Source organism: Thamnophis elegans, chromosome Z (genome assembly GCF_009769535.1).
Source record: "Thamnophis elegans isolate rThaEle1 chromosome Z, rThaEle1.pri, whole genome shotgun sequence".
Classification (NCBI taxonomy): domain Eukaryota; kingdom Metazoa; phylum Chordata; class Lepidosauria; order Squamata; family Colubridae; genus Thamnophis; species Thamnophis elegans.
The window spans coordinates 14,229,022-14,517,379 of NC_045558.1; the positions used below are offsets into that span (position 1 = coordinate 14,229,022).

Consider the following 288,358-nt stretch of genomic DNA (forward strand, 5'->3'; position numbering starts at 1 on the left):
CTCTAATAAGATTATCTTAATTTGAGATGTATGTAATTCAATGTGCAAACTCTCTGATAGTGTCATCACCATCCTTGGTAAACTGAAAAAAACAAGCTGTAGATCCCAGATCACCCCAGAAACATCTTCATCATGAGATATATGTCCTGTCCTAGTCCAGATGCAGGTGCACCCCCATCCCAGGTCAAGGAATGCCATGTGAATGGGCTTGGTGTTCTCACCAAGCACTGAAAATGACATCCATTGTTCCACTCCCTTTCACATAACGACATTGGTTTCAAGTAATGGAGAATACAGAGCCTGGCATTGATAATTAGTTCAATTAAAATATATTCATGGTGTGACACAGAAGCTGGAACGGCCAATAATTCGAGCATTTGTTCTCATCAACCTTGCCCTTCCAAATTGGCACTGTAGTACTAGTTGCCCAAGCTCCCACAGCTGTCCCTCTTTGATGACTTGGTAGATTCATGGCACCTTGGTGGCTAAGGGTCTTCCACACTCCAGCTGGAATGTCGTGGGGGCTGGTTTCCTTCCCATTCTTCCTCTTCATTGCATCTTTGACTTCCCTGATGGTAATAGCGCAGGTCCAGAGACCAGATTGGCACTTTGGATTGAAGTGTGGTCAAATTCCGCATTCCTAATTTTGGAGAAGCAATCGCTCTATTGGTGGAGGATGGCAGGTGGGTCTCGAAAGAGTTGATGGTCCTCATCCTTTATGTACTTGACTTGGCCAATGCCCTTAGTGGCTTGATGACGTGCATTGGCCAAGCGGTAGATTTTATTTTCTCCTTTGGGCATGTACAACTTTTATCATATATGTAATCAAAATAAGCAGCCTTGACTGTTGCTACTGCACTCTTGGCAGCTGATTTTTGCACCTTGTCATGCCGGAGATTTTTATCTGTGTGGGACTGCAACCACACTTTTAATAGCCTCTTCTCCTTCACAGCTATTTGCACTTCTTCATTCCTCCACCAAATTTGTTTATCGATGGCTCATTTCCTTGGCTTCATAAAATTTATAAAATTCAGCATTGGAAATTCAGCAAACAACTGATCGCCAATTTGAAGAAACACAAACAAATAGTAATCATATATCAGAATTGTTACATAGTACATAGAGTTTATTGATGGCTGGGTGAACAAGGAAACCTTCCTTACATTTTTATTATTTGGAGGTCAGTTCACACCAATATTCTTAATGACTTAGTTTTCTAAAAACCTATGCATGGCACGCAAAGCTCCATTTGTGTGAGTGGCGGTGTGCCCGCCACTTGTATGGCATCATCTCCTCTCTCCCCTCTGCTAGTCTGCCAAGCCAGAAAGTTGTGCGTGATAACTCCATTTAAAAATGATATGTACTCATACTCCTTACAGCCCTTAGCTAATGCATGATTTTATTTAATTTGGGGGTGGGTTTGGAAGGTAAGAATGGATTTTATTGGCATGGACTAGGCACATGCTTTTTAAGGTTTTAAAATAAAATAGAGGTGCATGAGATTATCACTAGCTGCTATTGGCTAAAGACCAACTTTTCACAGTGGAGAAAGCTTGTTCTTTCATAAGTCATAACATGGCTAGTTTGTGTGGAGCAAGCTAGTTGCTCAGCTGCTGCAATATCTCAAGATTGTAATGGAAGTAAAAGAGCCGCCAAGGGCTGAAGCATTACTGACAAACATGGCTAATGGTCATACATTTCATATTTTATGATCTCCACCTCGAATGTTTTTAGCAACTGTTGTGTGAGGGTATTTTAATTATGTCATATATTTTACTAGGAGGGGAAGTAATTGTTGCATATTTTTAATTTGGAAACCTCATTTTAGAGAAGATGGCTGTATACTGGGCAAATCACAAAATGCAATGTGTCTGTCTTTTTTTCTATGTATACATGTTCTTTAAAGAGTGCACATTATTTTTTGAAGATAAAAAATGTAATTTTCAGAATCTAAAGAATCTTATTTTGATGCTTAAGATTTTGAAAACCAGCTTCTCTGAGGAAAATATCTTACAATGTATTTCAATGTAGAACCACTGTGTGTGTTTTTTGTTTATATTTGTTTACTGATATTTGGTGATTGTGTTTTTCAGATGTTCAGTGTTTGTCCTTGTTGCAATCTGAAATGCCATTAAAATATTCAGCAGTTTTTGAATTTGCATTTTTAAAAAGCTCCAAATGACATGATTTACAAAAGTTCTGTTCTGCTCTCTCAATATTCTGTCTTAAAAGAGATTTCTCTATTTATTTAAATCTTACTGGAATTTCTTCTGCTATTAAAGAGAAAAACTAGATTGTAGAGAGTGACAGAAATATTACAGAAAGCAATAGCCATGGGTATTGTTATTCCTTCTGTGTTCTAACACCTGTGACTATGAAATACATAGCGTCATCAGCCTGATTTTGACAAGGTTTGCTTCGCTAATTGGCTTGTGGCTCAAGACTGGAAAAACACTCATATTTCTACATGTATTTTAATATAGTATTTTTCATTCAAATGTTTAATTACAAAAATAAAAGACAATTCAAACTAAAGCTAAAAAGACATACTAAAAAATAGAAATAGGTAATAGAATGTATTAAAAAGAAAAAAAATACAGAAAACAACTTTATATCTCATCACAAGGCTAAACATTTTCACTATCTCTTCACCTCCTCTTAATTATCAAATTTAAAACCCAGGCAAGTCCAATAAATAACATCTTTTTTAGTTCAGAGGTCAGCAAGAAGTCCAAATAGATCCCTAATATAATCACATTCTTTAACAAATTAAAGTTTCACCATATCTCAATTCTTAACTCTAAGCAAATCCAGTACACATTTTTTTCAATTGTCAGAAAGCGCCTGCCTCAAATAACACATCCCATTTTAACTCTGAGCAAATAAGCAACTTCATGTTCCTTCATTTTACATTAAACAACCTTGCTGTTTAATTCCATTTGGATGATCATACTTGTCTTGAATTTCTTCAGAATTTAACAAGTCTTTTATAAGTCGAGTAGGAGGAAATGTTTCCAATTACTCTCTTGAATTGGTATTTTTCTTTCCTTCTTACTTTTTAAAACCTTATCTGACTTTTTTCTATAGCCGATAATACATTCTTGTTAATGTTATTCTTCATAATCATGCCAGATGGATTTTGTTTAATTTGTTTTTTCTGTAAAAACATTTTCTGGTGTAACTGCTTCTGAAAACAGGGTATTCATAAAAATACACAATATAGCTGACATTGTTGATTCTGAGTCCTGTTGCTATTCCTCAACAATATCTCTGAATGCTATTATAAGATACTTATCTGGCAATGTCAACAATATGGAAAATAAGTCTTTCTCCCCATCTTTCCCTTGAAAATTTGTTCTTTCAAATTTATTTCAAAATCAAATATTCCAACTGCAGTTGTCATAAATATGAACCAGCTGTCAAACCACCATGGAGAAGGCCCTTCTTCTGGGTCCCACCAGGTGTATCTCCCTCAGGGATGGGACCTGCAACATTCCTGGCCTCTGGTCAGGTCATTCCCTGGTCATCAGTCACTTTTTTCAGTGCTGTTGTAACTTTGAATCACCAAGTGAGCTGTTATAAGTCGAGGGCTAGCTGTAGTCCTCAAGCATGATCGTAACTTGTGAGGGGGGGAAATTGGTCACCTACATGACTGACATGATCTTAGGACTTTTTTTTCCCAGCTATCATTAAGCAAAAATCATGGACATTAAGTAAACCAGTGGTTCATTTCCAGCTTTTTTTTTTTGTCGAAAATCAAGTAAATGCCTGGTTTTGGCAAAATTGTCATAAAATACAACCGTGGGAGATTGTAAAATGTTCCTAAGCCAGTGTTTCTCAACCTTGACAACTTGAAGTCCTGTGGACTTCAACTCCCAGAATCCCCCAGCCAGCATAGCTGTCTGGGGAATTCTGGGAGTTGAAGTCCACAGGACTTCAAGTTGCCAAGGTTGAGAAACACTGTCCTAAGCACCCAAAATGCAATCACATGATCATGCGAAGGTGGTCACGGTGGTTGTCGGAACTTTGGATCTGGGTTGTAATTACTCCCAAGGAAGTCCATTCTAACTTTAAATTTTTGCTAAGTGACTGGTCATAAGGGGATGTCTTACTTGTAATTGAATGCCGTCTTTGGAAACCTAGTTCTGTTTAACATTGGATTACGGCTTCAGCAGGAAAAGAGGCCAACCTAGCTATTGAAAGTGCTCTTCTCTACGTTGCAAACTCTTCCTTGTACTCTGGGGTGTAAAATGTTAAAATTGCCTTTGACAAGTACTTCTATACGCTTCCATTTCTCTCTATATTCTGTGCAAACAAATCTTTAATTGCATCTTGCTACACAGGTTATGAACATCTTCCATGTGGTTTGTTTCCCCTGTGTTACATGAAATTGATTTTTCTTACGTAAAGAAATGCGTCAAAGCATAGATTCAGTGCAATTTATTTTGATACAACAGTCCTTAGAGTATCACGAAACACTTAAATTACGGATATCGCTTACAATGAACCAAAGCCAGGACTGACAACTGATCCAAAAGTTATCGCATTCATGTAAAAATGAAATGTTAGGATTGCTATGGAAACATATTGCATAAACATCCTTTTGTGGAGATTTTTTTGGGGGGGAGGGGGAAAGGGGTTACAATTGTCATCAGTAACATATTGGAGGCCTTATGCTTTGGGTTTTTCAAGCAGCACAAGTGAGGTTTGGCATAACAAGTTACTTGAACTGAACATTTCAGTGAAATTCTTGCCAGTAGAAAAATGTGGCTGGAAACTGAACAAATGACACCATATTGTTCCTCTCTGCTTCTATTTAAGACTTCTACTTAATTGTGAAAAAGCATTTACTTCTATTTGTCACAGTGAAAAGACTTGCATACAGGACTGGCTGCCACGATTTCTAGAAAAATATGAAAATGAGGACAAATCTTGTAGCACCTTTTCTAACTAACACATTTTATTAGATGGCAGGAGCTTTCTATGGCTCCTTTGCCATATGCAGTAGGTTTCCATAGCAATCCTAACTCTTCATTTTTATATGAAAGCAACACTCCTTCGATTGCTTTTTGCAGCTTAAAAAGCATATGCCTTCAAATAAAATGTGTTAGTTGGGAAAGGTGTCTATTGGATTCCTGATTTTTTGTTACTGTAGACTAACACGGTTCTCCTCCTACATAGTATTTCATGAGGGGCCAAACCAGCATAAATTTATCCAAATACACACTATTTGAATATTTTAGCCGGATGCTAAAAATAACATTTTAAACTACAAATTTACATTTTAATATGGAATATTCATAATGGTGCTGTTTGGATATGGGATATGTGAAATCAATAGGTAGGTCTTCAATGAAAAAGTAACATACATTCCCAATAACATGGTGCGTTTTGTCCTACGGAAATTTTAATATCTTACAAGTTTTATTTAAATGCTATCCGCTCCTTCAGTTTTCTATTTATCCAAGCCCAAGAAAATGAAAGAATTGTAATGGTTCTAAGCTCAAAGATCCAATACTATACAATTTTTAGTCTAACAAATATTGGAATCAAATGGAATCTAAAAAACAATAATCAAGAATCAATGCAGTATTTATTCATTCACACGGAAGAAATTCGTTTCAGAAAACAACAGGAAGGATTCCTAAAGACAAGATGCATTCAAATTTATATATTTCAGGGAAGGAGGAAAAAAGAATATACATTAATAGGTGATGTACACATAGTTATTCATAATTACATCCCTGCCCTTCTATTCTTTATGTCTTCAAGAATGAGTTACTGTCTTAATAAAAATAACATCAGTTGCTATGGAAGTTTTGACAAAGTGTATTGAGAAATAAGAACTTCAATATAGCTCCAATTAGCAGACACTCAGTCTATGTTTCTATCTTGCTAAAGTGCTATCACTCCTCAAAGAATTTATTTTCCTCAAGAGAAAAGGCTTGTGAAAACTTTACATACTGTAGGGTCACTCCTTTCAAGTTCTGTTTGTGTGTAATCACACTTGTAGGCTGGTTGGGTTGGGTTTCCACCAAATTGCTGCTGAAAAAATATACCTTACTTATCTGTTGCAGGTATAGGGCCAAAACATTATATATTATGGAATATGCTGAAATTAATGGACAGTAACCCAATTTGGGTTTTGGGAAAGCGAGTTCCAATGAAGTCAGAATCCCAAAGATGAGAAGCCATCCAGGGTGGTTAGAAGGCCAGAAGGTGATCTAAGGTTTATTTAGAATTCTATTTGTTTTAAGGGAGCTGCAAGATTCTTTCATGGATGGGAATATTATGGTCTGTTGATACCCTGAAGAAATTTAGCAGCAGGGAAGAGGAGAAATTTGCAGAAGAAAGCTCAGTGATAGTCCAATTTCTCTTACTGTGTGTAAGTGTTCAGTACAGAGGTTAACTGAGTACTGAGGCATGTCAGGACACTCCAAACCCAACAATTATTTATCAAGGCATGCAGAATTAATTTTTGCGTTTTGAATGAAGCACAAAGATCAGAAAGTAAGATTTGGTGCTCAAGGCTCATGTGGTCTTGGTAGGTTTGTTGTATTACATTTATTGTTTTACTAGGGGAAAAAAAACTTTTTAAAAACAAATATTTAAAACAGAAACATTGTCTTAGATTTGTTGAGTACTTAAACCAGTGGTGGGTTTCAAAAACTGTTCAAACCTACTCTGTGGGTGTGGCCTCCTTTGTGGGAGTGGCTTGCCACCCATGTGACCGGATGGGAGTGGCTTGCCATCCATGTGACCGGATATGAAGATGCCGATGACACTTGTCAGAACCACCTTAAATTATCTCACACACAGCACTGGCATGCATAAGAATATGATGTAAACTTGTTTTTTAAAAGGCATCTTTGGTTTGCGTTAAAACAACTTCAACACACACAATGTTCTGATTGCACCACAAATGCAGTAGTCATCCTTACCTTTCACAGAGGCACTGAGTTTTATGAATATGAGCAAGATAGTGTAGAATAATCATATCCAAGGACCAGTGGTGGGTTTCAAAAAAAATTGGAACCTCTTCTGTAGGTGTGGCCTGCTTTCCGGGTCCACTGGTGGAACCTCTTCTAACCGGTTCGGTAGATTTGACGAACCGGTTCTACTGAATAGGTGCGAACTGGTAAGAACCCACCTCTAACTTAAACTGATTTTTTTTTGTTGTTGTAAATGTGTTTTTATTTTCCATTTCATTTTCGTACAGTCACATATATACTGTGCATAACCGGGGCCATACAACATTAAACAATAAACAGCCATTCCTCTTGTCGACAATACCCCCCAAAATAGAAACCCATTAAACTGATTTTTCGATATGATTTTTCTCTCTCCATCTTTATGAGTGTCTATATTTCAATTCAGAATTGTCTCATTTTCAACAAATCCAGGGAATTAAAGTGAGGTAATAGCAATTGCAGTAGACTTATATACCGCTTCATAGGCCTTTCAGGCCTCTCTAAGCGGTTTACAGAGAGTCAGCATATTGCCCCCAACAATCTGGGTCCTCATTTTACCCACCTCGGAAGGATGGAAGGCTGAGTCAACCCTGAGCCGGTGAGATTTGAACCGCTGACCTGCTGATCTAGCAGTAGCCTGCAGTGCTGCATTTAACCACTGCGCCACCTTGGCTCTTTAGGGGCTAGGTAGGAGGTAGGGGCTCCAAGTTCACCACAGATGGGGACTTTAGGGGCTAGGTAGGAGGTAGGGGCTCCAAGTTCACCACAGATGGGGACTGCAGCCAAGAAATTAAAAGAGGGAGGAAAGCTATGGCAAATCTAGACAGCATACTAAAAAGCAGAGACATCACTCTGCCAACAAAAGTGAGTATAGTCAAGGCTATGGGTTTCCCAGTTGCAATGTATAGCTGTGAAGGTTGGACCATAAGAAAGGCTGAGTAGCAAAGAATTGAGGCCTTTGAACTCTGGTGCTGAAGAAGACTCCTGCAAGTCCCTTGGACTGCAAGGCAATCAAACTGGTCAGTCCTAGAGGAGATCAACCTTGACTGCTCTTTAGAAGGCCAGATCCTGAAGATGAAACTCAAATATTTTGACCACCTAATGAGAAGGAAAGACTCACTGGAGAAGAGCCTAAAGCTGGGAAAGATTGCGGGCAAAAGAAGAAGGGGATGACAGAGAATGAGGTGGCTGGATGGAGTCACCAAAGCAGTAGGCGTGAGCTTAAATGGACTCCAGAGAATGGTAGAGGATAGGAAGACATGGGGTTGCGATGGGTCAGACATGGCTTTGCAACTAACAACAGGAGACTTTTAGCCGTGCCAGATGTGGATGATGGGATCTGTAATACAAATACATCTGGAGAGTGTTGGAAAAGACTTCCATAGCAACAATGATCATGGAGAAACACATCTCGCCATGCTGAAGTCTTCTGCATGTATAGTAATTGCAGAGTGGCCTTAATATAACTTCTATGTATAATCCAATTACATAAATGACAAGAAAACCCCAAAAAGTATTTCTATTCTTTCTTTAGCATGTTAGAGTCAGGTCTGAGCATCAGATTTAAGTAGAATATTGGTTCATTACTCCAAATTAAGTGCTGGGTCTCATAACTGGAGGGGACGAATCAGCATACAGGGAAGAAGTCCAGGAGGTATCCGCATGGTGCTCAAAAAACAACTTACATCTAAATACTAGTAAGCCAAAGGAGATGATGCTAGATTTCCGGAAGCACAGAGAAGAATCTCCCCCACTGTATATCGAGCGGGGCTGTGTGGAGAGGGTTTCCCCTTTAAAATTCTTGGGAGTGCCTATTAGTCAAGATCTCACCTGGAAAAACAACACATCCCTGGTGATTGGCAAGGCCCTACAGAGACTTCATTTCCTTAGAGTTCTGCGAAAAAATCAGGTGGAACAACGGGTGATGACCTCTTTCTGTAGGTCCATGATAGAAAGCGTTCTCACATACTGCATTACAGTATGGTACGCTGGTTTAACTGCGGCGGATAGGAAGGCACTACAGAGAGTGATTGATTCGGTACAAGAAACCATTGGTTGCCCTCTAACACCACTGGATGACATCTCCAGGTCTCGCTGCTTTAGCAGAATATGGAAGATACTTAGAGATGATTCACACCCTGGTCAGTGTCTCTTTGCACTTCTACCATTGGGCAGAATAATAGCAGTAGACTTATATACCGCTTCATAGGCCTTTCAGGCCTCTCTAAGCGGTTTACAGAGAGTCAGCATATTGCCCCCAACAATCTGGGTCCTCATTTTACCCACCTCGGAAGGATGGAAGGCTGAGTCAACCCTGAGCCGGTGAGATTTGAACCGCTGAACTGCTGATCTAGCAGTAGCCTGCAGTGCTGCATTTAACCACTGCGCCACTGCGCCAGACATTGAAGCATAGCCAGCTGAACAAATAGGTTTAAAAATAGTTTCTATCCTTATGCTGTCAGACTTTTAAACACAACCCCAATCACTCCACACACACACGGAAATATGTGACTAGTTTTTCTTTTTCTTTCTTTTCTTTTTTCTTTTCCCCTAATTACTTGCATGGGGATTATTCTTTATACTATTTATGTTGTGTGTATTTTTTTTGTCATGGATTACATCAGTGAGGCTAAAACCAATTTCATTGTATACATGATGTACAATGACAATAGAGGCTATACTATGAATTATACCTTTGTCCAGTTGCTACTTGTATACTATATAAGATAAGCACAATCTCACTATTGCAACATTTTAATCTTTCTTTTACCTGTTCTGGAGGTGTTTTTTCTAGCTTTCAGTCCTTTGGTGTTGCAAGATCTACAGAGATCAAAAATTTCAGAATTGGGTCAACCATATTTGCATACAAGCTATGCTTGGTTAAATGCGTTATCCAATAATTCCTTTTGTAATAGTTTTATGGCATAAGAAGGTTTGCTGTCTGGCATCTTTCAAGATTTACTCTTCTGGCATCTTTCAAGATTTACTCTTCATACATTGCAGGTTAGTGACTTATTTCTATGTCTTCAAATACATTTTGAAGTTTGCAGGGCCCCCTCTTCTTTACAAAATCCTGACCTTCTTGGCCCAAACTAATTTGACTATATAAAGTGGAATTCCTTGTTTTAAATCCATTCAGATTTTGCTTCATCTGCCATTCTAAAGCAGTGCAAAATTGTGCTCATCTCAGTCACTACTGATGCAACCACAATCTATATCCTGATAAATGATGATATTATCTCCCATTGAGAAGTTAGAACTTCTGAAGGTTCCAAAAAAACCCATAATATTGTATTGGAAAAGAAATAATGGGAAGGGATGGGAAGTCATGGAAAGCTTACAGATGGAAGGTCTCCACCTGGGTCTTGTTCTCACCCTCCTCACCCCACCCCCTAAAATCCTATGAATGAGGGCAATTTGGCATCTCTTTGATGCAGATACCTACTTACAGTATCTTTATGCCATTTTAGCTGTTGGATTTGCCTTCTTTTGTAGAAGAATCTCTTAACCAACCATACAGTAGTTTGTTCCCCTAACTTTCCAATGGTTCCCTATAAACAATGAATGAAATGCTATTAAAAGTAATTTAAATATAAGGCACATGCTTCTTCCTTATTTATAAACAGCAAAGTCTGGATTAAAGATATCTCATCAGGATAAACATGAAAAAAAAAACATTAGCTAGCATCTTCTTTTCAAGGAAATCACAGATGGTTATTTAAAGCTAATCCCATAATTCCCAAGTTGCATAAATCAAAGAAAGGGCAACAGTTGCATCTGCTTTACATAATCTGGTTTTCTCATTGCACTATACAGTAACATGGTTTGTTTGGCTTTGGCTTTGCATGATGCAGGGACTCAGCCATTGTGTTTTATGATTATAAGCTACAGTTTTAACACAACATCTGAAAAGGCAGTTGCAGAATGCTTGTTCTTCTACCAGGGGTGTCAATGCGTCATGCACACGCCACACGGGCTGGATGCGTCATGCGCAGGCCACGCCCACCAGGGGTGGGTTCCGGCTGCTGCTACTGCTGGTTCTCTCAGAGACGTGCTGTGCGTGCACATGCACAGTACTAAAAATGCTTTTGCATATGTGCAGAAGCAAAAAACGAGATGGTGGTGCCTATGGCCGCTGAGAGAACCGGTTTGGGGGCATGGCCGGCCGAGTTACTACCTACTCAGCTGAACCACTCCAAACTGGTAGGAATCCACCTCTGATGCCCATCTCAGCTCTGAAAATGAAAAAAAAAATCATGAAACGTCACATGATGGCAACGTGACACTGTGAGTTTGACACCCATGATCGTGTCCGTCAATGTCTCCTCTCATTGGTGATGATTCCAGCACCTCAGCAGAGCTTCTGCTAATTTTATTTCCTTAATAATCCCAATAAACCAGGGGCAAGGAAGCCCATTTCTTCTCAGATAAGTGACTCTCTTTTTTAAAGCAAAGACTGTAATGGAATGTGCACAGGGGTGGGATTCCAAATCTTTTCCTACCGGTTCTAATGGTTGCGCGCTTTGGGTGCATACCTAATGCGCATTTTGCATGCACCCACAGCATTCAAACACTACCCTTAGTGTCAGCGTTGATGAGCTGAACTGCTTTTTTAGCTCAGCTGTGATGCGGCAATCTGCTCTGCTGCGCGAATCAGCTGAGCTAAAAGACAAGGCAATATAGGACAGGGAATGATGGGGGCAGGAGGGCGGGGCCAGCCAGAGGTGGTATTTGCTGGTTCTCCAAACTATTCTAAATTTCCACTACTGATTGGCCCAAACCAGTCCGAATGGGCTGAATACCACCTCTGAATGTACACCTGTGGGAGCGGTGGGGAAGAGTTTCGAATCACAGAGCTTTCCCAGAAAAAGAAACACTACAATCCTAAGCCAGGGGTATGGTTAGTGGGAAGAGATTCAGGGCAGCCATACTCTAGAATCTGTCAGGATATATCCAGTAGTTTAAAGGATTATAACTTTAGTTTGGCAAGCTTCTGTTCATTAGGTGTAAGTAAATGAAGGATAGGAATCCACTGGAGCTTGTTGTCTTGTTCCTGGGCTTGGGTCTGGCAGAGATTTCCCTGGGTCCAGGGAATTGGCTCCTCTAAGGCCGCCTAGCAAGATCCTTCCAGACCATTGGTCTTGTTGCATTCGGGTCTTTTCCTGTGTAAGATTGACAGTATCTTGGCGATGTTTCGACGAGGTCACACTCGTCATCTTCAGGCTGGTGCCTTTGGCTTCATGCAATCAAGATGTGACAACACAGCTAACCAATCCATTTAAAGCAACAAAACCAACATTCCACCACCTATATTTGTAGAAAAACGGCAGCTCCGATCATGCTTTGCTCGCACAAGCCCAAAGCCAAAGGCACCATCCTGAAGATGACAAGTGTGACCTCGTCGAAACATCGCCAAGATACTGTCAATCTTACACGGGAAAAGATCCAAATATGCCAAGACCTGCATACACACACACACACACACACACACACACACACACACACACACACAATATTTATAGACCTTGGATAGAATATGCTAGACACTTTCAATAGAACCTCAGGCCCAATTCCCATGGGTGACATTCTAAGAGAATGGTCTTTCTGTTGTAGTCTGCCAGCGGCCATTGGAGCTGGCAGCAGATTCAGATAGTGAGAAGGTTGGGGAGGAACATGGGCCAGTCCTGGAGCCTGGGGAAGGCTCTGATTAGGGCTCTGCGTCAGAGGCAGAGATGGGGCCAGGGCATCTGACAGTTATTAGTTGTCTTCAGAGTCAGTGAGGCAGAGAAACAGCTGTTTCCACAAGTGTACAGTGAATGGCCCCTTCCATATGGAATAAAAGAGGAACAAAAAGGGAGGGGATGTTTGCAGGAGACAATTAGTTCATTCCTGCATTCTTACCAAGTATTGCGTTGTCTGAAAGATATCAGCCTAGGCCACTCTCCAAGCCTGATAAATGTGGTAAATCTGGTAATTGTGAACTATCCTGAATGATTGTGGGCCAGGACTTTGCTGGAGAGGAATTCACTGTAAATTAAATAAGAGGGGTTTATCTGGACGAGGACTTGGCTTTGTGCTGCTGGGGAAGCCTAGATCAGAACACTTTCTCCTCCTTGATGGCTGATAAGAAATTATTAGGCATCCGACCTCTAATTGTTAACAATTAATTACTATAGTCATTAAAGAAACAACCACTACAGAGATAAGGAAACAGCATCCCCCAGGTACAAGAAGAATGATTCTCAACTTGAGCTAATAGAATATTTCTGCCCTGCATTTTATTGGAAGTGTAGTAGTTTTTCCTCTCTTACATACACTCTGAAGAATGGGCAGTCTTAGACATGCAGGACACATGAAACAAAACCCCTGGCTCCCCACCACTGGCAAAATGTCCCAAAGCCAGAATCCCAAAATACAGAGTGGGAGATATTCCATCCTTCTGTCCCAGACCTTTCCTTCTTTTCACTGCTCCTCTTGGTTATTCCTGGATGATCCACCCCACCATCCATCTTACACCAATGCTGGCCTCTGTCTGGAGCGGGGATAGGGAGCAGTCCTGATCCTCTTGTGGTCCCGATTCTAGTTAGCTACAGGAGTGATTTCTGAGCTGAGTAGAACTGTGATGGCCAACATATGGCACGTGTGCCACAGGTGGCATGCAGAGCCCTATCTGCGGGCATGCGAGCCATCGGCCCAGTTCAGCTCCTCTGGCCAGCTGATTTTCAGGTTTTTCCCATACATGCGCGTGGGGCAGGGCGCATACATGGGGTCATGTGTACTGTGTAGCATGCACATGTGTGGGGGGCAGGGGAAGCAGCCTCCCTGCAGCCCGTTTTTGCTTCCAGGAGGCCACAGGGAGGCCTAGTAAGCCCAAAACAGGGCGTGTGAGAGGGTGCGGTGTGCTCCCCACTCATGGCCTGTTTTTGGCTCCCAGGAGGCTGGAGTTTGGCAGTTCGATTCTCATTGGCTCAAGGTTGATTCAGCCTTCCATCCTTCCAAGGTTGGTTAAATGAGGACCCAGTTGTTGGGGGCAATATGCTGACTTTGTAAACCGCTTAGAGAGGGCTGTAAAACATGGTGAAGTGGCATATAAATCTAAGTGCTATTGTTATTGCTTCCAGTATCTTATTCTGTAAAGTCTAAATTCTAGATAGCAATAACAGCAATTAGGCTTATATACTGCCCCATAGCAGTTTACAGTACCATCTGGTTGGTTTACAATGTCAGCATCTTGCCCCCAACAATCTGGGTCCTCATTTTACTGACCTTAGAAGGATGGAAGGCTGAGTCAACCTTGAGCCCATCAGGATCAAGCTCCAGGCTGTAGGCAGAATTTGCATGCAGTACTGATCTTTAACCACTGTGCCACCACTAGATCCTTTTTGGAAGGCAAGCACATAGTCAAATATCTCCATAACATTCTTAATTTACAGCCTATCTAAACCAACATTCTTATTTCCAGAAAGAACTGTAGGGAAGGTAAGAATCATTACACATTGTCTTATGCTTTCTGAGGAATACATAGAATTGTGCTTACTTGTCAACCACGATTTATTGACTTAACTACAGTTGGAGAGATTCACATATTCACAAATTTACTACTAACTGAATGTATATAACATTCAGTTACATCATGTCAATCATCGAATCATTATTTATTTATTGGATTTTTGTGCTACCCATTTTCATTAATATAGTGACTCAGGGCAATTTACAATATAATGAACACTATTAAAAATAGAATTAAAAGTTAAAAATTAAAAACAAGATGTGGGCAGCCCGGGGGACAGAATTTTATCCAGTCATCCACCACCAATGTAGTGGCCCTTAGTCAGAGCCCCAGATCAGGTGGTAGAACCATGAAGACTCACAAGGCCAGAAATATTGGGGTGGATCTCACCTCTGACAGGAAAATATTCCAGAGTGGGGGCCACAGCAGAAAAAGCTCTTCTGGATTCTGCCATCTGAAATTCCAACTGGGTCTGAAATGAGGCCCTTTTCACTAGGATGAGTAAGATGGGTTGGTCCCCACTGAGTAAGGTAGTTCCTCAGATGCCCTGGAATCATACCATAGAATCACGTGACTTAACATGATTCATAGTCTCAGCCATACAGATGTTTGCAATGTAGGCTAGTATTGTTTATGTCAGGGGTCCCCAATTGCAGGTTGCCACCCAGTGCCATATCTGTTTGGAACTGGGGTGCAGAAGTGGTGGACGAGCATGTACAAAGTTGCATTTGTCAAAGAGGTACACACATGCGCAAAACCTCTTCTACCACTTCCGCCGGTCCATCGAGCCAGAAAGGTTAGATGTTGCTGGATTATGTGATTTACAAGAGGTTGCAAATTGGATTTTTTAAAAACTTGTGCAACTCTGCTCACAGCCAAACAATTTAAGAAGCCCATTGTATACACTCCCTGGCTTCATTACTACTTTTTCGACCCTAAACAGAAAACAGAACTATTATAAGCCACAGAAGAATTTAAAAGGAATCTTAGCTACCATCCTCTAATTCTGAATCTGATTTCCATCACAGTGGGATGAATTAGGAGAACCATCTCTTGCTTATGCCACCTGTTCATATCATGAAACCATGGGAAATCTACCATGGCTGCTCAATTCCCCTCTGGAATAACAAATCCGTTGGTGGGTCTATGCGGAAAGTTGACACAACATCTGTCCGTGCTGTGTTTGCCTATGGAATCAGTCAACCATCAGTCCCGAGTGTTTTTTCTGTGTTTCTCTTCAACAAATTCATCCTTGGAAATGCAATTGCAAGAGTAATTGAACCCCTCTGGAGCAAATTGCAAACTTTGGAGATGGAACCTCACCCCATCATAGAACTGGTTGCTCTACTAGCAGGCATCTCCCTCCAGTTAATTCTAAGGCATGTTTTATTTCTGCAAAGACGTTTGATCATAGAGCCCATGAAGTCCCTTGTAATATGTTATAAATTACTATCAGAGCATCTATTTCTATGACAAAACCAACAGCACCGACAGGCTGATGATGTATACATTTACAGCGTGAGATTGAATTAAAGGTGGAAATAAAGCCCAGATCTCAATGGGGTCCATGTTCAACACACATAGAAACAAGACGAACTTCAATCACACCATCGTAGCTGCTATCTTGACTTTTTTATTACACATTCTCTGTGGACTTCCTTGCCATATTTCGAACCATGTATCCATCACTTTCCCGAATATGAATTTCACCTTTCATAGTCCTTTGCCTAATGCCATGTTGATTAGCAACTGTGGGAGTTGTCGTTTCAAACTTCTGGAGAATGCCAAGTTGGGTAAGATGGATCTAGTGAAAAGCTTCATAGGTTGAAACTCTGGAGAAAAGCAAGTGATCTAAATTACTTCCTCTCTCTCCCACCCACCCCTCTCCCTCTTTCTCCCCCATCCTCTCCCCCTCCCTCTTTCTCTCTCTCTCTGCATGTAAGTGTTGTCTTGTTTTTTTTAAAGTCTGAGCAATGGAGCAGTGAAAGTGATTAGCCTTTTTAAAATATTAAAATTAAAATTTGTAGTCTTTGACTTATGACCACAATTGAGACCAAAATTCCTGTTGCTAAGTGGGAGAGTTGTTAAGTGAGTTTTGCCCCATTTTATGAACTTCCTTGTCGCAATTGTTAAGGGAATCACTGCAATTGTTAAGTTGATAAACATGTTTATTAAGTCAATCTGTTCTTCCTTATTGAGTTTGCTTGACATAAATCGGTCGTAAATAAGAACAGTGGCCAAGCATCCGAATTTTGATCACGTGACTGCTCATGCTGCAAAGGTCATGTGAAAACAGTCACAAGTCACTTTTTTCAGTGCTGTTGTAACTTCAGATAGTCACTAAGTGAATGGTTGTAAGTCGAGGACTATCTGTACTAAATTTCAAAAAAAATATAAAATGTAAAATAACAGCTTTTGGACTTTCGTCTGCTGTCTTTTTATTGATTTAAATGAACTTTATTATTTAAATCTCTGGGGCTCCCGCCTGCCCTGTCCTCCTAGGTTAGGGGTCGGCAACCTTAAACACTCAAAGAGCCAAAAAGGTCCTAACTGGAAGCCCCCTGTTCAATTCTGGAGCCAATTCTGGAAGTTCAGTTCTCCAATCATAGAGTCTTCTCTTAGCGTGACATCCTTTTTCCCTCTGCTGATGGGAAGTCAGGTCCCCCCACCATAGAGTCTCCTCCTAGCACAGAGTCCTTTTTCCTCTACCTGTGCTAACTGAAAGCCCTATCAATTGTGGAGCTGACCAGGGAGCAACAGCAAAGGGATTAAAGAGCCACATGCGGCTCCAGAGCCTCAGGTTGCCAACCTCTGTCCTAGGTGAAATCCCTGATAATCCCTATAAGTTAAGATAGTCGTTGATTTACAATAGTTCATTTAGTGACTGTTCCAAGTTACAGCATCAATGAAAAAAAGTGACCTATGACCCCTTTTCACACTGTTGCAGCATCCCCATTGTCAGGGGATCAAAATCCAGACACCTCACAATCTTTGCAGTGTCCTGGTGTGTGTGTGTGTGTGTGTCATGTGGTCCCTTTTTATGACCTTCTGACAAGCAAAGTCAATGTGTAAGCCAAACTCACTTAACAACTATGATACTAACTTAACAATTAGAACGATTCACTTAACAACTCTGGCAAGAAAGATTTTAAAATGGGGAAATACTCACTTAACAAATGTTCCACTTAGCAACATAAATTTTGGGCTCAATTGTGGTCATGTCGAGAACTACCTGTATAGGGTGATCAGGTTTATATGTACATTTACCTATACGTACCTATATGAACACATCTGTTTACTCTTCTGCTGCTATTTGTTTTCTGTCATCATTGTATGCATACCTCTCCACTATATTGTCATGTCTAAAATGTTTCCATTACTCTCAAGTGTGTTTGTTTGTTTATAAAATTTATTGGCCGCCCATCTTACCATTCCCTGCTGGAAATGATTGATTTTCTTCATAGCAATAGCAATGGCACTTAGACTTGTACACCGCTTCAGAGTGCTTTACAGCCCTCTCTAAGCGGTTTTACAGACTCAGCATATTGCCCCCAACAATCTGGATCCTCATTTTACCCACCTCAGAAGGATGAAAGGCTGAGTCAGTCTTGACCCTGGTGAGAATCGAACTGCTGGCAAGTCAGCAGAATTAGCCTGCAATACTGCATTCTAAGCACTGCACCTCCACGGCTCTTATGTTTTATGTTGAGATCTTGACTCAACTGGGTGGCTCAGTCAAACTTCGTGTAACTTTTTTGTACGGAAAAGAAATGATATTGTCCCCTTCTGTGTCTCTATAAAATTGAGATTTCCTTGGCTCTACTTTTGAAGTATTAATTTGATATGAAGTTGCTTGTTTTTTTTTTTTCTTTCTTTCTTCAAGACTAGCCAATGTTAGGGTTACCATTTGTTTAGGGTTACCATTTGTTTTGAACTGCAGGCATGTTTTGCTGTCAAACATTTTATTTTTTATTTTTTGTGTGTGTCAAAACCAGAAAAAAATAAACCTAGAGCCACCCCCCCCCCCCCACGTTTTTTGTTTAAAACGCAGGAAAATATGTTCATGGCTATACTTTCCACAAGAGGGCAGGGCAGGATGTAGAAGGAATCTAAAAAGAAAACTCTGGATGGCTGTATGTGTTCTTTTAAATATATATATATATCTTTTAAATATATATTATTTGACTAATAGGATAAAATGAGCCAGTTTGGGATTTTTGTACCTTTCAGGCATGAGAAGAAAATTTATTTGCTCGGTCAGGGCAGATGGTTGACATAAAAATAAGCCTTCATGAAATCTTAAGAGGAATGAGGCTGACTTTTTCTAAGATTTCATTCAAGCAAAACTGTCTAAAGACCTACCGAAAGGGAAAAAGTGGAGCAATAAATGAAATTAGCTGGGGACAAAAACCCAGATTGCCTAGATTTTGGACCTCAGACCCTGAAATGCTTATCTGGTTGTTGGAGTAAACTTATACACAGTCCTACTTCAAATTGCAAAGCTGAAAAATGGCAACCATATAGCCAACCAAAGCTATCATTCCTTTCATAGGTAGTTCTTCTATTTGAAACTGCAGTTGGGAGTAAAATTTTCACTGCAAAGCAAGCCAGTTGGAAAGTAAGTTGTGTCTGATTTTACAAACTTTTATTGTCTCGGTTGTTAAGCAAATCGCTGTGGTTCTTAAGTCACTTACATGATCCTTAAGCAAATTAACTTCTCACATTGATTTTGCTGGTCAGAAGTTGGCTAGAAAGATTCCTCACATGACCCTGGGCAGGGAAGGGATCTTACGCGCGCATGCACAGTTTACAGAGAAATCACCTTTGGCATTACCGCTAGGGAGGAAAACAGCTGAGGTGCAGCAATCCCCTCTGCCGCAGCTATCAGCTGGGATTCAGAAAAGGAATATAAGTAAGTATAGCGTAGAGGTGGGCAGGCGAGCTCAGATGAAAGCAAAATGGTTCACTCCCAGCTGATAGTCAGAGCTACCAGTTCACTTAAACTGGTCTGAACCGGTAGAATCCCACCTCTGACTCTGGGGCACTGCAACCATTGTAAACATCATTGCCCATTGGTTGCCCTCTCCAGTCTTTGGAAGAGCTTTATAACTCCTGCTGCTTTAAGAAAGTTCAAAACATTCTCAAAGGTCCATCTCATCCTGGGAACCATTTTTTTTGAACTATTACCATCTGGCAGACGGTGCAGGATAATAAAAACAAGGGCAAATAGGCTGAAAAACAGCTTCTATCCCAGGGCAATAACCATATTGAATTCTATGGTATAGTGCAATTTTGGGTTTTCAATTTCAATTAAAGAATGTATGTTTGTATTTTTATAATTGTAAATGTACACTGAAGACAGCATTTAATCTCGTTGTACCGTGGGCAATGACAATAAAGTAAACTAAACTAAACTAAATACATGCCACTTGCCAAGTGCCCGAATTTTGATCACATGATTATGCTGATGCTGCAGTGGACATAAGTCTAAGAACTGGTCACAATTTTTTTTTCAAAGCTGTTGTAACTTTGAATGATTGTAAGTTGAGGACTACTTGTGTGAATTCCTCTGAGATGGCCACTAAATTCACGTCCCCCAAAGTTGGTGAAACAAAATAGTTGGTGTTCTCCTTCCAAGTTTTTAAATTGGAAGGTTTAAAGGCTTTTCAGTGGAATGTTGTCCTTTAACCTCCAAAGGCAATGTTCAACCCAATTTATTAGAAGTTGACATTTTTAAGCAGCCTATTGGATTTCTAAAAGATTCACCAGGTTTGAAGTACTCAGTCCACCTTTCTATTCTCTGCAAAGTTAAAAAAAATGGAAGTGTCCCCAAAAATGTAAAGTTTGTCAAATATAGGGGATGTAGCAGGGGTGGGTTGCAGATGGTATGCTCCTGCCGGGACCACCAGATACTTTTCCAGTATGGTGCGCTGGAGGGCCTGCCCGCCTGAGCTCCTTATCTGTATTTGAGCTCTTCGGTGCTTCCGCACATGGAACATACGGTGCCTGTACGATGCTCCGCCGAGCAGCTGAAGCATCGTGGAGGCATCACAGGAGGTAAGGGCGCATGCGTACACTGTACATGTGTGTGCGCATGCTGCACCCGTGCATGTTGGTGACACCGGGCGCTTTGCACTGTACTGGTTGCAACGGAATCTGGAATGTAGGAATGTAGGTGCAGGTTAGTTGCTTCTGTCATAGGCAGAAATATTCACTGCTTTTCTATTTATCTAAGCTACCATTTCTATATTTGATGATTGTTGATTTTCACCAGCTAAATGCCTGCTGTCCCGAAGAAGCCTCTACATAAATTTGTGCTTGAAAAACAAACTGACATTTGACAAATGATTATATGTTTAATCCTAACTATTTGCATCTAGAAATGATCTGGAAAATCTCGGAAGAAGATTGTGGTTTTTAAACTCAGGCCCCTAATCCTATTTTATTGCCTAGCATTTGTAAATTGGGGTTAATGACATCTTGAGGAGTGGTTTGGGCAAACACAATAATGCAAGCAATAAAGGAAGCTTTAATAAAAACCAAAGGATTCCCAGGGAATAGTTTTTATCATCCATCTTCTGCCACCTCCCGTTTAATTCTTTCCGTGAGTAATTGGACCATGACACAAGACCAAGTCTCAGAACGCCAAGCTTCAATTAAGAGCAAATGTACAGAAAAGCTAAAAAACAAAGCAAAACAGGCTATTCTCCTGAAGAGGCAATGATGTGGTGTCAAAGGATTTTAGAAATTATACTTTTTCACCCAGTGGCTTTCATCTGGCTATCTAAGGCACAAAAAAATGGCTGCAAAACAGCCTTAGCAATCCCCACCTAGAAGTGTTCTCAGAAGTAAACCAGATGGATGTATGGCTTGATTTCAATTAAAGGGAGAAAAGCAAGATATGTAGGTTTTAGAAGGATGCTTTCAATTTGTGTGAAGGGTGAGAAATGTCTGAAACTGAATGAGCGGAGCAAATGGTTGCCAAGCAGGGGTCAGCAGGCTGTGAGATAGACTGATTTCACTTGGTTGGGTAGTCTTCTTCTTCTTCTTCTTCTTCTTCTTCTTCTTCTTCTTCTTCTTCTTCTTCTTCTTCTTCTTCTTCTTCTTCTTCTTCTTCTTCTTCTTCTTCTCCTCCTCCTCCTCCTCCTCCTCCTCCTCCTCCTCCTCCTCCTCCTTCTTTCTCTCCTCCTCCTCCTCCTCCTTTCTCTCCTCCTCCTCCTCCTCCTCCTCCTCCTCCTCCTCCTCCTCCTCCTCCTCCTCCTCCTCCTCCTCCTCCTCCTCCTCCTTCCTAGCGTATTCCTGCAAGTGCAGGGTCCACTTTTCGGATCATTGAACACCACTTTGCATGATCAGCTGCGTCTCCAAGGTACAGGCCTGTGGCTTACATATCTTTGTTGATGGTATCTTGCCATCTCTGTTTTGGGCGCCCACAAGTCATCAGCCATTGACTTCTAATTAATAGGCAGTCTTGGCAACGATGAGAGGTGCTGCTCTTAGGACATGTCCATTCCAGCAGAGCTGGCCTTCTCTCATCTTCTCTATAATTGGTGCCACACCAAAATGTTGTCAAATGGTGTCACTTGTGAGGTGGTCAAGAAGGGAGATGCCTGATATCCAACGGAGCATTTGCATTTCCATAGCATGGAGGTAGTTTTTGGTTCCTGTTGTTAGTGTCCAGCAAGGGTGAGAAATGTCTTAAGCTGAACATGCAGAGGAAAGGGCTGCCATGAGGACCCAGATTGTTGGGGGCAATATGCTGACCTTGTAAACTGTTTAGAGAAGGCTGGAAAGCACTGTGAAATGGTATATAAGTGTTATTTCTATTGCTATACAGGGATTAGCAATTGCAAGATATATTGATTTCACTTGGTTGGTTAGTGTATTCCATAAATACACTATTGTGTGATTGTTTGAAGCAGTTTTATCATGGTGGGCATTGGTTTGTTAAACTGGGTTAAATGTAAACTCTTTGCTGTTTAATGTGGGCTTCTGCCTTTGGTTGCTGGATATCCTGTTTGCATCTCCTGGCAAAGCAAAAACTTCATATCTTGAAATGGTTTCTTTTATGGATCAGTGTTACATCCTCCTTTAAACTGAGGGGTCCTTGGTGGTCTCTGAGTTTGCTTGTTTCTCTCGCAGACATTTAATTACCCTAACTAGGTAACATCCAGAGATGGTATTTAGCCAGTTCTGACAGGTTCTGGAGAACTTGTAGCAGAAATTTTGAGTAGTTTGGAGAATTGGCAAATACCACCTCTGGCTGGCTCTGCCCCCATATATTTGCTGCCTCCCATGTCCCAGCTGCTCGGCTGGGTCTTCTTCTGTTGCCCTGCACAAGAGAATGGAACTGGAAAGCAGGTTAGTGGGGTGGGGAGGAAATTGGGATTTTGCAGTATCCTTCCCCCAGGAATGGGAAGGAAATGGGTATTTTGCAATATCTTTTCCCTGCCACGCCCACCAAGCCACACCCACCAAGCCATGCCATGCCATGCCCACAGAACTGGTAGTAAAAAAATTGAATCCTTCCACTGGTAACATCATCAAAATCCTTTAAACTGAATTTGCATTCATGATTGGAGGCATCCACCGAAGGAAAGAAAAAAAAATTGTTGGCTATGTCATTGAAATTCTGCCTCCCTTTTTATTTGTGTTGCTTTGGTGGTCTTGGACACCATCTTGAATTTTTAAGTGCCTTGTGAATGCCCCTATGAATCATGACTTTTAAGTCAGCTTGCATACAGGTGATCCTCAACTTATAACTACAATCGAAGCAGGAGGTGGTCATTAAGTGAGCGATACCTGATTTATGACTTTTTTTTATTGTTAAGCAAATCACTGCTATTGTTAAGTGAATCATGTGGTTATTAAGCAAATCCAGCTTGCCTCATTGACTTTGTTTTTCAGAGCTGGTTGAAACTTAACAAATGGCAATTGTGTGACCTGAAAATATTGCTGCTATACATACAAGTGCCAAAAATTTGATCAAATGCCTTCAGGAATGCTGCAATGATCGTAAACTGGAAGGACTGGTTGTAAATCACTTTTTTAAGACTGGCATAATCTTGAATATTCATTCAACAAATGGTCATAAATCGAGGACTACCCGTACTTCAGTATACTTGGAATTAGTCCTATTTCTGCAGCATGATTAACTTAATCAACCACTAACCCAATCAGATCTTCAGAATAGTGGTTCCAGCAGCATACAATTGTAATCTATGGGTCAGAGGTCACCAGGTATGGGATGTAGAATCTTGACTTAAAGTAATTTTTGCGGTTTGAGCCATGAGAGTACTGGCACTGCTTCATTACATTATATTACAACGTTCATTACATTCATAACAGCAGGAAGCATGACTTGGTCAATTGGTGAATGGAAGTCTTGTTATATAATATTATTAGCTGCCAAGAGTTGCCTTGCCGTGAGATGACTGGCAAAAAGAAATTTAAAGAAAGAAAGAGAAAGAAGGAAGGAAGGAATGAAAGGAAAGAAAGAGAAAGAAGGAAAGAAGGAAGGAAAGGAAGGAAAGAAAGAGAAAGAAGGAAGGAAAGGAAGGAAGAAAAGAAAGAAAGAAAGAAAGAAGGAAGGAAATGAAGAAAAGAAAGAAAGAGAAAGAAGGAAGGAAAGAAAGGATGGAAGGAAAGAAGGAAGAAAGGAAAGGAAGAAAGGAAGGAAGAAAAAAAGAAAGAAAGAAAAGACTGGCATTTCAATACTTGTTTTTCCTCTAATTCTTTTCCTTTGGGAACTAGGTAAGCCATGTTTCCACGGGAGGCTCTCACAACAGTCACTTGTGCCCTTGTGACCTCCAGACTGGAGTACTGCAACGTGCTCTACATGGGGCTGCCCTTGAAGAGTATTCGGCGACTTCAGCTTGTCCAGAATGCAGCCGCGCGAGCGATCGTGGGTGCGCCTCGGTTCACCCACGTAACACCTATCCTCCGCGAGCTGCACTGGCTGCCTGTTGATCTCTGGGTACGCTTCAAGGTGCTAGTTGTCACCTACAAAGCCCTTCATGGTATTGGATCTGGGTACTTGAGAGACCGCCTACTGCCAATTACCTCCACTAGACCAATTAGATCCCACAGACTAGGCCTCCTCCGAATTCCATCAGCTGGCCAGTGTCGACTGGCGACTACCCGGAGGAGGGCCTTCTCTGTGGCTGCTCCGACCCTCTGGAATGAACTCCCCGTGGAGTTTCGTACCCTCACCACCCTCCAGGCCTTCCGCATAGCCCTTAAAACCTGGCTGTTCTGACAGGCCTGGGGCTAAAGACTCGCTGCCCCACTTCGAATGGTATGACTGTTGTGCTTTTTAAATTATGCATGGTTTTTATGTTTTTTGTAACTTTGTTTGTTTTTCCCCTCCCTTTGAGTTGTGAGCCGCCCTGAGTCCCTTTCAGGGAAAAGAGCGGCATACAAATAAATTAAAATGAAATGAAAAAAATGAGTGATGGACCTCATGAAGTTAGCTAAGGACAACATAAGATCGGGACTTAGGATGTTCCCAAAATAAACTAATTATTCCAAATAAGTATCTTTGAGAGTAAAGCTATCACAGTACATTTACTTCTATGGAGAATAACTGTGATAGAATATAGTGAGGCGGATTCTTCGGAATGCATTCCAGAGGAAGGAGAGAGAACTCAGTCCAGATATTATGTGTGAGGGAAACAGGTTTCAGACATAACCTCCCTACTACTTCACATATTGTAGACCCATATAATAGAGTGCTCAGTCTGGCAAGATTTTGTCTATCAGGTGAAACAATAAAGAATTCTGCTTGGAAGAATTGGAGGAATATGTCCTCCTTGGATTTAGGCCTGGCAATATCTTGTAGACTTGTTCATGTCTGTTGGGTTTGTGGATGCAAGAGTTTCTATAAAAAGGAGCAGATTATCAATTATGATGCAAATGTGGCAATTCTTAAGACTTAAAAACATATCAGGGCGCATATATATATATATATCACATATTTATCACACATGGGACATCATTTTGTCACACTCTTAATGTACTGCAGGTTATCAATGGCAAAGGGCCTTTTCTGTGGTGTTCCATCATTATGGAATACTGTCTTTGTGTGTGTGTTTTTGTGTGTGTGTGTGTGTGTGTGTGTGTGTGTGTGTGTGTGTCTTTATGTTTGCATACAGGCCTGGATGCACCAGCCGATTTTTCATTTTATTTTAGATCTAAATACTCTTGCTATTTTTATAAATATTTAAGTGCTTGTTAGGTTTACTGTTTTAAAATTGTTCACCACATTTTAAGAGAGTTTTGTATCTTTCATCCCACTTGTATTTCTGAATTTCTTACTAGTAGATGATTTTGGAACCTCATCATTATTGTTCTGAGAAGCAAAATGTGTTTCTGCCATCCAGCTGCTTTTCTGGAAAACGTTAAGGCCCAGCCGAATACAAGCGGGTTAGTGCCCTTAGTAGAAAAGTTTTCTTTTCAAGTCATTTCCCTCCGCCATGGCAAGATCAAAATGGCTCCCACTTATCTTTCATAGTCCAACTGGACTGTCAGCTGAGTCTGACTTCAGTACTGGTTTTGGGGAAGTATTCTATACCAACTTTTTTGTGGGGGGCAATAGATTACTCTAACAGGTGCAGAACGGGTCTCTTACTCTAGGACAGTGATGGGTAACCTTTTTGTTGTCACGTGCCCACAGCCATAATGCAATGTGCGTAACACCCCACACCCCTGTGCATGGGTGCGCGACCTCCCCATGCTCCACCACACATGTATGCGCCCTGTTTTGGGCCTATAGACAGTCTCCCTGCAGCTTCCTGGGACCAAACACGGGCCATGGCGGGTGTGTGTGTGTGTGTGCCCTGACACATGCATGGCAGAGACCTGAAAATCAGCTGGCCAGTAGGAGGCGTGCATACATGCGCAGTGCAGCTGAGCTGGGGTGACAGTTTGCATGCCTGCAGAGAGGGCTCTGCTTGCCACCTGTGGCATGCATGCCATAGGTTCTCCATCACAGCCCTAGGATCTCTCTTGATTAAGGAAGTTGTTGTCTTCAGGAACCATAGTTTTATCCTACTACAAGGTAAAAGTCAGCCTCTCTAATAAATTAAAGGCAACACAAGACTGAAAACTCTATAGCTCAAGACAGGCATGTTGAGGTGAGCTGTAACTCTGACACCTACTTGCTGTGCTGTAAAATATTTGCTTGTTCACAAAGCTGCTTCCAGCCAATGTCCAAGAAAATGTCTAGCAAGAGCGAGAAACGGTGGAGAAAATAAGAGGTGAACACCGTGAAGGTTACAAAGGTGATTGGGAGCTTCCAGGAACAGCTGGCAATTAATTTCCGCCGTAGAGACCTTCACACTGTTGGCAACTGCATGCAGCCTGCTTTGCCCTTCAAGTCTTCCCATAGTTCTTCATATTGACTCAAGCAACCCGTTCTGTCTGAGCACCCATGCCTTTTCCTTCTCAGCCAGAAACTATAAGGTGCAGTCCGGTCTTCTCCAGTTCTGTTGTTCTGGTAAAAGAGGCTGAGATTCCCAGAGCAAGAATAGAGCATTCTAGGGAACAAAGCCATTTGCACAACAGTGCAGCCTCAGGCTATTGGAAGGCCAGATCCCAAATGAAGAGCTAAAGAGAATTTAATGAAAACGTTAAGGCATCAAATAAAAGTTCAGAACGTGTCTGCTGCATTTGTGCTTAATATGATAAAGATAAGTGCAAAGGTGGCAGTAATTGCTGTATAACATCAACTTGTGACCTCATGACATACATCTGATATAAATTGCTGTGTAAAATCCACTATGGCACATGGCACCAAGGCAGGGGTGCGTTGCTATTACCACCGGTTCAATGCGCGAGGAATTTTCCACCCGTGAGCAAAACAATCGCGGAAGGCTAACACATGCTCCTTATGCGTGCACAGTTGCCCATAAATAGATCTGCGCATGCAAAAAATGATAAAAATATGAAAAAAAAACCATTAACTTTGCGCAATTAAAATTGTTTTGCGCCTACAAAGAACTGAAAAACACGTTGGCACCACTGCCAGCACCGCCCAGGGGACCAGTTCAGGGGTGTGGCAGGCCTGGTTTCCAGTGACCCATGCCACGCCACCAAACCACTACCGGTTCAGCCGAACCAGTCCGAATCCATAGGAACCCACCACTGCACCAAGGTACACAGATTTAAGTGAACCTTTACTACTGTGTCACTTTTTCTGCTACATAAAGTTTGAACACACCTTGGTGTGTTCAATTTTGGGCATTGGCCCATCAAGTTGTGGATTTAGCATTGGGATGGGATAGCACTTCCTCAGATCAGAGACCCCCCAGCTTGTGGTCTGTGGACTAGTACCTATACACAGCCCACGGGGAATTAGTCTGTACAAACAGTGAGTGGGTGTGCAAGGCTTCATTCGTGCCTGTGTAGAACCTAGGTTGTGCGCACAAAACTACCACTGTCACCTCCATTGCTGCTGCAGATCTGTGAAGCCAGAAAGTTTGGTGACTGTGGCTCTAGATGAACTTGGATTATAGCTCTCACAACTCCCCCCCCCCGCAAACTGGTTGGGAATTCTGAATGTAGTAGTCCCAAATCAATGGTCCACAATTTTAAGAAGAAAAATGTGGGGTATTCAACATTTGGGCCTGTAAAACTGGCAAAAGGCTTAGGAGTGTTCCGTATACTTAAAGGTAAAGGTTTATCTTGTCCAGTTGAGTCCCAACTCTAAGGGATGATGCTCATGTCTCGTTTCTTGGCTGCGGGAGCCAGCGTTGACATTTCCATAGTCATATAACTAGCACAACTAAATGTCTAGGTGCACAGAAAGCTGTTACCTTCCCACTAAAGTAGTGTCTATTTAGTCACATTTTGCATGCTTTTGAACTGCTAAGTGGGGAGGAATTGGGCCAAGTGATGGGAGTGGTGACTCCACCACTCAATGCTTGGGTCTTGAATCTGGCTGGTCATCTTTCCAGCTGACAAGCTCAGTGTCTTTAACCGCTGAACCATCCATTTCCAATAATATTAAAAATTAAAATTTAAAAATCCAATAAGATTGGATTAGCCAAGGCTAGAACTTAACCTCTCTATTATCACTACCAGCTTTTCAGAGCTGCAGATCTTGAAATGGCGAGGACTGGAACTGGGAGAAAGGCACATTTTCATATTTTAAGATGTTTCTTTTAATCTATACAGCCAATGCAATGTACTGGTGAAGGTATTAGGCAGGCTACAGGAGACCCAGGGTCAAATCCTGACTCGCCCATGGAAAGCTTTTGATCAATTATTGGTTTTATGAGATTGTAATGGGGCAAGTGGGGCAGGAAGAGGGAGTAACTCCTGAATGAAAGATTAACAGGGATAGTGGATGTTGCAGGATACCAATTATCTGCTTATCAACAACTTTCTAATTGCTAATTGGTGCTTTATCTGATGCAGTCTAACAGCATCTAGTTGATAACAACCTGAACAGAAAGGAAATTGCCCAAAACAGCAGAGGAACAAAAAACAAACCCAGTTTCCTCTAACACCATCAAACAACAATATCTACCTATTCCAAGTTTTTGGGAAGGACTTAATAGGTGGATAAAAATGCCAGAACTAATCTAGAAATCTGGCTGACTGTTTCACCAACCAAAATAAATTTATATCCTGCCCAACTCCCATGGGGGTGGTTGAGGGGACCAGAGACACGGGAGAGGGTCGGAGTATTACGGTCGTAACAGGGAGGGGCAGATATGGCGGGGACTTTAGGGCAGGCCATTACTGGGGAAGGAGGGTTCGCTACATTACAGAGATCCCTCCTTCCGGCCCTATGAGCCCCACTCCGAGACCAGATGGCGCAAGTAGTCAGGACCCTGGACTCAGGCTGCTGTCGCTAAATGCCAGGTCTGTGGTACATAAAGCTCCTCTCGTCCGGGACTTAATTTTAGACGAGAGGGCAGACCTGGCATGTATTACTGAAACCTGGCTGGGCCCAGAGGGAGGAGTCCCCCTTGTAGAGCTGTGCCCAGAAGGATTTCAGGTGCTGCACCAGCCGAGAGCCCAGTGAAGGGGTGGGGGTGTGGCAATTGTGATCCGGGAGTCATTAGCTCCTCGTAGGGCCCCTGCTCCGGAGCTTGTCGGGTGTGAGTCTCTGCTGGTAAAGTTGGACCTCAAGGGTCAAGTGGGTCTGCTGTTAACGTACCTGCCTCCCAACAGCATTGCAGCAGCCCTCCCCTCGCTCCTCGAGTTGGTAGCCGAGCTGGCAATTGAGTTCCCTAGGCTGATGGTCCTGGGGGACTTTAATTTGCCGTCGCTCGGTGAAAACTCTGATGGGGCGCAGGAGTTCATGGCTTCCATGACAGCCATGGGCTTGACCCAAGTAATCCGGGGCCCAACCCATTCAGCGGGTCACATGCTCGACCTCGTATTCCTCTCGGAGCAGTGGATTTATGATCTTGGTCTGAAGGGTAACGACATCATACCCCTGTCGTGGTCAGACCACTGCCTACTGAGGCTTGACTTCCGGAGACCAAACCCCCACTGTAGGGAGGAGGAACCGACCAGGTGGTTCCGCCCCAGGCGACTTATGGAGCCGCTAAGGTTCCAGACGGAGCTTGGGGTCATTCCTGATACTTTCGCCCACAGTCCGGTAGAGACTCTGGTTGCTGCTTGGCACTCGGCAGCATCGGAGACCCTCGACCGGATTGCGCCACTACGGCCCCTCTGAGGCGGCGGATCCCGGAGACCTCCTTGGTTCACCGAGGAACTCCGGGAGATGAAGCGCCGGAGGAGATGCCTAGAGCACCTATGGAGGTCCGATAAGTCCGAATCGAACCGAGCAATGGTAACCACCAGCACCAAGGAATACACCAGGGCACTTAGGGCAGCGAAAAGATCTTATATAGCCACCTTGGTTGCGTCCGCTGAGTCCCGCCCAGCCGCCCTGTTTAGGATAACCCGCTCCCTACTAAATAGGAGGGAAGCGGGGGAACCCCTGCAGGGCAGAGCTGAGGATTATGCCCAATTCTTAGCGGACAAAATTGCTCGGTTTCGGTCGGACTTGGACTCCATCCCTGCAGTTCCAGCCGAGGCACAAGCGGATGAAGTAGACCACCTCTGGGTTGAGTTTCAGGATGTTGCCCCTGGGGATGTGGACAAGGCCATGAGGGCTGTAAGTGCCTCCACCTGTGTACTGGACCCGTGTCCCTCATGGCTGGTTACTAACAGCAGTGAGGTGACACGAGGCTGGATCCAGGCGGTTGTTGCCGCCTCTCTTCGGGAGGGGAACTTCCCCGCCGCGCTAAAAGCGGCAGTGGTGAGACCCCTCCTGAAGAAGCCATCTCTGGATCCAGCTGTTCTTAATAACTATCGTCCAGTCTCCAACCTTCCCTTTCTTGGGAAGGTTGTTGAGAAGGTGGTGGCCTTCCAGCTCCAGCGGTCCTTGGAGGAAGCAAGTTATCTGGACCCCTTCCAGTCAGGCTTCAGACCCGGTTACAGCACAGAAACCGCTTTGGTCGCATTGACCGATGATCTTTGGAGAGCCAGAGATGGAGGACATCCCTCCATCCTGGTTCTCCTTGACCTCTCAGCGGCTTTCGATACCATCGACCATGGTATCCTTCTGCGACGACTGCGGGAGGTGGGAGTGGGAGGCACCGTGTTGCGGTGGTTCTCCTCCTACCTCTCGGACAGGTCGCAGTCGGTGTTAGTGGGGGGGCAGAGGTCGACCCCTAGGCCCCTAACATATGGGGTGCCTCAGGGTTCGGTCTTATCCCCCCTACTATTCAACATCTACATGAAACCGCTGGGAGAGATCATCCGCAGGCACGGGATAGGATACCATCAATATGCGGACGATACCCAGTTGTATCTGTCCGCCCCGTGCCAACTCAATGAAGCGGCGGACGTGATGAACCGAGGCCTTGAGGCCGTTATGGACTGGATGAGGGCTAACAAGCTTGTACTCAACCCAGAAAAGACCGAGTGGCTGTTGTGCTTCCCTCCCAACAATTCGACCAATATTCCATCACTCAGGCTGGGGGGTCAAATTCTACACCCCTCAGAGAGGGTTCGCAACTTGGGAGTCCTCCTGGATCCACAGCTATCCTTTGACCACCACCTGACGGCTGTGACCAGGGGGGCATTTGCCCAGGTTCGCCTGGTGCGCCAGTTGCGACCCTACCTGAATCGGGAGGCTCTCACAACAGTCACTCGGGCCCTTGTGACCTCTAGGCTGGAATACTGCAATGTGCTCTACATGGGGCTGCCCTTGAAGAGCATCCGGCGACTTCAGCTAGTCCAGAACGCGGCCGCGCGAGTGATCGTGGGTGCACCCCAGTTCACCCACATAACACCTATCCTCCGCGAGCTGCGCTGGCTACCTGTCAATCTCCGGGTGCGCTTCAAGGTGCTACTAGTCACCCATAAAGCCCTCCATGGTAGTGGATCTGCGTACTTGAGAGACCGCCTTCTGCCAATTACCTCCCTGCGACCAATTAGATCTCACAGATTGGGCCTCCTCCGAATCCCATCTGCCAGCCAGTGCCGGCTGGCAACTACAAGGAGGAGAGCCTTTTCAGTAGTAGCTCCGACCCTTTGGAACGAGCTCCCCGTGGAGATTCGTACTCTCACCACCGTCCAGGCCTTCCGCACAGCCCTTAAGACCTGGCTAGCCCGTCAGGCCTGGGGACAAAGATAATCGCCCCTCCCGAATGATGAATGAATGTTGCTCATTATTTTTACTCTATGTGTGTCTACGTTACTGTCTGTATTCCCCTCCTGATTTTATGTAAGCCGCCCTGAGTCCCCTCAGGGAAAAGGGCGGCCTATAAATGTTAATAAACTACTAAACTACTAAAACTCCCAATGGCTCTGGGCAGTTGGTATATAGAATATAATATATAAATCTAATTAATTAATGAATTTATCTATATGATGTGCACTAAGTTGGGGAAGGCTGGGTTACAATAATTTTACTGACCAATTGAAAAACACCCACACACCCTTCTGTATTTATTAATTTTAAATCTGAGGTAGATCACAAAAAGCAATCCAATGAGAAGGGTAAGCAAACAGGATAGTGTGCAGATATTTCTGGACTTGCAACCAAAATTTCCATTGCTAAGCAAAACAATAATTGAGTGTTGGACCATTTTAGGATCTTGCTTGCCACAATTATTAAGTAAATCACAGCAGTTGTTAAGTGAGTAACATGGTTGTTAAGTGAATCTGGTTTCCAATTGACACTGTTTGCCAGAAGGTTGCAAAAGACATAGTCCTGGGACATTGCAACCATCATTAATATGAACCAATGACCAAGTGTCTGAATTTTGATCACATGACCTTGGGGATGCTGCAACAGTCATGTGAAAAATGGCTATACGCCACTCTTATTGAACGGCCACTAAGGGAATGGTTGTAACTCGAGGGCCACCTATAATGATGAAGTTGTGAATAGATATGTATGTGGAAATGACCCAGTGGTGGGTTCTGGATCCCGTTCCAACTGGTATGATTGGAACGGGTCGGCGTCACCCACATGGATGCGCATGGCACGCACATCATTTTGTTCATTTTGTTTCGTTTATTGGTTTTTGTATGCCGCCCACTTCCGAAGGACTCCGGGCGGCTCACAATAAAACAGGGGAGGGGATAAATAAGACAATACGAACAATATTAAAATACACAACAATCACAATTGAAGCGGGGCTGGATACTTCAACAGCCCCCAGCTTGCCGGAACAGCCAGGACTTAGTAGCTTTACGGAAGCTACATACTTGCCTGCGAACATTTCCGCAAGCCTCGGCGATGCTCCAGCTGCTCGGCGGAGTGTTGCGCAGGCGCCGTACAGGCCATGCCCATGTGCAGAAGCGCCAAAGGCTTAAAGGAAAAGTAAGGAGCTCGGGTGGGTGGGTGGGCGGGCCCTCTGGAACACCATACCAGAACGGTACCCGTGCTCCAGGCAGGCTCCGGTACACCTGTACAAGGGGGTACCACCTGCAATTCACCACAGGAATGACCTTGAGAGACAAGATGGAAAGCTGCAGATGGGTAATTCACATGTGAAAGATTTCTCAACCCACAAAAGGAGAGGGCCTAAAGAACTTCAGCAGAGAATCTCTCTGTTAATATAACTTTACAATAAAAATAGAGCTGGTACTAATATATAGGTATATGTTGTGACCCATCAGGAGCCATTGGAGCTGCAAACAGACTCTGACAGTGAGGGGCCATATGAGTCAGCTCTGGAAGATGTGGAAGACCCTGGACAGGGTTCCGACTCCAAGCAGGGACCAGAGAGGCTGGCTGGCCATCAGGAGGCACCTGAGGCATGGAGCAGCAGTGAAAGCCAAAGGGAGTGTGTTCCTGATGTCAGGCCTTGGAGCACTGGGGAGGAGACAAGGGAGTTGGTCCTGGACGCCCGGCAATGGCGGGCAGAGAGATGCAGAGAACAACTACATAGATACAAAAGATAATTGGACCCAGGTGGTTGTAATTAGGCTCCTCTCAAGATAGTATATAAGGAGAGACTTTGGGAGAAGGCTGTTTGCAGGATTCAACTTAATTAACAACGCTGGAAAAGCTGTTATCTGTATCTGTTGGAGTCTGGGTTGCTGCCAAGATTCTTTATCTGTTTGTTCGTGTTTGGGCTTTCAGCCACCAAGATTTATAGTCCTGCTAATAAAGTGTTGTGGCATTCCAGCTAAGCTTGTCTCAGCATTTCGTTACTGGACGGCGAGGGGTGGTGGTCAGAATAGCAATAGCAATAGCAATAGCAGTAGACTTATATACCGCTTCATAGGCCTTTCAGGCCTCTCTAAGCGGTTTACAGAGAGTCAGCATATTGCCCCCAACAATCTGGGTCCTCATTTTACCCACCTCGGAGGGATGGAAGGCTGAGTCAACCCTGAGCCGGTGAGATTTGAACCGCTGACCTGCTGATCTAGCAGTAGCCTGCAGTGCTGCATTTAACCACTGCGCCACCTTGGCTCTTATAACAGGTATATATGAGCCAGCAGTGTGCTACAGCTGCCGAAAAACCCAACACTGTTCTGAGCTGCATTAGCAAAGGGATAGATTCAAGATCACATGAAGGGTTAATAGAAGAGGGAGTGAAACTATTCTCCAAAGCACCTGAGAGTAGGGCAAGAAGCAATGGGTGGAAGCAAGGAGAGAAGCAACCTATAACTAAGGAGAAATTTCATGACAGAACAATTAACCAGTGGAACAAGTTACAGTACCTCCAGAAGTTGCTAGTTCGCAACACTGGAAGTTTTTAGAACAGATAGGGCAACCATTTGTCTGAAATATTATAGGGTTTCCTGCCTGAGGAGGAGTTGGACTAGAAGACCTCCAAGGTCCCTTCTGTTATTCTATTCTATTCTATTCTATTCTATTCTATTCTATTCTATTCTATTCTATTCTATTCTATTCTATTCTATTCCATTCCATTCCATTCCATTCCATTCCATTCCATTCCGTTCCATTCTTGTCCCTGTGCTTCTAATCTGCACTACCTCAAAGGGTAGTGCAGATTAAGCACTGGGGTGATGCTAAGTGACGCAGGTTCTAATCTTCCCTCAGCCATTTGGGACAGTCCCCTCTCTCAGGTTAAACCACCTCATAGAGCTGTTGGGGGATGAAGCCGCTGGCACTCTGAAGAATAGTGGAATAGAAACTTAATAAAATAAAGAAAAAACTCCAAGCTTTTTATTTTTATTTTTGAAAAAAATATCTTCAATAATTTCCAGTGCTATGGAAGTCTCAGCACATGACATTGCCAACTGGTGGAGTGCATGGGTAGGTTGCTGCCAGCATTACTGCCAGTGCAATTACAATTTTAAAAATGCAATTACAATTGTTCTGCGCATGCACAGAACTGAAAAAGAAGATGGCAGCCTCATCCATGCCACCTGATACTCTCGCCCGCGATTCGGTTGGGACTCTGGTCGCTGCTTGGAACTCGGCGGCGTCAGGGGCCCTTAACCGGATTGCGCCTTTACGGCCGATCCGAGGCAGTGGATCCAGGAGGGCTCCTTGGTTTACTGAGGAACTCCGGGAGATGGAGCACCAAAAGAGACGCCTAGAGCGCCGCTGGAGATCCAGTAAGTCCAAGTCAGACTGAGCACTGTTAAAATCCTGCATCAGAGCCTACTTCCGGGCAATTCGGACGTCAAAAAGAACTCACATTGCCGCTCTGATAGCTTCCGCTGAGTCACGCCCAGCTGCCTTGTTTAGGATAGCCTGTTCCCTCCTTAAAGGGAGGGATGCGGGCACTCCTTTACAAGGTAAGGCTGAGGAGTACATCCAATTCCTCACGGATAAAGTGGCTCGACTTCGGGCAAACCTGGACTCCAATTGCGCAGAGCCAGCCGAGGTACCGGGGGAGGGTCTTGAGCGTCATCGTTGGATTGATTTCCAGACTGTTATCCCTGAGGAAGTGGACAAGGCCATCGGAGCAGTGAGTGCTCCACATGTGTACTGGACCCGTGTCCCTCCTGGCTGGTCGTGAACAGCAGGGAGGTGACACGGGGCTGGATCCAGGTGATAGTGACCGCATCTCTCCGGGAAGGGTCCTTTCCCCCCCTTTAAAGGAGGCGGTGGTGAAACCCCTACTGAAGAGACCATCCCTGGATCCAGCCGTTTTAAATAACTACCGTCCAGTCTCTAACCTCCCCTTTGTTGGGAAGGTTGTTGAGAAAGTGGTGGCCTCTCAGCTCCTGCGGTCCTTGGAAGAAGCCGATTATCTAGATGCCTTCCAATCTGGTTTCAGGCCTGGCTACAGCATGGAAACTGCTTTGGTCGCACTGATCGATGATCTCTGGAGAGCCAGAGATGGGGGACAGGCCTCCGTTCTGGTCCTCCTGGACCTCTCAGCAGCCTTCAATACCATCGACCATGGTATCCTTCTGCGGCGGTTGCGAGAGGTGGGGGTGGGAGGCACCGTTTTCCGGTGGTTCTCCTCCTACCTCTTGGGCAGGTCGCAGTCGGTGTTGGTTAGAGGACAGAGGTCGTCCCCTAGGCCCCTTAATTATGGGGTGCCGCAGGGGTCAGTCCTGTCCCCCCTCCTGTTTAACATTTACATGAAGCCGCTGGGAGAGATCATCCGACGGCATGGGATAAAATACCACCAGTATGCGGACGATACCCAATTGTATCTATCCGCCCCGTGCCAGCTCAGTGAAGCAGTTGACGTGATATGTCAGTGCCTGGAGGATGTGAGGGTCTGGATGGGGGTTAACAAGCTGGCTCTCAATCCTGACAAGACTGAGTGGCTTGTGTTTTTTCCTCCCACGAATTGGCAAGGTATTCCATCTCTCAGGCTGGGGGGTGAAATTATACGCCCCTCAGACAGGGTTCGCAATTTGGGAGTCCTCCTGGACCCACAGCTGACTTTAGATCATCATTTGTCAGCTGTGACCAGGGGGGCATTTGCCCAGGTTCGCCTGGTGCACCAATTGCGCCCCTACCTGAACCGGGAGGACCTTACAACAGTCACTCATGCCCTCGTGACCTCAAGACTGGACTACTGCAATGCGCTCTACATGGGGCAGCCCTTGAAGAGTGTTCGGAGACTTCAGCTGGTCCAGAATGCAGCTGCGTGAGCGATTGTGGGTGCGCCTTGGTACACCCACATTACATCTATCCTCCGCGAGCTGCACTGGCTGCCTATTGGTCTCCGGATACGCTTCAAGGTGCTAGTCATCACATAAAGCCCTACATGGTATTGGACCTGGGTACTTGAGAGACCGCCTCCTGCCAATTGCCTCCCATAGACCCATCAGATCCCACAGATTAGGCCTCCTCCGAATTCCATCTGCCGGCCAATGCCGGCTGTCGACCACCTGGAGGAGGGCCTTCTCTGTGGCTACTCCGGCCCTTTGGAACGAGCTCCCTGTGGAGATTCGGACCCTTGCCACCCTTCAGGCCTTCTGGACAGCCGTTAAGACCTGGCTGTTCCAGCAAGCCTGGGGTTGAGTCCCCCCCTACTCGAACTGTTGTGCTTTTTTAAATTGTTGTATTACTGTCTTGTTTGTCTTACTTTTCTGTATTTGTTCCCCTTCCCTTGGTTTTTTGTTCAGCCGCCCTGAGTCTCTTCGGGGAATAGGGCGGCCTACAAATCGAATAAATACCAAATACCAAATACTTGGGAAACCGGTTCAGGGGCGTGGCAGCCTGGATCACTGCTGGTTCCAGTGATCTAGGCTACCAAACCACTACAGGTTCGGCCGGACCAGTTCAAAGTGGTAGGAACCCACCACAGGTGGAGTGTATGTGATCCAGGAGGTACTTTAAAATGATCTTCTTGAGATGGGCTTTATTTTTCTTCATACTTTTCCATATTATTTCTTTTAATTTTTTTTTCATTGGAGTGAATGTTTTTTTTTAAAAAAAAAGCAGGAGAAGATCTGTACTGTTATGCATTTTAGGAAATATGAAAAATGGAATTGCAGAATTGAAATAGAAATGTTGGGTTTATATTTTGGATGTATGCATAAAGCATTTGTCATCAAATTCGCGTCCTCATGGCAGTGTCATGTGACATGCCAGGACTTCCCCCTTCACTAAACTGGGTGTGGGCATGGCCAGCGTGTGGCGCATATGGCCCGTGGGCCGCGAGCTTGACAGCCTTGCTATAGAGCAAACATACCTTGGAACTCAATTAACTGTGCTTTATTTAGCCTGGCTATGTAAGCGTGTTCCTTTAGGCACGTTGTTCACCACAACATCATCCACCCAAGAAATCAAGACAATGCTCCCCCAAAAGAGGCAGATCTTTTATCATATTTTCATGGCTGCCATCATGACTTTTTTGCATTTCCCCTCCCCCCACGCCCTGTAGGTGCCTCTGATGATTTATTAAATTCTGTTTGAAAAACAATTAGATTTTTATTGCTTGAAGGTGGATGAGAATTCAGGCCTGAATCTGTTGCATGTTCAATTATCTGCTTTCCTGACAGTGCGAGAAACAAGTGTCTTTGCTTCACTGAAGCCTCTCTTAAATGAACAGTTGGATGTTGGGTTTCCTCTGACTTCAAGACTTTCCGTCACTCACAATGCTGGCAGCTAAATGCTGTTCTCTGAACATTTGGAGCTTGACAGCGGGCTTCCACCTTCATGCAGGTGCACAAATCCCAACAAGTACATAAAAATCAAGGAAGTCAAACTCAAATTCAGCCCTGAAGAACTCCAAGCAGTTACCTGGCCTGAAGTGCACAGTTTCACCTGGATTCCCACTGTTATTCCATCACCTTGATCTAACTGTAAGTCCGAAACAGAGGTGTGGAAGATGATCCATTTGTATTCACAGCGCACGGGCAAACACACAGAGATAGAGACAGAGAGACAGAAACAGAGAGAAAGACACACACACAGAGAAACATACACACAAACAGAGAGACAGTGAGAGACAGACAGAAACAGAGAGAGAGACAGAAAGACAGTGAGAGACAGAGAGACAGAAACACTCACACACACACATACACACAGAGAGACAGAGAGAGAGGAAGAGAGAGACAAAGATAGCGATAGAGACACAGAGACAGACAGAGAGACAGAGAGAAAGACAGAGAAAGTGAGAGGACAAGATAGAGACACACAGAGAGAGACATAGAGAGAGAGAGAGACAGACAGAGAGACAGAAAGAAAGACAGAGATAGAGAGGAAGAGAGAGACAGAGATAGCGATAGAGACACAGAGACAGAGAGAGACAGAAAGAAAGAGAGAGTGAGAGAGGAAGAGAGAGACACAGAGAGATAGAGAAAGAGAGAGATAGACAGACAGAAAGAAAGAAACACACAGAAAGAAACACACAAAGGGGGGGGGGGGCTAGAAGCCAGTGATGAAAAGATTGCTCATTTAAATAACAATGTACAACCTTAGATTTTCCTTGGCGATTTCAATTTTATTAGGGTTATGCTCCAATCTTGGTGAAGTATCTGAATCTGAAAGGGAAAGAGGATACTTTGGTAAACTTAAATTCCCTCGAAGGGGGGATACTTGGCTCAAAAACTGCCATCTCCCAGTTTCAGAATTCCTCATTTGAAATGTGACTCCAGATCTTGGTACCTTAATGTGATTTTAGCAACAGCATCCTTCCTACTTTGGAGTTCACTAAACGTGCTTGCAGCTTGACAGTTCACCAGCACAAGTGATGAAATAATGTATGCTTTTAGGGGGTGGCATTGGGGAGGGCACAACCTTTGAAAGAGCCAAATGGAAACGGTTGGATTCAGGGATTGATAAAAAGGAACATCCGCGGCCCTGAATGAAGGATTTAATTACCTGGAAGCCGGCACAAATAGGTTATTCATGCAGAACCATTTCAGCCCAGGGAAGTCAGTAATTCTTAATCCCCATTCTCTGAAGCTGCATTAGTTATCTCACAGAGCTTCTGGCCGACAAGTTTTGCACATTGGTGGACCGTAAGCTTTTATTGGCAGCTTCACAGGGGCTAATAAATGTAGCAAAGCAACCTTACCTTTGAAAGAAGATGGCTTTTTGTGCTCCTGATGTGAGTGTGTGTGTGTGTGTGTGTGTGTGTGTGTGTGTGAGAGAGAGAGAGAGAGAGAGAAACATCTGCTCCTTGTTCGGGTGGTGGAAACTTCTAATGGATGCCCCTTGGCCATTCAAGAACTAGTGATGGTTTGGGCTGATTAACTCCTTCTGTCTAACCCATTGGTTAAGACCTGACAACCACCTTTCCACAATATGGAACACGCTTGGTCTTAACCTTGATTTGTGACCCATGTACTGTATTTTTGGAGTATAAGATGCACTGGAGTATAAGACGCACCAAGATTTTGAAGAGGTAAATTTTTAAAAAAAGTTTTTGCATTCTGCAGGCCTCCCAAACCCTCTGCATGCCTATTTTTTGGTGAGAAATAGGGCATGCAGAGAGTTTGAGAGGCCTGCAAAGTGCTCCTCAGGGCTTGCCCCCCCAAATGAGCAAAAAATTGTCCCTTGTTTTGCAAAAACAGGCCCATTTTTTTGCCAAAAAAGGGGCATGCAAAGCCTTTAGAAGGATTGTAGTGTGCTCCTGGGGGCTGGGCGGGGGCAAGAAAAAACCAGCCCATTTTTTCTCATTTTTGCCCTCCCCAGCCCCCAGGACCACTTTGCAGGCCTCCTAAAGGCTATGCACATCCATTTTTGCAAAGAAGGCAGGTTTTGGAAGGCCAAAAATACTATATTCAGTGTATAAGACTCACCCAGATTTTCACCCTCTTTTTTTGGGGAAAAAGTGTATCTTATACTCTGAAAAATACTGTAGTTATGGACCAGTATTTTATGGTGTTGTTAAGGTGACCATTTAGACCAAGGTGTCAAACTCAAGGCCGGTGTGTGTGTGTCTGCAGATTTGGAAATAATGAAGGACCACCTGTAGTGCCTCTGTCTGGGAAAATGGAGCTCTGTTTTCATTGACAGAGAGGTTGCAGGAGGCCGTCACAGCCAAGAATGGAGCTGGAGACAACAGATCCCCACAGCCCCGCTGAGGCTACTACACGTGCCCCCAACATGAGTGACATCGAGCTGGCCACACCCACCCCAGCCATGGCCTCACGGCCCACTGAGATCAAACACAACCCTGATGTGCGCGCATGCACAGTATAATTAAAATTGTTCTGTGCATGCGCAGAACTAAAAAACAAGATGGCGGTACTCCCGGGAACCGGTTCAGGAGCATGGCAGGCCGGGTTGCTGCTGGTTCAGTGACCCAGGCCGTCAAATAACTACCAGTTCGGCCGAACCGGTCCGAATGGTAGGAACCCATCACTGCCCCCTATGTAACATGGACAAACCCTACATATGCACTAACAACCATTATCAATCATGCTTTTCAGACATATGAACCTGGGCACATTAGGGAAAGATCTGAAAACAATGATATTTCTTAGACCTGTAATTTTTGGAGGGTTTTATTTTATTATTATTATTATTTTAAAACAACACACCTCATAATGAATGGTCATTTGGATTTGCCCCAAGGCTTATGTAATATTGACTTTGTCTTTAATAAGTAATGAAACTATCAAATATTTTTTATTGTACTTCCTTCCATGATGCCACCACATCACTGCTATACATGAGAGCCCTGTTATAACAATTCTTTAGAGATAGTTTGAGGTTGTAACAGTACTGGAAAAAATGACTTGTGACTATTTTCCGCACTTACAACCATTGCAGTATGCTCATGCTCATATGGTCAAAATTCACACGTATTTATGATAGTTGCAGCGTGCCAACATCATGGGATCAACTTTCTGATAAGTGGCCAATGGGGAAGCCAGATTTACATAACAATCACATCACTCATTTAAAAACTTAACTCACTTAACAACTGTGGCAAGAAAAGTTGTAAAATGGGGTAAAGATCACTTAACAAATGTCTTACTTAGCAACAGAAATTTTGACCTCAATTGTGGTTGTAAGTTGAGGACTACCTGTAATCTTGTGACGCGATAGAAAGTAAGAAAAATGATCTTGCTGTATTTAAGACAGAATTATCTTCGTAAGGGGCTGATTTTTTTTTAAAGCCCAGAGCAATGAAATAATATTCAGAAACACTGAAGCAAAAGGAAAAGAAGGAAGTATGGCAAAATTAAACTTGCAAGAAACTGCCAATATTTTATGTTTCTGAGAAATACTGCAACCTCCTCACCCCACACCCAGTTAAAACAGTCGCTTGTCCTTGTGTTATGAAATAGGAATAAACTTGAAGGAACTTTAGAATTCTGTGAGAACTTTATGAACTTTCATGAGAAATTAATGCAGTGTTTCCTAATCATTGCAACTTGCTGGCTATGTAATTCTGGGAGCTGAGGCCGAAAGCTAGGGAATTCTGGGAGTTGGACTATGTGTCTTAAAGCTGAAGAATTTCAGAACTTGAAATTCACATGTTTTAAAATTGCCAAGAAGCACTGAAGTTAGGCAAAGAAAGATTCACTAGATTGCAACCATATTTCTGACCCTAGAGCAGGGGTGTCAAACTCCATTTCATTGAGGGCCATATCAGGGTTGTGTTTGACCTTGAGGGGTCATGGTGGGCAGTGCCAGGATGGGCATGGCCAGCTCAACATCACTGCTGATGGGGGCACCTATGGTGGCCTGAGCACTCTGCCAGCATAACTGGGCTCCTGAGCTCTCTTTTCAGCTGCAATGGCCTCCTGCAACCTTCTGCCAGTTAAAACGGAGCTCGACACAGCCACATCACTGGCAGAGGCACTGTGGGCCAGTCCTTTGCTGTTTCCAGGGTGGCCAGATCTAAGCACCCCGGGGGTAAGATCCAGTCCTGGGCCTTGAGTTTGACATCCCTGCCCTAGAGTGTTACCTTTTATTAGGAGCTGAGAATTTTGTCCTGTGGCTGAAAAATCCCTGGATTGGATAAGAATAGTAGATACCAGTTAGCAAGCTACTGAGTTCATGAGTTGTCAGATCTATTTTGTTTGTGACTTAATTCCTCCGTAATAGAGTCTTGACACCCCTAAATGTCCCCGTGTCCCATGAATTTTTCATTTGTGCCAACCATTAACTTTCCAGGTTCTTTGTTTTTTAAAAATTTTCAAGGCTGTCTGACTTCATTGCATCTCATGGGGAGGAAAAAAGCAATTTGATGGACCTGAATTCCCTTGAAAGAGGGGGAAAGTGTTAACTGATTCCTGGAAAAAGACCCAAGTTTTAACAACTTTTGTGTCCAAGGTCAGGGCAGAGGGCCAACACATTTCTGGAGAGAAGTTGTTCCAGGAGGCAAGTGCTGTGACAGAGAAGGCACCAGAATGTACTCTCTGCATCACAATTAATGTGGCAATACACACACACCAATGCAAGTCAGCAGGTGTGATTGCCTGCCTGTCTGTAAAGGGCCATTCAGATAGAAATCTGGTGTTTATCTTTCAAGAAATGAGAATTAGAAACACAGAAGTCATCCTTATGTTCTATCCAAATGTCTTGTTTGGCTATTTTCCTTAACTTCCTTTAAAAGAAAAGGAAAGGAAGGAGAGAGAGAGGAAAAATCCAAACGAAATAAGGAACTGCAATTGCTGTGCAGCCACGCTGAGGAAAAACAGTATGTTTTGGCCCTCCAATGAACAGAAGGCAGCAGCATCTTTGGTGATGAGCAAAGAGGAAATTTAATTTAAAGAGGCCACTTGGGTTGGGTGGCTTAACTCCATGCCTGAGGGAACCAGGAGAGTCCTAGATGAAAGCCTACTTGTAGGAAAGGACTAATAATGCTTTGTTGGAGGGTGGATTGTGAGGTATTTTTCCTTCTTTGCTGCAGCTTTTTAAGCATCTCTATCTCTCCCAAAGGGATGCGGTGGCTCAGTGGCTAAGATGCTGAGCTTGCCGATCAGAAGATTGGCAATTCAGTGGCAGTTCAAATCCCTAGTGTCGCGTAATGGAGTGAGCTCCTGTTACTTGCCAACCTAGTAGTTTGAAAGCATGTAAAAAATGCAAGTAGAAAAGTAGGAACCACTTTTGGTAGGAAGATAACAGTGTTCTGTGTACCTTCAGCGTTTAGTCATGCTGGACCATGGAAATGTCCTCAGACAGTGCTGGCTCTATGGCTTTGAAACAGAGATGAGCACTGTCCCCTAGAGTCGGGAATGACTAGCACATATGAGCGAGGGGAACCTTTATCTCTCCCAAGGTATTAAAAGGTCTTTCTAAGCCAGGTGATGTGTATGAATCTAAGCTGGCATGACCGGCTCAGAACTGGGGAAACCCTCAGAAGACTCAGAGAACACAGTTGACTTATGACGACCATTAGGATTGGAAATCCATTGCTAGGCATGGTTTTTGATAAGTGAGTTGCAGCTGATTTTATGACTTTTTTGCCACAATTGTTAAGTGATCCACTGCAGTTGTTAAATGGAATAGCTTGCCTTCAGAAGTTGGGGGTGCTCCATCACTGGAGGCTTTCAGAAGAGACTTGGATAGTCATTTGTCTGGAGAAGAGGGGATCCTTAACAAATGTACACTTCCACTATACATGCCCACACAAGTGCAAATATGCCAGCCATGTTCAAGGAAGCCAGTTCGAGCAATAAGAGGAAGCTCTGACTGGTGTTATAGAAGCAAGAGTTCCAGTTTTGTGTTTACAGTTTCCTGTTTTTGACTAGTCAGTTGTTTCAAAATAAAATAACATACAAGTAACCTCTGGAACATGCAAAGTTGCTAGTTTTCACAGCTTATTAAGATGCTGTACTGACATGGTATTGGCATTATCTTTTTGTGTGTTTTTAAAAGCCTTATACATATATATATATATATATATATATATTTAAAGTGCTATTAATGCAGGATTAAAAAGCATCTATTTTAATAGGAGACATGTTAGGTCATGACTTTCTTCAGGAAAGTATACATGTGTGATAGTTGTAAGATCAAGCTACAAATTTGGTCCCTGGAAATCTGTTGGTAATCCATGTCAGTTATAGATGAAAGATAATTGGTCCGCTGCCTTATGATCAAATTGCAACTCCAACTCCCTTCTAGTACAGATGTTGTGCCTAGTTGGGTAATGAAACATCTGCAAGAAAACAATCAAGCTCAGAGAGCATCAGGGGTCCCACAGAACAGATTGTCATATTTCATTTACCCTAGAAGATAGCCTCTGCTCTTAGAGCAGCATAATGGCCTAGAGGAGGGAGACACTTGCCTCCCACTTGGAAGGTTGAAAGTTCAATCCTAGGAAGTGACAGATATTTCTCTATCAGGGTGCAAAGAGAAAATATCTGCTATGAACTCTGAGTAGGAATCAGGAAGGGTATCCAGCCAGTAAATGCTCAGCTCCATAAAAATCGTCCCAACTCCATCCCAATTAAGAGTAATTACAGACTCATAAAAAGAAAAAAAATAGCCTCTTCTCTTAATCCCTTTGTTTATATTTTTCTGTAGGAGAAACAAAGTCTGCCTTGGTACCTAGAGTCTACTTACATTTTAAAACAGGATGTAGATGAAAGGAGAGACTAACCTGAAGGTTAAATCCACTGCTTTACTATTTTTAAAAATGATGGCTACATTCATATGGCACCTGTATATGTACAGTATATCTGATACTATAATCATGTGCTATGTCAGGCTTCACCTCCACCACCATGAAACCAGAAGCCTCACAGGCAGTGATTCAAAACACAACTCTAGTTATTACAACAACTAGAAAAACTACTGGTGCAGAAATCTACTTGCTGCAGAATGTTAGATGGAGAATTTCTTTCTTCAGTCAGTAGAGCATAATAAGTTGAGAACTTTTCATTTTTTGGTGAGAGTTAGAAGTTGGTATTTGTAAAGTGTTATTCCAAGGAACCACCTATTTTCAAGCTTTTTGCTATTCATCTTACTGTTCTAGATCTTATTGTTAACTAATGAATTATGGTCATCCATAGTGAATTGCCCGAAAAAATTGGTTTCTTTTTATGGCTTGTTCTGAAGATAGAAACACTAAACCTAGGGTACTTATTATTTTGGGTGGTGAATATACCTGAGATTTTTCAGTAGGTTCTGATGAGTTCTGGAGAACTGGTAATGGAAATTTTGAGTAGTTCAGAGAACCAGTAAATGCCACATCTGACTGGCCCCCTGTCCCCAACTATTCTCTGCCTTCTGAGTCCCAGCTGATCAGGAGGGAATGGGGATTTTATAGAATCCTTCTCCTGCCATACCCACCACGCCACACCGACCAAACTAAGCCACGCCCACCAAGCCACGCCCACAGAACAGGTAGTAAAAAATTGTTGTACAATTGGGTTTACACTTCTGGCTACTCACTCCAGGTGTATGTGCTGCTTAGAATAAAATTGTACTAATAAAGGAAACTCAGCCAACCCACACTATCTACTATATATATATAGTATTCAGGTCTTTTCCCATGTAAGATTGAGATTGTCTTGGCGACGTTTTGATGAGGTCCCACTCTCCATCTTTAGGCTGATGCCTTCGGCTTAATGCTTGTGCGAGCAAAGCATGATCAGAGCTGCCGTCTTTCTATAAATATTGGTGTGTGTGTGTGTGGAGTGCTGGTTTTGTTGCTGTAAGTGGGTTGGTTGGCTGTGTTGTTACATCTTGATTAATTGATGGAGTTGATGTATGCAGATTAGTCCACTGTTTCTGTTTACAGCAACAAAGTCAGCACTCCACACCCCCCACCAATATTTATAGAAAGACGGCAGCTCCGATCACGCTTTGCTCACACAAGCACGAAGCCGAAGGCACCAGCCTGAAGATGGCGAATGGGACCTCATTGAAATGTTGCAAAGACAATCTCAATCTTACACAGGAAAAGATCCAAATACAACAAGACTAGCATATATATATGCTATATGCAATGTTTTCAGCGATGTCTCACTCGCCATCTTCAGGCTGGGTTTGGGGCCTAAAATGTGATCAGAGCTACCGTCTTTCTATAAATCTTGGTGGGGTAGGGTGGAGTGCTGGCTTTGTTTCAGTAAGTGGAATGATTGGTTGTGTGGTTGTATCATGATTGTTAGATTGGTGATGATTGGTGCTGGCTGTGTGTCTATTGTTGTTTCATGTTGTAACGGCCTGGGTGGTGGGTGGGGCTCGTTTGTTGACTAGGGCTGGTTTCCAGATGTTTGGTAGGTGGGAGGTATCGTCACGTTTATTCATATTGTCGGGTGTTTCTCTATTTTGATAGCTTCCATAATTATTCTCTTATTGAAGTGTTCTGTTTTGGAGATTAACCTAGTTCCTTCAAAATTTATTTCATCTCCTGTAGCTTTAAGGTGCTGGAAGAGGGAGGAAGTTTTTTCTTTTTTTCTTACTGCATTCTTGTGTTCTGTAATGCGTGCATTTATTCTCCTGTTCGTTTGTCCTATGTATGTTGCAGGGTAGATTTTGCATGGTATTTCGTAGACTCCTTGGTTTTCTAACTGGATTTTGTCTTTGGGGTTTCTTAAGATATTGGCTATTTTTTGGACAGTGTTGAAAGCTGTCTTGATATTGTGTTCGTGGAGAATTTTGCTGATTTTATCTGTGGTGCCTTTGATGTAAGGGAGAAGGACGATGCTGTTGTCCTGTTCTGTATCTTGGGTTTTGTGGGGAGTCTCCCTTTGGATTAGGTTGGCAATTGTTTTTCTTTGGAATCCATTGGAGATTAATACGTTTGTGAGAGTGTGTAATTCAGTTTTCAGGTGGTCTTGTCAGCTAAGCGTTTGGTTCTGGAGATGAGGGTCTTGGCTACAGAGTTGATCTGTGCAGGGTGGTGATGGGATTGTTTGTTTAAGTAGCGGTTGGTGTGTGTTTTTTTCCAGTAGGTAGTGTGTCCTAGGGAGCCATTGGGTTTTTTGTAGATTAGGACGTCCAGAAGAGAAGTTGGTTGTTTGCTTCTATTTCCATTGTGAATTGTATTTTGGGGTGTAGGCTGTTGACATGTGTGAGGAAGTTGTCCAGTTTTTCTTTCCCATGTGGCCAAATCACGAAAGTGTCATCAACATATCTAAGCCAGAGTTTGGGTGTGTGTTCAGATTTATCTAAGGCATTAGTTTCAAAATGTTCCATGTATAAGTTTGCGGTGACGGGTGAGAGGGGTGATCCCCTGGGTGCTCCTTCTATCTGTTTGTATCTTTGTCCATTATGGATGAAGTATGTGTTGGTTAGGCAGTGGTTGGTCAGGTCCAGGATGTGTTTAGGGAAGTTGTGTTTGTTCTGGATAGCTGTCAAGGCTTCTTTTATAAGCACTTGGGTGAAGAGGGTTATGACATTGAACTCATCGAACTGAGTAGTAGGTTTTGTTTCTTTATTGTTTCTATGAAGTGGAGTGAGTTTTGTACGTGTGAGGTGATGGATTCTGCGTAGAGTTGTAGATGTTTGGCGAGGAATTTGGCAATCTCCCATACATCAAAGGCACCACAGATAAAATCAGCAAAATTCTCCATAAATACAATATCTGAAGCATATTTTTTATTTCCATTTTCATTACATACGATCACATGTATACTATACATTGCCAGTATCATATAGTAGTAAATCATCAATGCCCAAACAAAAAAAGAAAAACAATAATTACATCAATTCCTCTTGTCAACAATACCCCAGAAAATAGAAACCCAATATAGCTCTTCCGCTCTCCATACACCTCTTTCTTCCACCACCCTCCAACTTTCTGTCTTCCCTCCATCATCCCCCTCTACCCTACTTCCCCTCCCCCTCTACCACTCCTCTCTCCACATCCACTCCCCCTCAACCTTCTCATCTCCCCCCCACCCTCTCTCCCATCCCTCTCTGCCCATCTTTCTTCTTTCCCACTCCTCCTCTCCTTGGTGTATTTCCGCTACATTCCAATATACTTGGCCTATCCTATTTTTAAAGAAAAGTTTAAAAAAGAGCAGTATACATGTGGAATCACATTACATTGAAATCTAACAGATCTTATCTAACCTGATATATTCCCCCCACACTCCCCCCTGACCCCCCACAACCTACCCCCCCGACTTCCCAGAACCTGTACATGGTATAGATTTTTAACAAGTACAGTTTAAAATATATTAAGAAAAAAAGAATAAGAAATTAATAACATCTTTAAATTGATCTTAGCTCCTACTTGCTAAGCTAACTTTAAACAATTTAAATCATTCTTGATCTTAAGCATAGGGTATCTGGAATTTCTTAGTACCGTATTTATTTTGTATATAATCAATCCATTTTTCCAGTCTCGTTTATATCTCTCATTTGAGTGGTCTTTAAGATATGCATATATTTTAGCCATCTCGGCTAAATTTGTGACTTTCAATGTCTATTCTTGAATTGTAGGCAGGTCTTCCTTCTTCCAGTATTGTGCCACCAACAGTCTTGCTGCCGTTATTAAGTGCAAAATCAAGTTAATCTCCACCGCTGTACAGTCAGTGATTATACCTAACAAAAATAACCGAGGAGTAAACTTTATCCTTCTTTTGAAGATATTTTGCATAATCCACCATATTTTTATCCAAAATGCCTTAACCTTTTGGGCAAGTCCAAATATATGGAAATATATAGCATCGAGAGAACCACATCTCCAACATTTGGGTTGTAAATTCGGATACATAGAAGCCAACTTTTTAGGATCTAAATGCCATCTATAGAAAATTTTCTCTCAGGTTTTGGGCTTGTGTAAATTTTACATTTCTTACCCAGATTCTTTCCCATGTATCCAACATTATTGGTTCCTCAATATTTTGAGCCCACTTTATCATACAATCTTTAACTAATTCTGTTTCTGAATCCATCTTTATTAATACATTATATATCCTTTTTATATGCATTAAACTTTGATCTCTTATTTGTTTAAATAGATTATCCTCAACTTAGATAAAACCAATTTTTTGATCTATTCTCCACCTGGCCTGTAATTGCCCATACTGGAACCATGTTTGAACTACCTTCTCCTCTTTTAATACCTCTAAGGATTTTAGTTGTAGTACCCCCCTTTCCAAAATGAGAAGCTGTCTATAAGTAGTTCTATCCTGTTTTTGTGCTATATTCATATTTTCAATTGCATGTCTAGGAATTGCCCACATGGGTATCTTGTCATTTAGTTTATGTTGATATTTTTTCCAGACCTGCAGTAAAGCATTTCTTAAAATATGACTTTTAAAATTTTTGTCCAGTTTTTTGTTAAATAACAGGTAAGCGTGCCAACCATATACCAAATCATATCCCTTAATATTCAGTATCCTATCATTGGTTAAATCAATCCAATCACTAATTACAGATAATACCACTGCATCATAATATAGTTTTAGATTGGGTAGTTTCAAACCTCCCCTCTCACGTACATCTTGCATTATTTTCAGCTTTACTCTCGGCTTCTTTCCTGCCCATACAAATTTATTGATACCCTTCTGCCATTCTAAAAGATTAGCATCTTTTTTGAGTATAGGTAACATTTGGAAAAGAAATAAACATTTTGGTAAGATATTCATTTTCACTGCTGCTATTCTTCCCAACAAAGATAAATGCAACTTCTCCCATTTTTTCATCTCTATCTGTATACTATGCCAGAGTGGTTCATAATTATACTTATATAATTTCCCATTTGAGATTGAAATATTAACTCCGAGATATTTGACCTTTTTGACTACCTCACATCCTAACATTCCTCCTAATTCTTCCTTTTGTTTAGTGTTCATATTTATGGCTAATATTTTTGTTTCCCCTAAATTTATTTTAAAACCAGACACTTGACCATATTGATTAATCGTATTCATTAAGACCATACAGGATTCCTGCGGTTGTTCCAATATTATAACCAAATCATCCGCAAAGGCACGCACTCTGTATTCTTGCTGCCTAATCTTAATTCCTTTTAGACCATCCAAGCCCCGTATTTTATTCAACAATACTTCCAAAGTTATAATAAAGAATAGTGGGGACAAAGGACAGCCCTGTCTTGTACCTTTTCCAATTTGAAAAGAATCTGTTAAACTTCCATTGACTATGATTTGAGCTGTTTGCTGTTGATATATTGCTTTAATTGATTGTAAAAAACAAAGTATTCAGTTAGTAATTTTTTACAATAATTGATATACTTTTCATATCTAAATAAGTTTTCATTTAATCTCCAAGACCTTCTTGCCTGTACCACCCCTCCCAATTCCATCCAAACTGGGTTATGATCCAAAAGAACTCTAGCCTCAATCTTTGTCTTCTTCACCCTGGAAAGCAAATCATTAGTGATTAACATAAAACCAATCCTAGAAAAGGATTGATGCCTATCAGAAAAGAAGGTAAAATCATATTCCTCTGCATTTCTTTCTCACCAGATATCTCTCAGTTCAAAATCATCCATCATGTCAAAAAAGGATTTAGGTAGCTTTGCTCGCATCTTAGTATTTGGGCGAGAATAGCAATAGCAGTAGACTTATATACCGCTTCATAGGGCTTTCAGCCCTCTCTAAGCGGTTTACAGAGAGTCAGCATATTGCCCCCAACAATCTGGGTCCTCATTTTACCCACCTCGGAAGGATGGAAGGCTGAGTCAACCCTGAGCCGGTGAGATTTGAACCGCTGAACTGCTGATCTAGCAGTAGCCTGCAGTGCTGCATTTAACCACTGCGCCACCTTGGCTCTCTTAGTATCTATAACACCATTCCAGTCACCCAATAGTATACAGGACCTAATCCCACTGTACTAGTTTAGCATGAAGATTTCTATAGAATCCATCTTGCTGTTGATTAGGAGCCTAAATTCCCCAAAACAATGTCTTTTTCCCTTCTAGGATCAAATCCAACACAATGTATCTTCCATAGGGATCTGCTTCAATTAATTCAGCTTTCATATCTTTTCTTAAGTATACAACTATACCATTTTTCTTTTCCATAGTAGAAGCTACAAAATGTTGACCAGGTCTTGGGTTAATCAAATATTTTTGATTGGTTGATTTAATATGAGTTTCTTGTAAACAAATTATATCATTCTTGAACTGTTTAAGATAGTGAAATATTTTCTTTCTTTTCTGTGGAGAGTTCAATCCATTGACATTCCATGTTAAAATCTTAATTGTCATCTTTGGTTACCTGAAGCTTTTTTAGAGCCTCCTGCATAGCCTGTTTAACCTTTGGCCTGGCTCCTCCCACTGCTTCTGGACTGGTTACTGTAGCTCCTTGATCGATGGCAGGTAATTGTTGAAGTTATTGCATTTTAGCTTGTTGCTCCATTCGTCTAATAATCATACGGCTAAATCTTTGTTCCATAACACCTTGCGCTTCTAGGAGAGAGAGATGATCCATCTTATCTGGTAGTTGTGTGATTTGCTGTCTGTCTTGTCCTTCTTGTGATCTTTCTCTGGGTCCAGATGGTGCAGGATGTCCAGCCTTCAAAATATTGTAGTAAAACTCTCAAGCTTTCCATACTGAGTTGAGACGATATCTTTGCCTATCAAATGTGAGTATAATGCCGAATGCTGCGTCCCATCTATACTGTATCTGATGATTTCTAAGTTTTTCAACCAAAAAAGCATAATCTCTCCTGGCTCTTAGCATTTGAGGTGGTATCTCTTTCAAGACAGTCAGGTCTTAACCCCCAACTTGGAGCTTAGTTTTATTAGACTCTTGTGAGGGGCTTCCTGGGAGGGGCTTACTGATGGAAGCAGCTTAACATAGCTGCTCCTGAGTCCCTGGTTGCGTTATCTGTTTAGACAATCATCTATCAGATGTCTGACAGGTACCTTACTCTTCGGGCAAGAAGGGAAGGAGAGGAGTTCTGTTGAGCAAAGTGCTTTTTGATCTTTGCAATTTCTGTGTCTGCGAAGAGAGGGGGGCCAGCCAAAGGCAGAACTGTATCCGTGCTGGAGATCTCCAGCTGCTTTTTGCAGCATGAAGTAAGCATCCTCCCACTCAGAACAAGGTTTGATTTATTTGATTTTAACACGAGCAGAATTCGTATGCGAGGACTTTAATTGCTTACTCAAATCCTAGCTTCATTTTCACAAGATCTTCTTCCGTTAATCTAGCTATTTAAAGAGGTATTCAAAATGGTGACGAGCTTGTCAAATTGCTCCGTAACAATGTTTATTTTCTAAATCTCCTTGTAAAGTTCTACGGAGTTTTAAAACTTCAAAGGAAAGGAGTGATTTATTACTTTATTACTTTGCCTCACAGCCGGCCAGCAGAGTTTTAATAATTAGTTTCATTTTTACAAGACTTTCTTCTGTTAATCTAACTAATAAAGAGACACTTAAAATGGCGATGAGCATACTGAACTGTCTCCTTACAATGTTTATCTTCTGAAACCTTCTGCAGTCTTACGGAGTCTTAAAAATGTCAAAATAAAGGGGTGATTTAGTATCTCTTTCCATAGCTGTATAGTTGGCCAGTAGAGTTTTACCAATTGCTTGAAGATAAAACTTGGAATGGCCTCAAAACTAAATCCTAATTTGAAGATACCCCCTCCCTCTGCCCCCAGAAGCACATCGCCAATACCTGGCACAAAGCTGCAGCCTCCGCTCTCTACGCCCTCTACTGGCGATCTACTAACGAAAGAATTTTTCTTGAGGGAATTGAATGAGGCTCTCAACACTCAGACAATTAAAGTGGAAGACAAATTTAAAGATTTTAAAGAGGAGATAAAAGAATTTAAAAAGGAGTTGTATGATAAAATTGATGCCAGGGTTGCTAAAATCAGAGATGATATGCTGGGGCTTGTAAATGTACTGACAGAACATGTTTCCGGAATTGAAGATAATCTAGAGCAGTGATCCCCAACCCCCGGTCCGTGGACCAATGCCGGGCCGTGGAGTACCTGGCACCGGGCCGCGCAGCGACCGGGGGCCATGATCGCTGCAGCGGCCGGGGACCATGATCGCTGCAGCGGCCGGGGGACATGATCGCTGCAGCGGCTGGGGGACATGATCGCTGCAGCGCAAAGGCTCCTGGGCCGTGCGCAAAAGCTCCTGGGCCGTGCGCAAAGGCTCCAGGGAAGAGAGCCCCGCGCAGGTACGCACGTGTGGCCCAAAGCTGTCGTCGCGAACAACGCCCCTCCACCCCTGCGCGCACTCAGCGGGCCACGGTAAAATTATCAAAGGCTGACTGGTCCGCGGCGATAAAAAGGTTGGGGACCACTGATCTAGAGGATCTTAATGAAGCGAATATTAACTTGACATCAAAAACAGAGGTGGTGCAAAAAAAAAGTTGAAAATGCTGAAAAAGAAATTATTATGATACAGTACAGACAGATGGAGCTGGCATTAAGAGTAAGGGGGTTGCGTGAAGAAAAACAGGAAAACCTGAAACAGATCTTTTCAGAAGCCTTTGATAGTCTGTTGGGAAGACCAGGGGCTAAGTTTGACTGGCAAATTGATAAAGTTTATCACGTTAATTCTTGGGTGGCAAAGCAGAAGCAGCTCCCTCAAGACATTGTTATGTATTTTACCACAAGAGAGCACAGAAACACGATATTACAAGAGTTCCATAAATACAATATCAAGACAGCCTTCAACACTGGCCAAAAAATAGCCATCATCTTAAGAAACCCCAAAGACATCTTGGGTGCGCATGCCCAAGATGGTGTCCTGTCGCGTTTGAGGAGAGCTTTGGGGAGATGATTGTCTTTCTCAGGGCTTGCAGGGGGTACCCTATTCCATCGTCGTTTCCAGTCCAGCTATGATAACTTCCTGCGACCTCGGGGATACCCCTGAGCTGCGATTTCCTGGCTTGTAGCCTGAACGTCATGAGTGAAACGGGTTGGTTGGTGGTGAAAGGAGAATGGAGAGTGTCGGCAGCTGCCACTCCCCATGCCGTGGTATTATCCCGGTTGTTCCCCCCTCCACCTTGCTTATGGACGTGATAGACTGGATCAGCGGGGAGTGGCTGAGACATCTGGCATGGATATTGATGCCAGTGGAAGATGGTTTCAGTAGTTGGCATGGGCGCAGTTGGAATGGGGGGGGTCCTTCATTGTGGCTCCCTCTGATATCACCTCCGTTGCCTGAGCCACTCTACTGTGTCATTTGACCATTTGGCCCCTCCTCTTGTGACACTATGGACTGGGTCAACAGAGTGTGGCTCCAGCGACGGATATGAGTGCGGCTGGCGTGGACGGAGCTTAGCTGTTGGAGTTGTTGAAGTTGTTGGAGCAGCCTCTGCTGCTGCCGCTGTCCTCATCGCCACCATCACTGGCCACTTCACCACCTTGCAATTTATCATCTGCTGCAATTTTGACATCTGGCCATTACTCCTACATATTGTCCTTAACACCATCCATTGCTATGATGGACATAAGCTTCCCGCTACCCCCTTGAACACTGTTGGCTGCCCCCCCCCCATGGACATGTCATCTCCTCGTTTCATCTCCCCGTGATGTCATCCCGTTTGGTTGATGCCACACTCTCCTTTTTGTGATACTGTGCCAGAGCTTTACTCCCTTTGGGAACTCCACCTTTCCCCGGGGATGGTGTGGGGAGTTGATTCGGATGGCTCAGACAGGCTTGGGGGGGGGAGTGTGCCAGGGCACAGGCCAGAGCTAACTAATGGGCATGGGTTGGGTGTGCTGGGAAGGGTTGGGATTCTGAGGGAGCCATTAAGCCACTCCATTGGGGGGTTCACCATCTCTACTGTTTGTGGGAGAGGCAGATATTGTGGGGACTGAGGGCCAAATTATGTTCGGGGGACATGGGTTTGCTGTTTAAGAGTGATCACGTGTTCCAATCCTCATCGCCCTTCTTGCATCCCCGGGTACTCGGGATTACAGGAGCCTGGTCTCCGGCTGGTGTCGCTTAACGCCAGGTCTGTGGCACATAAGGCTTCCCACATTTACGACCTCATACAAGAGGGTAGAGCAGACCTGGCGTGCATTACAGAGACCTGGCTGGGCCATGAGGGGGGTACTCCTCTTAGTGAATTATGCCCACCAGGCTTACAGGCATTTCACTAGCCGAGAGCCCAGGGCAGGGGCAGGGTGGTGGCGGTGGTGGTTATTAAGGAAAGTCTCGGACCTCAGGAGGTCACTATGCCTCAGATAGGCGGGTGTGAGTCCGTTTTTGTGAAATGGGGCCTTGGAGTTCAGGTGGGCCTTTTTGTTATGTACCTGTCTCCCTGCCATGTTTCATCAGCCCTGCTGGAGCTGCTGGAGGTGTTATCCAGATTGGCGGTTGATTTCCCCAGGCTTATGATCCTGGGGGATTTCAATCTGCCTTCCATTGGCGAGACATCCAAGTCATGGCTTCCACAGACATCTGGAAACTAGTCCTAGTCAACAAATGAGCCCCACCCACCACCCAGGCTGTTACAACACAAAACAACAATAGACACACAGCCAGCACCAATCAGCACCAATCATGATACAACCACACAACCAATCATTTCACTTAGTGAAACAAAGCCAGCACTCCACACACCCCCACCAAGATTTATAGAAACACACACACACACACACACACACACACACCTCTGGAACGCCTCAAGCAATTTCAACCCAACTTGAACACAGATGACTTACTCTCCCGAAACAAATACTGTGGGGGTAAGACATCCCTAACAGCCCTGGGGGTTTCTGTGTCCATGTGTGTATGTGTGTGTGTGTGTGTATTCCAACATAACTCTGAAACACCTGGGCCACTGAAATGAGGAGGACTGAAATATATCTATAATGTCAAGTGGCAGTACTTTTGACAATGATAGTGTGCATTTTGGATTCTGGTTCTGTTAAGATACAGCCTGTTGTGCCTTAAATGGCTTCTACTGTTCAGCACAGTGGAGTTGTCATGGTAGTGGCTTTGCAGCTCTCCACAAAGAGGCTCCCTCTAATACAGGATTGGGATAAATACATATTTGCCAGGTTATCAGTTAGTTATTTAAATAAAGAGAAACAAGCTTCCACTGACTTGGTCTGGGATTCAAAACTAATGTCTTTTCTAATTACTTGCTGGGGCAGGAGATCAAACACAATCCCTTTAATAGAGGATGCATTGTAAGTAGTGTGGAAGGAATTTTTTTAATGGTCAGGAGTCTCTCAACCCTTCTCTTCTTGGAGGTATTTTTTCCAAAGCAGAACTATTGAAATTAATGGACATTGGGAACCCACAAAATGGTGTATGTATCTGCCTGGACCTTCTCTTTGCTTGCTTCTCTTCCTTCTCTTATTCCTACTTGTTATGTACTGGAGACAAGAAAAACCCACACTCTGGTTGTCGGGCTAGTTATGTTCTCTTTGACAAAGGAGAAATGTCCATGGAGGCAGAGAGTACCATAAGAGGGCTGGTCCTGCAGCAAGCTAGGTAGACCCTTATTAGTTGCTGACATCCTTTAGGCTCTTCCTACTTGCAAATTAGAATCTTTGCATAGAAAATAGTTTTGCATTTTCTCATGAAAAAGACCCTTTTCCGGCTTCAGCTTATCTCAGTGACAGGTTGGTACCATGATATTGTGAGGCTATGTTCCCCCACCCCAAATGATGCATTGGCCATTATTATGGTCTATTTTATATTCTACCCTAATTCAATATTTTGCAATGGATGGCACTCAGTCATTAGTCATTGGAGGAACCTAAAGTCCATCAAACAAATAAAACAAGGAAGGAAAATCTTGGTGTTGGTAAGAGGCTGTATGGATGAGACCATTGAATCATAATGTCTCCACTTGTCTGCTCCCACAGCTAGGACATCTTTTTCATAGCTTTTTCACAGCAGTCCTATTATCATTCCTAAGATTCCCCCTCAGGTGAAATTCAGAGAAACCTATCCAATCTGTGGAAATTTTCTATTTCAAAGAGACATTTATATGCAATTTTGATATTTTTTTAAAAAAAGCTTTTGCAAAGAGAGGAAAGCAAAACCAGGAAACAAACAGATCTTTTTTCTAGGCATTTTATTCACTTATAACAGAAACATTCACTTATCAGGTATCACTGAAGTGCAATTTACAGAATTTAGCAGCAAATTCACACTTGGAAATTGTTCTTTTTGTTTGTACAAATCTTACAAATGTACATCCATTCGTACCATATTGCCATTCATCCATGCTCACTATATACACTGTCTTCTCTTTGAATTCCTAGTGCAGCGCCATTCTCTCCTGTGTTCGAAATGTGGATGTACAATTGGGAAGAAGCGTCATTACAAAATGTTGGGCTATTGCCTGAGCTTTGCACTTTGAACTCAAATTCTGAGAGGAGAAAACCAACATTTTCAGGGTTTTCCATGGAATTATCCAATACTCTCCATGGTCAACTTAACAGTGCAAGAAACCTCTGCCATAATTCTTGTTTTCTTTGTTGAGTCTATATTGTCTTTAACTGGTGGATTGGGTGAACTGGTCACTCCTAAAACAACAAAAGTGCTTGTATAAGCAAAGAGTAAGGTAAAAACATAATAATAATAATCATAATAATATCAGTGGGTGCAGCAAAATTTCACAAACTGACTACCTACAACGCCATGACCGCGTTGCTAAGATCATTCACTGGAAATTGTGCCAAAAGTGTGGATTTGAGTACAGCAAAAACTACTGGGACCGTCAGGTTGAGAAGGTTTTAGAGAATGAGAAAGTCAAGATCTTGTGGGACTTCAGAATCCAGACTGACAGGCACTTGGCCCACAACACACCTGACATAACAATAGTTGAAAAGAAAAAAGTATGGTTCATTGACATTGCAATACCTGGAAATGCACGAATTGAAGATAAACAGCAAGAAAAAATCACAAAGTACCAGGACTTGCAAATTGAAGTTAAGTGACTGTGGAAAAAGAAATTGTGTGTTGTCCCAATTGTAATTGGAGCCCTTGGAGCAATACCCAAAGGGCTACCTCGCTATTTGGAAATTTTAAATTTATCAGACTTGAACATTCTAATTCTACAAAAAACCACCCTACTTGGAACAGCTTATATCCTTCGATGTTACCTTAACAGTTCCTAGGTCCTTGGTTAGGACTCGAGCTGTTGAGCTACCAACCAGCCCCAAAGGCTGTGAATCTCACCAAGATTAACCATACAACAACAACAATAATAATAGTAATAGTAATAATAATAATAATAATAATAATGATGATGATGATGATGATTCAGACCTCTTCAATAGGCAACATATTTGCTAAATAGTAGGTAGTATTAAAGGTTCCCCAAAGAACCATCATCATTACTCTGACAACAATGATTAGGAGTTTAAGAAAACAGTTCAAATGTTCTATGGGAATCTGGGTAATTAAGTAGCAAGCATGGAGTTTGTGCTGAACCAAGATTTCAGAGTACAAAATGAACAGCCTTATTGGTCCTCAGGCCTCATGTAAGGCAGTTCACAAAACTTCCTATGGAAGTTAGCAAGAAATTCTCTTGCATGAATGAGATCTGGGGTTATAGCCAGCTTGCAAGAATGGAAGGGGCAGAGACATATGCAGTGGGGTGCAAGAAATGCCATGTATGATTGGGTTTCTGTGAAACTCCTCAAGTTTGTTTCATATATGGAAGAGGAATACTGTACTGATATGGAAATTCTAAGAAAACATTACATATTTTTTCAACTATAAAGATAACTTCGGAAAAACCACCCTGTTAGTAAAATGGCACTTTAATGTGATCTATTAGCAGCTTTGGCCCATATACTGAAACAGAAAACCAAGTTGCAGGGATATTATTAATACATTTTATCTAACTTTCCTCCAAATTTACCTTCTCATTAGGATTCATGTATCCGTTCTCATGTTATTCTTACAACAACCCATGAGGTAGTTCCACTGAGCTATTGTGACAAACTCAGTCTCCCAAGCAGAGTTTTTAGTGAGAGAGCAGTATTTCTAAGCAAGCACCCCACACATAATGGGGTGCTTGCTTTTTATGTGCTTGAGTCTCATGGGGGAAAAAAAGGATAATGTGATGGTTTGGACCTCATACGAGTGTATGAGATTGCTCAAAAGTATCCTGTATTTGGAAAGTTAGTAAGTTAACAAAAATGACTATTTTTATAGCAGGGAAAATTGAGAAGTGGGGGCAATAGACAATCAATCAATCAATCAATCAATCAATCAGAATAGAGCTGGAAGGGAAAATAGCTCCAAGCATCCAAATGCGTTCTGAACCTGGGAGTTTTTGAAAACAGGCTCTTCATGAAGAAAATTCATGCAATCTTATCTCCCATTTGAATAAGGAGCACTCAAGCCAGTAGAGTTTACTTCCAAACAAAGATGGATGAAGTTGCACATGGATGAGTAGAGGACAACAAATATGAAATTCCATTTGTTTCAGCAAAATTTAGAGGAACTTAACTTTCACTGGGTTCTTCCTAAAACTAGTCTCTCCTTTCTCCAATTCTTTGGGATTTATGAGTATTTTTGGAAATTTGAGAAAGCGTCTCTGTGGGCACTCTCACAACATAGCCATTAGGAAGATAGTCAATCATTAAACACCCTCTTTCTTATAAAAGCAAATTGTCAGGATGCTTTCTGCCATTGCTTTTCACAGGATGTTCCCCCACACACCCCAATTTTTGGGGCCATGTCCACCCAGAGTGTTGACATGTTTAATATTCTGAGACTATGTACAAGAATCTTAGGGAATTCAAAGGCTTTCTTGGAACTAAATGTAATTCTGGAACTAGTGCTTCCTTTTGCTTGATGAGAGTGTTTGTACTTTTAGGAAACTTGAAAGTATGTCTTCTTTATCAAGTTGGATGGAAGCAAAAAGTATGGTGAGCTACCATGGAGATGTCCATGGAGAATCTCGCTCAAGGTCTAGTGGAAAATCTCAGTTTCAAAATTAAGCATTTGTTATCATCACAAAGCCTTTTCTATTCCAAACTTGTTGAATTTGTATTTTCTGCTATCTCTACTCTAAACAGGGATGTTTTTTTTTTTGGTAATTAACATGGAATGTATTATTTGTTCAAGACATTTCTGCAAGGGGAGTGTTCCTTTTGTAAATCTAATTAGAATTTCTAGTTTATCACAATAATTTTATTTGTACAGACATTATAGCTACATCTTGTAATTTATCACCTAAAAAAATCATTAAAATACAGCAGCTAGTCCTATCCTGTGACATTAATAAACAAATGTATTTACTCAGTATGGCTCTCAAGACCTTATATACAGAGCATCTAACTTTATCTGCAGAAAACGGGTAGCATCAAGGGAGTTCTAGGGGAGAACTCTCATGCAACAAGTGCGAGAATGAACTCTACTCTTGTGTATGAGGCATAAGTCAGTTGGATAGCTCTAAGAAGATACACCAAGACAGATCAGGAACAGCACGTTCATATATACACAATTCATGAAAACTAAAAGTTAGAAACAATAACGCTACACCCGCACATCCTGTCATGTGGAACAACAACAACAACAAAAAAAAGAACTACCATTTGGGTAGAGACTAATTCTGGAGGTGCTTAGATTTCCTATAACTTCTTGGACATTCTAAATAACATCTACATCAGGTGAATATCATACCAATCACTTAAGATATCACCAGTCCAACCTGATGATGCTGGACTACACAGGGTTAAATGAAGCTGACATTTGCAGTCCAACACATTGAAGAACATCCAATTGGAAAAGTGAATTAGCTTTTTTTTCTTCCATTTTGCAACAATACTCTAAACATGTACCTTGATCAAGGGAAGCAACGGAGGACTGTTTAGCATATTTAAAAATAATGCCAGAATTCGGACCTCAATCATTCAAGGAGAAATTTGGATGGTGAATGAAATGTTAAGCCTTTGGTTGGCACAACTGTACTACCTAAAAAATTGAGGAAACCTTGTTCATAGGATATTGTGCTGGTTGAGGCTGCTTTCAGGTCTACTAGATATTAGAAAACTGATCAAAGCTATGAAGTAGAGTGATCTTATCAAGGTTAGGAATTGTGCTTCTAAAGAATCTGTAATGTCTAGATGGGCCTCAAATTATCTCTCATTTAGAATCAAGGCCAACAGATTTGTGGACAAACATGACAGAGGAGACTCACCCTGCATCTTTGGTCCATATAAATTAGAGAACTTTTATACCATGCTTGATAGACAAAAGAATATGAGCAAACCGTGTAAGAGTAGAATTAGCATTCTATTTGGAACTCTTCTAGTATCAATATATGCCAATTCCTCCTTCAGAAAAATGTTCCAATTCACACTATGTTGACATTAGAATATTTTAAACATACAACTGAATTGCTTTCCATTGGCATTTGTGCGATACTGACATTATTCTCCAATTTCGGATTTTTGAGCTGGCTGGTCCTAGGCCAGATTCTAGTAAGGATCTTAGAAGATCCAAATGCTAAGGATTGTGCAAAGACAAAAGGGGTGGTGTTGCTTACAGCTACGCTGAGTTTGAGAGTCCTAATTAATGTCTTTTTTTATTCTGCATATGAGTTGCAAGCAGATAAATGAAATGTAATGCAGCTTGATTTTAATATGGTATGTGCATCTGGGAGGTCTGCTGTAATGTGCTTTCAACCAACTTAAAGTGTGTAGTCATTTCTTGCAACAACGTGGCCCGTCTGTGTCTCTTTTAACCAGAGTGCAAAAAAAAGGGAGGGGTTTCTGAGAAGCATGCAGCACAATGTCCATCTGGTGCAGGATGTGATGCCCTTGTCTCAGATTTGCACCACTACCAAACACCTTGTACTCTTCTCTTTTATCCCAGCCCTCTGTAACCCTGCTCTGTCTTTTACCAATTCTTTTGGTAACTCCTCACGTTCCTCTCAGTCTTCAGATCATTGCCTGTCCCCCCTTTCTTGCCATATTCTAGCTGGAGCCACCCATCTTTACCCCCTCAACTCTTTTGCAATTTCTTCTTGTTGTTGTGTATTCTACAATATATTTTAATTTATAGCAAGGGTCTCCAAGCTTGGAATCTTTAAGATTTGTGGACTTCAATTCTCAGAATTCCCCAGCCAGCACAAGTCTTAATTCTATCCACAAGTCTTAATGTTGCCAAGTTTGGAGGTCTCTGATTTATAGAAACCAACACTATCTTCTTCTCAGAACTATAATTGGCCTCCGTGAATTGGAAACCAGAAGAGAAGGATGGACCCATTTGACAGTGGTAGGCAGGCTGCTCTGTAGCTATTGTTTCCCCCCGAAAATAAGACAGTGTTATTTTCTTTTGACCCCCTGAAATAAGCACTTGGCCTTATTTTCGGGGAGATCTTATTATTTTTGAAGTGTGGGAGGCGGCGAGCCTGGCACCTCATGGCTGCTGCTGTGTTGGGGAGGGCTTATTTTTGAGGAGGGCTTATTTTAGTGCATGAGCTCAAAAGCCTGATTGGGCTTATTATCCGGGGAGGTCTTATTTTTGGGGAAGCAGGGTATGTTCAGTATGCCTAACTAGAGACCATCAAAATGGCAGCTGATGGTTATCACGTGCTGCATATTTATTGAGTGCAACCAGGGCCATAATAGACTCTTCATATGTCAAGAACAGGATAGCCATGATCTGCCATCTATCAATCTTGGAACCATTATTTTTTAAATGCACGGTAAAGACATGCAAGCTTTTCCTTGCTTCTTTCTGAAACATAATGCTCCCTGCAGTGAACACGCAGAAACTTTTAATCTAAGGTTTGGGCAAATATCTTGCTTTTCTATTCCCCTGATTTTGATGTACTGAGCAGTAGATTTTATAAAACTCCAGGGTGCCACTGTATAGGCTTCTGGTCTGAAATCTCACCTCTTTCCTCGCTCTCACACCCATACGGCGAGACACAGACACATAACTTTCCATATTTCAGTGTATGCTAATTCCTGCCTGCGTTTGCAACCTAGAAAACCCCCTCGTCCTCCTATGATAATTATTGCACTAACGGTGAAGAGGAACACCAGAGGGCTGATGGTTTTGTTTGTTTTTCAGCCAGACGCAACTTGCAACCTGCTGTTGCCTGAAATACAGGTGCTGCTTAGATAATTACAGCAATGTGCTACAAACAAGGAACAAACAGTGAAGGTCGTTTTTGTAACCTGGGCTTGTACATCCTTGAGAAGGGATGGGTATGTAAAAGCAGTTTCCTAAAGGTTCAGTGCATTAACCAGAATGTATCTCATATCTAACACATTTAGATACAAGGTTCTGACTTGGGTTGAACGGGGTCTCACATGACGTCTCTCCAGCTCCCGTAGAGTTTTTCTCTTCCCTCCAGTTCTTTTCAATGTGGTCATGTTACCAAGATGCCAAGATGATTCACACCATGAGTAGAAATTGATCTTGCTCTGGGGGTTTTTTCACCCAAGTGCCCAAGCCTGCCTTTTGAAATGCTCTGAACAGCTGCTGTTTGGCAGACTGATAGACATGTGCCACCAACTTGGCCTCGCTGTACACTGATGGCACTTCTCCATGGCTTGATATCGGTGTGCTCAGCTGCAGAGGGAAAGAGAAGGGAGGGGGAAATTCAGATGCCAACGAACAAAGAGCTGAAGCATCATCCTCTTCTGTAGCTTTGTATCACCATTTCAGCTGCCTCTCTTAATTTCTACAAAGAAATTGTGAGCTTTACACGTAACAGTATTCAGGGGAAAAAAAAACATTTGAGAAGATCTGCGTCTCACTGCACAGACAATGCCAGACTACCATCTTCACACAAAAGGGGATTTTGGAGAGCTCAACCAACCAATATTGTACACCATTTGGAAGAATGCTCAAAGCGCTATGTGTGTAAATTCTACCAGTTAATTCACATTCCTCTTTTGGACAGATTTTTTTTTGGAAGCATTGTAAAGCCCATGACAAAGAATGGCCATTGGAATGCATTAGTTCTTTCCAAATGGACTCTCCATTCCTCTAAATGACTCCATTTTGCTCATTTGGAAGGAACCAGAGTATTTTTGAAGGCCATGTTCATTTGTCATTTGGGAAAGAGAAACAAAATCAGAATGGCTGCTATGTTCAGTGGCATGAATAATCCAATATGTTCCTAATAACAACCAACAAAGCCATTGCTCATTTTTTTTAAAAAATATCATAGAATTTCCAAATTCATATTCATAGAAATGAAACTTCATTTCATCTGAAATTTGTTGATGCTTTATTTAAAAGCCAACCATCTCTCTAAATTTCTAAGTGAGAAGAGAAGGAATAGAATTCCCTTTTCCAATCTCCTTTTTTCTTATTTTGTGAAACTTCTGGTGTTACTCGGGCTCCCAATATTCATCTAAAGAAGAATTTGAACTGTTTTGTAGACTATTAGGCAGAAATAAAATTTCATAGTAAAGAAGTACAGAAGTAAAGACCATACTGTGGAAGACTTACTTCTTAAGGGTGGTAGAAATGTAAAAAAAAGGTAACATAGAATAGAATAACAGACCGTGTAAGGGACCTTGGAGGTCCTAGTCCAACTCCCTGCTCAGACAGGTAGCTCTATACCATTTCAGACAAATGGTTTTCCAATCTCTTCTTTAAAACCTCCAGTGTTGGAACATCCACAACTTCTGGAGGCAAGTTGTTCTAATGATTAATTGTTCAAACTCTTAGGAAATTTCTCCTTAGTTCTCTCTTTGATTAGTTTCCATGCATAGCTTCTTGTTTTGCTTTCTGGTACTTTGGAAAAATAGGTTGATTCCCTCTTCTTTTGGCAATCCCACAGAAATTGAAATACTGCTATCATGTCAACCCTAGTTCTTCTTTTCATTAAACTAGACACACCCAATTCCTGCAACCGTTCTTCATATTGTTTTAGCCTTTGGTCCCCTAATCATCTTTGTTCTTCTCTGGACTCTTTCTAAAATGTCAATATCTTTTTTTTTGGTAAAATTTTGATTATATGGTTTTGGACACCATCTTGATGTTTTCATCCCCCTTACCTGGCTCTACATCCATCTAACTATGTTCACCTACAGAGTAAATTGCTTTATGTGTGGATATTCTCTACTTGAAATATTCTTCTAGCTTCTTCCCACCATCAGTGCCATGTACATATCCCTCTCAATTTCTCCTTTTCCTACAAAGAAATACTTCTTGGCTATCCTATTGGATACTGCTATTGGATAAGCCTGTTTTTATTTGGGAGAACCTTGTATATGGCACATTCTGAAAAAATAAGCATAGGTATCTTGGCTTCCTTCCTCATCTATTAATATGCAATGATTGACATCTTTCCTACCCTTGCTTTCCATAGCTTGGGATAAGATTATTTTCATACTGAATTTCAAAAGCTGCAATTTAATTATTCGATCCAACTGAACTCATGTAGGAAGCCAATCTATGGTGGCAGCAAGGATCCAGGTCAACTTGGTAAAGAATTTTTGGTGTTCTGATTTGATTCTGCTTTGCACAGGCAGGACCAAGAGTATCAAAAAAGGAATCTTTAGGACTTCTGCCCCCTGTGCATTTGAGGTTGGAAAAAAAGTTTGTTTTTGTTTTATTAACTTATTGTTTTGCACAATTAAATTAATGATCTTATTTCTGGATGCAATATGACCAAGCGATGGGGGTGTGGGTGTCCAGAGGTACTTCATGAGAAGAGTACTCCACTCCTCTACTCACAATAGAATTCCCCATGCCACCAGGCTTGAAATTTTGGGCTTGGACAATCTGGAACTGTGTCCCTCTGTGGTAAGATCTAAGCACAGTACACAAAATTGTCTGCTACAACATCTTACCTGTCAATGACGTCTTCAGCTTCAACCTCAATAATACATGGGCAAACAATCAATACAAACTCAAGGTGAACCGTTCCAAACTTGATTGCAAAAAGTACGACTTCAGCAACAGAGTGGTCAACGTCTGGAATGCTCTATATGACTCCGTTGTTACATCTTCTAACCCTTACAACTTCAACCTTAAACTGTCTACTGTGGACCTCACCCCATTGTTAAGAGGTCCATAAAAGGAGCATGCATAAGCGCACCAGCGTGCCCTACCATCCCTGTCCCCATTTATTTTTATTCATTTCTTTCATTCATGACCATGTCTATATTTATACCTGCTATCTTGTACATGTTTGACAAACTAATAAATACAAATATAAACTAAGAGTGAGAATTTAAAATGTGGGGGAAATTATGGAGCCTGGAGAATCCAGTAGGAGAGCAAATATTCAGTCCTGTGGATGTTCCTTTCATGACTTCTTCACACTTCCGGAAACACAGGGGTGTGTACATAGGACATGGGGCATCTTGTCAAAAGTAGAGACATAAGCAGGAGTCTTCTTTTTTTATTCATTTCTTTATTTCTCCCCTGTTTTCTTCTGATGGGAAGCTGGATTTGTCAAGCCTCCTTCTTATAGGAAACAGAAGATTTCCTTTCTTTCATCCTTTCCCCAACTATGGGGCTAGACCCGTCAGAGATACAGGTGTTATTTTGCATCATGTGAATATTTTTTAAATAAACTTTATCTATTTGTTCAAGAATCTGTTTTTTCATTCTTCGTAATGGTCTTGGTTCTACCCACATGCACATGATCTGCCGAATACTAGTGAATGGACTATTCAAGTCCAACCAGGCCTATCTAAGAATTGATAACCAGTGGTGTGATTCAAATAATTTAACAAATGGTTCTCTCCTCTAATGATTGGTTGGGGGGGTGGCAGCCATGGTGGGTGTGGCCAAGGGTGTGACAGGCAGCACTCAGCCTCCTACACCCCCTTGGGAGCAAAAATGGGCTGTGGGAGGGGGCACCCACCACACCCCATTTTGGGCCTAGTAGGCATCTCTGCACTTACCTGGAAGCTAAAATGGGCTGCGTGAGCAGGAAGGGGTGGGGCCAGCCAGCAATTTAACAACTGATTTGCCTGAACCAGCTCCAGCTGGCTGAATCCCACCACTGTTGAAAACCTAGGAAAAGTATTATTTGCTATTTTTTCTTTCTCTAAAGTTGATGCAGCCAAGGTGGAAAAGAAATGCTATCAAAACCACACAATCGCTCCCTATATATCTAGAGGTACAAAGATATTTTGAGCAGGAGAGGACAAAAAAAAAGAGCATGGCCTTTATAATTACTAGACCGCAACCTTGCAATATACAATAGGAGAGAAACTACTGACTTAGATGCTTTTAAAAGCATTAGAGAAAGGCTTATCCTATGGTTCCATTCTAACAATGGAAATAAATGTGCTGCTAAAATTTTTTTAAGAGAACATACAGTTTCTCTATCCATATTTGGAAAAACAGCTATGAATAGGCTGCCTATATTAGAACTGTGATTTCTTTGATTCACAGTTAGAACAATTAATCAGTGGGACAACTTACCTCCAGAAGTTGTGGGTGCTCCACAACTGGAGGTTTTTAAGACGAGATTGCTTAGCCTTTTGTCTGACTAGGTATAGGGCTTTCCTCTGGAGCAGAAATGGAAGAATTTATACTCCTTGCAGACAGCTGGTCATTTGCATTCTTTTAGCAAGTCATTGAGGCCACCTGGACATATATCTGCATCCTCAAGGTCATGACAACACAGATAAACCTTCAACTGGCCTTAAAGACTCACTAAAAAGAATGCAAATGACCAGCTGTCTGCAAGGAGTATAAAATTTTCCATTCCCCACCATCCAGTCAGAGCTGAAGAAGCTTCTTGGATGAGAACTGAAACGTCTTCAAAGAAAAACCAGAAAGTCCAGTTGCCTCTTGAAAAAAGCACCTTTGGGACAACCATGACCTAGATGACTAAGAATCTCCACAGACTTGACTCTTACACTTGTGGTCCATGACATTTGGACAAGAAATGTCAATGCTAAAATACTGATTCTCCTAGGACAGGGGTCAGCAACCTGCAGCTCTGGAGCCACATATGGCTCTTTCATCCCTCCTCTGAAGCTCCCTGTCACCAGGCGGCTCCACAATTAATAGGGCTTTCAGTTAGAAGAGGTAGAGGAAAAAAGATGCTGCTCTAGGAGGAGACTCTATGGTGGGAGAACCAGACTTCCGGTCAGTTACAGAATTAAATGAGGGGCTTCTGGTTAGGACCTTTGTGGCTCTTTGATTGTTTAAAGTTGGCAATATCTGTCCTAGGATAAAGATGTGCAGTTGATGATTGTGAGAAGCAGCAGCAAAGATATCCTCTACCACCCAAACGATCTAGTTTTTTCACCAGTGCAACTCACACTTACCTTTCCATAAAGCTTTGCCCACTGAGTGTAAAACATGTGCTTGCAGAGTCGTGAACAACTCCCACAGTTTTTTTTCCCTGTTGTGGCATTAATAAGCTCTAAGTCTGCTGTGCCTGCTATCCAATTCACACTGAAACCAGGAGATTTCCCAGCCTTTCTCCTTTCAGCGTTACTCACTCCTGTCAAAGTAGAAGCAGAAAACACCAAGCATTAAAAGCAGTAGGTTTGAAATATAAGAAACTTCAATTTTATTGGGAAGTAAGCTGTATTTCCATACCTATAAATACATCAATATATTCTTATCTATCTTAGCTGGAATCTCTTGGATCAATATATGCTTTTAAGAAGTGTTCAATTAATGTTGCCAAAATGTAATTAAGATTCTTGTTTTCATGTATACATTTTGACAGCCTTTGTACATATAAAATCACTGTCTCGTTGACAATCTCTGTTTTCTATGAGTGTTTCATATGGAGAAAATTCTAAATTAGGGCACATCAAAAATAAAGATAGCACGTATTGGTCCATGGGATGAGCAGATTCCAAATTTTGTAACAGAATAATATATGTAATGGGATCAACCAACATGACACACAAACGGGCAATCAGTTTTTTTTTCACTATGAAAAGTAACAGACAAAGCTATTTTGGTTGCCAAAGATTTTATGAGATTTCTTATATTTTCACTTTCTATTATTTTATTCTCATAGCCCAAATAAAGCTGTTAAACATTTTATTCAAAAATGATTTTAAAATAGGGCAAATACTCAATTTTTAAACTTTGTTTTTTAATTTTTAATTTTTATTCAACAACATTTAAATCTGTTTCAGAGGCATCACTGCATTACAGATTGTTAATAATTTTAACCTTGGTTTAATAAAATTAACAAAGAAATAAATAGCAAAAGAAAAAAAATACAGGATAAAGTATATAATTTCTCATTATTTTGCTACACCACAGATATTACATAGGTCTTTGTGAATGATGCAAAGGCAGTTCAAATAGTTTGATCTGGAAAATTAATCCAATTGTCAATGCACATCAATCTGGAAATTCAGTTCAATTCAATTTCTTCTGACTGAATCAATGAAACGGTCAGATTAGACTTGAATTTCAGAATCAATTTGGCTCAAGTTGTTTCTGTGCACGGATAGAAGCACCCAAAATCATCCATATCAATTCAAAACATCCAATTTGATGATACAAATTAAGTATCTAAGTCGATTCAGAAAGGCAATTTAATCTGGAGATTGAACTGACATGCCTTTAAATCAAGTCTCCAAATTAAATATCTGCATAGCTGAATAGATAAAGCAGCTTTGATATATATGGGGATTAAATGAATTACAGGTACTGTGACATTGTATGCATTTATATCAGTTAGAGGCAACTGGAAAATACCCTTGAAATGGTTGCTTATTAAAGATTTATTAAAAATCCTCTGTATTTCTGAGCTTCTATACCAGAAGGAGCCCATTTCCTTAGCTAAGTGGCAATATCCTAAGTGACTGTGTACAGATGAATCAAAATGAAAATATAATTGAGTTATTATTTCACACTGAACTTGTAATCACATTTATGTCATATTAATAGCAATCTCCATTTCTTCACTATGATAACTGATTGGTTCGTATTTTAGGGGGAATGCACTATAAAGTAAATGTCGTTCTTACACCATGGCGCTATTTAAATACATCCATCTGAGAAATGTTGCACATAGATCTCACTGTATGACTTGACATGAATGTGTCAGCCTCTGTCAGAATTATGATCTAACTTAGTGGATAGTGTGCCAACCAATAACAATATGTGCCAGATAAGGCCTGCCTAGGATAAAGCCATAGGTAACAGAACAAACACAGATGCAGCAATCTAATGATCAGAAGAAAATAAAGCATTTGGTCGAATTAATAGCTTTTGTATGCAGGCACTACCAAGGATTTCAGAAGATAAAAGCTAAGCACAAATGGTCCCCAGATACTTCCTATCAAGAGATCAACGTTTCTGTTGGAAAATAAAAAGAAATGAAAGCTGAGAGAAGTTAAAGTCTGGTTGTTAATAAATATATTTGGTGAGCAGAGATTGCAGCATTTTTATCCCTTGTCTTCCAAATTTCATATTTTTTTTTCATGAATGTGGAGGAAGATTTAGGGAACTTGGAGAAATTAAATAGCAAAGCACTGTAGCAAAGTACTAACTCTAAGCTGTGGTAACAACCTCTAATCCTCTTCCTGAGGAGAAAATAATTGGTTTTAAATCTGGGAGACCTTTGCATCTTATCCATTTTTAACTCCATTGTATGTCCTTGGTTGGTAGGTCCCCATCTCTATCCCTGGCCTTACATTTCTGAAGTGTGAGCAATTAAAAAAAAAAGTATTCCTCAGAGGGCTGGAAAATACAATGGATTCTTTGCAAATTGAAAGTGCAATTGAAAATGATAACTTTTTGGAATGAACTGGAATAAGTCTTTAATGTATTGTATCAGAAGAGATTACATATTGCTAATAGAGAGGACAAAAGAGAACACAAACCAGGACTTATTAATTAATAAGGAAGGATATCTAGCTCATGAGAGTTATTTTCTGGTCTTACTTTCCGGGTACTAATTGGTGGATCAAGACTCTTGTTCTCTTACTTTAGATCCTTTACCTTTTTTAAAAAAATCCAAAACATTTAAAGGCCTAAATCTCTCTTGCCCAACTAGTGCAAACATTACCATGCAGGGAATGCCAAAGATCAGTACACTCAACAAATCTGGGGGCAGCACTAGAAAAAAATCTCTTCTGTTGAAATGCTAAAACAGGGCTGAGCAACCCACGGCTCTGAAACCGCATGTGGCTCTTTCATCCCTCTGCAGCGACTCCCTGTCGCTGGTCGGCTCCACAATTGTTAGGGCATTCGGTTATGATAGGTAAAGGAAAAAGGATGCCATGCTAGGAGGAGACTCTATGGTGGGGGAACCAGACTTTCGGTCAGTTCCATAACTGAATGGGAGGCTTCTGGTTAGGACCTTTGTGGCTCTTTGAGTGCTTAACATTGCCGACAACTGTACTAGAACATCAAAGTCTAAGCAGATAACACTGGGTGAGGATTGCCCAATGGTTTGACTTATTATTAGATCATAACATAGCAATGGACCAGTTTCATGAACTGGGGTGATTACCTTTTTCCAAATAAATTTACATTTTCTTCAGAATAAGTTTATAGGGATTATGTCAGTGATAGACTGACTGTAGCCAAAAGTAGATGTTACTTCCACCCATCCCTGTTCCTGGCATCCATCTGCTCTGTTTTTCTTCTTCTGAAGGCCCTATTTTCTTAAGTTTCTATTGGCATCCCAAGTGGATCAGAAAACTCTACAAGATGAATGAATTCTACTTTATTGTAAGACTACATTAACAGAATCCTACAATTCTGAAAGTACAAATCTCTCACCATCTCTTTTTACTGGTTGATAAGTTTAGAAAGACCTTTCTAAGTTTCTTTCTCTGCCCATTAGTCAGTTGTGAGTCTGGTTTATTTGAAGTCAGCATCTCCTCCCTCCTTTTCCAAGATCATTCTCACATTCTATTACAGTTTCCGAGTCACATTCTTTTGCCACTCCACATACTAAAAAACCCCAAAAACAGTGGATGAAGACTTTCACATGGGCTATGAAGTGGTGATTAGATTGCCAACCCCATTGTTTATTGAATGACAAAGATGTCTTAGTTGTGTAAATTAAAATGAGCATCGTCCTTTCTTTCTTTGTGAGGCTAATGATGAAAAGAGGTGATCTCAATGCTTACAGTATGATCGTCTGCAGGCAACAATTTTCATTTGAACAGTTCCACCTGATCTACAATCCTCAACTGACAGCTTAGAACTCCCCAAAAGGCTGGACATGGAATATTATTCCTAAATGGGGGCTAATATTGCATTATATGCTCATGAGTCCTACAAGAATAATATAAAGAGCAAGGAAACATGCATATAGCAATCTAAGGATATGGGAAAGAGAAAAATTCTAGGCAGAATCCACCACTTTTAGCTGCAGTCCAGTTTTGACACTGATTAAATCTCCTACATGAAAGCATCCTTAACTCTACCCCTTGTCCATCTGGCATATGCAGGATGTTGCAGTCTTCAGTGGCTCGTCATGGTCTTGCTTCTTCAATGAATTTCTATTTCATACAATATTGCACTTAGCCCTTTAAGATGATGTGCTTAATGGCATAACTGAATGGTGAATAGGTTTAAATCTGTTCTTAAGTAAATTTTATGATCCAAGGGTCTAGTTTGGCTTTAATACTTAATTGATGCTTTAAGTTCTTTGGCTAAGAACAAGTCTGTCTGTCTGTCTGTCTGTCTGTCTGTCTGTCTGTCTGTCTGTCTGTCTGTCTGTCTGTCTATCTATCTATCTATCTATCTATCTATCTATCTATCTATCTATCTATCTATCTATCATCTAATCTCTTGAAGAATAATGGAAAATTGCTTTATTGGATAAAGAGTATATCTAACTCTAAAGCCTTTCTATTCATCCAATGATGTGTTAAACAATGGTTAATGGTGCAAGCCATTAAAAAAACTCTAATATACATTAATCATAGAACAAACTCTATAAAGGTCTAATTCATATATCCACATAGAACCACATGGGAAACCATTAATATAAACAGTACCCTTTCAAATACCAAAGAATTTAAACAATGCTGACTCAGGAACTCTTGTTTTTCAGTTTGCAGCAGCAAAGTTAAAATTCACTGGAGTGCTCAGTAATTTTAATTATTTTGTGTTGTGTCTGGTTGGGAAAAGTATAGATGGCTAATGTCAATGAACTACTGGTGATAAAGGTAATAGAAGGAGGGCTTTGAACAAAGAAGAAATATCTCATTTGACCTGGATTAGATCAGGAGGTAGGAGATTTTATACATATGTCTGGAAAATTTAAAAATTTAAATTTAAAGCAAGCAAACAAATGTACAACCGCACCAAATAAAACAGTAGTTGAGGTCACCAGAAAAGCAAGAATCAGAACTTTGAATTTCCCTTGAGATTCAAAGTGGTCAAAGAGGAAGTAAAGAAGAAAAAGAAGAAATAAATGCAATGTTCTCCTTCATATCCCATACTGATTATTTTAGGGAAGAGTGTAGAAAATGTAGAGTTAATCTTGATAAAAGAATGCAGGAATGATTAAAGGAGAAGTAATGACAACTTAGTTTGAGGAAATGAAAAAAAAACATGAAAAAGAAACTCAAAATATTTTCATTTTGATTTTGTTTGGTTTAAGAGAGAGCAAAGGGAAATTCTGGATGGCCTTCAAACTTCTGTTTCTATACTCTGTGACCAGAAAGTCCCATTCCTATATTCCTTATGGTTTCTATTTCTTGACCTATCTTACCTTAGAGCTGATCATCAAGAACTCTTCCTAGGAAAAACAAGTTATCATGGACTGAAATAGGAGCAGAGGAAGGAAGGAAGGAGGAACTGTTTCAACTTCAACTATTTTAACCTTAAGGATAGACCGAATCATTATTAGTGACATAAAACAACAAGGAGGATGAAGTACTTTAAGATGTGTGATGCAGCTTGGAAGGGCTGTTTTAGAGTCCAGTAATACAAGCCGTAGGAAGGCAGACAATTTATGCTTCTAAGCCAACATGAGCTTACCACTCAGGAGAAGCTGATTACATCGGTATGAAGCTGGAAGTTGACCAACATCTTCTAATCTATGGCTCATTACCCGTGAAAGGTGACCAGTGTGAGAGAGACTTCCCACAATAATGCTATGCAAATATACTGGCTCGATGAAGTAGCTAAGAAGTGCGCCTTGTAACCCAAGGACATTCCATCTGGAAAAGAAATTCAACAGTGAAAAAAATGTTCTACAAGGCAGGAAATTTACATTGTGGGTAACAAAATAATATTCAAAGAGATGGCAAAGCTCATTAGGTGAATGCATAGGTTTATTTTGCAGGAAGAAAAATCTTGAGTGGATGCAGGGGGTATGTCCAGGATGGATCAAGGTTCCCCAATCTGATGCCATCCAGATGTGTTGGCACTTTAACTCCCATAATTCTGGATATCTGGAAGACACCAGGTTTTGGGAGCTGAAGCTGGTAAGTTTTAGAAGTCATACTACAATGGAAGGAAAAATATGACCCTGGTTAAAAAAAAATACTTTTGGGGGATACTTCATGATAGGCAAGAGTCAGATATGTGAAATACACTATTTCATGTCTCTCTGCGCCTATGGACTGCTATTAATATTTAGTTGGCCTCCAAAACCTTAAAATGCTGGGATCCATGGTATCACAGAGAACATCCTTTTCATCCCTCCTGTTTATAAAATTATTGAGCTGGAGTTCATCCTGGAAGCCCTCCTTCATTGAGATCAGAATGTCAAAGGACTTTTCTTCAATAATGGCACCTACCTTGTGCAATGTCTTTCTTTTCTAAGTTGTAGAAGGGTGAACACTAATACCTACCTGCTTTTTGAAATGAAGGCTAGGCTTCTCTATTTGGTCAGAGAGTATGGGGGTTGCCTACAATTAACATAACAATTCTCCTTGTAGACAGTTTATCGATACAAATTTCCCTCCTAGAGAGTTTATCCATATTCCTAACACTCCATTCTGTTCTTGAAGAACACGCCATAAGAAAAACTGCCACACAAACGTTGTCTTTAGTGGGTTTAATGATGATGAGCTGAAATATGGGAGACATTTTAGAAAAGGTTAGAGAGATTTTGCTATTTAAGGCAACATCCAGTGGTTGCTGTGCTGGAAAAAAAAGCATTTAAAGTGCAAATCTGTACCAGCAGGAAGCATTATGTAGCTAATTTCTTACATCATTGTTCTTTTCATTAATTAACATTTCTCAACCGTTAGTGCTATAATTGCGGTGCCTCTGTGCCGTACGTCGCTTTCCATGATTAATAAGGAGCCATTATACTTCCCTTTCCTGAAGCAGTCAAATAACACGAAATACTTTCCATTAATTACTGAATGTTTAAAACCAGCATGCTGTACCTGGAGAGCAATCTGCTCAAGGAACCTGTGACAAAAATTGCTTTCAGAAGTTCCTTTTAAATTTTATTCCTCCCTCTCCCTCTCCCTCCCTTCCTCCCCCCCCCTCCCTCTGTCTCTCTCACACACACAAACAAAAGAGCAAACCACAGGCAATTTAGTTGGCTATATTAATTTGCTTTAGAAGCAAGGGCCTGCGAATGAGAAACATCTTTTAATCTCATGGAAGACAAGGCAGCCATCTGGCTGCTAAGGATTTCTGCGTGAGGCTGCCCCTCTCTTTCTCTCTAAAATGCAGGTCATTAAAGTAATGTGTTCATCCTACATAAAACTCAAATGGAAGATAAAAGGTAATATTTATATACAAACAATTTAGTCCCACCATTTAAACAGTCATTGGTTTTATGAAACATTTACTTTAGTCTATCAGATTTGCATATTTTCATTTGGGTTTGTGTGTTTGGGGGAAAAATGCAAGCATATATGGTCATTTCTGCAGATTATCTGCCTATTTACCAACCAATCAACTTATTATGTTTAAAGGCTACTCTGTACTAAAACAAATCAGGAATGAAATCAAAGGAAACTGGCAAGCTTTGCAAACGTTAAACAATTTTAGATTTATTTAACAACAGAACCGATTTCTCATCAGAGATTCTGTTTTGGTAAAAATACATATATTATCTCAAAATTGTTTCTGGAGTAATTTAGAACAGACTCCAAAACATCTAAGACAGAACCTTCTTCTTATTATTAATAAGATGTGCCCTGTCTAATATTACAATGGCCATCCAGTGGTTATGATCCTTTCCATTAACCATTTTACTGTATTCAGACTTACATATTCTCACTAAACATGGAAGTTCAATACAGCAATTTAGGATCGCTGCTGTAAAATAACTGACTTGGAAGGGATCTTGGAAGTCTTCTATTCCAACCCCCTGCTCAAGCAGGAAACTCTATACCATTTCAGACAAATGGTTGTCCAATCTTTTCTTAAAAACCTCCAGTGTTGGAGCACCCATAACCTTTGGAGGCAACTTGTTCCACTGGTTAATTGATTAGGTGATGCAGTTTGGCTGTTCAAAATTGCAGAGCATGGTATCTGACAGGTTCATGAAGGATCAGACTAATGTATTCTTGTCTTTGGGGGATACTTCACATCCCTGGAGTCTCAAGCAAACTATCTTGAATAGCAGCTGTTAGGAAGCAACAATGGAGGAGGACTGTTTGTTGGTCTATGTTTATAACCTTCTGGAATACAAATGACTATGGTGCAGAATATTTTAAATAAGATTGGCCATTAGACTAATTCAGCAGTACTCTTTTGTGTTTTAGGAATGGCCCCCAAATGTGGACTGCAATATAGCAATAGCAGTGCCACTTAGACTTATATACCGCTTCACAATGCTTTACAGCCCTCTCTAAGTTGTTTATAGTGTCAGCATATTGCCCCCAACAATCCTCATTTACTGACCGTGGGAGGATGGAAGGCTGAGTCAATCTCGTGCTGGTAGGACTTGAACTGCCAAATTGCAGTCAACCAGCAGTCAGCAGAAGTAGCCTGCAATACTGCATTCTAACCACTATGCCATCACGGCTCTTAGATAGATAAAATATATGTTTGAAGATCCACTGAATCAGTTCATGTTGCCTGGCCAGTAAATTCCAAAAGATGTAAAGAATGCCTTTCTGCAAAGCATTCTATTTTTTTTCCAGAAGCAATTTTCCCTGCTGCTTCCTATTTATTCAACTGACATTAATTGAATAAATTCAACTGACATCAACTGAATTAAGGATTTCATCAAGGCAACATCGAAGGAGTCCTCTGCAGTTGAAGGCTGCAGGTTGAAGTTGGTCTGCTGAATGATTGCAAGAGAAAAGGGAACTCCTCCTTTAGTTCAATCGTTGAAAAAAAGACAACTAGCATGTAGGTTCTAAAATGGACACGGTGACTCAGTCAGTGGCTAAGATGCTGAGCTTGTCATCAGAAAGGACAGCAGTTTGAATCCCTAGCGCCGTATAATAGAGTGAGTTCCCGTTATTTGTTCCAGTTTCTGCCAACTTAGCAGTTTGAAAGCACATAAAAATGCAAGTAGAAAAATAGGAACCACCTTTGGTAGGAATGTAACAGTGTTCCATGCACCTTTGGGGTTTAATCATGACCACAGAGATCTCTTTGGACTGCACTGTCTCTTCGGCTTTGAAATGGAGATGAGCACCGCCCCCTAGAGTTGGGAACGATTAGCACATATGTGCAAAGGGAACCTTTACCTTTACATTATGTAGATTCTACAACCACACATATCCTTACCTGAATTAGTTGGGTTTTTTTGTTTCAGTTCATCACTTTATCAATAAGAGGGATCACAACCAATGGTTTGCATTTTTAAATTCCCCCTCATACAATAGTAATTTATCAGGTAGGAAGGTAAATTAGTTTTTTCCATATAGAGAAGGGCTTTCTCTGTGTCTCTCAGTCCAAAGCCCAGAAACAGTTTTATTAACATAATTGACAATTGATAGTTGCTTTTTTTTGTATAGATAGAAAGTTGTAGTTACAATTCCACCCATTTCCCCATGGATAGCATTTTCAAAGTTAATTTTTTTGAAATATTAACCTGATTACAGAAAGTGAAAGCACCACTGCATTCCAGGCACTCAATACATCAATGTGACTTGTCTTGCTAAGAAGGCATATGATGGATAGATTGATATTTTCTTTTAATTGTGCAGAACATTGGGACACAACACCAGCTGAAGTAACTTCATGAAGGGAGAAATGGACTCATCCACTTAAGAGGAACAGGCTCTTCAATTAGCAATTTTTTAAAAAAGTATTTTTTTAAAAATATATTTTGCTTCTCATTCAAGAAGTTTCTTCAGAATTGAAGAAGCTTCTTGGATGAGAAGCAAAACATCTTCAAGGAAAAACAAAGGAAGTTCAGTTGCCTCTTGAAAAAGCACATTTGGGACTTGGATGACTGAGAATCTCCATAGATATTTTTTTTTAATTTTTATTGAGTTTTGGTTTCTATTGCTGTTATGAGCTGTGCAGAGTTGTGTTTGGATGAACAACCATGCATATAGTTTAAATAAATAAATTTAAAATAAAGTACTTATACTGATTTATCCTGAATTACATTGAAACCAGGGAATCTGGGCAAGTTTAAATCCAAGTCCTTGGGACTGAATTTTGGTGTGAACATGGCAATCCATTCTCACTGTAATAAGAAAATATAATGAACTAAAGAAACATGTTTCATTGCAGCTAATTCTGCTTTTCGAAGCACAATAATTCCTGTTAAAACATACATGGTTTTCTTTTGTCAAGAACTGAAGGGCCAGATTCAGAATGGAAGGAACCCAAATGAAGGCAGCTGTTGGCTCTCTGTAAGATATATTTAGAAGCAACAAGAATTGTACATAGTCAATATTCAATTCAACACAATGCTTGAAAAATGGAGCTTATTTATTTATCTTGGTTGCTGAGAGGCAGTTCTGGAGTATTTGCTTTGAGGAGCAGTAGGTGGTATCCTAGAATTCCCCCCCCCTTTAAAGTAATCCTCCCTCTCAACTTTAGTATGCAATGAATCTCAGATTGTTCTTTCTTCCTGAAATAACCTTAGGCTGGCTTTAATTCCTTGTGACTGATTCTTTTCAGACTATATTGAAGAGATTCATGTTGAAGCTTTAAATCAAAATTTTAGTAAACATAAAAATGTCCTTATCATAAAGATAAAGGTAAAGATTCCTCTCGCACATATGTGCTAGACGTTCCCGACTCTAGGGGGCGGTGCTCATCTCTGTTTCAAAGCTGAAGAGCCAGCGCTATCCGAAGATGTCTCTGTGGTCATGTGGCCGGCATGACTAAATGGCAAAGGCTCACGGAACTCTATTACCGTCCCACCAAAGGTAGTTCCTATTTTTCTATTTGCATTTTTATATGCTTTCAAACTGCTAGGTTGGCAGAAGCTGGGACAAGTAACAGGAGCTCACTCCATTATGTGGTGCTAGGGATTCAAACTGCTGAACTGCTGACTTTCTGATCAACAAACTGAGCATCTTAGCCACTGAGCCACCATGTCCCTTATCATAATACAGTGTAAAAAAATAATTAAACATAGCTTTGAGAGAACAGGCTCTCATCAATGTGCTGAAAACAAATAACTGAGCCACAAATTGAAAATAACTAATTGACAGATAGTGGAAAGTGAAGGAGAATAAAAAATTAAACAGAGAACTGTCAATATTCCAATTTTAAAATTTTATCTCCCGGTCCTATTCAGTATAATCTTACTGAAATTAATCCACGTGGTTTGCTTGTTTTCTACACCTGACATATCAGCTTAGTTCTAATCACCGAACCTGGTTTTTTTTTCTTTTGCAGAAAAAGTTGAATTACTTTTCTTACTGAATTTTAGAGCAGTGAAACTCAGCTGTGCAAATAGAAAAGTTATAATTAAATAAAAAAGGACATCTTATCGAAGAGAGAGGGCCCAATTCACTCTCTAGCATCCTTAGTTTAAAAAGAAATCTTGGAGCAAAAATCTTTGCAAGGGCAGATCTTCCCTCAAAACAATGTTGTGTCATTGCAACCCAAGTCTTGTCCGGTTCATATATACTTTTAATGTCCCAAGTTCAAAAATGGTGGAATTTTTTATCATCAGAATACTCTGCCAAATTTGGCAGTCATTTGCTTTCCCTAGATCTCCTTTTCCCATCGATATCTCTGCTTACGAAAATGGGAATAGAAATACTTTAGCTTGCCTGTTTCCCTGAAAATAAGACCTTCCTGGCTAATAAGCCCAATTGGGCTTTTGAGTGCATATACTAAAATAAACCTTCCCCCCAAAATAAGCCCTCAGCAAAAATATTACAATGCAGCAGGAGCCGTGAGTTGACCATGGTCGTTTCTTCCTACACCTCAAAAATAATAAGACCTCCACGAAAATAAGGCCAAGTGCTTATTTCAAGGGTCAAAAGAAAATAAGACCCTGTCTTATTTTTTGGGAAACATGGTATAATGTTGGAACACCAGTCCAGGAAAAGAGCTCTGAAAGAAAGAAATGGTCATCAAAAGTTGGGTCAGTCACTTTTTCTCAGTCCAATCCACCTTAAAAGAGAGTAAAATAGGAAGAGGAAGGAGTAATTTATGTATGTTTGCCATTTGTGTTACTTGCAGGTAGACATCGACGTACAACCACATTTGAGTCCAAAATTTCCATGGCTAAGCGAAACAGTTGTTAAGTGAAGTTTGCCCTATTTGATGAGCTTTCTTGTCACAGTTGCTAAATGAATCACTGCTGTTGTTATGTTAGTAAAATGGTTAAGTGAATCACTGCTGTTGTTATGTTAGTAAAATGGTTAAGTCAATCTGGCTTTCCCCATTGTAAGAAAGTTGACCTTGGGACACCTCAATCCTCATAAATACATGCCAAGCATCTGAATTCTGATCCAAATTGTGACCGTGGGGATGCTGAAACAGTTTGAAGTGTGAAAAACAATCTTAAGTCACTTGTCATTGTAGCTTCAAACATTCACTAATTAAATGCTTGTAAGTCAGAGTTGAGTTGAGGAACTTCCTGACTGTGTGAATCAGACACAGTTCTAAAATCTATTGCTTTTGCCAAAATGTCAAATATTCCAACCCGAGCTCTGCTCCTTACACATATGCATACAGAAGGGTTGAAACAGCTTTTGTCATTTGACTCACCTTTCCTTCCCAATGGACTACTCTGCCACATTTAGTGGTGAGTTTTCCTTTACTGAGGTCTTCAAACAGAAGCTAGATGTTCTAGTAGATCCTGCACTGAGCAGGGGTTTAGAGTAGATGACCTGTGAGTCACTTCCAATTCTATGAGTCTACAAAGAAATCTGTTACACAGGAGGAAAGATGGATTGGCTGTGGCCATCCGCAGCAAATCTAATGAGCATGGTGGTAGAGCTCTGTAATTCACAGTCCTGGAGAGTCAATTATCAAAGCTTCCTCTTATATTTCACACAATAAGGATAGCTCTTCATGGTAGTCTTGAACTTTCTAGGACACCTGGTGCTTTTCTCATTATATAACGCCTTGGCTATTATGTTTTGGAAACAAGAGCTACTGCAATGGTGTTTGATCAGTATTTTAGCAGTGGGGGTAACTTGACTTTTTGTAGCTGATAGTGAAAGACACTATCAATCTCCAGTCAAATAAGATTGTACATATTGTCTTTGGTTGGGGAGCTGACCTTGTTAATTGATTTCTGCTCCCATTAGTTTGTAGCTCATTTTCAAAGTGCCAGATTCTAGAATTAAACCTTCCACTGCTAACAAATGAAAATCCCAACAGTCTATCACTGAAAAGACTTGTTAAAGCTGCAACTGGTTTTTTTTAATGCAACTCTCCCCCCACTTGTTAACAGCTTGCTTTGCTTTAATTGCTGTGTATATAGAAGCATTTCCTTTTTAGCACTAATGTTTCTGCAGAGGTGGCATTAAGGTCGGGAGTGTCCCAGAGAAAACCAAGGGGAATACTTGGGCACCCTAAAACCTATTACATCCATAAATTATCTTGCTATTTTAAAATCTCAGGTGACTAATATATTTTGTTTTCAAGGAAATAAAAGAAAGCTGAGGTTGGATAGCTTTTTAAAATGTTACTCTGGCTAGCCATTTGAATTTGTCCAATATGTAACAGGAATTACAATTCCATTTTCACTTCTAAGACCCCCTATAGGTCATACTGCCTTTGGAGAAATATAAGAGCCAAAGTAACTTCTGGCTGTTATGATGCCTACCTTTATCTTACCTGTGTTATGAGTTACGTGCAAAGTCTCGCTGTGATCTAGAACAAGAAACTCTTGGCCATTTAAAAGACTCATTCTCCTAGTATAGGCTTTTGAATATGAGATTGAAGAGGGCCAAGAACCGTGACCCATCAAAGGCGCGGAGGACAAAATCACGCTCGACGAAAGCGCGCATGTGACGTCATCACAGCGCGACGAAAAAAATTAAGAATTGAAATAAAATTAAAATTAAAGCAAGCCCATTCACATAAAGGTAAGGGTTAGGGTTAGGGTTAGGGTTAGGTTAAGGGTTAGGGTTAGGTTTAGAGCATTAGGGTTACGTTTAGCGTTAGGTTAAGGGTTAGCGTTAGGTTTAGCGTTACGTTAACGGTTAGGTTTAGGATTAGATTTAGGGTTAGGTTAAGGGTTAGGTTTAGGGTTAGGTTTAGGGTTAGGTTTGGGGGGTTAGGGTAAGGTTTTTGCTTTTTTTTACATTTTTCGATCACAGCGCGATGTTTTCGTCGCGCTGTGATGACGTCAAATGCGCGCTTTCGTCGAGCGCGATTTTGTCCTCCGCGGTTTTGTGGTGGAACCCCAAGAACTCCCTTACCATGATAGAGTAGCCATCTCAGATTCCAGAAGCCGGACTGTCTTTTAAAATCTAGAACGCTATCACAAGATAGCACATTTACAGATCTTCAAAATGCTTTAATGCTGCCTAGTCCTTTGAATGATAATCAGATTGATGAAACTGCTTTCTTGCTTCCATATCTTGTGAGTACAGAAAAATGATAACAGCTGTTAGATAAATTATTAACTGTGCATTATTCACCAGGCTTCAGTAATTCTTTCTAATCTATTAGAAAAATACTATTCTGATTCTCTGTGTACGTCAGGCAAATAGGTTGCTTTAAAGCAGTGGTCCCCAACCCCCGGTCCGCGGACCGGTGCCGGGCCGTGGAGTACCTGGCACCGGGCCGCGCAGCGGCCGGGGGCCATGATCGCTGCAGCGGCCGGGGGCCATATTTGCAACTTTGTAGTCCTCATGAACGCGCCCTTTCTCTGCCCCCCCCCGCCGCCCCAGATGTGCGGGGCTGGGGGGGCGAGGGGAGGCCCGATCTCCCCCCCCGCCCTCTTGCTCTGCTCGCCCCGGGAGGGAGGGGGCGGCGGCGGCGGCCTTGGCCCGAACTTGGGATGCTGCTGGCGGAGGCTGCCTGGGAGACGAAACTTTGTCCGCGGACTCACCCGGCCCGCCTGCCCCGTGGAATGACGAGGGGGGGGCAGGAGGGGGCGGCGGCGCTGCATTTTCCTCCCAAGGAGAAACTAAGGTTGCGGGGGGGAGGGGCGCAGCGCGGCCGTTTCGGGGGAACTTGGGGAGCTTCGCCGTTCCGAGAGGCGCTTCGCGCGCAGCCCCACCCAGGTGGGAGATGTTTTCCTCCGCCGAGGCGGGGAGGGGAGGCTTTACGTAAGACTCGCGGCGCAGCTCTGCCCCCCCTCCTGGAGTGTCACCTGCCTCCCGCCCCTCCCCCCCGCCGCTCCGCCGAAGCGCTTTTTGTGTCAGGCCGGCGGGGCTCTCGGGGACCCTTCGGCCGCAGCCCGCCTTCTCCCCCTCTTCCCTTCATGGAGCGCGGCGCGGAGGCCCACCCCCTCGGAAGCAGCCGGCCTCCGCCGCGCCAGCCGCCCGCCCGCCCGAAGTAGGACACAGGGCCATCTTTTTCCCCCGCCGAACTGCAGCGAGGAAAAAGGGCTGCCCGAGCGAGCGGATCGCGGGGTCGGTTCTCCCTCCCTTCCCCCGGCGGCCGAGGAGGAGGAGGCGGGGCGGCCTCGCGGGCTGTCAGCCTTGGCGTGAAGGAAGCCCCCCCCCTGCGGAACGCGCGCCCAGGATGGCCGCCTTCCCACCCGCCGGTCCGGAAGGCCGAGGGAGGCTCGTCTGACTGGTCCGCGGCGATAAAAAGGTTGGGGACCACTGCTTTAAAGCAACTATGATTGATGATCTAAATGGGGAATTTTCTTCATATCTCTAAAAAGTAAATGGAATGAAAGATTCAATTGTCAATAAATTTATTTAGGCAAATGGGAATATTTAGATTGTTACAGCCTATAAAGAAACAACTAGTATATATTCACACGAAGAGATACTGAAATGCCTCCTTGCCAGCAATCAACACCTACCTAAGCAGAGATCAGCAGCAGATTAATACCAGAAAAACAATCAAGCAGTAAATAATATCCAATGAGTAACTACCAACTCAGACAACAATCAAACAGTAAACAACAGCCTAATTAAGAAACTAGTATGAGCCCACAAACACTGACAAGGCAAATAAAGAGCAAACTCTATCCCATTCTAACATTGATGATGTCACTTAGTTGGGTACTGAAACATCTGCAAAAAAGCTAGCAAGTACCAATGATGCCAGAGACATTTATTTATCAAATTTAGAAGACTGCTCAAGTCTACAAAGACTCTGGCCAATGCACAACATTAAAACAGCAGGAAACAATATAGCAAAGATATATTTTGGTTGACCATCCCTTCATGTTCTCTACTGATTTTACAGTGAGCTGTCATTAAAATAAATTCTTAATACTTTTGAAGTTTTTCAGCTGAATATGCATCCATAACCTACTTTCATATATAGTTAATGTATTTTTACCCCTGTGCACATAAATTTCTTCACGTTTCACCTCTGATGGTTTCTAAATGTAGCCATAATTATGGATGCATATAGATAGGGGACATATTTGTTCGTTCTTAGTCTTACTGATAACCCGGCATTGCACGGGTATTTATTTATCCTAATTCTGTATTAGGTTGGAGCCCCCTTGTGGAGTACTGTGAAGCCATTAACATTGCAACTCCACTGTGCTGTACAGTAGATGTCATCTTAAGGCACAACAGGCTATATCCTAACACTATCACACTAATGCACACTATCACTGTCAAAAGTACTGTGATATGACCCTATAGATATCATTCATTCCTTTTTGTTTCAGCGGCCCAGGTGTTCCAGAGTAATGCTGGAACACACACACATAGACACACACAGACACCCTGTGGGGTGTTATGGGTGTCTTACCCTCAGAGTGTTTGTTTCCAGAGAGTAAGTTATCTGTGTACCAAGTTTGGTTGAAAATGCTTGAGGCGTTCCAGAGTTTGAACACACACACACACACACACACACACACACACACACAGATTACACTAACACTGCAGGTAACTTTGGCTGTTCTAATAAAATTCAGAAGATGGTAGATTTGCATTTCATGGTCAGTTCTTTAGATGGTGTTAAATTTAGTAATTTCCAGTCAATAGGGCTAATGGACAGAATCCTGAAAAAAATGTTAAGATTTATACAAACTGAAGAGAAACCACAAATGAGAGTAACCTCAGCTATATGTCATCTCTTCTCTGATTTTAACGGCTGTACAACTGACTAAGAAGCCCCATGACATGATTATATTAATATGTAATTAATAAATAAATATATTAACAATTATATTTTTTGAATATTAAGTTGGCGGATTGTCTTTTGATCCTGGAATCAATCATGATAATATATCACAGTATTTTGCAGCAGTCTGTAGGAGAAGTACAAGTTCTCATCTGGTTTTCATTAGTTGAAGAAAATGCAGCTTTATACACTCAGTACTGAAATTGACTTTTTCATCAATATTAAAATATAATCTGATTCTTGAGTTGATATTTAATTTATTATATATTGACACAGAGAAAAACAGAGACAGCAACATTTTGTCAGGGAAGCTATAATTGATTTAGTTGTCCTCTTCCTCCTGAAATCTCATTTTAGAAGTTGGGTTGTATTCAGAAGCAGTGAGGGAACAGCACAAGAGGCTTCTTCTTTATCTATCTGATTAAATGTTAGAGAAAATGTTGATCTAATGCCATTATTTTGAGATTGTTTCATTACCCATGTGCTCCATTATTTTGATGTAGTGTCATTAGACTCCTACATAATTGTTAGAGTTGAATCAATTAGGTGAAGACATATCCTGATTGGGCAATAACATTGATTTTAAACAGATTATTACTTCGTAAACTTTTGCAAACTTTTAAAGTAAATATTTTTGTGCTGCTTACAGCAAAATAATAATATTTTTTTCTGTAATGCCTCACTGCTCTCTTCTGCACAGAACGTAATGCATGTACGTAAGTGTCCCACCCAAATTGTTAATTTTTCTCATATCTAGATGAAGCCTAATGTAGAAAATAAAAAAATAGGAAACTTTCCTCTGCTGAAGTAGTGGAATGCCATTTATTGGGTCTCATCACCTTATTGTAAATTGTATCACTGTAGGAAGTATATAAGTAAAAATTACACATATACATGCGCGTGGTTGATTATTTATTTATATATTTTTAGACTTTTTATCTTGCCCTTATTATTTTTATAAATAATTCAAAGCAGCAAGTGTACCTAATTTCTAGTGTTCAATTTTTGTTTTACCGACAAGGAAATAAAGTGAGACTAGTACAGATTTATTTCAAGCTATTTAGCTCTCATCAGCTAGCCATAGCCTAATCAGTAAAACATTAATTTAACACAAAAGTAATTTGTTGGGAAAAGGACTGCCTGCGAAGGCCCCTGGATTGGGGCTGAAAGGCGAAAATGGAAGCAGTATGCTCCATCCCATAATTGGGTAGAACAGGTTGCCCTGATAGACGGATCCCACCGGAGGGTGGGGGAGGGAAAACATTTTACCTAATTTCTATTTTCTCCACAACTCTGCGAGGTGAATTGGGCCAAAACACAGAGTCTGGCCCATAGTCATCCAGTTGGCTTTCATGTGCAAGCGTGATTAGAACTCACAATCGTCTGGTGATTGTCCCAAAGTCACCCAGCCAGCTTTCATGCCTTTACATTATTGTCAAAGAACCTTATATTCCAATGAACCATATATTGATTTGTTAGTAGGGTGCTATTGTTGTGGCCTGTTATTTTAGAATTAATGTCATCTGCAGAAACATGTAAGTATCCAGTATTGTACTGAACAAGAAGGAGCGTTTAGAGTAGATGAAACAAAATTTTGCAAAAATTCAAATTTAGTTCTTTTTCCTTTGGACTAAAAGGGACAACTGGATGTATTGCTCAGCATAAGAAACACATTACTTAGTCAGATAAACAAGACATGTTTATAACAAATAAATAATTAGGTAGCCAATAGCTCTTTTATATAACTGTGATTTATAATAGCAATATCACTTAGATTTATATATCACTTCATAGTGCTTTACAGCCCTTTCTAAACCGTTTACAGAGTCAGCATATTGCCCCCAACAATCTGGGTCCTCATTTTATCCACTTCAGAGGCCTGGAAGGCTGAGTCAACCCTGAGCCTAGTGAGAATCAATCTGCCAAATTGCAGTCAGCCAGCAGTCAGCAGAAGTAGCCTGCAGTACTGCATTCTAACCACTGCGCCACCATGGCTCATGAGTAGAATGTGTTGTTTCATTGAAACTTTTTGGGATTTTTTCCCCCCTCATCAGGATTCAAACAGATAGCTGGGGGAGGGGATACTTTACCGTCTACCTCTTAGCCTGGATAGGTGATCTTCCTCTGTTTTAACATAGATTAATCACAGTTTAACACAGTTTCTCAGTTACAATTATAAGGTCATTTAATTCTGGGGGGGGGGAGAACACATCGGCAAATGTTCAATATTTCTCTACTGGCTCCATAGCGGGCATATACTGTTGAGAGCATTCTAAAACACACATCAGAAATGTCTACAGTGCATAAGGACTACACAACTAGTGTCACTGATTCCTTGGTTGGTAATTCAGAATATAAAAAATTCAGATGAGCCTGAAAAGTCACCTAACCACAGGTGATCTTTCTCCTAAGGAAAACATACATTACTGACATGTAAACCTATGAAAAGCATATTAGTCCTGATCCAATTGCTATAATAACATTGTGTGCATGTCTCTGTGTCATGTGTCTGTGTGTCATATGTATGTATGCATGTATGTATGTATGTATCAGTGGTGGGATTCAAATAATTTAACAACCGGTTCTCTGCCCTAATGACCAAATGTCCAAATGGGTAGGTGAGGCTCAGTGTTCATGTGACTGGGTGAGCGTGGTCAACTCAACGTCACTCACGCCAATGGGCACTTTGTACAATGTAATAAGGGTTTACACTGGAGAGGCAGTTTCTGTAAGTAGGGCACTAAAGATTAGGCTAGAAACAACACCAGAATGTTTCCTTCCTGCCTTCCTTACAGGATTAGCCCTGTAAAGTGGGAAAAAACAGAAGGAGATTTCTTCCAACAAACGGTTCTCCAAACTGCTTAGAAAGTTAACAACCGGTTCTCCCGGATAGGTGCGGCTAGCTGAATCCCACCACTGGTATGTATGTATGTATGTATGTATGTATGTATGTATGTATGTATGTATGTGTATATATATATTTTCAAACCAACTCTAATACAATGGTTTAAAACAATGCAATTATATGGCAATACTAAAGAAGTTCCTTAGGATTTGCTTAGGATTTATTTAATTAATGTCATATCCACATTCACTGCTTCCTGCTGTTCAGTTTCATTAAAATATTACCTGGCAATTTTGTCTGTGCAAGACATTGTGATTAGCTGTTCCCCCAGCAACACACCATCCCATGTTTGAATTCCATTGGTACATCGAGCTGGAATGGTTCCTTCTCCAGATTCAATTTTCGTTCGAAGATGCCCACGGTACTTTCTTACTATGTGTTTAACGCTATTCACTAGGTTAAAAAGAAAAAAAAGAAAACAGAGGTGAAAAAGTAACAACAGAATTACTATTTGCATTTCATTTCCTAAAATCTCCAAATGTAAGCAGGCACAAAAGACAATTGTGTCTTTTAACCACCATGCACAGTGTTCCAACTTGTGTACTGAAGCCCTCATTCTTTGTGACATCTGCCTGATAGTAAACATCACTAAAGATAGAAGGCTAGTTTTTGAATAAGTGTTGTGTTGATAAAGCCAAATTCTCTCTTCACCTCCCATTTTTATTTCAAATCTCTGCGATGCTCAAAGGAAGATTGTGTCAGATAACCACACTATCCAGCAGACTATTATGAGAAATGCCATTCCTTGACAATCCATCTTTCTGGGATACCAGCAATAGGAGTTTCTTAGGAAAGCATTAGCATCTTCAAATGAGGACCAATATAATTGTACTGAGTTAACCTTTTATCTGCACCAGATAAAATTTATCTGTACCAGATTAATGTATAGAACATCTTCAAAAGCTGTTCCAAACTCATAGCATGGTATTCTAAGGATGCAATCCTGAATACATTTACATGAATTTGTGTCATTAAAATAAAAGAAACAAAAAAAAAAAATCAAAGGGTTGGAAAATTATGAATTTTGTCAAAGCATTGAGCAAAAAAGTGCTTGTTATTGAATTTATCCTTCAGCTATATTGCTGTCTTTCTTCTATTCCCCCCACAACTTTTGGCTTTGTTATAGTGTATTTTTAAGGACATGTTAGCAAGTATTGAAGCAATTGATTGACTCTAAATGATGCCAACAAATGATTTACAAGAGAAAAAAAAGGTAATGGGAAAAAATAAATTGCTTTAGTAACCTGGGATTATTAAGAACAAATTCATGTGGAACAGTCAAGTCAATTTAGTTCTGTTAACTTCTCTGTCAGCTCAGATCTGGTCATCACCTTCTTCTGTAGTTAAGGATTAGCAAATGCTATTTGCAATTTAATTACTAAGCACAAATCAATTTTTACATGCAAAATGCATCATTGTAGTCTGTTATATTATTCATACTTTTACACAAGGTAGCATACCATTATTTGTGTTTTAGAGAAGAAGAACATGGGTGCAGTCTAATATGAATTCCTGCGGCTTAAGGCCTAAGGGAATTGGGGAAAGATCTTTTAATTGGAAGAACCCATAAAAATATCTTCAATTCCCAGCAAAGTAATGACTAGTGGATCTCCATCTGCTAAGAAAGTCATAGATGGGGATCAACTTGTTCTACACTGATCTCTTAATTCTTTGTATTGTGTAGTTGTCTTTTTTGAATGCTTATGATTGGAAGCCCAAATATTCCTGTCTGGGAGTTATGTTCAGGAAAATAGAGATCATATATTTCCAGGTTTGGAAAGATTAGGGTTAACATTATTTTAATACCTGGAAGTTTTAAAATCTACCTTCCTTGGTCTCAAGCAAGTTCCTCACTGTCAGAGACTGTCCATTGTAAAAATTATTTTTACAAGGCATGCAAGACATATTTTGCTTGGGACCTCTGCAGGTAATACAAGAGGACTCTACAGATCTTCCACATTACCTTCCCGCGCATACCTGAGTTGTGAAAGTCTAAATTGACTGAGCTGGAAGATGATCAGATGTTTCAATAGCTTGCTTAATTTTCTGTTTGTTTCGTCCTTATCAACACCCCTCCCCCCAAATATAGGCTTTCAAGCTATTTTCTCTTTTATCACACTGAACTACTTTTCAAATTTCAGATTTCAGATTGTTACCTGGAAATTGTAGAAAGGGCAGATGTGAGCGTGCAGGGAAAAAAAAGACACCGTCTGAAAATACCAGCAATTCTGGAACCAATTGCACATACTGTAATTTACATGACTTTGATTATACTAAGTAAATGTTAGCTGCCAAGAATCAAAGCCCAAGCAGAGGTACACTGACAATCATAATTGCCAAATGCAAACTTGATTCAGACATACTTTTTGTCAGACATTTTTCAAATCCGCTCCTATTTTAGGCCTATTCAGAGGCGTCTGAATCCTCTGTTTTCATGTTTCATATTCATTCTCTTTCATAAAAAGCTATGTGGTTGAAAAGAATTCAATATTTTTTTCAGCTCCAAACCCATCCTGAGGTTAGGCTCCTGTTTGAAAGATGCCACATTTTCAGGTGCAATCAGAAATTGATTCTCAGCACCACCATAATAAACAAAGAATTAAAACAAATACAGAAAGCCGAACCCTAAATATTAATTTAATGTTAATATATGTTATTAACATCTTCGCATAATCTTACCTACAAAATCTCCCTATCTCATACAGAAATAGAAAGATCTCTTAAGAGAAAGAAAAAAGTATTGAAGGATGTCATAATCTTGCAAAGTCCATCATTTTAATTAAAATGTAAAACAAAGGTTATTTCATTTTGGCAGTTTATGGATGCAACTTTAGCATCCAGCACTGCTGCCAAGCCCTTCAACATCATTTTGTATAGGTTCACCGACAAATGTGCGCTCGACAAAAGTGCGCCAACAAAACCATGGGGAGAAAAGCGCGAGTTCAAAATTGCGCCGACAAAGGAGCACAGAAGCGCGCCAACAACAGCGCGCCTACAGAAGTGTGCTCTAAATCTAACCCTAAAGGTAACCCTAAACGTAACTCTAAACGTAACTCTAAACCTAACCCTAACCTAACCCTAAACCTAACCCTAACCCTAACCCTAAACCTAATCCTGAACCTAACCCTAAACCTAAACCTAACCCTAACCCTGAACCTAACCCTGAACCTAACCCTAACCCTAACCCTAACCCTTACCCTAACCCTTACCTTAACCGTAATGGTGCTTCTGTTGGCACTCTTTTGTTGGCACGCCTTCGTGGGTGCACTGTCGACGTCACGGTTTTATCACTGCAGTTTTGTCGGCACGCTGTTGTTGGGCGCGCATTTGTCAGGTCATGTTTTGTATAAATATTGGAGAAGAGAGCCCTGGGGAATTGCTATTGCTTTTGCAGCTGGGAAAAAGTGGACGTGCTTGAAAGGCTTCTGATTTGGGATCTTGATACACAAGTGTAAAGCATTACCGTATTTTTCAGAGTATAAGACGCACTTTGCGCCCCTTAAAAGTGGGTGAAAATTGTGGTGTATCTTATACACCGAATGCTGCTGAAGCCCCCACCCTTCAGCTGTTTTCAGCCTCCACGCATTGCATTTTTGGCCTCCAAATCTCCTGTTTTTGGCCTCTGTGCACTGTATTTAAGGCCGGTTTTAGGCAGCAAGATCGGCACCAATGAATGGAATGTGTTGAACAGGCTGCGGCAGCGGCGAAAGGATGGTGGTGAATAGTTGGTGGCAAATGGGCTGAGGTAGTGGCGAATGGGCCTTGGAGAATGGGCCGTGGCAGCACTCAATGGGCCATGGTGAACAGGCCAGATAAATACTGGATGGATGCTGGGAGGGAAAGGCATATTTTTTTTCTTGTTTTTCTCCCCGAAAAAGGAAGGAGCATCTTATACTCCGAAAAATACAGTACTTACAGGTAAGAAACAATGCTTGAATTGGAGATACGAAATCATGAGCAAAGTTTTTGATTTTCAGAACTTCTGAAGTTGAAAAATGATTGGATAAATGTAGACTATTGCCTGAAAATGTACAGATATATAACATGTAGAACTTACATGCTCTGCATGTAATGACTAGGAGATCATCCTCAGGTGCACCTAGTTGCAGCACAAAGATCCCTCCCTAGTTATTTTTTAAAGGGTTTATCTTTATGAAGATACTTTCATCTTATCACTCATCCAGCAGAGAGGCAGATGTCTTCAGTTTTTATATTTCTTCCCTTTTTCTGGCAGATGTCTTGCTCTACCAATAACCGTAATTGGTGAGCATGAATCAGGATCTGGGATCTATCCTACTCCTACTCTCCACTTGAGGTTGGAATGGGGCCAACTCTCCGCAGACAACTCAACATGGCCAACTTATTGTGGGACCATTCGCCATGGCCAATTCACTGCAGGGCAACTCGCCACAGGATAATTTAACAATTCAATTTAATTATTTAAAATGAATGAACAACTACTTTAACTTTTGTCATTTGCATTTTATTCTGTCCTTCCTTTTGCATCCCTTTTTTAATGATTCTATTCCAACATTTCTTTAATATTAGTGTAACTCTTGTCTTGCAGTGATTTATCCCTTGGCGAGTTGGCCATGAAGAGTTGTGGCATGGTGAGTTAGCCATAACAAGTTGGCCATGGCAAGTTAGCTGCAGAGAATTGCCATAGACTAGCTTGAGGTTGCTGCAGGCATGCTTCTTTGGAACACTGAATTCCATGCTAGTTTGGCTTGGACTGCAAGGAGGAATCTGCCCCTTTGCAGCTTTGAAAGAGCACAAGATCAGTTTCTTAAGCACAGGCTGAATGCTCTTTGGGAAGGTTGTTAGTACCTAGATTTTAAAAAAAACCAACCTTATGTAGTGAGGGTACTAGCTCAAAGAATCAACTTAAAATGGAAAGAGTGCTTGGTTCTGTCGGTTGTGTGCTACTGGTGTAATGCATACTGCTTACTAGGATAGGAAGCATATTGGATTCAGAAATGTACAGGGACCCTGATTTGGTTAGAACTATGGGAAAATGGAGGAGATAGGTGAATTTCACTACCTGTCTCTTTTCCTCCATAATTCAAGCATCAGTTTGTATGAGAGTTCATGCCTGGAAGAGACATGACAACAAAGTCAGCCAATAAAGAAAGAGACATGGCAATTGGGTCAGGCCAATGAGGGCTGTTTGGAAACTGAAACTTTATTTGCTGTATGAGCAACAAGGAGACAGCAAGGAGCCTGGGTGTGGCTTAGCTCAACTGTTCTGTACTAAAGCTGCATGCTAGTCTGCTGTTCTGAACTGAAACTGTTTTCTCCTCTGCTTGTGTTTGTACCTACTTACAATCTCTTCTCTACCACGTTGAAAAAACTGCTTTTGGCATTGAATATTTACTTCATGTGTTATGTTATATATAAAGAGAAATTAATGAATCCTGCTGAAAGAGTTACCTGTGTGTGCTTCTGGATGTGATTGCTGCTGCAAACTCTGACATCAAGGTAGTTCAAATTATTGAGATTCTGCAGCAGTTGGACCCATATAAAGCTGGCTTGGATATGAGTAAATAGCTCAGAACTGCAGAGATGCACCAAAAGCATGTGCTAAATAACCCAATTCTGACCAATAGACCATTTGCGCTTACTGGGAGCCCCATTTCTTTTGGAATAATTGTTTCGAGGGAGTTTGTCCCAAAATATATTTTTCAAAGATGTCTGTTGCTGCTTAGTCAGAGGTTCTCTCCCCATGCTTGTTTCTGCAAAAAATGGTGAGATTGATTTGGACCTCAACGAATTCTAAATCTTTGTGATTTTTGCGTAATTTATTATCCCTCTTAATTATTTCACTAATGGTGGGTAGTGGGGGGAGGAAGAAAAAAAAGGAGGGAGAAGCAGAGAAAAGGCAGCAAAAGATATGACTTCATCCGAAAACCAGGTGTTAGTCTGACCTACGCGTTAGAGAGGACCAATTTAAAAATCATTTGGTATACGTTTATGGTGTATGCCTGACTAGATCTTAGATGTGTAAATCACTGCTTGGAGTTTCAGAGAAAGAGGCAGAGACAAAGAAAAAGTGCCAAATTACTAATATCAGCAAAATACTTTAAATGTATAGAGATAAATCCACCCCTTAAAAATGCAGTACACAGTCAGTTCAATTATTTCTGTAATAATCTGCAACGAGTCAGCCTTTTTTTTTTTTATCATGACAGACAATGCATTTTTAGTAAAAGGAAAATTAAAAATCTTCCTGTTTAAAAAAAAATTGCTGGAAATGAATGGTGATTAAACAGAATCATATGAGTAAAAACCTGTCTGAAATTCACATGTGGCTGACTCAGAAGTTCATTTTCTCTTTCTCACTTCACTGCATCTTGCCTTTACCCCCCTCTGTCAAGGGGGTGAGGAGGGGGGGAGAAACTATCTTTCATTTTACCCCTTATATACTGGCCTCTGAGTTTATCACCACAGTTTATAAAGAATTGGAAGGATGTGACATGACCACAGCAAGTTCAAATAGTAATAAAATATGCTATAGGAAGATTTCAATACACTCTTTGGTTGATTCATTGGAGAAGACCACATTTTAATACATACAGTTTCAAGTTATTTTTAAAAGCTTATTTTGAGATTCTTCAGATTACTGCAATGTGTGTGTGTGTGTGTGTGTGTATGTTCCAGCACAACTCTGGAACACCGCAAGCAATTTCAATCACAATTGGTTCACAGATGACTTATCCTCTAAAGAAAAATATCGTGGGGGTAAGACACCCCTAAAACCACTCAGGGTGTGTGTTCTGTTAAGATACAGCCTTTTGTGCCTTAAAATGGCTTCTATTGTACTGCCAAAAAATGGCTTCTACAATGCAGTGCAATGGAGTTGCCATGGTAATGGCTTCACAGTACTCCGCAAGGGGGCTCCCTCTAGTAAGAGGGAAAATCCAACATTAGAAAATACATTTGGTCTGGTCATTTCCCCCCTATAAATAAATAGCCTGGCAATGCCAGGTTGTTGGCTAGTACAGAATAAAAAGCAGTGGAGTCATGATTCTGCTGCATAAAATAATAATCATTCAATACTGTAAAGATTAAAGAATATGTTCTGGAATATCTTAATAAACAATTCATGCATTAATTCAAGATATCTGTGGGTCAGGAAAGATGTGCCAAAGAACTTATTTGAGACTGTTTCAGATCAGAGGTAGGATTTCAATCCAGCAACTGTGACTGCCATCTTGACTTTTTCTTTACAGGAGGATTCTGATTTCAGATGTACTCTTTGACTTGTTCACTGCAAATGCCCATGCTGTTTATTAAGTAAAGTACATGGAGCTTATGAGAATTATGGCATGGAGGAAGTCAGTTCAGAAAGCCAAAGAATGGTCAAGCTCAGAATTGGACAACTCACCATGGCCAACCCAAAGGTATTTTTTCAACTGAACTTTCTGGTTTTTCTTTGAAGACATTTTGCTTCTCATCCAAGAAGCTTCTTCAGCTCTGAGCACCTTTGGGACAACCATGACTTGGATGGTTGACTTGGATAACTGAGAATCTCCATAGTCATCATGACCAAACTGCCATGGCCAATTTGCCACAGTCAACTTGCCATGGGACAACTTGCTGTTGGATTCAATTAATTCCTTTTATTTTTATTGACCATGATTTTGTCAACATTATTTTATTTCTTGTATCAAAGGAAATTATTCCTTTTTGTAATGCTTAATAAAAGGAGCTAATTCTTCATTGAACTGTCCCATGGCAAGTTGTCCTGTAGTGAATTAGCTGCAGCGAGTTGATTGTGGTGAGTTGGCTGTGGCAATTTGGCCAGGGTGAGTTGTCATAGATTAGTCAAGCTACAACTGGGTCCAATTAATTTCTACTAAAATTCTAGTATGTTCTTGACACAATTTGATTCCAGAACAGCTAGAGTCCTAGTTCTGATTTTCCCCCCCAGATCCAGGAGTCAACTTTCAATTCAGAGCTTTTTAAGCTTTTTGTGTGGCCTGAACTGCTGAAAATCTGGTGCAACCTATGGACCCCCTTCTCTGAAAAATGTATTTCAATGCACAAAATAAAATACATGGATATAGATTATATTACAGAGGAAACCAATTCTGCTGAAATACAATTATCAGACTATTATCACTTCAATTGTCACATATTGAGGACAAAGCTTGCTTGCTATCACTAGCTTTCTCTCATCGCACCAACAAATAATCATGGAGCACAATTCCACTCAAAAAACTAGTTCTGTATAGCTAAGCATTACTCCAAAAATATGCCTAGCTGTGCAGCTTTCATCTGTGAGACAGCAATCCATACAGTTGTGATATATTAAAACAAGGTTTTTTTTTTGTTAAAAAGCCTGGATTCTTTAAAAATCAGGATCGCTCATGAAAAGAACCTTATTGTACAAGGCTGAGGGTTTGAATTTTACCTCTCTCATACTCTGCAGCATAAACACATCCAGGTTCTGGCTGATAGAGCTAATGTACTTTTTCTAGTTATGCTATATTTTTTGATGTTGGTTCTGTATCCTACCCAGCCAACAACTGAGACAACTTAAAAAAAAAACTTTTAGCTGCTTCACTTTTTAAGTAGTGTTTTTGCTGTTTTCCCAATTGAAGTTTTGTGGTGGACATGATGTAGAACCCTTGGTGAAGAATGTAATTGATATGAACAGAGACTAGGATCTGTCCAGCTTCTATTAGCCAACAGAACAGCTAATCTTAGACTAATATAGGCCTGCTTCCTTACTTCTGATTGCTGAATGGTCATTTACAGGCAGAAGATGTCAACTGGCTTCTACAGATGCAATGTAATGCTAGATAGCACTTTTCAACTTGCAAGATCTTGGACAGGCTCCTAATACACAAAAGTTTAGTACTGTATTGAAACAGTGCTATATCTATGTTTGGAAAACAGGAGGTAGTGGTTCATTTTCGCTCTTTTTATCCAACCAAGCATGCTGCCAGGAGGAAGCACCAGGCACTCTTGCCAAAGATTTAATAGCTTCAAGATGGTCATAAAATTAGTCCGAGCTTCTATGCAACCATTTGGCCACTGTCTGTGGACATTTGCAACCCCAAGAACCTAAATCAGCCTCTACAAAACAAGGCACTGCAAACTTCTGATATGGTTATTTCAAAAGATAAAGCAGAGCATTATTAAATGTGGAATATTTTTTGTTTAAGTCAGGGGAAAATGTATTTGTAACAAGTAGAACGGCAAAAATGGTCCAATATTTTCATCCTCCTTGTTTTTTCTCTTTAGGGGTAACACAACATTTCTGTTTCTTTTCTTGTCTTTAGGTTTGAATGTTGATGTAGAAATAATGCAAATTAATCAGAGGAATCAAAATTCTGCACAGGTGGCTTGCTTAGAGATACCAATCAAAACAAGCACAGCTTCAAGGTTTCAAGAGTATTATTTTTAATTACTAATTGCACAGTTCATCTATAATTAACACTTCAGACCCACCATTTTGAAAATGCTGCAGGCCCCATAGGGGAAAACATGGACACCTGAGGAGAAAATGCTCACAGAATGAAAAAAAATATATAGTGTGATTAAAATAAACAAAACATGACAAAAAAGGAGGAAGAAAAAAGAGAAAGAAATCCATAAAATAATTATAACTACTGTTATAAAATTAATTCAGTCTTTAAGATTATCATTATATTTGTATAGAGTAGGTAGCTTCATCCTCATATTGGTTCTGACCAATGCCCTAATTAAAACATGAATCTCAAGCCGAGGTTCAAAAGAAACCCAGTTATTTATTAGGAATGTCATGTTGGCAAGTATCAAGTGAAGCCAACTCTGACCTCACTTAATTCGCACCCCAGCCCTGACCCTGTTTCCCCCTCTCCCTAATGTATGTCCCCAACGAAGCAGTTTCGTGGGTTGTAGAAGTCCTTCCCTCCAGCCACCGTGGATCTCCGTGGAGATGGCCTTGACATTTGCAAGCTGGAATGTGCTTTGTTTTGACTGAGGTGCAAACTCTTTGATACAGTTGTGAGGCTTGATTCCTCATCCCCCCTGCCTATGGCAACTCAAAAGCAGATTGGGAAGGCTTCACAACTGAATATTCCAATTCTTCATTCCACAATTCATATATATTTTTAATTCTCATTTACTATTTCATCCCATATAAAATTAAATTCCATTCAAATTCAACCTCCTACATGCTCCTTGGATGCTTCTAGAGTACCTTGGCTGAATTAGTTATTTAAAGTACTTTTTTCAGCTGTACATACTACCAAAAATATTACAAGTCAATCATATTCAGCACACAATCTCTGAAAAAAATTGAAACAACCTTTGGAAATTAACTGATTTAAAATACTGATCACTTGTTAAAACCCAAGTATTCAAACAGAACACCTTCCTGGCTATTTTAAAATTTGGGTTATAGTACAATGTCAGTATCTCATGCAATTCAGGAACAAAACAGAATTGCTTACCTATAAATAACTAAATGTGGAAAATGAAGTTCACTGTTCAACAGAACTGAACCCTAATATCTGTCAATATTTCAGACATGTTACTCTTATTCCTCGTCTACAAATTGCCCAAAGAGGAGAATATTCATAAAAAATCTCATCCCTCCTACAGATATACATGCTAGGTTGAAAATCTGGTATGCTGCAGCAAAAACTGTGGCTTGTATTGGGATAGCAACCCAGAATTGTCAGCCAGAATTAAGGGGACACTGGGAATTTAGAGAGGGAATAAAGTAGTTCAGGATTTTAGGAATTATAGTCTCCATATATCTCATATATTCATGAGAACAAGTTGAAGAACAGCACATTACTCTTAGGAAATGGAAATGCATATGAAAAAGTCGATAAGGTGAACATGATTACTTTGGAAATAATTGTTTCCAATACTTCATTCATATCAAAGATGAATATATCTCAGTAGAGAAATAAGCAGAGAATTCTGCCAATCTTGACTGGTCCTGTGCAAAGTATTCTAAGCTTTATTTACAAACTACTCACAAAGAAATCTTACACTCAATGTGACTTTTGCATTGATGTCAATAGTCAAAACTATGTGATAAAGCCAATCTTACTCTGTAGGGTACAAGAGAAATTAATAGCTGTCTGAATAAAAATGTGGTAAAATGAGATCTTTGGCCCTGGTGTATTTATCCAACCTAGACATAGAAACTTTGAGCTCTTGCTTAAGTAAATTAAACACTCAAATGCAGAAATTCAGTCAAGAATAATTGGAGATGGCCTTGACATTTGCCGGCTGGAATGTGCTTTGTTTTAGCTGGGGTGCAAACTTGTTGATACAGCTGTGAGACTCAATTCCCCATTCCCCTGCCTATGGCAACTCGAGAGCAGATTGGGGGGGCTTCACGAGTTGACAACTGGATATTCCAATTCTTTGTTCCACAATTCAGGTATTTTGTTTATTCAAAACACCCAAGCTGGCATAATATAGCATTAAAAGGAACTGAAGTTTCTTCTCAGATCACCCAATGTACTAATCAAAAGTCCAATGCAAATAGTCCTTGACTTACATACAACCATTCATTTAATGACCACTTGAAGTTATGACAGCACTGAAAAAAATGATTTATGAACTGGTTTTCACAGGTATGACCATTGCAGCATCCCCTTGATCACATGATCAGAATTTGGGCACTTTGTCAACTGACATGAATTGCTCTAATAACTCATGTTCATGTGATCACCATTTGTAAACTTCTCAGCTGATTTCTGACAAGCAAAATCAATGGGGGAGCCATATTTACCTAATAGCCACCTGATTAACTTAACAACTGCAGTCATTGGCTTAACAACTGGGGCACAAAAGGTCATAAAATGAGGCACAAGCCACTTAACAACTATCTTGCTTAGCAACAGAAATTTTGGGCTCTATTTTGGTCATAAATAAAGGATTACCTATACTGCAGTCCATGTAAATTCAAATATATTAAAAGCTAATATCAAGCTCCATAAACAAACTAAGGAATCTGAGTGCAGAGAAGAGCAACAAGGATGATTTAGGGGACTGGAGGCTAAAACATACAAAGAATGGTTGCTGGAACTGGATATGTCTGTTTTTAATGAAAAGACAGACTACGGGTGACATGAAAGCAGTGCTCCAATATCTCAGGGGCTGTCGCAAGGAAAGGGGGTACAACTTATTTTACAAAGCACCAGAAGGCAAGACAAGAAACAATGGATGGAAACTAATCAAGGAGAGAAGCAACCTAGAACTAAGGAGAAATTTCCTGACAGTCAGACTAATTAATCAATGGAACAACTTGCCTCCAGAAGTTCTGAATACTCCCAAGACTGGAAGTTTTGAAGAAGATGTTGGATAACCATTTGTCTAAAGTGGTGTAGGATTTCCTGCCTGAGCAGGGGGTTGGACTAGAAGACATCCAAGGTGCCTTCCAATTGCGCAGAGGTGGCACAGTGGTTAAATGCAGCACTGCAGGCTACTTCAGCTGACTGCAGTTCTGCAGTTCGGCTGTTCAAATCTCACCGGCTCAGGGTTGACTCAGCCTTCCATCCTTCCGAGGTGGGTAAAATGAGGACCTGGATTGTTGTTGGGGGCAATATGCTGACTCTGTAAACCGCTTAGAGAGGGCTGAAAGCCCTATGAAGCAGTATATAAGTCTAACTGCTATTGCTATTGCTGTAACTCTGTTATTCTATTCTATTCTGTTCTGTTCTATTCTATTCTATTCTATTATGGAAGTTGGATGACTTACTATATAAGGAATAGGTTTTTTTTTTTAAAAAATAAAAAGAATACTTTCTCAATTGGGTTAGATATTTGAACAACTGATCTGACTTGTTTCTTACATTAAGTTCATCTCTATACTGTTTTGGTTGGTTATGCTTTAAATCTGTAGTGTCACAGTGCTTAGATAAAGCTTTCTAAACATTAGATTGCTAAATAGAAATTTCTGAAGTTCTATTTCAACTGGGCAAGGATAGCAGCTACATAACTTCCAAGGCTTACATCCAGGCCCCTAAATCGATGCTTACAAAATGTTTTCCTTTATAATGTAACACTGCCTACCAGCAAGTCCTTTTTACTCAAACAGGTAAAACACTTTAAGTCTGTTAAAATGTCCCTGTTGTGATTGGGTAATGTCTTTGTGTGTTGTTACCCAAAGAAAAAATCACTTTTATCGGATTTTGGAGTAGTTTATCAGGTTAGGAAAGCACTGCTGTAAATTATAGACTAGATCCAGATGGCTAGTAGAATAGTTACGTAAAATTCTTCTGTAAGGAACAAGATGAATGTGAAGAAGATACAGCATCAAACCCAGGAAGTTATATCCTGCTGATACCCAAACATAGTCCTTGCAATTGTTCAATGGACCATGTCAAAAGAAGGGCAACCAGGAGACCGAGGAGTCTGGAAACCAACTCCTATCAAAAACAAATGAAAGATCTGGGAATGTATCAACCTTCAGAACAGAAGATTAAGGACACACAAGTCTTCAAATATCTGTCAGGTGGAAGATGGAATCTACTTGTCCTCTGTTACTCGAGAGAACAGGACTAGAACTAATGGATGGAAACTACAAGGAAGCAGAGCAGGACTGGAACTAATGGGTGGAAACTGCAAGGAAGCAGATTTTGACCAAACTTTAGGAAAAAAAACGTATCTCACAGCAAAAGCTGCTTGGCAGAAGAATAAACTGTCTCAGGAGATGAGATGCGGAGATGAGATGCTCTTGGTTGCTGGCAGTGTTGACCATCTGGCAGGGATTCTATACAACTTCCTACATTTAACAAGAAACTGCCCCATGTATAGCCTTTTTGGGTCTAAAATGTTGTTTTCATTTCATCACCCAGGCTTGAAATTACACATAGCCAAAGCTGACACTTCAGCTCTGCAGGCCACCAAGACAAACAATTAGAGTTAAGTATCAATGTTCCTCTATTATGATGTTTCTGATTCCTACATGGAGACAGGCCCCCATCCAATGTCCCCAATTCATTGGGAAGAGTTAGGAATAATTTCCCTATTCCCTTGCAAAGGATGTTTACACAGCTCTGCTCAATTTCTGAAAAACAAAAAGCCACAAAACAAGTGTCCTGGTATGTGGGCCACTTCCTTCCTTTTTAATAATTTATTTTTATTTGTTCAATGAATTTACAAGCAGCCTTAGTTTCTCCTTAGTCATCCCACAGTGGAGAATAAAATGGAATAAAAAACAATACAGGTAAGTCCTTAACTTATGACAGCAACGGAGACCAACATTTCCATTGTTAAACAAGATAGTTCTGATGTGAATTTTGCCCCATTCCACCAACTTTCCTGCCACAGTTGTTAAGTGAGTCACTAAGGTTGTTAAGTTAGCAACATGGATGTTAAGTGGGTCTGGCTTCCCATTGACTTTGCTTATTGAGAAAGTCATAAAAGATGACTCTGGGATACTGAAACCATCACAAATACATGCCAATTGCCAAGTGGCTGAATTTTGATCATGTGACCATGGGAATGCTGCAATGGTCATAAGTGTGAAAATGATCATAAATCACTTTTTTTTCGTAAGTGCTATTTTAACTTTGATTTCACCAAATGAATAGTTGTAAGTCAAGGACTATTTGTACATGTCAAATACCAAGCAGATTATATAATAGTAACTGCTCAGAAGTAGCACCTTTTACAGGTACTGGAGAAGCAGAAGGCAATAACTAAACTAACTACAGAATAAGCTGAAGGGAGCCATTTGGATCAATGATAACCAATCTCAGCAACTTCAATATGTGTGGACTCCAACTCCCAGAATTCCCAAGTACAAAAATCTAACACCCTATACAGTCAGGCAACTAAATTAAAACAACTTGAAAATAGTTTGTACAGCCTATCACCACCTCTCTGGACAACTAGTTTCATTAACTGTTTCTTAAGCAATGAACTTTGCACTGACTAATGGGAATGTGGGATAAAACAGGAGTTAGACCAGGGGTGAAATGCTACCGGTTCAGTCCTTCTTTTCATCAGACAAGACATATGTCTTGTCTGATGAAAAGAAGGACTGAACCACTTTATAATGTAAGGCCACACTTGGAATACTCTAGACTCTAGAAAGAGTGCAGAGAAGAACAACAAAGATGATTAGAAGACTAGAGGCTAAAACATATGAAGAACAGTTCCTGCAACCGTTCTTCGTATGTTTTAGCCTCTAGTCTCTTAATCATCTTTGTTGTTCTTCTCTGCACTCTTTCTAGAGTCTCCACATCTTTTTTACATAGTGGCGACCAAAACTGAATGCAATATCCCAAGTGTGGCCTTACATTATAAAGTGGTATTAACGAATAATCCTATCCTTTCTATAGCAATTTCACCACAGAATCTAAAGTATGAGGCGATATGCAAGTTTACTGATAACATAGACACTTAGGTAAAGCAGACATGCTTTTTGGGCTATTGATTTTAAGGAACACATAATTATTCACATTTAGAATCATTCAATTATTCCCAATCTCATTAGGTACAATTCTGATCATCCCCAATCCTTGGCTAGGTTAAAATATTTGCATTCTGATTAGACCTGGAAATGGGTGTGAGAAGCACAACTCTTGCCCATTCTTGATTTATATTATTCTTCTAAAGATGGCGGGGTAATGGATCTTTTTCTTGAGTTCTTATTGGGGAAGAGGAATGATGCGTCTATTTCTTACTCCTAGATTACGCATGAACCCAATGACCCAGCTGTCAGTGCTGCATGCTGATCCTGCTGAGATGGAAGTACCAGAGAATGTGTCTATATCACAACTTTGGCACAGCTGTAGGTTAATAGACAACCAGGAGGAAGGCTGCATGCCGTGAAGATGAAATGGTGTGTTTCAGACCTAACGGGACTGTGGGATAAAACAGGAGTTGGGCTATCAGGAAGTCAATGGCACAAGGCAATACAACATGTTAGCAAAAAGATAGAAAAAAGCCACCCAGGGGGAAGACAGGAGAAACAGCCTAGGGCAGGTTTATATTCATTTTCTTTGCCAACCTGTCTAAGGTCAGCAAATATTGCAGACTAGGGAAGGAAACATGGATTGAGAACAAAGAAAATCAAAAACAGGAAGACCCGAATAAATTTCTTGATGGGTTTAACTAATACTATTTTTCCCATTTTACAAAAAAGCAATGGAAGGCCTAAAAATGTAATATTCCTATTACTATAACTTCCATCATCACAAACAATATAGTCTCCATGGTCTATATTCTTGTTCTGTCCATGTATTTGAAATGTGTAAGTGGTACATATTTGTTGAGATCAAATTAAAAAATATATAGAGTAGGATGATTTTTTTCTTATTATTTCAATCGGGAAGGCTAGAATAAATGCAATAAATAAATTAAAAATAAATAAGTGACAAATGAAGGAGTAAAAGGCAAGTAGAATGAATAAAAATGCAGTCTTCCTTCCTTCCTTCCTTCCTTCCTTCCTTCCTTCCTTCCTTCCTTCCTTCCTCCCTCCCTCCCTTTCCTTTCCTTTCCTTTCCTTTCTTTCTCCCTTCCTCCCTCTTTACTTCCTTTCCTTTCTTTCTCCCTCTCTCCTTCCCTGACCTGTGGTGGCACAGTGGTTGAAATGATGAATTCTATAGTGAAGTTGATGCTCTCTGAGTAGACGTTTCATTACCTGACTAAATAACATCAGTGCCTGGGAGTGTGGAATTCATTCTCTGTTTCTATCGTATAGAGCACAGTAGCTTGCCCTACCAGTGTTTGTGGGGGTGTGATTTCCTCCCTGATAGTTGATTGTTGATTGATTGAGGTATTGTTTCCTGCTTGATTGTTTGCCCGGTATTAATTCCTGCTTATCTGGGTATTGGTTGCTGGAGAATGCATTCTGTCCTTTTCGTTTCCTTCTTAGCTTCTCATTGTCTCATTTTGAACGGTGTGTAAATGTGGTTTCTCTCTACAGCTGGTCCATCTGAATGGTAAATGTCAAGAAATTCCTTAGTGGGTTTTGGATTCAGCTTGGTCTAGGATGCTCAATTCGCCAGTTGAAACTATGGTTGAGTCTGTTCATGTGTTTTGAGATTAAGAAGTTACAACACATGGTCAGACTGTCCAAAATACATGGAATGGACAAATGTCCAAGGAACAGAATGGACAGAATCACAAGAATCACAAGAATCACATGGATTGACTGTCCATAACACATGAACAGACTTGCAACACATGGGTAGACTGTTCACAACCCAGGGAGAAATCACAAATATGGGCTGACTCATATTACTTTTTGTTTCTTTGTTAACTTTGTGGCTAATCTTGTATAAAAACATACGAAGGTTATGTACTTCTCTTGGAGAATGTAGAGCTCAGCCTAATAAGTGAATGGGGGAAGAGACTTATGCAACACATCAAACTTTCTCAGGTCCATTATGTAAATTCTCAAAAGAAATGGGCCTCAGAAACCTGTGCCCTAGTTTCTTGAAACAATGTCATCTATATATTTCACCTCATGATTAAAAGTCTAGGGAGGAGCCTTGATTATCTGGAGGGATTTTAAATGGGTCATTGAAATACTGAGGTGGTACATTAACATATCCTAATTTACTGGATAATGCCTTTAAATCACTGCTTCACAAAAGGAAGGAACCGTTCTAAACTAAGAAAGCAAAACTTCCATTAACTAGCCACAGACAATTCAGAGGACTCATGAATGTAAAGCATATCTTCATAAAAGCAAATTACAAAGAAAATGGCTTGCCAAAGGAAAATATGCAAATGTGAGTTTTAAATGCTGTTAGTGAAATCTGCGTGGTAAAGCTGGCTTCACTCAGTGGAATGAGAAGAAAACCTGATTTCACATTGGGGCAAGGTCAAGGATATGAACTATATCCTAGAGGGCCCAAAATATTACTTTTAAAATCTTTAACTATACAAATCCAGGTGTTCCGTATGAATTTGCATAAGCTTTACTAACTATAAGAAGTAAGGCAATTGCTGTAATGGTAGCAAAACTCTGGATTTTCGGATTTTCCACTTGCTCTAATTCAATACAAAATGTTTCACCATCGTTATCTTGTTTAGTGTTAATTTTGGATAATAGTAATATAGATGCTCCTAACAAAAGATCTGAGACTTAATTTAAACCATACTTTTGAATCTGAATTAAAGACCTAGTTGATTAAACATACTTGTAGTTCATTCCAATTCTGAGAAACTAACTTGAAGGTGCAAGTAGCAAAATATATATTATTTTCTAGAGTCTGTTTCCCGGTTTCACAACTAATTTTACGTTATGTTCATATACTGTGCTAAAACAGAGTGTGGTTTATTTGACTTTTGGCTTTTGGCCAAGGGAAAGCCAATTAATACAATGTATGAAGCCAATCTATTATGGTTTATTCTTATTTATATAAGTAAACAAACCACAGATTTGTTTACAATTGTAGGAAGTTAGCACCCACCTCTGTCCTAGAAAATGAAATATTTTAGGAAACATTAAAAGGGTAGAATATTTCCTCCTAAAAGGGAGACAGAAACACATCCCTCCACCTTTGTCAATGGACCATTAAGGCCTGAGCCAGCCTATTCTACATAACAAAGATCTACCTCATCTCATTGTCCTTCATTGCACCACCCACCAAGTTTCAACCAAACTTAGCACATAACCTACAAAGTGAGGTATGACCTCTAATAGCAACCAATCAGGCTACTCTTCCTATGTCCCAGGAAGTTCAAATCCCAGGAGAGGGCATAAATCCAGGGACTCTCAGCATCTCTGCCCTTTCCTGCTCAGGAACTCAAGCTCCTGTCCACCATTAAACCATCATTCGAAACAGCTTTCATGTTTCTAGTGTCTTTTTCCCCACTTGGAATTGAACCCAGATGGGCATTTTTTCCAACACCATATAAGGGTGAATCAAGCCTATGGCTACCCCAATCCACTGAAAGAAGTCAAGTTGCATTATATTCATAAGAGATGCCTACTTACAGAACAAAAATGTTGACAGAAGACAGAAGTGGCTATCCACGTATCTATAAAGATAGAAAAATGGAGAACAAAACTAGAGAAATACAGGTCTTACAGTCAGATGTGATTTCATAGGGGGAATTGAGGCGTGCATCTCCACAAGGTGATGTGCTCACGTATAAATGGAACAGAATGTTCTCTTTTAGCCTGTAGCCTCCCTCTTTTAACCGCACAAAGATTGATCGCTCGCTGTCTTCTTGTTGTCTGCTAGGATCACAAAGAAAGGTTGCAGGTTATTTTTTACATTCCAAATCAGAACTAATTCTTTTCTCCCTATGGGTTAGCTTTCAGACTCTTTGTTATATTCTCTTTATGATATCTCATATAAGTTCTCTCTAGCAGATGCTTTTAATGAACTCCACAATATCACAGGGATTACAAATCTTTAGCAATCAAACTGCTAAACAAGTCAACAAACAAAAGGGATAAGAAATAGCAGAAAAATTGTCATTATTAATTCAAACAGTCATAATCACTTATGCGCCATAACATGCCTTTTAAAAGACAAATAATGCAAAATGTAAATGTTGAATGGGCTTCAACATTCTATTGCAACAGTTAAATCTAACACAACCATCACTGTTTGCCACTGATTTCAGCTTTAATATAATCTATAGAAGCATTACATACTGGCCACTGTTGTTTTACAAATTCAAGGAGAAAGTTGGCTCAAAGAGATGAGTGGCAATATAGTTCTGTTTCTTATTAACAATTAAAAATACTTAAGTAGTGGATGTAGATAACCTAACATTTCCCCTTTTCTGTTTCTTTAAAGATAAGTATGATAAGATAACTGATAACTATTATTTTTATGAATAGAATGGTAATAACAGCAATGTTCAAATGTCATAATGAATGACAACAGATTCCCATGATACTAACAAACACACCTAGACTTCAAGTACACATCAGAATGATGTCATTAGAATAGCAACACTTGCCATGTGGGTCATCACTTGCCCCCTTGCCTATCTCCTTGATGCCTATAGACACATACATTCTATAGTTGGGGCAGGTGATAGGTTTTGTAGGTTTATCAAATCAGCCAATCTCTTGGGTTGAGTTTTCCATTTCTTGCCGTCAGTCTCTTGTTACAGTTTTTTTTTATAAAGAAAATATTACAAGCACAGTACTTAAATGGAGCTGAGCAGGATATCTAGTACACCAGGGAAAAACAGTATTTGACAAAAAAGAGAACACTGTATATGTTTGATACAGGACGATGAGCTAAAGCATTGTACAAATGTTCTCAAATCAATTAAAATGACATAAAAAAAACCATCAGTCCTTTCTATTTCTTCGTTTTGGGTCCAGAATCTGCATCAACTTTTAAGTTATTACTAAACTATACATTCATTATGATTAGAAGTAGAAGACCATTATAAGAGTCATCCTGAATTATGTACTTTTCCCATATACTTATCCTGTGGAATTGAGCAGGTTTCAATTACACAATTTTGAATGTTTAACTTAGCTTTCTTGGGATGGTGTAAGTTCTGATTAAACTTACTGATAATATTAATAACTTTCTAATTGTATTAGGAAGGGCAGTGAGGAAAATGCATAAGCCTAAATCCTACCTGATTTAGTCTCAACTACAAATCTAAGATCTATGTAACAAACCATGATGACTCAACTGCTCAGATTGTTTTTCTTTTGTTTTTCTTTTGGTGTTTCTGAGGTTGCCAATGATATATAACTGCCTCATGTCAGTTTGGAACTGGGTTTGCTTCAACCAGCAGTAGCTCTTTGAATTCTGTGTATACTGTAAACACCTGGAATTGGAGATGCCAGATGTTTCCTTTGTGTGGTTTCATGGCTTTGAAGAAATATGGAATACAACCAAAAAGAATGTAGACCAAAATTTGATTAGTTCTCTTCTTAGTAATCCTCCAATACATATAAAAGGGCCTGGTGTATGGAAGGGAGCAAGGGTCAAAAAATCAAGAGGGTAGCCAGGACTTCCAAATACCCTCTAATGATGGTTTGTCTATGGAGATTCTCAGTCATCTAGGTCATGGTTGTCCCAAAGGTGCATTTTCAAGAGGCAACTGGACTTTCTGTTTTTTTCTTTGAAGATGTTTTGCTTCTCATCCAAACAGCTTCTTCAGCTCTGACTAGATGCTATTTCCCACCATCTACTCAGAGCTGAAAAAGCTACTTGGATGAGAAGCAAAACATCTTCAAAGAAAAACCAGAAAGTCCAGTTGCCTCTTGAAAAAGCATCTTTGAGACAATATGATGGTTTATTTATCAAAACAAATTAGAGACTTGAAGTTTTCTCATGTGTTGTTGGTAGAACTATACAAAGCCCAAATGTGTAGAAATATATTCTTATACTCTCTCCTCAAATCATGTCTTTACTTTTCTCTGGTAAATTTCTCACACCTGTGCTAAGTATTTTCCATAGGATAGCTATAGTACCTGCTGACTCTGAAAGTAGATAAAATATTTTTCTTCTTCCACAAGGCCGGTCAAGAATCTCAGCAACATCTTGCATTGCATTTTTGACCAGCTTGTCTTTGAGTTGAAAGCCTACCTCCTTCTTCTAAGTATAAAGTCTGCATGCGGTTAAAACCATTGGGCTGTCACTCTTCCATGGCTTGTTTGTTTTTATGCAATGATGCATTTTCTGTTGAGGGAAATTTATGGTCACGTTTCCACCCCCCCATAACTATAACATTGAGGCTCTTGAGAGAAGGTAGATACATTCAGTTGCCCCATTTCCCTACTTTTCTTCCCGAAACCTCCCATCCATTTAATTTGCATTATCACCAAACCTTTAAAACAAAAACCCACATGAAGATCTTGCCTCTCTAAAGCAAGCATACTCATTTTGAAATAATGACCTACGTAGAGGTAGCCCATGACCTACGACCACAATGGAGGCTGAAATTTATGTTGCTGTGAAACATTTGTTAAGTGAGTTTTGCCCCAGTTTACAAACTTTCTTGCCACGGTTGTTAAGTGAATCCCTGTGGTTGATAAGTTAGTAGCCTGGATGTTAAATTAATCTGGTTTTCTCAGTGATTTTGCTTGTCAAAAGGTCACAAAAGTTGATCACACAATTTTGGGACACAGCAAGGGTCATAAATATGAGCCAGTTGCCAAGCATTTGAATTTTGATGACGTGTGTCAACTTTGAACTGAACTTGGCAGAAGCCGTTTTACTCTTCCTCAGTTGCCACACAGAAGGGGAAGAGGGGAGACATAACAAAGAACTTACTTATGGAAACCAAGATCATCTTCACAGGGAATGGATAAGGTCGGGGAAGGAGTATCTGTAGAGCCCATTTATTCACCCAATTGGCCAATGTGACCTTTGACACTTGAGGATTGGTTTATTTCTTCTTTTAATTATACTGAAACCATGGGAATTATTTAGAGTTGGTTTTCCTTTAATCCGTGCTGATATGATGTACTCAGTAAAGAAGTTCTTTGAGGTGGATTTGAGGTAGTTGTAAGTTGTCCATGCCCAATATTTCAAGCCTGGTGGTAGAAGGCATTCTGTTGTGAGCAGAGGAGTGGAAGACTCTTCTAGTGAAATACCTCTGGACTTGCTCAATTGTATTAATGTCCAATATACAGTGTGGATTCCAAACAGATGAGCTGTATTTGAGAATTGGTCTAGCAAATGTTTTTTATGCCCTAGTTTGCAGTACAATATTACTGGAGAAAAAGCTTTGCAAGATTAGATTAACAACTCTTATTGCCATTTTGGCAATGCTGTTACAGTGAGCTCTGGCACTTAGAACATTAGAAATTAGTACACCCAGGCCCTTGACAGAGTGAGGGTCATCCATGAAGTCATATCCACTCAGCTTGTATTTGGTGTTCTGATTTTTTTTTTGATAATGTGTAAGACAATTGCATTGTTGGTTGAGATTTCGAGTTGCCAATTTTTGACCATTCTGACACATAGTCAAGGGCTCTACCAATTAGCTTTTTGCTGTCACCTCCTCGAATTCTAGGAATGGGGAGGGAAAGGAAGAGGAAGGGAAGGACCAAATATCACAGAGGGGAGGAAATGAAAGAGAAGGAATCCCAGACAAGAGCAGATGTGATTTCTTCCTCTATTCCATCTTACTTCCAGACATGTAATTGCATAATTTGCCATGAGATATGGAGAAGATAAGATGTTTCAACAATAATTGCTTGGAAGACTATTCTTTACTAAGAATAAGGTACATTGGACAAATCCTAGAATAAATGCATTGTGAATAAGATTAATCTTTCACTCTGCAATACTTTGACTTTTGTATTTCAGGATGAATTATAATTCTCTTTCTTGGTGTGTGTGTGTGTGTGTGTGCGTGAATGTGTGTGTGTGTGTGTGTGTGTGTGTACGTAAGTGTATCTGGGTCAGCACAGGAAGAGCTTTGGCTCCTGGCTAAACAGAGAGAGTCATCTGGATGAGTTGTTGTGAGCAGAATTTTCTGCTGTTGGGAGAATTCCACCACAAAGCAACATAGCATTGATCCAAATAACATAATAACATAACTGAATGTGCTATGAAACTGGATCAATACAGAAGCATAAGAAACAATGATTACAGTTTTATCCTTAGAGGCATGAATGCCATGCTTAACACAAAGCAAGCAGAGGGACTGCTAAATGAAGAAAATAATTTAACATAAGCCCAAGATGGGATGGAGGAGGGCTGGGCTTAGTGGGGTTCACAGGTTATGTAAACAAAACAGTGGAATGTGTAGATTGGCTTTGTTCCATGTTTGTCTCATTGTACTTTTGAGATATGCTTATCACCTCTTTTATTGCCATGTGAATTTCCAGTGTATTTATATCCAGTGTTATCAGACAAACATCTGGTTTTAAAATCCCTTTTAAAAAAAGCAACGCCAAATGTAACCTTAAGCGGTGCCACCCTAAAGACATTTCTATCTGATAGGGCATTTTAAATGCTTTCATCGCCATTTCTTTCTTAGGTTTGCTGACTCTCCATGGGCGGCTTTTATTGAACTGTATCTTATGTGGGAAAAAAATATATCTTCTTTACATTGTCCTGCAGGGGGATCCACTCAGTTTGCTTAAAGTCAAGATGGCCAGCACAATCAATAGAAGCAATATACAAAAAACAAACCCAACTAAAAAAAAAAAACCCCAGGCAGATCTTTCCTAGCATCCAACCTGGATATTTTCATCTAGAAAACTATAATGTCAAGATGATGACATATTTTAATATCATTATTGCACCTGTGCTGCCATTATGTACTTGTGTCTTGGTGTCTGACACAAACGTGTAAGTTACAGCATTTGCATTAAGATAGTGTCATTCATATTGCTTTTTGCCTGCCACGCATTCTCACAGACACTCTTGCTTGTTTGATAAAACTCAAAATGATGTTGGTTGAACAAAGAATCCATTTAGGCTCTAGGGCCGTGATGGTGAACTTATGGCAGTGCCATCTCTTTGGGCACATGAGCCGTTGCCCCACTTCAGCTCTGCCATGCCTGCGCGTGCCCCTCCTGCTGGCCAGCTGGTCTTTGGGTCTCTGGTGTGCAAGCGCAGGGGTGGGGGGCATGTAGGGGACCCACGTGTGCATGCATAACAGAGACCCAAAGACTAGCTGGCTGGCAGGAGGTTCACTTGTCCATGCACAGCAGAGCCTGAACTGGGGCGACGGCTTGTGTGCCGACAGAGAGGGTGCACATTGCATTTTGGGGATTCAGGCACGCACACGCTTTGGGCACTTGGTCCGGAAAAGGTTAGCCATCACTGCACTAGGGTATAGTCTCATTTCTAATATCAAGATTTCAAAGAGTGTATATTCATTGCATAAATGAACTTCTCTAACAAAACAATTATACTAATCCATATAGTTGAGAGTCAAGCATCAAATAAAAACATATATAATGTTTGCTGCAGGGGATGTGAGATTTTCTGTAGACTTCAGCCCAGGAGAAAGATAGTCCAAAATTGCTCTATTATTTAGTGGATCAGCATGGCAAAAACAAACAAACTAGAATGATGGTGATTTATGAATTGTGACCATGGCATGACAGTACTGGATCAGACTGCATATGAGTTCACATATATTTATTAATCATTTGACAAATATAACATCCAGCAATCCAGGAGAAACCTATTCTTAGTATATCTACAGATATTCTTAGTCATCCAGGCCATGGCTATCCCAAATGTGCTTTTTCAAGAGGCAACAGAACTTCTAGTTTTTCTTTGAAGACACAACACAGTCCTTTCAGCAGTTCCAAGAAGACTCCGCACCCATTAGCTAAGGTGACCCTGAGGACACAGACAAACCTCCAAGTGGCCTTAATGAATCTCTAAACAATGCAAATAGCCACCTGTCTGCCAGGAATCCTTCCATTCCTCACCATCCAGTCAGAGCTGAAGAAGCTTCTTGGACGAGAAGCAAAACATCTTCAAAGAAAAACCAGAAAGTCCAGTTGCTTCTTGAAAAAGTACTTTTGGGATATTCTTAGTATAAAAGTATAAAAAGAATCATTATTTTGTAAAAAGATAAAGATCTTCTTACATCACTAGGTTTAGTGTAGTCTGGAGAGTAAATTATGCTAAACTAAAAAAAAAAATGCCTGTCTTTCTATATATAAAATAGCTACTCAAATTAAAGAGCTTTTTTTATTAGTTTGTTGCATCTGAAAAGCTTTTCTATATAAGTAATCCACACATTCACAGGCAAGTTACTAAACAATATTTTATTGAATGATATATGAGCTTGGATTTATCTACTTGATATAATTATCTTGGGAAGACGTAATGATATCATAATAATACATGATGCAACTTTGCCATTTATATAATTGCATCATGTTGTGTCTTTTCTTATCAGTTCAGAAGCCCATGCTACTTAAATTTCAGTTTCCCATATTGCCTCCCCCCACTTAATAGAACTAAACCAGCTATGGCATTAATTGTATTAACGTAACTAATTTAGTTAATTTTTCTTTTCCCTGTCATGGCCTTCCCAAAAGAAACAAAGAAATCAACCAACCAATTCCATTTTTGAAAACCTTTTGTATTTCAAGAGCTACCTCTATTGATGCTAATAGGCAATTTCTTCCATCAGTCATCAGCAACTGTTCAAGAGCTGTTTAGGGCTGTATAGATGAAGAAAATTCTTTCCCTAATCTGAACTTTGATTCTGCTATTTACATAATAAACAAAATACAACCAATTCTACAACTGAAGTCATGTCTGGTTTTCGACCAAGGCTGACAAACTCGTGGTCCATGGCTGGATGCGTCATGTGCTGGCCACACCCAGTTTAGGAAAAAAGTTGTGATATGTCATGGGACGCTGTTGTGACAACGTGAGTTTGACACCCCTGCTTTAGAAAGTCCTTGTTGATGAACTTGAAACTGATCTTGGGGAAAAGCAAATGTGGTGCTCCAAATGTTGCCAAATTACAATTCCCAGCAGTTTCACCCAATCTGAGGAAAAGAAATTTGTGATTCAGCAATAAATGGACTACTACAGGTTGCTTTCTGCTGGCCTCATTAGGAAGAAAAATAAAATGGGTGTTTCAACTAGCAAAAAGGTTGTGTTGTAGCTTGCCAGCTGGCAGTGGAGCTGGCAGCAGAGTCGGACAGTGAGGAGGTTGGGGAGGAGCATGGGCCAGTCTTGGAGGCTAGGGAAGGCTCAGATGAGGGCTCTGCGTTGGAGGCAGAGATAGGGCCGAGGCTGTCTGGCAGTGATCAGGTGCCTATGGAGCTAGACATCAGTGAGGCAAAGGAACAGCTAGAGCCTGTTTCCAGTGTGCGCATGCGCAGAGCTGCCAGAAGAAAAGAACAACTCAGAAATCAGGGTCGACTTGGGGGTAAAGTCACAGGTAGAAGGTGATTTGTCCTTCCCATAGGAAATAAAAGAGGAGCGAAAGGGGAGTGGGCTTTTGCCCTGTTTGTTTGTTCATTCATTAGATTCATTTTAGGAGTGTGAAAATCTGTCAGTGAATGTCAGAGACTCTGCGCCCAGTCTTTCCTTTATTTGGAAAATATTTACAGGGCAGCTTTCCAAGATAGATAAGGTCTGTAGTCATAATTGCTCCTTTGAAAGACTGTTTGCCAAGCCTTGCTGAATGTGAATGAAAGGCATTCACATTCGTTTAATAAAAGGGGTTTTGTCAGGACCAGGATTCTGCTTCGTGCTTTTGGGGAAGCCTAGGTCAGAACAGGCTGGGATTACATTTTCAAGAATCATCATCCACAGAAGGAAGATGAAAGTATGATTAAATATTCCATTGAATAACATGGAGATATGACATAATATAACACCTCTCTCTCTTTCTCTGACACTTTAAGGGAAGATAGACTCTATGTGATTTTGATAGATTTTGTACATCTCTTCTTGTCACACTGGTAAGCACTAAGACCTGAATAGGGCCTAAAGTTATACCCATCTAAAATGTAATGCTCCATGAATACATTTCTCACTAGAGAGTATGAATTCCATGAAAAGATCTAGCCACAAATGTCTGATGATCTCAAAAGAGAACAATGTTCTGCTTCCTGATAGTCTATCTAAGTCAAATAACATGAACGATAAAAGGTTAGGGTAGACTGGGTTGCAATAAGGCATTAACAGTCAAGAAACATTTAGGCCAGATTAATGCTCTGATTACTGTCTTATGCTGTGAATTTTTCACAGACAGAGGGGAGTATTATTATGCACTATTGAACCTAAAGGACTGTTATCTGTTTCATGTGCCAGTAGAGAGATCTTTTATGCCTTAATGACAAGCTGAATACAAGAAAGTGTATTAATTGTAAATAGCTTTCCCAATATGACTCAGCCAGAGTGAAGGAAAAAATGCCCATAATGAAAAGGTAGTTAGTTTTTCATTCTCAGCTATTCCCTGTTTTTATCAGGTCTTGATGAGTGCGTTAATCAGGTACAACAAAGAGGCTTCATGAAACATGACTTTATTATAAATATTTAATCACTGCTGAAGAAAAACAGGTCAACATAAAAGAATTTTAGGCAGCCTTGTATAATTACATAGCTCTGCATAGTTACATAGGATTCTCCCTCCTTTATTAAAAGGGAGGAGACTCCAAAACAGTGAATCAGGGATGGTGAGTTAAAAGACAACTCAAAAATTTGCATTGGAAATTTGCATTTCTTATTTCCATCTAATTTAATCCATAGTTTTTGTTGTCTGAATTTAATAATTGCTACTACGAACCCAATGATGCAATGTAGTTACATCAAACTAAAATTAATCCACTACCAGACAAATGCAAGAAGGATGATGGTGGTGGGTTGGGGCCTTGAGGAAATTCCTTATGCTGCCTGCCTAAGGCTTCCAAATTCAGGGGTTGTCAAAACTTGGCAGGCTAGAATAATTGGTTTCTGAACTTGTAGTATTTATAATGATCAATATTTTATTGGCTACCCAAGGCTACAGCCAAATGGCAAGCTTGCGAAATCAGAGCACTTAAAGAATCAAATATATTTCATGCTGTTATTTCTCATGCCATCCTCCTATTTATATTTACTGATGAATCAAGAGCCATTTTATCTACATCATGGATTGAAAACGGTGAGGCAAGAAAATTAATGTTGGTTCTTTTACAACTACTAGAATTGAAACACAGCTGCAAGTTGCTTCAGGGGATGATGGTTGGGCTTCTACCTACATAGTATCCTTGTAAGTTGTACACCCACAAATACTAGCTGAATCTCATTGGGAACATAGTCAATGGTGGAATTCAGCCAGTTCACACCACTTCAGGAGAACCGGTTCTTAACTTTCTGAGCAGTTTGGTGAGCTCGTTGTTGGAAGAAATCATTAGGGCAGAGAACCGGTTGTTAAATTATTTGAATCCCACCACTGAACATCCTGCATATACAATAACATTTGGGTGAAGTCTCACCTTGCTGACCAGCAAAACTATTTTATGAATATCAACTGATATTGTAAGCAGGCCAACTGTTTGGTTAACTCGCAAGCTTTTGCTGCTGTTTTCTGTTTTTTTTTATTTCTTGTAAGCATCAGAGAACTGGAAATAATGACCAGAAGAAGAACAACGGACGTAGAACTTGCTACTACAAAATATAGCAGTTGTGGGTATGAATCTAGATACCTTTAAATGCAGAAAAGATTAAAATAATATCTGCCTATCAAGGGTTGCTACTTATGATTATGTGCCATCAAGTTGATGACTCTTAGCAGCCACATATTTTTTCCCAGGAGCTAGATTATTTGGATTAATATTCACAAATATTCCAGTATGCTTTTAAGTATGGTTGCTGTAGAGCACACACATTGCCATGATATGGTGATGAGTTTCTCACAAGCCCATATTGGTTTGCCTGGATGCAGAGAATACTGGATGAAGCAACATGATCCAACTTTATCAATTTTGATTGTGATGTGTGTTTGTGTTTAGATTGATCATTCCTTTGCAACTTTTCAGAAAGAAGACATACTACTTCCAAAATGTAGTTTTGTTTTCTAAAATTCGTTTTAGATTCCTTGGATAATCCCTATTCCCCTGAGTATTATCTAAATGAAACTTACCTCAAGTGCAGCTCCAACTGTGAGTAAAGGAAGTGAATGAAAGCTCTCCTAGCCACAATTTCTGCATGGCAATCGTTGACAACAAGTCCTTGATCATTTAGGTATTCTCCATTTAGGCATTTGGTGCCTGAAGAGAGCACAATAACCTGAGCCTGCTGAATGTCCATACCTATAAGGGAAAAAACCAGCACACACACAATCAAAAGTTTGGTTTGGTTTGGTTTATTAGATTTATATGCCGCCCTTCTCCCAAGGACTCAGGGTGGCGTAGAACATTAAAAGAAACACATAATACAAAAGTTAAAAAAAATTAAATAGAATATCCCAAACAAACCCAATTAGAATTAACAATAACATTTTTTTTAAAAGTTCATAATGGTTTGAGATCACGCTTTCGTGTAGCACCAGAGAGAGTTCTAAATGGGTGATTACTTGGTGATAAACAGCAATCATTGTTTTCATCACATTGTATGGTGCAATAATGTATGATCTCTTTTAATATGGACCACGAATTCCCGTATCCAAGTCAACCAGAAAGTTTACTTTTTAAATCATTAACCAGAGATGATATATCCCATAAGGAAATAATAACATATTCCTGCAACCCAGATGAACAATAATCTTCCAGGGAACTTTATTTTGTTGTTATCACTGCTGTTCTTTTTTTATGATAGAAACATACATCCTATATAGTGTGAGTTTTCATTTCCTTGGGATTGCAATGACTAATAAAAAGTGAGTTTTAGAGTGTATTTTCTTTAAGAATCATGAATATTGTAATGTATAAATCTCTATTCAACTACTGAACATGCATTCCTTTATAAAATGGGAGCAGTTATCAGGTCTGTGGCCACTTGTTTTGCAATATGACTGAAGACCCAGATAGCCTTGAAAATGTCCACTGCAAGTGGAATTTGCCAGTCCAGGGAGATATGAGAAGTTGTGTTTCCTCCATAGTCACATCTCTCTTTTGGGAACAGTGCACACCAGATATATTCTGCACCAGTTGTAGCTTCCAAATAACTCTTCAAGGGAGCTTCATGTAGAGCATATTGCAATAATCCAGCTGAGCAGGGGTGGGATTGAAAATTTTTAGCAACCGGTTCTGTGCCTGGTTGTTGGGAAGCATGGCCATGGGGTGGGGGGCATGGCCTACTCAGCCTCCTGTATCACAATGGGCTGTATGTGTGTGTTTTTACCCTCCCCAGGCTCTGGAGGCTTTCCTCAAGCCTCCGGGAGGGCGAAAATATCCTGGGTTCTACAGGCCCTCCAGAGGCCAGAAACAGGCCCATTTCTGGACTTCTGAAACTTCTGGGAGGGCCATTTTTCACCCTCCCCAGGCTCCAGAGGCTTTCCTCAAGGATCTGGGAGGGCAAAAATGGCATCCCCTGGGCTCTGGAGGCTCTCTGGAGGTCAGGAACAGGCCCGCCCCAGGCTCTGCACAGGCCCTGCACTTACCTGGCATTATGAACAGGCTGTGTGGAGATTCCTGGGAGAGGAGGGGTGGGCGATGCCAGCCAATTTTTCCAACTAACATAAAATTAGCATCGGGTTCACCTGAAGGGGTCCAAACTGGCTGAATCCCACCTCTGCAGCTGAGAGATGAGGTATCTACTCTATCTGAGAGCTATGGGCATTCCCAAATTCCAGGCACTTCTTAAGATCTCATCGAGTGAAGTAGGACTAAGAGGCTAAGGTTCAAAGTCATAGCTAGGGAATAAATCGTTGCCTTAGATCAAGCTACTTCACTGAGTCATTTTTAAATAAAATAAAATTTAAGATACGTATCACTGCAGCAGTTGTCGCATACATAGGCAGGAGCTTTATATTTAAACATTTCACAAAGTGTGGTTAGAAAAAAAAGCATAGTATGTTTAGATGCCCTCAAGTATTAAGCTATAAATGGAAGTAATTTGCTCAAAATCTCCTTCAGCAAACAATTGCTTTGTTTTATTTTTGTAAACTAGATGAAGGATGCTGTAACCTAAGTAAAACCCAAGTAATTAAATAACTATTAAAAATAATTAATCTCAGGAGACATGCTGCTTTAATACTATATGTGCTTGCACTCACATGCACGTTTTCTATTTTTATCTTGCTTCAACACAATGTTTGCTTATTAAAAGACTCACTTTCCCCAAAATAATGGTAATTAAGCCTTGGAAACCATATTTCATCCTTGTTGCAGCCTTGATGCCTGTCTTATCCATTTGGAAAAGAATTTTGAATATGTCTTCTGTAACCATTTTTATGAAACAAGGGATGATGAGAGTGGGTGGGAGATGGACATAAAGAAACAACTAGGCAATGAATTTAAAACCAGAATGGGCTTTTAACATTGGATTGAATTCTTAGAACAATTTCTAATCAGATCACATCGCAAGAGAATGAAAGAGAAAAAACTGAGATGGGACAAAAAAAAACCTCAAGGCGTTATCTGTGAAGACATGAGTAGCATCACCTGAAAATGACCAAGCTATTTTCCCCCAAATATGCTTGGGGAAAAACTAAGAGCAGCAGGCTAAGAATTGTATTATTTTTATGGAAATATTGAAATATGACAATGGTGCAGGAAGATCAGAGGGAAACACAGAAGGTAATGTAGACAGATAAGAAGACGGTTATTTTCTTGGGTTCCTCTAGAACAGGGGTGTCAAATTTGATTTCAGTGAGGGTCACAGGGTTGTGTTTGACCTCGGGGGTGGGGAGGGCATGGCCAGCTCGATGTAACTCGTGTCAGGGGCACCTGTGGTGGCCCAAGCACTCTGTCAGAGAAAAAGGGCTCCTGAGCTCCATTTTTGGGCTGTGATGGCCTCCTGCAACCCTCTGCCAGTAAAAACAGCTTGGGAGGGTCTCCTGCAGCCCTCCCGAGCTCCGTTTTCACTGTCAGATGTACCGCGGGCCAGTCCTTTGCTGTTTCCAAAGCGGCCCTGCAGGTCAGATTTAAGCACCCCATGGCCCAGATCCGTCCCCCGGGCTTTGAGTTTGACACCCCTGCTTTATAAAGTTAGTGACTTAAATATGCATTTGGAAACAATATCTGCCCCCAAGATATTTACTAGGTAGAGATTCTTGAAAAGGATTTACTGAACATAATCTGCATGCAAAGAATATATTATATCGATCAGTTATTATCCTTGCTTTTGACTTTTAGGATACAATGGCAATTATAATCCCCACTAGGTAGGAAGTATGATCAAATGGGCTTTTCCAGAATGTATCTTCCTTTTAATTATGACTGATTTCTTTGCAATCCCGTATCTTCAAGAGGCTGAATTGCCATTCAAGGGTTAACGTTTCCTTTTTTGTTACCATTTATCCCCAGTAAACCCAACTGTCTGTAACCCTCCAGTGAATACTTGAGTAAATTGCAAAATGTTTTCAGATACTTGTAACCAGCTTTGCAAATAGACTATCAGCAATGCAAATGTCTTCAGCCATGCAAATAGACCGTTATCAGCTTGGCAAATTTTTTAGCATTCCCGTGTAACCTAATTTGCTTTCTTGCTTGATCTACAACTGTCAGCTCTTCTGCTGTTCCACCTAATGAAGAGATCTGTGAAAGCGAGTTCATGAATGGCCATTGTTGCCACTACTACAATATCACACATGTGTGTATGCACACGTCATATTGTATCCTTTAGTGGTTTGGTTTTGTGTGCGTGTGTGTGTGTGTGTGTCCAAATTGGCAAGATGGTGGACAAAGCATTGCGATGCAAATTCTGTCCTACACATATTCAAAAGATGTAAAGCTTGCGTACCACTCTCTAATTTTAACCATCTTCATTTATTTTTCTGTTGGGAAATGTAAATGTAAATGTTTCCCTGTCACTTGTGTTCAACTCTATGGCACAGTGCTTATATCCTTTTCTTAGCTGAGGGAGCTAGCATTGTCTGGAGACAATTTCTGTGGTCATGTGGCCAGCATGGCTAAAACACACAGAATGCAACAACAATGTTATCTTTCCACCTATTTATCTACTTACATTTATGTGCTTTCAAACTGCTGGATGGTCAGGAGCTAAGCCAAGTAATGGGAGCTCACCCCGTTACAGGGAGCTCAGGTCTAAAACCGAGCTGTCAGCTTTCCAGCTGACAAGCTTAGCAACTTATAACAGGTGAGCCATTGCACCCCTGGTGTTAGGAAATCAAGCATTGGAGTATGTTGAAGAACCTAGGGCATTGAGGCGCAACATTCGCTAAATATTGTGGACTCTCTACGTATTGATTATCTCCATATCTGGCAATTGCACTGAGTGAATCATCATCACTCAGTCAAAATGTCCTCTTTTAGAGATCAGCTCACGGGAAGAATGGTTCCACCACAAATGCGTGAATGACAAAAGCACGCCTGACGAAACTGCGGTGACAAAACCGCACCGACAAAACCGCGCCGACAAATGAGCGCTGAAGCGCGCCGACAACAGCGCGCCGACAGAAGCGCGCTGTAACCCTAACCCTAAACCAAACCCTAAACCTAACCCTAACCCTAACCCTAACCCTAACCCTAAACCTAACCCTAAACCTAACCCTAAACCTTACCTTAACTTAAATTGCGCTTCTGTCGGCACGCTTTTATCGGCGCGCTGTTGTCGGCGCGCTTTTGACATCGCGGTTTTAGCGCTGCGGTTTTGTCAGCACGCTTTTGACGTTCGCGCATTTGTCGGGTCATGGGGAAGAATGGCATTAAACTGTAATAAACATACACAGGAAAAAATGCATTTTCTGGGGTCTCCAAGTAATAATAGATTGATCGATTGATCTACTCATTGGGACTTAAATGCTGCTTTAATCAAGCATCACAAAAATCTGCTATAGAGTGTTATCTACTGTCTTTTTATTAGGGAAAAGAAAAGGTTTTGCATAATCCCTCTCTGTGGGATGAGATTCATCCTACTTCCTATGAGAGTAGGAAATGAATCAAATGAAAAAGTAAAGAAACTATTTAATGAAGTATTCCTCTGTGCAATAAATGACAACTCTGGATATTATGTACTTTTTAAAATGTATCTCCATCAGTAGATAGCTTCTATTCGGAGTATAAGAAAGAACTGCCTTTTTATATGGAATGCAGAAAAAAACATTTATGAAGCCTTTGAATTAAATCTGTTGCTGCCATGTCTAAGGCAAGCCAGAATTTGATCCAAGAGATTCCCAGCTTGACTTGTGAAAATCCAGTAAATCCTGCTCCTGTTTTTTTTACCCGTACTCTGTATCAAAGTAGACTGGGAGTAACTATGTTTTTTTAAAAGTAACTAGACTATCCTTTCCAAATACACAAGTGATTCAACCTAGAGTACTTTGAGTGTCTGATCGGGCAGTTTGAAACTCTTCCCCCGCCCCCATCCATAGTATCATGTTTTCCCAAAAATAAGACAGGGTCTTATTTTCCTTTCACTCCTGAAATAAGTGCTTGGCCTTATTTTCAGGGAGGTCTTATTATTTTTGAGGTGCAGGAGGCCCCTTAACCTCAGCCCGTGTCCTGTGTCCTGTGGCCCATGGATCAGCTGACCCAGAGAGGGGACAGAAGTTCTGTGTCTGTTTCTGGCACACTCTTGCAGCCTTAGGGGCTTTGGGCCTACCCTTTTTTTGTGGCCGTCACTAAAAGAAGGGGTGTGGTAGCTCTCTGAGGCTGTTTTGCGTGGATGGTAGCTGCATGTGGAGCATATGGGGCATGTTCCCCCTCCCCCAGGAAGTGGCAGGAACCCGGCTGCACAGGCATTTAAATATTTTCGGGAGGGCTTATTTTAGCACAGGCGCTCAAAAGACTGGGGAGGTCTTATTTTTTTTGGAGAAACAGAGTATATCAGCATCAAAACTGCTGATCTGGAAGAATGCGGCAGACAATAAAAAGAGAGAAAACAGAGCCCACTTTTAGAAAGGAAAAGAAAAAACAATACCTTGAAGCTCTTAGTACTGAGAAGTAATTCCCTATTTTTTTTTGAAGGAATGAGGAGAATCTTAGAAAGTTTGTAGAGCTGAATCTCATTTAGGTGTGATTAGAACATTCGCTGATCTAATGTTTGAGGGGCTCCTGCAAAATCGAAGGAGTCAAACTATTTTCCAAAGCACTAAAAGGCAAGGTTGCGAACTAACCAAGCAGAGAAGCAACCTAGAACTAGGGAGAAATTTCCCAATGGTGAGAGCAATCAACCAAAGGAATTCCTTTGCCTTCAGAAATTGTGGGTGCTCCATCATTGGAGACTTTCAAAAACAGACTGGACAACTGTTTGCCTGAAGTAGTATAGAGAAGGGGGCTGGACTGGAAGACATCTAAGTGCCATTCCAACTCTCTTATTCTGTTTTCTATTCCATTTCTTAGAAAGATTATTTGAAACCCACCACTACAATTATGGTGCATTTCTAAGCTAGTATAAAATATAGTGGAAAAATAGTGATTATTCACACCTGATATGTTTCGAGGGTGATGTTAATAATCACTAAAAGATACCATGCAGCTTTTCCTCTTTTCCCCTATTAAGAAAAAAAAGTGTTTGAGAAAACAGGAGGACCAGTAATGTAAGTAGCTATCATTTGCTTGACTTTCTTGACAAAAACTGTATGAATAAGGCAGTTATTAACAAAAATAAAACTGTGAAACTTTAATAAAAGTTCCTGGTGATCCAAATGATGCTGTTGCTGTCCTCTTGCAGTCTGGAGGATGTGGAGATCAGGATGGGAGACAATAGGCTTCGGCTGAATCCTGGCAAGACTGACTAGCTTTGGATGGACGGAGCTTTGAGATCCAGGACTTTAACACTAGTTCTGGATGGGGTTGCCTCAGACAGATTCAGTCTACAACTTGGGTTTTCTCCTGGATTCGTGACTCCTGCTCAAAGAGCAAGTGGCAACTGCGGCTAGAAAACCCTTTGCACAACTTCATGTTGATCATCAGTTGACCTTTCCTAGATTGAGAGCTCCTGTACTCAGTCACTTAAACTCTGGTCATCTCACATTTGGACTACTGCATCCAATTTTGGTTGCCACAATGTAAAAAATATGTTGAGACTCTAGAAAGAGTGCAGAAAAGAGCAAGTAAGATGATTAGGGGACTGGAGACTAAAACGTATGAGGAACAGTTGCAGGAACTTGGAATGTCTAGTTTAATGAAAAGAAGGACCAGGGGAGACATGATAGCAGTGTTCCAATATCTCAGGGGTTGTCACAAAGAAGAGGGAGTCAAGCTATTCTCCAAAGCAGGGTAGAAGAAGAAGCAATGGGCGGAAACTAATCAGGAGAAAACTAACCTAGAACTAAGAAGAAATTTCCTGACAGTTGGAACAATTAATCAATGGAACAACTTGTCTCCCGAAGTTGTGAATGTCCCAACACTGGAAGTTTTAAAGAAGAGATTGGATAACCATTTGTCTGGGGGTTATATAGGGTTTCCTGCCCAGGCAGGGAGTTGGACTAGAAGACCTCCTTTCTTACAATTCTGTTATACTGTTATTCTACATGGGGGCTACCTTTGAAGGTCACTCAAAAATTACAACTGGTGCAGGGAAGGCAATTATTAGGTCCCCTCAAATGGCCCATGCTACACCTCTGTTTTGAGAATTGCACTGGCTGCTTCCTGGTGCAATTCAAGACTTTGGTTATTACTTGTAAAGCCCTGCATGCCATGCGTTCAGGTTACTTGGGGAAACCATCTCACCCCAACTGGACTGCCCTACCCTGCCTGTGCCAGCAGAGGGAGGCCTCATTAGGCAATTTCAGCTGGCAGGGTCCAGGAGAAGAGCATTCTCTGCCACGGAACATCTTTTTTGGAACATCTTATCCCTTAGGTGAGATTGGCTCTCATCCTTCTGGTCTTCTGAAAGGGCCTGAAGACCTGGTTCTGCCAGATGGCATTGGACCAACAGGACAGCATCACATTGGAGGTGGTTGAATTAGGAGAAAATCCCACCTACTTCCCACCACAAATGCTGGTCCCTTCTTCTCCATCTCTTAACTGCAACTTCACTTGTATTGTAATAGCAATAGCACTTAGACTTATAAACCACTTCATAGTGCTTTACAGCCTTCTCTAAGTGGTTTACAGAGTCAGCATGTTGCCTCCAACAATCTGTGTCCTCATTTTACTAACATTGGATGGATGGAAGGCTGAGTCAACCTTGAGCCAGTGAGAATCGAACTGTTGAAATTCTGGCAGCTAGCAAAAATAGCTTGCTGGATTGCATATTTGTCTTTTATGGTTTCATTGCTTTTAATGCTGTAAGCTACCCAGAATCATTTCAAAGTTTAGATGGGTGGAAAATAAATGTAATAATAAAAATATTAAATAATAAACAAATAAAGTCTCAGGATGTTTAAAGAGAAATAGGGAGCCGGTGTCATAAACAGAAGAATGGACAAGTTCAGACTTTCTGTTGTCTCATTCACATCAGAGGGTAATTCTGGAATTGGCTTTTCCATTTATTTCACTGTGTATGCTTTGGTTCGAGAGATGCAGTGTGGCTCAGTGGCTAAGATGCTGAACTTGTTGATCAGAAAGGTTGGCAATTCAGCAATTCAGTTCAAATCCCTAGTGCCATGTAATGGAGTGAGCCCCCACTACTTGTCCCAGCTTCTACCAACCTAGCAGTTCGAAAGCATGTAAAAATGCAAGTAGAAAAAAAAGGACCACCTTTTGATGGGAGAGTAACAGCGTTCTGTGTGCCTTTGGTGTTTAGTCATGCCGGCCACATGACCACAGAGACTTCTTCGGACAGTGTTGGCTCTTCAGAGTAGAAACGGAGATGAGCACTGCCCCCTAGAGTCGGGAATGACTAGCACATGTGCGAGGAGAACCTTTACCTTTACCTATGCTTTGGTTCATCTCTAATTATGAGAATCATGCGACTCCAACATGATCAGAGTGGACAGACCAGTTATAAAATCAGAATGGCAATAGAGCTAATTAAACATTTTCAAGTGAAAAAGAGATTAAAAAGGGGAAAGATTGAAATAATGGGAAATACATATATTATTCAGGAACACTAGAACAGTCTGTCTGATTCTGAGAGCTAAAAAAACAAGAGGAAGAATTTGTATTTGTATTTGTATTTATTAATATTTGTAGGCCGCCCTTTTCCCTGAGGGGACTCAGGGCGGCTCACATAAAATCAAGGGAGGGGGAAGACAAACATTAACAGAGAAACATATAATAAAATATTCAACAACATACATTCTTCATTCGGGAGGGGCGGCTAACCTTGTCCCCAGGCCTGACGGGCTAGCCAGTTCTTAAGGGCTATGCGGAAGGCCTGGACGGTGGAGAGGGTACGAATCTCCACGGGAGAATGAAAATCAGAAGTTAGGACAGTATGAATGATGAGGTGAAGAATGCTTCAATAAAGATCATAGGCAGAAAAATAGAGAAGCAAAAATAGAATCATTATTAACAACTAAAGAAATTTAGAATGAATAGATCCCTCAGAGGAAATGCTGAAACCTACATGATATAATTTTGATGCGGAAAAGAAAGGCACTCTAGAATGCACTATAGGGAGTAATTGGGCACTGACAGATACATAAATGTGATGACTTAGCATTCCTTTCTTGTTCTAATTTCCATGGTTCGTTACACTTACTTCCTGCTGTGAACAAGGGAGAAAAATGTTTCCAAGAGCCTGCTTCTTCCTTGTTCAATGTATTATTGGCCAAAAATAAATAAACAAATGCTAGTCTGGACCAATATACAGGTTCCATATTTGCAGCCCCCTAGATGTCAAGTGATCTGAACAATTTGGGTTCAGTACACTTATGGGGCAATGTTAGGAAGAACTTCCTTTATTAAGATCTTTCTGTAAGTTCAGACAAGCCAATTATATTATCCTGCAAAGATAGACCACAAGAAATGCTCTTTAAAACAATTCCAGGTACACTTTATTTTTGTTTTTAATTGAGCTGTCTTCTTACAGGTAAGGACTCCTTATATTTACTACAATATGGACACTGTATAAGATAACTATCCTCAAAAGGCTTCCTTAGAGTGCTCTATGGGTCTAGTGTAGATTAACATTTCTATCTATCTTGAATTTTACTTAAAAATTCACATATATGCTAGTTGTTCCTGACTCTAGGGGGCGGTGCTCATCTCTGTTTCAAAGCCGAAGAGCCAGCACTGTCCAAAGATGTCTCATGGTCATGTGACTGGCATGATTAAATGCCGAAGGCTCACGGAACGCTGTTACCTTCCCACCTATGTGGTCCCTACTTGCATTTTTATGTGCTTTTGAACTGCTAGGTTGGCAGAAGCTGGGACAAATAACGGGAGCTCACTCCATTATGCAGTACTGGGGGTTCAAACCGCGGACTGCCAACCTTTCTGATCGACAAGCTCAATGTCTTAGCCACTGAGCCACCATTGTTATAGGTAAACTCATCTAAATTTTGTTTATAGGTTTTATCCTATTACTCTTATTTTCTGTTTTATTCCACCTACTTGGAGAGATATAAAGATAAGACAATAATTTAGCCATGCAACATGTGGACACTTGTATTTTTATACAAGATGATCTGAAGCTATAGCTATATTTCCAAGCATAGACAAATATAGGTAGTCCTTGATTTATGATCACAATTGAGCTCAAAATACATGTTGCTAAGCGAGACAGTTGTTAAGTGAGTTTTGTTCCATTTTACAATCTTGTTTGCCGTATTGGTTGTGAATCACTGCAGTTGTTAAGATAGCAACATGGTTAAGTGAATCTGGATTCCCCATTCATTTTGCCTGTCAGAAGATTTCAAACGGTGATCACATGACTGTGGGGACCCTGAAAACTTCATAAATATGAGTCAGTGGTCAAGCATCTGAATTTTGATCATGTGACTAGGGGGATGCTGCAACGGTGATAAGTGTGAAAAATAGCCATAATTCATTTTTTTCAGTGCTGTTGTAACTTTGAGCGTCCACTAAATGAACTGTTGTAGGTTGAGGAATACCTGCAAAGATTTGTGGCTGTAACCCGTGGAAAGAACTCCCAGACCTTGTTCAATCTTCAAGAGTTTTGCACAAAGATGTTTGATTTTACTGATTTCAAAGATGGTTCAAAGAATTATCAAATTGGTAGGGCTTATTTTTGCCATAAGCCCCACACTGTCTGCTCAGTATAAGAATACAAGATTAAAGGACCATTGAAAGTTGGCCACCCTGCCTTCTCTCACACCAACTAGTGAAAGAAGTCTACCTGTGTAATTGATTTTATTTGAAAGGCATCTTGGTTGGATCCTTAAACCGACAAACTATTGCATCTTTCTGCAAACATATTTTACCAGCTTCCCACTAAGGGCCAGAAGTAGATTGCCCATTAATATTCCTTATTCCTTTTAGGTGTCATGCATTCTAAATCTTAAAACCACTAGAAGGATCCATGGAGACAGATTGTCAACTCTTACTTTTCTCCAGCTACCCCACTTAGTGATGATTAAGATCCATTTCAAGCAATATGGACTCTAATTTTCCAACTTTTATCACAGCATGAAATTGCTGTTTAGAGCCCCTTTCGTCCACTTCATCTTTATTTCATATAAGATAATAGAAAAGGCATCCCTGCTTGCTTTTAAGATCAAAGTGATTGTCAGGTTCATAAAAAGAGAGAAAGTAAAAGCCTGCAAGAGAAAAATGAACTCTGACGCAGAGAAAAGAAATCAGGGTATATCACTCTTCTGTAGGCATCCTTGCTTTCTCCTCTGAAGATGACTACATTTTTTAGATTGTGCATTTGGAAAGAAAAGAAGACAGAAAACATTTCTATGCATTATTAACTGTCCAGATGCATCACCCTTAAATAGGAAAAACAGTGTTTAAATACCTGCCATCTTTTATCCAAGTTAAGCATGGAAGTGGTTTTACTCTTATTATTTGTAAATAATGATTGGCCACATAGCGAATGACTGAAGTTCTTTATTCTGTCCAGTAATTGCCAATTAAAAGGAAAGGTGGTATTACAAATTCCAGCATTCTGTTTTTAAAATTTATTTTTTTCTTCTAATAATTGAGTTATAAACTGACAGGAAATATGCATAAATTGGGCTCATAACTAGCAAAGATTAGAGATTGGTCTGATTTGGTGAAACCAGCACATTCCATCGTGCTCCCTTTTTTCCTTTCATTTCTTTTCTGTCTCTCACACTTTATCAAGTCCTACCTGCCTATTTCCCACTACAATCCACATGAGAATTTCTGGAATGGTGAATGGATGGATGGATGTGTGCAGAGATGCACTTTCAATGCACTTCTGGTTCAGGCTGTCCTTCGGAGATATACTTATGGATCTCCTATCTTGAGATATAAGGATATACTCGAACGGTTCCAAAGAGTGCAAATATTATTGTAACTATCCTATTCCAGATCAAGCTTGGCAAATGGAGGAATCAACCACAGACTTGTTTAGCTATGGGTTTTATACAATTTCATGGTTTTTTTTAAATAAACCACCTAGAATCACAAAAAGGGTACTTGCAATTAAGGAGGCACAACAATGTATAACCAGCAAGTCAATCAAAAGCCAAACTCAAATTAGTCACAGGCCTTCTCAAAGTCTCAAAGTTAGATCCAGGCACAAAGAATCATGAGATTAGAGAATTCAGTCAGCCAAGGTTCAATGCAGAAGAATAGCTGTTTATTCTAACAAGTTCAAGAGAATTTTCTAGTATGAGTTGCCATCAAGTGGACTTTCACACTGAAGCCTACAGCTTTGTTGCATGAACCACTGAGTAACAGTACTGCTTTTCCTATAAACCAGGTGAATTTACAGGTGAAATTTGATCAAAAAAGCCAGATAGGGGACTTCCCTTCTAATGGGGATTTTTTCCTGCCTTTTTTCTGGGCTGATATATTATAGCAGCAGAACGTTGACCTGTCATTTCCCCTAGAAGAGCCTTCTTCAGCAAGGACCTCAGTATTTGTCTAGATGTATCATGGAAGATCTCTGTTCTGTTATTTCCTGTCCTGGAATGGTCATTTAGAACTGGCTTTTCCTAAGCCAAGATGTGGCTCAAGGTAACTCAGCTAATTTTCACTGCATTCTTCAGCTGAAGTCTCAAGTACCCAAGGAATACCATGTTGAGGTGTAGGCCGTTGGTTTACTATGGTTCACTTCTGTCTATTGATCTAGTTGGAGCTGCTAGCAGTTAACATATTGTATAGCCTAAAACTACAGCATAATGCCATTTTGTTCCAGATAATTTAGCAAGCTCTTCTGAATATGCATTGGATACCTCCTGCTTTCTCTGAAAAATTGTCTGTCAAACTCTAAACATATGCATATGAGGTTACCGTCTACATTTAATACACTAATTCAAGCCTTTATACTCTAGTTGGAGCTGAAATCAAACTTTATGTAGGAAAGGGAGAAAAAAAACAGTTGGAATCATACCATGCTCCTACATTTCATCTCTGCAATTCTGGGGCATAATGAAAAATGCCTTTCTTAAACTGTTGAAAAGCTATAATAAAAGATAGGAAATTAGACTCATAGTTCTATCAAGGATATCTTCAGGATACAGTTAAGCAAAAATCAAGATGGCAATCACAATGGTGGGATCAAATTTTTTAATGTTTGCTGCACATAAAAACAGGTGAAGCTTCTATCTCCATCGATGTCTATTCTTTTTAATGCTTTGCAGATATCCCAAAGTGCTGTGCTGTAGCATAATCCCAATGATAGTCTTTGTTAGCTAATACGTTAAAGAATATATTTCGGTCTGCAGCTAGAATAGATGTTAAGATAATATCCCTACTGATGTAGTATTCAATAAAACACATATAAGGAAAGATCAATTATTCTTACTAGCAACTTTCTGTAATCAAACATAATTGGTGTGAGGCAATGTTTCCCTAGAAGAATGTGTAAATGAAATAAAATGAAATAATTATAGGAATAATAGTTTGGTGAAGAGTTAGATAAAACAATGTCTATGGATGTGTGAATGTGAATACAGGTAGTGTTGTGGCCTGCCAGTGGCGAGCAGAGCTGGCAGCAGATTCAGACAGTGAGGAAGTTGGAGAGGAACATGGTGTCAAGCCTGCAGTTATATCCCTTTTAGGATCTTTGGCCTGCCACACTCTCTCTTATTTCATTATGCTGTTTCATTAGTGTAGTAGTTGGGAGGCAGGAATAGAAAGGAGTAAAATTGTGGAATGTGTTGTTGTCATTCTTTTCTAGAAGCCCAAGGTCATCTTTTGTCTCTGCACCTCTGCACTTGACCGGAATCAGCTGGGTGGGGATGCCAGTGTGGAAGAAGAAGATTGGACAATGTGATGGATTTGTGGGTTTGGGGACAAGATCATGAACTTTCAACTGGGTGAGAATCCGATGTAACTTCCAGAATTGGGATTCCACAGTACAATGCCAACATGTCTGTCTTATTAAATTGGAACTTTAAGGATAGCTCTGTCTTGGACTCTGATTTAATTCTGCATGATATTTGGAACATTGACACATGGGCCAGTCCTGGAGGCTGGGGAAGACTGATGAGTGTCGGAGGCAGAGATGGGGCCAGGGCCTTCAAAGTCAGACAGTAGTGGGGCAGAAGAACAGCTGGAGCCTGATCCCAGTGTGCACATGTGCAGAGTTGCCAGATAAAGGGGACAGCTAAGGAACAAGGTTCAACTTGGGAGTAAGGCCACAAGTGTACGGTGAAGGGCCCCTCCCATAGGGAATAAAAGAGGAGTGAAAGGGAGGGGGTGTTTGCAGGAGACAATTAGTTCATTCCTGCATTCTTGCCAAAGATATCGGCCTCACCATTCTCCAAGCCCGATAAAGGTCAGTAATTGTGAACTATCTTGAAAGACTGGGAGAGGAAAGTCTATACTTTAGACGAGGGGGCAGACCTGGCATGTATTACTGAAACCTGGCTGGGCCCGGAGGGAGGAGTCCCCCTCGTAGAGATGTGCCCAGAAGGATTTCAGGTGCTGCATCAGCCGAGAGCTCAGAGAAGGGGTGGGGGTGTGGCTATTGTTATCCGGGAGTCTTTAGCACCTCGTAGGATCCCTGCTCCGGAGCTTGTCGGGTGTGAGTCCCTGCTGGTGAAGTTGGACCTCAAGGGTCAAGTGGGTCTGCTGCTAATGTACCTGCCTCCCAACAGCGTTGCAGCAGCCCTCCCCTTGCTCCTCGAGTCAGTAGCCGAGCTGGCAATTGAGTTCCCCAGGCTTATGGTCCTGGGGGATTTCAATTTGCCTTCGCTCGGTGAACACTCTGATGGGGCTCAGGAGTTCATGGCTTCCATGACAGCCATGGGTTTGACCCAAGTAATTCGGGGCCCAACCCACTCTGCGGGTCACATGCTCGACCTCGTATTTCTCTCGGAGCAGTGGACTTGTGATCTTGGTCTGAGGGGTAACGAAATCATACCCTTGTCGTGGTCAGACCACTGCCTACTGAGGCTTGACTTCCGGAGACCAAACCCCCACTGTAGGGAGGAGGAACCGACCAGGTGGTTCCGCCCCAGGCGACTGATGGACCCTGTGAGGTTCCAGACGGAACTTGGGGTTATTCCTGATACTCTCACCCACAGTCCGGTGGAGACTCTGGTTATTACCGCCTCTCTTCGGGAGGGGCACTTCCCCGCCGCACTTAAAGCGGCGGTGGTGAGACCCCTCCTGAAGAAACCATCTCTGGATCCAGCCGTCCTTAACAACTACCGTCCAGTCTCCAACCTTCCCTTTGTTGGGAAGGTTGTTGAGAAGGTGGTGGCCTCCCAGCTTCAGCGGTCCTTGGAGGAAACCAGCTATCTAGACCCATTCCAGTCCGGCTTCAGACCTGGTTACAGCACAGAAACCGCTTTGGTCGCATTGACCGATGATCTCTGGAGAGCCAGGGATGGAGGCCACGCCTCCATCTTAGTTCTCCTTGACCTCTCGGTGGCTTTTGATACCATCGACCATGGTATCCTTCTGCGACGACTGCGGGAGGTGGGAGTGGGTGGCACTGTTTTGCAGTGGTTCTCCTCCTACCTCTCGGACATGTCGTAGTCGGTGTTGGTCGGGGGGCAGAGATCGACCCCTAGGCCCCTAACATACGGGGTGCCGCAGGGGTCGGTCCTGTCCCCCCTACTATTTAACATCTACATGAAACCGCTGGGCGAGATCTTTCGGAGGCATGGGATAAAATATCACCAATATGCGGACGATACACAGTTGTATCTGTCCGCCCCATGCCAACTCAATGAAGCGGTAGACGTGATGAACTGAGGTCTGGAAGCCGTTAGAGACTGGATGAGGGCTAACAAGCTTGTACTCAACCCGGAAAAGACCGAGTGGCTGTTGTGTTTTCCTCCCAATAATTTGGCCAGTGTTCCATCACTCAGGCTGGGGGGTCAAATTTTACACCCCTCAGACAGGGTTCGCAACTTGGGAGTCCTTCTGGATCCACAGCTGACTTTTGATTACCACCTGTCAGCTGTGACCAGGGGGGCATTTGCCCAGGTTCACCTGGTGCGCCAGTTGCGACCCTACCTGAACCGGGAGGCTCTCACAACAGTCACTCGGGCCCTTGTGACCTCTAGGCTGGAATACTGCAATGTGCTCTACATGGGGCTGCCCTTGAAGAGCATCCGGCGACTTCAGCTAGTCCAGAATGCGGCCGCGCGAGTGATTGTGGGTGCACCTCGGTTCGCCCACATAACACCTATCCTCCGCGAGCTGCGCTGGCTACCTGTTGATCTCCGGGTGCGCTTCAAGGTGCTACTTACCACCTATAAAGCCCTTCATGGTAGTGGATCTAGGTACTTGAGAGACCGCCTCCTGCCAATTACCTCCTCACGACCCATTAGATCGCATAGATTGGGCCTCCTCCGAGTTCCATCTGCCAGTCAGTGTCGACTGGCAACTACGCGGAGGAGAGCCTTTTCAGTTGCAGCTCCGACCCTTTGGAACGATCTCCCCGTGGAGATTCGTACCCTCACCACCCTCCAGACCTTCCGCACAGCCCTCAAGACCTGGCTATCCCGTCAGGCCTGAGGTTAAAGGTTATACTCCATCCCCGCCCGAATGTTGAATGAATGTTGCTTTACTTTTTTAATTATGTATTGTCCTATATGTCTTTGTATGTTTCCCCTTCCTATATAAGTTGTAAGCCGCCCTGAGTCCCCTCAGGGAAAAGGGCGGCCTATAAATAAACTTAACTATAACTACAACTACAACTATACTGGAGAGGAATTCACTGTAAATTAAATAAAAGGGGTTTATCAGGACTCAGCTTCGTTCTGCTGGGGAAGCCTAGGTCAGAACATGTAGTCCTTGACTTACGACCATGATTGAGGTCAAAATTTCTGTTGCTAAGCAAAAAGTGAATCTGCTTCATTTTATGACCTTTCCTGCCACAATTGTTAAGTGAATCACTGCGGTTGTTAAAATGGTAACAAGATTATTAAATAAACCTGGTTTCCTCATTAACTTTGATCATTAGAAAGTTGCAAAAGGTGATTACATGGCCCCGGGATACTGCAACCATCATAAATATGAGACAGTTACCAGTTACCAAGGAGAGTTACCACAGGGTTGCTGCAATGGTTGTAAGAGTGAAAAACAATTATAAGTCACCTTTTTCAGGTTCGTTGTAACTTCAAATGGCCACTAAATGAACTGTAAGCCAAGAACCACCTGTACACATAGACACCTAAGAACTTAAGGATTTGGAAAGAAGGTGGTGTAGATTTGTTCTCTATTGCCCCAGAGTGTAGGACTGGAATTAATTGGGTTGAAATTACAAAGATCATGATTTAGAGCAAGTGGGGTGGAGATTCTATAGGTTCTATAGTTTGGGCGAACTGGTAGCTCTGAAGATCAGCTGGGAGCAAACAGGTTCGCTCCCACTAGCAAGTGGGCCTGCCTGCCCGCCCTTGCACTTTACATACCGTATTTTTCAGAGTATAAGACGCACCAAGATTTTGAAGAGGTAAATTAAAAAAAAAGTTTTCTGTGAAAAACAGGGCATGCACAGAACCCGAGAGGCCTGCAAAGTGCTCTTGGGGGCTGGGTGGGGGCAAAAATAAGCAAAAAACTGCCCATTTCCGACAAAAATGGGCCAGGGTTTTTTTGCAAAAAACAGGGCATGCATAGAGTTTGGGAGGCTTGCAGAGTGTTCCTGGGGGTGGGGTGAGGGAAAAACTGGCCCATTTTTCACTCATTTTTGTCCTCCCCATCCCCCGGAGCACTTTACAGGCCTCCCAAACCCTCTTATTATTATTTATTATTTATTAGTCTTGTATGCCGTCCACTCTTGGAAGACTCAGGGTGGCTTACAATAAAAAGGGAGGGGGAATATAAAAAATAAAACAACAATTTAAAATTGCAACAACATTCATAACTTAGGATGGGGCTGGATAATTCAACAGCCCCAGGCCTGCCGGAACAGCCAGGTCTTGGTTGCTTTATGGAAGGCCAGAAGGGTAGTAAGGGTCCGGATCTCAATGGGGAGATTGTTCCAGAGGGCCGGAGTAGCTACAGAGAAGGCCCTCCCCCGGGGAGTCGCCAGCCAACATTGACCGGCAGATGGAATCCAGAGGAGGCCTAGTCTGTGTGATCTAATAGGTCTCTGGGAGGTAATTGGCAGGAGGAGGTCTCTCAGGTAGCCAGGTCCGATGCCATGTAGTAACGACTAGTAACCTTGAAAGTAACGACTAGCATCTTGAAACGTGTCCTGAGACCAATGGGAAACCAGTGCAGCTCGCGGAGGATAGGTATAACGTGGGTGTACCTATGTGCACCCACAATCGCTCGCGCGGCTGCATTCTGGACTAATTGGAGTCTTCGAACACTCTTCTAGGGCAGCCCCATGTAGAGCGCATTATAGTAATCCAGTCTTGAGGTGACGAGGGCATGAGTGACTATCTGAAGGGCCTCCTGGTCCAGATAGGGTCGCAATTGGTGCACCAGGCGAACCTGGGCAAAGGCCCCCTGGTCACAGCCGACAAGTGATGTTCTAATGTCAGCTGCAGATCCAGGAGGACTCCCAAATTGCGAGCCCTCTCTGAGGGGTGTATAATTTCACCCCCAGGCTAAGAGATGGAATAGCTGGACCATCCTTGGGAGGGAGCATCAATAGCCACTCAGTCTTGTCGGGATTGAGTGCAAGCTTGTTCGTTCCCATCCAGACCCTGACAGCTTCCAGGCACTGGCACATCACTTCTACCACTTCACTGAGTTGGCACGGGGCGGACAGATACAATTGTGTATCGTCCGCATATTGATGGTATTTAATCCCATGCCGGCGTAAGATCTCACTCAGCAGCTTCATGTAGATGTTAAATAGGAGGGGGGATAGGACTGAAGCCTGCGGCACCCCATAATTGAGGGGCCTAGGGGTCGACCTCTGCCCTCCGACCAACACCGACTGCGACCTGTCCGAGAGGTAGGAGGAGAACCACCGAAGAATGGTGCCTCCCACTCCCACCTCCCGCAACCGTCACAGAAGGATACCATGGTTGATGGTATCGAAAGCCGCTGAGAGGTTAGGAGCACTAGGATAGAGGAGTGACCCGTATCCCTGGCTCGCCAGAGATCATCGATCAGCGTGACCAAAGCAGTTTCTGTGCTGTAACCAGGCCTGAAACCAGACTGAAAGGAATCCAGATAATCGATTTCATCCAAGGACTGCCGGAGTTGAAAGGCCACCACTTTCTCAACAACCTTCCCTTCCCTCTGCATCAGTAGTAAGATTCAGCCAGTTCGCACCACTTCAGGAGAACCGGTTGTTAACTTTCTAAGCAGTCTGTTGAACTGGTTGTTGGAAGAAATCATTAGGGCAGGGAACCGGTTGTTAAATTATTTGAATCCCACCACAGCTCTGCATGTCCATTTTTGCAAAGGAGGTGAGGTTTCAGGAGGCCACAAATTCTGTATTCAGTGTATAAGATGCATCCAGATTTTCATCCTCTTTTTTAGGGGGGAAAAAGGTCCGTTTTATACTCTGAAAAATACGGTACCTTTATCTTCTGAGCTGAGTTGTGTGGCAGAGTGGATTGCTGCACCTCAGCTGTTTTGCTTCCCAAGCAGTAATCGGGAAGGCAATTAACCTCTAAACTGTGCACGGGCTCAGTAACCCGGTTGTTAAACCGGTAGGATCCCGCCCCTGATTTAGGGCAGGTGTCATGGAGAAACTTCCTATTTTATGAACTTTCAGTTAAACACTTCCATGTTGCAACTTTACAAATAATCCTGATTCTTTGCATCTGACACCCTGACTAATTTATGCACCGAGGAAAATTTCTTTGGGTTATTTTTTTTTAAAAAAGAACAAAACATATTAGCATGCAGGAAAGTCTTCTTTCAATCAGTAGAACAGCTTCTATATACAGCTTTTGCAGGATCTGTATGGCTGTTTTGAAAACTCCCCAGTTTCCACGTGTGTATGTACAGCTCCTTTGCTTTACTAGCAAGCAGTTCCACAGGTGGGATTATATGCACATGAACAGGCAAACTGGAACAGCTTTTGAAGCAGATGCGCACAAGTTCTGCACAAGATGTGGCTGCTTTAGTGACTGGAAAAGGAAGACATTTGCATCCCATCATTCCTCTGAAATGGGACTTTATCTTCACCATAACATTGTAAAAAGGATGAAGTGCTTATATGCTTTATTTATATGCTTATTTAAAGCACATTATCTCACTTTCCTGCTTGCATTACGTGAAGCTCAAAGCAGCTTGGGAGAGTTCAAACTTCCTACCTTACTGGGGATTCAGGTAGGTGAACTTAATATTGTAGCTACATTTCAGAATCGCACACACTTTTAATTACTAAGTGCAGGTAGACTGGGGCACATACAGATATTATCTATATTTAAGTAACTAGGGGAATCAATGGACAGGCTTTTCTTAGAATAAATAAAACTATAGGCTAAGCAAAAAGCAAGAAAATTGGACGCTTACCTCTAGTCATTACAATTCCTGCAAGGGATCTGTGGCATGCATGGAGGGCAGCAAAGTTATCCGTCACTTCCTGAAATTTCTCTGTAATTATTTGGTACACGGAATCAGCAAATTCCTGGAAAGACATAACCAGAAACTGTTCTATTAACTTGGCGTGACCAAAGCAGCGGATTGCATCTTCAAGTTTTCTATTTTACTCATAACAGCTTGTGCCACTAACTGCAAAGAATCGCCAACTCTGCTGTTCATCTCTTTGCATTCACATGGCCTGCAAATAGGAAATACCTTCCAACTGAGGATTGGCCTGAAATAGAAGACACAGTCTTTGGAACATGGCTGCTAAGCCGCATTGCATGGCTACCAGTCTTTCCTTGATCCTACTAATGCTTTTCAGGCTGTGATTGCCTATCAAATCATTGTCAGCCGATTCAGTTTCTTTCACTTGCATTCTGACCATGATTTGTTGTCATTCAGTGCTGGTTTGAGTTTGTTTTCACTCCTTTAGATAGTAATAGCACCAGTGGTGGGTTTCGGCTCCCGTTGCAACCAGTACACTGCAACAGGAGCCGGGCATGCATGCACATGAGCATCCATTGCTTGCGATGCTCCAGCTGCTTGGCAGAGCATCACACAGGCACCGTATGCTGCGTGTGCATGTGCAAATGGCCCGTTTCCTTCAAATACAGGTAAGAAACGAGGACAGGCAGGCAGGCCCTCCAAAGCACCATTCCGGTACGGTGGTTGCTGCTTCTGGCAGGCGCCGGTATGTGCGTACCGGAGCATACTGCCTGCAACCCACCACTGAATAGCACTTATATACCACTTTACAATGCTTTACAGCCCACTCTAAACAGTTTACAGAATCAGCCTATTGTCCTCAACAATCAACACTTCGGAAGGATGGAAGGTTGAGTCAACCTTGAGCCCAATGTTATACACATTGTATGTTACTACTATGCTACTAAATAGCATATAAGCTATTTCCTCAGTACAGAATACAGCTAGCTAAAGAATCATTGACTGAGATGGGTGGCCCTAGAAATTGAGCAAACAAATAAACAATAAATAAATTTATTATTTATAAATAATAAATACATAATATTTATCTAGCCGTGGTTAATGCCTCTTTTTTTATCAGAAAGTGCAAATTCAATCCTGCAAAGACCTGTCATTTATTTCATAGACCAAGAAAAATACAGCAAGAAAGGCTGAACGTTAATGAAGGCTAAGTACAGATAGTCTTTGACTTATGACCACAATTGAGCCCAATGTTTCTATTGCTAAGTGAGACATTTGTGAATGTTGTCTCATTTTATGACCTTTCTCACCACAGTTGTTGAATGGATCAGTATAGATGTTAAGCTAGTGTTAAGTGGATCTGGCTGCGCCATTGATTTTGCTGATTGGAAATTTGCAAAAGGAGGTCACATGACCCCGGGACATTGCAACTGTCATAAATATGAGACAGTTGCCAGTTGTCAGTTTTCAGTGCTGTTTTAACTTTGAATGGTCCCTACATGAACTGTTGTAAGTCTATGACTACCTATAAAATAGTGAATGAAACCAATAGCACCTTTGATACACTTAAAGGAGAACAGTAGCACATGATTTTTTAGTGAAAAACATTTGCCCATTTGTTAAGCAAAGTCTTGCTGTCAACCCAATTCCTCCTCCTCTCTTATAACCCAGGGTTGGTGTGCAAGCAATACTTACTAGGAGGAAACGTGACAACTTTTATTCAACCACCATCTCAATAATCCCCACAACCCAGCAATTCCTGGTCCATTCTCCAAGATCTCTGCCCCCAAGTTACCCTTAAAGTCCAAGAGCAAGGCTCAAACACACATGCCTGCACACGCTTTGTGCAACCTCCTGGCAGTGAAAGCCCACACAGCAGCATCGTTCTAGGGGCAAGACTGGATCTCAAACTTGGAAAAGTTCATGATGAATGACAAAGCAGAGGATCAAACTCCAAGGATTCTGGAGCAAAGTTCTTCTTGGAGCTGTGGAATGCCGCGAAATACAACACTTGTTCCTGACAAAACTCCCTCCTTAAATGGACATACTCCTCCCAAGAAGTCGGGTTGCCCTGTGCTGACTCTGCCTGTCTCTGGGAAATGCATTGTTTAATCTCTGGAGCTCTGTCCCTCCCTGGTACACTGCTTGCCATTTCCATCTCCTCTCACCTTCCTTGGTGAGCCTGCGCCCTCTCTTCCTCCATGCCTACTCTTCCAAAGCCCGAGGCACCTGGGATTGCCTTGTTCCAGATGGGCCATAGGAACTGTGCCCTCCCCCCCATTGGCCCAGCTCCATATCCTCTTCCTCCTTGGACCCGGGCTCCAATGGGGCCATGACATTCTCCCAGGAGTAATTCACTACTCAGTTCAACGTACTACACACTGTTTAGCATGGTTCTAGCTTCTGAATAGGCCTACTTAATCCAAGAGCTAGTGACTGAGATGATTTTGTGTTTCTGTTTTGATAAACTTATGATCTGACTGCTTGCCAGATGTCCAGGATAGGTCTAACCCAGTGATGGTGAACCCATGGCATATGTGCCAGAGGTGGCAAGCACAGCCTTCTCTGTCGGCACATGTGCTATTGCCAACTGCTCTTCTGGGATCTGTCATGCACATGCATGCTGGCCAGCTGGACAACTACTCTCTGTCGGGTTCCTGCGCATGATGCGCACTGGAAGCTGGTCTTCCAACTGGCTGACATGCATGCATGCACTGAGACCCAGAAGAGAGCAGCTGGTTGGCACATATGTGCTCCAAACCAGGTGTCCAACGTGCATGCATGCGGTGGAATCTGGAAGAGCAACTGGCTGCCAGACACATGTGCACTGGCCAATTGCTCTCTTTCATGTTCCAACATGTACATGTGCACTGGACAATCGGTCTTCCAGCTGTCCGGCATGCATGCACGCACTGAGAACCAGAAGAGAGCAGCTGTCCAGCATGCATGCACTCAACGGAACCCGGAAGAGCAACTGGCTGCTGTGCACATGCGCACTGGCTAACTGCTCTCTTTTGGGTTCTGGTGCTCTGGTGTGCATGCGCTCCAGTTCTGGCACTCAGTGTCGAAAAGGTTAACCATGACAGGTCTAACCTATTGGAACTGATCTATGTCTTCCTAAACCATACACTTAAATACCGTAGTTATTTCTGGACTGTGTAGAATGGGGAAGGGGCACATGTGCCATGGCTTTGATCTGCCATGTGGCTGAGAAGATGCCATCTGCAACTTTTTAACCATCCCATTATCTTAACTTTTTTTTCCTAAGTCCAATAGGTGTAAGATCTGGCTGATACCTGCCAGCAATATGTTGAAACGAGAGCCCGAGCAGAAGAGAACAGAAGCCTATTTAAATGAAGACCTGCAATTAAACATTCCATGCTGGGAAAGCACCTCGCCTTCTGCTCTAAGAAAAAGTAGCTAAATCAGAACACGCTTCCACTGAGTGCTTTGTCTCAAAAGATTTGTTCACATCCCGCATGCCATATGGTTTTAGAGCAGCTATAATAATAAGTGTTCATTAATTATTAAGCTTTGCTGTAAATAAATACAGAAAAGCTGTCTTGCTTTTCACAGTATAAGAAACAAGCCGTGCCTGCACAGATGTAAGTCATGCATTCTTTTTCCTGTTTGACATCTCCCCGATTCTCCCTCCTTCTCCCCATGTCTTTTTAAAGTGAATGTAATCATCACCCATTTCAGGGCACCAAGATATGATCTCTCCTTCCAGTGCATAGACAGCAGAAACACTCTTGCGAACTTATCTTCTCTATAACAGTCTCTTGTGGCTCTTAAATATGCTGTCAGGCCTGCAATTATATTCCTTTTAGAATTTTGGCCTGCCACACTTTCTCTCATTTCAATATGCTGTTTCATTAGTATAGTTGATGGGAGGGGGAATAGACAGGAGTGAGATTGTGGAATGTATTGTTTTCATTCTTTACTAGAAGCCAAGGTCATCCTTTGTTTCCGCACCAGTATACCTGACTGGAAGTAGCTGGGTGTGGATGTCAGCATGGAAGAGGAAGATTGGACCATGTGATGGATTGTGGGTGTGGGGACAAGACTGGGTGGAATTGTGATGTCATTTCCAGCATTGGGATTAACACAGATGTGCCGAAGATGTCTGCTTTATTAAATTGGAACAAAAAGGATAATTTTGCCTTGGACTCTGATTTAATTATACATGATACTATAAACCCTGACATATGCCTTATGTCATGTTCAAAAATGATCTAACTTCAACGAAACTCCAAGACAGGCATAAGCTCCCATTTACCGTGTTTTCCCCAAAATAAGACAGGGTCTTATTTTCTTTTGACCCCCGAAATGAGTGCTTGGCCTTATTTTCAGGGAGGTCTTATTATTTTTGAGGAGACAGAGAGTGTGGTCACCTCATGGTTACTGCTATGTTGCAATATTTTTGGGAGGGTTTATTTTTGGAGGAGGGCTTATTTTAACATATGCGCTCAAAAGCCCAATTGGGTTTATTATCCAGGGAGGTCTTATTTTCAGGGAAACAGGGTATTAGCATAGGTATACAGGCACATCTGGGAAAACCTGAATCTGAGATTTCTAGGCTTTCCCTCAGTAAGTCAAAAGCCCAAACCCATCCCATCCATCCGTCCATCATATGGTCCAATCCCAATCCATCCCAATGGAAGACATCACTCCAACCACTCCTCCTTCAGGTGCAGGAATGCCATGACTTTGACCGAAAAGAAGAATGGCATTATGTCTAAGTACATTCCCTCTACTAAATCCCCCTCCTGATTTTCCAAGCACAAGGATGTGGCAGCGTGAAAGCTTCCGGGCTTAATAGGACTTCCAAAGCTGACGCCTCATTTGCAACACCTTCCAACTGCTTGAACCTATTTGTTTAATGGACTTCAATAATCTAAGAAAGACACCAATGGAAAAAGGGAAAGAAATCATCATATCTACGGATATTGGCAAAGGGACACGAGGATGCAATTGGGACACAACAATTGGGGAAAATCAGGCTCCAACACCTTCAGATCTGCTCTACCTTCTCCTAAACCCATTATTTTGACCAATCAGATCAAACAATCCTTGGATTTTAGGGTAATGCTATTTTATATAATGCTGCATATGTTTATAGCAAGATGTCAAACCTGAATTTTATTGGGATGTGGGATTGTTTGCATCCTTGGGCATTTTGACATGAATTCAGGTTGACACAGGTCAGGACTGAAGGGGAATGGAGCCCCCAGTCACATCATTCCTAACTGATCAGTCAGCCACATTCCAATGTCTGGCTGACCAGAGGAAGAGGAGGATAGATGTTGCTGAGCAATCAGCTCCCATCTTGGTTGGACAATGTGATGGTTGTTTCGGAAACTTGAGAAAACTGAAATTTATCCTGGGGTGAAAAGCCTGTGAACCAGTTAGTGCCAATATGGTGTATCTGCAGTAAATAAATTTGCACTTTGAGAAAAGGAATGCTGCAGAGGTCAATTTGTGATGTATGCATTATTCGGAACCTGACATTAGACTTGAATCAGCCATGGTTCTATTTCAGAGGGTGAATCAGATGGAAGAGATCTCTTAGTTTTGTCCTTTCTGATTTTTAGTATCCCTTCAAGATAAACTGTAGAGATGACAGGGAGAAACTGTTCAGTCTGTACTGGATCTATAGCTTTTCAATCTGAATTGTCAGTCTGAATGTACTCTGTGTTGAGTTAGAAGAAGATAGGTGCATTGATCCATCCATAACCAATAATTGTTGCAACTGAGATTATTGTTGCAAAAGAGATTATTTCAGTTTTGGTGCTGGACATGGAAAGAGGGAATTTTCTGAGGAACTTCAATATCCACACAGAGATTGCTTCTACAGGCTACCTTCAAAGCCCAACAAGTGTCACGTACTGATGATTAATCCATGTGGGAGATTTTGTAATGGTCAATAACTATGACCTTCTCAGCCATTCTCTTGTAACACAGTAGTCAATCTGCTATTTCTCGAGAGATAAGCTTGTAGTAGCTGTTTCCCCCACTCAGTGGTAGACTTATTGTAGAGCCTGATTCCAGAAGTTGATGTTATAAACTTAATTTCTAATTTCCAGTCCTGTTTAGAGAAAGCAGATTTCACTTCCACGAGAAATTCATTGGCTTCATCCAGATTTTACTGCTCTATGAAACTGGACTGCCACTAAATGCAAAAGTAAGTATATTGACAAACATTTTGTTATCACATATTTTGGCAGCTGTTCAGTTTCTGGTGAATTTGAATCACAGGCTTTGGAATTTAAAGATTTCTATGGAGAGTTTGTCTAAGAATCATCTGCAACAATGCTATCTGCTAACTGAAATATTTAAGCCACACACACAAGTGGATGCAATGATGGCATTGTAGAGACCCATCAATATTAAATAGATGGAGAAACATTTTCAGCATTATATGTTCTAGACCACATTTGTGGACATGATCCACATAAACAATCTGATTTTCATTAATTATTTCTGCTTTTTGTTAATTGTTGCTGATTTTTTTAAAAAAAAATCCAATGTCAATTGCAATTCCATCTGTTCAATGTCAAGAGGTGTAATGTGTGTTTAATTATTTCATTTTAATTCTATCATGATAACCTTCTGAAGGGCCTTGAAGAACACAGAGAGAAAAATCCAAATTTACAGGAAATTTTTCTTGACATCAAACAGGATGGACAGCGAAATCCAAAGAGAATTCATCCATTAAGGGAAATTGTGATAGAAAAAGGTGAGAATGATTCAATCCTGCAAATCAATAAAAGAAAGTGTATTCTTTTTTTAAAAAAAGATCAAATTATAACCTTAATTTTTTTTCTAATCCTACAGCCTGATCACCATTCCTTCTATAGTGTCTTACATATAAGCATCAGGTTTACAAACAATTCATTAATTCAGAGGGACATATAGCTTGTGGAAAAATTATTGTTAAAACATTAGAAAGAACAAATACATTTTAACAAACACAGTTAGATATTCCAGTAAACCCACTTTTCTTTTCTCAATTTGGCAATTCAATTCCAAAGCAAATGAACACAAAGAGATCAAATCATGGCCTTATAGCCAGAAAAAGATGATCAAAGTTAGGCTGAGAAAAGACTGACTGGGAATTTTTTTAAAGAACTGTAAATTCCTTGCAGGAGAATCAGAAGAAATAACAATGGGTGTTCCTTAAAAAAAAAAGCAGAACACAATGTAAGAAGAAAACAACTTGATTGTTTTAGAGAAACAACAGCAACCTACCTACCAGTGGTGGGTTTCAAATTTTTTTAGAACCTCTTCTGTAGGTGTGGCCTGCTTTGTGGGAGTGGCTTGCCAGCCATGTGACTGGGTGGGAATGGCTTGCCAGTCATGTGACTGGGTGGGCGTGGCCAACTTGTAAAATGTGGTGAAACTCACTTAACAACACTCTTGCTTAGCTACCAAAATGTTGGCTCAGAAACTCTGGCATTTGAAGCACACAAGTCTTAAAGCTGTCAAGTTACAAGACCCTTGCACCCCTAACCCTTTAGAAAAAAAAAACCCAGGGGTGTTCAAACATTACAGCTTTAAGTCTTGTGGACTTCAACTCCCAGAATTTGTCCTCTCGCTCTTCATCTTGATCATGTGCGGACGGGCGGGGGGAGGGAGCTGGAACCAGTTCTAAATGGCATTGTAGATTTGTGGAACCTCTTCTATAGAAGAGGTGAGAACTGGCAGGAGCTCACCCCTGCTACCTACCTGCCTACACACACACACTCTCACCCTACCTACCTACTGTATTTCTCTCTCTCTCTGTCTCTCTCTCTCTCACTCTCTCTCCCTCCCTAACTATTCTCTCCCTACTTACCTACTGTATTTCTCTTTCTTTCTCTCCCACTCTATCTCTCTATCTACCTACCTACTTTTTAAAAAAATTTGCCTCTTCAAAACCTTGGTGCATCTTATCATCCGAAAAATACGGTGTTTCCCTCCTTTTAGTTTTTCCAGAGAGCTCTATTCATAAAGTCTATTTCTATTTGAATCCTTTTTCTATATCACCAATAGAAAAGCCACAAACACTTTGTTGCTTTAGCAAATTTTTTTTGATATTCTCAGATTCTGGAAGCATAGAGCCAAGGCCAAGATATGGCGTTTGAGCCAGAAAATTAAACACAAATATGCCTTTATACCAAAAGTTTGCTTTTGGTCTTTAGGGCCTAGTCTTAAAGATCAGCTGATCGAACCTTTCCGGATTTGGGGGCAAGCAGAAGGGGGATAGGGGATGGTTCTTCATGAGTGAGGATGGGCAGTATGTACACAGCTCCATTTGCACAAATGGTGTGTATGCTTGCCCACCCACTACTTCTGTGATTCAATTTTGAAGAGGCCCAGGCCCATTAGAGGGTCATGATCTGGGGGTTGGGGACCCTTGCTATAAATGGCCAGGGGATGTTTTATTTAGGTTTTATGGTTAATTCTTAATTCTTCAGTTTTCATGGATCTCCCAGAGAAACTCCACAGTCCTTGTTCAGCAATTGTCATCTGAATGGGCTCTGAGGGCTGCAGAATATAGGCATATGTTGTTGGTTTTCTTGAAATAGAAATACAATAGAAAATCTGATAACGAATGATTTACTGACCTTTTCTCACATCTCCAAGTGCCTGTTTTTCTGATTGGGTTTGATTCTGACCTAATTGTCTTATGAAATGTTTTATCCCTTTGTTTTGTTCTACGAAGAAAGCTCCATTTGTTGGTGACTTTAATGTTGACAGCAGAGAATCTCTGTTGGAAATGTGATTGTTTCTCAATCTGTGTTTCTGAATATTTCTTAATAGGCAACAATTGGAAAAGTCCATTCACTTATCGTTCAACCAGCTATTTATTCGTTTCTCTCCTTTGTTATTTTTACAAATAACTCAAGATGGCGAACATATCCAACACATCTTTGTCCTCCTATTTTCCCCACAGCAACAATATCCCAGTGAAATGGGTTGGGCTGACAGTAAGTGACTGGCTCAAAATGACCCAGCTGGCAGGACTAAAACTCATAGTCTCCTGCTTTCTAGGCCAGCTCCTTAACTGCTAGACCTAACAGAGTCTCTTGATTTATTAGATTATTAGTCCATTCAATTTACAATCATTTCCATCAATTACAATGTTTCAAATAAAATGTGTTTTTCATGGTTCTGAACCAAGCATTTTCTTGTGCTCTAGTACAAAGCAATGGCCCTTCTCCAAGGGAAATCCTTACACCGTAGACTCCATTGAGTCTGATGATAACCTTGATGCCTAGAGTGGAAATTGGCACAAGAAGGAAAATAAACCCCATGTAGAAGCTGAGATAGGTCCAATCCTTGGACGCTTAATTTCCTTTCTCTCATGATGTGCTTGCAAGACTGAGCACTGCCAATTCTGTTAATACCACATTGTTGTGCTAAATGAAGCATAAGCCATGATACTCTTCAAAAATGACACTTGTTTAATTATACTGTTAAAATTACACTCTAGAATAGGGGAAGTACTGGGAGTTTGTGATAAAAAAGCAAGTAACGGGAAACACTAGAGAACAGAAAAATGTCTACTTTGCCTTTTTGCTAACTTGCTATTATGGGTAACCATTTTTATTTTGTACAGAATGAATCAAGGGAGTAATATTATTTTTTTCATGCAATTCTGTAATCCATTAAAAAAATAATCCTTAGAGTTTTATTTTTAAAGGGTTTGGTTTTATTTGCTTTCAAAAAAACCCCAACTGCTTTATTTACATGCAGGGAAAAAATGCCTCTTAAAAATATCTACATATTATTTACATTATCTTAATCAAGATCTATATTATAACAGGGAGTTTTGAAAACAATAATGCAGTATTCTTAACATGTTGGGGAAAATTAAATGAGCTCAAAATGAACTCTTGCATAGAAATCATATCCATGTCACTAGATTAATTGGTCTTTGTTTCTGATTAAGGAGGCTTCTCCTTACATTCTTATTTTTGAGTGCCATCTCAGCGAACCTCTGACGATATACATAGAGAACAAATAATTAAATTATGGAACTTAATGCTGGATCATCAGCAAAAAGTAACATTTATTCACATCTTACTGCTTATTTCAAATGGCATAAATAAATGAAATATGCTCTATTTGCAATGGCAGTCTTTGGGGAAAAACTGACATTCAACAGGAATTTTGAATGGATATTAAAATCAATAGATTATTAGGGGAAAAAGTCTTTAGTAAACATTTTCTGTTCAAATCCTGTCTTTGGGCTTATTGGACTCAAATATTAAAAAGGTTAGATTTGCATACGGGCGGGATAAAATATTCTCCTAAACAAGCACCATCAAAGACCGCTGTTTCTTTTTTGCTACTCCAGCGCTTTCTGTTGACATTTGGAGGCAAATGTAAAGCATAGCAAATGGAAAATTTGAGGAATATCTCCCCATTGGCAATAAGGGATTTATGCTGGCTTAAATACACAACCTCAGCCTCATCTCCAGCCTTTTTACATCAAATAGGAAAAAGAAACACTGGTTTCTTTTATTTCAAAAATCAATATAAACCTAGGATTTCTTGTATTTCCAGCTTTTCGAATTTAGCTTTTACTGTTTGGTGTCATGAAAACTTTTCTCATCTTGGAAAGGTGGTTGGACTTCTTCTTTATCCTGACATTTTAGTATACTTTCCCACACCTTGAAGCTTTCTAGAGGCGCTCTCTCCCTCACTCAATATTATAAATGATTGCTGTCTGAGTTTCATAAGGACGTAGCAAAATATTCCTAACTATTAACTAACTAAAGATAACTACTTTAGAAGGGCAGATGAGTCATTGAGGAGCAATATATTTTTTCTTCAATTAAGAGGTGTGATAATATTATTCACTTTTTAATTAGTAGTGAACATACCTACTTGACAAGAAACTAATCTGCCCATTGATTTACATCACTTCAAGCGAAGGTGGTAACTATTTTTCCAAACCTCTTTGATTGGTCATTTGTCCTGGAATTGTTTTGAAACTATCAAAACACTTTTCTACTCATTCTTCTGATGTAAATTATGTCTGGGAATGGGGTGGGGGGAAAAGTGTCTTGTTCACTGCTGGAGTGATTGTAATTCTCTCAGATATTTGCTTCATAAAACATTTTGCAATCCATAAAAGTTATTCAACAGCCGCCATCACTGGCTATCAGTAGACCAATCAACCAGCAGGAAGGCACTACATAAATGTGAATTCATAGAGCACACATTCCAGTAGAGAGAAATTTCCTGACGATGGGCTCCAGCATGAGTCCGAAAAGCTTGGAAGAGTAAACCTCTGGTCCCGATGACTGATCCAGATTGGATCTTGCATAAACGTTATTTGTTTGGCTTTTTTCACATTTATTGAAAAGTAGACAACCTGTGATTCCCTGGCTCCTCATTTCAGAGATATTTCCTCAATGCCTTAAAAAAAAAAGAGAGGACTTCTAATCTTGAAAAGGTCTAAAAAATTCCGCAAGAAATTCAAAGAAGTCTGCCTCGAAAGTAGTCCATGCTAAACTGCATAGCACAATCAAACATGAGGAACCGATCCCAGAAAATGTTCTATGATATTTTGCATTATATCATAAAGGTTTTATAAAATTTTCCAATTGCTTGAAAGTTGGATTTTGGACACATTCTGTAAGTATCTTGGTTCAAAAAGAGGGATGACACCTCTTGCTGTCATTTATTATATGCAGACAAGAGAAAGCAATAGGATTTGATAGCCAGACACCAGAAAGAAGAAAGCACATAATGGTATAACAGAGTTGGAAGGGACCTTGGAGGTCTTAGGACAGTGATAGTGAACCTTTTCGGCACTCAGTGCCAAAAAGGGAGTGCACATATGCTCATCAGAGCCGCAACCCAGAAGAGGAGCTGACCATGTGCATGCCAGAAAATGAACTTCTGGTTTCCAGCCTACACATGCATGCCACCCAGCTAATCTTCCATTACTGGCATGCATACAAGTGCGACGTTCAGGTGGCTGGCACTCATGCTCATGCCGGAAAATGGAAGACCAGCTCTTCCAATTTCCGGCACTGCCACATGCATGAAGGCCAGCTGGTCATCACATGCGCATGCACGCCATAAACTTGGAAGAGGAATAGGTGATAACGCATGTGCCAGGTGACATGTCTCCATGTGCCACTTTGGGCATGCGTGCCATAGGTTTGCCATCACAGTCTTAGGAGAATGTATACCTTTTTGGACAGTTTGTTCTATAAAGATCTCCAATGATGGAACACCCACAATTTTTGGAGGCAAATCATTCCACTGATTGATTTTTTTTTCACTCTCAGGAAATTTCTCCTTAGTTCTAGGTTGGATCTGTCCTTGATGGGTTTCCATCTTTTTCTTTTTTGCCTGGCTCTCAGGTGATTTGGAGAATAGATTGACCACCTCCTTTCTGTAACAACTCCTCAAATATTGGAACACTGCTATCAAGTCAACCCTATCAAATCAACTCCCTTCATTAGAGTAGACATACCCTGTTTCTGCAACCATTCATTGTATGTTTTATCCTTCATTCCCCTAATCATCTTTGCTGCTCTTCTCTGCAGTCTTTCTGGAGTCTCAACATCCTTTTTGTATCTGGTAACCAGTGCAGCATAAAGGGAAACTAACTAACCAGTTTTGTTGTATGCATGATGTACAATGACAATAAAGGCTGTACTATACTATAAAACTATTTCTTCACATGATTTTGATGCTATCCCTTTGTCAGGTATTAGACTAGGAGTGCTTGGATTTTTTGCAGTTATACTTAAGTCGTTGACTACTAGGACAAAACTTCTGAGATGTCAAACTTTATTGTTTAACTTTGTGGACAATATTTCACGGCTAACATATCAAGACAATATAAATGGCGAGATATTTAAATCTTGAACTTAATAATGGATAGGCATTTACTGCTTTATGTAAAAATGATTTCTCTCTTTCCAAATTATTCACTTCTAAAATTGGTGTTTTACTGAGAAATGGAAGAGTGGACACTTTTTTTTTTAAAAAAAATCTATTTTAAGGTGGAAGCATCTTAAATTGATATAAATATAGCATTAATACATTTGTGAAGTATTGATTGAATAATCCCATAGCACCGGTTTCTGTGTAAGTATAAATTGGCTAGTGAGAAAAGGAAGAATATGAAATTTATATAAAAGCTAAAGGATACTACTGTATCCTTCATTCATTTCTTGTTTTCTCAATATTCTTTTTCAAAATCAAGACCAGGAGCCAGGAGCACCAGGTACCATTCCGGTACGGTGCTCCGGAGGGCCGACCCACCCGCCTGCACTCCTTACCGGTATTTGAGGTTTTTGGGGCTTTCACGCATGAACACAGAGTGTACGGTGCCTGCGTGACCCTCCACCGAGCAGCTGGAGTGTCGCGGAGGCATCATGGAGCGTCGTGGGCAGTAAGTATGCATGCGCATGCTGTGCGCGTTAATGTGGTGGACTCCTGGCCCCAATGCACCGTACCAGTTGCAACAGGATCTGGAACCTACCACTGATCAAGACATAATTGTTGCATCCATATGGGATGATTTTTAATAAGTCCAAGAGCAATGATGTTCGGGCACTTGTGATTAAATTGTAAAGAATACTTTGAGTCATGTTTCCCCTGTTTTCTTTTCATTGACATTATTCACTGCAGTTTCTCTAGTTTGTTGCAAAGCCAGAAGTTGTAATAGATATCCTGCTATTTCTTCTCATTTGTAGGAACTTCCTGTAACTATCCACATGAACTATCCACAAGGATTTACAACTTTCTGTCCTGTTCTTGATTTCTTCCACTTAGGCAGAAATAGGAAATATTTTAGAAAGCCCATTGGAACCTATGAATTGACAATGATGAAGGCATTTTGACATGAGGATTTTCAAGTTGTGCAAGTCAACCTCAGTTGAATGCTTATAGAGAGAAAAGAGAGATCGAAGAAACTTATCTGATGCCAATCCAGTTATAGTCTTGAGTTCATACCTGAATATGTTTCTGTCTCATATTCCTAAGATTGATCAGCAGAATCAACATGCTTTTGGGAAGATTGGGAAGCCAGGCTCTGCCTATCACAAGCCAGGACAAAGGGTGAGTGATGGAGGAGTAACACCTCTTTAAAAAACCTTGGCCCAGCTGGCCCAGCTGATAGCACCTCGTAAGGTCCCCTTTCCAGGGTTACAGGAGAAGACGGTCAATGGTTTTGAAGGCGGAAGAGGGCTCTATGCCCCAACGGCAGATAAAGCAGCATTACAAACCTCCACTGCCTTGTGACTATATCCACTACTGGAAAAGGCTTCAGGAGTCAACCTTGAGGAAAAATCCAGAGCCGGAATCCCAGGAGCAGTTCATGACTGTGTATAACCACATTCTGGTAACTCCTGCGATGAAGCTGGAACCAATCGTATTGGCTCTGCTGTTCCATTGGACTATTTCGGCAACATGGAGGGGGGGATCTGCTGCTTGGGTAACAGTCTATCCTCAATATTAATCTACCCAGGCCTCGTGCTGGAGAGGACACTCCAGATTTGACCTCTTTCCAGAACACGATACCATAATCCTTTAAGACTGATGGATGCCAATGCAATGCAATGATCACCAGAAATTTCATTCTGGTGAACATTACAGAATCCACTGTGATAAGAAACAATTGCTGAGTACAGACGATTGTATTTTAATAATTCACCCTTCCTATGATGAGGAAGAGGCACTTATAACATTCAGCCAAAGAGCCTATATTGTGAATAGTAGGCAATAGCTACTTTTCTCATAGGCATTGCTTGTGTTGCATTCATCACAATTTATTGCTAACCCTTGAATAAGGACAATTGTAATCATATCACCACCACCATCATTACATTTTCCTCTTTGATGGCACAATGCTGTTTTGTTTTTTTTACTAATTTTCCTTGCGCAACTTGATCCAAAGATACCCTCTCTCCCACCTCCCTTTTTTCAATGGGATTGGAGAGGAAGCAAACATGTAAACTCAGTGGGACCCAAAATGTATCCCTGTATGAGTTTTACTGTACAGTTTAAATCAAAGCCTAGCAATCTTAAATAAAATACTCTTGTGTACCAATGAACAAAGAATCTCCTTGCAAACTTTAGGAACAAGTAGGATGAGATTCAGACAATAAGCAGTAAAAATCGGTGTCATCTTTAAGATATTCAACACCAACTATTGTAAAGATAATGATGGATCTCATATGGAAAATCCCAACTGTCCATTCCAATTAATGCTATTTATATTAAGTGACCATTTGTAAACAATATGTTGTTTACCTTATTTATCTAAATGCCTATGGAGATTCTCAGTCATCCAGGTCATGGTTGACCCAAAGCTGCATTTTCAAAAGGCAACTGGACATTCTTGGATTTTTTCCTTGAAACAGAAACTTTTTCAGTTTCGCTTCTCAGCCAAAACTGAAAAAGCTTCTTGGATGAGAAGCGAAATTGTCTTCAAGAAAAAAAAAGAAAGAAAGTCCAGTTGCCTTTTGAAAAAGCACCTTTGGGACTTATTTGTGTAATGACATCATTAAACGGCAGGTGAGTACTCTCAAATGTAATAGTCATTTGTTAACAGACATGTGTTCTTCCAAATAGTCCCTTAAATTGAGGATTCACCATAAATTATGCATATAAGAAGCATGCTTCTCTCCCCCCCACATGAACTTTCTTTCAGCAGGTTTCCTCAGCATCATAGACAAATATTTATGAGTGTAAGCTGAATAGTACTGGTTACATTCCAATCTTAAATAAAAAGCAAAATATTTTAAGAACAAACTATATAAATACTGAGAAGGAAGTTAGCACCCATCCATCTCATGGAAAAATGAAATATCCTAGGAAATATTGAAAAGGAAGAGGGTTATATTTCCCTAGATTAGAAGTGGCTTTTTTAAGGCAGGGAGCAAACTCACTCTTAGTAGCCCTCACCTTCCTCAATAGCCCACAGTTGATGTCCTTAAGAGAGAAAGAGATAGCTAGGTCTATTCATAGGGAAATGTCCTCACCCAAGATTCAACAATGGTAGGATTAGCCCTCTACCCATCTCACCACATGGCACCTGGGAAGATTTCATCAGCCAGCAATGGCTGAAGCAAGCCTGGGACACAGACAGCCTACAAAGTTAGCTAAGTTCCCTGACCCCTGGGAGTCTGACAACCAACCAGGATACATTTCTTACACAGGAACAGGAAACTCTTAAGGTGGGGCCCAACAGAGGCCATAAAACTCAGAGATTCTCAGCACCTCTTCCCTGTTCTCTCAGGAGCTCCAAGGCATTAAACCATCTTTCCAAGCAGCCTCCATGTTTCCAGTGTCTTTCTTCCCACTTGGAACTGAACCCAGATGGACATTTTCCCCAACAACTGTTTTGGGGATTTATATATTGCCATGATGGCGAACCTATGGCACATGTGCCAGAGGTAGCACGCAGCGCCCTCTCTGATGGCATGTGAGCTGTCACTCCAGTTCAGCTCTGCATGCGTATGTGCCTTCTGCCAGCCAGCACGAAGGGGGGGCATGCACAGGGGATGTGCACAGCGGGTCGGGCACACATGGGGAGGTGGCGCATGTCCCAGGAGGTGCATTGAATTTTGGTGCTTCATGCGCTTTGGCGCTCGGTCCGGAAAAGGTTAGCCATCACTGATATATACTGTATTTTTGCTTGTGTTTTGTTTCTTCTAAACAAGCAGGCTGGATGGACCCAGTTACTTTGGGAAAGGGTGCCCATTATGAACCTTTGAAAACAAAATGGCTAGGGATACATGACCATGGAGAAAATCTGTCTAGGGTCATTGGGAGTTGAAAATGTCTTTATGCTACATAATCAAACAATTAAGAAATTTTAAATTCACATTCATATGTTAATAGTGATGATGTTAACAGACCAGTCTCTCCATCTGGGCTCAGTTCATTGCTGTTTTCCCTGTCGTATCACTTTAAAAACATGCAAATTGGCCCCATTTCAATGAGTTGAGAGAAAATAAGCCTTTTTAACTGGAAAAAAAAAAAAAAAACCACAGTTGTTCCCTAAAGTAAAGCTGAATTGTTGTGCTTGGGGAGTTTGTGTGCGTGTCAATTGTGACATTATTTTTGCATTTTATTGCTTGGGTAATGGAGAACATGACAGCCAATTTTGCAGAATAATTCCTGAAATCAGTCCATTCTCTATCAGCAAGTGTCAAGAGAGAATTAAAAAGAAAGAGATAAACCAGAAGATGGGACTGTTTTAGAAATGGATGGTACTTTACTGGTGCCTAGCTCCTTAACTTGCACCTATAGGAGATAAATGCAAGGTTGGTGGTAAGGAATGAATAATGCAACACAAAAAAATTGAGACTTTTTTTTTTTTTTACAATTTGTGGTATGTTCCAACTGTGTTGGGACAAGTCTCAGTTGTCAAGCTGTTGTACTACCACAGAGATTACATTAGCACAACTGGGGCTTATGTAACTAGATAAGAGCTCTATAAAATCACTAACACTTGGGAATAGCTAACTTCTAAAACAGCCTTTTATGTGCTACACAAAATAAAATTAGATTTCCAGTTCATATTGCAAACCTGTTCTTGGTAGTAAAAATCCATACTTTGTCTAATCTAAGAAACACCTCAATTTCCCCTCCTTTTCTTTCTCACTTTGTAAATCCATATTAATGGTCTTCTCACACACAATAGTACCCATACTCCTCACCCTTCCTAATTTTTGTTACAAAAGTGCCAGTGTTTGAGTTTGGTTAAGGTTTATCCTCTTGTTACAATAACTCTTGACTACATTTTCTAAGCAAATCTTAATGCAGGATTCAACTAATCACCAACTATTTTGATCCTAAACATTTGGATACTTATATTTTCACCAAGAATTATTTTTTGAATAATTGAATGAATATATATATATATATATATATATATATATATATATATATATATATATATATATATATATATATATATATATACTTAAAGTTAGCTGATGAGAGCTAAATAGCTTGAAATAGATCTATACTAGTCTCCCTTTATTTATTTATCAGCATAAATATAACATATATATATATATATATATATATATATATATATATATATATATATATATATATATATATATATATATGTAGGTCTCTAGTTGTTCGGGTTTTCTCCCGCGTAGAATTGGAGATGTCTTGGCGACGTTTCGACGAAGTCACATTCGTCATCTTCAGGCTGCTGCTGACTACTTCAGGTTTGGTGTTTCCAGGAGTAGTGTGGGATCTGGGCTGTTTGATCCCACACTACTCCTGGAAACACCAAACCTGAAGTAGTCAGCAGCAGCCTGAAGATGACGAATGTGACTTCGTCGAAACGTCGCCAAGACATCTCCAATTCTACGCGGGAGAAAACCCGAACAACTAGAGACCTACATACTAACACCCGCAAAAACCTCAGAAAACATACATACATACATACATACATACATACACACATACACACACAAACACACACAAACACACACACACACACACACACACACACACACACACACACACACACACACATATATATATATATATATATATATATATATATATATATATATATATATATATACTTAAAGTCACAACCCCTGGTATGCCCAAGTATGGGAGGAAGGTCTCACTTCCACTCTCTGTCATTAGGCTTCAATTCCCAAACATGGGTATGGCTAGCTGATGAGAGCTAAATAGCTTGAAATAGATCTATACTAGTCTCCCTTTATTTATTTATCAGCATAAATATAACATACACACACACACACACACACACACACACACAATGTAGTGCTATGTATAAATTCATAATGTTATGCAATTAAATTATAAATAATTAAGTCAATTTATTCAAACTTAGAGAGAAAAAGGATATTCACAAAGGATATTTTGAGCTTATATAAAATTTATCCAAAGAGCTTTATAGTTATTGTGTCCAGACCACAGATAGGAAAACAGGTACAGTAAAAACATGAGAAGTACAAGGCCATCAAATAATTCAGTGACAAATTAGCATTTGTAACCAACTCCTCAAGACTCCATTGCAATACTTGGCTATAAATTTAATTCTAATTCAAGATCATTTGCAGCCTGGAATGAAATCTGTCAAAAGAAAATATTTTAAGTTTTCCAATAACTGGCGTTGTTTTTAGTAGCCAAAGGGTTATGAAAAATACTGAGGTATGATTCCATGATTACTCTGCACCAGTAGTGGGCTCCTAACTGGTTTACTACCACTTCGCTGAGAGGGCGTTTTGCATGCACACTGCTATGCATTGCTGCACATGCACAGTTGACTAAAAACTGTTCTGCACATGCGCTGAAACATAGCAATAGCAATAGCAGTTAGACTTATATACCGCTTCATAGGGTTTTCAGCCCTCTCTAAGCGGTTTACAGAGTCAGCATATTGCCCCCAACAACAATCCGGGTCCTCATGACAGCAATGGCAGAAGAGATCAAGGAACTGATTAGGGGGCGTGGCAGGCCTGGGCGTTCCAGTGACCCAGGCTGCCCTACCAGTACCATTTCGGCCAAACCGGTCAGAACTGGTAGGAACCTACCACTGCTCTGCACCTAACATTGTATTTTACTACATGCTAGCAACATTGTTCAACAGGATCACATTAAATGTGGCTGCAGATACTTGCCTCTATCTTATTTCTTAATAATTAGTCTGAACCAGACCAAATGGTTAAATGAAAGAGCTGGTTTGTATATACTGTTATGCCGATTTGAAGGATTTCAATTTTGCTTCCTGCCCAGCACCCTTCTAGAATCCATAGGATTATAGTTTAATGTCTTCTTCCCAAAAACTTCATCACTTCATCATCATCCCTGCATTCTCCAAATTATAATTACACCATAATATTGAGACTCTAGAAAGAGTGCAGAGAAGAGCAACAGAGATGATTAGGGGGCTGGAGACTAAAACACAAAGAATGGTTGCTGGAATTAGGTATGTCTAGTTTAATGAAAAGAAGAACTGGGGGTGACATGATAGCAGTGTCCCAATATTTCAGGCTGCCACAAAGAACATGAGGGTCAAGCTATTCTCCAAAGTACTTGTGGGTAGGACAAGAAGCAATGGGTGGAAACTAATCGAGGAGAGAAGCAACCTAGAACCAAGGAGAACTTTCCTGACATTTAGAACAATTAATCGGTGCAACAACTTGCCTCCAAAAGTTGTGAATGCTCCAACACCGGAAGTTTTTCCAGAAGAGATTGGATAACCATTTGTCTGAAATGGTGTAGAGGTTCCAGCTTGACTAGGGGGTTGGACTAAAAGACCTCCAAGGTCCCATCTGTTATTCTGTTGTTCACAAGATCAGTTTCTTATCTGAATCTGGGTAAAGTGCAACTATTTTCTTTAAATGGATTTGACAGCATTCAAACCTGGGAAAGTCAGTTTCTGAAATAAGCTAAGAATTTGTCACATCATAATGAAAATCTGGCAGATTAAAGCCCCCATCCTCATACAACAACCTTAATTTAACTAAAGAAAATCGAGAAAAGGGTCTCAGCAGTTTCTTAAAAATTCCAAAAAAGAGAGAAAGGAAAAAAGATGATATACTGAGTAATATAATTCACTGTGGAAAGCAACAGAGGCATGTAAATGAAGAGCCATAATACCCACTTTTTATTTTAATTGATTCTCTTCTTTTTAAGGGGTGATTATCAATTTTGGCTTATTTTGCTTCCTTCCTATCACAAATGCTTCCATTCTTTCAATACGAAAACTATGAAGAGACTAGGAAGGAACAAGAGGGGAAGGGAGGGAAGAATGGGAATGGTAGAATACTGCTTATTTTATATTGAAAAATGTAAAAACAATAATTAAAAACAATATTGCCTATACAAATATTACACTTGGGTAGCATACTAGCATTTTTTTGTTTCCATTACAATGTCTATGGAGATTCTCAGTCATTCTTCTTGTGCTTGTTCCAAAGGTGCTTTTTCAAGAGGCAACTCGACTTTCTGGTTTTTTCTTTGAAGTTGTTCCTTCTCATCCAAGGAGGTTCTTCAGCTCTGACTGGATCAGTGGTGGGATTCAAATTTTTTAAATACTGATTCTGTTGGTATGGCTTGGTGGGCATAGTATGGTGGGAATGGCAGGAGAGTAGTGATGGGTTTCAAATTTTTTTAGAACCTATTCTGTAGGTGTGGCCTGCTTTGTGGGAGTGGCTTGCCGGCTATGTGACTGGGTGGGAGTGGCTTGGCAGTCATGTGACTGGGTGGGCATGGCCAACTTGTAAAATGTGGTGAAACTCATTTAACAATGCTCTTGCTTAGCAACCAAAATGTTGGCTCAGAAACTCTGGCATTTGAAGCAGGCAAGTCTTAAAGCTGTCAAGTTACAAGACCTTTGCACCCCTAACCCTTTAGAATCCCCTCCCCCCGAGTGTTCAAACTTGATAGCTTTAAGACTTGTGGACTTCAACTCCTAGAATTCCTCCTACAGTCATGTTGGCTCAGGAACTCTGGCATTGAAGTGTGCAAGTCTTAAAGCTGTCAAGTTACAAGACCCTGCACCCCTAACCCTTTAGGAAAAAAACCCCAGGGGTGTTGACAGCTTTAAGACTTTAAGGTTTAGATAGGACTCTTAGAGGCGGGCAGGGCGATTGCTGAGCCAGCCAATCAGTGAACGGCGGTTGGAACAAGTGTGGTGTGGACGGTGTGGTTTTCTGCCTTGTGTCCTTTCATTGTTGGACATAGATGCAGGCTGCTGGAATTGCATCTGTGTCGTCTGCATCTCAGACTGAAGCACAAATGGTTCCTGTAGCCTGCATTCCCCTGCCCGCCCCCAGGAAATCCATTCATACTCTTGCACCATCCCCAAGTGCACAGCTAAATGTCTATGGAGATTCTCAGTCATCCAGGCTGTGGTTGTTCCAAAATTGCTTTTTCAAGAGGCAACTGTAGTTTGTTTGTTTTTTCTTTGAAGTCGTTCAAGGATGAGAAGCGAAATGTCTTCAAAGAAAAAAACAACAACAAACTCCAGTTGCCTCTTGAAAAAGCGCCTTTGAGATATGCATTGCCTAATGCCCTTTCAGAGTCTTTGAAGTAACATTTAGAACAATCTGTCATCCACAAGTTGTCAAGCATTTTAATATACAAAGCGATGCTACGGATAAGGTGAGGGGTTTTACGCCCTAACCCTATATGTGTTTTGTCATCTGGTCTAGGATTAATTTATAAGTATCTGTGTTTAACAGACAATTGGATGCTATATCTGTCTGTATGTCTATCTGGTGTTTTCCAAGATGTACCGGTAGTTTAAATAGAAGTGAGGTTTTCTTATATATTCTACAATGGGCAGTATCAATAACTTAGAGGAATGGAAGGAAAAGCTTCAATCAAAGCCACAGTCACAGAAAAGAACTTTTCGTTCTGGCATAAATATAATTTGAGAAAGCATCTCAGACTTGATCTTCCCTAGTTCTCTTGAACATATTCGACTTCTTCAGCTTCAACCACAATAATACACGGGCAAACAATCGATACAAACTCAAGGTAAACTGCTCCAAACACGATTGCAGAAAATATGACTTCAGCAACAGAGTGGTCAATGCTTGGAATTCTCTACCTGTTACATCCTCAGAATCTCAACCTCAAACTGTCTACCATGGACCTCACCCCATTCTTAAGAGGTCTGTAAAGGGGGCGTGCATAAGTGCACCAGCGTAGCTACCACCCTGTTTTTACTTCCTTTGTTCATGTTCATATCTATACTTGTTGTCTTGTACATGTTTGACAAACAAATAAATATAGGGAGGGAGAGGGTAGGCATACTGTGATCTGAAAGATTCGATTACTGTAATCTATAACAAAAGTAGTACTGTAATCTATAACAAAAGTAGTGCTAACTTTCATAACTTTTATTTCCTACTCTGGTCAACCTCAAAAAGCTGACATTAATCTTGAAAACATTACATATTGTGAAATCTAATTTTTATGTCAAATACAATTGACATTTGTTAGCACTCTATCACATCTAAGTCCAGAAGCAACATCGAAGGAACTACATTAATACTTCAATTCTTTTTAATGAGACGTTCATCATATTCTCAACAACATTCTGAATAGGTTAAAGAACTCATCCGTTAGAGCTCCTATGGCATTCCAACCACCAACAATTTTCTTAATTTTTAAATTGATCCTGAAACAAAGACTCAGGAAAAAACCCAAAGCTTTAATATATGGCTCTTTTAATATATCCCTTTTCAGAAAATATTTTAGGGTGCTGGAGGATCACACTTCACTTGTCAAAATGAATGTAACCTAAAGGGTATTTTGATAAATTATAATCACTAACTTGCTACATCACAAGACTAAGATATTATTAGAAATGAATCTGGAAGATGACTTCCTTTTTGAAGACATGGAATGCTGTTGAATGTATGCTCTGAAAGAAGATACTTCGATAAGACAGAACAACAACTTCCAATGTAATCCAGCAACCACACACTTTGCTTTAGAGGTTAAGGGACTGATATTATAGTGTGGTAAATGCCACATTTGAAAGATTAAAGCATTTCCACACCAAGAACCTCTTCTCTTGTTATCCTTGTTGTGGGTTAATTTATTATTAATGGCACAAGCTCCTGTCACAACAAAATAGGGAGTAACTCTGATCTTCCAAATGATAAAATCTGATTTAGATTCCAAGGATTTATACTGAATATTGACTAACATTAATTATTTTAGTTCCTTTGATTTGACTGGTAACAATGGATCTAATTCTAAACCCACTCACCTCCATGTACAATATGATGTATTAACTTCTGATTATTAAGCAACTTCTAGAAATATTTGAGAGCCCCTTGTTGTCTTGGAAAGTTTGCAACTGAAAATTTAACTCAAACTGAAAGTCTAAACTGTCTGATAAAGGTCTGACACTTTCATTTTGTTTTATTCTTTACTGCTTCTTGTATTTTATTCCTTGTTTTATTTTATTTTTTTATATTCCACAATCTTTGTCAAAGCATGCTGTAAAAATTTATCTATCCATTCTTATTAGCCTTCAAAGTAAAAATTTTAAAGTTGTGTGACTGATCAAAGAAAACAAAAATGAGAAATCAGTCTCAAAAAATGTACAGGATTACATCTTTACAACTATACAATGGACTCTGAAGTTTCTAAGTTGTTGCCTAGTTTTTTCTTCTAAGATCTACCAAAGGCTGTTTGTGAAGGAAATGAAATATAGAGAAAAGGGACTGAGCAGGATCTTTGGGAAGGTCAACTGGAAGAAGGAACAAACCGGTTGTTTGTTGTTTAAAACAGAAATCCACAACTTTTATGGTTTGAGGGTCTGCCAGGTGTCGGAGAGTGGAATTGGCCCACACAAGTGGTGTGGCTGACATATGCTGCACAGGTTGTGCAAGCTGAGGTGCACACACGTGTGTATCAGACTGCTGCTCACACAAATTGAGCTGCATGCGCACATCAGAGGTGGGTTCCTACCTATTCGGTCCGGTTTGGTCGAATAAATAGTAACTCCGGAAGACATGTGACTGTACAGGTTCTATCCTCGGTGATGCCATCTTGCTTTTCTGTTCTGCACATGCGCAGAACAATCTTCATTGAAAAAAATGTAATTTTTATTCCCTTTTTAATGTTGTGCGCATGCACTGATTGTTTTAAGTGCAAATGCGCATGCACACATTTTTCAGGTGCCAATCCAGGAGTAATGGCAGCCGAAACCCACTCTGGCGCACATGTATGCCAGTCTACTGCTCACACAAATTTAGCTGCATGAGTGTGTGCATGCCACCTTGGAGCTCATATAAGTTGAGATATACTTGTGCATGTGTGCCACCACTGGTCATGCAAATCAGGCTGCATATGCTTGTGTGTGCTAGGCAGCTGTTCATGCAGCTTGTTTCCGAACACGCCGTGGCCCAGTGATGGGATTCAGCCAGTTCATACATATTCGGGAGAACCAGTTCGTAACTTTCTAAGCAGTTCGGAGAACTAGTTGTTGGAAGAAATCTTATTTTATTTTTTCCCCACTTTACAGGGCTAATCCTGTAAGGAAGGCAGGAAGAAAAAAATTCTGGTGTTGTTTCTAGCCTCATCTTTATTGTCCTACTTACAAAAAGTGCCTCTCCAGTTAACCCTTATTACATTGTAACAGCTGAGCCAATGTGCCCATCGATATGAATTGGTCATGGTCACATTGTCACATGACCACCAAGCTATGCCTACCCAGCTGGTCATTATGGCAGAGAACTGGTTGTTAAACTATTTGAATCCCACCACTGCTGTGGCCCCTGGTAGTGGGCTGCAGCCTGGAGGCTGAGAACCCATGGTTTGAAAGAAAGCTCCAAGCACACTGTATAATGGATGTTGCTGAAATATTTTTGCTTCACAAGAAAACAGTACAGAGAGTCCTCAACTTATGACCACAACTGAGCCCAACATTTAAGTGAAAACTATTGCTAAGTGAGTTTTGCCCCATTTTATGACTTTTCTTGCCACAGTTGTTAAGTGAATCTGGTTTCCCCATTGACCTTGCTTGTCAGAAGGTCACAAAAGGGGGATCCCATGACCTTGCAACACTCCACCTGTCATAAATGTGAGTCAGTTGTCAAGCATCCGACTGTAAATCTTGTGACCATGAGGAGGATGCTGCAACTGTCATAAGTGTGAAAAATGGTCATAACTTACTTTTTTTAAACCAGTGCCATTGTAACTTTCAACCGTCACTGAATGAACTATTGTAAGTCGAGGGCTACCTGTACGGTATTCTGTTGGTGTTAGCAAACAAAGAAAATAGCTTGTAGAGTTACATAATACAATTCTTGAGTGTTTCAATCCTGTGGCCATTTTGAGAACCATTCCAAGATCCCCATAATGCAAATAAAATTTCTTCCTCCAGCTTGATCAGGTGCGTAAGGGAAATTCACTATTTGTAGTCTTTTCCTTGTCTATTACTGTCTAAGAGGGGGGAAAAGAGCATAGAATTAATGGATAAACACCATGTTTTTAAACACAAGAAAGTGGCCTAGAAATGGATCTACAGTATCTAGAAACATGGAATAGGACAGTGTTGGCAAACCTTTTGGCACCGAGTGCTGAAATGGGAGCACTCATGCATGCGCATAGGGGAACATCAGAAACCGGAAGAGATGCTCCTTGACACGGATGCGCATGCTGGGAAGCTGAGCTTCTGGTTTCTTGTGTGTGCATGCGTGCTGGTCATCTGGTTTTCTGATTTCTGGAGTGCATGCGTGTGTGAAGACCAGATGGTTGGCGTGCATGCATGCATGCACCCAAAATTGGAAGTCCAGCTTCCTGGCATGTGCATGAGTGCTAGGGAGCTGCTCTTTCCATTTCCAGTGCTCCCGTGCACTCAAAGACCAACTGGCTAGTGCGCATGTGTGCACCAGAACCTGGAAGAGTAACAGCCGACAACTGCCGTGCCCGGACACATGACTGTGTGTGCCACTTCCAGCACACATGCCATAGGTTCGCCATTATGAGTATAGGAGTTAAGACTTTGGACTGGAGATAGTGATTAGCTCAATAAGACAGCAAATGAGGAAAGGAATATTGCAGAATCACACCATCTCTATTGTACGTGTTGTACGTATATATGGAAGGGGAGTAGGGATGTGGTGACAGGATTTCTGGGGGATAGAAACTTACCCAATGTGCCATGATTCATATTTTAAATTAAGAAGGAATAAGAATTTTAACTAGAACCCTAAAGCTATAGGACAATTCCATAAGAAAGGTGATCTACCTTGAACAGATGGTTCAGTTGTGAGTTTTGTTCTTACAATGGGAATTAAAATAACAAGGTGTGCATAGGGTTTCTAATAGTTTAAGGTGATCCCTCGATTTATCTATTTCTGTTTGCAACCTATAATAAATTATAAACTAATCAGGTGAGCTGAAATAGTATAGCATTTTAAGATGCAAATTAACTAATCAAGATTAAAAGTAAAAGTTTGTATATCCTATGACCAGAGTACATTATTCCAATTATTTCATTTTATCCTCTGTTCATATCACTCATCTCCTGAGACTGTTAGATCATTAGTAAGAAATAGGAAGACTAATTTGCAGAACTGAAACGAAGTCAGAGCTTTCTAGGGGTTAACAATATCAATGACTTTAAACTCTTGGATGAATTTTTTAGACTCTTTCCATTATTTAATTCAATTTGTCCTATTTTCCTTTTTACTACTAAGTCTGTCCATTTTAAAATTACATTTTCTAATGGGCTAATATCAACCAATTATTATTTACATGGTCGCCTTGCTTTCCTCCCCAAAAATAAATGTTTACGTGCTAATTTTCACAACCATCATTTGAGTGGAGAAAAATGTTATATTGCTTTAGACTGCTTATCTCAGTGACACCTGTTACATTTTTGACCTACATTAAGACCACTTATTTGAAATGGGCAAACACTGTGTGCTAGGAAAAAAGCACCAACCCAGGTTATATATTTTGCACATTCATAGAATTCTTTTATATCTGGTCATTTCAGATAAGTCCTACAAATGAATCTACTCACCACTGTGATATGATCATTTATTTGAAGGCATGCAGTCCTGCAGTGTTACTCAACTTCAGCAATTTCACGGGAAGGAATGTTATTCTTGGGGAATCCTTCTTTTTCCATTATATTTTTCCTGTCCGTGCTAAGGAATTCTCCTGCACTTGAGGAATGGTTGAAGAATTTCCACCGAATTCCTCTGCTCACAAATTAGACAATTTTGAAAGACATTTTTGCACTCAGTACTATTGTCAAGCTTTCCATCCATAGAAAAAAAATCAATATTTTTTGCCATATTCCTTTTGGGGGGGGGGGGTGTATTTTCTTTTTTGTTATACCAGTAGAGTTTCTTTGAAAGTCTACTGATTTTGTTGATGCCAAGTAGAACTATAAATTCATATTTTCTGCCATGCCCTTGACAATGTTTGATCCTTTTACGACCCTTTCTATTTTCTATTTTCTTTTATTGGTGGTATTGAATGGATGAGCTGTGATTTAAACTGCTATAAAGAGTTTGAAACTTTGGTTCAGACAGAGATATTCTCTGGCATTCTCCATTTTAATGGAGTTTCTCTATTTTAATTAGGTATTTAAAAGTTGCTACCGTTTTACAGTTTCGTTAATTTTTTGTGGTGGTGGGACTCATCGACCTTAAGGAGGCATTGATAGGAGGCTTATGAATTTAAATTTAAACAAATATAACAAGTGATATAAATATTTGTTAAACTGGTTGACCCTTATCTTTAAATAAGGAAAGCTTTTCTTGGAGCAATAAAACAGATTTAAGCGTAAAACCTGTTTCTTTCTTTTTAAAAAACAAACAAACTGTTAGCATTAGAATGAAATTCCCATGTGTCTCAGTGTGGCTAATTATCTTGCAGTGGGCTTCTCAATTTGTCTTTTAATGCTTTTTTCTGCTAATCAAGAACTTTAAATTTGCATTGCATTTTTGAGAGTAATATAGTTTGATATATTAACAAATTCTATCATACTTCCTTCTTTTATGCCTTGAATGTGTACAGTACATTAAGAAAACATGGACATGTGGACATTGCATTCCATTCATTTTCCCTCTTAATGGAGAATGTGATCTCAAGTGAATGCTTTTTATTGACAATTACATTACAATACAATACAATAGCAGAGTTGGAAGGGATCTTGGAGGTCTTCTAATCCACCCCCCTGCCTAGGCAGGTAACCCTATACTGTTTCAGACAAATGGCTATCCAACATCCTCTTAAAGACTTCCAGTGTTGGTGCATTCACAATTTCTGGAGGCAAGCTGTTCCACTGATTAATTGTTCTGTCAGGAAATTTCTCCTTAGTTCTAAGTTGTTTAATCTGGTCCTTTTCTCCACATTTTGAGCACTTTGGAAGGTATTAGCTCCAAAAGAGATGTTGAGTACATGAAGCTTTAAGCCAAGTAGGATTGCAACCACAGGATGTTGTTATTTTCCTTATTTTGCTCATATTTGATGACTGAACAACCCAATCACCTTCAAACTCTGGCAAAAAATAGAACTTCAGCAACAAACTGTCAACATCTGGAATGCTCTACCCAACCCCATTATTACAGCCTCCAACCCCCACAGCTTCAACCCCAAACTGCTTACTGTGGACCTCACCCCATTTTTAAGAGGTCCATAAAGAGGGCGTGCATAAGTGGCTACCATCCCTGTCTTACTGTATTTATCTGTATTTACTTCCTCTGTTCATGTTTATGTTCATAACTATACTTGTTATCTTGTACATGTTTGACAAACAAACAAACAAACAACAAACAAATAAATAAAGACCTTCTCTTCCACTGGTCAGCTTACTGGGACATATGTGGCCATGCCTAAGAGAAGTAAAAATATTTATTGTGTCTTGCATCAGTTCCCTACTTACTGTATATGATTTGCAATGCAGGTCTGCAGAAATGAACGGTGTAGTTAGATATGGTTCAGGACTTATCAAGAACAGGTGTTATAGATAATCTTGGACAGGTGTTATAGATAATCTTGGACAGTTGGCCTGGGGCGCCCCCAGATCCTGAAGATAACCAGGCACTTTCAGTCTTTCACTCCTAAAACTGGATCTCTGTGGTTTAACAGATGTCTAGCAGAGGAAAATCAGATCCATTTTTACTAGACCACTTAACGATGTGGCTCCAGATCAAAAGCAATTAAAACTATTCATTAGGCACATTAAAGAAATAAATTGTTTCTTTTGTTGCAGAATCCATTCTGGATTGGTCACCAGGATCAGAGGTTTGGTCTCCCAAACTTTCGGAATTGTGCTGGAGCACCCATCCTCGGGAAACTTCTTTCTAGCACAGGGGTGTCAAACTTGATTTCATTGAGGGCCGCATCAGGGTTGTGTTTGACCTTGGAGGGGCTGGGGGAGGGCATGGACAGTTTGACACCACAAGTTTTGCAGTGCCTGTGGTGGCCCGAGTACTCTGTCAGAGAAAATGCTCCCCCCACCCCGGCCACCTTTTTTGTCCATGACAGTCTTCTGCAGCCCTTTGCCAGCAAAAATGGAGCAGTGTTTTTTCTGGCAGAGACACCATGGGCTGGTCCTTTGCTGCTTCCAGGGCAGCCCCGCAGGCCAGATCTAAGCACCCACAGGCCACATCCGGCCTATTGGTCTTAAGTTTGACACCCCTGTTCTAGCATGATATGTAGGCTATTCTATATGTAGTATTTATGTGGTGGCTGGTTGTGTGTGGCTTTTTAGTTGTTCATTGGGGTGTTGATGACCGACTATTAAGTCATTGGCTATTGTTTCTTTCTGCTGCCAAGTCCTAAGTACTTGATAATCTGGTGGTAAATCAAAACTCCTGTTACTTCTTTTGTGCTCAGGAGGCTTTGAAATACAAACCATTTAATTAAAAAAAACCCTAGCATTGAATTAAAGAATATTTATAAATTATATTCCACTTTATCACAATATGTTTTTTGATACCTACTCATTAAAGATTAGTTTGGCTGCCCATTGCAATGCAGAACACAGTTTCCATTTTGCAGCTTGAAAAAAACCTACCCTTCTTTCCCTTCTTTACAGGCTCTTCTTTTGAGGTCTGGCAAATTCAGACCAAGAGGAAAAAGCAGGGAACTCCCAGTCCAAATAATTCTGGTGGATTCTTTTTCAATGCTGTTGGGCTAGGGGTCCAGCCACATATACATTTCAGCTCTCCCTGCATTGCCTAATGATGACTCTTGCATTCATTTACTGCAGCTCTAGGCGCATAGCATGGCTGAGTGAATGCAAAGCATCAAAGGTGTCATTTCTGGCATGGCCAATGTTTCAAAAGCCTCCCAGCAAGCCATATATCACATTATATTGATATGGTTCCACAAGGCTGCCACATCTGGCATTTGATTTATGGCTTTAAGGTGTTCCTTGTTATTATTTCTTAAAAGCATACACACATACACCTCTTAACAGTCAACAACGAATCAAAGGAAATTACTGTTTTACAGTGTGTGATGTGCAGACACCTCTTGCTTAACAAAAGTGAATCCAGAACATTTATTGTTCCAAGAGATTAGAAGTGGGGGAAATGAAAGACAAGAGAGGAATTGTGGTAACTTCCTGAGTTCCCTTGGTTATCGGTAAGGGTGATTGGATGGCTTTTGTTTTGCCTGTGGTTTGGAAGTGTGGGGAAGGGGGTATAATGCAATGGTAGGATTCAATTTTTTTTATTACTGGTTCTGTGGGTGTGGCTTGATGGGCGTGGCAGTTTCTCCATTCCCACTCCACTCCAGGGGAAGATTACTGCAAAATCCCCATTTCCTCCCAATCAGCTGGGACTCGGAAGGCACAGAATAGATGGGGGCAGGGGCAGGCAGAGGTGGTATTTACCAGTTCTCCGAACTACTCAAAATTTCCGCTGCTGGTTCTCCAGAACTCATCAGAACCTGCTGAGTACCACCTTTGGTATAGTGTGAAATATTTGTAGGTGTGCTGTGAAGCAGTAGGCCAACTGGCATTCAAGGAATTTGAAGGATCAGTTGACCATCCAGGAATGATGCTCAAGGTTGGATGGAGCTCTTTGGTCTGAGGGAGGAATGCATGGGTTGGAGGGTGATAGGACAGGCAGTAATAGTAACTGATGAGCAGGAGATATGGGAGATTGGGAGCAAGTTCCTTATGAAGAAGATGGTGCTGAGGTCTTAAAGAAATTTCTCATTCCATGCCCCATAATTTCTCTCCTACAGCCAGTTATCAGACATGGCTGCTGCTACTGAATACCAGGTCAGCCTATACTTGCCTATACTTTGTACTTACCTGGGAGACAATGAAAAAGATTAGGCAAGGAAGTTCAGAAAATATTTTGGGAAAGGAAAGTAACAAACTACTTCTATACTGCTACTAAGAAACCTACATGAAGATCAGAGGTGGTATTCAGCCGGTTCTGACCGGTTCTGGAGAACCGGTAGCAGAAATTTTGAGAGAGAAACATTTTTGGAAAACTGACAAAAAGCACCTATGGATGACTCTGCCCACATCTATTCACTGCCTCCCAAGTCCCAGCTGATCGGCTGGGTCTTCTTCTGTTGCCCTGCACAGGAGAACAGAGCTGAAAAGCTGGTTATTGGGGTGGGGAGAGAATGGGGATTTTGCAGTATCCTTCCCCTGCCATGCCCATCAAACCATGCCCACCAAGCCATGCAATGCCCACATAATGATAGTAAAAAATTCTGGATCTCACCACTGGTGAAGATATTAGTAAAACCATGAGGACACCAAACAAGGAATTAAAATTTTTTTTCAGGTTGCTGAACTCGTAATTAAAAAATAATAATCCTGAAAACCTTGATTAAAACATAAAGCTGTAGTGATTAAAAAAACACCTTCCTGCATATAAGTGACTTTATTTTGCCCTTACTCCACATGGAACTCTATCTAATTCCTGCACAATCCTATAATTCTCAGTTTGAAAAACTGTGCACTTGAGGAACACAAGTGGGCGATCCTTTTTAGGTTAAGCATCACTCTAGATTTTGGAATGGGATTCAATGAAACAGAACAGACCAGAACATCAGAGTTGGAAGGGACCTATGAGGTCTTCTAGTCCAACCCCCTACTCAGGGAGGAAGCCTTTTACCAGTGAAGGCTAACCTTTTACATCACTGTGTGCCGACCCATGTGCTGGAAATGGCACGCAAAACCATCCCGCCTGGAATGTGCAGCCTTGCTGGAAGAGCACCAAAACCCATGAGAGCGCCAGATGAACAGCAGGCCATCACACATGCGCATGCCAGAAACCTGGAATTTTGGGTGCCAGAGCATGCATGTGTGATGTAACGCTGCTCTTATGGGTTTTGGCACCCCTGTGCACACAAAGGCCAGTTGACTAGGCACGTGTGGGCACAGGAACATGGCACAGGAATCAGTGAGACCGTGCATTCTGGGATGGCCCTGTGTGCCACTTGTGGCATGCATTCCATAGGCTCGCCAACATAGCCCTATGCCACTTCAAACAAATGGTTGTCCAATCTCTTCTTAACCTGGGCTTATGCTAGAATCTTCAGGCCTGAATTTCTTACGCTGTAACCATTTGGCTTTAGTAAAAGTATACCTTTCACTGCAAATGGCAGTTGAGGGCCTTACTTCCCTAAATGTCTAAGCAGGGACAGGCTTGGCATGGAGTTTCCCAATGTGGCCAGGGGCAGGACAGGAAAAAACATTTATTTATTTTCATGTTATTTTAAAAGTAAGCTTACTTTCAAAGGGAGAGACTCCTTCAGGTTGAGAAAAAGTCATTCCTATTCATGTCTACCTGAAACATATTAGGTAAAATAAACATGAATATGTATGTTTAAACATGAATTTCCCCCTTCTACGTTCAAAGGTGTAATTTAATAACAAGTTTCACAGGTGCTCAAATGAAGGGTCTATGGAGTAGAGGTGGGTTCCTACCAGTTCGCACCTATTCGGTAGAACTGGTTCGTCAAATCTACTGAACCGGTTAGAAGAGGTTCCACCAATGGACCCGGAAAACATGCCACACCTACAGAAGAGCTTCCAAACTTTTTTGAAACCCACCACTGTTCCTTGGATATGATTATTCTACACTATCATGCTCATATTTATAAAACTCAGTGCCTCTGTGAAAGATAAGGATGACTACTGCGTTTGTGGTGCAATCAGAACATTGCGTGTGTTGAAGTTGTTTTAACGCAAACCAAAGATGCCTTTTAAAAAACAAGTTTACCTCATATTCTTATGCATGCCAATGCTGTGTGTGAAGTAATTTAAGGTGGTTCTGACAAGTGTTGTCGGCATCTTCATATCCGGTCACATGGGCGGCAAGCCACTCCCACAAAGGAGGCCACACCCACAGAGTAGGTTCGAACAATTTTTGAAACCCACCACTGCTATGGAGGTACAAATAGTGCATACGAATTAAAAAACAGACTAAGGAGAAATACATCTACAATGTAAAGTAGTGAGTATACAGTTTGTATAAGAGTGTAAATGTGCTGTCCCCTCAAAATAACGCAACACACAGCCATTAATGTCTAAACTTCTGGCACCAAAAAGTGAGATGTACTCCTGTGATATACTATAAGCTGCAGTTATTTTCTCTCTCAGTCAGTAACAAATAGAGAGGCCTATGTATAGTTGGAGCCGTTTAAAAACGGCTTCCTCTTTGCCTCCTTTATTAATACTGCATTATATACATTTATTTCCCAATAAATGTTATGTGGCTCCATTGGGTTTTTCCTCTCAGATGAATGATGTTTGTCAGTTGGCATTTTTTCAACCTTGTGAAATTATACCATTACAAACATTGATTTGCTTCTTGGCGCAACATTTCTAGAGTATGTTGAACATTTTGATCAGGATACAGGAGTAGTAGAAATCAGTTAAATCTTCACCTTTATTTCAGGGCCTGACTTTAATAGCTGCCACATAGCAAAATCAAACAAATACGTTTTCATCACTTCTCAGAATGCCACCTCTGTATTTCTCTATCTTAATTGCCTAGGAGCACAGGTAACAAAAAGCTGTTGACAACGAGTTTGTAAAAATCATCACATTGATTTTGTAGTCGACTGGCAGAAATGAATGAAGAAATAATTTCAACCAAGATGGTGCAAATGAAAAAACAATAAGTTTTAGACTGTCTCAAATTTTCCTATACTGAAATAAGGTTCATTATATTTGATCTGATTTACTTTTTAAAAAAGGCATGCCTAGGACTCAAAATACATTCATTTTAAACTATTTTCCCCCTTAGATCTTTAAATAGCTTTTCTTGCAGCATAACATTTTTTTTTCCTCTTGAAAAGTCAAATATGGAGCATTAAGGGTATAATTACCATTTTAATTATAACTCAATCATCCTATCTAGTTTGCATAGAAATTAAAACTTTTATGTTAGGGTTCTGAGTACACAGAAATATTCAAGAGGAATTAATGCCAAGGATTTTACAGTATATATGAACTTCACTTTAGAGCTTTTAATTTTCCTCTTGAAAAATGAAAATCTTTCACCATAAATATTTTTACAGCTTGGTGGTGCTGAGCATATGAGAGAGGTACACTTGCTTTGTAAGCTGCTGTCAATTTTTCCCCTCTGTAATACCATTTCAATGATTAAAAAAAGATGAGGTGGAAAAAAAGCAGCTTCATAATATGAAAGGAGTAGGGTTGAAGCTTGACACTTACAGAAACAGGAAGAATCTGACTAACCTGGTATGAGTTTAAATCTCCAGGGTCAGATCAAATGTAGTTTTGTATGGTTATTTTAGTTTACTATTTTTGTAATCTAGTTTAGATTCACTATGATTGAAGTGGTATAAAAAGGGCTTGCTTGGATGAACATTTATGCAGCATCTTTGAGAAATCATGACAAACATGAAATGTTGAAAATAGGTAGCAAATATTGTCCCCATTTTCAAACAGGGACAACATTAGAATCTAGGGATCTGTAGGCTACTCAATTTATATTGGAAAAATTACCTCAGAAGATTCTAGAGCAGAAGAGAATCATAATTCTGTAAGCATCTCAAAAATAATTAAGAAATTACCAAAAGTCAATGAATTTGTCAAGATTTTTTTTTTTGACAGACTAATCTTATTCCATTTCCTGATTGGGTAATACTATACAGGTAGTCCTTGACTTACGACAGTTTGTTTAGTGACCATTCAAAGCTGTAATGGCAATGACCAGTTTTCATACTTACGACCGTTGTAGCATTCCCACGATCATGTGATCAAAATTCAGATATTTGGCAGTTGATTCATCTTTAGGATGTGTCCCAGAGTTACATGATCCCCTTTTGCAACCTTCTGACAAGCAAAGTCAATGGGGAAGCCAACTGTGGCAATAAAAATTGTAAAATTATGGGCTCAATTCAGTGGTGGGTTACGACCGGTATGCCTCGGTACGGATGTACAGGTGCCTGCTGGGAGCACCATGTACCATTCTGGTATGGTGCTCCGGGGGGCCCACCCACCTGCCTGCACTCCTTACTGGTATTTGAGGTTTTCGGGGCTCCCATGCACATGCCCGGAGCATACGGTGCCTGAGCAATGCTCCACCGAGCAGCTGGAGTGTTGCAGAGGCATTGCAGAGGTGTTGCAGAACATCGTGGGCGGTAAGTATGCATGTGTGCGCTGTGTGTGTGTATGTGTGCATGCTGCGTGCGTTCATGTGGTGGACACCCAGCCCCATTGCACCATACCAGTTGCAATGGAATCTGGAACCCACCACTGGCTCAATTGTGGTTGAGGACTACTTGTATCATAATACCAATACTAAAATCAAGTGTCTGGATTTTAAAAAAAGCATTTGGTGAGCAAATTATATACAGTTGGGCTAAATGTCATGACACATAATTGTCTCAGAAACTGTACTAGTCAGAACTCTTCAATGGCTTTTCATCAAACTGCTGAGAGATATTGAGTTGTGATTCCACTAGGTTCAACCCCGGGCCCTCTACTCTTCAGTATTTTCATTTTGTTAATAATCCAGTGGAAGGACTGGTTATCTGAAATTTAGACCATGTGAAAATTTGTGGGTTTACTGACCATCTTAAAAGACAGATATAAGAATAGATATAAGATAGAGAAATGTCAAAAGATAATGACATTTAACAATACAAATACCAATGTAGGCATCTCCTATGACAATAATATGTATCCAGATGTCACAATGCACACACTGTGATTTATATATTTTGTCTCTGGATGTCAAGATGAAAGTATAAAAGATTAAAATTTGCATCATGATGTCACATCACAACATTTGGCCATACACAACATAGTGTCTACATAATAAGAAGATTTGTCAAATAAATCTTGGAATAAGCAGTTGATTGCAAGCAGATATGACCAAACAGTGCAATATGGATGCAAAAGAGGAAATTGTAGTTTTGAGCTATAGCCACAGAATTTCATTGCCAAATAAAGATAAATAACAATTGATTTTGCTTTGGATAGAACCCATGCCCAATTCTGGACAACACACTTTATGAAGGATTGAACCAAACTGGAATAGATTTAAAGAAAGACAAAGCGGATGATCCAATAATGAAATCTCATAAAGAGAGATTAAGTGAATGGAGAAGATTTAGCCTTGAAAAAAAGGACTGAGGGTGTTTATTAATAGCTCTCCTCCAATATTTGAAAGGATGTCCCGCACAGTCACACACATCAGTCAGTACAAAGCAATAAATTTCAGATCTCCTGATTTTGCATGTTTACATTACTTTTCATGGCTAGATTCGGTAGGAGTTTCATAGACATACATAGACAAATACAGCCATATGAATGAAATGAACACCTTTAGCCATTATAAAGTAGTGTTTTTTATACCCCTATGGCCAAAGCCCATAGTTTTTTATTCCTGCTCTTCCTACTAATTAATGATCTTTGTGCAGTTCTTGGAAGCCTGGAAGCTGAGAAATTCTTGAGTATTTAAATAATTCCACCTCTGGCAGTTGAATGGCTGACTTTCTGTTAACTGGCAGATGACAAGTATTTTCTATCATCCCGGAATACAGGACTGAGAATAATAGGTTTAGGAGAGAAATGGAGATTCCAACTGAATGACACTAGAGACTTCAGTAGATGGATTTAAGGGAAGATTAGAAAATCATCTGTCAAGGATGCTTTAATTTCAGTTCTTGCACTGAATAGAGGATTGGACTTGATAACCTCAATGGTATCTTCCAAAATACATTTATTCAATGACTCTTGGCTAAGTGGTCATATGCAAGAGTGCAAAGTCAGTTTTACTAAACACCTCCAAGACTAATCAACTTCTTTAAGCTGAAAATAAGTTATCTATTATTGCATATGATTCCATGTGTGTCACATAGTTAAAAAGTTTGAATTTTGTACTGAAATTCACTAGTATCACATTATTATTATCTCTTTTATTCATTAAACATGAAATTCAACCAACTGAACATTAAAAACATATCACAAATATCATTGACTGACGCTGATGGTTGATACAAGTTGCTGCCAGCATCCAATGTATCAACTAAGCATCAACCAACAACAACAACAACACATCAATAAATTGCAGCTTCCTACAATAACACCAGCTGAACTGCAAAAAAACTGTGCTACTCGGAACATCATATATTTTAAGAAAAGACTTGTTTGATACCTTGGATTCTGGTAGCAACCCGTATCAACCATTAACACCAGTCAATGTTCACTTGATTGTTTCATGCTTAATGAATAAAATTGTTGTTGTTGTTGTTATTGTTGTTGTTGTTGTTGTTGTTGTTGTTGTTGTTATTATTATTATTATTATTATTATTATTATTATTATTATACAATTGTATCACAGCGGCCAGTTGTTTTGCCGGATTTGGCATTGGTTACTAGTCGGGCCTCACCCAGGGGCCTAGGACGGCGTAACGTATTTTCGTAATATGCGTGCAGATCCAAGCAGTGCGGCTTTTTGCATTTGACTGATGGTGATTTTGTCAATTTTTAACTGTTTTAAATGTAATTCCAGTGCTTTTGGAATAGCACCCAGTGTGCCAATTACCACTGGAATTACCACTGCTGGTTTGTGCCATAGTCGTTGAATTTTGATTTTTAAGTCCTGGTATTTTGCGATTTTTTTCATGTTCCTTCTCGGCGACCCTGCTATCCCCTGGTATTGCGATATCTATGATTGTGACCATATTTTTCTCAACCAGTGTGATGTCTGGTGTATTATGCGCCAGTATTTTGTCTGTTTGTATACGGAAATCCCACAAGATCTTGACCATCTGATTTTCGGTGACTTTTTCAGGCTGATGTTCCCACCAGTTTGTTACTGTTTTAATATTATAATTTTTGCACAAATTCCAATGGATTATTTGTGCTACTGAATTGTGCCGCAATTTATAATCAGTCTGTGCGATTTTTTTACAGCAGCTGAGTATATGATCAACAGTTTCATCAGCTTCTTTGCAAAGTCTGCATTTGGCATATTCAGAGGATTTTTCGATTTTGGCCTTAATGGCATTTGTGCGGATAGCTTGTTCTTGCGCAGCCAGGATTAGTGACTCTGTTTCTTTCTTTAATGTACCTGTTGTTAACCATAACCAGGTTTGTTCACTGTCCACTTTATCTTTTATTTTTTCCAGAAATTGGCCATGCAGTGCTTTGTTCTGCCAACTCTCCATTCTTGATTTTATCACATGTTTTCTGTATTCTTGTTTCGTCTGTTGGGCCTTCAGTAGTTTTTTGTTCTTTACTTCAATTAATAGATGTTCTTGACTTTCTTTTAAATAATCAGCCAGTGCATGTTTTTCTTTTTCAACTGTGCTTCACTTGTAATAATCCTCTGCCACCTGATTTTTGGGGCAGGTATAATCTATCAGTATCACCACGTGGATGTAAACTGTAGTGCATTGTCATTAGTTTCCTGGTTTTTCAGTCCAAAATGTCCAAATCAGCTTGTGTCCAGTTAACTATACCAGCTGTGTATCTTATAACTGGTATTGCCCAGGTATTTATGGCCTTGATTGTATTTCCACCATTCAATTTAGATTTCAAAATTTTCCTAACTCTGTTAGTGTACTCTCGCCTGACAATAGTTTTTATTTCTCCATGCTTGATATTATCCAACTGCAGAATGCCTAAGTATTTGTAGGCTTCATTTTCGTTGCATTTAATTAGTTGGCCATTGGGCATTTCAATTCCCTCACATGCAGTGATTTTGCCTCTTTTTATGGATACAGTGGCACATTTTTCCATGCCAAACTGCGTTGAAATATCGGTGCTGAATACTCGGACTGTATTTGTCAATGATTGGATTTCTATTTCTGACTTTCCATAGAGTTTCAAATCATCCATATATAATAAATGCGATTTTTTTTCAGCTTTTGGCTGTTTGGTAGCCTAATTTCATTTTTTTAAAGATTACTATTATTCTTTAAGATTACTATTACTATTATAATTATTATTATAATTGTAATTATAATTATAATTTATTATTATTATTATTATTGCAACCATCATAAATATGAGGCAGTTGCTAAACATCCTAATTGGGATCACATGACCACATGGATGCTGCAACAATCATAAGTGTGAAAAACTGTCATGTCACTTTTTCAGTGTTGTTGTTTCATATGATCACTAAATGAATGGTTGTAAGTTGAATCAAATGTGTCATCAGTCGGGTCAAATGTGTCATCAGTTTAGCATCCCACAGTGCCTATCCAAGTCCAGCCCTCTTTGAATTCCATAGACTCTTATCTCCCGCCAATTTCCTTTGACTGTTAATAGTTCAGATTCTTGTAGAGAGCGTTCGTTTTCAATAAAGGTCCTTTGAAGCACCTTGATTTCCTGTGCTTGATGATGGCTTTTGATTACCAATAAATCATATCTAATGGGGAAATGAACGTTTAAAGAACTGTCTTGGAATGCTTTTTGGTTTTGATTTTTCCCTCATAAAAAACCTATTTGTGAAGAGAGAACAGTTGGCAATTGAACTAAGAGTCAATTTTACTGAAGCTGTGAAATGCACAGGAATGCCATCACTTCTAATGTTCAGTTGGCTCTCAACAAAGGCTGGTAACTCTTCAGGGCAGTGGCCTCTGTTTCCTCTCACCGAGCCAAATCTTTTTTGCTTGTATGACAAATTAGGCTGGAGAAGGCCCAGTAACTCTTGTGCTCTAGTCCAGAGACTATCCCCACTGGATCACATCCACTGTCAACTCCTGGCTTTCTTCCCATTTCACAGCAGCCTCTTCATCCAACACACACACACATACACACACACGGCTTCTATCGACTGCCAGAGAAAAATTATAATTGAGTCAAACATGAGCCCCCACATAGCTTTCCTGGTAACACTTCAAATTTCATAGCTGACTGAAGAAAACGGTGCTTCTTCCAATGAGTTATTTAGTCACTATTCCACCCAGGATATCCTTGATATTCTGAAGGGAGCATCTAACCAAGGATTTGCTGTCAGTCCCTTACACACTGTACATTGTCAGTCCCTTATACACTGTACACACATTCATTTCCTCTCTCTAACAAGAGGAGATAATGCTGCGCTGGCGAAGTAAAACATAGATGATAAAAACAATTCTTTAAAGGGAGAAAAGAAATCAGACCCTGGAGGATTGTCTGGGGAAAAATATGATCAAATGCTCCATTCCCCCACTCAAAATAGCACAATAAATTCTATCTGAAGTGATATACAGTTCAGAGGAGTATCAGAATATGTTTTGGCAGTCCCTACACAGAACAGAGCACTTTGAACGCTGATAATTTATGTCACTGTGTTCATAGTTTTCTGTCAAGATTACAGTGCTGCTTGCTGCTATTTTGGAAGAGAAATGGGGGATTATTAAAATAGGTGGAAATTACAAGTGATTGGCAGATAGAGCTCACAATTTGAATATCTCACATCTCAAAGCTACTATGAGACCATCCCATCTCACTTCCTACCCGCCACCTTACAAGTCTTTGCTTGTAACATCGCTGTGCTTTTCCTTCACTAGGATTTGGGGAAACCTACAATGAGCTATTGTATATTTCTTTTATTTACTATCTACATTTTGATTCTCACTTCTTTTTCCCCCCCTACCCTGGCCTGTTTTTTCCCCTCACTCTTCTTGACTTGCCACTGAAAAGCTGCAATACAATTCAATTGCAATGGAAGATGGAACTAGGGTATGAAAAGCAAATATAAAAAGAAGTGGACAAAAAGGGTAGATGGGGGAAAAAAAATCAGCAAAAAGTCTGGGAATCAAGTAAACAAAAGCTTAGCAATCAACAAGAGGGGAAAAAAAAAAAGCTGCAGCCCAACACACTAGAAACCCATCAAAGCAAGACTCAATATAGCAGAGTTTGCCTTCCCCTCAAATGGACATCCCAAAAAGCCTTTCTCTGTTCACTTACTTAACCATTTTACAAGAAGACTTGAGTTGTGAAATTGCAATTTATAAAAGTGTTGTCAGTTGAACTCTAGGATGATTTTAAACCACGTTAATCCTCCGGCTGTTAAACTAGCCTGATTTTAAACCATCAAGATTCTTCATTATATTACTTGTCTCCATTAATTTTTCTGGGTTCTCTACAAGTAATCCTTGACTTACAACAGTTTTATTTAGTGACCATTAGAAGTTACAATCAGGGGTGGGCTGCTGGGGGGGTTCACAGTGGTTCAGGAGAACCTCTAGCTCAGATTCTGTGCAGTTCAGAAACCCCCCAAATCCCACTCCTGGCTGGTCCCACACCCTTCCCATCCCAGGAGTCCTGTGCGGCGCATTTTGGATGCAGGTAAGTGCAGGGCAGGTACAGAGGTTCAGGGAGGATAGAAAACAAGTCCTACCAGAAGTTCGGGAACGCTGGAAATGGCTTTGTTTCTGGCCTCCCGAGGGTTTCTGGAGCCTGGGGAAGCCTTTTACGCCCTACCGGAGACTCAAGGAAATTCTCCAGAGCCCAGGGAGGGCAAAAATGCCCCTGCCCCCACGCCATGGTTCATTAGGCCACACCCACTCAGCAATCCCTTGCTAAAAATTTTGAAGTTCACTCTGGTTACAGGGGCACTGAAAAAAGTACTGTATTGTTCGGAGTATAAGACACTTTTCTCTCTCCAAAAAGAGGCTGAAAATATGGGTGCATCTTATGCATCAAATACAGATATTTTTTTTTGCCTCCTGAAGCCCCGCCCCCTTCACAAAAATGGCCATGCATACCCTTATGGAGGCTTTCAGAGAGCTCCTGGGGGCTGCAGAGGGCAGAAATGAGCAAAATAAGGGCCGTTCCCCCCACCCCCAGCAGCACTCTATAAACCTCCATTAGGCTTTGCATGCAATTTTTTTGACAAAAACCAGGCCTGTTTTTGTGAAACATGGGCGTTTTTTGTTCGTTTTTAGCCCCCCAGCCCCCCCAGCAGCACTGTGCAAGGCCCCCATGGCTATTCATGCCTTTTTTTTTAAAAAAGGGCCCATTTTCGTAAAAAACAGATCATTTTGGGGAGGTTTGCAGAGTGCAAAAACTTTTTTCCCCCTTTCGGAAAGCTCTTTAGTTAGAGCGATTGATGTACATTGATCAAGTGCTGTGCCAGCAGAAACAAGTCTTAAGTGCTACAGATTGTCAGCGATTTCCTTCTCCAGCACATGGATAAATACACCTGGAAACATCTACCTACCTACCTACCTACTCTCTCCCTCTCTCTCCCTAATACCTACTGTATTTCTCTCTCTCTCTCTCTCTTTCTCTCCCTCCCTCTCTCTCCCTACCTACTCTTTCTCCCTACCTATCTACTGTATTTCTCTCTCTCTCTCCCTCTTTCTATTTCTCTCTCTATATCCCTCTACTTACCTACCTACACCCCCTCTCTCTCCCTACCTACCTACTGTATTTCTTTTTTTCTTTCTATTTCTCTCTCTCTCTCTCTAGCCCTTTATCTACCTACCTTCCTACTCTGTCTCCCTACCTAACTACTGTATTTCTCTCTCTTTCTCTCCTTCTCTATCCCTCTACCTACCTACCTACCTACCTACTTTTTTTATTTGCCTCTTCAAAACCTTGGTGCGTCTTATACTCCGGTGCATCTTATACTCTGAAGAATACTGTAACTCATAGCTGTTTGTTTTACATTTACAACCATTGCAACATACCCCATGGTCATGTGATCAAAATTCAGATGCTTGACAACTAAATCATATCTATGACGGTTTTGTAGTGTCCTGGGGTCAGGCGATCCCCTTTTGCGAATGTTTGACCCGCAAAGTCAATGGAGAAGCCATATTACTTAATAACCAGTTCACTAACTTAACATCTGTGGCAAGAAAGGTTATAAAACGGGACAAAACTCACCTCTTGTGAGTCTTGCTTAGCAAAAGAAATTTTGGGCTTAATTGTAGTTGTAATTCAAGGAGTACTTGTACTGCACATTAATGATGGTTCTAGTTTTGAGGAGTGCCCTTTTACTGGACAAGGTTTTCCTTATCACTAAGTACTGAGGAGGACAATTAGTAATATTCTTATTACTGTCAGCTAATGGGGTCTAGTCACTGTATCAACAGGTATCCAGTGCATTCTATGGGAAATGAGCATAGAAGTGCTGGAAGCATCATTTAATTATAAGAAGAGGCCCAGGTTAGGTATTGTTAGGCTAGTCAAGATATGATTGGCCAAAGATACCAAGTGCTGACTATGGACCTTCATGCTCATTCTGAAACCATCTGGAACATCTGCTGGAGCACATTTTCTATCCTCCACCTCAAGGAAGGGTAGCTACTTCTGCATTTATTTTTGGCTTATTCCTACTGGGAGGAAATCCTTTGCAGGCAGAAAACTGTATGTTTTCAGAGACTCCCACAAGAGAATGCAGACATGGGGCTGAGACCATCCACAATGCCTTCATACTTTGCAATACCCTGAACACTATCTTGGGTTTGTAGATGAAAATATTAGTGTTCGATCTCTATTTAGATGACGCCACATTACAGGGAAACATAGCATTCATTATATGAGAGCAGAGAGAATAAAAGCATAAATGAGAATACCTTGGAGACAGAGGACTAAAGCAGGGGTGAAATTCAGCAGTTTCTGACAGGTTCTGGAGAATTGGTAGTGGAAATTTTGAGTAGTTCGGAGAACCAGAAAATACCACCTTTGGCTGGTCCCAGAGTGGGGTGGGAATGGAGATTTTGCAATATTCTTCCCTGGAGTGGGGTGGGAATGGAGATTTTGCAATATTCTTCCCCTGGAATGGGGTGGGAATGGAGATTTTGCAGAATCTTTCCCCTGGAGTGGAGAGGGAATGGAGATTTCGCAATATTCTTCCCCTGGAGTGGGGAGGGAATGGAGATTTTGCAGTACCCTTACCCTGCCATGCCCACCAAGCCACGCCCACAGAATCAGTAGTAAAAAAATGAATTTCACCACTGACTTAAAGGACTTCTCAATATGGCCAGTTGATGCGAATTCCTCTGAGTTTCATTCTTATCCAAAAATTTAACTGAAATAAATAAAAAAGAAAATGTCCATCACAATTTTATAAATGGGGCCAATTTGTAGAATGTAGAATGTAGAAATTTATTTGTATGCCGCCCTTTTCCCTGGGGGGACTCAGGGCGGCTCACAACCCAAAAGGTAGGGGGAGACAAACTTTTAACATATAAGACAATACATAATTAAAAACACAACATTCATACCATTCGGGCGGGTTACAGTCTTAGCCCCAGGCCTGACGGGATAGCCAGATTCTGAGGGCTGTGCGGAAGGTCTGGAGGGTGGTGAGGGTACGAATCTCCACGGGGAGATCATTCCATAGGGTCGGAGCTACCACCGAGAAGGCTCTCCTCCGCGTAGTTGCCAGTCGGCATTGACCGGCAGATGGAACTCGGAGGAGGCCTAATCGATGAGATCTAATAGGTCGCGTGGAGGTAATTGGCAGTAGGCGGTCTCTCAAGTACCCAGATCCACTACCATGTAGGGCTTTATGGGTGACAAGTAGCACTTTGAAGCGTACCCGGAGATCGACAGGTAGCCAGTGCAGCTCGCGGAGGATAGGTGTTATGTGGGTGAAGCGAGGTGCACCCACAATTGCTCGCGCGGCCGCATTCTGGACTAGCTGAAGTCGCCGAATACTCTTCAAGGGCAGCCCCATGTAGAGCACATTGCAGTACTCCAGCCTAGAGGTCACAATTTATTGCAAGAAGACCAGTAATATTGTATGGCAATTCAAGGCTCAAGAACATTGGTACATTCTGGATTCTTGACTCTTGACCCCATTTATAAAATTGTGATGGACATTTTCTTTTTTATGACCAGCTTGGTTTTCAATCCTATTTATTTCCTGTAGGGTTCCTGGGTAACAGTTTATGTGGTACTCCACTGAATTGGGAGAAAATAAAATGGCAGCTTCCCAACATCCTGGAAATATTGCTGTCATTACCACTGCCAGGTAGGTCTCAGAATCCATTCACATATGGACCATTTGTTCCTAGAACAAACAGGGTAGTAGCATCTATTAAAATGCAGCTATTTCAAAAAAAAAAACTAAGCAGTATCACATCTTCCTAGTACTGAACAGATTGATAGAATATAACAAATTTGGAAGTAATCTTCTAGTCACTCCTGCTTAGGCAGGAAATGTTATTCCATTTCAGACAAATGATTGTCCTTAAAAAAAAAAAAAAACTCCAGTGTTGGAACATACACAACTTCTGGAGGCAAGTCAATTAATTATTCTAACTGTTAGTTCTTGGTTTGTTCTCTCCTTGGTTAGTTTTCATCCAATGCTTCTTGTCTTGCCTTCAAGTGCTTTGAGAAATAGGTTGACCCCTTCTTTGTGGCAGTCCCTCAAATATTGGAAAGCTGCTATCATATGTCACCCCCTTATTTTAATTAAACTAGACTTAATCCCTGCAATCCTTCGTTGTATGTTTTAGCTTCCAGTCCCCTAATCCTCCTTGTTGCTCTTCTTTGCACTCTTTCTAGAGTCTTCTAGAATCTAGTGTTTCTGTTTGCCAAGAATTCTTAGATGGGGAAGCACCAGGATATCTCAGGGCTAGCAAATATCCTGGAATTAACAACATAATGTTTCACTTATTGCCTACAAAACATCAATGTGTTTACAAAACCCCAAAGAATCAAGGATGACTTGAAAAAGATGCTGTTACCTATAGTAAACCTTATAATATATTTTTTAAAAAATATCTGGAACAGAATCCTCCTGAAATCAATGGGACTCACATACTACTAGATTTCCTTAGTCTCAAGACATACCTTGTGAGTGATCTACCAAGCGCTGACTATTTCTCCTGGGTAATAGAATCAAAATGACCTTTGTAACTCAGTGTGCTTTCCACCTGCTATGAATTATGAACTGCTCTTCACTGGGAAAATATATCGTACATATATTACTAGCTCTCCGCGAGCCGCAAAATTCTCTTCCAGAAAAAAGGTTATTCCCAATAGTCTACTGAGGATTCCCCATGTCAGGCCAATTATATTACCGTCTTTAGTGTGCTGCAAGGACTTACTTTCAGGATGTTCCAGGTCATTACATCCAGTCATCAGCAGCTATTTTCCAATTGAAGTAACCTTTGTAATAAAGGTGTTGTATGTCTTGTTTCTATTGATTCCACATTTGCAGTTGCACACTGCTCATGTAAACATGTGTAAAGCCAGATAGAAAACTGTTAAAACAGCAACCAATTTAGCCACCGGAAGAACAAAGATAAAACCTTTATGCAATAAGTGCAAATACAAATGAACTCAACTCAACGTATAAGCAAGGGGATTGTTTGTTTCTCCCATTGAAGCTCTGAGATAGCCATCTGAAAGTTACAAATGGTATGGTCAGCCAAACCAATTGTCCCAAAAGCAACCGATGTATGTATGTATGTATGTATGTATGTATGTATGTATGTATGTGTGTTTGTGTGTGTGTTTTATTTGTGCTGATAAATAAATAAAGGGAGACAGCACAAATAAAAAACACAAATATAACAAAGGCAACAGTAAAAATATTGGGTTTCTGTCGTGATGGACTCTTGTGACGAGCCGATTGACAGATAATGGAAGCAGTTAGCTTCCTCCCATAATTGGGACTTACCAGGGGTTGTGACACTATATATATATATATATATGTGTGTGTGTGTGTGTGTGTGTGTGTTGTGTGTGTGTGTGTGTGTGTGTGTGTATTTGTGCTGATAAAGAAATAGAGACTAGTATAGATTTATTTCAAGCTATTTAGTAACATTAAATAGTTTTCTGCCTGGATGGTTCCTAGGGTGAGTCAAAAGACAGAAAAGGGAAGCAGTATATTTGGGCATACCATGTATATAAAACACACACACACACACACACACACACACACACACACACACACACACACACAGAATTGCTCTGAACTAGGTCTGGAGAAATGTAGACAGAATGGACCCAAAATTAACTAATTATATTAGTGCAGCACTGCAATCACTGGCATATATTTGTTGAAACTTTCAAAGAATTGACAGAACAATTTTAAATCTAGATCAGGATGCCCTGATTTTGGGATGTACTAGACCCGTGATGGTGAACCGATGGCACACATTGCCCTCTCTGGGCAGGTGAGTTGACGTCCCAGTTCAGCTCTGCCGCCCATGCTTCTCCTGCTGGCCAGCTGGTCTTCGAGTCTCTGTCACACATGCATGGTGTGTGTGTGTGTGTGTGTAGGGGACCCGCGTGTTAAAGCATGACAAAGACCATAAGACTAGTTGGCCGGCAGGAGGCGTGCGTGCACATGCACAGCAGAGCTGAACTGGGGCGATGGCTTGCATGCCCACAGAGAGGATGCGCATTGTATTGGGGAGGGGGGGGTTCGGGCATGCACACGCTTTGGACACTTGATCCGGAGAAGGTTAGCCATCATTGTACTGGAACATCTAGAACCCTGTCCGACAGAGCAAATTTAAATATGGAGAAACATACAGATTGTTATTGCTGTTGAGTTGCTAAGTCGGGCCTGACTCTTTGTGACCACAGCACATCAGGCCTCCTATCCTCCAGTGTCTCCCAAATTCATTTTCATTAAATGGATTACAAAGGCTGGTAGAGGACAAGAAGGGCTGGAGGAACATTGTCCATGGGGGTCACAACGGGTCAGACACAACTTTGCAACTAACAACAATAGCACAAGGCCAAAAATGTACTCCTTTCCAAAGAAATGGACATACATTTTTTTTGGTATCTGAGTAGCTCTTAGTGATCTAGTGGAAGAAGGCAGGGAAGCAGTCCACAAGGCCACCTTTTGTCTTTAGGATGGCTTGGGGTGCAATATGTCTCATGCACTATGGGATGAAAAAAAAACAATGTCTAATTTCCATCAAATGCCCTGACTCACCTATCCTTTCCTGCATTATCTGTTCTAATCCGCAGAATAATCATTTTGGCAGACATTCTTTTTTTAAGAAAAAAAAAAGTAAAGAAAAAAAAAGTTTAAGAAATAAGAAAAGTTCACAAACAAACAAACAAAGAAAAACAGGGACACTCCAACCTTAGCAATACCTTCTCTTTCTCCCAATTACTCTAAGCACTTAATTTACTCAGATCAATTTCTGTCACAGGCTGATGGGAAGCCACTTTTTTTTTTTTTTTTGGCTTGCTTGGGCAATGTTTTCTTTGTCTCCTGAAGATCAATCTGGTGCCATTGGCATTTATCCTGAGAACATGTCATTACTTCATGCTTACTTAATGACCCTCTTTTATTCATGCAGGTCACCCTGATAGGCAGGGACAGAATCTTTAGGCTTCTGACTTATTTTAATAACAATGAGCCTTTGGGCCTTGCTTTCTTCTTTATAGAAGCCAGCATTTATATGGATCTTGTTTCCTGCTGCTTTCTGAAACATGCAGATTGGTTGAAGTTTCTATTGTGTTTTCCCCCCTATCCTCAATGTCAGAAAAAAAGCTGCAGACAAACTACACACACACACACACACACACACACACACACACACACACTTTTCTATCTCTCGCTCTTCTCCCTAGAAGATATTTCAAAGCAATAACTTCAAAGACTAGAAATGCTGAAAGATATTTTACTCAGCTATAAGTAATGCAAAATGTGAAGACATAAATTAATGCACTTGGGTTTATTGCAATTTTCTATTTTGCAAAAAGCTGGGGGAATATTCTATATTTATCACCAGACAGTATTTGACCACATACTGTGGTATTGATGGCAGTATCTATACCATTCTATTTTAATTTCTATTAAAGCAACATATAGAGTCAAAAGATTTACTAGTACGTTGTAAATACAGGGGACACCTCCTTTTAGCGATACTTATCAATATTCATGCTTCCTTCTCCCTATTACCCAACAGAAGCCGAGGTGGCACAGTGGTTAGGGTGCAGGCCACTTCAGCTGACTGTTATCTGCAGTTCAGCGGTTCTAATCTCACCGGCTCAAAGTTGACTCAGCCTTCCATCCTTCCGAGGTGGGTGAAATGAGGACCCAGACGGTGGGGGCGATATGCTGACTCTGTAAACCGCTTAGAGAGGGTTGAAAGCCCTATGAAGCGGTATATAAGTCTAACTGCTATTGCTATCATTATTATTTTTTTTTGATTTAGTTATTTATGCAACAATATGAGAATGTTATGATTTTGACTTTAAAAGCTACTATAAGTTTACTATTGTGCTGCTTCAAATAGCCCCTAAAAGCCTCTAAAAGGTGAATTATTTTAGATTGGAACCTGGAATGCAAATGGTTTTATATTTCTGAATTTTTACAATAATTGCAACAGTTTACAGATTCCAGCTGTGATCCACTGAAGGAAAATCTGTCTAAGAAGGAATGGATTATAATAGATGAAAACTAGCAGATAATTATTAGCTGCAAAATTTCTGTGATCTTGTCTTGATTAAGTTTTGCCTGCTCATTATAGAGTAGCCACAAAAACAATGGGACATACCATATATAATCATACAATTCAATTTAGAATTACATTTTGGAATAAGAATGTTATGCAAAATGTAAGAAATGAAAGATTTGAGGTAAAGCAGAGGTTAGAAACATACCCAAATCAGTTTACATCAAAACTATCTGTGCCCTAAATTGCTGGTTCATTTCTGGATTAAAGGATCTTATTGTCTGTGAGCATACTATGAAAACATCTTGCTGGTGGCATACAGATAAATGCATTTGGCTTCTAAGGTAGTCCTTAGATTAGATAACTTTGCTACTATAAAATAGCACGAGTGCTTGGGATAAATGGGACTTTGTTCTTTGTGCATAAAGGCCAAAACTGATTGATGCATGTTACATGAGTGCAACAGGAGTCTTCTATTGTCTTAATTTACTCCATCAGTGCTATCAATTTTAGCAAGGAAGGCATGCTCCAATAGCACCTTGTTGGATCCAGGAGTCATGGTTTCTTTGTGACAGTGCATGTCCTATGTAACAAATTCTGACCCTATTAGCTGTTGATAAAAACTGGACTAGCTGTCCTCGAGGCTTTTAGGATGGCTGGTTAAGTGAGATTTGCAGGCTAATGTTGTTTGTATGAATTGCAATTGTATTTGTGACCTTGGGCCTTGTGGCTGTTAAATTGTTTTTAACCTGTGTGCATGCTTTTTCTCAAAAGGGGAGCCACACATTTGTATAAACAAACAAACAATAAATAAATAAATAAATAATGACTAAGTCTACAGCTTACTTATAGAATGTGTTATGTGATAAATAAGTAAAAATACATTAGTAGGCACAACAGCTAATTACTGCATGGTGGTAGTGCACACAGTGAAATCTGATTTAATGGACTTTGGATGCAGTAGACTGCATTTTATAAACATCCCCTTCCTCAAAATAACATGCCCATTCCATTCAAAGAAATCTGGACAAGGCACTTCATTTTATGCTAATTTTGTCTTAATTTTATGACATCTGTTGCAATTATCATAATTTGTATGATGTTCTCATTATGCAAATGAGGCAAATCGCATAATTTATATAATGGCATCATTATAGAAATCATGATGATGATATACTTTCATATTTAACAAACATTTGGGATTAACAGAATTTCCTTCCTTTGCAGATGGTCTGTTAGAATATATTCCACGTTTCTTGAGACTCCCTAAGTTCAGCCCTCACCTGTTTCTGTGTGCAAGTTCATTTCTCTGCAAACTGATATATTTTATACCCAAAGAGAATGCATGCAAATGTTTAAACATATTAGCATTACTATCCTTTATGAGTCCTGGTAAGTCAGGTGTGACAAAAACACCCATGCATTCTACGTCACTGCCGTGAAACTCAAAATACATGCATGTTGGTGTTAAGTGACTTTACATGTGTATCATGCAGACAGTGAGAAAGTAGAGAAGGAATTTAAAGTGCCAAATGGGCACCAGGAAAAATAAAGCTGAATATTCTTCCTGCAACATCTCTTTTCCACTCCTCCCTTATTTCCAGCCAGCCAGTGTTAGAGCTAAGAGTTTTGAGAAAATAGTCAGATTAGAGGTGAAAAACAACAGGTCAAAAGATTTTCCAGCTGCCTCTAACAGCATCTCTTTTGTTGCAATTATATTAACTCCTTGTCCCTTTTATTTATCACATGAGTCGTTAAGTTTATAGCCAAGTAAATGGATGTGTCTACTGAACATACTATGATTTGGTAAAGCTAAATAGGAAACTGGTGGAATCAATTCACAGATATTGTCTGCCAGGAACATCAAATGTACCTTGATGAATTTAACATCAAGCAAACATAAATCATAAAACAATTATCCTAAACAAAGAACTGCCAAGGAGAAAATGGATTCCCACCAATATTGACAAGACAAGCTACTATATATATATAAACAGGGAACAAGCTCCAGATTTACTTACACTGATAGTATTACCTAATTCAATAATCAAATGTCTTCTAGCAACAACCTAAATCAGAGAGCACAAAGATTCCATATGTATATTGTTAATACAAACTTATCACTTAGACAAATACAAAGTTAGTGCCTTCAAATACAAGCTGCTATTAGGAGAAGATCTACTTGAATAAAAAAACCTAAAATATGAAAGAATATGGCAATCAACATTATTTATATAGACCAGGATAGATTTGGACAATGCAACTAACCCTCATATTTGACTATAGATTTCCAATAGGCATCTGATTGAAGTATGACCAACATTGATGCAGTTTAATGACAAAATTGGGCATTCTGGCTTGATAACATCTTGAAGATCATAGCTTATTTAATGAGAGATACACATGCTTATTTTTGGAAACATGTGGAAAAGGCTTTCATACTGCAATGGATAGACAATGTCTTAGAGTGATGATGACACTATATTTTATACCAAACACAATTCCCTATTTCTTTTAATGTATTAAAATAACTGCAGAAATGTGTGCAAATGGATCATTTAGGCTGATTCCTCCCCCTTTTTCATTGAAGTTCCTCCCTCCAAAATTCCTCAGAGATGTTTTTTTTTTCTTCCTAAAATCTCCATATTCCCTACTGTGTAGAAAGCGGAAGGATAAAGAACTAAATCCCTTCTCTTGCCATAACCATCTGCGTTGAAGAGTCAAATGGATGCTTTTTAGAAAGTAAAAGGTGAGATTCAAAAATTTTTTTAATGTAACCTACAGTTTGATCTTCTTGCTGGCTGATGTCTGTATCATTGACAAGAATATAAAAAAGCATCTTCAAAGAACCAACCATGTCAGCTTGTAGAAACAGTCTGCAATTAAAAGACCCTTTACTGATCGATGCACAAGACAATAAAAAGTCAAAGAGACACTGGAATGGTTCCCTATCTGCCCGCTTCTATGATCTCAAACAATCTATTTTTTAATTCATCCTCTGTTTTTCCATTATTATTTTTTTCTGAAAAAAAAGTGCAATTCTCACCACAAGAGGGCGTCACAGATCAGCAATAGCCCCTCTGTTAATCTGCTGTTCTGCATTCTCAGGATGAAAACTGATTGTCATAAATTTAAACCTTCCTAGATGTAGAAGTGAACATTAGCCAGAAATAGATAAAAGAATGCAATTTTGGAAGGAATGCATCCAAGTTTCAAACGGGATACAGACAGAAAAGTCACTCGTGCTGCACAGGAGTGTCATAGCTCTCCTTGTGGAGGTCAGGATGCTGTTGGCTAGGGAGAAGTCAATAACAACCAGGTCCCATAAACAAACCGAAGATGTATTTTTGTAGAGGAAGCGGCAGCTTTAATGAGGATTCTCACATTTTGAAATATGGGTCTTTCTTTCATTCAGAGCTGTACAAAAATAGTGTCTGATGGATGTGAAAATGGCTGCTTTTAAAGCCATCTTTATGAGCTGATACCTTTAGACTGAGACTACAAGCTTTCATCTAATAAAAAGTTGCTCTTTTGCTCACTATGTAATGTTCCCAAACAAGCCTCTCTTGCAATGGTGCCCCAGAATAATAATAATTCAGTAGGTAGAGCAACTCCCACCACTGACTCTCCATAGAAATTGGTGTAAATTAGTAAATGTCATAGTTATCAGGAGTCATAATGGGACGCACTATCTTCATAGTCTGGAAATACCCTCCCCCCTTTTTTAAAATAAAAAAAATCAATGTTTAAAATGCCAGAAGCAAATACTCTGAGATACACAGAACTCTTTTTCAAATGAAACATGCCCTGCACATGATCAGAATGTTTTTTAAAATGAAAATCAGTGGTGGGCCTGCTCATATATCAAGCAATGTCCCTTGACTTTTCAAATGAAGAAGCAGGAAATTAATGGAGACACTATAGCTATGATCTAGCCAAGGTTATTTTTTCCTCCCCATTTATTTCAAGGACAGATTTATAACACACTCTTACATATTTTCAATCATAAGCACAGTGCCTTTTCTAAAACATTTTGCATATCACCGTGCCTCCAAACTTTTCAAACTGAAGCCAATGAAATTTATCGTGCTAAGTTGAATGCCAATATAATTGCAGATAATTTTACTAATATCTGTATGTGTGGTCATGTAGGAAGTAGATGTATTTCTTTCCAAATAAGCTAATTGCCTCCCATTTGGAAGGTTGAACGTTCAATCCTAAGTAGCAGCAGATATTTCTCCCCAGGCACAAAGAAATTTTTTTTTGCTGTGAATTCCATGTGGTGTCAGGAAGGACAGCTGGTCAGTAAATGCTCAGTTCTATCCAGTCGCCCCAACTCTTCCCCAAATTTGTCACGGGGTGAGAGTTCTAATAGGGGAATTACTACCATGCTAGCAAAATATACCATGTTATGCTTTCAATGTATGTTTGGAGAAATTTAAACTTTTTGAAAAGTGTTTAATATTGTATTTTGGGGAGTATAAAATGAACATTTTTCCCTCAAAAAAAGGCTGAAAATCTGGGTGTGTCTTCTACACTGAATATAGCATTTTTTTTGCCTCCTGAAACCCCGCCCCTTCACCAAAATGGACATGCACACCAAGATTTTGAAGAGGCAATTTTTTAAGAAAAGGCATGAATAGCCTTTAGGAGGCTTCCAGAGTGCTCTGGGGCTGGGGAGGGCAGAAATGAGTGAAAAACTGGCTGTTTTTTGCCCAATTTTGCCCCCCAGAACCTAGGAGCACTCCTTAAGCTTCCTAAAGGCTATGCATGCCCTTTGTTTTGACAAAAATGGGCCCATTTTCATGAACAATGGGCTGTTTTTTGCTTGTTTTGGGGGCCACCACCCCTAGGAGCATTTACAAGCCTCCTAAAGGCTATTCATGCCTTTTTTTTGTTTTTAAAAAAATGCCTCTTCAAAATCTTGGTGCGTCTTATACTCCAGTGCATCTTATACTCTAAAAAATACGGCAAGTTGTTCCTGCTGATGCTATTTTAAACTTGAGTTATTCACATTTAAATTAATTTTCTTTGCATTTAAATTTTTTTTTTTTTTTTGCATTTCATTATTCTCATTTTTAGTTGCCTTAAATGTCATTTTTGGCAGGAAGACAGGGTATAAATCCAAACAATAATAAAAACGTCAGTAGTACTGCCATCATATTTTCAAATATTTTATTAAAGAAGCAAACATTTATATAAATGCTTTAAGTAGAGGGGTTCAGTTGATGAAGGCTAATTTTAATCAAGGTTAAAATGAGTTAAAAATATATAACGAGGTATATATTTCTATAATTGACCTCCTTTAGATCTCATAGTTTACAGTTACATTGTTTACAAGTACATCTTTCTATGTTTCTGAAAAAATGGGTTAGTCTATGAAAGCAAATACTAAAATGGATGTGTGTAATTTCGTATTGCTATTAAGGACTTTTTTTTTTTTTTTGGTTTTTCTCTACCATTGTATGCTTCTATTTATGTTTTCACAGCATCGTCTGCCATCATGTGTTATTATACTGAACTATTCAGTAATGCTTGTTTGTCTTCCAACTTGAAAATATTTCATTAAGTGCCTTGGAAAGCGGGAGGCGCAATGGTTCAGTGATTAAGGTGCTGGGCTCATTGGCTACAAGCCCACAGTGGGCGGGTTCAAGACGTGAGCTTCACACAATGGGGTTAGCACCCATCTTCACTGAACTCTTGCCCACCTAGCAGTTCAAAAGCATGCAAATGCAAGTAGGGAAATAGGCGAACCTTAGCATTTTTTGCTACAGGTTCTAGTGAACTGGTCAGAACCAGTAGCATTTCACCCCTGATAGTTCTCCTATCGAAAACAGTACAGAACAGTACCACTTCAGTGGGAAGTTAACAGCGATCTGCGGCATCATGACCACGGAAATATCTTGGAACAGCACTGGCTTAACAGCCTTGAAATGGAGATGGGTGGCATCCCCTATAGTCACCTATGTCTATGGAGTAAAATCCATAAGGATTCCTTTCCTTTTCCTTGGAAAACAAATTCGATCTGGGTGAATTTGCCCATTTTAGCTTCTTTTTTCAAATCTTCATTTTATACTGTTTGTGAATTTTCTTTAAAAACTATGAAGGAACATTTGTACGCCTTTTCTTACATACTGTTAGTACTCAGTTTTCCTAACATACATACTTTTCCAAGTAACTTCCTTCCTTTAAATTCATTTCTGTAAGAGGTTTTCATAATAGGTGCATCATGTTAACGCTCCTCATGTATGCAGTTCTGTACTGCTTTTGATAGGAGAACTATCAGTGGTGAAATGCTACCAGTTCTGACCAGTTCACTAGAACCTGTAGCAAAAAATGCTAAGGTTCGACCAAACCGGTAGTTAAAATTTTTTTAAAAAACTTTCCGATGATCGCACAGATCAGCTGTGAACCGCGCAATTGTCGGACTCTCTTTATTTCAGTTTTTAAAGCATTTTTTCCTACCTATTTGCATGAACCGGCAGCAAAAAATAAATAAACTCTGAAAAAAGTGAAATAAAGAGGGTCCAATGATTGCATGGCTCACAGCTGATCTGAGTGATCGTTGGAACCATTTTAAAAAACTTTTTAAAGCATTTTTTCCCTGCTGGATAGGAAAAAATGCTTTAAAAAGTGGAAAAAAGTTGGCCATGCCCACCCAGTTACATGACATCTCCCCCCAAAAGAAACCAGGCCATGCCCACAGAACCGGTGGCAAAAAAAAAATTAGATTTCACTACTGAGAATTACGTAGAAAAAAAAAGAGGAGAATATTATAAGGAGCCATAAATAGGTTCTGAGCAGGGTTTAGAATACGGAAATAATGTAGGACAATAAATCGAAGACATTTGTCCTTCATTCCGAAGGGAGATTTTTCTTGTCTGCTTAGCATCACAACAATGGAGACACGAATAAAGTAGCTACACCTTTATTGATATTTACCAATGGTGGGCTTCAGTAACATCACAGAGGAATGCCATGTACCTGCCTCGCACAGTTCCTGTTTCCAAAAAAAGCTGTCGGGCAGGAAAAAGTTTCTCCAGCACTATAGTTGCAGTCACAGTAATGGTGCATTTCTCACCAACAGTGTCTGTTATCCTTTTCTGAATGGCCAAGGAACCCAGTGAGGGCAAAAAATGACTTCAAAGTGGAACAGCTGGCTTTCTAATCACTGTGGCTGATGATGTAGGCTTTATTTGTGGGAACATGACGCTGATGCTGGGAAGCAGCTTTGATTCTGTGGGTGTTAAATGACTGCCCGGTTGCCTACAGAGAAATGACAGACATGGAGACAATGATGAAAATTTGATGGCAGCTGCAATGGAAAACTCCTATGACTAAATGCTTAAAAGGGATTGGGAAATGAGGAACAATGGCTTCTCTCCAGTTAGATGATAATTTTCTGTACTCCAGGCCCTCAGCTCCTTGGTGATGCTTGATTCATGACGTTCCCAGAATCACTGCCCGAACCTCTAACAGTTGGAAAAGAGAATGCAAATATTCTGGTGAAACTCACCCATCCAGTAGAGAACACAGCTCCTAACATTTATTGTGTTCTTCAGCCTCTCTGGGATCCTGCAAGGAACAAGTTTGGCATGAGCATTTTCCTGTGGTACTAATAGGTGAAGCATATTCTTAAGTTCCAAAAATCGAAACTTGACCTACCTTTATTTGGAGTGTGTGCTCAAGGGATATCCTTTCGTGCATAGGACAGATTTATATTAATGTCCTTTGTACGGGGCATACTTCTGCAATCTGTTAAATAATGGGAGACTATGAAATCAACATACATTTTCATATATTTCCAGGAAAGGGAAGTTCTGTAAGAGTTAGGTGATGAGCACTCTCCATTACTCCCTCTGTTTGCCAGGAAACCTTGTTGGAAGTGATTCCAATTTATATTTCTGAGGGATGCCCACTTTCTTTTCAAACAGATTTCTTCCTTGCTTACCTGGGTGAGATGTCTTTGTGTTTGCAGGCTCAATTAAGCAACAGCGTTAAGATTTATCGAGCGATGCTTATGGGCGAGCTCAAAATATCTCTAAAGTCTATGGAAAAGTGTTGCTCTTTTTAAATCACGCGCAGTGTCACCCCATTCCTCTTCCAGGTTTATGGTGTGCATGCACACGTGATGAACAGCTGGCCTTCATGCGTGCAGCAGTGCTGGAAATTGGAACAGGTGGTCTTCCATTTTCCGGCATGAGCGTATGAGATGGCAACCTGATTGGTGTCCATGCATGCGCACCAGTAAATGGAAGATTATCTGGGTGGCACACATGCGTGGGCCAGAAACTAGAAGCTCATTTTCCAGCACGCATGCCCCCTGGGCAGCTCTTCTTCTGGGTTACGGCCCCGATGAACGCACATGCGCTCCCTTTTTGGCACTCAGTGCCGAAAAGGTTTACCATCACTGTTCTAAGTGCTTCATCAGCGAACATCTAATCATCAGGTCTCCACTTGGTAGGACAGTATAATATTAGCCCACAATCAGCCTCTTGAAAGTGCGATCTTCTCTCGTAGCCTGAAGTTATATACTCCTGGTGGTGAGTTTTGTTCATTTGGAAAAAAAAATTCAAGTATCCTTTGAGTCATATTCAGCTTCTATGACTTAATGGGTACATTCATAGAGTTTTCTTGAAAACAATATAGAAATAATTTTCTGGATTATTGGAAGAATCCTAAAATGCAAGGGAAAGATTATTTTCACGTTTTGGTTATAATTAAGATTGGAGTTTTCATTAACTCATGCCAAACTCTTACTTCTGCCTATTTTTCTACCCATATAACATAAAAAGTTCATTACAGGTTAAACCCTAACTGTACAATAGGTTTAATTCCCTTCTATAATATTTCATAATTCAACTTCACTTTTCCTTTCACTATTCCACCAATGTAGTGATACATGACAGTGACAAGTTCTACTGATGCAAAATTTCCATCAACATACCTCCTGTCTCAGTGTCTTTACTGGGACACTGACAGATGTTCAAGATGTCTCTTCAAAGTGTTCTAAGAAAGCACTGCTTTTCTATTGGTTGTCTGGAAACTCCTTACTTCCCCGCAGCTCACCTGAATTTCTACAGATAAAAACAATTCGTTTCCCCAAGACTTTCGTTGTCACCTTCCATAACTTGGGATGACTTTGACTGTTTTGCAAGCCAACTAGATGCTTGTGTTTCACCGACAGTGAAATGAAGGAAGTTAAAGTTTCTGGAGTTAAGCAAATCGCTTCTTTACTAATGTTTAGGAAGGGGTCCAAAAGACATTCTGCACCTATCAGCGTTACTTTTTAGCCAAACGTGTTATTGTATAAGTGGAGCAAAGCACATATTGTGTGTGTGTGTATGTGTGTGCGCGTATGCGTGCGTGCGCACACATACACAGACATGCTGATCTTGTTGTATTCAGGTCTTTTCCTATGTAAGATTGAGATTGTCTTGGCAATGTTTCGGCGAGGTCCCACTCCCCATCTTCAGGCTGGTGTTTTCGGCTTCATACTTGTGTGAGTGATAAGCACGAAGCACGAAGCCGAGCATGAAGTACGAAACCGAAAACACCAGCCTGAAGATGGGGAGTGGGACCTCGCCAAAACATTGCCAAGACAATCTCAATCTTACACAGGAAAAGACCCAAATACAACAAGACTAGCATACCTACACCTGTGAAAATCTACGAACACACAGACACACAGACACACAAACACACACACACACACAAACATTATATATTGTGAAAAAGGCCTCACCCACAGATAAACCAAGCTCAAACTTTTTACAGTTGACGTATCTGCGGGTAGTGTATTTTTTAAAATGGTATTTGGATTAAAAATTAAAAGGTCTGTTTTATCTATATATGTTTTATCTATATATGGGCTTATCCACAAATATATAAGGGATATAAAAGTACTTTAAAAACGGAAGAAATATATACCATTATATATTTGCAGATTAGTGCTTCCACAAAGAGTTAATCCCAATTTTGGGAAGCACTTTGGCACTTAAAAGTCTTGGTTTATCCAGCAATATACAGGGCAACATTTTCTGAATCCCATGGAATGAACAATTTCACAAAACATATTTCCCAGCTAGGTTGGGTCCATCCAGAGATTGATTAATCTTTCTGTTTTGGTTTCTGACAGCTTCTTATTTTTGCAGGCTCCATTGGTTTCTTCCATTTCCACACCAGTTTGAAACATTAAGACATAATTTGTATGAAAATATATACTTTTTTCCTGCTCATTTTTTTCTAATACACATGTTTTCGGTTCTATATATGTTATTTCCATTTAAGAATTCCATTTTGTACATTTTCATTAATAAATGGAGGTTTGATTTTGAGAATTGCTTTGCAAAATCTGAAGAATGGTGAGTCTGGAAAGATAATGGAATTTTGGCTTGAGTATTGGTTCAAAAGGGTGGAATTTACATAAGTAGGTTTGCACTGCAATGTGAATCAGCTGAATTCCTTCCCTGTCTCAGGCTACCAGCCAATATTTTTCTTTAGTTAAAACACCATATAATCTGATTCTTTAAATGTAGCAGTTTGGGAATTCCTTTAATATATTTCTGAAATGGTGTGTGGAGAAGACTCGTAGTTGATATTTGCTCATACTGTCTTTAGATGGAATCTATTATAGTTTTGACCTATTACTGTTTTTATTCCCTTTATGTGCATGCGTTCTGTTGATGCACATAAACTGTTTAATTTGGTTGCACACATTTGTTCAACGAGCCTTGATTTTGTGGCCAGAAATGGCTTAGAAAATGTCAAACATGGTTTTTAAAATAGGTACATTCACAGCACGCAAATGTGTAATACTGTAATTTGTGTAATGCATTTTAACCTAGAATAATGTTCAAAATTGAATGCATTATAAAATATCCTATCTAAATCAACAAGGTTAGTACTGTAGTGTACAAGGCAAAAATGAAAGAAAATGCAAGCTAAGGTTGGTTGATTTGGCATGCAAAGTAAAATATTTTTTTTAAAAAAATCTACAAAAACTGTAATCAAAATTGTCAGAAGAGTTAAAATTGAAATATAGTTTCCAACACCAAAGCTAGGGTACACATTGAATAAACTAATAAACATGTAGCAAAACACCTCTCTTGGAGGATTTTCCATACAGATATGGATCATATATCTTATTTTGTGATCCTGAAATTTCATTTCATTTCATTTCTTAAATTTATAGGCCGCCCAATCCCGGAGGACTCTGGGCGGCTTACAACAAAAGAAGAAAAAAAGAAAAGCAAAATAAGTAAATAATAATAATAATTTAAAATTCACAACACACATACATTCTAATCGGGGCTGGACCTTAAAACTAAGGTCAACAGCCCCAGGCCTGCCGGAACAGCCAGGTTTTAACAGCTTTTCGAAGGCCATGAGAGTGGGTAAGGTCTGGACCTCTGGGGGTAGCTGATTCCACAGGGTCGGAGCAGCCACAGAGAAGGCTCTCCTCCGGGGGCCCGCCAGCCGACACTGTCCGGCTGACGGTATCCGAAGGAGGCCTACCCTGTGGGATAATGTGAAATACCACATGAATGCATCTTTTCTCTATAAGTAGTCAGTAAATTCTAACATAAATGGGGGGGGGAAATCTGAAAGCAGATAAAGGTCTCAAGGAAAAAACTTATAACAGGGTTCTCTATTTTTTTTCCAACTTCCTTTTCAAAAATCTTAGGAAAAGCAGAAGAAATTTCACTTGAATAGAAGAAGAGTCCAAGACAAAATAACTATCAAGAAGGACAAAACTGAAAAGAAAATTCAGGTATAACAAAATCAATCAATCAATATAGCCTCATCACAACTTAGTTATTTTAATTGCTAACTAAAAACTAGCAACACTTTCAAATTAGAGGACACAAAAATTGAATTGTTTTCTTGCTTCAGCACTCAAGTATGCCACATGAATATATAACCAGCAAAACACCACCGGCCTTTTCCTTTATCTCAGTCAATTGATTGACAACCGTTCTCCAGACCTCTTTAATATTTGTCTGAATTCTGGAGGTGAAACCTGTGAAATAGACATGTTGTACATTTTAAAGAATGATGTCCTCTTTGTCTAACTATAACTCAATAGGGGGGGGGAGATTAAAAAGGATACCCCCTGTTCCTTAGTTATGATGTCTTTCTTAAGAGCAAATATGTATACTTTGATAATAAAAACAAAAAACAATTTCCCTTACCTATAGAAGGACTATTAATTTTCAGCTGAAATATTGATGGTTCTTCAAAGGTCTCTATGCTCAACTTCCTTTTTTAAAAAATAAATTAACTCGTCTGGTGGCTCTTAGCTATGCAAAAGGGGAAGAAAATGCCAATGCCTTTGCACATGGCTTCAGCAAGGAATGAGATACCGCTGAAGTACAGCACCCTCTGGGTGGGCATTCTGATAAAGTCACAATTTATGGCTAGAACACAAGAAATCACATTAATTTCACACAGAATCCCTTCAGCTCGGTGGTGGCTACCTCAGAGCTCTCACCTGTGGCAAATGATTACATTTCCTCCTGCTGGGAATTTGACTGGGCAGACGAATGTTAAAGAGGGCCTGCAGCGCAGCCTGTGCTGCTTGACCTTTAGCCAGCTTCTTGCTACGTCCCGAGCCTTCAAATGTTCTCCCATCCACTCTCACAGCCATCACAAAACGCTTGGTATGCTGCTTCTCCACAGTCTCCGAAAGGCAGACGTACCTCAGTCCAGACCGCAGCTCATTGAGCAACACCACTGGGTTCTTTTCGCTCTTGACGGTGGGTGCCATCTTGTGCTTGTTTTGTTTCGGGTGGCCCATGAAGCCCAGCGTGTGGTAGAGTAGCTTCCCTTGGCGGCAGGCCTTAGAAAGCAATTCATTATTAACAGGGGCACAGACCGAAAATTCCTTACTGTGTGTAGATGGTTCAAACTCTTTGAACAGAGTGTCTGGAAAGTCTTCTAGGTCTGATGTAAAGTCTGTAGATGGGTTGAAACAATTTCCCATGGCGAAGTGCGCTTGAGATGCATTGGGAAACTGCACAAATGACTTGAGGGCTTGTTCGGCAGCTCTCATTTTGGCTTTCTTTTTCGTTGGGCCAGTGCCTTCAAATGTATGTCCATTGACCTCCACAGCAACTGCAAATACTGGGGCATGGACAGGGCCTGTTTGAGAAATCATTTTGTATTGTAAACCAGGTTTAAGTTCATGTAGCTGAACCAGGGCGTTCTTTGGTGTTACAGTCCACGAGATCTTCTTGCAGATGAGCTGAAATTTGCAGAAATGTCCACGGTTGCCCTCTTCTAGAGGCCTTTTTCTTTTAACCCTGGAAGCTGCTACTCTTGATCTTTCATTAGAAGCAACTGAATGATCTTCTAAATTGCCAATGTTACGGTTCTCCTTTACTTCAGCACTGCTTATATCTGTTTGGAAAAAAAGCCAAAAAAAAAAGCCCACTAACATTACTGGAACTAGTGCAAAATGTACACACAAAAGTTCAAATGTATTGGTATAAATCTTGATTGAGTTATTATTTTTTAAAATTAGTTTGGCAAAACCTAGTTATATGGATAAGAAGAATTTTCTTTCTTTCTTTAAGTATGTGGATTATTGAGTGTTGTAATGAATGTTATAAGGCTTACAATAGATAGCATAAAATAACTTTTACACATACTGCTAAATTATTACTCTTCCACAAAATGCAGTACTGACTGCTAATAAACATTGTTTTTAAGGGGATTAAACTAATTTTTAGAAAGTAAGCTTATTAATCAGTACAAGACAAGATGACTATATACTACAACCAGGATCAAAGTCACCATGGAAATGTATCTCAATACCATCTCCTGGGAAAATAGCTATATCTTACTGGTGTACTTCCCACAGACATCTGGCTTAGCAATCACATAAAACAGGATGTTGGACTGACTATACGGTCATCTGCTTTAATCCAGTAATGCTCTTATAGTCAATGTCAATGAATGATTCCAGGAGATAATTAATGCTTGAGTAGGGGGCATAATGCTGCCTGCTCTGATACAGATGGAGATGGGCAGTCTTTTAAAGAAACTCACCCTGATAATTTGATCATATTTGTAAAATTATAACTTATAATTTCCCTTTATTTGAGGAAGTGATTGAGAAGGCAACGGGGAGCTACCTACTCAGAAGAATCTAGATTACCTAGGTAAACAGGGATGAAATCCAGCAGGTTCTGGCAGATTCTGGAGAACTGGTAGCATACATTTTGAGTAGTCTGGAGAACAGATAGTAGAAATTTTGAGTTGTTCAAAGAAGTGGCACATGCCACCTCTGGCTGGCCCCTGAATGGGGTGGGAATGGAGGTTTTGCAGTATCCTTCTCCTGAAGTGGGGTGGGAATGGAGAGTTTGCAGTAACTGTCACACCCACTAAGCCATACCATACCCACCAAGCCACGCCCACAGAACTGGTAGTAAAAAAAAATGAATTTCACCACTGCTAGGAAATAAGGTAATATAGATTCTTTTCAAGCAATATTAAGGCCATGTACCTAAATGACATTAGTTGCTTGGGAGAATGACCATCAGGACCAAGAGAGGAAATGATAGAAGGTGTTGAAGCCACAGGAACCCTGGGGGCAAGTCACTATGCAATGTTAGAATTCAACATTATGCAAACACAAGTAGTAGAACTAGAGTCTTGGACTTTAAGAGAGCTATTTTCAATAAACTTAGAGCTTGGAAAAAGTTCCATGGATGAGAATCCTCAAGGGGAAAACAACTCAAGAAGCTTGGGAAATTTTGAAAAATGAAATTACAAAAGCCCAGTCTAGCACAATACTAATGAAGAAGAAAAATAACAGCTCCCAAAAGAAACCAGCATGGCTGCATAAAGAACTCTCTGACAAATTGAAAGACAAAAAAGATAAGTATAAAAAGTGAAAAGGAGGGAACATAATTCAGGCAGAATATCAGCAAATAGCTGATGTATGTAAAGATGAAGTGAGGAAAGCTAAGGCTCACAATGAAGAAAGACTTACCACAAAAGTAAAAAATAACAAAAAAGCTTCTTCCAACATGTTAAAAACAAGAAAAAAGTTAAGGAAACAATTGGTCCATTGCTGGGAGAAAGTGGCAAGAAGGTGACAAGCAACAGGGAGAAAGCAGAACTATTTAACTCATGTTTTGTATCTGTCTTTACACAAAGGGATAAAGCAGTCCAACCTATCAAAAAGAGCACCACAAAAATCAGATTAGGAACACAAGTTGAAATAGGGAAGAAAATGGTAAGTGAGCACCTGTCTACCCTAGACGAGTTCAAATCACCAGGACCGGATGGATTACACCCCAGGTTTCTGAAGGAATTGGCAACGATATCTCAGAACCATTGAACTATATCTTTCAGAGATCCTGGAATACTGGGGAACTACCAGAGGACTAGAAAAGAGCTGACGTGGTTCCCATCTTCAAAAAAGGGAAAAAAACAGATCCAGGAAACTATAGACCTATCAGCCTGACCTCAATACCAGGAAAAATTGTGGAAAAGATAATCAAGCAACAAATTAACGAACACCTAGAAGCAAACAAAGTAATAGCCAAAAGCCAACATGGGTTTGTCAAAAACAGATCATGCCAGACTAATCTTATTGCATTCTTTGATAATGTAACAAAATTAGTGGACCAGAGGAATGCTGTTGATATAGTTTACTTGGACTTCAGTAAGGCATTTGATAAGGTAATGCCTACTACTAGATAAAGGAGAAGAATGTGGGTTAGACAGCATCACCACCAGATGGATTCGTAACTGGCTGACCACCTGCACTCAACGTGTAGTCCTCAATGAAATTACATCTTCATGGAGGAAAGTATGCAGTGGAGTACCCCCAGGCTCTGTTTTGGGCCCAGTACTCTTCAATATCTTCATCAATGATTTGGATGAGGGAATAAATGGGGAACTCATCAAATTTGCAGATGACACCAAGCTGGCAGGAATAGCCAACACTCCAGAAGACAGGCTTAAGATACAGAAGGATCTTGACAAAGTTGAACATTGGGCACTATCTAATAAAATGAAATTCAATGGTGAAAAGAGTAAGGTTCTACATTTAGGCAACAAAAACACAGGTACAATATAGATGTACCTTGCTCAACAATAGTAACTGTGAAAGGGATCTTGGAGTCCTAGGGGACAACCATTTAAATATGAGCCAGCAGTGTGCAGCAGCTGCCAAAAAAGGCAACACAGTTCTAGGCTGCATAAACAGAGGGATAGAATCAAGATCACCTGAAGTGTTAATACCACTTTATAATGCCTTGGTAAGGCTACACTCGGAATACTGCACTCAGTTTTGGTTGCCACGATGTAGAAAAGATGTGGAGACTCTAGAAAGAGTGCAGAGAAGAGCAACAAAGGTTAGGGGACTGGAGACTAAAACATATGAAGAATGGTTGCAGGAATTGGGTATGTCTAATTTAATGAAAAGAAGGACTAGGGAGACATGATAGCAGTCTTCCAATATCTCAGGGGTTGCCACAAAGAAGAGGGAGTCAAACTATTTTCCAAGGCACTTGAGGGTAGAACAAGAAGCAATGGGTGGAAACTAATCAAGGAGAGAAGCAACTTAGAACTGAGGAGAAATTTCCTGACAGTTAGAACAATTAATCAGTGGAACAGCTTGCCTCCAGAAGTTGTGAATGCCCCAACACTGGAAGTCTTTAAGAAGATGTTGGATAGCCATTTGTCTGAAATGGTATAGGGTTTCCTGCTTAGGCAGGGGGTTGGACTAAAAGACCTCCAAGGTCGCTTCCAACTCTCCTATTGTATTGTAAGTTCTGAGGGAGTGTGCTCCTCTTGGTCCTACTAAGCCCTTCAAAGCCATTCTGTCTACTAAGCCTTGCAAAAACATTCCACCATGGCATTATTCTGAGCCATCAGCAATGGTTGGGACAGGATCTTGAGGTGAGTTCTATTCTGTGGCCTTTTATTCTCCAATGCCTTTACAGATATTCCAGAGACTGCAGATGGTACCTGTGGTAGTATGATTAATAGTGGGACAATACCACCAGTTCAAAATAACATCCAGTTTAAAGTTCTTACACTGGTTACCAGTAGGCTTCTAGGACCAATTCAAAGTCTCAGTTGTTGCCTTTAACACTCCACTATTAAGTCACATCAACTCTTGCCTTGCCTTAAAAAAATCTTCCCATCATCTGGAAAGATCCTGCTGAGAATCCCTGTCCATGCAAGGTAAACGTTGCTAGATCTTTTATAATATTCCCTACAATGTAAAATGATTGACTTAGCAATAGCTAAGTATGTGGAATTCTAACTCTTTTTGCAATCTAAATCAAGGGAAATAGGCCTATTTCATTCAACCTTTGTTTTAGACCAGGGGTGACAAACTCAAGGCTGGGGGGGGGGGCGTGGATCCGGCCAATGGGGGTGCTTAACTCTGGTCCATGGAAACAGCGAAGGACTGGCCCACAGGGCCTCTGCCAGTGAAAAAGGAGCTTGCAAGGGCTGCATGCAGCCCTTCCGAACTCCATTTTTACTGGCAGAGGGTTGCAGGAGGCCATTGCAGCTGAAAACAGAGTTCAAGAACCTATTTTCACTGGCAGAGCACTCAGGCCACCACAGGTCTCCCCAACATGAGTAATGTCTAGCTGGGCATGCTCACCCTGGCCATGCCCACTCCAACCCCCTGAGTTCAAACACAACCCCGATATGGCCCTCAATCAAATTGAGTTTCACACCCTTGTTTTAGACCAATTAGGGCACCATGACAGCTGGGCATTTATAAATGTATTGTATTAGTTTATGCTGCAAATTTTTGATTTGCTCTTCATTACCTAAAGTCTTTCAAGATTGGGATAAGCTAGAAAAGCTTCAAGCAAGCAAGTGAGCAAATACATAAGTTGTATAGCAAGTGCTTCCCTCTGTGGAAGTAGAATATGATTTGTACAGCTAGTCCTTGACTTACAACCACAGTTAGGACAGAAATAGTTGTAAAGCAAATCATCGCAGAAAGTCCAGTTGCCTGTTGATTGTCCCACTTTGGGACAATCATTGGAGTTGTTAAGCAAAACCAGTTCACCCTATTGAATTAGCTTGTTGGAAGCCTCCTGAGAAGGTCACAAAGGATGATCTTGTGGCCCCAGGATGCTCAACTGTCAAAAATATGTGTCAGTTGCCAAGCATCTGAATTGTGAACATGTGACTGTGGGGATTCGGCAATGGTTGTAAGTACAACCACTAGCCATAAGACTCTCCCCCCCCCTGCTGTTGTAAATTGGAAGAGTTGTAAACAAATGGTTGTAAGTTAAAGATTACCTTTATCTGAAATTTAAGTCCAGATAAAATATGTCTACATACTATCTTAGTTCAAAATTTAATCCTTATCCTTCTGCTTTTCATACAAAGCTTTTAAGTATAGAAATGTTTATTTCTTCAATGTCCATATGAAGTGAGAAAATTAGGATTGTACAACATGCTTAACCCTAAATCTGGGCTAACAAAACACAATGGCTGTATACATCCCATACTATGTCCATAGTACTATGGTTTAATATGATAGCAAGATGCATATAACATGCTGAAATTTCAAACAATACAGTAAGGTATACTGGGTTTCAAACAATACAGCAAGGTCCCAGCCATAATGTGTCCCTGGGATGGGCAATTACTTTCTATACTAACTTAAAACTGATCTCCCTTCCCCACTGTCTCAAAGTAGACACAACCTATTGCTTCCAGTCATGCCTTTCCTAGAAAATAATGTAGAAATGTAGAACATTTACCCATCTCCCCTCCCGTTTTAAACAGTTTTTACTGAACCAATCATTGTAGACAATGATACTGGAAGCATGAAGAGATAGGTAACCCTTGTTTCACACTGTATTCAGGTTCGGAAAGAATTGTATTGATTCTGCACCACTGAATAGGAAAACACAAGGGGTTATTTGTATTTATAATTCATATTGCCTTTCCCAATCTCTATTCCCCTCTCTTACTTTCATAACACTGGCTGCATGGTTTGTGAACAGAGTAAATTCATCTTTAAGCCTCCACATTTTTTTCAGACTGAAAGACTGATTCTGATAATAAAAGTAAATAGCACCCTTTGAGACCCGGGAGCTCCTGTGATTTTAACAGAATATATTTGCCTCAACCTGGGGCTCCCCTAATCTCCTGGGATTATGCACACCAGAATTACAAGCCAATTTGGCCACACTAAAAATTGTACTTGGATGTTTCTGGTTTAAACCCAACATTCTGTTGCTACACTTTGCTGGTTCTCAAATTAGTTGCAGATTTCAGAATATTCTGTCAATAATAGTTCTGCTTTGAATTGTAGTTTTGACTACCGTACTTTTCAGAGTATGAGATGCACTTTCCCCCACCCTAAAAGTGGGTGAAAATTGTGCTGCGTCTTATACATTGAATGTTGCCAAAGCCCCACCCACTCACCAGGCCCCGCACTTCAGCTGTTTTCGGCCTTCATGCGTTGCAATTTGGCCTTTACACGCCCCATTTTAGACCTGTTCCAGGTTCTGGGGATCACTACAACACTTTGCCACCAATGTGCATCACGTTTTCAGCCTCCACACATTGCGTTTTTGGCCAAATCCAGGTGGCAGCAGCGGCTCCGATTCCCGTCCCCTGGAACTGGCTGAAAATGCGATGCACAGAGGCCAAAAAAGAGGACACGCGGACATCAAAAATGTGATGCATGGAGGCCGGAAATGCGACATGTGGAGGTGACAATCAGCAGCGATGTACTGTGGTGATTCTGGCAACCTGGAACGGGTCTAAAATGAATTGTGCAGAGGCCAAAAACGTGTCACGTGGAGGCGGCGATATGCTGTGGCGATCCTCGCAGCCTGGAACAGTTGATTGGTGGTATTCCAAAAGGCTGATTCAACCACCAATCAGCTGCTCATGCTGAATCAGGCTGCAATAATGTGCTAAAGCTTATCAGGCTGTTTGCTGCAAGGACACTAGCCAAATGATTACGTTTGAATGCTGGTAGGCAGAGGCAATTTTTGTTCTTGTTTTCCACCCCAAAAACTAATGTGCACCTCATACTCTGGAGCGTCTTATACTCCGAAAAATATGGTACTTTAAGAATTGACTCAGAGTTGTGGGAACTGTAGCTCTGGCATATCAGGAGGACACAAGGTTGTCTGGAGGAGGAGAAAACGGATGGAAAAAATCTTAGCCAGTTCTTAATTTAGGGAACCTGGTTGAGGAAAAAATTATTTTCTTTTGCTCTTTGCACAGCATTTTGGAGAACTTGATTTTACGACCTACTTCAAACATGATCTATGGGATACATCTGCCTGCACTGACTACCTATTGATCCATCTGTGTATGATAGAACGGAAACATAAAGAAAATTCCATCTCTCCCTCTGGATGTGCAGCTCTGTATATTATGACTAAAAAGTATGTGGACTAATCATTTAAAGCAGTGGTTTAGATGAATAATTTGGTCAAGGATTGAATAGTCTTATGCATATCCTTTCCTTCAGATGGCCAGATGCGATATTCTTTAATAAGCACCTTTTTGATGCAGAAAAGAAAATTAAGGAAAAATAATAAAATGAGCATTTGTAATCACTTGGTTATTTGGACAGCTCAGAAAAGATGTTGTGGTATGTAGGATAAACTTTGATGGTACTCTGTAGATTCAGAATCACTGGTGCTTTGTCACTATCTCTTGCTGTTACTAAGAATAGAATAGAATAGAATAGAATAGAATGGAATGCAATAGAATGGAATGGAATACAATACAATACAATACAATACAATAGCAGAGTTGGCAGGGATCTTGAAGGTCTTCTAGTCCAACCCTCTGCCTAGGCAGGAAACCCTATACCGTTTCAGACAAATGCTATCCAACAGCTTCTTAAAGACTTCCAGTGTTGGGGCATTCACAACTTTTGGAGGCAAGCTGTTCCACTGATTAATTGTTCTAACTATCAGGAAATTTCTCCTGAGTTCTAAGTTGCTTCTCTCCTTGATTAGTTTCTACCCATTGCTTCTTGTTCTACCCTCAGGTGCCTTGGAGAATAGTTTGACTCCCTCTTCTTTGTGGCAGCCCCTGAGATATTGGAACACTGCTATCATGTCTTCCCTAGTCCTTCTTTCTCTTAAACTAGACATACCCAGTTCCTGCAACCGTTCTATCATATGTTTTAGCCTCCAGTCTCCTAATAGTCTTTGTTGCTCTTCTCTGCACTCTTTCTAGAGTCTCCACATCTTTTTTGTATTATAGTAGTTAAAACTGGATGCAACATTCCAATTGCAATCTTATTAAAGCAGTATAAATTGGTAGTAACACTTCCTGTGATTTTGATAATATCCCTCTGTTGATGCAACCTAGGATTGCATTGGCTTTTTTGGCAGCTGCAACAAACTGCTGGCTGATATTTAAATGCTTGTCTCCTAGGTCTCCTAGGTGTGGTTTTCCTTGCCTAAATATGAAACTTTAATTTTTCGCACCCCTGAGCTACATTTTGTTGGATAGGATCCAATTTTTAAGTCTGTCAAGATCATTCTGAATTTTGAGCCCATCTTCTAAAATGTTGGAAATCCCCCCTCCCCCAGTTTGATTGCTGGCAACTCCACAGCTGTCATAATTTCAAACCTAACTACCTCATAATTATTCCTATTAATTATTTCCACAAATTACCATGATTGGAAAGGATTATTATATTTTATGCTGTTTTTATATTTTAAAATTAAGGCAAATAACATACTTAATACTGCTTCCTATTTTTCCTCATAACAACAACCCTGGGATGTGGGTGGAGAGTGACTGACCAAAAAGCTTTCACACCTAAGAATTAGGCTTAGAATTCACAATCTCGAGGTTTCTAGGCCTTAACTATGGTACTACACCAAACTCAGAGGACATCAAGTTGAATATCCAGTCCAATGCTACAATCCAAATGAAAGCTTCCCCAACAGATGTTAACCTAGCTTCTCTTTCAACTCATCCAGGAGAAAGTGATCTTTTTGGATGACTAGTACCACTTATACTGCTCCTCTTCTTTTTAACATTCAGTTAGAATTTGCCTGCATGTAATTTCAATACACCATTCCATAAGGGATACCAAGTCTTGGCCTTCTTCTCCTTCAGTCATCTTTTTTTAGAACTAAACATGCCCAGTTTTTTCAGTCTCCTGTAGGATTTATTTTTCCATTCCCTGAGCACAGTTGCCTGCTTTTCCTGAAACTGAGTTCTTTAAATCTTTTTAAAAATGTGGTGCCTAGAAATGCACATAGTATTTGGAATAGTTCTGTTCAAGGTGGAATAAAATAAAATTATGGTTTCCTATTATATAGAAACTATACTTCTGTTAACACAGCCTAGTCTTTGATCTTATTCTGTTGACTTACATTGACCATCTGATCCATTGATTAACAAGTCTATCTGGAATTGTTTTCACACTTACAGTACTATTATGAAGGCTTGTTTTCTTTTTCTGCAAAAATATTCTTGTATCTCTCTCTGTTAATTTTTTTTCTGGTATTTTTCAGTCAGAGGTTTTCATGGAAGTGCATGATTTGCTATATAGTACTCATGTATTGTCAAAGGGATAAAGGAAATAATAATTTTGTTTTAGGGGAACTTAAACAATTGGTTCTTCCTATTCTAATTTGTTCTTTAATTTAGAACCTGACTATCTCACTCATTCACTGTGATTCTATCAGGACTACTTTGGAATAGAAACATGAGTAGGACAAAGACTCCCAAAACAAGCTTGCAATGAATGATAATGATTAAGAAAGCAACCTAAAATCTTCCCGAGCCACAGGTTCCAACCTATGGTTGCCATTCAATTATGATGTTTTATAGAATGGAAGGGAGAAAAATCACTAAATATATGGGATGATTATGCTATCAGTTTAATCACATTAAGTGATTAATTTAAACCAGTTAATTAATTTAAACCGACTTTACACTTTGTCAAGACTTCATTTCTTAGATAGCTGGGTTGGTAAGATTATTAAACCCCAATGGTTTATATTAGACTGTTCCAAAAATCTTAATTTCCTTTGACATAATGAAAAGTTTTATTTGTAAATTTGTGAAGGCTCATCTTAGATCTCTTTGTTTATTCTTCCTTTTGCCTCTGAGTTTTGCCTTTCTCCCTTCTGTCACTATGAGGACAATATTACTGGCACAATTTCATGAAGTGATATTGAAGTCTATAACGCACCATTAAAATGGCACTACTTTGGCCACTGGGTCGGAAGTCAGAGGAACCTTCCATCTGATACTCCCTGCTACATTTGAAGTGCTGATTTTATTCCTAGAAGGTTATTTTACTATCTGGTGGCTGGAATGTTTGGTGAAAAAAATATGTATAGAAATAATATTTTCATTTCAATTATATGCAAAGAGTATATTCCAGGTTGTGACCTATTTCTATATGAAGAAGGTAACTCTTATATCAATAGGCTGATTGAAAGCCCAGAAATTAAAGACATAAGATTAAAAAAAAGGAAAAGTAATATAGCTACACTCATAACATTTGTTAACATTTGTTCATAACATTTGTTTATAGCAAATGTGTTAATATTTGTTCATAACATTTGTTCATAACAAATGCATTCATTAGCATCCTATTCTTGCAAACCAAATTCATATCCATATTCCAATTTTATGAATCACTCTTTGTTCCTAAATTTATCAATTCCATTCAATCCTAAATTTCTTGCTTTATCCCATCTCTTAGTCCGTTACTCATCCTTCAGATATTTTATAATTCAATTGCCAATTCAATTGCCATTCATTCTCTCTATATTACAGTTCATATCTATGTATTTCTTTTGCAGTAGAGCTCTTGTATTCACTCCACATTCATTTAAAACAGATTCATTCTTGATTCTTATCTATTTTAAGTATTCCATTACCACTGCATTCAACTTACCCAATTCTCATTTCCGTATAACAAAGTGGGTTCTTTATTTGACAATCATTCATTCCTTACAACAGGCCACATACAATTCTAGCTGCATTTGCACATCTTGAAACTTCTTCATTCACTTTTCCATCTTTAGTAAGCATTTTACAAAGGTGAACAAATTAATAGTAACAGTAGTGGTAGTTTAACTAGATGTATAGCTACAACAGATACATGAAAATGATTGATATATATATATGTGTGTGTGTGTGTGTGTGTGTGTGTGTGTTTTATTTGTGCTGATAAATAAATAAAGGGAGACTAGTATAGATCTATTTCAAGCTATTTAGCTCTCATCAGCTAGCCATACCCTTACTGGGATTCGAACCTGTGCTGTGTTGCATCTTAGGCAAACGTCTTAGCCATTATGCCACAGGTCTCCTCCTTATCAGCTGAATATATATATATACACACACACAGTCATAGCACACCATAATAAAATATTTTAATAATCAAAGTAATAAATTTCCCAATACAACCTAATGACTAATATGAACATTTCCTAATATTAAAACAAATAATGATAGGTTTTCCCATCTCCATAAAGTTCCGGCAGATGAAGCAAAAGGAGGGACGTGATTCCAGAGAGCAGCAACCAAGTAAGGAAAGGCCCACAACAAGGAAAAACTAATTGACCTTGATTGCATTATTGAGTTGAGTGCACAGGAGCATGAATTGTAATCAAGGTTTTCAAATAACGGGGAGGTTTTGTATACATGGCAGATCAGCAGTAGCAATTTAAAGTGATAATGCTCCTGATGACATGACAAAGGGACAAATATATGGGACGAATCCAGAATTAGTTAAACTTGCCAGTCAACTTCTACTGGTCTCTTATTAACCTAAGCCTCATAACAAATTGAACCGCAGACCTCAAAGAAGTCCAACATCAATGCTATCTTCATACCAATGTCAGTAGAAATGTCTTGCCCTAAACCAGGGGTGTCAAACTCAAGGCCCGATCCGAGATGGGATGCTTAGATCTGTCCTGCAGGGATGTCCTGGAAACAGCAAAGGACCAGCCGTAGTGTCTCTGCCAGTGAAAACGGAGCTCAGTTTTTGCTGGCAGAGGGCTAACAAAACAAAGTGAAAACGAAGGAAAAGGAAAATCGTTTTCCCTTTTGCATTTGAGCATGCAAGAAGGGACAGGAAAGGAGAAAGGGAAAGAGAAAAGAAAAAGAAACAAAGATGGGAAGAGAGTAAAGAAGGAAAAATAAGGAAAGGGGGGAAGGAAGAAAAAAGGAGAATGAAGAGGGAAGAAAAAGAAGAAAAGGAAAGAAGGAAGGAAGGAAGGAGATTATAATGAAAGTGGGAGGATCTCAGGGAAGTCCTGCCTTAGCACTTGGCCAGCACAAGAGCTCCCAGCATGAGTCCTGTATCACACCCACCACAGCCATGCCCAATCCTGGAACTTCAAGGTGAAACACAACCCTGGCCCTCAATGAAATAGAGTTTGCCCTCAATGTTTTCTGATTTGAAACCCTTTCCATAGCAAAAATCTAAGACTATAACTAACCATGAAAACACTCTCTTAATAATATATTCAATGGCATGCTAATGCAAAGGTAAATGTTTTATAGCATGGCAAGCAATGCCATAGTAGAATAGCAAGAACATCACCAATGAAAGCAAGTCACTAATAGCTAACCAACCAGATAAATAAAATCCTAGATCTCAAGGAAGTATAGCCCAAGCCCTATTTTCACCATTACACCAAAATAAATTTTTGTTCCAAAAGTTTATTATCTAAGTAGAGTCAGTTTGGGGTAGGGTTAAGGAATTAGATTAAACCAGTGGTAATCAACCTGGTCCCTACCACCCACTAGTGGGAGTTCCAGCTTTCATGGTAGGGGTTTTGTCCAATACTGAAGCACTTTCCTTTTTTTAATTTAATTGACTTAAAAAAATTCATAGCATTATTTAAAAATTTTCATTAGGTTTTCATAAAATCACCATTACTGTGGAACCGGTGGGCAGTTAGAAAATTTTACTACTAACAGACATACAAAAGTGGGCAGTAGGTATAAAAAGGTTGACTACCCCTGGGTTAAACACTGTGAATTCTATTCCTGTCTTAGATATGAAGCCAGCTGGATGACTTTGAGACAATCACCTCTCTTAGTTCTAGCATAGGGGTGTCAAACTTGCATCCTGCAAAAGCAACATAAATATATTTCAAGTCCATTATAAAGTTTTTCAGGGGATGCATAAACACCAAAGAGTATTTTCTAATTTGGGGGAAAAAGCTTTAGAAGTGAATAAACTTAGGTAAAGGTAAAAGTTCCCCTCGCACATATGTGCTAGTCATTCCTGACTCTAGGGTATGTGTGCTCATCTCTGGTTCAAAGCTGAAGAGCCAGTGTTGTCAGAAGATGTCTCCGTGGTCATGTGGCTGGCATGACTAAACACCAAAGGCGCACAGAACGCTGTTTTCTGAGAGAAACTTTGGCTATGAGATTGAAATGGGCAAATGGTGGGATCTATGGAGTAAGCTATTAAACTTACAATATCTACAGCATTTAAAGAAAAGATATACAAGATGGTTTATAGATAGCACTTCCCCCCAACGAGGTTAGCCAAAATGTTTCCTGGGTTATCGCCACTGTGTTGGAAATGTGGAAGAAGGAATGGCACATTCTACCATATTTGGTGGTGTTGTACTGAGGCCATGAAATACTGGAGAAGGATTCAAAAATGGCTAAAAGAAGTTACCAGGGCAAGCATGGAATGGAAACCCGATAATATTTTACTAAGCATAAAACCAGAAAACATGAGTAAATCTATATGGCATTTGAGCCTACATATAATTGTGGCCGCAAGAATAACTTATACACAATTTTGGAAATCTACTACCATACTGTCGGAAGATGCCATAATTAAAAAGATCTATGAATGTTCAGAAATGGACAGAATGGCGGGTTGGCTGAGGGACAAAGGAGAAACGGAACATTACCTTAGCTGGAACCTATGGTATATGTGGGCGACAAGGAGAACAGCAGGGACTTAAAACTGGGAAAGTTAAATAGCAGTTGTTAACAATGGGAACTAAAAGTGAACATGGGTATTGTAATAGATCCCTGAACTTTGTAACGAGAAGATGCTGCTTAGAGACTAAACAATGAGGAAGGAAAAAAAAAAGTTGGGCTGTGAATGACTGTCACCGCGGGGGCGGGGAGGGGGGGTTGTATGTTTAAAATTGTATTTATATTTGTATGTTTTATTCTTTAAAAAAATGTATAACCAATAAAGTTTTTTTTTTAAAAAAAGAAGATGTCTCTGTGGTCATGTGGCTGGCATGACTAAACACCAAAGGCGCACAGAACGCTGTTACCTTCCCACCAAAGTGGTCCCTATTTTTCTACTTGCAATTTTACATACTTTCGAACTGCTAGGTTGGCAGAAGCTGGGACAAGTAATAGTAGCTCCATTATGCAGCACTAGGGATTCAAACCGCCAAACTGCCAACAAGCTCAGCATGTTAGCCAATGAGCCACCGTCTCCCTGTGAACAAACTTAAGTAATAATCTAAAGGAAGAAACTACAAACACTTCCCAGGTTCTGAAATAGGGAGAAGGGATTATGCATATTATCATTCCCTTTTCATGCAATTGTGTAAGGCAGATGCATCTGTGACCTACTAGAAGAACTTTTAAAAGGAGCATCTGTAGACGTATTAACAGTACCATGTGCCTCACATATATGTAAAAAGGGGAAATGTCTGTTGTATGACACTCTTGTTGTTGCCTTCCTTATGGATACCTGATAATCTCTACAATTTACTTAGATAAAAGTACAGCAATAGAATAGAGATAAGCACATAGTATTTCCGTAACAGAATGTTTTGATGCTCATGACAAAATGAGAAATTAATTGGAAGGAACCTGATTGATCAGAAGGTAGGCTTTAAATAGTGTTCATACAATGCATTTATTGAAAAGTTAGTGGTGTTGCCATCTGACAAAGCAAAAGATCTTGGAATTGTGTCAGATAGCATGAGAAAACATGGATCCAGTGAGTGTCTGCTGTTAAAAGGCTGATTTGTTCCTTCTCATGGGTCATTAGGAAAGGAATAAGAAACAAAACTGCCAATATTGTATCATAACACCTTCATAAAAATCAATGGTGTGTCTACACTTGGAATACTAACTATGGTTTTGGTGGCTACACTTCAAAAAGAGTGTTGTAATGTTGGAAGAGATGTAGAAAATGATACAGTGATGCAATTAGGGAAATCCAATCTTTTGTTGTGGCAAGCTGCATCTGGAATTCTTTTAAATCAACATATTAAATTTTGAACTGTGTATAAACTGAGAAAAAAAGAGAAAAGATGGCTTAAAGAGTCAAACTCAGTCAACATAAATGGTTAAGATTCAAGATAGACATAACAGGTTCTTCACCCCAAGCATAGTTAAATATGGATTTCACTCTTATGTATATCACGTGGATGGCTTTAAAGAGGAATAGATATTTACTTTAGGTAGATTATCATGACTACAATAACAATGAAAATGTTTTATGTCTTTTACCCAAAGCTATAAGGCTAGAGACCAACTGGGAGAAAACTGTACAACAAGGAGCCTTGGTGGCACAGTTGTTAGCATGCAGTATAGCAGGCAAACTCTGCCCACTGTCAACAGTACAGTTCTGACTGGTTCAAGAGTGACTCAGCCTTCCATCCTTCTGAGGTCAGTAAATTGGGGACCCAGATTGTTGGGGGCAATATGTTGACTCTGTAAACTGTTTAGAGAGGGCTGAAAAATCACAATGGAGATGTATATAAGTCTAATTGCTATTGCTATTTTGAAGCTTGGGCATTTGGAAAAAGGGGACAGACCATTATATGAGTTATGGTGTGATCAAATATGGCATCACTTTCATCACAAATGTATTAAATTAAATAATTTGTTTTGGATGCCTCCACAATCAAGGTAAATTACATAATGTTTTGCACAATCAATCATAGTTGTAAAGATGTACAAAGACGATAATAAGGGAGGGCTTATAGATTGCCAGATAACATGGATATAATGTGTGCACCTGCCACTTGCACAAATGGAGATTTACACGCTCGCCTCCCACTTGAGTATCAGTTCATGGACCAGGATTTGGGGACCCTCCATACAAGAAACGGAGAGAGAAGTGGTTTCACTACTGTCATGCTTAGAAAGTATGAATTTCACTTCAAAACCAATTTTGGAGATATGTAAGTTCTTTATCAGGATATGGGCTTCTTCCCAGCTACTATACCAAAAGCTTTTGATCTGCCTGATTTTGATAAGGCTATGAGTTTTTCTGGCAGTATGTTAAACAAATGCAAATCTATGTTTCTATCTGAAGGACTCTTAAATGGTAGTTTAATATAAGGAAATGCAATGTTTTTCAGTTATGAACACTAATATTTCTACAAAAGGATGCTACATATCTCCGTATATCCCCAGGCTTTCCATGCACACATTCACATTCTACATACATACATTACATACATTTTTTTCTCAGTACAAAACAGGCAAAAATAATGTTTAACAAGCCACTGTAGATCACCATAAACAGACTTAACATTAAAAAATTCACCAGAAGAACAGATTTACCTGCACTTCATTTAAAGTTTCAAAGATGGACTCTACTATTTCTCATTTCAGGAAAATGCAAGATACATGATAGCTGTTCAGAATTGCTTTTCAGAGCGAGATGGTGGTGTGTAAATTTAATAAATGAAAAATAGAGGACTTCCTGTCTGATCCACATGAAGAAGTTTAAAGTGCTTACTTAAATTCTCTTCATTTTCCATGTTTGCTGCTGAAGGATTCAAATACTTCAGGGGTGCAATGAAAGTTGACAAAATGCTTCCCTTTTCTGTAAGGAGACAAAAGAACAGGAAAAAAAAACATACATATGAAATCCTGAGGTCTCCCCCTCCCTTCCGGCAAATCCTTGGAATTGGCTAAGGAAGTAAAGCTTATTTTTTATATCAATTCTGTATTCATATCCAATTAATACATAGCTTAAGTCATTGAACCAACTTACGTTTATTATTAGCATTTGTCATTTTTAGTGGCAGGGTGGTAACCTGCATTTATTTTGTTCCATTGATTGCTATTTAAACACCTGAGAAGGGAAATTGGGCTTGGCAATCTGCTACTCTAAGGAAAATTCTGAAAATGGTGGATGTAGATGGAATGTTAACTGCTAATCAGTTCTAGATTAACTAGAATTAAATGTTAAATGCAGCAGATTGAGTGCTGAATTTTAGAAATTCTATACCCATGTTGTAATCTTCTTATCTTCCAATTACATGCTGAAATATGTAATTCTTTCAGCTTCCATTGCCTGCATAGCCATATTCTGAATAGAACCAATATTTAACTTGAATACAGTTGTGGTCCTAATTTATACAAGATTCAGTCTAAAAAGACCAAATCAGAGAATGATTCCATAATGGTTATCAATTGAAAGATTAATCATCCACATAAAAGAATTCTCAGTCTTTATTCCTGGTTTTCTTAGCAACAATATGGAAAAGCTTTATTGTTACTTTCTTTTGGGATTATTTCAATTACCAAATCTACATTCCAGAAATTTCTCAATAGTCTCCCATCCAGGTATTAGGTAACGTCATTAATCCTAGTGGGTTGAGGATTCCAGTGTGAGAATATGGGAAAAACCTCATGACAGCTTCATTTTACAACCATAATTCCAGGCTCAATGCAGATGGCTTACCTCCCCTTGCAGATGTTTAATTCAAGATTGCTATGCGGTAATAAGTAGCTGTTGTGACAGTGTTGTGTACTAATTAATTGACCAATGTAGTAATTTACTAACTAATTTACCAGTCGTTTTTTTTATTAATACTGACCAATTTCACAAAATAACAATAGCCCTTATTCAGCTTCCTCCAGAAATATTTTGAACACTCATGTTTCTTTTTTCAAAGTATCAAACAAAGTCTCTAAGTATAAAAGTAGGATCAAAGCCTTTTTAAGTACTTGGGGGGGGGGGGAAGCCCCACATTATTAGTTGATTGCTATGACCACCAGAGTTGGATTGCTGAGAAATGCATAGTTAGGTGGAATCCTCTCTCAGGATGAAGGTGTCCATAAAGTAATAATCACTCTAGGTATTTTATCTCTTTGTGTCCTGTGGCTGTGCAACAGAAGAGGAAAACACTCTTGAAACTAAATTAAATAGTATCCAAATCTAATTTTAGTACTCTGAACCAGATTTCAGATTGATTTCCATGGAATCTAATAAAGACCCCCCACACACACTTTGCCTCTCTTATTGAAAATCTGTCTCGTGCATTAGAATGCTTCTTATTCCCCCCACTTTAACTTATTTCTTTTTGCTGTTTATTAGAAGTAATGTAACATATTGTACTACATGCTATAAGTGGTAGTTCATTTTCAAGCTGCCTTGGAGTGGGTGCTGAAGGACTAGTGGGATATGTTTATCGAAACACCTATTTACATTCATTTGTAGAAACTGTTGCTAAAATGCACTTTTCAAATATGTAGTGGGTTGCTAAGAGCTGCAGGAATGTGCATGATATAAAGCAATAATGTACCAGATGTGCAAACCTCAAAATCATTTCCCCATTAAGGTCAGTTCATGTAAAACTCAGTTATCTACAAAATTATCCCTTCAGAGTTTTCCAATAGTCTTGTAAGATTCTAATAGGACTAGAGTGGAAATACAGATATTACTTTTTTCCCATGAATGGGAATGGACCTGAGATATTCTGCGGCCAGAGGCTTAGCAATAATTTGTACTTCTTTTCATCATGATGAATACCCAAGCCTTCTTCAAGTTATTTTAATATTTGATTCAAAAATCTGATGCCTTCTTCCTTTGACATTAAAAATACAACACCACTGAATTAGATAACCAACAATTTGCTGTCTTAAAAGATCAAATTGTATGCCTGACTTTGTTTTGCTCATTTGTTGCTGGAAAGCATTCACTGATTTTCTTCATCAAACTTTCAGTTGCAAATTCATTCAGCTCTGTAGAAGACTTGTTTCCAAAACTGATTTTTCATTGATGTGGATAAAAATAGGTGAGGACTCCTTTATCAGTTAAAATTATAAACTGAAATTTATAAAGGAGCCAAAGAAAGTAGAAGATCAGTTAAGTTTAAAGCTTCTTTTTCCTTTGGCATATTCATTATAGAGAGAGATCTGAAGTCCTGGATGGAGTTAGGGTAATATAAAACCTCACATGGTGAGCAAGATCAAGGAAACAAGAATGACAGAGATACCTGTAAGGCATCTCTAATTCTAGTCTGAGTAAATACAGAATCTTGACAACCATAAGAGAGTAATTTTCCAACCACCGATATAATGAGTTAATTAAGGTGGAGTCTCTTTGAAGCAACTTCACCAAATCTCTCACAAACAATTTTAGGGAGAAAAGTGCACCCATCGTGACAAAATATAGCTGTATCACTTTGCTTTACAGAGCTTTTGGATTTTATTAATTCATTCTAGTTCAGTATTCTGTTATCAACCTTCTGTAAGTTTCTTCCTGGTGTATGTGTAAATCTTGACTCTCCAGGCACTAACATATAGTTCTTGAAAAGAGTGCTCAGCAAATGTTCACAGATCTTATTCAAATAGATTAATTTCTTTAATACTGACTAGAATGAGCACAGAAGGCCTGCTTATTATAATACACAGAAAGCAAAGTATCTTTCTACCATCTATCGTCTGTCTGTCTATCTGTCTGTCTACAATCATCATCATCATCATCATCATCATCATCATCATCATCATCATCATCTAGCAATATAAACAGCACTTAGACTTATACACCACTTCACAGTGCTTTACAGCCTTCTCTAAGCAGTTTACAGAGTCAACATATTGCCCCCAACAATCTGGGTCCCCATTTTACCCTTCTAGGAAGGATGGAAGCCTGAGTCAACTTTGAGCCTGGTGAGATTCTGGCAGCTAATGATCAGCAGAAGTAGCCTACAGTACTGCACTCTAACCACTGTGCCACGGCGGCTCTATCTATCATCATCCCCCAAAGTTTACATCTTTTCCTTCTATCTTTTTAAGTCACTTGTAAGCCATTCATTTTGCTGCTTTAAGACCGAGAAGCACCTACTCAATGTTGGCATAACCATTTTCCTTGGACTGGCTTTGTTCTTTATCAGTTTTATTCCTGCCAATCAAATTTTTCTGGAATGTTGTAAAGTAGGAGTGTCCTACTTTAGAATGTTCTATTATCATTGAAGGCTGCATCAGGACTGTGTTTGACCCCAGTGGGCTGGGTGGGTGTGGCCAGCTTGATGCCACTCATTGGGTGTGACATCACTTCCCAAATTGCTAGCATGTTTCCTCTTTGCATTGGGTAAACCGGGCAAAAATGATGTGGGTAGACTGGGTTGAAGCAATGTAGGCTGGCCTGTTTCATTTTCCATGGGATCCGGCCCAATGGACCTTGAGTTTGACACCCCTGTTCTAAAGCAAGAAATGATGTCATCAAATCCTTACATTCCTCGAATTAGTGGCATCCATAATCATATTGCCTTGGAGACTAGAAATAATATATTGCCATCTCAGGATTAGTTATTGGGCAGGCATCTACTGTTAGTTCATGTTTCAAGACCATCATTCTATTTTAAGCTTAAAAGAGACTGAAGATTATGGCATGCACTTTAGAAAGCTGGTATTATTTTGCTCTTCAGGGATACAATTATATATAATCAGAACCTTATTAGAAAAGGTTATTTGTCTTCTAATTAATAGCATCTGCATCAATTGGTTTCCTGCTATCTTATGCTTAAAATGACAGCTATGCTGCATAACTACCAGGTTGACAATAATAAACTTGTTATGAAGTTTTGCTTACAAATTGAAGTCTTGCTGAAATGTTGATTTATACAATGATGCAAGTCAGCACTGTTGTACACACATTAATTAGATGCGCTTTTATCTTATAGTTGATTCAACTTCAGCAGATGGCAACAATTGGTCAACCTTATCTAGATTGGGAAGCTAAACAGTATTAAACCTGCTTAGTACTTGAATGGAAAACCACTAGGACCGTGATGGTGAACTTATGGCATGCATTCCCAAAGTGGCACGTGGAATGCACAGCATCACCCATTCCTCTTCTGGGTTCCTGACACACATGCACACAGGACGATCAGCTGGCATTTGTGTTTGCAGCAGTGCCAGAAACTGGAAGAGCTGGTCTTCTGATTTCCAGCGTGAGCCTGCACGCCGGCCAGCTGATCATTGCACATGCATGTAAGCCAGTAACTGGAAGACTAGTTGGCCAGTGAACATGTGCACACTGGAAACTGGAAGTTCATTTTCCGGCACGTGTATACCCACTGGGCTGCTCCTCTTCCAAATTGAATCCCAGATGAGCACATGCACGCAAAGCGTGCCCACGGATGGGGCACTCCCTTTTTGACACTCGGTACCGAAAAGGTTTGCCATCACTGCACTAGGAAGTTCTAAGGTTGCAGAACAAAATGATGTTGCAAAACAATCGCAGAATAAACCATTGTCAAGTATTTTCCACATCGTTACCAAACTCCCGGTATGTATTTACCAGTGATTTGAGGGCTTCTTTACTTTCAGAATGTTCCAATGTTTATGGAAACAGAACATACATTTATGGTGTGATTATTCATAATAAAGAATTCCCTATCTAACACCTGGACAAGACTCTATGAACAATCATATCATCTATGACATATGTGTAGGAAGGCAGGTGAAATTGAGATCCAAACACAAACATCACAACAACTTAAACTTTTACGCAATTCCTCTGTTTGCCTAGTTTTAAAATTTAAAAATCTAGAAAGGCTGTTCAATAAATGCTGACTCGCTATTTCTTTTCTCTTGAAAGGTAAAGTAAATGATTAATGATTAAAGGCTCTCTGTTTAATCCTGTATCTACCAGAAACTGGGTGAGATTTGATCTTCTCTTATAATGCATATTTAACCTTAATCCTCTCTAGCCTCTGCTTTATAGCATGAGTTGATCTTTTAGTGCTCATTCCATTCCAGGATTCTCTTACAGGCACAAAAAATTGTGCATTTTTAAACAAGGAAGGCAGAGGAGTTATATCTGTTTAATAAGGGTGAGGGCAGGATGACAATAGATTTGGTCAGCCACTTTACATTAGCAAGCAAAGCCTGGGTGAAAATGTCATTCTAAGCAAGGGGAGGGGTCACATGTTCCACCTAAGGTGCTTAGTTATTTGCTTTGCATTCATATGATTGCTGGGGTCAGAGTAAAGTCATCACTTTGTGCTTTGCAATGTTCCTGTTGTACATTGTGGCTTTTTTTTCTTAAACCAGCACTGATTGAGGTTATGAGCAGAGGGCACCATGGGATTTCCACCACTCCCAGATCAGACCTACACCTATCTGCTTATATGCTCTTTGTTATGCAGCAGAGCATATTAACTTCCAAGACACTTAGTATTATCCAAGTATCGTTATCAAAGCATAATGTGCCAGCCGGTGTTGCAGAAGATATACAGATTAACAGAGTTGGAAAGGCCCTTGTAGGTTATCTAGTCCAACCCCCCCACCCAAACAGACCCTACATTTTTGACAGAGTCTCTTCTTGAAAGTTTGTAGTGATGAAGTTCCCACAACTTCTGAAGGCAACTTCTATTCCATTGGTTGATTGTTCTCACTGTCAGAAAATTTCTCCTTATTTCCTTGTTCAGTTTTCATCCATTATCCCTTGTCTGGCCTTCCAGTGCTTTGGAAAATAACTTGGGCCTCTTCTCTCTGTGGCAGCCCCTCAAATATTGGAAGGCTGCTATAATGTCTCCCCTGGTATTTTTCTTCACTAGACTAAGCCATGCCCAGTTCCTGCAATCATTCATAGATGTTTTAGCCTCCAGTCCCCTTATCATCAAAGAGAGGTAGGTGGAAGTACCTTCAGAGTTTCAATATTTATTACTAGATTTTGCAATAAAATAACATTGGCTTGCATGGCATTGCTTTGTTAGTCTGATTTATCTTGAAGGGCTAACACTTCCATTGTGGTTACATTCCAATTATCATCATCCCCAACTATCATAGATTAGAATTGTATTACCATTATATATATATATATATATATATATATATATATATATATATATATATATATATATGTGTGTGTGTGTGTGTGTGTGTGTGTGTGTGTGTGTGTGTGTGTGTGTGTGTATGTGTGTGTGTGTGTATATATATATATATATATATATACACACACACAACCCCTGGTATGCCCAAATAGGGGAGGAAGGTCACACTTCCACTCTCTGTCCTTCGGCTCGTCACAAGAGACCATCCAGACAGAAACCCAATATTTTTTACTGTTGCCTTTTTGTTACATTTGTTATATCAGCCAGGCCAGGGTGAGAGGTATATATTTAAAGTCACAACCCCTGGTATGCCCAAATATATATATATATAAAATCTAATAGATACCTTTCACCCTGGCTTCGCTGATAACGGATAAGAGCCTGTGGCCTAATGGCTAAGATGTCTGCCTAGTATGTAATATAGCCCAGGTTAAAATCCCAGTAAGGGTATGGCTAGCTGATGAGAGCTAAATAGCTTGAAATAGATCTATACTAGTCTCCCTTTATTTATTTATCAGCACAAATACAACATACATATATATATATATATACACACACACACACACACACACACACACACACACACACACACACACATATATATATACATATATGTATGTATGTATGTATGTATATATATATATATATACAGTATATAGTATATACAGTATATAAGTATGGGAGGAAGGTCACACGCATACCAGGGGTTGTGACTTTAAGTATATACCTCCCACCCTGGCTGGCTGATAAGGAGTCGTTCTCTGTAGCTCAAATGGTTAACTCCCTGCCTGGGAGGCAATGGAGCACAGGTTCGATTCCCAAACATGGGTATGGCTTTATTTATTTATCAGCATAAATATAACATATATATATATATATATATATATATATATATATATATATATATATATATATATATATATATATATATATATATATATATATATATATACACACATACACACACACACACACACACACACACACACACACACACACACATACATGTAGGTCTCTAGTTATTTGGGTTTTCTCCCGCGTAAAATTGGAGATGTCTTGGCGACGTTTCGATGAAGTCTCATTCGTCATCTTCAGGCTCAGTGCTTTCAGGAGTGTATACATATATCCAATAGTATATATATATATCCAAAAGATTTGCATATCTTGTTTTATCTCAAGGTAGCTCTCCTAATATAAACATTCTGATGTTCCCAGGTAAAACTTTTCCCAGGAGGAAAAATCATTGTGATGATATGAGAAGACAATGCAAACAAGATGAACTGCTTATTGTTTGAAATTAGAATTTTGTAAAAGAAAAACATATTTGAATTACACAGTGCACTAAAATAGGAGAAGATTTTATCAGTTTCTGGCAATCAAACTATTTATTCAGTCATCAATGAACCTCATTGATAAGGAAGCAGAAGAAGTGTAAGGTGAAATTAAAGAATCTGTAAAGTCAGCGTATAAAAGAGACTGCAGAAGATTAAAAAATAGGAAAAAAGCCCAAAGATTTTGGGTGTCGAATCAAATAGTGGAAATTGTCAAGAAGAGTGAAGGAGCCAAGGTCAATAATCATAAAGATCAGGTAAGAAGAAACAAGAATTTCTTTAAAAGAATTTCAGAGAAATAGAAGAGACAATAGTTGTATTACAGCATCTGTAAAGACACTGAAGATGAAAACATAAAGAAAAACAAGGAAAGAATTCCAAAACTCTGAATTTAGGAAGAGTCTATATGTATAAAGATCAAAGCCAGGGATTCTTGTATGATGCTCTATAGACAAAATTGGACATTTTAAATTTTCCGCATCAGTTTCATATAATTATCCTTTTTAATTGTTGCACATTTTGCTGTTAGTTGTATTCCTAAATACTTCAGTTTTTAAACTATCTGTATATTAAATCTTTCCATCAACACTCTTTTTTTATGTATCTGTAAGATTCTTAACTAAAATCTTTGTCTTACATTTTCAGTACTGCTACTTTCCCATATTCTTCTATTTTTCTAATTAGTTTCAGTCCACTTTCTAAAGGGTCTTTTACAGTGGTGAGTTCCTACAGGTTCAGACGAGTTCAGGCAAACCGCTAGTGGTTTGGTGGCCTGGGTTGCTGGAGCTGGCAGCGACCCAAGCCTGCCATGCCCCTGAACCACAAAAGTTTTCATTGATGCAAAACATCCTCTCTCAGTGAACCGGTAGTAAACTGGTTAGGAACCCACCACTGGTCTTCTAGTATAAAGACCAAGTCATCTGCAAATGCCTCTAGCGGACTTCCTGGGAGGAGCCTGCTGGTGGTGGCAGCAAAAAAATCAGCTGCCTCCGAATTCCTGGCTACGTACCTGTTTAGAGGATCTTCCATCTGACGTCTTATCAGGTTTTCTTATCCTTCAGGCAAGAAGGAAAGAAGAAATTGTTTTGCTGGCAAATGCTCTTCGATTTTTGCAGCTTTTGTGCTTGCAGGGAAAGGGGGGCTAGCCCAAGGCAGAACAGCTGTCCGTGCTGGGAATTTCAAACTGCCTTGTGCAGGACAAAGTAGGTCTCCCCCACTCAGTTCAAAGTTTTGTTTGATTTAATCTTATCACGAGGTGAATCCATTTCCATGCACAATAATTGTTTATCAACATTTTAGCTTCTTTTCTTTTTCTCCTCCGAAAAATTATTTACTTAGAGGCTTTTAAAATGGCGCCGAGCAGGCTGGTTTCTCCGGTAATAATGAACACTTTTTGTTAATTCTCACAAGAATTCACAGGAATTCAAAACAAAAGAGATTGCTTATCATATGTTTTGGTTTCACAATAGGCCAGCAGAAGCTTTTTAATTAGTTTCATTTCTACAAGAATGTTACTCCTTCATTAACTTTGCTTATCTGGAAGTTAAATGGTGATGAATCTGCTGAACGGTCTTGTTACAATGTTTACTCACTGAAAGTTTTGCCAAGCCTTAAACTTCAAAATAAAAGGGGAACTCAGCCTCTTTACTTAAAGCTGCATATTCAGGCAATAGAGTTTTATTAACTGCAGGCAGATAAATTTTGAAATGTCTTCAAAACCAAATATTAACTTGAAGTTGTAAATTTTTTTCTTATTACTATTCAAAATACCAGCTTCAATTTTGTAAAAGGCTTTCTTATCCAGCTGCGTTACAAGATGGCGATTTTATAGCTTCTGCGTTTGATATATGACACACTCAATCAGCTCTATTCTCCTGAAGACTTCTCCTTATTAACTGTTAAAAGTCTATAAATAGTATCCCATTTAAAACCGAGGGGAGCAGAGACTTTGTTTGTTTGTGCGTTTTTTATAATGGCTCCCAAATCGAAGCAGTCTAAGCGTTTCCTTAATAATACATCTCAAGAAATTGTTACAAAATCGCTGACCTTGCCTCCCACGCCCTCTACTGGAGATCTCTTAACGCAAGAATTTCTTTTTGAAACCCTTAAAGAGTTCAGACAGGAAATTAAACAACTTTTATCGGACTTATATGATAAACTGGACGCCAAGATTGCTCAAACAAGGGAAGATACGATCAGAGTTATGACTGTTATGACAGACTATGTTTCTGAAATGGAGGACAAATTGGAACTTTTGGAAAAAACTAATTCTAATTTGACATCTAAAATTCAAACGTTACAACAGGAAGTTGAAAATGCTCAAAAACAACTCGTTATGATAAATTACAATAAGACTGCGTTTGCAATAAGAGTCAGAGGATTGCGTGAAAAGGAACAGGAGAATTTGAAACAGACCTTTTTTGAAGCTTTCAGACGTTCGGTGGGAAGTCCGGGATTTAACTTTGATTGGCAGATTCAAAAAATTTATCGCCAGAACTCGTGTGTAGCAAAACAACGACAGCTTCCGAGGGACATAATTATATATTTCACCACAAGAGAATCCAGAAATGCGATAATACAGAAGTTCTACAATAACAGGCTGCGAATCGATGGACAGGACTTGATTGTTTTTAAAGAAATACCATCTCAAATATTAAGAGCAAGGAGAGACTACACTTTCTTAACTGAAAAACTCAGAGATTCTCAGATACAATATAAATGGGAAGTGCCATTTGGTATCACAGTCACATTTGAGAACCAAAAATATCGTCTCAATTCTGTTTGCGAAGCCCGAGATTTTTACTACAAAACTCTGAAGGCGGGACTTCCTGATTCACCCGGACTTGGAGAAAGACAAGGAGAAGGAGAAGATAAGCAGCGGGACACGTGGCTACAACGCGGAGGGTGTTGCTTTCCCCTTCCGGAAGGGCAGAAGAGTAAAGAATAAAGATCCAGCTATGCCTTTAAAATACTTCTTAAATTTTTTATTTGAATAAAATTTCAGGACTCCTGTCTGGTATAAAATGACAAAGCTGTATACCGATGAAGAGATATTGAGACTGAAAGAAACGGTGCTGAATTTGGACATATATTGTATGGGACTTATATAAGACTTGTTTGAATCTTAATTTAAACTGCGCATGATCTATTCTTTGGGGCGAGGAGAGCGGAGATCATAGTTTTCTTGGATTGTGGTTTGGGATGAATGGAGTCGGGTGCGTGGGGTAGATGGAAGGGTAGTGAAAGTTCAATTAGATTACCTTGATCCAGAATGTAAGCTGATTTTTGTATAAATTGTTATTTGAATACAAGGTTAAGAAAGATTATCTGGAGAGTCTACACGAGGGTGGAGTAAATATGAGAGGAGCAATGGATGAGGATAAAATATATATGCGGACACGGGTAAAGGCAGGATGGGAGGTATAGAATTTATATGCGGAAGCAGGTAAAGACATTGTTTAAGATTTTAAAAATAATGAGAAGCTGAGTTTAATGTTAGAGAGTATATTGACTTCTCTTTCTTGGGGGGGGGTTCCCCCCCCTTTTTTTCTTTTTATTATTCTTTTCTTTTTTGTTCTTTATTTTTTATTATTTTTTATTATTTTGTAACTTCTAATCTATTTGGTTTCAATATACTCCAGACTTTGCTTGATAAAGAACGATGCCGGGAATGGGACCTGGGAAGTCGGAAGGGGGTCAGGGAGAGGGGTTCAGGGGGTGGGTGGGGGGGAGGGTGGAAATATAGACTCAATTTTCAGAACAATGAATGCACTTGGATACTGTTGCTTTTTTTTTCTTTTTTTCTCTTCTTCTTTCTTTTCCTTTTATTTTTCTTTTGTTTTAGTACAAAACAAATAGACCAATGAATACTAGAAATACACCGAAGCGAGGTGTAGAGGGAAAGAAGAGGGGGGAATTAAGAGGGAGTGAGAAGGGAATGTAAGGAGGGTGAGATGGTGGGAAGGGGAGAAAGGAATGGCTGAGGGGGAGGGGAAGTAGAAGAGGGGATTGTTGGAAGGGAGAAATGAAAGTTGGAGGGGTAGAAGGAAGGGTGTATGTAGGATAGAAGTGTTATGAGTTGTTTATTGCTTCTTCTTTTTTTAACTGCACAGTATTTAAGTGATTGTATAAAGGAAAATGAAAATGTAATAAAAGAATCTTTGATTTGCAAATGCCTCTAGCTTATATTTCTCTTTTTATATTTCCACTCCTTTTATTTCTTCATTTTGCAAATGTTCCTGGCTAACATTTCCAAAGTCAATATAAACAACAGTGGGGACAGTGGACATCCCTGTCTAGTGCCTTTCTTAATATCAGAGTTCTCTGCTGTGTCTCCATTTACTATCATAGTAACTAAATTGGCAATTTATGTTACTACAACTAAAATATATGAATTTTGGGGAGATATTTATTAATATGATTGAAGCAATATACAGTAAACAATCAGCCAAGGTGATAGACAAAGTTGGACTTTGAGGAAGCAGGATAGAAAAAGTACTGACACTTTGAGCTTAGAAGAACTCATGGAAATACTATGGATAGTCAAGAAAACAAACAAATGTATCACGTAACAGGTCTATCCAGAATTCCTATATAAGACAAATGATCAAATGCAAATTGTCTTATTTTTGCTCTATTATGCAAAGACCTAGATTTCTTGAAAAACCTATAATGCTGGGGAAGATGGAGGGAAAGAGAAAAAGAGGGTTAGGGACAGATCAGAGATAATAATGAGATGTCTGAATTTTTTCCCTTTACACTGTTCCAAAATCCATCTTGAATGTAATCAAAGTCAATACATTTTCATAAGGTGCTGAAGATCCTGCTAAATTCCAACCTTAAAAACACAAACAACAGGACACACAGCTTGTTCCTGAGACAATCTGGATTACTTAGAGAATTTGGGGGCTGATTGGAGATTTGGATAAATAAAAAACGCATAGAGAATTGCCTCCAGGTTTCTGAAGGCTTTCTGAAGATTGTGATATTGTGGGGCAAAAATCACATCTTTAAAGAGAGAAAGAAAAAAATTACTTCCAGATGAGACAGTATCACTAGATTCAGCCTTAAAACCAGTAGGACTTTGTTTTTATTTTTTTAAAAAAAATAATAATTTTAAAATGAAATAAAAATAGTCATTTTTAAAAATGACTATTGCAAAAGTATGTATGCAAACAAAAACATTATGCAATATCACACACACACACACACGCACACTTTTGCAATAGTTATGTGTTCTGACCCCCCTCGTTCCACACCCAAGCACACTCCGAGCCAAAGATAAGTTATGACATTTAATTAACAGACAGACAGGTCCTTGGCAGCAAACTGGCACAGACAAGCTTGGGCAGCAATAAACACAGATAAGGCTTGGCAGCAATCCAACCTGCCAAGCTTCTAACAATGTTCTCCGACATTCGATCCTGTGTTGACTTCTGCAAAGAGGGGTGTGTGCACTAGTAGTCTTTTTATAGTCTGGAGAGGAGCCTAATGACCACCAGCTGAGTGCCATTACCTCCTGTAACTGCGCAACTGTTCCTGATGCCTATTAGTTCTTCGACACTGTGCATCCAGGAACAACTCACTACTGGCGTCCGGCTCACTCTCCCTTGTCTTCTCCCCATTGGTCCAAGGCTCAGATGCCTCCTGGTGGCCAACCAGCCTCTCTGCATCCTGCTCGGAGTCGGAACCCTGTCCAGGGTCCTTCACATCCTCCAGAGCCGACACATAGGGCTCCTCGTTGGTGGAAGCTCCAATGGCTCCTGCTGGGCCACAACAGTTATGTGTATGTATGCATGAATATATGTGTATAAAGGGACTCTGTTATCAAATTCATGGATTGTAAGAACTTTTGCATTACTTTGGCCACAATTTTTCCCTCCTGAGAACAATATTAATAGTATCACATTTATGTCCCATTAAGGAACAGACCTAATGGGATATTAACCAGATCCACCTTGGCTCCCTACCATTTTCATATTTTCAGTCTGGGATAGCGGAAGCTGAGAAAGTAACTGATACTTTGAGAACATTAAAAAAATTGCACGAAATCGGGATCGGATCATGTGATAAGAGGTGGGTCAGAGGCATAACAGGAAAAAGACCCCAGAATAAGGAGAAAAGCTGGGATAAAGGATGGATGAATAGGACTGGTTTGTAGAGCAGCAGAAGTGATGAAGATACAGAACAACAAAATATAAATATCAGGAAAAAAAACAGTTGTCAATGTTGAATAACAACGATCTACAGATCTATAAACCAGTACGACTCAAACAGTTTTTCAAAGCAGTGGAAGGAGACAACTTATTTTTAGCTTCCTTACTGAAATAACTATAAAGCCCAATAAAGCTTATAACAGTGCAGTAAATTAAATATGCTATTTTACACAAGCACTTACAAAGCACTCCTAAGTATCCAATAACTGTTTTCTTTATTCCCTTGTTAGCAGCTGACACTTTGGCAATGCTCAGGCATGCAGCTCGTTGATTTAGGGCATTGATTTTCGTTTGGCACACATCCTTCCATCTTCAGAAAAAACTGATTAGCTTAGCTGGAAAACAGTACTTAACTTCTTATTGTCTTTTTGGATTTTACTTGTCTCTCTTTGGAGGATGCCGGCAATAGCAGCTGGCTGGGGGAAGAGACTTTCTGACGGAGCATTTCTTTTCTTCCTTAGAATACATGCAACTAGAAATCAAGCCTTCATCAATAGAAAATCAGTTGTAGGCTGTTAGCACCCGACCCTCTGCTAGGAAAATGAGATATTTTAGGAAATATTAAAAGGGCAGAATATTTCCCCCTAAAAGGGAGGAAGAAACTCAGCTCCCCCACCACCTTTGTCAATGGGCCATTAAGGCCTGGCCCAGTCTATTTTACATACAAAAGATCTACCTCCTTCAGGCAGAGCCATAATAGGAATCCCAAAGCCTTTTCATTACATTATCACCCAGTAAGAGTCAACCAAGCCTGGGAGTCAAAAGACAACTTATACAGTTAACCCTGCATGGCCCCATGGGAGTCTGACAACCAATCAGAACACAAGCTCAAATTCAAAGCCCAACAGAGGGTTTAAAACCCAGGCATTCTCAGCATTTTTTTTTTGCCCAGGATCTCAAATCATGTGAACCTGTTCATCAATAAACCTTCTTTCCAAGCAACTTCCATGAATCCAGTGTCTTCCCCCCACCCACTTGGAACTGAATCCAGAAGGACATTTCTTCCAACACAATCATTACTTTTTTCCTTGGCTGCTCCATCCCACATTCAGACTGTGGTCTTGCTGAGAATTTTCTTGGATTAACTGCAAGGCAGGGAACTCAAATGATTATTCGTTGCTTAAGTTGAGGCTCAGAAGTTCCTAACCATTAGAAAACGGTCATAATTCCAGGATGTAGAAGAGATTTTACAGTAAGCATATTGGATTCCCACTCTGACATCTTTCAACCTGCAGCATCAGGTTTCAACATAGACAGAAGAATCTGCCATTTTCAAATCACTGGACCTTATTGGTTATCAATTACTTATGGCCATATTACCTGGGATTGAGGAGAATGGTGGTCAAGCAGATTCCTTATAGTCAAAGGCTGCCCTGATCTTAGCTTTTCTCCTCTGCTTTATCCTTTGATTATTGTAGATAGTTAGCACCCACCCCTCCTAGAAGAATGGAATATTTTAGGAAATATGAAAAAGGCAGGATAAAATATTTTCCCCAAAAGAATAATAAAAATCTTAAAGGAAACAGAGCCCCAGAACCCCAGCTCCATGCCCCCACCAGATATCTTATTGCACATTAAGAAAGATTGGGTCAGCCAATCTTTGAAACAAAAGGCTTCCAGCTCCAGGGTGATGGGATTAAGACATGACCCCTCAGAACATAATAGGATTAGCCCTAATTAGCCCATCTAGCAGCAGGGTTCACTGCATTTCAAAATTTCCTAAGGACGTTGCATCACTCAGCAAGGTTCAACCAAACTTATCTCAGACAACCTCAGCTATGACCCCTGCATAGCCCCAGGGGAATCTAAGAGCAGCCAATATAATACATATTCTTGCACGGGAACAGGAAGCTCAAGTTCAAAGCCCAAGAGAAGGTATAAAAACCCCTCACGCTCAACTCCATGTGGCCAGCTGTCCAGGACCTCAAACCCATGTAGTCCTGTTCATCAATAAATCATCTTTCCAATCACCCTCCATGTTTCCAGTATTTTTCTCCCAGCTTGGAATTGAAAAAGATGGATATTTCTTTCAACAATTGGCTGTTTTTTTTCTTACAAAATGAATAGCCCTTGCTTCACTTTCTCCCTTTTTTTTTTGCTACTTAAGATTTTTATATTTTCCTCCAGCTTGCCCACAACTGGCAGGACCTGCATTTAGAACCATCATATTTTGATTCTATATATTATTCATAAATGCCAATAATTATGTTCCTCAAAACTCCTACTGTGTTAATTCTAAGGACACGAAATTTCATTGATTCGGTAATTAAAAAGAAGCTTAGCAAAATTGCAAATACAGTGGAATCCATGTTGCAATGAATATGAAATAAAAGCAATTTGGGTATTTCTTCACCTTTGTACTTGTGTGCTGGTTCCCCCATTCCTGAAACAAGCAGGAGAAGCCCATCCAGCATAATCAACACTACTGTTTCGCAATGATATATTCAACCTCCCATGTCACTACCTATAATTGGCTGGGTCTAATCCACTTAAAGTACTGATCATTACTGTAATTATACAGTTAGTGATCCTATTCACTAAAGCAAGGCTATGCTTCCAAGTACATTGATTAAAATATGTGAGATTCTTATACATGGAAAAACTAGAGAGTGTATTAATGCCAAGGAATCTGTCTTCTGCCAAATTACAGAGGAGCAGGGATTCCAGCCAGATCATGGGAACTACCCACAGTTGTCACATGAACACACTCATTCACTTTTTGATACTCTTGAGTTTTACATATGCTATCTTTCATTAAAATATTTAAAGTAGTTTAAAATAAGAACCCATCCAATCAAACAATCAAATACGTAAATAAAACTAATGCAGGAGTGAAAAATTGGCTGAGAATATTTTGAAAATTCAGGAGATTAGATAAAAGACAATTAACTAGTGAGAGGTTTTAGAGAACCAAGATAATTCTTAACCTCATGCCTTAGATTATGTGGGAAAATTCATGAAAAGAAAATAAGTCCTTCAGAGATCTTGGCCTTAGACTGTTCCTGAGCTCTAGAAGTCTAAATCAACTTTAAGAACAGTGCACTGAATTTATTTCTCCAAATTAATAAATCACCTCCAAATCACCTTCATGGAAGGGCATACATGTCCTGCAATTACAATAACTCATTGCAAACTGCAAGTTCTAAAATTAACTCTCTTCCAATGCCTTCTCTCCTTTCCCCCCAGTTCTTTCTGTTTTTAAATTTGCATGCTCATGTCTGAATATTCTCCTATTTGTATGAATATTCTCCTATCTATTGGTAAGCATTTGTTTTGCAAACTCTCACATTCCTTTCCCCCCTTCCATGCTGGCTTTGTTTAAAAGAAAAACAAAGTATTAATAAGTAAGTATGCAGTGGCGGATTAAGACTCATTGGTATCCTAAGCACTGACAAATCTTGGTGCCCCCCCCCTCTCCTTTGTACATACTGTACAAATCTTTATTGGTTTTTTTCTTTCTCAACTTTGTGGTGTCCCCTTGGGCCTGGTGCCCTAAACATGTGCTTAGTCTGTTTAATGGTTAATACACCATTAATAAGTATATCAATCAATTAATCAAGCTCCATGTTGATTTCTTTGTGCTTCGTACAATGATTCTCAGAGTCCTCTAGCCTCTCGCTCAACAGAGGACCCTGCTACTATCCTGAGCCCATTAGGAATGGGATGACCAAGCCGAAGCTATGGATTTAATTCTTCCAAGTGCAGCCAGGGTTTTGGTGTCACTCATGACTTTGCCTCAACATTTCAATGTCTCCACCAGCTCAAGACCTCATGGCTAGCTCCCAAGGATTCCAATGGGACTCTCTTATTATGCAAGAGCTCCTTTGAATAAAGCATGCTATTAATTACTTTGACAAGGAGAAAAAATATATATGACTTGTCTCGTACATCACTCTTTTTTTCAGTGCAAAGAAAGGTCATTTTACAAACTTAGGGGACTCTGCTGACAGAGGCTTCCCTCCAAGAGTTTAATTGGAATGATACCATCAATAATCCTTTGTGTGGATTTGTCCTTCCTGTACACACCATTGTCCGTTGTGAAATCTGGCAGGCTGGTTTTGCTGATAAAAGACTGACACAAGGGACTACTGCTTAGAGACAGCTCTAAGAATTCTGCTTTGCCTTTGGTAACAGGTCAGGATAACCAAAACCTGTATTCGTGCTTTGTGCTTCACAAGATGATCCTCAGAGACTCCATGCAATTTTGTTATGAATGCCTTTAAAGGGAAGTGGATCTAACTGTGGATAATACAAAGACATTCTAATTGTTTTCTGATAGTTGCCTTGGCTGTGATTTCATGCTAGCAGAAAAGAGGAGGAGGGACATTAGTTTTTCAAGCCAGACTTCCATCATTTTAAAACTTCATTTTCCCCGAGAAAGGAAAAGGAAGGGAGACAGGTGGGCATCCAGGAGATGTAGTTTAGAGGTGAGTTGCTTCGGCCAAACTAGTAGTGGTGATTTGGCCTGGTTCGCAGAACCGGCAGTGACTAGGCTTACCACACCCTCAAACCAGTTCCCTGGTCTCTTCTGTGCATGCGCAGGACCATTTAAAGTCAATGGCGCATGCAACACGTTGTGAGTGTGTGCATAAAGCGAACTGATACCAACCGGTACAGGAACCCACCCCTGATGTAGCCAGTCCCAAAAGAAACACAGGAGGAAGATTTTCATTTCTCAAGCACTGACTGACAAGTGATTTCTCTCTCTTCCTACATTAATTGTGGACTTGAAAACCAGAAATTAGAGAAAAGAACTCTCCCCTCTCTTTTGCAGGATAGCATTCAGTTTTATCTGAATTTAATCCAGACTGATAAGAGAAAGAATGTAATTTCTTGTTGCTTTGAAAACTGTTTATCGTGATGTATCTTTCACTGAACTTATGACTGAATTCATTGGATTCAAATTAAAATTCAGTTTTGGTCAGAAAGTAGAAGAATTCTTTTAAATATCTAGGAAAAATTATACCCCATTTCTGGATATCATTATTTTTTATATAATTTTATATAAAAAAATTGTCAAAAGTTGGTTTAAAAGTCCATTATTTTATGGGAAAAGATAAGTGTTATAAAATGAATATTACTTCAAAACTGACATATTTATGTTAAGATATTGCTAGGTTAATATTTTTAATTTATTTAAAGATTAATATGATATTAATTTGTCTTTTATGGGAAGAAAATCCATATATATATATATATATATATATATATATATATATATATATATATATATATATATATATATATATATATATATATATATATATACATTTTTGCTGCCATATGATGATAGATGGGTTCAACTTTCCTGATTTTAATCTTTGTTATTAATCTTTATAGTTCTGTGGAAAAGAACAACAAACAAATTAGAAAGTTATTATATCATCTCATTGACATAATGCAAGAGCTTGCTCTGTTTTTTGTTTTTTTAAACAGCTTGCATTTCAGTATTAAAGGCTGCAAAATATATTTGGAAGATGTTTTTTCCAAACATCTTTTTTGCATCTTTTTGTAAAATCTTGATCATTATTCCAGGGCAATAATTCTTTTAGGACAATTTCAGTTTGAATATTGAAGGTAAATCTTTTTTATATGTAATCATGCTAACATTGTAAGTTAGCTTTTTATTTGGTTTTCAAACCATTTGAAAATTTTCAAGAGGAACCTATGCTATCTACAGTTGGGAAATAGTAGTATATTCAATTAAAATATGGACTTCAGGTTGGTCCAGATGAATTACTAATATCTAAAATATCTGAATTACAGTTAGTGTTGGAACACGTTTTGAATTTGTGCAAATCTACAGTGCTTGAAAATAAGCAATTTAAAGAGTATCCTAGAAACAGGATTTTATTGAATGTAAAGTATGACTTATGACTTCAAGACTGTTTTAAGAAAAATATCCTCCTAAGTATTAGATAGAGAAATGTTTAAAATAAACTGACTACTGATCGATACTAAAAGTTTAAAATGTATGTGGGGACACTGATGAATAGTGGTTTGTCCCATTATTACCTCATTTTGCTTAATATCTGTAAATGTGTTGGTATTATGTTATAAACATCTATATAATTAACAGATGTGAATACACTCTTGAATTATATATCCAAAATGTAATCCCTGTTTCAAAAATCATGGATCATAGAACATGGAGACAGGAACATCCCCCATACTCAATTTCGTGTCTTCAATATTGAACTTCCAATTTTGGATAGTTGAAATTTATTTGCTTTCTATTTGTGAACTAGCTGTTCATCAAAGATATATAATGTTTCTGATTAATATTAATATCAATTAGTATTAATTGATTGATGTCAAGCAGATATATCCTTCCAAATATAAAGCTCTGGCTACCATTCTTCCTATCAAGTAGGAGGTCTCTTAGCACAAATTTTTATCCTTTTCTTATCAAAAAAAGTTGGTTTTATTCTCTCTAGTGTTTTCATTTATGGAAGGTAGCTGTGTTTTTATGGAAAAGTTAATAATAGGTTTTGAGGCATACTAAACACTGCTTTTTATGTCACCTAACAGTTATTCTTTGTTGCATTTGTTCTATGTATGTTGAAGAATGTTTTATCGGTCTATAAATAAATAAATAAACTGGCAATCCCACAAGGCATTGAGGTGGATCCTGAGCACCATACAAAGAATGCTCAAAGAGAACATCTAAGAAACTTTGACCAAAAATACCCCAAAAACGTATCTTCATCTTCTCAATTTGTACCATATTGTTCTTAGTATAGGGACACGGTGGCCCAGAGGCTAAGGCTCTGAGCTTGTGGATCAGAAGGTCGGCAGTTAGGCAGTTTGAATCCCTAGCATGGTGTAATGGAGTGAGCTCCTGTTACTTATCCCAGCTTCTGTCAAGCTAGCAGTTTGAAAGCATGTAAAAATGCAAATAGAAAAACAGGAACAATCTTTGGTGGGAAGGTAACAGCGTTCTGTGCATCTTCGGTGTTTAGTCATGCCGGCCACATGACCATGGAGACTTCTTTGGACAGCACTGGCTCTTCGACTTTGAAAGATGAGCACTGCCCCCTAGAGTCAGGAACGATTAGCACATATGTATATGTGAGGGGAACCTTTACCTTTACTATTCTTAGTATAAATAAAAATTTCATATTCTTTTCTCTTAAACAGTGAAATCAATATACTTTCAGAACAAAATGATCTGTAGCATGGCTCATTTACAATCCTCTTTAAAGAGGCTGACTTGATTTTGGCTTAATGATATATATGAACCAGGCCCTGTGCTTCATATACATTCAATAATAATCCCATAAGATCTGATTTCCAAAATAGTGCATCTTAAAAATACAAGTATAGTCTGCAAAGTAAATATTCTTGTTCCACATATTAGTTTAGAAGATGTGAATTAGATCTGCTTGCTTAAGATTTTTTTTCCTAGCTGGGAGTCCAGCTAAATTCCGACAGAATATAAAACATGCTGCAGCAAATACTTAGATGTTAAAGCCTTGGTCAATTAATCAGTCTTTCAATGAATATGCATGAAAAAAAAACTATTAAAGAAATCTTTGTTTGGAAGATTATTCGAAAGGACCTTAAATTGCATCCATTAAGTCTTGTTTACAATGTACCAAATAAAAAGCTGTAAACTGCAGAGACTCAGAATTAATAATTAAGATCTCAGTAATTGTTTGCATGAGAGAAAACGACTGTAAATTTGTGCCACACTTATAAAAATCAGTCTTTACATTTAGTCAAGAGTTATATTTATGGGAAAGATGTTTGGATGTGCTTGCATGATAATGTATCCATGTGAAAATATCAGAACTAAGAAAAAGTTCAGCATCTCATCAAGAATTTTCTATTTTTTTTTTTTGAGAATCTGTGTATGGATGGGCCTCAAGTGTTCTTACTATCATGGCTTGTTGTTCCTTCTGCATCAGTACATTTCTCAATAATTCCATTCTTATGATTTTTATCTTTAATAGAGACAAACAACAATCACACAGGACTAGTCCCTAATTAGAGCACTGTTAGAGGGACGCAGAGGCTCAGTGACTAAGATGCTGAGCTTGTCGTCCAGAAAAGTTGGCAGTTCAAATCCCTAGCACTGCATATGGAGTGAGCTCCCATTACTTGTTCCAGCTTCTGTCAACCTAGCAGTTCAGAAGTATGTAAAAATGCAAATAGAAAAATAGGAACCATCTTTGGTGGGGAGGTCACAGCGTTTTGGGTTCCTTCAGCATTTAGTCATGCTGGCCACATGACCGTGGAGATGTCTTCATGGTGCTGGCTCTTTGGTTTTGAAATGGAGATGAGCACCACCCCTTAGAGTCGGGAATGACTAGCACATATATGCAAGGGGAACTTTTATCTAGAGCACTATATGTGGAAGGATATCTCTGGTTGACACCATCCTTACCTGGCCTGGTGGGGGAAAAAAACTGAAAGAAACCTCTGAAAACAAATTCAGTAGAGAAGCAGGTTCCTGGTGGAGAAAGATTCCTCAACCATATAATGATAGAAAATCCTTTGAATGAACTTAGAAACAGAATGACAACTATTGAAGTTCTCTTTTGTATCACTCATTTGTCTCAGCCAAGAGCTGACAGCAATTCTTCAACAGCTTTCAAGGTCACTCTCACATACAAGGTGTTACAATATTCAGCACACTGGAATGAGGCGAAAGATTTGACTTTAGTTAAAAACCGCATGCCTTAAATATTTATTTTTAAAAGACAAAGAGAGCAAGAAGGCTATCAGCCAATGGACTGTTTACAAGCTTCCACAAGTTTCCTTAGAGTAGATAGACTAATACCCTGATTCAGTGTGGAGATGCAGATAGAATTTTTCCAGCCAGGTGGCAGTTCATCATTGCCTTCAGTTAGATCTGTTCTTATGAGTTCCCAGTTTAGTATAGCTCTAGGATTTTATAGATAGCAGTAGCAGTAGACTTATATACCACTTCATAGGGCTTTCAGCCCTCTCTAAGCGGTTTACAGAGAGTCAGCATATTGCCCCCAACAATCTGGGTCCTCATTTTACCCACCTCGGAAGGATGGAAGGCTGAGTCAACCCTGAGCCGGTGAGATTTGAACCGCTGAACTGCTGATCTAGCAGTAGCCTGCAGTGCTGCATTTAACCACTGCGCCACCTTGGATATCTCTTATTCAAATAATTATCCAGATCAGCAAACATGGGTTAGGGAGTACCAGATCTATCTATCTATCTATCTATCTATCTATCTATCTATCTATCTATCTATCTATCTATCTATCTTCCTTCCTTCCTTCCTTCCTTCCTTCCTTTCCTCCTTCCTTCCTTCTCCCTCCCTCCCTCTCCTTTTGCTCTCTCAAACGTATCTAGGAGATTTCAATTAAATGTGGAGCCCATATTCAAGATACAAGTGGCCCTGTTAATATGGCATATAAAATGGGCTTGTAGGCATGGTGACCTTTATCAGCATCTCATTATGTTCCAAAATAGATCTTGTTATCTGACATAATGAATTATTTTGCCTAACATTACTGCTTGGGTAACCTATTGGAAGCCATATTGTTCTCCCTTTTTCATCATATGCTTCTAAATGTTAACACTAACAAGCAGTTAGTTAAGCGTTACACTAGAGACTGTCATTATGTCTTACATCTTGGAACACACGCACACTTTAAAAACTGTCTTAGATTAAAGATAAATTAAACCTTTTTTTCTCAAATTTTGGAGACCGAGGTGCTTGTCCCTACAGATGGAGAGAAAGCCAGTATAAAATCCCAAACAAATGGCTTTTAAAAATTTAATAATTCACCAAATCCATGAGTTCAGCACAGCCTGGCTAGGACAGATAAGTAAAATAAATACTGTAAAGTCAATTTTTAATAATCTCCAGCATGAAATTTAAGCACAAGAGAAAACATTTAACAATCAAGTTGGAAGCTTTTTGTAAATGATCAAATGAGAATTTAAAAGCCTTTTACCTACCCGTGTTAAAAAAAAGGCTTCCATTTATCCCTTAGCACATACCATATTTCCCCTAGCATTTTCTTTGCCCATATTTTAATTCTCTAACATAGAGCTACTCCAATCAAATTTTTCCTCCACTGGTCCTGCTGTCAAATGAGCAATGAAAAAGCAATGAAATAAAAATAAAAGCAGCAGAAAGGCAATTTTATATTTGTCAGTTCTTCAAGGTAAGAAAGGCTGAGGACAAAGAATTGAGACCTTTCAACTATGGTGCTGGAGAAGACTCCTGTGAGTCCCTTGGACTGCAAGGTGATCAAACTGGTCAGTCCTAGAGGAGATCAACCTTGACTGTTCTTTAGAAGGCCATTTCCTGAAGATGAAATTCAAATACTTTGGCCACCTAATGAGAAAGAAGGACTCCCTGTAGAAGAGCCTAATGCTGAAAAAGATTGAGGGCAAAAGGAGAATGGGATGGCAGAGAATGAGGTGGCTGGATGGAGTCACTGAAGCAGTAGGCGTAAGTTTAAATGAACTCTAGAGGATGGTAGAGGACAGTAAGACCTGGAGGAACGTTGTCCATGGGGTTGTGATGGTCGGACACAATTTCACAACTAACAACAAGGTAGTTTTGACGAAACATGAGTTCTAATGGTACCTTTATTGTAAGATTATAGTTACAGAATCTTGCAAATCTGAATGTGTTTATCCCACCCCCCTATCTTTATTTTTCATATAACTATAAAGTGTCCCTTCTTAGATGCTTTCTTCATCCCTGTCCATCCTTTGGACCCAGATTTCTCTTATCAGATTGTTATCTATGCCAGGGATCCCCAACACCAGTCCATGGACCAGCACCAGGCCCTGATATGCCAGAAACCTGGCCAAACAAACAAGTGAAACCCCATCTGCGGGATACAGGCAGCATGTGAATCCATGCCCCCTCCAGTCCGCATAAAAAACCTCTCTCCAAGGAACCAGTCCCTGGTGCCCAAAAGGTTGGGGGCTATTGATCTAGGCTACGGTCTTCCTCTTGAATCCAAAGATCATCCTCATATCCTATCACAGTAACCTCTATAAATCACTAGTTTCTAATTTAAGTCACTAACTAGTTTGCAAATAGTTTGGGTATAAGTGGTTTGGCCCATTAAGAGACTGATAAAATTCTGACTAAATTAACTTTTTTCTAGCAGAAGCTATTCTGCAACTGTTTTTTTTTAATACTCAGGAGAAAATATGTCATGATTTCGAACACTTCCTTTCTCACTCTTAAAAGAAGAATCAAAACAAAATATCAGGAAAAAGATATAACAGTATATGATCATGTACTTATGCAATGTATGTGTTTATTTGTTAAATAAGGATATGACAGTAAGATTTAGCAATTCAATTTAACATCTACATGAAAAATATGGATGAGGTCATTCGTTAGCATGGGTTTAAGTATGAAATTGTAATAGCATGTGGCAATGACCTTGTGAGACAGGAGGAAGAGTTGCAGACTAAACAATTGGCAGATAAAAGACAGCTGAGTCTGTAGAAGAAACAGGACATGGAAAATGTTTTAGAAATTAGGCTATCTAGTTTGTTGCACTGTAAAGGCAAGGGAGGAAGTGACGCATTTTCAGACTTGCAAGATTCTGTTAATGTAACCTTACAATAAAATTAGAGCTAAATGTCTATGGAGATTTTGAGTCATCCAGGCCATGGTTGCCTCAAAGATGCTTTTTCATAAGGCAACTGGACTATATTTTTTTTCTTGAGGAAGAAACTTCATTCCTTATCTAAGAAGCTGAATCAGAACTGATGAAGTTTCTTAGATGAGAAGCAAAACTAGTGGTGGGATTCAATTTTTTTTACTACCGGTTCTGTGGTCATGGCTTGGTGGGTGTGGCTTGGTGGGCGTGGCAAGGGAAGGATACTGCAAAATCCCCATTGCCTTCCCACTCCAGAGGAAGGATACTGTAAAATCTCAATTCCCTCCTCAGTCCAGGGGAAGGATACTGTAAAATCTCCATTCCTTCCTGAGCAGCTGGGATTTGGGAGGCAGAGTATAGATTAGGGTGGGGCCAGTCAGAGATGGTATTTACCGGTTCTCCGAACTACTCAAAATTTCCACTACTGGTTCTCTAGAACTGGTCAGAACCTGCTGAATACCACTCTGTGCAAAACATCTTCTTCCTAGCTGTGCTTCTTGTCTAGACTACCTCACAGGGCTGACAACAATCTTGCACATCTTTTTAGGATAAAAAGTGTTTTTTTAAAACTTTGTTTGCCATGCAGAGTTCCTGCTGATGGATGGGGCAAGCTATACAACTTTGTTAAATAAACAAAGACTAATACTTGAACATAATTGCTTGAAAGTAATACTAATTACAATAATTGGTAGGCAACATGAGTTAGTTGTGTACAAGTTATCCCAGGAACAGTAGCTCTATTAAAGGCAATTTTAAGATTTATCATAGATTTAATATACATTAGCAAAGCAGCCCTTATGATTGCATTTCCCTAAAACAGGAATTAAACTATAATTAGCTATTTTTCCACAGAAAATTGGTTAAGAACCACTTAACAACAAGGCTGAATAATAAAGTATGACCATTATTAGAACATAGATTTCAAATGGGTCCAGTTTAGTATGACATTTCCCCCAAATGCTGTGCATCATAAATATCTGCCTTTAATCACACATTGCATGTGTGATTAAAGGCAGATATTTGATTGATAAGAACCATCAATATTTCATTGATAAGAACCATGTCTGATTCCTCCAATCTTCAGCATTAAAATAGGCTTTCCCTCCAAATTTTTCCCTCCAGTTGGATCTAAATGGACTCAATATTTCTATGCAAAAGTCCATGCTCAGTTGAAGATGGTTAATCAGTTGATTTTGGACCAATCACTATCTCTTAGCCAAGCTTCCCTCATATAGTTATTGTTAGGAATATAATTCTAACGGTTGGGTTGGCAATATATAAATCATATAACAATGTTGTACCTGTTTCTTTAAACCATACTGCAAAATGTGATTGGTTGTTGTTTTCCTCAATTGGCCAGAAGAGGGAGCCAGAATGACTGTTAGCTCTCTGTTTGTTAGATGCTAGGCTGACCCGATCTGAGTGTTTTGGAAGCTGGCTGTTAGAAAGTGCTGTGAGCTATTGTAAATTTTGCAACTGTTAGCAAACTTTGAGTACCAGACTGATTATATATTACTGGACTATGTTATTTAGATTATCCCTTAACTGAAAGACATTGATGACTGACTATCTTATCCATGTATGACTTGGACTGTTTGATGGACTCTGATACCTCTATTTCCATGAAAGCAAAGGCCTATTTAAACTTCAGTGTCTCTATATGCTGGTTTGTGTGTTCTCCAACACAACTCTGACAAAGCTTCGCTAAACGTACTCGCTCTCCCAATGGGGAGCTTACCTAACAGTTATGAGAATAAAACTAGAAAAGAAAGCACTATAAATCAGGTGTCATGTTCCGGCATTCACATTGCATGCAAACAGAGATTCAGTTTGTTTGGTGAAAAACTTTTATCTCTATCTAAGAGACTACGTGATAACCAGCACTAAATGACAATGATACAAAGGTAATCAAATCCAAATCAGTTCTAACCAAGTTAACACCATCTCTCTCTCTTTCTCTCTCTCTCTCTCTCTCTCTCACACACACACACACCATTACCCCACCCAGCTCCACCCACAACTCCACCCAGATGACAGCCACTCACCATCACCAATCACCATGAGCCACACCCTCAGCCACACTCCCACTCAGTGTCATCATAGCCTCTTTCCTGGTTAGCCACATCCAAGCAAAAGAGTTATATCAGAGTAGGCAGTTGCACCCAAGTAGAAGAGTTACATCAGAGTAGGCAATTGCACCCGAGTAGAAGAGCCACATGCAGCTACAGGCTCAATTGACATCAGAGAGGCAACATCAATGTCGCAGCGTTAGTGGTGTGTAAGCATGGCCGAGTGGGCATGGTGATGGACAGGGTCCCCTTGGATGGCAGCCTGAGGGCTGACATGCCACCCCCCCACCAGTGGAGAGGATTCTGGAAGACAAAAAGCACTATTAGCAGTATCCTCTATAAGTTTATCAGGTTATCAGGAACCGGGCGATCAGGCATGGTGCGCACACCTCAGATGACCTCACCCACGATGCATCTGTAAATAGGTATCCCTTCCAAACTACTAAATACTGTAAAGTGCCATGACAATGATGGGAATCTACTATCTGTTTGATTTCATAATGGCGTTCACCATCAAACTGCACTGGAGATGGTAGTGTTGGAAGATTATGCAGCCCAGTGGCGGTCACAGGTTTGAGTAAACTGCTGTGAAACACTGGGTGGGTTTTCCCTAACATGGGAGGCAGCTTTAATTCTACCGTGATCAGATTAATTCCCTCTGATTGGGAATGGACCTATGAACTTGGGACCCAGCTTACGGCAGGGCACTTTAAGGCATATATACTTGGTAGATAAAAATACCTTATCCCCGAGTTGAAACATTGGTTGTGGACTGCATTTCTTGTCGGTGTGTCTCTTGTATGTGTCTGCTGCAACCCATAATGCTTTTCGGACATTTTCCCACACTGGATACATGTAGTCTATCCATTCCCGTGATCAGTGGCTTGAGGACATTCAGGTAAAGCCATGAAATCAAACTCATTCACAATACGGTAGGGGGTATACCCAGTACTACTATGTACTGCATTGTTATGTGCAACTTCAGCAAATGGCAGTAGACACACCCAGTAAGTTTGCTGGTAATGCACATAACAACAGAGATACCATTCCACTGCAGCATTACTTCTCTCTGCTGTAACGTTGGTAGCCGATGGAACACAGAACTCAAACCCTGAGAGGTAGACGTTGGCAAACCCCAAGAAGCTATGTAATTGTTTCTGAGTTCTTGGAGCTTGCCAGTCCATTACCACCTGCATCTTTGCTGGATCCATTTCTATTCCCACCTTGGAAACTCTATAGCCTAAGTAGTCCAAATGGGTCTGGTGGAATTCACATTTAGATACTTTGACATACAACTGGGCTTTTAACAATTTGGTCAGAACGTCCCTTACCAATTTTATGTGCTGATCCATGGTCTTCGTGTAAATCAAAATATCGTCCAGGTAAATGAGTACACCTTTATAGAGATGTTCATGCAGTACCTCGTTTATTAACTGCATGAATACCCGAATGCCATCACCCGATATTGGTAGCTCCCCAGGGAACAATTAAAGGCTGTCTTCCACTCATCCCCTTCTCGGATCCTGACATGATAATAAGCCTCCCTCAGATCTAACTTAGTGAAAATCACTCCCTCAGATAAATGGGCCAGCATATCCTTTATGAGTGGCAGCGGGTACATATGCTCTACACACACACTCCATTTATACCCCGAAAGTCCACACATAGACCCAGACCACCATCCTTTTTTCTCTCTAAATAACACAGGGGCTGCAATAGGAGATCTTGCTGGCTGTATAAAACCCCGTGCCAAGTTCTTGTCAATATATTTTCTCATCTCCTCTAACTCCTTGGGTGTCATAGAGTATATTCTTGGCTTGGGGAGCTTGGCTCCTGGCACGATTTCGATAGCACAGTCAGTAGAATGGTGTGGAGGGAGGACGTTGCACTCTTTCCCACTAAAACCCTCAGCTAAATCTGTGTATTCCTCTGGGTCCCCTATCAATTGGTCCACACCCTTCAACATCTCTACCTCCTGCTGCTGATCATTCCCTGTGAGCCAACTTCCTGTGTTTAGCTGTTCATGTGGCGGTGGTTCAGGGCCCACCCCAATGCGTATACTTAGACAACCATCCCCCTACCATATGAGGGAGCACCACTTATCCAGCCATGCAAGGCCATGTATCACAGTTTCTGTCATCCGTGGCATTACGATAAACCAGATTAACTCCCAATGGTCCCCAAGCTCGAGTCTGATTTTCTCTGTAATCTGGGTAGCTGGTGCCCCACCCAACACTGACCCATCTGCTTGTTCAAACTGTAGGGGACAGGACAAGTTTCGAACTTTTATCCCCAGCTCCCTCATCATGCTTAGACTTATGATGCAATGAATACTCTCAGAATCAATTAAAGCGTCATACGTCCGAGCATATGTCTGAGCAGTGAGGATAATAGGCACCCAGAAGGGTTTTATTGGCTTACTCACCATAGGGTCATTTTCATCCTCTTCATCAGTTTTGCACCCTTCCGCTGGAGGACTTGCATATGCTAGATCTCATCAACCCCCACTGTGGAGTTTTCAGTGGCAGCCTGCTGAATGCCCCGAGAGTTCTCTGGCATTTTCCTCATGGTTTTCCGGGTCGTACTAGGTAGAACTGGACTTGCCTGGACTGGCTTAGGCTGGGCGGCTGGGGTCATCGTGTTGCAGTCCACTGCTCTATGCCCAGGTTTTCGACACCGGAAACATATAATGGGAGGTCTGTTTGTTACTGTCTTTTCCGTTGACCTTGCCGCTAACATCAAGGATCCCGGAGAACAGCTCACTGTATGGTCGAGGAAATGGCGTGCTCTAGCATTTCCCTCGTCTCTGGGTCTAAGGTCTCTCAACTCCACTTCTAGTTCTGTAGCGGCTTGATACCAGGACCACAGGCAGAGTTGTAGGCCTCGATATACACATGCCTGCCGGATTGATCTATCTAAGCTGGTCTTAAACTGATATACTAGTTTTCCCAACAACCGCCAGAAATCCCATATATAATCAGCAACTGGTCGGCCCATCTGGCGTAATGCCATCAACTCCCCTTCAACTCTTTATACCCGGGTCGGATCCTCAAACCATTGTTGGAGGGCATCCAAAAAGAGACCACAATGCCGCAACTCTGGACTGTGTTCGCTGTAGAGGTCCGCGGCCCAATCTGCAGCCTTTCCCTCCAAGACCCCTGCAATGGCCATCACTATGCCCCATTGTGAAGTGTAAAATTGGCCAACTCGGTCCATATGCTCTATCACGTGACCCAAGAAAATGACTACTTTGTCTAGGTTACTATCAAAAGAGACCTTCAAGGAGGGAGGCTCCCAAGGACCCCCCACTATAGCTTGGCCTTGTCCACTTCCAGCTGGCCAAGTATAGACTGGATGGCCATTAGATACTGCCTGTGGTGGCCAACGTTGACTTCTGTTGTCATTTAGAGGTTCCCTTTGCTGTTTGGGTGGAAGCCTCGAAGGCAACTGTGGGTCCAGCTCCCTGCCACTGGCCTGGGTATATTCCTGGGATGCACCCAACCTCAACTTTGGACTGGCTAGATAGAAGCGAAGGATAGTCTGGGAAGGGGGCTGTGATGTATTCCTGCTATCTGACCAGCCGTCCCCTCTGTTCTACTGATAACCAGAATTGCTATCACAGAAGCTAGCCTCCCCAAACCATTCCCACAGACAATCCATCTTCCGGCTACCCAAGGCAGTGAAGTAGCTCCAATCACCCTCTTCATCTTCAGTCACCCTCCTTTCTCTCCACCGAGTGAGGTGACCCCCCTTGGGAGAAGGCACAGGTAGTTCTGAGCTGGTTGTTAACCACTTAAGCTTCCACCACTCATTCACTGGCACCACTGGTTAATATGTAGGAATAGCCCCAGTGGCAGAGGCCTGGTCTACTAAGGGACTCTCCTTACGTCTTACAGCTACCTCTGTTTCCTCCTCCAAAGGAGTGACCTCAGGTAGGACCACTGCTGCTGCCTCTGCTCCTTCAGACATCATTCAGACCAAACAGGAACTGTGCAAAGTGAAGTATTAATAGGGGGTGAGAACTGACTTTTTGGTCATGTTCCGGCATTCACGTTGCATACAGAGATTCAGTTTGTTTGGTGAAAAAACTTTTATCTCTATCTAAGAAACTACGTGATAACCAGCACTAAATGACAATGATACAAAGGTAATCAAATCCAAATCAGTTCTAACCAAGTTAACACCATCTCTCTCTCTCTTTCTCTCTCTCTCTCTCTCTCTCTCTCACACACACACACCATTACCCCACCCAGCTCCACCCACAACTTCACCCAGATGACACCCACCCACTTTAACCAATCACCATGACTCACATCCTCAGCCACACCCCCACTCAGTGTCATCATAGCCTCTTTCCTGGTTAGTCGCATCCGAGCAAAAGAGTTACATCAGAATAGGCAGTTGCACTGGAGTAAAAGAGCCACATGCAGCTGTAGGTTCAATCGACATCAGAGAGGCAACATCAATGTGGCAGCGTTAGTGGCATGTAAGCATGGCTGAGCGGGCATGGTAATGGACATGGTCCCCCTGGATGGTAGCCTGAGGGCTGACATCAGGGGTGAAATGCTACCGGTTCGGACTGGTTCACCTAACCTGGTAGTAAAAAAATGCTACTGGTTCAGGTGAACTGGTATTTCTAACGATCAGCTGAGATGCGTGATTTATATTAGCTAGAAAGCAGTATTTCCTGCTAATCTAAATTGCTTGGCACAGTGGATCTCCCCCTCGCTGTTCTACTTACCTTTGTAGGTGCACTTGGTAGCAAGCTCCACCCACCCGCCCGGATTCATCACATCCATTTTTTATGCTCTGCACATTTGCGAATGGGTAGCAAACATAAGTAGATTTCACTCCTGCTATAAGCCAGATGTTTTGCTCTGGGAGTTATAAATTTAAGAAACAGAATAAGCAATACGGGAACTTTCAGGAAAGTTCAATCAAAACAGGAAGGCTGCCTGTTAGTGACGCTAATAAAACTAATAATTATTCAATGCATATTTTGGATCTGGGTTATTCCCATGAATATAACCAGTCCTGATTTTGATCCACTGTAAAAGTCACATCATAAATAAAACTGAAGTTTATTACAAGCTAATTTCTCTTTTCTGTACCTGCATTGTCTGTGCGATTGGCATGGCTAAATAGTTGTATTATGCCAGCTTTGCTCATGCTTAATTGATCCTTATTGTCATCTTATTACCAAGAAGTCAGAACAAGCATATTGAAAAATATTTTATTTTTAACTATCTAGTCCAGATCTAATACATAACTACTATAACAATATATTTTAAACTTAGCGACTCTAAGAAGTGTGGACTTCAACTCTCACAAATTCTTCACCCAGTCTTTTCTAAGTCCTCTAAGTCTTGATAGTTGTAAATACACTTTGATTCTGTCTCTTTCTTGACAAATAAAGTTTGTTCCATATTTGGCATTTTTCCACAACATTGTTGGGACACAGTCTATTGAAAGAAGCAGACCTCATTGCTGAAGTTATTGATATTGCAGTTACTCTTTTCTGATTCCATTCTTTCAGAATCTCTTTCAGTATTTTTACTGCCAAAACCATAATTGTAACCAAGCTTGTATGTCTTTCTTCTATCTAAAATCTTTAGTCCTCTATAACGTATAGATTTTGAAATCGTGAAATTATTTATCTATGTTATGTCTTGTAAAAACAAAACAGGATCTATTTCCCACGAGATGCTTTTGTCTCAAATCTTATTGTAAAGGTTTCAATATTTCAGTTTTATCTGGACCTTTAGTCCATTTAAAACTTTCTAAGAACAAAATTTTAGCCTTTTGCTGTTTATTTCAGATGCTTTAAATTCTCAAGTTTATTGTTACAGTTTTCTTTCATTCAGGATTAAAGAAAAACTTGCCAGGCATTTTCAAACTTGTCATTTTGAAGTTCTCTAATAGCTTAGTAAATTAATGAGCATTTTAAAAAAGTAATTAGAAAATGAGGGTTTCACACTTAGTGTCCTTTAAAAGTCTCTTCTGCAGTTGCAAGCAAGATAGCTAATCTCATTTTTCCTGTTGCTCAGATTCACAGAAGCACATGAAGCACACCTGTCAGGTGCAAAACCCCAGGTCCATCTGTGAAAGTTCTAATTCAGGGGTTGGCAACCTTAAATACTCGAAGAGCCACAAAGATCCTAACCGGAAACCCCCTGTTCAATTCTGGAGCCGACTGGAGGTACAGTTCCCTCACCATAGAGTCTCTTCCTAGCACAGCATCCTTTTTCCTCTACCTGTCCTAACTGAAAGCCCTAATAATTATGGAGCTGACCGGCGACAGAGAGCCGTATTAGATGGATGAAAGAGCCACAGGTTGCTGTCCTCCGTTCTAATTTATTAAAGCCTATGCACAAGAATCTTCCCAGACTAGCGGTTTACACCTGGACAAAGCTACATAAAGTTCAATAGCATATAAGGAGGGTTGCCCTTATTTTTCTTATGGATACATAATGATTCTCAACTAACGCCTCATTTGACTCCTTCCCTGTTTTTGCCAGTTACTCTCCTTCACCATGTGTGTAATCTCTCATCTTGACTATATCTAAGCAGATTCTAAGAAACCAGTCTACTCATTTGATCTGTGGTCCCCCCACCCCCACCATGATCACTGACTCTGCTCTTCAGTTTACCAAAGCTTTCCTGAAAACATGCTGGCTGGGAAATTTTGGGATATGAAGTCCACACATCTTAAAAGTAACCAAATTTGAAAAACAATATGCATGCCAAGTCTTACATATTTATACTTGACATCTTTTTGACACCACCAGCTCTCATCTCAATTCTGTTTTCACACCCAGCAATCAACATTTCCTGGTCTACAGTATTTTGCTTCAATTCCAGAACATTCATTCCTACATCTATTTTTTTAAAGTTTGTGTGTCATGTTTTTTTAAAAAATAATTTTAAGCAGAAAAAGCTTTCAGCACGACAAGGCCAGGACCCAAGACTGTTTAAAAACAAAGACCAAATGTTTACAGTGCCTTTTCCTCAACCAACAGTGATTGATTAGAAAGCACAGATGGGACACAGACAGCTTTTCATTGCTTGCTCCATATGATCGAACCAACACATCTGGTATACTCGGAAAAACATCTTGGCACTAATTTGTTTGTCAGTATCCATTGAGAGGGCTATCTGTCATCCTGTCACATTTTGGTTGCCCTGAGATGTTTGAAGATAGGACTAGTCACAAATTGAGGATGCTGGCCTCTTGGGAGATAACTGGAAGAAACTACCAGCTGTCTCAAATGTCATCAAAAGAAGGAAGTACCAGGCAGGTGGGTAGACTTATGTTGGAATCTCAGCCAGGCTGTCTATATTTACTACCAGGAAGCAAAATCATCTGAATCTTTTTTTTTTTTTTTTTGCCTTGCATGCCTCTGTGTGTCAAACTGTCATTTCATTTAAGTATTGGGTCTTGGAAACGTTAGACTGCAGATTTAGAACAAGAAGTGTGAGAAAAGTGTTTCTGCATGGTGATTCAGAGACAGAAATGAAGGATCTCCTAACATTCTCTATTTGATCATATGCGTAATAAACTGCACTAGAACAAAAAGGGTCCAGGCAGGCAGAAATAATATAAAGAAAGCAAAATCTTCAAGAATGCAAGATCAAGTTCCGACTGCTGAATGTGCTTTCCCAGGCTTTCCTCTTTTTTTTTTGAGTTCTTGTTTAAATTCACCCTTGCTCATATTATTTTGTTTAACATAGGCTTCAAATTCTAAATAGTCACCATATGGACTTTGTGTTTGTGTGTATGTTATGGATGTAGTGCTAGGAATCCTGAACAGATTTCCCAGCACAATTACCTTTCTCGGTGAAAACCATCTGTATTTGTTTGCCATTTTAACTGCATTAAAAAATGAACAAGGGACAGCATTCTATGGTTAAGTGCAGATTTGTGAGCTGATGTCTTGTCTTGTAGTGTAAGCAGGTAAACTGCGAGGCAGGTGAAAGCTTGGTCAACAAAGTGGATTGAATTCCCATCTGGGATTTAAAACTGAGAAAAACCAGAGCTCTGTCTTACGGGCCTCTCGCACAAAGCAGTTGGAAAAAAAAAAATGGAAGCAGTTTCAAATTGCTATATCTTTCCAGTACTCAGCTGTATCAGCTGAAAGGAGCTTTCTACAAAGAGGTGAATTTATACATCTCAGATTACAGTTACTTCAGTCATAAAGTATGTCATTGTGGAACAGATATACTGAAGTTAGCAGATGTAGTTCGTTCCCTTGCTTGCCTGGTGCTGCAGGAAAAAAAAAGCATAACCTTAACTCACTGTTGATGCTATTATCTTCTGAAGTGGACTTCTGTTATTTAGGTACCACTAAACCTGTCCTGTTTTTTTTTTTTTGGCAGAAAGTGCAACCCAGCAGTAGAGAAAGACGGACTGACGTATTATGCATTTATTTTGCTTTCCAAAAAGTGCATCTGCAAGGGAGGCAGAATATGGTTTTGAGCTGAAAATAAGGCACAGCAATAATATAATAATACCAATAATTTATCCTGCATACAAGTGAGATAGTGTAGACAGGTGTCACCAACCTTTTAGACTTCAGGGATCACTAAATCCATAATTTTAAATCCTGTGGACTACTAATATAATTTTTAAAAAAGATAAATAATATTTAGTGCAATATAAAAATGCAGATAATTTTTCTGTGGACCACCAAAATTTTCTCACAGACCACCAGTGGTCCACGGACTACCAGTATGTGACCACTGGTCTAGAATGCATGACGCATCAAAGAGTAAAGATAAAGGTAAAAGCTTCCCTATCAAATTGTGTCTGACTCCAGGAAATGGTGGCCATCTCCATTTCTTAGCTGAGGGAACCAGTGTTGTCTGAAGACAATTTCTGCAGTCATGTGGCCAGCATGGCTACCTACCAAAGAGGTATGGAATGCTGTTACCTTCCCACGGAAGTGGTAGGTAATAATCTACTTGTGTTTGCATACTTTCAAACTGTTTGATGGGCAGGAGGTAGGATCAAGTAATGAGAACTCACCCAATTGTCTGGAGCTCGTGTCTCAAACTCAGGCAATCAGCTTTCCAGCCGAGAAGTCTTTAACCTATCGTGAGCTATCATGCTTCCCAACATCTAGCAGTATGGATTTGCAAATTGATCAAAGGTAATGGCAGTTGCATTGAGGGAGAGAGATTGTAGTGAACTAAATAATGGAAAACTAGAGAAGGAACATCTGTATCTTGTTAGAATATTTATTAAAAATGGGGAGACAGGCAATTTTTAGATGTGCAGATGCTAAGTGTTTGTTGCAAAGAAGGAACATTTGCCAAAGGAAACGATATAATTATGCATGAAAGTGTTCATTTTTTCTGTGTGGAAGCAAGAGTTGGATAGAGAGTATCAGGGCCAACATAAAAAAAATAAGATGATTGCAGTAAGAATGTGGTATTAAAGAACCATATTGGCAAACATCCATTTGAACAATTGGACATCCAACTGAACAATTGAACATCCAACACACTGGATACTAAAGTGAGTGACAGTATTAAAAATATGCTGATAGGATATCGGCATATTGTGAGAATAAATGATCAAATGGCAAAACAGATATATGTACAAAGAGTGAATGGGTTGAGTGGAAAGGGAAATCTTAGAATGTTGAGATTGGATGGAGATAAAGAAATTCTCAGAGAGAGGTGAGAAATTTGAAGAACAAAAGAAAAAAACAATAGGTGAATTGGTGTATGGACATGATAATGGCATGGTGTAAGAACAGAAAGGCGTGTGAATAGTTTGGGTATAAAATATATTAATGAATCTTTCCTTTTATTTTTTTTTCTTATTTCATGCCTTTATTTTCATTGGCTTACTAGTTCTCATTCTTTATTTGCACTTTGCATGATCCTGCTTAGCCTGAAAGAGAAGAGCATTATGGGTACGTATGTGTGCATACCTTGCCCCATTACTCGGAGAATTTTATCCCTCACTTTTGTGTCAGACAGAAAGCTCTGTCGGGGTCAACTAAATAGAATCTAATTTTTAATTGGCTTGCTTGTCAGTTATATTTCGTCTTAGTGCAAATGAGATGTGACAGATTTTTGCAACTATCTTTTCCTTTCCTTTAAGTTTTACATTTGAATGGGAGTCAATGTGTTAATCCTGCATGTAGCAGGCAAGTTCCTGGAGTTCCTTCTGAATCCCCCATTAAAAATGAGGTTTAAAAAATTGCTGGGAATGGGAGGGAGCATAAGTCTCCAAAGTTTTCTGAGGCTGTTTTTCCTTCCTGCTGTCTTAATTCATCACTACCCGGCAAAGATCTAAGGGATAAATGGAAGATAAACAAGAAGTTGGATCGATCGGAGACTTACAGTGTGACCTATGAAAGGATTAGACGCAGAATGTCATTCTTGAGTGAAGGCTGAGGGAAAAATGGAAGATTTTGTTCAAAGGGACAAAAGAGGAGGCAAGAAGTGGATGACAGAAATAAGTGTCTTTTATATTGAATACAGACAAGGTCTGTGAAGGAAGGCACTGTACGCTGTTGTTTCCTCTCTGACTTGCTATGAGAACAAATTATAATCTCCATATTCTGTTGAGTTTCCAGCAAAATCAGAGTTTGTAGCCTTTCATTTTGGCAGGGGAGATGTGTGGGTGCGCACGCATGCATGCGCGCGCGCGCACACACACACACGTGAAAATGCTTACCCTGTGTTGAAGACTGTCTTTCGTTTGCTGCATCAGTTATCAACACCTGTTGTGTCTGGTAGTCACCTGGAAACCAACTCTTACTACCAACTCTAATGGAAATTTCTCCAAATTCATCCCTTTTTCTGGAAGGATATTAGATCGCTGGCCTTTTGTCTCTAGCAAGATAATGCGTCTGGGTTCCCCTCAAAGATACTTGTTCTTATTAGCTGCTCTAAACCCAATTAAACACCAGCTTTTAGGACGAAAATAGCTTTCTCAGCAGTAGTACAGTTGGTAGATGACCAACCATAGCTACCATCTAAAGGGGAGATGTTGGATATCAGTTCCCATAATTAGTTATTTATTTTCACTTATTTATCAAACTTCTTAACCGTTGATCTCCCTCATAAGAGGGCTCTGGGCAGTGATTACTAACAGCATGATATTTAGCTACGACACTTGGGAATTGTGATTATAATTCTAGGCAAAAAGGCAAGACGTAAATAAGAAGTTGTTCCAAGTATTGCTTTAAATCTCTTGATTGTGTGTTTACTATGTTAATTCTGAAGGCAGACTAGGAAACCAACATCGGTACAGTGGGCTGGAGTTACTGATTTAATGCATACATAAGATCAGATGTGCAAAAGACATGCTTGTTTATGTTAAAATATTCTTCTTTTAAGAAAAAGAAGAGTCCTGGGGATACATCAGATCAGGACTGAGTGCCAACATGGTTTTGGAAAGGAAAGAGAGCACTTCATACGACCTTCCTGGTGGCATGCCAAAGGTCTGGGCAGAGATTTGCCCGAATATTTAAGAGGCAAAGCCTCATGTGCTACCAAAATACCCCTAAGGAATAAGAAGCAATTTTCCATTTTCTCCTGGCTAAAAACAAAACAAAATTTCTTAGAACATGGCTCAGAAGTCACCACAGGCCTTGAAACAATTGACAGTCCACTATGTTTGTTTGTGGTCAGATAAGGAAAGAATTATATGTAAATAGATTGAAAGCTTATGAAGAAATTAGCTACCAGAAGCTGATTATGAATAATAATAGAATCGAATGATTTCTCTTATTAAAATAAGTATTCTCCTTATAAAATCAGAATAGGGTTTTATGCTTTGTCTGTGTACAATACTGTATGATGAATAATTGCCATATCCATATATGTATGTGTGTATGTGTGTATGTGTGTATGTGTGTATGTGTGTGTGTGTGTGTGTGTGTGTGTTTGTGTGTGTATGTTTCTACCTGTTTTTAGATAACTGCCATTAGAGAAAGCCTTGCTAGAAAATATCCCTCCAAAATCTTGTCTCTGGCAGTTAGTGAGATCCTCTATGTAATGCATGGAAGTGCTGGTTATTAAGATTATCTGCTTCACCAATTGATATATTTTGGGGGATAGGGCTTTGTGCTATAATATAAAATCAGAAGAAAATGAAACGCTAGCTTTTCCTTCACAGAACCAGGTGGAACTTGTGGTTCAACGCCAATTCTGTCCCTAATCCAATTTAATAATAAAATCTACCTGGTTTGCAAGGTTTATTAGTGAAATAATGCTGCTTTAATTTTCATAGCTTGCCTAAAATCATGAATGAATTATGAGAATGCTTATCTTTGCTAACCATTGGGATTTGACTCACATTAAACCAGTATCTTTCCACAATGTATAACTGAATGTAACACTTAATTCCAGTCTTCAAAGAAACCCTTAAATTGGAACAGCTTTATGTGAAAAAAAAAATCCCAGTACAAAAACTGATAATGTACCTCAGTGCATCCAAATTTCCCCTGAGGATAAGTTGCCTTAACTGTCATTTAAGATTTTACACGCTGCCTTTAAATCAGTTACTTCATTTAAATAAAAAAGCTCTGATTTCCCATAAAATGAAAATGCTGGTGCTTCATATATCCTTCTAGCATTTTGATTTATTATTGACTATATACTCCTTCAAGGAGAAGATTCTTTCAGAAGGAATTTCTTGTCAAGCTCCATACGTTTGTGACATTTTTTATTAATTTCATTCTATCCATAGTCATACAATTTGGAGAGATGAAAATGGGTAAATGTGGTGATGATCTATTTCTGGAAAAAAAATAGGGCAGGGTAGGAAAGAGTTCATTTTCAGTACTGAATGGTTATTCAATGATATTGCTTATTACTAGATCAAAAACCCTTGATCTCTCCCTATATAGAAAACCCAATATTTTCAAAGTATCATGTTATACATAAAATTAGCATATTTTATTCTCCAATTATCCTAGTTAGCTATAGATCACTCTCTCTCTATCATTTATCTACCTTTTTATCCATCTTATCTATCTATCATCCATCCATCCATTTCTCTATATCTATTTATCCCTATCTCCCTCTATCTCTCTATCATCTCTTATCCTGTCTGTCTGTCTGTCTGTCTGTCTGTCTATCTATATATCTACCCATACAAATACACACATACATACACCTACTTACCTGCCTACCTACCTACCTACCTACCTACTTACCTACCTACCTATCTCTGTCTGTCTATTGTCTCTTTTAAAACCATGAGAAAAATATCCCCCAAATATATTAACAAGATACAGTAGTTTAGAATTCCTATCTTTACAGAGCATATATTTGAAAGTGAATAAGGATACCAGCTGAGATTTCATGTATTACAGAACTGATTGAATTTCAAGCTGTGAAAGGTTTTGCTTGGTGCAAAATGTAGGATCAAGGCCATTACCTTCTAAACATAAAGCTTCACCCCAAAGCAAAATCCTATATCTCTAAACCTTACAGTTCTTGAGATTCCTAAAGTCTCAAGGAAGCATAATTATAACTCTACATTCATCCTAGGAATTCCTTAGGTAGGACTTCTCATACTAAGCAACATACATAAAAAAAAACCTGCACTACATTATAATTCTAATGCTATTACTAAACACAAAGCCTCAACCTAAATCAAAGGATTATGCGGGAAACATAACTGTAATTGTAAGTTTACTCATAATGTCAAAATACAGTATTAAGCAAGGTTTAATATGCTGTAGGATAATTCAAAGATTAGCACTAAGCATAAACTATTATCCTAAAATGAATTAAATCACATTAAAATTTAACTTTAACACCATCAGACAACAAAAATCACGTAGTCTAGGTCCTTGGAAAGGATTTGGTAGGTGGATAAAATGCTAAATCAAGTCTGAACATCTGGCTGGCTATGTAGCGAATCTTAATATTCAACTTGTCTTCTGCCCAACTCCCAAAGACTCTGGCAGCCCACAACGAACAAAAAATTGTAATACAATCAATAAAAATGAAAAGTGTGATGAACAACAGCAGCGTGTGGGTCCTTCCTTCCAATGATGTGCACAAAATTTTGCAACCCCAAAGATCAGTAATCCAAGGGATTACAATACTATAAATCAGACGTGTTTTTCAGAATACAAAAGAAAGCTCTGTGCTGTGGATATTATTTGAGCTTTATGAATCCTATCTTTCTTTCTCATTACAAGCATCAGTTTCTTCATTTAGGAACTGCTACATTAAATCTACATGCAGACAGTTTTGCAATCCCTTTGCCAGAGAAGCACCTGTGAATATTTTGCAAATGATAATGCCAAATTGTGACTGAGTGGGCCATTATTCCTCATACTTCTGAAACATGAAGAATTGCTTTAGGAGGATCCCTGCCCAATTCCTTGGACAACAGCCAGCCACATCCCTGTGGAAGCAAGGCAAAGAATCTCATTGTCTATTCTCTATGTGCTACACGGATATTCTGCTTTTGGGTGTGGAGGTTTTATTTTTGAAGGCAAAGTTCTGGAATACATCCATATTAATATAAATGTCTGGCATGAATGCATTCAGTTACTATTAAAGGTATCCTTGTGCAGGGGTGGGCTGCTACAGGTTCGCTGGGGTTTGGGAGAACCTGTAGCTAACGTTATGGCTGGTTCAGAGAACCTCCAAATCCCACCCCTGGCTGACCTCGTCCCGTCCACCCCTCCCCCACTCTGTCCCTCGTCTCCCAGGAGTCTCCATGCAACCCCTTTTGGATGCGAGGTAAGTGCAGGGCCTGCACAGAGGCTCAGGGAGGGGGGGGGAACGGGCCTCCTGGAAGTTGCGGAAGGTGGGAAGTGGCTCCGATTCCAGCCTCCGGAGCCTGAGGAAGCAGTGTTTGCCCCCCCAGAGGCTTGAGGAAAGCCTCTGGAGCCTGGGGAAGGTGAAAACATCCTCCCTGCTGTGGTGAAGAAGGCTGACTAGGCCATGCCCACCATGGCCACGCCCACCCAGAAACCGGGCAGAGAACTCTTTGCTGAAAATTTTGAAGCCCATCCCTGCCCTTGTGGCAAAAAAGATGGGAGCATTGTGGAAAATTCAGAAGTCTCCAGCACAACATTTAGGAGAAGGAACCATGTTTATTGCAACAATAGTTGGATACCTACAAGACAGAGGGAACTTAACAAAGGGAAAACATTTTTTTTTACAGGTGGTTGAGGAGGTCTAGGACAACTCACCACAGCCAACTTGCCATGCCCAGCCAGCTCACCACCACCAAGTCACCATGGGTTAATTCGTCACAACCAAATCACCACAGGGCAACTTGCTACAGGGCAAAAGCTACATGATATCAAAAGAAATGGCGGAATAAAATCATTAAAGAAAGGATGCAAAGAAGGGACAAAATGAAAAGTGAACGACAACAATTAAAATATTTTTTTTAATTATTTCTAAAAATTAAATAAAGTTGTTAAATTGTGCTGCAGTGATTGAGTTGTCCTGTGATTAGTTGGCCGTAGTGAGCTGGCCACAATGAGTTGACCATGGCAAATTGGCAGTGGCAAGAATATGGCTGTGGCAAGTTGTCCTATTTCAGGTTGAGAGGCTAAAAGGAAATCCTAGGACAGGAGTGTCAAATTGGCAGCCTGCGGGCTGGATATGTCACACACAGGCCACATCCATCCCAGGTCTGCAAAGGGAAAAATGTCGTGATATATCACATGACAGCAACGTAACACTTCTCTCTGAAATGAATCATATTATATCCACATATAAATAGCCAGTGTTTTTGTGTATCTAACATACATCAGAGATTCAGGATGTAACATTCATTTTCTTAGTGTTAAATGCCAGGGATATAAAACTTCATTTTTACTTTTATAAAACTTAGAATCAACATCCAAATTAAGTACCAATATTGCAGATGCATAGGACCTTAAGGCACGATATTTACAGAATTTTCCTAAGGTACCTAAGTGTAAAACAAATATCTTTTATTACTTGTGATGAATCCTGCATTTCTCCAAACCATGTTTTGTTTCACACCACATAGTTTTCTTGCTGATCAACTGCTAGTTTCATAGAGAATGAAGACAGGAAGAACTAAAAAAAACTCTCTATATTGAAGGCAATTCAGATTAGCAATATATAATCCACTAATATTACCCATTTGACTTATCTGATTCAGAAGAAATGCATCCAAAATGAATGAATTTGGTTCTGCTTTCAAAATGGATTTGGTAGAATGTATGCATGGGGTTCTTTTCTTCCTGTTGCAAAATGTTGGCTCATCTGCTTTCCCAATTTTCCCGTAGAGCATTTAATTGATAATTTAAACAAGGTGTCTCCAAACTTAGCAATTTTAAGACTTGTGGACTTCAACTCCCAGAATTCCCTAGCCAGCATGGCTAACTGAGAAAGTCTGGGAGTTGAAGTCCATAAGTCTTAAAGTTGCAAGTTTGGAGACACCTGATTTTAAATTGAGCCGAGGTGGCGCAGTGGTTAGGATGCAGTACTGCAGGCCACTTCACCTGACTGTTATCTGCAGTTCAGTGGTTCTAATCTCACCGGCTCAAGGTCAAGCCTTCCATCCTTCAGAGGTGGGTGAAATGAGGACCCAGATTGTGGGGGTGATATGCTGACTCTGTAAACCGCTTAGAGAGAGCTGAAAGCCCTATGAAGCGGTATATAAGTTAAGTGTTAAGATTTATTACAAATTACCAAATCAACATTCAAAGGCTGAATGAAGAACACAGAGGAGGGGACTGATTCTGTATAGCAGTGTTTCTCTACTTCAATAGCTTTCAGATGTGTAGACTTCATAGGTGGTATTCAGCCAGTTCTGACAGGTTTTGGAGAACCAGTAGCAGAAATTTTGAGTAGTCCGGAGAACTGGCAATTTGGCTGGCCCTGCTCCTGCTTCCTCCCAGCCGATCTTCTTTTGTTGCCCTGAACAGGAGAATGGAGTTGGAAAACAGGTTAGTGGCAGAGGTGGTATTCAGCAGGTTCTGTCCAGTTCTGGAGAACCTGCAGTGGAAATTTTGAGTAGTTCGGAGAACCGGTAAATACCATCTCTGACTGGCCCCACTCTCATCTATTCTGTGCCTCCCGAGTCCCAGCTGATCAGGAGGAAATGGGGATTTTGCAGTAACCTTCCCCTGGAGTGGGGAAGGAATGGAGATTTTACAGTATCCTTCCTCTGCCATGCCCACCAAGCCAAGCCCACCAAGCCACGCCCACAGAATTGGTAGTAAAACTTTTTGAATCCCACCACTGGTTGACTTCAACTGCCAGGATTCCGCAGGTGACAAGGAATTCTGGGTGTTGAAGTCTACACATCTTAAATTTGCCAAGGTTGAGAGATACTCTTGTACAGAATTGTTTCTGTGTCTGAATTTTGAGACTGGTAGTAGTAAAGACAAACACCAGTCACTTTTAGACAGTTTATAAGTGTGGAGCATGAAAATAAACTCTGGCACCCATTCAGGCTTTAAAGAATGCATGCCTGGACCACCTCCATTCTGGTCGGGGACAATTGGAAAGGAGGGCAATATTTTATTGTCTTAAAAACTGTGGCACTGAGGGGAGGGGACTTTGCCTTCCCAGGGCTGCAAACAGACCTTTCTTTAAATAATTTCTTTGCAGACTTCAAAACCTTTATGGTCGCATCAGTTGATTCCTTACCATTTTAGGAGGAAATACCATAAATTAAATTAAACGTAAATAAGTTTCATATAATTTAAGAAACAAAATAAAACCATTAATCTGTTCCAAATACAAAAAAGGAATACAGGTAGTCCTCCATTTATGGCAACAACTTGCTAAACTGGATGGTTATTAAATGAATCAGACCCAATTTTATGATGTTTTGGTGAGTTCTCCCCCTACTCTCATTCCCCTTGGCATCATTTTCAGCCTTACCAAAGTTTGTCCTAGAAGAGGGATGTCAAACTCACGTCATCGTGGTAGCATCATGTGATGTATCAGGATTTTTTTCCCCTTCACTAAACCGGGCATAGATGTGGCCTACATGTGACATATCTGGCCTTAGGGCCTTCAGTTTGACTGTCCTGGCCTAGAAGTAATAAAGCTCTGTTTATAAAAGGTTTTTTTTGAGGAATCCAAAAGTTAAGTCTGTTTATTACATTACTGATTTTCCAGCTTTTGGGATAACCTATATAACCCCAAGTCCGTATTTAATTCAGAATTAGGAGCCTGTTAATTGTTTTCCATCTCAATAATACTTTTATTTTACTTTTTAATTCTTGTTAAAATAGATTTTCCTCCTTTTCTTTCCAAAATTGGTCATGTTTCCCCTAGTTTAAGCCATCATGGATAAAATTAGAAATGCTTTGTTATGTACTTGGCTTTTGGCTTATCATCCTACAGAAATGAAAAGATATATAATGTGAGAGCATAGCTAATGTTTAATACATACTCAGTGAACTGGTAATCAGGTTTCATGGGAGAAACTAAGGCTAAAAATGGTTTCAAAAGTGATAAAGGAAAAAAAAACAGTTCACCCATGGGCATCTATGGGTCAGTAATATTCCTTTCCCGGGAATATGTTAAGGATCATTGCCAGGAAGTCACATCTAAAAAATATTATCTTAGAACCTATAATCCGAGACATATTCCTGGGAAGGTACTTTGAGAGAATTAGCAGATCACACTGGTTCTACTCATCTTCAAAAATTCTTACCTAAAATGTCCAGACAAACTTTCACTTTCACTTTAACATTTGACTTAATTTTTGCTTTTTTTTTTTACAAGTGTTACACAGGATCTTATTCCCCACAGCAGAGAATAACATATGAAAAACAAACAAACCACAAAACAAGTTTTCACAGAAAAACTGGATTTTTAACCTACAGTAATTGTTAAAAAGAGCAATAAAAAGAGCACTCTCCTTTTTATTTGTCCATGATGGTATTGCAACAGCCAACACAGACAACTCCCTTTCAAAAGGTATCAGAATATCATTTTATTTCTGAAAGCATTTTGAAGGATGCTATAGCTTTAGAACAGGGGTTTTCAAACTTTTTCAGACTCTAGCATCTCTCTCTCTCTCTCTCTCTCTCTCCCCTCCCTCCCTCCCTCCCTCCCTCCCTCCTCCCTTCCTCCCTTCCTTCCCTCCTCATCCCAGTAACCTGCTTTCCAGCTCCATTCTCCTGTTCAGGGCAACAAAAGAAGATCAGCTGGGAGGGTGGAAGGCAGTGGGATCAGGGCCAGTTTATTTGCTGGTTCTTCAAACTACTCAAAATTTCCACTACCGGTTCTCCAGAACCTGTAGAACTGGCTGAATACCACCTCTGCTTTTTTTCCTCCATCCCTCCCTTCTCTCTCTCTCTCTCTCACTCCACCTCCCCTCCCTCTCTTTCTTTCATACCTGATCCACAAAATGAAGTCTACCCCCTCTCCCACAGGACAAGCTACCCTTTTTGAGGTACCTTAGGAAAATTGTTATAAACAATCCTGCTGTGTTCAAAGGTTTTTTTGTTTTTTGTTTTCCTGTAGTCTCTCATGGAATTTCATTAAGTTCTCACAGAATTGCTTGATGTCATTCCCTTCTTCCGTCTAGCAAGAATTGAGCAAAGCAGGCCATAGAGAAAAAATACTATAATATCCCAATACTGAACACTGTCCCTAAACATATGTTTGGGATTTTTCTTCATCCCCTAAAGAGATCCAGCATTTTTTCTCTGCCTGCAGATAGGGTGGAGAATTTTGAAAACCCATTTCTACCTAGTTCTAGAGAAAACAGATACTAGAATACAAATGTAGAATAGTTCCATGCTGGGGAGAATCCATTCTGCTAGGTTAGTATAATAAATCTGCTAGTTTTTGATGTAGAACAAAATTTTTTGTTATGGGAAGTTAGACATGTTGAAGGGCAGAGTTGGCATAAAGAGGTCACAACACAAAGCTCAGAGTTTACAGCTAGTCAATCATTCTTTGGCCAATAACATTTTGATGGACGCAGCCAAAGGTATATTCACTTTACATTAAGCATATGAGCCCAAATGCCATCTTGTGACAAAAGGCAAGTCAAACCAAATCATTCTTTTCAGATGTTCTGAGAGTGTTCCTGCCAAAAATGTTTTGGAGCTGGTCTCTTCACGATATACTTTCCCCAAACCCTCAGAAAACACATGCTATTTTCACTTTCAGATATCATAAATTGGTTGCTGCTGCTGCTGTCACATTCTTCACTCCTCCAAGTATGAAATACACATCATTTCCAAATGCAGCAGGCATTGCCAAAGGTAAGCTACCGTTTCCAAGAATAACAGATTGTAATTTTTTTGGCCAGCCAAATGGGTACAATTAGTAAAGGAGAGCTTGCATTTGGCAATCAATTCAGTAAAATGGTAACTTGCATACACGGGAGTCATTTCACCAATATATAATCAGTTCAAGGTCATTTTATATAAGAATATGCAGAAAGACTGGATGTCTCATGAGAAAATTATATTTATGATATTAGAAGAGAGACTAAGACTTTATCTTATGTTTTTCCTCCCCTGAAAGCAGTGCAGATGATCAATCAAAACACCAGCTATTAACAATACATCTCATTGGCAATATGGGACGTAACTGTCAAAACTACCAATCAAAACATCTCTATAAAGTATCCCTGAATAATGTTATTAGGACTATAATGTGAATGGGGTTATCTGAATGGCTCAAAGTAGTACTAGATCTTTTATGAATGAATGAACGAATAAACAAACGAATGAATGAATGAATAGTTCACCTAACATCTCACCATATCTTGTGACTACTAATTGAACTCCAGTCAGAAGTGATTCTTTTAGGTAATGGGTTAGTACAGGCAGTCCTAAACTTATGCCCACAATTTCCCCAAAATTTATGTTGCTAAGTGAGAAGTCTGTTAAAGTGAGTTTTGCTCCATTGTACAACAACATGTTTGTTAAGTGAATCTGATCTGCTGGTCAGAAATTTGCAAAATGGGATAACATGACTCCATGACCCTCCAACCATAATAAATGTGAGTCAGTTGCCAAGCAACTGAATGTAGATCACATGATTGTGGGAATGCTGCAATGGCCAAAGGTGAAGAATGGTCATAAGTCACTTTTATTGATACCATTGTAACGTCAAGCAGTGACTAAATGAATTTTTGTAAGTTGAGGATTAACTCTATAGGTAGCTTTTAAAACTTAGTTGGCATTAGTCTTGATCAACTTGGGTTTTGTTAAAACAAATAGTTTCCTATTGTAAATATATGTTTGAGTTACCATAGGCTAACAAAGGGATGCGGCTAAGACACTGAGCTTGTCGATTAGAAAGGTCAGCAGTTTGGTGGTTCGAATCCCTAGCGCTGCATTACGGAGTGAGCTCCTGTTATTTGTCCCAGCTTCTGCCAACCTTGCAGTTCGAAAGCACATAAAAATGCAAATAGAAAAATAGGAACCACCTTTCAGCATTCCGTGAGCCTTCAGTGTTTAGTCATATTGGCCACATGACCTCGGAGATGTCTTTGGACAGCACTGGCTTTGAAATGGAGATGGGCACTGCCCCCTAGAGTCGAGAATGACTACCACATATGTGCGAGGGGAACCTTTACCTTCACCTTAGCATGAGTTCACCAGTTCTGATTCTGCAACTTGTGTGGTGCTACCAAGAACAAGCAGTTAGTGAAAACCTGGCTGGACAGGCTATATTTTGAAGGCACCCATGGATCCTTCACAAGAAGCCTACGAGGATACCTTATTATTTGCTTGACTACTGGAAGCATAAAAAGGAGACTTCATGGGCTATAAATCATAAATAGGACAATCCTGCTATAGGGAAACTCCCTTGAGATAATTGCCTGCTGAACATAAGGAGCTAATAAATAATTCTTTCTCATACTTACCTTGAATTCCAAAGCTTCCTAGACAGTGAAACTTAGGGACAGGAATATTAATCATATTAATCAAAGAACAGAGCACTTTTTATGTTGCCAAGATAAAATTATAATCGATCCTCTGAGACACACACACACCATATATGGTATTGCATTCTCAACTGAAGAGAGTGAAATATTATTTGAAGCTACATTGTGCCATAATGACCTCATAAAAAGCAATGAATCATTTTAGAAGGAAACAGCACAATTTCGGCAAGGTAGCCAAAGAGAAAATGAAATCTGAACAGAAAGAAAAACTGATACAAAACACATTTGTTAAAACCAATGAATTTGCTTTCAATTAAATATGGCTTGGATTGAAAGAAAAAGGAAATATGACTGCATTTTGCAACATTTTTAGATTGAGGCGTAATTTTTTTTTTGCAATTTTCAACCTCTACCATTGGATGAATTTTAAGCAATGGAAAACAGGACCTTTTTGATTTTTGATTTTCATTTAAAACCATATCTTATATACTGTATAGATTTTACCATGCCCTGGTTTTATCTTTTTTTTTTTTTAAGGAAAACATCAAACACATAGCAATAGTACCTAGCCTGATATCTTGCTTCATAGTGCTTTACAGCCCTCTCTAAGTGGTTTTACAGAGTCAGCATATTTCCCTAACAATCTGGGTTCTCATTTTACTGACCTTGGAAGGATGAGTCAACCTTGAGCCAGTGACAATCTGTCGAATTGCAGGCAGCTGGCAGTCAGTAGATATAGCCTGCAGTACCGCATTCTAACCACTGGACCACCACGGTTCTTATTCAATTGCAGAAAGCTTCCACCATTTAAAATAGCAGTTTAGGGCAATCCTGCAGTTTACAATTTCTTAAGCCTTCTCTATTGTGGAACCCACCTTGTGGAGCCATGCTAACTTTCCCAAAGTTAGGTTATTTCAGAAGTCTCTCAGGATCTGATGAGGTTACCAGGCCTGGAGAGCCCATGGAACCAGACCAGAGGTGGGTTCCGGCAGGAACTTGTTCGCACATGTGCGTATCATGCATGCGGACTTGTGCCCATGTGCAAATTGTTCTGCGTATGCACAGAAGCGGAAAACAAAATTGTGGCACCTCTGGCGCCATCCGGAGAACTGGTTTGGGGGGGGGTGTCTGCAGGCCTGGGTTGCTGCCAGTTACAGTGACCCAGGCCGCCAAACCACTACCAATTCAGCTGAACTGCGCTGAACCAGTAGGAACCTAACACTGTACCAGACACATATTCAGATGACTCCACTACTGAGATGGATACACCCAATCTCTTCATGCCTGGGTTTGCATATTTCAATTTTAGTAAAATTTAATTTTTAACTCTGATTTTTCTATATTTCTATAATTGTTTTTATATGTGGGTTTATATATGTTTTTATAAGTTTTATTGGATTGTTGTACACTGCCCAGAGTTGCCTTTGATGATGGACAGCCATAGGAATCTCATGACTGAATAATAAATAACAAGCATCTAAATATGATAGACTATATCCATGATGGAAAACCTGTGGTACGTGTGGTACAGATGGCATGCAGAGCCATCTGATGGCATGCGAGGCATTACCCTGTCAGCTCCAGCCTGCACGCATGTGCTGGCCATCTGATTTTCAGCTTTGATTTTTGGGCATTTTTCATCCTCCAGGAACAAACTTCTGGTTCTCGCGTTGGGCTGTGGGTTTTTTTGCCTTCCCTGAAGCCTCCAGAATCCCCCAGAGGGAGAAAAGCAGCAAAATGGACAACCTGGAAGTCCATTCCCGAACTTCTGGTTTGTATGTTGGGCCATTTTATGCCCTCCCCAGGCTCCTAGAAATCCTCTGGAGCCTGGGGAGGGGGAAAAATGGACATACCGGGCCCTTCGGAAGTCTGAAAATGGGCTATTTCCGGTCTCCAGAGGGGCAGGCGAGGCTTTTTTTGCCCTCCCCAGGCTCCAAGAAAGCTGTGAGCATGCGTGGGGCAGTGAGGTGGGGGATTGAGCATGCATGCACAGAGAGCGCGGCATGGGGGTATTAAATTATGGGGATGGACATGCAAACACGACTGTGCTTTTGGCACCCAAGGCAAGAAAGGTTCACCATCACTGGACTATACTGTATAATGGAGCTATGATGTGAATTGCTCATAGATCATGTCCATAAGGTTACAACTTGCAATGTAATTTTTTTTAAAAAACCAAAGAAACCACTATATAGAACTGAATATAAAATTCTATGTAGAAATCGAACAACTAAGCATTAGTATATCATAATCCTTCAGGGGAAACAATTAATTTTTGAATACTTTCTCATAAAAGCTGCATGATCTCTTTGATCTTACACTGATTCATTTTGCTAAATTTACATAGTTGGAATCATATGGCAGTTCAGCAGAGCCTTGGTGGGCTTTCTGTTCCATTCTTCTTGGCACAATTATCCTCCCTACATTCTGGATTATTTTTTAAAAAAAAAATGTGAACAGATTTTTTATGAAGTGCTGAAGGTAACCTGAGGTCAATTAAAGACAAACTACAACTAATGACCACCATTCATTTAACAATCGTTTGAAATTACAATGGAATTGAAAAAAGCGTCTTATAATCAATAGCAGTAGACTTATATACCGCTTCATAGGCCTTTCAGGCCTCTCTAAGCGGTTTACAGAGAGTCAGCATATTGCCCCCAACAATCTGGGTCCTCATTTTACCCACCTCGGAAGGATGGAAGGCTGAGTCAACCCTGAGCCGGTGAGATTTGAACCGCTGACCTGCTGATCTAGCAGTAGCCTGCAGTGCTGCATTTAACCACTGCGCCACCTTGGCTCTTCAGTCCTCACACATATGATTCTTCTAGCATACTCATGCTCATGCGATCAAAATTTGGGTGCTTGGCAACCAGCATGTATTTACAAGATCATGTGATAATCATTTTTGGTTTTCCCAGCTAGCTTCCAACAAGGAAAGTCAAAGGGGGAAGATGATTAACACATGGATGATTCACTTAACAATTTTACAGCTGAAGAAGCTTCTTGGATGAGAAGCGAAACATCTTCAAAGAAAAACTAGGAAGTCCAGTAGCCTCTTAAAAAAGCACCATTGGGGCAACCATGACCTGGGTGACTGAGAATCTCCATAGACACTTAATAACCATGGCACAAAAGGTTAAAAAAGAATAAGTTATGGGTCACTTAAAAAATAACCTTATTCAGCAAGGGAAATTTTGATATCAATTATGGTCATAGAGAACAGTTCAGTAGCAACAGATGAGATTTCTAAAGCAAATATTCAGAAAATTAACAGTTTGTCTCTAGATCATTATTAGGGCAAGAACTCTGAAACATAGATGTAATTCTTTAGGACAGAGGTGTCAAACTCTATTTCATTGAGGGCTGCATCAGAGTTGTGCTTGACCTTGGCGACTGGGGTGGGCATGGACAACTTGACATCACTCATGTAGTCTGTGGCAGTCCAAGTGCTCTGCCAGCGAAAACGGGCTCCTGATCTCCATTTTCGGCTGCAACAGACTCTGCAACACTCTGCCAATGAAAACATTTTCACTGGCAGGGACATTGTGGGCCAGTCCTTTGCTGTTTTGGGGGATGGCCCCATGGGCCAGATTTAAGCACCCTGCGGACCAGATCTGACTTGCGGGCCTTGAATTTGATACCCCTGCTTTAGGAGAATCTTTCATAGATCCTTTCAAATGCAACTTGTAATAGAGCATAAAAGAAATATCTTTGGCTGATTTCAGTAAACTGGCAGGCTAATATAGGTAGATCTTTAGAATTTAAAGGGCACTTTAGAACTGATTTATCTATTTATCTGTTAAAAGTGGACAGGAACAGCTCTTCTACCAATATCCTCTGTTCAAATAGTGTTTTGCTTTTTTTTATAATTAACTTCTTTTAGACATTCTGATTTTCATTTGATTCCACCTATAAAAGTGTCCCTTTGTATCTTTTATACCAATTTACATTCTACACAAAACTTAAGGAAGCCATTGATACATATCCACAGTCAATTTATTAGATTTCAGGGAAAAAAATAAAGAAAATACTGTTTCCCTAATAATAAGACAGGGTTGTATTTTCTTTTGACCTCCGGAATAAGTGCTTGCCCTTATTTTTGGGGAGGTCTTATTATTTTTGAGGTGCAGGTGCAATATTTTCAGGAAGATCTTCTTTTCAGGAGAGGGCTTATTTTAGAGCATGCATTCAAAAGCCTGATTTGGCTTATTATCTGGGGAAGTCTTATTTTCAGGGAAACAAGGTAATTCAGAAACAGTTGTTTCCTATTGTGACACTCCTATTGAAAAAAAAGGATCATAAGGTTTGTTCAATAAAAGAGGAGGAAAAACAGCCACAAGAATCCCGTAACTTTAAAAAATATGCACTGAAATAGTTAAACTAACCTTGAAGAGTTACTTTGAGCCATTTCTTCATTGGATCTTTATTTATCTTAAATAAAAAACTATGAATAAAAATATAAAAAAATAATGAGGATTTAGAATTTTTGATTTGGAGTGGAATGTTTGTGTCACTATTTATCATCATAAGGGGACACGGTGGCTAAGACGCTTAGCTTGTCGATCACAAAGATCGGCAATTTGGCAGTTTGGCAGTTTGAATCCCCAGCACTGTGTAATGGAGTGAGCCCCCATTACTTGTCCCAGCTTCTGCCAACCTAGTAGTTCAAAAGCAGGTAAAAATGCAAGTAGAAAAATAGGGACCACCTTTGGTGGGAAGGTAACAGTGTTCTGTGCATCTTTGGCATTTAGTCATGCCGGCCACATGATCACGAAGATGTCTTCAGACAGCGCTAGCTGTTTGGCTTTGAAATGAAGATGAGCACTGCCCCCTAGAGTGAGGAACAATCGTGACCCAACAAAAGTGCGCACGACAAAAGCGTGCCGACAAAACCGCGTCGCTAAAACCATGACATCATCAACGCACCGACAACAGTGCGTCGACAGAAGGGCGATTTACAACAGCGCGTCGACAGAAGGGCGATTTAAGGTAAGGTAAGGGTTAGGGTTAGGGTTAGGGTTAGGGTTAGGGTTAGGGTTAGGGTTAGGGTTAGGGTTAGGTTTAGGGTTAGGTTTAGGGTTAGGTTTAGGGTTATGGTTAGTTTTAGGGTTAGGGTTAGCATTAGGTTTAGGATTAGGGTTAGGGTTAGGGTTAGGGTTAGGTTTGGGGTTAATGTTAGGTTTAGGTTTACAGTGCCCTTCTGTCGGCACGCTGTTGTCGGCGCAATTCAGCGCTCATTCATCGGTGTGGTTCAGAACTCATGGTTTTGTCACTGTGGTTTAGTCGGGCGCGCTTTTGTTGGTTGCCCTTTTGTCGGTGAACCAGGAACGATTAGTACGTATGTGTGAGGGAAACCTTTACCTGCTTATCATCATGCACTTTTGTTCCCCAGTGGATGGACGTGTTACACTTTACACGCTCAAATGAGTGTTTCCAAATGGGTGGACTTCAGCTCCAGAACTCCCTAGATAGCATGAAGTTGGCTGACAATTTTGAGAATTGAAGCCCACCCATTTGGAATTTGCTAAGATATGGAGGCATGTTCTAGTTCAAGGCTGTCTATATCAGTCTTCCCTAACACTCCCCAGCATCTTGGACTACAACTCTCAAATTCCCAGCTGTTTCAGTCATGTTGACTGTCAATTCCAGTGCAAGACATTGAGAGGGCTTATAGGTTGGCTGTTCGGTACATAATGGCGGTGACTCTCCAATCAATTATAAAGGGTTATAGCCTTCAAATCTTGTTTGTAGTCTTCCTAGAGACATTTCTCTGGTTTCTATAGAAACAAGATGCAGTACCTTGATCATAGCCAGCAGAGCTGCTCTGGTTTTCTTTTTTTAAATGAACCAGAGGTAATCATGAGTGGGCTGGGGTTGAGAGGTCAGGAGTAACAGCATCATTTGGAATAAGGAAGGCTGCTTCCCACAGATTTTCTTTTTAAAACAGCAATATTCCTTTTATTTGAAAAAAAAAAAGATTATAACTTATTTTAGCTATGGGATTACTGCATCATCATCATCATCATCATCATCATCATCATCATCGTCATCATCGTCAGCATCATTGTCATCGTCCTCATCAGTTGTGGCAGAAAAATCAGAGCCAGATATGGCATTCCAATGCCCATTTGATTCGCTTCATGCAAAGAGCAGATACAATGGCACTTTTGAATTTATACCTAGTGAAAGTACTTTAAAGAAATTATTTCTGCCTGTTGAATACCTATTTAATCAATGCTAACTGATTGTTAAAGAGGCAGCGCAATCAGTAGGTCTTTGTTGTTATTGTACAAAACAATTTCTACTGTATTTTATTGATATGCCCATAATATTAGCCACCCATAACATGTCATGCAGTTGCCATCCATTTCTGAAGAAATCTTTTTAAAACCTTCTACAACCCTTGATTACATTGAATAACAAAAATGCTTGAAACCCCGTGAATATACACACAGAGATTTTGATTATAACTCTAAGAGGATATTTAAGAACTTGTCTTTAAAAATCGCTTCATTTATTCATTTGTAGTGAAGATCATCTTAAAAACAAATGAAAAGTTACACGAACAATTTGTTGCCTAACTTGGAAACAGAAGAAAGTTAAATTTGAAAAGATAATGTGTGACGTAACACCCATATTATAAAGCTGGTACATGTAGATCAGTTATCACAATTCAACAAACAAATTTGTTTCACACTCTCTTTTTTTTTGTTTTTGTTTGCATCAGAGGTGGTATTCAGCAGGTTCTGACCAGTTCTGGAGAATCGGTTGCAGAAATTTTGAGTAGTTCAGAGAACTAGTAAATATCACCGCTGACTGGCTCCATCCCCATCTATTCTCTGCCTCCCGAGTTTCAGCTGTTCAGGAGGGAATGGAGATTTTGGAGAAACCATCCCGTGCCAGGCCCACCAAGCCACTCCCACAAAACTAGTAGTCAATTTTTTTGAATCCCACACTGGTGGGTATCCAAAGTATGTGTTGTTGTAGTGTGATTGATTACTTCTAAACATCCCAATCTCTTTATGTAAAGTTCAATTCATTTTCAGATGCTTCACTGAATACAACATGAAAAAGTCTTCACAATGGATTAAATAGATCCCAAAAGCTTGATGATTGCACAGTGTCATGAGCTGGTGACTCAACTTGCTTGTTCACTTTAGAGAATCTGTGCCAAGGATTGTGGAGTCTGATAAATAATAGTGAAACACTGAAATCTGATGTGACTCACACAGAGAAGTTAGTTTTACTGCTCAGGTGAAGAACCAGTCGCCTTGCGGGAAAATCAAGATAGCTGGAAGTTATACTATAGTTGTGACAATGTCAAACTTGTTGCTGTTTGCCATCGCCTATCTCTGTCATCTACGACTGGTTGCACTTTGCACGTTCTCACTCCAACCAGACCTCTTATATTATTGGGTAACCAAGCAATAACTTTTGCTCCCCTCCATACCCATTATCCAATGCTTGAGGATCACATGGGCAGAACGGGCCTAGCTACTGTGCCAAACAATTGGGATAATCCAATGATAGTATGTAAAGAAAACTGTGATCGGGAGGTATTCAGACTTCTCCCACACTCAGAATTTTACCCCTTTGTTGTTCCATTTGAAATGGAGGGAGACACAACAGAAATACCTGGTGGTCTGCCACCTGTATATCAGAAAGCACTGAGCCAACGGGAACAGAGGATACGAATCTGGCAGAAAACGGTGAAGGAAGCAGAGTTGACCAAGAATCAGAGGAAGACTTTCCAGATGTTAGTGGAGAACAAATTCTATGAATGGTTAGTCCACACAGGCAGCCGTCAACAGCTTGATAGCTTGGTACTTCCTGCTGCAGGATCTAAACAGGCAGCAGGATAGGAGAACCCTTGAAGCAACCAAATCATCAGTTCTGGAGATGCACTGTGCCAAGTTCCCTCATAATAGACTGGGGCCAACCTGAAGTTTAGAAACATGAATTTGCTTAATGGCATTATCAAGAAGGAAATGGACGTTACTGCATATTTCACGTTGTATGATATCAATTGCTCTGGATCTTTATCGGAGGATCTTGCTATTAATACTTCACTGTATACTTGAGAGAAAAATGTAAATTCCTAGCATATTTAAATGTGCAGGAAAAAGTGTTATTTTCTTGATGTAAAGATAGTGGTACTACTCTGATTGCTGGGTAATTTTTTTTTGTTATTAATTAAATATTGTTTATATTAATGTTTCTAAATATATTAAGAGCCAAGGTGGCGCAGTGGTTAAATGCAGCACTGCAGGCTACTGCTAGATCAGCAGGTCAGCGGTTCAAATCTCACCGGCTCAGGGTTGACTCAGCCTTCCATCCTTCCGAGGTGGGTAAAATGAGGACCCAGATTGTTGGGGGCAATATGCTGACTCTCTGTAAACCGCTTAGAGAGGCCTGAAAGGCCTATGAAGCGGTATATAAGTCTACTGCTATTGCTATTGCTATATTGCTATACTTCAACAATAACTAGATTATGACAACTTCCTTGTTCTTGCATTGTTAGGCCAAACTGAAATTCTCACAAATTACCTAATTTCTACTGAATTGAAAGTTATATCAGTTGCACAAGTGACCATCTGTAGTCCTGCAACTACAGCAACCAAATGCTCCTTCCAGCAAGCTATCTTGGCGATACTCAGATAATAGTTTCCCTTGGTACAAAATCTTCAGCAAATAATAAGGATTTATAGGAAATCCTTGCTTTACGACCATGATTAGGTTCAAAATTGTCATTGCTAAGGAAGGTGTTTGATAAGCGCATCATGACTGATTTTACAATCTTTTTGCCACAGTTGTTAAACAGATTACCACAGTTGTTAAGTGAATCATGCAGTCATTAAGCAAATCCACTTTCCCTCATTGGCTTTACTTGTCAGAAACTAGCTGGGAGAGTCACAACTGGCAATAACATGATCCTGAGATGCTGAAACCATCATAAACACATGCCAGTTTCCAAGAATCTGAATTTTGATCATACGACCAAAGGGCTGCCTCAATAATCATAAGGGCGAGAACTGTCACAACTTTTTTCATTCCTTTGAATGGTTGCTAAATGAACAGTCATAAGTTAAAGACTATCTGTATAGCAAGGGAGCTTCATCAGTTTTTGAACACCCAATGTATCCAACATAGCACTCCTAAAAGCCTGGGAGTAACACACAACAAAATTAACAACTGGGTTATTTTGAATTATGCATACATATTGTATTTTGCTAAGAATGCTCTCTGTTTTCCTCTTTTTGGGTTCAGTTATATGCACACACATACACTTAATCTACACACACACACACACACACACACACAGCTTAGTTAAAGAGAATGAAATAATGAAGCCATCAAAAGCTTTCCTTGTCTTATCTGGGTTTCCCCTCTTATTTCGTCACAGGAATACTGACCTGCAGCTCAGGTGTTTATTTGCAGCCTTAGCCTTATAAATGTCACTAAATTAAATTGGATTTATTCCTTAGTGCCGCAATTTATAAGCACAATTTTAGAGGAAACCATACTGAACACAATACAGTAGGACTTCTTTACTTAACCTGCCACTAACACTTAATTGAGGCTACAAGAGATGATATTCAGAGAGATTTACCAAAAGGTCTCCTTGCATCAATTAAAGTCTCCCAGAGCAGTTTGAACAATGAGCCCAAAACTCTTAATTTTGCTTCCCTTTAGGAAACATAGAAATTGAGCTTTTTATTATTATATGCTTTCCGAAAGGCTAGATGGTAAAAAATAACAAAATATTGAAAAACTCTGAAACGAAGAGACTGATCAAGCTTTTCAAAGACCTTCTGAAGATAACCCTCTCCTTGTTTTATTACTGTCAGAGACATCATGGGTAAATCTGTGGCCTTTTATCATTTGGGCCAAGGGAAGTCAGCCAAGTCATTGGCTTCCTCATCTCCTTGGCTCGTCTTCAAAGTGCAGATTAATTAAAGCACTTGTGAAGCTTGTACATGGTGAGTTTGGTCTCTTGTGTTTCGGTATCATTCCAAAATCATTGGGCAAGCACGACGAAGGCTCTGCTTCTGATCATACATAATTCCTTAGTTAGAAAAATTAATCAGTGGAACAATTTGCCTCCAGAAGTTGTGATTGCTCCAACACTGGAAATTTTAAAGAAATGGTTGGATAACCATTTTAAAAATTTGTTGGATAACCATTTGTCTGAAGTGGTATAGGGTTTCTTGCCTAAGCAGGAGTTAGAAGACCTCCAAGGTCCCTTCCAACTCTGGTATTGTATTGTATTGTATTGTATTGTATTGTATTGTATTGTATTGTATTGTATTGCATTGCATTGCGTTCTGTTCTGTTCTGTTCTATTCTATTCTATTCTATTCCTTCTTCCTCCTAACTTGTCTCCGTGTATTGAGAATCCCTGAATTCTCCTTTACAGTGTGACTTTCAAAGGAATGAAATGGGTTTCTGGGCCAGGGTGATCGGGAGTCAGCTGACAGATGCTTGCTTGTTCAGCAGATGTCCAAGAGAAAGGCTGGCTCCTTATTAAGGAGCATCTGTTTCTCCATTCATTTTGCCAGATGTATTTTAAGCAGCACCTGGGAAGAATGTAATCACTTGATGTCACTCCAAAGCATGGCTGGGCCTAGCGTTTTCTGAATTTTAAAGTTTAATTTATCAGGGTTATGCATAACAATTGCTTGGGAAAGTTCAGCAATTATGTCCTTTAAGTTATCTCTTGATATTTGCTTACCATTGCTTTGATACTATACAAAACAGACGCCTGTCGTGGCTTCATTATGAATAACTGAGGACGAAGAAAAAAAGGAAGAAATCCACATAAATTAATTGTTAAAAGCCATTATTGGGTTGGCTGAATGAGGTTATCTTATTGGGTCTCTGTGATCATTTCCATTTTCCCAAGCCTGAACTAAGCCTGAACTTCCAACAGTGAAGGAAAAAGATAAGTAATGAAAGGAGGGAATAAAAAAGAAAGTCAGCCCAATGCCTTTTCACTTAGCTATTGTTCGTGCGTTTTAAAATCATTCACCAATGTTGCATCTTATTTTAACTGTTAGTCACCTTGAGTGTCCTAGAATGGAAAGGAGAAATGTAAAATGGAAAGAAACATAAATAACTAATATATATTCCTTTGTTACCTTCTCAGAGGGCTTATGATTTCAGTGTAGCACAATACTTTGTGATTTGCTTGCATTTTCATTATACAACTAGCTAACGTGTTCAGAGCTAGCACTGATGATATTACCTAGATGGGAAACGAAATGACTGCAAGAAAACAGCCAAGCTCAGAGAGAAGCAGTTCAACCCTGAGTACAAATACCATCTTCTGTTATACTTTATTTCTTTTCCAGACTGGTGTTTCCTAAACATAATCTTGGTCTCATGGGACGGGCAACATGGAAAACAAGTCACATAGGTACTGAGCCAAAAACATTGGACAACTCTTCCATAAATTTGAAAGTACAACACTAAAATAAAGCTATGTAAATGTGAAAAGGAATTATAAAATTATGGACATTTTAAAATGCCTTGTGCACCTATGAGATGGAATGTATTGATGAGATGACATAGCTTCTCAAGCACATGCAGGTGTGTCTCCAAATGTTGCTGACTTCTCCTATCAGCATACCTTCTCAGTAGGCTGGGGGAGAACTGAGTTCAGAAATATATGAAGGGAAGCACATAGATGTTTCAGAGAACAATACAGTTACATTGTGTAATTATCCAGCAATCTATTAGGACACCTCATCAATAGATTCTGAGTTACAAGGATGATAGACAGACCAACTTGTCCTGTCTCAAGACCAAACATCTATAAATAGAGAGTTGGTTGCAACCTTTACTGGGGAGTTGGTGAAGTATATAAACAAGCATCAAAAGAAATGTGAGTGAAAATGTACACACACACACACACACATACACACACACACTCACACACACACACACATGATCACGGGTGTCAAACTCACATCATCACATGACATATCGGGACTCCCCCCACCCCCTTTTGCTAAAATGGGCATGGGTGTGGCCAGCGCATAACGCATCCGGCCTACTGGCTGAGAGTTTGACAGTCCTGCACTAGACAAAGCAAGTCCAGAATTCCAGATACAAAACAGAAGGCACAAGAGTGTTAAATAAAAGTCCAAAAGTCAAGAGTCACCAGATGGATCAGGTCTAGAGTCACAACCATGACTTTCAAGTCAGATGTCAAGGCACACCGAGTCCCTTTAAATCAGGGTTGGGTTCCTGCCAGTTGTAACCTCTTTTATAGAAGAGGTTCCACAAATCTACAGTGCCATTTAGAACCGGTTCCAGCTCCCTCCCCCTGCCCATCCGCACATCATCAAGATGAAGAGTGAGAGGAGGAATTGAAGTCCACAAATCTTAAAGCTGTCAAGTGTGAACACTCCTGTTTTTTCCCCTAAAAGGTTAGGGGTGCAAGAGTCTTGTAACTTGACAGCTTTAAGACTTGCATACTTCAATGCCAGGGTTCCTGAGCCAACATGACTGGAGGAGGAATTCTGTGAATTGAAGTCCACAAGTCTTAAAGCTGTCAAGTTTGAACACCTCTGGGGTTTTATTTCTAAAGGGTGAGGGGTGCAAGAGTCTTGTAACGTGACAGCTTTAAGACTTGCATGCTTCAAATGCCAGAGTTCCGGAGCCAACATTTTGGTTGCTAAGCAAGAGCATTGTTAAATGAGTTTCACCACATTTTACAAGTTGGCCATGCCACCCGGTCACATGGTTGGCAAGCCACTCCCACAAAGTAGGCCACACCTACAGAAGATGTTCTAAAAAATTTTGAAACCCACCACTGCTTTAAATGAACAATTGATGCCAATGGAAAAGCTGGTATATGCTGCATTTCTTACACAGAAACAACCCCAGTGTTGCTCATTCAGAAGTATGTTTCCTTTCTTGTAAGGAACCTTGCTTGTTCTTCTCTCCTTTCAACACAGTGAGCCCCTATTGTTCTGGCCTAGGCTTCCCCAGAAGCACAAAGCCAAGTCCTTGTCCTGATAAATCCCTTTTATTTAATTTACAGTGAATTTCTCTCCAGCAAAGTCCCAGCCCACAGTCTTTCAAGATAGTTCACAATTACCAACCTTTATAGAGAGGCTGACATCTTTCAGGCACTGCAATACTTGGCAAGAATGCAGGAATGAACTAATTGTCTCCTGCAAACACCCCTCCCTTTTTGCTCCTCTTTTATTCCCTATGGAAGGGGCCCTTCATTGTCCACCTGTGGCTTTACTCCCAAGTCAACCCTTGTTCCTTAGCTGAGCCCTTCATCTGGCAACTCTGCAGATACACACACTGGGAACAGGTTCCAGCTGTTCATCTGCCTCACTGATGCCTGACTCCAAAGGCAACTGATAACTGTCAGATGGACCTGGCCCCATCTCTGCCTCTGACACAGAGTCCTCATCAGAGCCTTCCTCAGACTCCAGGACTAGGCCATGTCCCCTCCGCCCAACCTCCTCACTGTCCAAATCTGCTGCCAGCTCTTTTTACACAGGAAGGAATTACAGTTCAGACTCTCATCTTCCAAGACTGGTGTCAAGCATATGTATGATCACCTGACAGGATATCCTCCTCTGCCTGAAGTTCCTTAGGCAGTGGTTTATCCAGCTATTACAACTGGCTTGTTGGTTTCCTTATCAGAGTCTGAACTAGCTCTGATATGGCTTATAAGCTCCCATGGATTCTACTTGGAATTTTACATCCCTTGTCCTTGAACTACCAGAATTCTATATGATAAAATACAACTTTTCCAACTCTTATGCCTTCTAGATTTGTTGGAATGGTAACTTACAAAATTCTCAACTAGCATGGCCAATGGGATTCTCAGAATTGCTATCCTAATACATCTGAAACATGTCTCAGAGTTGATGGGACTTGGGCAGTTTATAAAAATCAACCAATCAAATGATATATCAGTCAATAAATCAGATGCTAGTATATTGTCTTCATGGCAAGATAGAAAATAATTCTCTTAACAGAAACAACTACCAGCAACAGACATAACAAGGGCCAGTCCAAATCACTTTCTAACTAGAAGCCGAGTCGCAAATTATATCCCTCCAATTATTCAAAAGGGCAGGTGAATTATTTTGGCACCTGAGAAAAAGAAATGCGGCTTCTTTGCAATATATATAATAATATTGCAAATAACATTGCTCCATTAATAGCGGTTGTTGAGGGCCATGTAGCATCTTTCCATGGGTGATGGTGACGAGCTTAAAAATGGAGAAATGGATTGTGGAATTAGCAATTGTCATAGAAGGCAACAGAAAGCTGTTGAGAAGGAGGATCAAGATCATCATCTCCAAACAGGGCATTTTATGGATGGAGTTGAAGGAGTTATTATGGTTGATTTCAAACTTTCCAGTTCTAGAGCTAGCATAATTTTCCCCATCACAATCAAGGTGTCAAATGAAATGTAAACTGGAATTTCCAAACTGGAAAGGCCACAAATTTTTCTGCCAGAAAAATTTCATTTCATTTCCCATCTAGGTAAGACATGATAGTCAATTTGTGGTTCCTAAATAACCAATGTTTTCCTGCTTTTTTTTAAATAACACTCCAAATCAGCTTTCAGAGATAAAAGCCCCCCCCCCCAGTGTCTAATGGTAGATCTGGCCTCACTTAACTCTGGTACTAGAGGGAAATGACATGGAAGAATCATAATTTACAGAGGGAACCCTTGCTTGTCCTCAGAAATCAGGCCTAATTAAACAAGATAGTCTACACGGCAAATAAAGCACATCTGTGTTTTTTAAGGACAAAGTTCATTTGTAAAAGAAAAAAAATGAATTCCCAGAGAGCATAAATTCAGTTCAGAATTATTATATTAATGTGTTCTTCTTGCATAATTAATAGATGGGATAACCTCAGATATATCATTACAGAGTGACCAAAGAGTTTCAATCTAATTTATTGAACTGGCACTTTATGAGCCGAAAGATCAGCGCTCTGCAATAATCAAGGGGCCAAGAGCAGATTCCTTTGGCTTTGTTTCGTGGCCTGCTCTCTCATTCTGCAGCTGACACTTTGTGGGGGGGGGGGGGTGTCAATTAATTCACTGGTTTTGCCGCTCTATGGAAAGGCTTACTAACCAAGATTTCTTGCTGTATTTGTCCACATTTTCCCTAGTAATCGAGTGAAGTGGACAAAACAAGTTTCAATGTCACCCTTTCCCCCTTGATTCCATCTTGGTGGGCTGCTATTTCAGAAACAATACCTTTTATTTGGCCAAGAACGTCTGGGCTTCCCACTAAGATACACTGAGTGGGATGTACTCAATAGCAAGATTTACTTTATAAAAAGAACACGGGGCTGGAAGAAATGCAGAAAAGGTCAGCTTAGGTGTTGTTTTTAAATCTACTCTGATCCCTTGTATGGAGAAAAAGGGTGAAATTCTTTTTGACAGACTGCACAGTAAAAAGGTTAGGTGATGGAGCAGGTTCTTATGACGCAAAAGCCCTAGGCTGAAAGCTGCAGATTTGCCAAATTACTGGAGCTTATAACATGCTTGATAAACATCATTTCTAAAGGGTGCTTACCAGATGTCTGGCAAGGAGGAAGCAAGGTTTGATTTGCAAAGACTTGTGTCATTTCAAGTCGTTCTTTCTTTCTTTCTTTCTTTCTTTCTTTCTTTCTTTCTTTTTCTTTCTTTCTTTTTTCTTTCTCTTTCTTTCTTTCCTTTTGTCTCTCCTCTTCATGCCCAATTGTCTCTCCTTCTTTCAACCCTCCCTCTCTTTCTTCCTCTCCACTTTCTGTCTGCTTTCGTCTCTCCCTCTCTCTCTTTTTCTATCTGACTTTATGTCTCTCTCTTCCTTCCTTCCTCCCTTCCTTCCATTCCTCCCTCCCTTCCATTCCTCCCTCTCTTTTTTCCACTCCATTTTCTGTCTGCTTTTCTCTCCCCCTCTCTCTTTCTATCTGACCTTGTGTTCCTCCCTCCCTCCCTATTTATTTTTCACCATTAGGGTAGGAAAGTGATTTTTAAACTTTCTTGAGCTCACACTAGAAACAGAAAAAGTAAAAGTGAAGTGTTTCAGTGTAATTCTTGGTATCTCCAAATAGAACTGGAAAGATTCCAGTCTGAATCCTGAATAGACACTGTTACACCAACAGCTGCACTTTTAAGCTGAGATACATAATCTTCTTCTAAAGGCCTCCTAGTCAATTTAAAAAGACCTGAAAGAGAAAACAGTAAATACATCTTGAAGTCCATGAAGCTAATTCTCTGACTCAACATTTTCCACCCCAGGGTTCTCTGCTATTCTGAAGTACATCTTCTACTAATGGGCATTCGTGATCATGACATCTAGAGGGACCCAAGGTATGGAAGGCGGGCTCACCTGAACGAGCCAGCCATGCGGAAGGAAGTTACAAACATTGTGACACATACCTCGTTCCTAAAATACTTTGTCTGCAATTGCCTTTAGAGCAATAGTAAATTTAGAACTATGTTACCAGACAATGAATACTCAAGTTACTTCAATGTATATATTTATTAATGTTGACACTTGTTGATACTAATAATCTCAAATGAATTTGGTGGTAATGGAATAAAATACCATCATGTTCTATAAATATTGCTATCACTAACACTGGTCAGAATGTAAATAATGCATGCCCAGAAAATAGGGTTAAGAAATATAGTAAATAGGATAGACACAGTCAGGGCTTCATGTTTAAATGAGAATATTATGTTTTGGGTTCTCCTTGTTTCATTTATTTAAATACTTTATTTTTTCTGGTCTTCGCAGTACTCAGAAAAGGCTATCAGGATGATCAAATAAGGAAATATAAAGTTATTAAAAAACCCATCCAGAGATGTTCCAGACAGAATTATCAGGAATTGATACAGTCTTTTTCTTAGTGCTGCTTTAAAATCTGCTTTTGAGTTGCTACTGTCAAAGACCTTCAACTAGTTGGAAGACACACTTCATTAGCTGACATGCACATCGCTGTCTGGTACAATTTTCTTTTGTGTCCTAACAACTGTGTTATGTAATTCTAGCATTGATTCCTTGCAAGTAAGTTTCATGTAACTTACCTCATTAGCTCTCTTTCTTTAAAATAAGTGAAGTAGCAACAAGGCAACATGGAAATACAGGTAGTCCTTGAGTTACGACCACATTTGAGCCTAAAAATTATATTGCTAAGTGAAAAAATTTGTTAAGTGAGTTTTGCCCCAAGTTTTCATGCCACAATTGTTAGCTGAACCATTGCATTTGTTAAATTAGTAACATGGTTGCTAAGTGAATCTGGATTCCCCCTTAACTTTGCTGACTAGAAGATCACAAAAGGGGATCACGTGATTTTGGGACGAAGCAACGATCATAAATATGAACCAGTTGCCAAACATCTGAATTTTTGTTTTTTATTTTAAAAAGTTTTTTATTTTATTTTATTTTTTAACAAACATATCAATGCATGAACAGTGTGCCACCTGGATGTCATACATTCTAATACAAATAAAACTAATAAAATTAATCATAATTATTACATATAATCAACTTTCTATTTCTAATAGTAATACATAATTATATTAAGTTGCAGTTTGTCATTATTCAATTATTTCTCTTGTTATTGCTCTTATTTTATTAAATAAAAATATATACGTTAACATTCAACTTTTCTCTTATTTCTATCTCTTATTCTAACGTTCAGTTATGTCACCCTTTATTAAAAGATGCTTTCTTTCTTTCTATCCTACCTAACCTCTAGTCATGTCACCTACCTAAAAGAGGAAAGGAGAGAGAGAGAAAAAAAGAAAAGCAAATCAGAACAATAACAATAACAATAAATCATCTATCCATCGTCTCTTGCCCACTTCAATACTTTAATTGCTATGCTTTATTTTTGACTTGCCTTCCATAATCCTCTGTTGGATCTTTGTTTCTTTCTGCATTTATTTTTTGGCTGTTCAATCTAGGTATTTCTCCCATCTCTATCCAAACATCTGAATTTTGATCACATGACCCTGGGGTGCTATAATGATTGTAAGTGTGAAAAACGTTCATAAGTCACTTTTTCAGGGTCGTTGTACCTTTGAATGGTCACTAAATGAACTGTTGTATGTTGAGGACTACCTGCATGCATATTCTACTGCATGCATATTCTACTGAATATACAGGTAGTCCTCGACTTACAACCACAACTGGAATCAGAATTTCCATGGCTAATCAAGATTAAAGTGACCGATTTTTTTGCCATGATTGTTAAGTGAATCACCATTGTTGTTAAATGAATCACACAGTGGTTAAGTGAATCCAGCTTCTCCACCTTGATTTTGCTTGTCAGAAGCCAGCTGCAAGATTGTAAATACCTGCTCGCTGCCAAGCAACCCAAATTTTGATCATGTGACCATGGGGATGCTATAACAGTTGTAAGTCATTTTTTAAGTGCCTTTGTAACTTGGAACAGTTTTTAAATGAATGGTGATACGTCAGAGTCTTTACAAGGCTAGAAAAGTCTAGGACATTTACTCTGAAAAGATAGATTGAAAAATGATGTTGAAAAGGTAAGACATCTTGCTTTTAAATAACCCCACTGTGTTTATGGGGGAAATTGGACTGCATAGAAACAGACTGGCAATTTAATAATTCAAATAAAGAGTAGGGAGAAAGAAAACAATACAGGGAAGAAAAAAGGAATTGCAACAAAAAGGAACAGCAAAGGAAAGTTACAGGCTAATGGGGATGGAAGTAACTTAGCTTTCTGGGTGGAACATAAACAGGATTATGTAAATGGAATTGGTTCTGAAAATTTGTTATTGGAGTGTGTGTAAAAGACAGATTGTTCTGAGAATCTCGTTTCCCTCCCCCCCGCCTAATTGCATAGATGGGCTGAACTCATGCTAGACATGTGAAAAACTCTGCAATTCAGTGTCCCAGCAAAACAAAATGTTTAGTCTTTATCATCCTCCATTAGAAGGATAAGTTAAAATGGAAAAGGCTTCTACCTGAAAATCTTGAGATCCACTCCTATTCAGAGCGATAATAATGGCAACCTAGTCTGACATCTAAACACTAGTTAAGATCAATTCAGTCTATGCAGAGAGGTAGAATTACCAATCTGTAACAACCGGTAGTCTTTGTAGCTTGCCCAAATGCAATTTTACTTCCCATCAGGCCTGGAAGCCATCTTTTGCATTGGGCCTTCAGACCGGCCACTTTTAATACTGTGGGAAATTGAAAGTGGAGGACTATATAGAGTGCGAGAGATATAGTGAAAATAACATTCCTTTCTCAGAGAGTCAAGGACATCTTACCCTGCACCTGGAGTGGTGTGATTGGGAGGCATCTCTAGTTGGGATGGGGCCTGATTGGACCATGTGATGGACATGTGGGTTCTGGGCAGGGACTTGAACTTTCGTTTGGGTGGGGGAAACCTGGAAGTTTTCAGATTCGGGTTTTTCCAGATGTGCCAATATGACATCTCTAATAAAATGAAACTTTGAGGAACCTCAAGCCTCGGAGTCTTCTTTTGTTAGAGTTGTTACTTGGATTACCTTCCTTTTGTGGTGGCCATGAACCTTGTGTGTAAAAGCAGCATCCAA

At 40.1% G+C, this 288,358-nt stretch overlaps 2 protein-coding genes across 2 annotated transcripts; one reads left to right on the plus strand and one right to left on the minus strand.

The window, feature by feature from the left end:
* Positions 1-64,031: 64,031 nt before the first annotated feature.
* Positions 64,032-213,577, minus strand: ADARB2 (adenosine deaminase RNA specific B2 (inactive)). The gene is made up of 10 exons (XM_032234979.1): positions 213,567-213,577; positions 206,956-206,987; positions 202,161-203,068; positions 139,355-139,469; positions 118,501-118,669; positions 108,036-108,184; positions 89,253-89,421; positions 74,541-74,722; positions 68,888-69,066; positions 64,032-64,208 (listed from the first exon to the last, which is right to left on the minus strand). Exons 1-10 carry the CDS (start codon positions 213,575-213,577, stop codon positions 64,032-64,034), a joined length of 2,091 nt encoding a protein of 696 aa, XP_032090870.1.
* Positions 213,578-265,441: 51,864 nt separating this feature from the next.
* LOC116520687 (TBCC domain-containing protein 1-like) lies at positions 265,442-276,686 on the plus strand. The gene is made up of 3 exons (XM_032234983.1): positions 265,442-265,521; positions 267,048-267,142; positions 276,037-276,686. The coding sequence occupies exons 1-3, from the start codon at positions 265,442-265,444 to the stop codon at positions 276,642-276,644; spliced, it is 783 nt and encodes a 260-aa protein (XP_032090874.1). The 3' UTR covers positions 276,645-276,686.
* The last annotated feature ends 11,672 nt before the right edge of the window (positions 276,687-288,358 follow it).

Excerpts from the sequence above, each read along its gene's own strand:
- LOC116520687 (XM_032234983.1), top strand. The coding sequence starts at position 265,442 with ATGTTAAGGATCATTGCCAGGAAGTCACATCTAAAAAATATTATCTTA. Across the intron at positions 265,522-267,047 it reads CGAGACATATTCCTGGGAAG|ATATCATAAATTGGTTGCTG; the intron begins GTACTTTGAGAG and ends TTTCACTTTCAG. Across the intron at positions 267,143-276,036 it reads TGCAGCAGGCATTGCCAAAG|GTGAAGAACCAGTCGCCTTG; the intron begins GTAAGCTACCGT and ends TTTACTGCTCAG.
- ADARB2 (XM_032234979.1), bottom strand. Across the intron at positions 108,185-118,500 it reads CAGTTGGAGCTGCACTTGAG|ACAACAAGAAGACAGCGAGC; the intron begins GTAAGTTTCATT and ends TGATCCTAGCAG. Across the intron at positions 69,067-74,540 it reads TAATCAGCTTCTCCTGAGTG|GAGTGAGTAACGCTGAAAGG; the intron begins GTAAGCTCATGT and ends CTACTTTGACAG.